This window comes from Caretta caretta, chromosome 17 (assembly GCF_965140235.1).
Source record: "Caretta caretta isolate rCarCar2 chromosome 17, rCarCar1.hap1, whole genome shotgun sequence".
In the NCBI taxonomy this organism is placed as follows: Eukaryota; Metazoa; Chordata; order Testudines; family Cheloniidae; genus Caretta; species Caretta caretta.
The window spans coordinates 69,286-297,191 of record NC_134222.1 but is presented as its reverse complement, the minus strand read 5'-3'; the positions used below and the strand labels follow the sequence as shown (position 1 = coordinate 297,191).

The 227,906-nt window shown below is 43.6% G+C and overlaps 2 protein-coding genes across 9 annotated transcripts; one reads left to right on the top strand and one right to left on the bottom strand.

The window, feature by feature from the left end:
* Positions 1–11,748: 11,748 nt before the first annotated feature.
* On the top strand, positions 11,749–145,041 carry MYO1C (myosin IC). 7 transcript variants are annotated; one of them, XM_048824260.2, is made up of 33 exons: positions 32,796–32,935; positions 65,557–66,210; positions 80,390–80,545; positions 81,238–81,353; positions 84,920–85,118; positions 85,935–86,015; positions 88,107–88,286; positions 89,196–89,294; positions 89,536–89,649; positions 90,782–90,853; positions 91,137–91,256; positions 91,537–91,619; positions 92,390–92,495; positions 94,138–94,218; positions 100,097–100,188; positions 105,202–105,296; positions 105,549–105,595; positions 105,913–105,993; positions 106,192–106,297; positions 118,139–118,256; positions 118,491–118,604; positions 118,779–118,855; positions 118,997–119,065; positions 119,300–119,384; positions 120,165–120,324; positions 121,479–121,562; positions 131,638–131,731; positions 131,853–131,908; positions 132,903–133,038; positions 134,583–134,653; positions 135,457–135,554; positions 141,904–142,003; positions 143,394–145,041. In XM_048824260.2, exons 2-33 carry the CDS (start codon positions 65,989–65,991, stop codon positions 143,418–143,420), a joined length of 3,339 nt encoding a protein of 1,112 aa, XP_048680217.1. In that variant the 5' UTR covers positions 32,796–32,935; positions 65,557–65,988; the 3' UTR covers positions 143,421–145,041. The 7 variants fall into 7 exon arrangements, with proteins under 7 accessions (XP_074976771.1, XP_048680217.1, XP_048680220.1 ...); XM_075120670.1 differs by lacking the exons at positions 32,796–32,935; positions 65,557–66,210 and adding an exon at positions 11,749–11,828; XM_048824263.2 differs by lacking the exon at positions 65,557–66,210.
* A 4,442-nt stretch (positions 145,042–149,483) lies between these two features.
* YWHAE (tyrosine 3-monooxygenase/tryptophan 5-monooxygenase activation protein epsilon) lies at positions 149,484–210,070 on the bottom strand. 2 transcript variants are annotated; one of them, XM_075120672.1, is made up of 7 exons: positions 209,883–210,070; positions 189,751–189,950; positions 169,342–169,448; positions 167,267–167,473; positions 163,805–163,941; positions 152,301–152,347; positions 149,484–150,406 (listed from the first exon to the last, which is right to left on the bottom strand). In XM_075120672.1, exons 1-6 carry the CDS (start codon positions 209,944–209,946, stop codon positions 152,340–152,342), a joined length of 723 nt encoding a protein of 240 aa, XP_074976773.1. In that variant the 5' UTR covers positions 209,947–210,070; the 3' UTR covers positions 149,484–150,406; positions 152,301–152,339. The 2 variants fall into 2 exon arrangements, with proteins under 2 accessions (XP_074976773.1, XP_048680225.1); XM_048824268.2 differs by lacking the exon at positions 152,301–152,347.
* Positions 210,071–227,906: the final 17,836 nt, after the last annotated feature.

Below are 227,906 nucleotides of genomic sequence, written 5' to 3'. Positions count from 1 at the left end.
AGGAAAAGAGAAGTCCTGGAGTAGAGAAGTAGATTTGTGTGTGGTAAGCATAGAATTGATAGCTGAATTTGTGTTTGTGGATGTGAAAACCCAGAGATAAAGGACAGAGCTCTGTGGAACCCCCATAGAAAGCTGGAGGGGCCAGTGAGGAGGATCTGCTGAAGTACATGCTGAAGAAGTGATTAGAAAGGTAGGAGAAGAATCAAAAGAGGACCCAGTAATGGAGACCAAGGGAGACAAGATTTCCAAAAGAGGAGCATGAGTGGCAGTGTGGAAGATGGCTGACAGGTTGTGGAGGAGGATGGCATACTATTTCTGAGTTTTGCTAGAAAGAGGTAATTAAAGACTTTGGCAAGAGTGGCTTCAGTGGAGTACAAAAGGAGGAAGCCTGAGGGTCTGGCATGTAATTGGAGGAGAGAAATGTTCTAGACAGTGATTGTCTAGACAGTGATTGCACCTTCAATGATCTTAGAAGTGAAAAGAGGAAGGTGGTTGGGAGAGGCAAGATGAGTCAAAGGTGTGGTTTTTTTGTTTTTATTAAGCTGGGAGAGACTTAGGCTATGTCTACACTGGCAATTGAATGACACAACTTTTGTCTTTCGGAGGTGTTAAAGCCCCCAACCCCGGAAAGACAAAAGTTTTGCCGCGACAAGTGCCAGTGTGAACAGTGCATTGTTGGCAGGAGCACACTCTTGCTGACAAAGCAAACTCCGCTCGTTGGGGGTGGAAGTATTTTGTTGGCAGGAGAGCCAACAAACAACAGCTACACTGCACAACCTCCAGCAGCTGTGGCGACAGTCATGTCGCTAAAAGGTATGTAGTGTAGACAAAGCCTAAAACAAGTTTGTATTGTAAAGGGAAAGAGCCAAAGGAGAGTGGGGAGGTTAAGAGCAGTTAGGGAGGAGATCAGAGTGGGCATGAGGGAGCTCAGGAGATGGTTTGGGAAGGAGTCAGCAAGAAGAGGAAAGCAGGCAAAAAACTTCTTCATCTGTGATGGGAGAAGGACAGAAAGGGAGGGGAGCTGAGAGGAGAGAGGTCAGTGCTGTGTATTGTCAATTTTCTCTTGGAAGAAATTGTCAAGATCCTATGTGGAGAGAGAAATGAAGGGAGGTGCGGGGGAGGTTGGAGGAGTGAGTCAAAAGTGGTGAAAAGGTGCTGGGATTCTGAGTGGAATTCAGTAAAGCTGCGGTGGAATTGTTCAGCTAGGAAGATGGCAGAATGTATTTGTAGTGCAGGAAGTCAATCTGATCATGGGATCTCTGCTAGAAAGGTTCTGCAATGTGAGAGCAGGAGTCAGGGAAGTGGATGTTGGGGTTGAGCTGGGTGTTGGCAGGGCAGAAATTGCAATGGGGGAAAGGAGGAAAAGAGTTAAGGATGAAGGAGAGTGAAGCATGACAGAATCAACAACCATATCAATGGAAGATCGGAGGAGAGGGCTGAGAGCAGATGAGACATCAACACTGATTGGGTGGAAGTCACAGAAAGGCAGAGTGTTTTTTGGGGGTGGAGTGGGGAGTTGATGGGTGATGTTGAAAGAGACCAGGTAATCCGAGAGGGGAAACAGATTAGAGACAGAGCAGTGCTTGGTGAAAAGCAAGTTTGAGTGAACTTTGTGAGTGGGAGAGTTGAACCAGGCTGAAGGTCAAATGAACAGGTTAGGGTGAGGAAATGTGCAGCTAAGGCATCCGATGGATCATCAACAGAGAAGCTGAAATCACCAAAGATGAGCATGGGAGATTGATGAGAGGAAGAGAGAGAGCCAGAAGTCAAAATCAAAGAGGAAGGCTGATGGAGGAGTTGGGTGGATGGTAGATGTCAATAATGTGGAGGGGTGAAGGAGAGAAGAGTCAGATGCAGTGCTGTTCAAAAGAGGAGAAAGAGTTCCCTCTCATTTGTTAAAAGAAAAGGAGTACTTGTGGCACCTTAGAGACTAACCAATTTATTTGAGCATAAGCTTTCGTGAGCTACAGCTCACTTCGAAGTGAGCTGTAGCTCACGAAAGCTTATGCTCAGATAAATTGGTTAGTCTCTAAGGTGCCACAAGTACTCCTTTTCTTTTTGCGAATACAGACTAACACGGCTGTTACTCTGAAACCTCTCATTTGTTAAATACTTGAGATTTTGACTCCAGCCATGTTTCTTGACATGTTCTTTGTAAACATGCTTAAGCCATTTAAGTTGTTGCATTAACTTTAGAATAAATTTATTCTAAAGTTAATTCAAAAGAACTGTTCTTATAACAATTTGGTTTAACTTTGTGATTTAAGACAGTGGTTCTCAACATGGGGTACATGTACCTCTGGGGTACTTAAACTCATCTAGATAGTTTAAACTCATCTAGATAGTTGCCTAGTTTTACAACAGGCTACATAGAAAGCATTAGCAAAGTCACTACAAACTAAAATTTAATATAGACAATGACTTGTTTATACTGCTCTGTATAATATACACTGAAATGTAAGTACAATAATTATATTCCAATTGATTTATAATATGGTAAAAATGAGAAAGTAAGCAATTTTTCAGTAATAGCGTGCTGTGACACTTCTGTATTTTTATGTCTGATTTTGTAAGCAGGTAGTTTTTATGTGAGGTGAAACTTGGGGGGTACACAAGACAAATCAGACTCCTGAAAGGGGTATAGTAGTCTGGAAAGGTTGAGAGCCACTAATTTAAGAGGTAAGAATATTTTTGTCTTCTCCCTGCAAAGAAGCTGTTGTATCTTGACATATATTTCAAAGTAAATTAATTTATTGCATGTTAAATGTAAATTGCCACTTACTACTTCTGTCCTTAAGGAGGGCAACTCTTCATGGCTCAGTGTTGTCAGTGTACTCTTTTTGTTTTCTATTAAAATAGGAAGGATGTTTACCAAGGAACTTTAGCAAGCTTATCCTTATTTAGCATCCACATAGGAAATTCTAATTCTCAGCTGACTTCAGGATAAACAATGTATCTCTGGACATAGATAGTACAGCTGTGTCTAAACAGGAAATATTTCTGAGATGTATTGTGTGTTTTCTATATCCTAAAAATACACTCTGATAAGGGCTATTGTCTGCACCACCACTATTTCCTTCTCTGCTCCTGCAGCAGTGACACTTGGATGAACCTGCCCTTAATTAATTTGCTGCAGTGGAAGGGCCAGCTCAAGAAAGCTTGAATTATTATGTTTTCCTTGAGGGAAAAATTACTCTGTGGTGGCTTTTTTTGAGGCAGAGAACTGTATGACTACCAGAAATATTTCAAATCATCCTCTTGTACCTTGATGACAGATTTTCTACCTTAATGTGAATGAAATGAGGCAATTGTTTTCAGAAAAACAGTATATGACGGTCACAGAAGAACTCATCACTGAGTGATTACATTGCTTTTAACACACTTGTAGCTCACTCTAAGCGTTAACATAGAGTACTACTTCATGTTCTTGTTTCTGATTCCTCAACTTCTCATGCTCTCCAGATATCTCTCTTGGAGAAGAATGATGTCCATTGTGTTCTGTGGAAGCTAGTTATTAAGATATAGTTCATTTTACCTCTCCCTCCACATTCTTGGACCTTGCCATTTCAGGGACTCTGTACTATCTTGGGTTCCTGGGTTAGTGGTTTTCCCCATGTTTATCGCCCCCCCCCCCGCGTTCCTCAAATGTTCTTGTCAACTGCTGGAAATGGCCCACCTTTGATTATCACTTCAAAAAGCTCCCCCCCTCTCCCGCTGGTAATAGCTCACCTTAAGTGATCACTCTCTTCTATACTCTTAGGACAGATTCTTCTGCTGGGCTATCTCGGGGCCTCTCCTTCCGCCTCTCCACCCCCACGAACATGATACAGTTCTGTGGTGACCTAGAATCCTATTTTCGACATCTCCGACTCAAAGAATCAGAGGAACAGCCGTGTTAGTCTGTATTCGCAAAAAGAAAAGGAGTACTTGTGGCACCTTAGAGACTAACCAATTTATTTGAGCATGAGCTTTCGTGAGCTACAGCTCACTTCATCAGATGTTTACCGTGGAAACTGCAGCAGACCTTATATACACACAGAGAATATGAAACAATACCTCCTCCCACCCCACTGTCCTGCTGGTAATAGCTTATCTAAAGTGATCAACAGGTGGGCCATTTCCAGCACAAATCCAGGTTTTCTCATCCTCCACCCCCCACACAAATTCACTCTCCTGCTGGTGCTAGCCCATCCAAAGTGACAACTCTTTACATAATCAAGTCGGGCTATTTCCTGCATAGATCAAGGTTTTCTCACATCCCCCCCACCCCCATACACACACAAACTCACTCTCCTGCTGGTAATAGCTCATCTAAACTGACCACTCTCCAAGTTTAAATCCAAGTTAAACCAGAACATCGGGGGGGGGGGGGTAGGAAAAAACAAGAAGAAGCAGGCTACCTTGCATAATGACTTAGCCACTCCCAGTCTCTATTTAAGCCTAAATTAATAGTATCCAATTTGCAAATGAATTCCAATTCAGCAGTTTCTCGCTGGAGTCTGGATTTGAAGTTTTTTTGTTTTAAGATAGCGACCTTCATGTCTGTGATTGCGTGACCAGAGAGATTGAAGTGTTCTCCGACTGGTTTATGAATGTTAGAATTCTTGACATCTGATTTGTGTCCATTTATTCTTTTACGTAGAGACTGTCCAGTTTGACCAATGTACATGGCAGAGGGGCATTGCTGGCACATGATGGCATATATCACATTGGTGGATGTGCAGGTGAACGAGCCTCTGATAGTGTGGCTGATGTTATTAGGCCCTGTGATGGTGTCCCCTGAATAGATATGTGGGCACAATTGGCAACGGGCTTTGTTGCAAGGATAAGTTCCTGGGTTAGTGGTTCTGTTGTGTGGTATGTGGTTGTTGGTGAGTATTTGCTTCAGGTTGCGGGGCTGTCTGTAGGCAAGGACTGGCCTGTCTCCCAAGACTTGTGAGAGTGTTGGGTCATCCTTTAGGATAGGTTGTAGATCCTTAATAATGCGTTGGAGGGGTTTTAGTTGGGGGCTGAAGGTGACGGCTAGTGGCGTTCTGTTATTTTCTTTGTTGGGCCTGTCCTGTAGTAGGTAACTTCTGGGAACTCTTCTGGCTCTATCAATCTGTTTCTTTACTTCTGCAGGTGGGTATTGTAGTTGTAAGAAAGCTTGACAGAGATCTTGTAGGTGTTTGTCTCTGTCTGAGGGGTTGGAGCAAATGTGGTTGTATCGCAGAGCTTGGCTGTAGACGATGGATCGTGTGGTGTGGTCAGGGTGAAAGCTGGAGGCATGCAGGTAGGAATAGCGGTCAGTAGGTTTCCGGTATAGGGTGGTGTTTATGTGGCCATTGTTTATTAGCACTGTAGTGTCCAGGAAGTGGATCTCTTGTGTGGACTGGACCAGGCTGAGGTTGGTGGTGGGATGGAAATTGTTGAAATCGTGGTGGAATTCCTCAAGGGCTTCTTTTCCATGGGTCCAGATGATGAAGATGTCATCAATATAGCGCAAGTAGAGTAGGGGCTTTAGGGGACGAGAGCTGAGGAAGCGTTGTTCTAAATCAGCCATAAAAATGTTGGCATACTGTGGGGCCATGCGGGTACCCATAGCAGTGCCGCTGATCTGAAGGTATACATTGTCCCCAAATGTGAAATAGTTATGGGTAAGGACAAAGTCACAAAGTTCAGCCACCAGGTTAGCCGTGACATTATCGGGGATAGTGTTCTTGACGGCTTGTAGTCCATCTTTGTGTGGAATGTTGGTGTAGAGGGCTTCTACATCCATAGTAGCCAGGATGGTGTTATCAGGAAGATCACCGATGGATTGAAGTTTCCTCAGGAAGTCAGTGGTGTCTCGAAGGTAGCTGGGAGTGCTGGTAGCGTAGGGCCTGAGGAGGGAGTCTACATAGCCAGACAATCCTGCTGTCAGGGTGCCAATGCCTGAGATGATGGGGTGCCCAGGATTTCCAGGTTTATGGATCTTGGGTAGTAGATAGAATATCCCAGGTCGGGGTTCCAGGGGTGTGTCTGTGCGGATTTGATCTTGTGCTTTTTCAGGAAGTTTCTTGAGCAAATGCTGTAGTTGCTGTTGGTAACTCTCAGTGGGATCATAGGGTAATGGCTTGTAGAAACTCGTGTTGGAGAGCTGCCGAGCAGCCTCTTGTTCATATTCCGACCTATTCATGATGACAACAGCACCTCCTTTGTCAGCCTTTTTGATTATGATGTCAGAGTTGTTTCTGAGGCTGTGGATGGCATTGCGTTCCGCATGGCTGAGGTTATGGGGCAAGTGATGCTGCTTTTCCACAATTTCAGCCCGTGCACGTCGGCGGAAGCACTCTATGTAGAAGTCCAGTCTGCTGTTTCGACCTTCAGGAGGAGTCCATCTAGAATCCCTCTTTCTGTAGTGTTGGCAGGGAGACCTCTGTGGATTAGTATGTTGTTCAGAGGTATTTTGGAAATATTCCTTGAGACGGAGACGTCGAAAATAGGATTCTAGGTCACCACAGAACTGTATCATGTTCGTGGGGGTGGAGGGGCAGAAGGAGAGGCCCCGAGATAAAACAGCTGCTTCTGCTGGGCTGAGAGTATAGTTGGATAGGTTAACAATATTGCTAGGTGGGGTGAGGGAACCATTGCTGTGGCCCCTTGTAGCATGTAGTAGTTTAGAAAGTTTAGTGTCTTTTTTCTTTTGTAGAGAAGCAAAGTGTGCGTTGTAAATGGCTTGTCTAGTTTTAGTAAAATCCAGCCACGAGGAAGTTTGTGTGGAAGGTTGGTTCTTTATGAGAGTATCCATTTTTGAGAGCTCATTCTTAATCTTTCCCTGTTTGCTGTAGAGGATCTTGATCAGGTGATTCCGCAGTTTCTTTGAGAGCGTGAGGCACAAGCTGTCAGCATAGTCTGTGTGGTATGTAGATTGTAATGGATTTTTGACCTTCAGTCCTTTTGGTACGATGTCCATCTGTTTGCATTTGGAAAGGAAGATGATGTCTGTCTGTATCTGTACAAGTTTCTTCATGCAGTTGATAGATTTCCACTCCATACGGCTAAATGCAGTGCCTTGCATAATGACAGGTTTCAGAGGAACAGCCGTGTTAGTCTGTATTCGCAAAAAGAAAAGGAGTACTTGTGGCACCTTAGAGACTAACCAATTTATTTGAGCATGAGCTTTCGTGAGCTACAGCTCATACACCTCTGAACAACATACTAACCCACAGAGACCTTCCTACCAACACTACAAAAAGGATTCTGGGTGGTCTCCCCCTGAAGGTCAAAACAACAGACTGGACTTCTACATAGAGTGCTTCCTCCAATGTGCACGGGCTGAAATTGTGGAAAAGCAGCATCACTTGCCCCTTAACCTCAGCCATGCAGAACACTGCCATCCACAGCCTCAAAACCAACTCTGACATCATAATAAAAAAGGCTGACAAAGGAGGTGCTGTCATCATCATGAATAGGTCGGAATATGAACAAGAGGCTGCTAGGCAGCTCTCCAACACCTCATTTTACAAGCCATTACCCTTTGATCCCACTGAGGGTTACCAAAAGAAACTATACCATTTGCGCAAGAAACTCCCTGAAAAAGCACAAGAACAAATTCGCACAGATACACCCCTAGAACCCTGACCAGGGGTATTATGTCTGCTACCCAAGATCCATAAACCTGGAAATCCTGGACGCCCCATCATCTCAGACATTGGCACCCTGACAGCAGGATTGTCTGGCTATGTAGACTCCCTCCTCAGGCCCTACGCTACCAGCACTCCTAGCTATCTTCAAGACACTACTGACTTCCTGAGGAAACTACAATCCATTGGTGATCTTCCTGAAAACACCATCCTAGCCACTATGGATGTAGAAGCCTTTTACACCAACAGTCCACACAAAGATGGACTACAAGCCATCAGGAACAGTATCCCTGATAATGTCATGAAAAACCTGGTGGCTGAAGTTTGTGACTTTGTCCTCACCCGTAACTATTTCACATTTGGGGACAATGTACACCTTCAAATCAGTGGCACTGCTATAGGTACCCACGTGGCCCCACGGTATGCCAACATTTTTATGGCGGACTTAGAATAACGCTTCCTCAGCTCTCGTCCCCTAATGCCCCTACTCTACTTGCACTACATTGATGACATCTTCATCATCTGGACCCATGGAAAAGAAGCCCTTGAGGAACTCCTCCATGATTTCAACAATTTCCATCCCACCATCAGCCTCAGCTTGGACCAGTCCACACAAGAGATCCACTTCCTGGACACTACAGTGCTAATAAGCAATGGTCACATAAACACCACCCTATACCGGAAACCTACTGACCGCTGTACTTACCTACATGCCTCCAGCTTTCATCCAGACCACACCACACGATCCATTGTCTACAGCCAAGCTCTACGATACAACTGCATTTGCTCCAACCCCTCAGACAGAGACAAACACCTACAAGATCTCTATCAAGCATTCTTACAACTACAATACCCACTTGCTGAAGTGAAGAAACAGATTGACAGAGCCAGAAGAGTACCCAGAAGTCACGTACTACAGGACAAGCCCAACAAAGAAAGTAACAGAACGCCACTAGCCGTCACCTTCAGCCCCCAACTAAAACTTCTCCAGCACATCATCAAGGATCTACAAGCTATCCTGAAGGACAACCCATCACTCTCACAGATCTTGGGAGATAGGCCAGTCCTTGCTTACAGGCAGCCCCCCAAACTGAAGCAAATACTCACCAACAACCACACAACAAAAACACTAACCCAGGAATCTATCCTTGCAACAAAGCCCATTGCCAACTGTGTCCACATCTATTCAGGGGACACCACCATAGGGCCTATCACATCATCCACACTATCAGAGGCTCGTTCACCTGCACATCTACCAATGTGATATATGCCATCATGTGCCAGCAATTCACCACTGCCATGTACATTGGCCAAACTGGACAGTCTCTACATTAAAGAATAAATGGACACAAATCAGACATCAAGAATTATAACATTCAAAAACCAGTTGGAGAACACTTCAATCTCTCTGGTCACTTGATTACAGACCTAAAAGTGGCAATTCTTCAACAAAAAAACTTCGAAAACAGACTCCAACAAGAGACTGCTGAATTGGAATTAATTTGCAAACTGGACACCATTACATTAGGCTCGAATAAAGACTGGGAGTGGATGGGTCATTACACAAAGTAAAACTATTTTCCCATGTTTATTTCCCCCCCACTGTTCCTCACACGTTCTTGTCAACTGCTGGAAATGGCCCACCTTGATTATCACTACAAAATGGTTTTTTTCTCTCCTGCTGGTAATAGCTCACCTTACCTGATCACACTCATTAGCGTGTATGGTAACGCTCATTGTTTCATGTCTCTGTGTATATAAAATCTCCCCACTGTATTTTCCACTGCGTGCATCCGATGAAGTGAACTGTAGCTCACGAAAGCTTATGTTCAAATAAATTTGTTAGTCTGTAAGGTGCCACAAGTACTCCTTTTCTTTTTGCGGATACAGACTAACACGGCTGCTACTCTGAAATCTGTAGGTTTTGTCTGTCCAGAAGCCTCAGTTTAAAAACAAAACAAAACAAAAAAAACCCGTTTACATTGATTGTAATGGAGTCCTGCCTTCTTTCTACCACAAGGGCTATTACAACTAAATGTCAAGACAACATATATAGTCAAACCAGAAAACAGAGGAAAAAGCAGGAAAACTGGTTTAGGGAAACTTGGCTCCTCTCTCTAGCTTGTATGCTACTTGAGGAAAACGTTGAAGTCATAGAGGAAATCTCAGACATGGAGATAAAAAGTGGGGATAGAAGCAAAGAGGGGAAGGAAACTGAGGGAGATGCCGGAAGGATAAAAATATGAAGTCACAAGGAAATTTCTCAAAGAAAGAGACCTAATCCACAAGAAAAAAAATTTAAGATAACTTTGTAAGCCATGGCTCTGACCTGAAATTGACTGCATCTGACTATTTGTGATAGAGAATGTAATCAATGTAAGCTCAACAGCTTGTCTCTCTCACCAACAGAAGTTGGTTCAATGAAAGATATTACCTCCTCCACCTTGACTCTTTAATATCCTGGGACTGACATGGCTACAACAGTGCATGCATCTGACTGTCAATCCCACACAAGTAGTGGTGAGGACTTCAGTGTGGCAAACAATTGCTTTGCTACAACCTTGGCTTCTCCTTTAAGATCTAATGCATGGCCTCCCCTTTCTCCTCTGTTTGACATTTTACCTTTTTTATGAGTCTCTCTTCTTGCCTATTTGTTCAGTCCTCTTCTACCTTTTTCACTTTCCTCTTCTGTTCTTCTGTTTACCCTTTCTTGTTTGCTACTGAGATCCAGAAGTTTTATGCATATAATTGAAATAATTCCTTTGAAGAAGATCTGAGAAATTATATTTCACTTGCAAAGATATGAATACTTAAGTACCTAGATAGGAAGGATAGATTAGATACTGCTTTATGGTTTTGGGAATAGGACAGTTCCCAGCTGGAGAAATGATGAAGCAATGATTTTTATCCTAGGAAATAGCTCTGGAAAAGGAACCAATAATTTCTATCCTTTGAAACAACCTCGAAGGTAGAATGAAAAATGCATGACCAGGGAAATGCCTCTTGGCCTAGAACAATCTTTCCTGTCCTTAGGTATTAAGTGACAGAATAATAATTCCAAGGGCAAGAAATACCAATGCAAGCAACAAACTATTTGTTCTCAGACCTGCAAAGGAATGATCATCTGTGCCATTCTTTTCTTGTTAATCCTTTCACTTGTGGGTGACATTTAAGGTGCTATATATTTATAAATGTTTTAGGATTCAAGTATTCTCATTAGCAAGCCTCCTCATCTGGAATTACCTTCCTCTGGAAACCAGTGTCTGAGCTTAAATATGGCTACTGAGGGAGTGGATACATCTACCACAGCAGGTTTTGAAATATCCAGCGTTTAGCCTATTGGTTGGTATTTTTTCTTTGGTCTGTTCAGGATATCTGTTTAGAGGCTTTAAGGGTGAGGGGTCATTTGCAGTGTTTCTAAACATTGTCCCCAAAATAGGGAGTAAAGTATAGCCAGGTGCAACACTGATAGATGTCTCAAAGGTATATATGGTGGTTCCAACAGTTTTACCTTGTACTTAGAGTAAGAAATGCTGTGGGGTAACTTTTTTCTCTCTCTTTAATGGTGACTGCTATGTTTGATTTTGTCAGAACTAGTTAACTATGAAGCGCTTAATTACAATTTAGTTCTATAGTAATTTGAAGGACTTGCTGGAGTTACAATGGGAATAGTTGGTATTTTCTGTTGCACCATCTCTTTAAATCCAACATCTCACAGTCCAACACAGAGAATCTTTCCTGCATAAAATCTCAGGGCAGTGCTTACAAAGTCTACTGCACAGTACTTTTGTGCCAATAACTGTCAAATTCCAGCCATAGCAACCTGCCTTTTCTATGTCCTCTGGGTCTGAAATGGAACATCTATAGTTAACAGCAACAAGCAAGGACATAAATTAACGATTCCTGGAACTGTCTTGACTCACTGTAACAATCCAGAATGTAGTGGAAACAAGTGCTTGAACTTAATTGTAGTTTGAGCTCACACCTACATTTAGTTTAAATACAAGGATTCAGCTCTTCCGCTCACAGTAGGACTTCTGGACCAAAGAATCTATTCAGTCTGTTGTTTCATAGAATACTGTTGCTGTTCCTTGATGTCGGCACCCTCCTCTAAAGGACAGAGAAATCTACTAACTTAGTTCTGGAAAGATGGAACTGCAAATTGAGTACATTCCCACAGGAGAAATCATCCGTGTGGTCAGTCAGAATGGAGAGTGCAAGACTGTAAGCCTGTGTTTCTTACTGTTCTCTTTTCACTTCTTGCTTTGGAGTTAGTTATTTTCAAAATGAGCAATCTAGTCTCCATTGTTCTGAGTTCAGAAGAAAAGTTAATGTGAGAAGGCTAATGAGGCTACTGCAAAGACTCCTAATTAGAATGATTGTGACCATCTTTCAAATAGAAATTTTCAAACTCAGCAGTGATATACTTCACCTCAGTGAAAAGAAGAGTCAGTGATTGAGAATTAAGGAAATGGCAGAAGTGTTCAAAACAGTGTTGTATGAGTACACCACACTTAGCATAATTTGTAATTGGTATGGCCCAGGAGCACTTAATTGGTGCATCAGAATTTGGGAAAGGATTTATAAAATAACTGAAGGGAAGAAAACCAGTTTAAAAAGAATACTGTCCAGCCTCTTAGATATTCATTGCCCATCTTGACACTGAGTTCATGTCAGAAATTTAATCCAAAGATTAGTAAATACTAAAGAGTGGAAAATAGGGATAGAACAATGTATCAAGAAAAATAAGATGAAAAATATCAGCATCTTGTAGAACTGGGTTTCCAATCTAGTTACTTCATGACCACTTTATTGAATTATGTTTTGAATCCTGTGTGTATGTGCATTGCTAATGGACAGTCAGAGCTGGGTGGGTTTTTACCTATAGCTCAACACACAAGTAGAGTTAAATGTTCCTGAGAGCATCACTGTGCATTGTTTTTAAAAAAGCTACAAAATATATTCTCTCTCTCTCTCTTACTCTTCAGGCTTCCACGTGAACAGAACATCGTGTTGTATTTAGACTGTATTCAAAGTATTCAGTTTTCTAATATCTGTGTAAATTTCACAGAAAGGACCTAAAATAAAATAGGCAGTTCAGAAAGGTTAAAGCCTACAGCATATTTTTGTCTGGATTTTTGAAGGTCAAGTAACAAATTGTTGTTTTTCCTTTTACTGTCAAGGTATGCCCTGAGTAGGAAATTGCAATTGTCAGTTCTGCTGGATTAAGAATACACTGCAACTAGTTATAAGGTGTTTTTCTTTCAAGTGAATAAATCTTGCTTCTAAAAGAAATTGACATTTCATTCCTTCACATTTCTGTATTATTTTTTGTTTGTACATGCTAGAGCTACTCAGGACACAATTGTGAAAGATTTGAATTATTTCTATAGTCATTTAAGCCATATCTAAGTCATACCTAAACGCAGCTATGTACATATGTCCCTGTCTGTCTATTTTAGGTGCTTCTATGGCTCCCATTACCATAGTATCTGAGTGCCTTATGAGGATAAATACATTAAAGATTTTAGCAACCCTGTAGGGAGGGAACTACCAAAGAGGATGGAGTTAGACTGTTCTCAATGGTGGCAGATGACAGAAGAAGCAGCAATGGTCTCAAGTTGTAGTGAGGGAGGTCTAGGTTGGATATATTAGGAAAAACTATTTCACTAGGAGGGTGGTGAAACACGGAATGGGTTACCTAGGGAGGTGGTGGAATCTCCATCATTAGAGGTTTTTAAGGCTCAGCTTGACAAAGCCCTGACTGGGATGATTTAGTTGGCGTTGGTCCTGCTTTGAGCAGGGGGTTGGACTAGATGACCTCCTGAGGTCTCTTCCAACCCTTATCTTCTATGATTCTATACTGTTATCCCCATTTTACAGAGATGAAATTGAGGCACAAAGAGGCTAAGTGACTTGTCCAAGGTAACACAGGAACCCTTTGGTGGAGCAGAGAACTGAACCTGTCTCTCATATCCCCAGGCTAATGCCCTGACCACTGGACCATCCTTTCTGTCTTAATACCTCTCTGTATGCAGTAATATGTAAAAATAACTTTCCATTTCCCTGCATGTAGTAATCAAACTTTATTTTACCCAGGCCTTGATTTTACTCTAAATTTATGTGATTGGTGTTGCATTTATTAAATATCTTTGCAATACTGATTGCACAAGTGCTTTGTGCTAAGCAATTGCATGCTGAAGCAAGCATAGTCTGTTACTCCAGTTTCCTTTCAATACCATTTTACTAAGCAATTTAAAACTTCCATATGAAAACTGGTGAGCATAACTGCCTTACAGATTGCACAAACATTCATTAAATAAAACTTACCTGACCCCCCCATAAGAAATCCTATACCTCTGGCTTGCCAAAAGGTCATGCTGCAGACACCATTAGTCTTTCCCATCCTCCTTTTAAATGGCCTGCAAGTTGCATTACCATCTGTGTGGCCGCAGAGGACATTGGCTGGATTGGATGGTCTCTCCCAAAGAGAACTGTTCACTCAGGCCTTAGCCTGAATGATAGGTACCTGGGAGAGGATACAAAAGAAAAGCTGTTAGTTCCGCTACTTAAAAAAAGTTTAAAATATTTATTAAAACTGCATAAAACAATAATGTGCTAACTGGAGAACAGCACCTGTTATGGAGAAACTTTTGTGCCAGGCACTACAGAGTAGGTGCCTCAGCAATCTTGTACAGCAGTGGTTGAAGGGGGTGCTGTGAGTGGACAAGTTGTTTTCTACAAAACCCAGACTTGTTAGTGTGGCTGTGCTGAACGGTTATGGAATAAAATGGTTCTCACAGTGTTTAGCTTCACTATTTCACCATGAAATGATGCAGGCTGCTAGTTGATAGGTTCATAGAGTTTCTTGTAGTGTCTTCATTGGCCTGCAGTCAGCTCTGCTTCCTTACCTTTCCCCTAGTACCTGTACATGGAGAAAGTGAAGCTGAGCTGGAGTTAACTTATTGCTTGCTAGTGACCAGGTAGAGCCTTTACACCCTGTCTCACAATCTGGCTGGTTGGTTGGTTGATGTGAAATTCGTTGGTTGATGTCATTCTTGCTGGCAGTTGCAGTAGAGAGGCCAAAGATTGTGTTATCATGGTGACTGAACTTGTTCTCAGTAAGAGAGTTGGAGGTCCTTCTGTAATAAGGATGAGGCCTATTGGCAGATAGTGTGGATCAACTTGGACCAGCGCTGTACTGGTTCTGTGATTATTCTCTATGGTTGTCTGTCTAATACTTTCACCATTACAAAATATACATAAGCATTTAAAAAGAATTACAAAAGAAAACACAAATATGGGGTGTGGTAGGTCCTACATATAAACAAATCTGATAATGTAAGTACTCAGTTTTGTTGTCTTGGTTTTCTTGTCTACATTATTTTGCTTCCCTTGAATTTTTAGATGGAGATGAAATAATCAATTTAGAAATATGTAGGAGACTCACTATCTGAAAGCTGAAGATATGATTTCTGTTTTTGTGGTATAAGTTTTTTGGAGAACATGCTCTTACAAGGGTATTCAGCATTTAAAAGCATTCTGGAAAATCTGTTCTTGGTTTTAAAGAACAGGGATTGAGAGAATCATGAAGACTTTGTGGTTGGGGTATCAGAATCTGCCTTCATTATGGATTGGGAATCTGTTCTCATTGTTTGGGAATACAGGTGTGGATGGTATGGGAAACATGCTCTCATTGTGAGGTAAGAGAAGAGGGATTTAGTGTGCTATGAAGAACCTGTCCTTAGTCTTAAGTAATAAAAAGATACATACTAATCCATTTATTTGTCATTGTTCTGTCTCTTCATCATACAAAACAAGATTTGTGACAACACATTTATAGCTCTATCTACAAAGAAACAAAAGCAAAATAGATTTCCACTCACATGAGCTGTGTTGTAAGGCTCTCTTTCTCTGCAGTCGTTCAAAAAAACCCCTGAAATCACAAGAATGAGATGCATGTGTAGACGATGCCTAGCAAAATAGGGTCCTGGACCACGACTAGGGCTCCTAGCGCTATGATAATACAAATATAAATAATATATTAGGGAATGGGGAGTAGGATGAATACAACAAACACAATTACTTGTATGTAGTTCCTTGTCTTACGTCCCTTCATTCCACATCCCTATAAAACAAGATTCCATATCGAAGGGAGAAATGGCAAGTAATGAAAAATTGAAGTGGCCTTTCCTTGAATGGCAGCCTGGAAATACGCAACTAAAATCAACCTTGGAGGAGAACTATAGGGCAAACCAGGAATGAATAAAAAAGGACAAGATGAGAACCAGGGAGCCACACACAGAAATTGTCATCACCTGACCCTAAAGGGTGGAAATTTCTGTGCGCCAACAATTGAGAAAGAGGCTCATTTTTTAGAACACATGGAATTGCAGTTTAAGACTTGCCTTTCAGGGTTGGAAGCAGATCTTCACTCTAGTCTCCATCATAAACAATTCCTATTCTTTTTAAGGAAGAAATACAGATCCTTTTGAACTAAAGTTATGTACTTAGCTAGAAGAGAAAAGGAAAGCCTTTAGACTAGAGATCCTAAATCTCCAAGACATTTAAATGGCAAAAGAAATAGTTCTGTAACAAAATAGATGAAAATTTACCTGCCAAGATCTGAACTAACTTTCAGCCCATGGTTTGTTTACAATTTTTAAAAGATAATGTCTATTTATCTTTTTAAAAGAAGGTCCAACTTGCCAACAAGGTGCCACTTCTGTTAGAGTGAAGGATTTAATCCTGCATGGTGTGCACAAGTAGTTGATGCTGCCTCCAGCATGTGGTATAGTGAGGTCAGGACATGGGGAGCATAATGCTATTTTTGACACAGGGTGGGATGCAGTGATGTCGCCTCTGACAAGTGACACAGCACAGTGCTGTCTGAATCTCACAAAACTCTGTGCTCTCTTCCAGGTTACTTATATGCATGGAACATTATTATTGCTAAACTGAGAACTGAATTTCAGCACTGTAGTGACTGATCTGGTAAGGTTATTCCAATTCATCATGTCAGTATCTTCTGTGGAGTTTTTTGCTATAGTGAGATCAGATACTTTTCATCATCTTTTCTGACATAAAACTAAGCATCTTGCCTTCCTTTTTAACTTTTGAAAGTAGCAGGGAAGAAAATGAAACGCTAACGCTCTTTATCTGTTGAATTTAGCCCTCTTTTTCACCACATCCTTGGTATAACCAGGACAATCATCAGCCTATGTCCTTTCCATGTTAGATTTTTAAGTTCATGGGCTTTTTAAAGAATAAGTTCCTTAGTATTATATTTTTAAAATATTATAATTATGGTGAGGAGATTTGGTGCAAGCAAGTGATGGGCTCTTTCAATGTCTAAGTTCTGATCTGGGTGCAGAAACAAAAGCGTTAGCAGCATGGTGCATAAAAATTCCACAGACCTTCCTTTTCCCAATCCCTCTGGGAGACCCACAATTCTCAGACTGTTTCTCCTTGATCGTCCCTCAAGATCATTAACCTTTTCCCCCCCCCCCCGGGTTGAATAGTCCTTTCCTGTTTATATTCATAGTATGCACTGTAAAGAGATTCTGTTCTCAGCTTCATCTAGTCTTGATGCCAAGCCTTGCAAATTAGCTTGATGTGTACTGGTAATACTTTTGATTTGTTATATCTTCAGTTATTTTTCTCAAGGTAATCTGTTCAGTTGAGATTTATTTTGGCCAGTCCATAATTTCATCTAGTCTAGTTTCATCTTGGCTGCAAGACAGCTGTCCAATAGCTTCTGCTTTTTAGGATTTTGTAGAAAGTCTGGAGATTGAGAAGCATCTATAATGGTATTAAACTAAAAGAAAATAGTTGTAGAATAATATCTGATGAAAATTAGATGGCTAAAAAGTGATTCAGCTGCTGATGGATTTTAGAAGGTTGGGAAGAGAACTGTAAACTATGCAGCCACCATCCCCCAAGTATCTCCCAGAAGTTCTTTTGGTAGATTGAAGGGGCATTGGCAGTGGTTGTTCATTAGATTGGATTTCAGTAAGAATAATATCCCCATGGTTATAGTTGACTGTTGGGTCCTGCATAATATATGTGAGCCAAAGGGGGAAAAGTTACTGCCATGATAGAGTGTAGAGGTGGAGTGGTTCTCTGAGTTTGACACAATGGCCACTAGAAGGGCTCAACATGGAGTCTTGTGGTTGACAGAGGCTTTGATAGAGCACTTTAGCCGTCAGCGATGGTACTGTTCTGTGCTGGACTGTTCTCTAGGCCTGGTGCTTTGGGTCCTGTTAGAAATAGTGTGGCATTTGTTGTACATTTACACATACTGTGTACTTTGAGTATGGCTATGCATTCTGCAATATGCATTGTGAACTAATAAAGGTAATTTTATTTTCCAAAAATAGGAATTTGAGTGCCAAAATTAGTGCATGTTTTTTTATATATTTTTTTTCTACAATGCAATACAAACTTTAAGCATAACTTAATGGAATAGGACTTTGAAATTGGAAAGGCAGAAAACACGTCTGTCCATTTCGGTGCATAAATATAGTCCTGTGTGCTTACACATACACTGACCTGTGAGAACCATGACTGGTGTATGTGAAGCTGTGGTTTTCCTTGCTGTCTCCCCGGTGTGGCCCATTATGTGGATGTGGGCCATTAAGTGGCCCATTATGCCATGTGGAATGTTGGGGAGGGGGTAGGGAGCTGCTAGCATGGAGTTCTCAAAGAACTGCAAAGGGTGGTGAATCTGGGAATTTTGCATCTGTAGGTCAACCAATGTCTGTAGCATTTGTGTTTGCAGCCTGAGAAGATCCATTATGTCCTGGTGCATCTCCCTTTCCATTTCCTTGGCCTTTCTCCTGTCTGCTGTCTCCTTCTTCATGCCATCTGCCATGTTGACCTTCCAGGCCCTTTGATCACAGTCTGATGCAGCACTGGCTTGCAGGATATCACTGAATGTGTCCTCCCTAGTGCTCTTTCTTCTCCTTCCCGTCGGATTCAGGCATTCTGCAGGTCTGGAGCAGGCACCTCTCAAGCCATTTCAGCAACAGCTGCCGATAAAAAGAGACAAATGTATCATTGGATTTATAGTCACAAAGAAAAGGGAAAGATAGTTTCACAACTCCCTTCCCTAATTCCCATAAAAACTTTTATTAAAACATGCTTATTGACATTTCAACTTTGGAGTGTCTCTGTACAGCACCACTCTTCAGCCCCAGCCATAGTGAGTATGGCCTGGGGGGGGGGAGAAAGGAATTTTGGTTGCATGAAAGAATAACATTTCAGTCCCTATTCCTTGTGTAGGAACATACTGCAATGGCACTGAGTATTGGCTCTATTTTGCACAGGCAGTGTTGGTTTTAGCTATTATCTCTCTTCTGGGGGGAACAAAGGCACAGAGCACAGCTGTTCCTGATGTCCCAAAGCTGCCTGGGCCCATATGCTACTAGTCTGTTTACTACAGTGGTGCCAGCTGAACTCATTAGAGTGGCATAGGGAGGTGATGTTATGCAAAAAGAATATGCAAGACTTAGGTCATGCCTACATGGGGACACTCTCGAAACTTATAGTGTGGAGTGAAGACTTCGCTGAAGTGAAGTTAAGTTACAGCAAACTAAGGCTACTTTACTCCTGAATGAGAGCAGCCACATGGGTTTATTGTAGTTTAACTTATACACATTGACTTTACGTCTTTAATTGATTTAACTTTCCTGAGTGTTCCCATATACCCATGCCTATGTGGACCAAAGACAGACACTGTGTCTGAACAGTGTCCAGTACAACAGTGTCCTCATATTGACTGGTGGCAATTAGAAGCCTCATAACATACATATAAAACTCCATACCAAAAATACATTTCAAGAAGAACATTGTTATGTATGCAAGCATGCAAAAGTTATTAAATGCCAAGTTTAAGTTTGTGGAACTTTTAATTCGGCCCCCTGACACATGTGCATGATGATATTATCTTTAATCACATTATCATATATAGAGGATGGAGCAAGGCTGTTTTCAGTGGTGACAGATGACAGAACAAGGAGCAATGGTCTCAAGTTGCAGTGGGGGAGGTGTAGGTTGGATATTAGGAAACACTATTTCACTAGGAGGGTGGTGAAGCACTGGAATGGGTTACCTAGGGAGGTGATGGAATCTCCTTCCTTAGAGGTTTTTAAGGCCTGGCTTGACAAAGCTCTGGCTGGGATAGTTTAGTTGGGGTTATAGTTTAGCAGCAGTTCTGCGGAAAAGGACCTAAGGGCGACAGTGGACGAGAAGCTGGATATGAGTCAGCAGTGTGCCCTTGTTGCCAAGAAGGCCAATGGCATTTTGGGATGTATAAGTAGGGGCATAGCGAGCAGATCGAGGGACGAGATTGTCCCCCTCTGTTCGACATTGGTGAGGCCTCATCTGGAGTACTGTGTCCAGTTTTGGGCCCCACACTACAAGAAGGATGTGGATAAATTGGAAAGAGTCCAGCGAAGGGCAACAAAAATGATTAGGGGTCTGGAACACATGACTTATGAGGAGAGGCTGAGGGAGGTGGTGGAATCTCCTTCCTTAGAAGTTTTTAAGGTCAGGCTTGACAAAGCCCTGGCTGGGATGATTTAATTGGGGATTGGTCCTGCTTTTGAACAGGGGGTTGGACTAGATGACCTCCTGAGGTCTCTTCCAACCCTGATATTCTATGATTCTATGGGGTTGGTCCTGCTTTGAGTAGGGGTGTGACCGGAGTCAGGGGAGCCAACTGAGGTCACTTAATTAGGGTGAACTGCAAAGAATGGGGCAGGCAATCCCCAAAGATGGTGGATATTCCAATACTTAAATTTACCAAGCCAGCACAAAACAGTTTCTATAATACCTCACTGGTTACCCAGAAGCCAACACAGTTCCCTTAATCAAACCAGCCTCAGGCCTCCACTTAAACACCCAAGTCAAATATGATGAGGATTACTGAAAATCTTATTCATCATATAAGAAAGTTCTAGCATCAGACACATTACCTCCCAGGTTAATGAATCTTCCAGATCTTACCCAAATACATGCTTACAGCCAATTCTTATTAACTAAACTAAAATTTATTAAACAAGAAAAGAGAGAGTATTTGTTAAAAGATCAGTATACATACAGACATGAGTACAATTCTTGAGATTCAGATTCATAGCAGAGATGGTGAGCTTTGTAGTTGCAAAGAGTTCTTTCAGAATTATTTCACAGGTTATAGTCCAAATGTTTATATTCAGGGTGGCCCAGTCAGGACTGGGACCTCTGCCTTGTGGCTTAAGCTTCCCGTACATGAAGCATCAAGCAGATCTAAGATAAAAAGGATGGCGACCCAAAGGTCTTTTATACAGTTTCAGGTGTTGTGACAGTTCCTTAGGTGAACAATAGGCACTCATGGGGACTTTGAAGTGGACCCATTTTCTAAGCATCCCTGGTAATTATCTACACAGATTAACATAAGGCACCTGCCCATTTTTCATGATTCTCAGGTGATTTGCTGTACATTTCAAAGAGAGATGAACACAATGATGTTACTATGTTTACAGTTCATCTAAATGTTAATATGTCCTTTTGATCTCTGAATCAATACCTACAGTGACAGAGAGGAACTGTCTGTTTACATGGCTAGCATTAAACAAGATATGAGTACACACATACAATTAGTATTACCTCTAGTTTCTAACAATATAGGTTTGCATTTCAAAGTTCTAGCCTATCTACCATGGAATGGCCTTAATTACCATTTACATACTGTTCTAACATCTTGAAGTCTTTAAACCATGATTTGAGGACTTCAGTAGCTCAGACATAGGTGAGAGGTTTATCGCGGGAGTGGGTGGGTGAGATTCTGTGGCCTGCATTGTGCAGGAGGTCAGACTAGATGATCATAATGATCCCTTCTGACCATAATATCTATGAATCTGTCTAATGGTTGACTCTGGGTCAATTTTCCTGCAAGATGCTTAACCCTTTCTGGCCATACATCACACTTTGTATAAGATTTGTTGCAATTCTATAACAGTGGCTTGCATGGTCATATTCTAATTAGATAACATCACAAAGGATTGGACTATATGATTTTCTGAGGTGTCTTCCAACCCTCATCTTCTGTGATTCTTCTGTGACTCTACGATCTTTTCCAGAGGACCACTGCCTCATTCAATGCAAAGAATGGGAAGTTCTCAGTGAGTGAGGCAGCTCTTCAATATTTGCTTTTACCCTTATTCAGTATGTGGTCCCATGTCATATTTACTGCACATCACCCAAACCCTGCACTGAATAAGATTTTTTTATATTTCTTCACCAGCTTTTCTATGCCACTCATCCTAGTATGTATGCCTCACAATCACTAATGAATTAATCTTCACAACACCACTATGAAGCACCTGAAACGGAAAAATTAAACGCAAATTTTCAAGTATATGCTAATGTGAGAGGGCTCCCAACTTGCAGACCCTGATTTTTTTTGGAGATGCTGAGCACCCAGGTCCCACTGACTGTGAGTGCTCAGTGCTCCTAAAAACCAGGCTGTAGGTATCTAGGGTTGGACACACAGAAAAATGTACGTAATTAGTGGCCACTTTTGAAAATTTGGGTTTAAGCAGCTTGCCTCATAAAGTCTGTGGTAGACATGGCAATAGAGCTAACTCTTCTGGGTCCCAGTCCAGAAATTTATGTGCAAGAGCATTTGTTTAAAATTGAAATTTCTTTTCTCTTTTCATCCCCTACCTAATTCACTACACATCCTTGAACAGGAATCGCACATCCGATACCCTCACCCAGTAAATCATCCTACATCACTTCCTGTCCATGTTGTGCACTAAATGAAGCAGGGCTCCTGTAGAAATAATACTATGAGTCTGTAATTAAAGATTGTATCATAATGTATACACACAAGGAGATAGAATTAAGGTTGCATTGGCAATCTTAATTCTGGCATTTTCTTGCATTTGAGTGTTTGACTTTGCAAGTTAATGTTGTTCAAATTCAGTGGGTTTGTGGGGTTTTTGGGAATTGTTGAGATGTAAAATAAAAGTAGCCAAAAAAAACCAACCAAACAAAAAACCCAACCACAATCCAAATTCCAGCATATACAACTGCAAACTTATCTTTTGCATAGGGCTGTAGCAGAGTTTGAACCTCTGGGCTCTTCAGATTCTCTGCATATACTGCTACCCCTTGTTCTAAGAGTAATCCTGTTAGCCAAGAACAGTAGCAGTCAGTTATTCTCTCTCTGCACCAGCTACTAGAAGGGGATACATTGCATCGTTTGCAAGTAAATTATGTAATTAATTGCTAGACAACTGTGGAATGTTGGGGATCAGTATTCCTGGCTTCTCTTTTTGACTTTGAGTGGGATGGGTTAAATTGCTACAACGGGGGGAGGAGGAGACTGGGAGCAGTGGTTCCTGGATGCTAATTTGTTTGTTCATCTCATGCTCCAGAAATTAAACTTTAAAAAGGGCCAGATTCATATGTACACTGTTTCCCACTTTCCAGTGACGGAAATCAGATATAAAACCAGTTTAACTGGCTTGTTAGGCCATACAGAATGTACCAGTGATTTGACCTTGAGCCTTTATCTGCTATGATTGTGAAGAAAACCTTCAACATGTGACCTGAGAGTAACTCACAGGTTTCCAAACTTTTTGCCAGCACAGCCCCATTTTAAAGAAGTATTTTCAGCTGGGACCTCAGACAGCATGGAAGATGCCATTTTGCTCTACAAAATGGCGTCATCCACACATCATGATTGTTACATAAAGCTTCTGCTCAAATGCAATTGTAAGATCTGTAACTTGTATCATTAAGTTCTGCAACCTTTTTGCAGAGTTTGTAACTTCAGTTATTGTTAGCATAGCCTTTTAAGTTTTATAACCTTTTCAGTTACACTTCTCTTCCCCCCCCCTTTTGTCTCCTCTCCCTCTTTGAATACCTGTGAAGTGGCTTTCCCCTTCCCCCTCCCCCTCCTCCTCCCTCCTGGAATGCTTGTGGGATGAATGGGCTGGTTGAACAGCTGGAAGATCAGAAGAGCTCCCAGGTAGACAAGATGTCTGGGACTCTAATTAGGCAGCAGTCACACACCCAGTGCATGGACACTGGCCGAGGTGGAGTGTGACCAACCAGATGCGGCCAAGTCATCTCTAGTTGCAGGCCATGAGGAGCAGGTCCTTAAAAGGGGAAGGGGCCATGTGCTCAGGAGTGCACTCGCAAGCTTGTACCTCCCGTGAAGGCCCTTCGACCGGACCGCCTGGCCAGGGGTTTGCTGAGTTGCATTCCATCATGTCTCGGGAAGACTTACCTTAATCACACCATCCATTGCTGCGCTGTGGGACACTTACCTTGAAGGATCCTGACATCACCAGTGCTGTGCCTGTCTTGGAAGCATGAGTATGTGAGTGTGACCCCCCTCCCCCCCAGTTCTCCCTCCAACAGTGGCATCATAATAAAACAATATAAGTGTAACCCTGGGTTGGTTTCTAGGGAAATTGAGGTAATCGTGATCTTGCATGCACCGTACGTACAATTCACTGCATTAATTATGCTATTTTTCTCAAAAAAATGATGTCCTCTGCACAGTGTGACCTTGTACGTATGGTGCATACAAGGTTGCGTTGTGCGAAGCTCACCATTTTGTAAACTAAAATGGCGTCGTCCATGCATCATGTCATCCCACACACTCTACATGCAAGGTCACGCTGTCCAGAACAAAATGGCATCCTCCACACACTAGGGATTGCTGAGACCCATTCTGCTGAAATGGGGTTATGACCTACGGTTTGGAAACTGCTGGTGTAACTGATGCAGTGATGTCTGCCTTAGACGGCAGAGATTCTGAAGCAAAAGCTCTGAAAGGGGTAAATTGCACAATTAATTTCAATTAGGTGTTAATTTAAATGCCCAATGGGTGTAATTTAAATGCCAGTACTAACTGTTTCACTGCTGATCAAATCATGGAGGAAAAGAGAGGAATAATATATAGTATGAAAATGTGCACAATCTACTATGACAGGTTTCAGAGGAACAGCCGTGTTAGTCTGTATTCGCAAAAAGAAAAGGAGTACTTGTGGCACCTTAGAGACTAACCAATTTATTTGAGCATGAGCTTTCGTGAGCCACAGCTCACTTCATCAGATGTGTACCGTGGAAACTGCAGCAGACTTTATATACACACAGAGAATATGAAACAATACCTCCTCCCACCCCACTGTCCTGCTGGTAATAGCTTATCTAAAGTGATCAACAGGTGGGTCATTTCCAGCACAAATCCAGGTTTTCTCACCCTCCACCCCCCCACACAAATTCACTCTCCTGCTGGTGCTAGCCCATCCAAAGTGACAACTCTTTACATAATCAAGTCGGGCTATTTCCTGCATAGATCCAGGTTTTCTCACTTCCCCCCCACCCCCATACACACACAAACTCACTCTCCTGCTGGTAATAGCTCATCTAAACTGACCACTCTCCAAGTTTAAATCCAAGTTAAACCAGAATATCTGGGGGGGGGGGGGGGGGGGTTAGGAAAAAACAAGAGGAAACAGGCTACCTTGCATAATGACTTAGCCACTCCCAGTCTCTATTTAAGCCTAAATTAATAGTATCCAATTTGCAAATGAATTCCAATTCAGCAGTTTCTCGCTGGAGTCTGGATTTGAAGTTTTTTTGTTTTAAGATAGCGACCTTCATGTCTGTGATTGTGTGACCAGAGAGATTGAAGTGTTCTCCGACTGGTTTATGAATGTTAGAATTCTTGACATCTGATTTGTGTCCATTTATTCTTTTACGTAGAGACTGTCCAGTTTGACCAATGTACATGGCAGAGGGGCATTTTCGACGTCTCCGTCTCAAGGAATATTTCCAAAATACCTCTGAACAACATACTAATCCACAGAGGTCTCCCTGCCAACACTACAGAAAGAGGGATTCTAGATGGACTCCTCCTGAAGGTCGAAACAGCAGACTGGACTTCTACATAGAGTGCTTCCGCCGACGTGCACGGGCTGAAATTGTGGAAAAGCAGCATCACTTGCCCCATAACCTCAGCCATGCGGAACGCAATGCCATCCACAGCCTCAGAAACAACTCTGACATCATAATCAAAAAGGCTGACAAAGGAGGTGCTGTTGTCATCATGAATAGGTCGGAATATGAACAAGAGGCTGCTCGGCAGCTCTCCAACACGAGTTTCTACAAGCCATTACCCTATGATCCCACTGAGAGTTACCAAAAGCAACTACAGCATTTGCTCAAGAAACTTCCTGAAAAAGCACAAGATCAAATCCGCACAGACACACCCCTGGAACCCCGACCTGGGATATTCTATCTACTACCCAAGATCCATAAACCTGGAAATCCTGGGCGCCCCATCATCTCAGGCATTGGCACCCTGACAGCAGGATTGTCTGGCTATGTAGACTCCCTCCTCAGGCCCTACGCTACCAGCACTCCCAGCTACCTTCGAGACACCACTGACTTCCTGAGGAAACTTCAATCCATCGGTGATCTTCCTGATAACACCATCCTGGCCACTATGGATGTAGAAGCCCTCTACACCAACATTCCACACAAAGATGGACTACAGGCCGTCAGGAACACTATCCCCGATAATGTCACGGCTAACCTGGTGGCTGAACTTTGTGACTTTGTCCTTACCCATAACTATTTCACATTTGGGGACAATGTATACCTTCAGATCAGCGGCACTGCTATGGGTACCCGCATGGCCCCACAGTATGCCAACATTTTTATGGCTGATTTAGAACAACGCTTCCTCAGCTCTCGTCCCCTAAAGCCCCTACTCTACTTGCGCTATATTGATGACATCTTCATCATCTGGACCCATGGAAAAGAAGCCCTTGAGGAATTCCACCATGATTTCAACAATTTCCATCCCACCACCAACCTCAGCCTGGTCCAGTCCACACAAGAGATCCACTTCCTGGACACTACAGTGCTAATAAACAATGGCCACATAAACACCACCCTATACCGGAAACCTACTGACCGCTATTCCTACCTGCATGCCTCCAGCTTTCACCCTGACCACACCACACGATCCATCGTCTACAGCCAAGCTCTGCGATACAACCGCATTTGCTCCAACCCCTCAGACAGAGACAAACACCTACAAGATCTCTGTCAAGCTTTCTTACAACTACAATACCCACCTGCAGAAGTAAAGAAACAGATTGATAGAGCCAGAAGAGTTCCCAGAAGTTACCTACTACAGGACAGGCCTAACAAAGAAAATAACAGAACGCCACTAGCGGTCACCTTCAGCCCCCAACTAAAACCCCTCCAACGCATTATTAAGGATCTACAACCTATCCTAAAGGATGACCCAACACTCTCACAAGTCTTGGGAGACAGGCCAGTCCTTGCCTACAGACAGCCCCGCAACCTGAAGCAAATACTCACCAACAACCACATACCACACAACAGAACCACTAACCCAGGAACTTATCCTTGCAACAAAGCCCGTTGCCAATTGTGCCCACATATCTATTCAGGGGACACCATCACAGGGCCTAATAACATCAGCCACACTATCAGAGGCTCGTTCACCTGCACATCCACCAATGTGATATATGCCATCATGTGCCAGCAATGCCCCTCTGCCATGTACATTGGTCAAACTGGACAGTCTCTACGTAAAAGAATAAATGGACACAAATCAGATGTCAAGAATTCTAACATTCATAAACCAGTCGGAGAACACTTCAATCTCTCTGGTCACGCAATCACAGACATGAAGGTCGCTATCTTAAAACAAAAAAACTTCAAATCCAGACTCCAGCGAGAAACTGCTGAATTGGAATTCATTTGCAAATTGGATACTATTAATTTAGGCTTAAATAGAGACTGGGAGTGGCTAAGTCATTATGCAAGGTAGCCTGTTTCCTCTTGTTTTTTCCTAAACCCCCCCCCCCCCCCCCAGATATTCTGGTTTAACTTGGATTTAAACTTGGAGAGTGGTCAGTTTAGATGAGCTATTACCAGCAGGAGAGTGAGTTTGTGTGTGTATGGGGGTGGGGGGGAAGTGAGAAAACCTGGATCTATGCAGGAAATAGCCCGACTTGATTATGTAAAGAGTTGTCACTTTGGATGGGCTAGCACCAGCAGGAGAGTGAATTTGTGTGGGGGGGTGGAGGGTGAGAAAACCTGGATTTGTGCTGGAAATGGCCCACCTGTTGATCACTTTAGATAAGCTATTACCAGCAGGACAGTGGGGTGGGAGGAGGTATTGTTTCATATTTTCTGTGTGTATATAAAGTCTGCTGCAGTTTCCACGGTACACATCTGATGAAGTGAGCTGTGGCTCACGAAAGCTCATGCTCAAATAAATTGGTTAGTCTCTAAGGTGCCACAAGTACTCCTTTTCTTTTTGTGAATCTACTATGAGTGACAGCTCACTTGAGCAAAATGAGTGTGTGGTGCTTTGCAGTGATGTGGTGTAGCCGTGTTGGTCTCAGGTGATTAGAGATACAAGGTTGGTGTGGTAATATCTTATTGGAACAATTTCTGTTGGTGAAAGAAACACTTTCAACCTTACACAGACCTCTTCAGGTCCTTGGAAGTTGCCACTGCTTATTTTTTCCCCTAATCAAGAAGGGCCCAAGCCCCAGTGCCTAAAAGGGCCCAGCAGGGCATCTAAGCTCCTTGGGGGGCATTGTGCCTGAAGGAACTCAGCAAAATGTACAATAGATTAGTGTTCAAAATACAGTTGTATGCAGCATCTCAAGTACATGGAGCTTGGTTTGTGGATAGAACTTGAAGATTTCATTGCCTTCCCCTCCCGTAAGATTTATGTGCACTTCACGTCTGAGTGTGTATGTAACATGCTGGGGAGGTGAGTGAAGATCCCTATTGCTCCAAACAACTGATGGCCACCTAAATGTAAGGGGACGATTCCTCCCATTAACTTCAGTGAAGTTACACTAAAGCTTGATTTGGCCCAGTAGCCTTACCATGAGTTTATCCTGCTGATGATTCATGCCCGGTAATGATTCACTGGGGAGAAGAAGTAAAACTATCTTTTCCCTCGCCTTAGAAATTTTGTCTGTACACTTAAGAATGAGAGTACTCCCCAACAGAGGCTTTTCTAATAAATAAGCTTGTGTTGTTTATATTATAGTAGCGCCATCAGTCCCAATTCAGAGTGGGTCCCCATTGTGCTAGATGCTCTGTGAATGCAAAATGGGAAACTGGCCCTGTCCCAAAGAGTTTACAGTCTAATATACAATACAAAGGGATGGAGGGAAAACCAGAGGTACAGAGAGGAGAAGTGACTCATCTGATATTATACTGTAGTTCAGTGTCAGATCTGGGAATAGAATCCAGGTCTGCTGACTCCCAGTCCTGTATGGTATCTGCTGAACCAGTGATGCTGCTTCACTGCTTGTCTTTTATGTATGCAGAATGAGTGAAGTACCCAAGACTGGTATGAAAAATAGGCTGAGGATGGCTATGGAGGCTAGATTACGGTAGGTACAGCAACACCATCTACAGGCAGCCAGTTTGTTTAGCTCTGTGCAGTTCTGTGAGAAGAAAATTTAAAAATGACCCTTCTGCTCATTTTAAACAAACCAAGCAAAAGAAGCACGATCAACACCTTCCCTTTTATCCAGGCTTCTGTTCTCAAGGTTCTCATACATAAACTCTGTACAGTATGATCTTCACTGCAAGACAGATAAGAAATTTACTGGAAACTAGGGCTGTCAAGCGATTAAAAAATGTAATTGCGATTAATCGCACAGTTAATAATATAATACCATTCACTTAAATATTTTCTACATTTTCAAATATATTTATTTCAATTACAACACAATACAAAGTGTACAGTGCTCACTTTATATTATTTTTTATTACAAATATTTGCACTGTAAAAAAGAAACAAAATAAATAGTATTTTTCAATTCACCAATACAAGTATTGTAGTGCAATCTTTTTATCATGAAAGTTGAACTTACAAATGTAGAATTATGTACAAAAAAATCTGCACTCAAAAATGAAACATTGTAAAACTTTAGAGCCTACAGATCCATTCAGTCCTCCTCCTTGTTCAGCCAATCGCTCAGACAAACAAGTTTGTTTACATTGGCAGGTAGAGGTGAAAGTAAGCCGGTCCGGTCTGGTAGGGCGTACCGGCAAGAGCTGGTATGCCATGCCGGGCCGGGCCGGACCGGCTTCCCCGGCGGTGATTTAAAGGCCCGGGGCTCCAGCTGCTGCGGGGAGCCCCTGGCCCTTTAAATCACCGTTGGAGCCAGGCTGCCAGAGTTCTGGCAGCCAGGCTCAGGCAGGGATTTAAAGGGTCCAGTGCACCTGCCACTGCAGGGAGCCCTGGGCCCTTTAAAGCACCACCACAGCCCTGCTGCCGGAGCCCCAGGGTAGCAGCGGCAGGGCTCCTGCTGTGATTTAAAGGGCCCTGAGCTTCCAGCCACCTCTGCAGCTGGAGGTCCAGGGTGATTTAAAGGTCTGGGGGCCTTTAAATCTTGATTTAAAGGCCCCACCTCTCCCGTTTGAGGCTATGCCCCCGCTCAGGACTCTGGTGTACTGGTAGGTCCTTTAAGTTACTTTCACTCCTGTTTGCAGGAGATAATGCTGCCCGCTTCTTGTTTATAATATCTCTTGAAAATGAGAACAGGTGTTCACATGGCACAGCTGTAGCTGGCATCACAAGATATTGATGTGCCAGATACACTAAAGATTCATATGTCCCTTCATGCTTCAACCACCATTCCAGAGCACATGCGTCCACGCTGATAACAGGTTCTGCTTGATAACAGTCCAAAGCAGTGCAGACCAAAGAACATTAATTTTCATCATCTGATTCAGATGCCACCAGCAGAAGATTGATCTTTTTTGGTGGTTCGGATTCTGTATTTCTGCATCGGAGTGTTGCTCTTTTAAGACTTCTGAAAGCATGCTCCACGCCTCGTAACTCTCCGATTATGGAAGGCACTTCAGATTCTTAAACCTTGGGTTGAGTGATGTATGATGTATCTTCATAAATGATCTGGAGGATGGTGTGGATTGCACCCTCAGCAAGTTTTTAGATGACACTAAACTGGGAGGAGAGGTAGATACGCTGGAGGGTAGGGATAGGATACAGAGGGACCTAGACAAATTAGAGGATTGGGCCAAAAGAAATCTGATGAGGTTCAACAAGGACAAGTGCAGAGTCCTGCACTTAGGACAGAAGAATCCCATGCACCGCTACAGACTAGGGACCGAAGGGCTAGGCAGCAGTTCTGCAGAAAAGGACCTATGGGTTACAGTGGACGAGAAGCTGGATATGAGTCAACAGTGTGCCCTTGTTGCCAAGAAGGCCAGTGGCATTTTGGGATGTATAAGTAGGGGCATTGCCAGCAGATCGAGGGACGTGATCGTTCCCCTCTATTCGACATTGTTGAGGCCTCATCTGGAGTACTGTGTCCAGTTTTGGGCCCCACACTACAAGAAGGATGTAGAAAAATTGGAAAGAGTCCAGTGGAGGGCAACAAAAATGATTAGGGGACTGGAACACATGACTTAGGAGGAGAGGCTGAGGGAATTGGGATTGTTTAGTCTGCGGAAGAGAAGAACGAGGGGGGATTTGATAGCTGCTTTCAACTACCTGAAAGGGGGTTCCGAAGAGGATGGCTCTAGACTGTTCTCAGTGGTAGCAGATGACAGAACGAGGAGAAATGGTCTCAAGTTGCAGTGGGGGAGGTTTAGGTTGGATATTAGGAAAAACTTTTTCACTAGGAGGGTGGTGAAACACTGGAATGCGTTACCTAGGGAGGTGGTGGAATCTCCTTCCTTAGAAGTTTTTAAGGTCAGGCCTGGCTGGGATGATTTAGTTGGGGATTGGTCCTGCTTTGAGCAGGGGGTTGGACTAGATGACCTCCTGAGGTCCCTTCCAACCCTTATATTCTATGATTCTATGTAGCTAATTTTAGAAATCTTACACTGGTACCTTCTTTGTGTTTTGTCAAATCTGCAGTTAAAGTGTCCTTAAAATGAACAATGTGCTGGGTCATCATCTGAGACTGCTATAACAAAAAAATATATGGCAGAATGCAGGTAAACACAGAGCAGGAAACATACAATTCTCCCCTAACGAGTTCAGTCACAAATTTAATTAATGCATTATTTTTTGAATGAACATCATCAGCACGGAAGCATGTCCTCTGGAATGGTGGTTGAAGCATGAAGGGGCATACAAATGTTTAGCATAACTGGCATGTAAGTACCTTGCAATACTGGCTACAAAAGTGCCATGCAAATGCTTCTCACTTTCAGGTGATGTACATAAGAAGCGGGCAGAATTATCTCCTGTAAATGTAAACAATCTTGTTTGTTCAGCGTTTGTCTGAACAAGAAGTAGGACTGAGTGGACTTGTAGGCTCTAAAGTTTTACATTGTTTTGTTTTTGAGTGCAGTTCTGTAAAGAATAAAGAGATTGCACTCTAGTCCTTGTATGAGGTGAACTGAAAAATACTATTTACCCTTTTTACTGTGTAAAATGTAGTCTAGTTTAGGATGAGGATGATTGGTTAGTGGAGATTATTTTGATTAATTGAACTTAACTTTTTAGAAGAGCCCCTGTTGTCCAGATTTGTATTTGGCATATCCAGTGTAACATAAGTTCTTTCTTTGCCGCTAAGGTGGCAAGAGCTAGAACTGGCAGGTTGGAGGGAAGGTAGGATATCTCAGTGGTTTGAGCATTGGCCTGCTAAATCCAGGATTGTGAGTTCAATCCTTGATCAGGCCATTTAATGGGGCAAAAATTGGGGATTGGTCCTGCTTTGAGCAGGGGCGTGGACTAGATGACCTCCTGAGGTCCCTTCCAAGCCTGATACCCTATGGTCTGGAAGGGGATCCATCTCTTGGCAGGCTCTAGTCCGAGAAGGAAGGTGTGTGAGGCGGGATGGGTGGGTCTCAGACAGGCATTAATGCTGTTTCCTTGCCACTCCTGACTTCTGCCATGCAACATTCCACAGCGTGTTAAAAACCAGCAGCGACTCGGCGTGCTTGAAGGCGAGAATCCGCCGGCCTGGGCTCGACTCGGCGGGAAAGCGAAGCAGCCCCCTGCTGCGCTAGCGGGGAGGTGGTTTGTGTCCACAGGGCCCCCCGCCGCCGTGAGTTGCTGCTGCCCACATTTCCGGGCTGGGAGCCGGGCAGCCCCTGAGGGCGGAGCGAGGGCAGCGGCTTCACCGCGCGCTCTCCGCATGCTCCGAGCTCGGGCCTGCTCCGGAGCGAGAAGGGCGCAGGCTCGGACCGGGGGCTGGCCGTGACACGCTCGCGGGGAGACCCTCCGGCCCTGGCGGTCCAGGAGCCTGCTTCCCGCGCGGGGCGGGCCTGATCCCCAGGTGAGACGGGGGGTGTTCTGCGCGCAGAGCCCCCGTCGCCCGGCCGGGAGGAGACAGCGGCGCCTCTTACAGGCCCCAGCGCTGGTGATCCTGGGAGGCTCCAAGGTCCTCGGAAAGGCTGAGTGGAAAGGAGGGACCCAGCGGCTAAGTTTCACTTTCTGCATTTTAAGGCGAGAGAATAAGCGGGGTTTACTGAGGAGTTAGCGGCGGCGTGTGTGTAACCCTTACCCCGAGCGAGTCCCTGTGTGTGCGTAACTTCACCCCCTGCCCCCCTGAAGAGGAGGGGAATATACTGTCTCCCTGCGTGTGAGAGCCTACAAGAGACTGGGGAGAGCCAGCCAGCGTGTCCCATTCCATAGTTATACCGATACTTACTCACAAAATAAGTGTGTGTGTGTGTGTGTGTGTGTTCACCTGATTCTTCCCAGGTATGTACAATGCGTATTTTGTGTCAAGATAATGTGTTCTTTTATTGAGTTTTGTGCTTTAGGAATAGGTGCTCCTGGGTAATAGACATGAAAGCTGAGAGTGAACTTCTGCAGATGAAAGATATTGTTCCTTTGACCGTTAAACGGTATGGAGCTAAATGCAAAGGGCAGAATTGCCAGTCTACCATTTCCTAAATTGAGAATGCTTTGGTTAATTTTTTAAAACTCCCCGTGTAGAATTTAAAAAATTAACCTCAGTAGAGATCATGGTATGTTCCTCAGATAATCAGCAAAAAATTTCACTCCAAAATGTTGCAAATTTTTTTTATTATTATTCCGTATATATTGTAACACCCTAAATTGTTTTAATTAAAACAAAGTGAAGACCCCAAGAAGACCTGTTCTTCAGGATGGTGGTGTGAGTCTTAGCAGGTTAATAAAATAATCTAGAGCAATGATTAAGAGAAGGGTGTGGCTGAGTCAGAAGAAAGAAGCTGATTATGCATTTGCTGTAACAAAGGTGGTAATGGCCTGTAATTTTAAGAGCTTTGGTTTATTCATTATCCTAAAGAGTGTGTCTGTCTGTCTGTCTATATCTATTTTAGGTACTTATATGGCTCCCATTGTGTGCCTTGGTGACAAAATGCTCTTTTCTGCAAGGCTCTTAAACTATGTTGCAATAATAATACTTTACTCTTATTTAGCACTTCGCATACACAGATCTCAAAGCACTGTACAAAAGAGGGTTGGTATCATTAGCCCTATTTTATAGATGGGGAAACCGAGGCACATCTTGTCCAAGATTTACACAACAGGTTAGTGTCAGAGCTGAGAATAGGATCCGGGGTCCTGGCTCCCAGTTCAGTGCCTTGCTGCTGCGCCATGCTGCCCACTTCACAGTCATAATTAGGACTCTACCAAATTCAGGTCCAGTTTGGTCAATTACATGGTCATAGGATTTTAAAAATCATAAATTTAATGATTTCAGCTATTTAAATCTGAAATTTCACTGTGTTGTAATTGTGGGGGCCCTGACCCATAAAAGTGTTGGTGGGGGTGGAGGGGGGGTTGCAGTACTGCTACCCATACTTCTGCAGAGCTGCCTTCAGAGCTGGGTAGCTGGAGAGCAGCTGCTGCTGTCTGGGAGCCCAGCTTGGAAGGCAAAGCCGCCACCAGCGGCAGCGCAGAAGGATGGCATGGTACGGTATTGCACCCTTACTTCTGTGCTGCTGCTGGCAGGGTGCTGCCTTCAGAACGGGGCGCCTGGCTAACAGCCACCACTCTCTGGCCGCTGAGCTCTGAAGGCAATGCAGAAGTAAGGGTGGCAATACTGCAACCCTCCTAAAATAACCCTGTGACCCCCTGCAACCCTCTTTTGGGTCAGGACCCCCAGTCTGAGAAACACTGATCTCCCCTGTGAAATCTGTGTCGTATAGGGCAGGGGTAGTCAATAGGCGGACCATGGGCTAAATCCAGACTACTTGATGCCTTTGAATGGACCCCAAAATCTTTTTATTTACTTATAATAATAATTATTTATTATAAGTTTCAGAGTAACAGCCGTGTTAGTCTGTATTCGCAAAAAGAAAAGGAGTACTTGTGGCACCTTAGAAACTAACCAATTTATTTGAGCATAAGCTTTCGTGAGCTACAGCTTACTCCAAGTTTATGCTCAAATAAATTGGTTAGTTTCTAAGGTGCCACAAGTACTCCTTTTCTATTATTTATTTTTATTATTTTTTCTGGAGTCTGGACCTTGAGTATACTTGACCAAGAAATTTGGACCTTTTCAAAAAATAATTGACTATCCCTGGTTGGCCATGGCCCAACTTGATTATCATACACATTGTAAGGAGAGTGATCACTTTAGATAAGCTATTACCAGCAGGAGAGTGGGGTGGGAGGAGGTATTTTTTCATGCTTTGTGTGTATATAAAAAGATCTTCTACACTTTCCACAGTATGCATCCGACGAAGTGAGCTGTAGCTCACGAAAACTTATGCTCAAATAAATTGGTTAGTCTCTAAGGTGCCACAAGTACTCCTTTTCTTTTTGTATTTTTATGAGTTTGCAAAAAGAAAATGAGTCTGGGAACTGGTATGGACAGCGTTGTGATATTGTAGTTAATAAGGCTTTGGTTGGGGGTGGGCAACTCCCTCCGTCGCTACAGATAGATGACAAATGCTTTTAGTTTTTAGTGTCTTTGGACTGACTCAGTAAAGTTCTCTGATTGCTGGGGCAATCAGTGTGTCTAGAGGTAAGCATAGCATCAGAGCAATCTGGAGACAGTGGATTGTTCTCACATCTAGTGCTTGGCTATTTTTTTCCCTCCCTCACTGTTAGATACTTGGGTACAGCCCTATGTTTTTGTGATAGCCTTACTCTGCACGGGCGATGTCTGCACTACCACTTATGTCTGCAAAACTTATGTCACTCAGTGGTGTGAATATTTCACCGCCCAAGTGACATGAATTACGCCAGCGTAAGCGCTAGTGGAGATGGGAAACGGAGGTGAAGGCTGCGTCACCCAGTAGGTCCATAACAGAGCCAGGGATAGAACCCAAGTCTTGAGTTCCAGTCCATTCATGGTTTCTCAACCTGGGAGTTGTGAACTGGTCCAGCTATATCCCTGCTCTTTTATGGCTAGACGGGAGGGTCTGAATTTTTTTTTTTTCCTGTTGTAATGGGTCACAGCATGGAAAATTTTGAAAATCTAGTGCACCTTGCCTCCCCATTTGGAAGAATGAGAAGATGATTGGCACTTTCCAAAACAGCCAGTGTCTCCTTTAGGTTAGGCTGATGTTTGGGATAGAAATTCCAGTATGTCACTGAAGAGAAAGAGGTAGAGGCATTTGCTTTAATCTCTCTCTCAGTAGGTGACAGCAAAACTTACTACCTTGAGGAAACTTTCCATACTGATGTGAGTGCTGAGATTGGCATTCTGAGATCCTGTCTTCATGTGGCAGACAATCACAGTTTAAAACCATATTTATATACAGCTGAAATGTAGTTGCAGTGAAACCAGTGTATAACATGGCTTCACTCACTCAAATCACCTAAAGAACAGCTCTCTGTAAACTTCTCGCTTACCAACAGAAGTTGGTATATATTAAAGATAGTACCTCACCCACCTTTGTGCCTTACTAAAATTATGTTAATCCCATGTTTGGAAACCTGTGTTTGAGATTACGCAGAATTACTATTTGTGTACAGTAATTTGGGACTGGACGTTCTTCACAATGTAATGTGTCTGCATTCTATAACAAACCAGGACATGTAGACTGAAGTCAAGCAAAGTGTCTTTCTCTAGGTTTCTTGCTTTGTCCCCTTGTCTTTTCTTTAAGCCCTGTCCACGCTATGGTTTTTAACTTTTTGTAACCGGTTAGTGACATGGTAGGCTCTAAACATGATTTGTGTGCAATCACAAACATAGTGATAGTAACCATGGCAGCTAACCTTGTCTCACCCTTTTCAGTGGTCTAGGTTCGTATGTAGTTGTCTTTGGGTAACAAAGCATAACACTCTTATGTTATGGAGTGTTGGGACCACCCTCATTGTGCCTCAGTAACGGGATTGATTGCTCCTCCTGGCTCTGTCTGCTGTAGGACGTTCCGGAATGCATTGGCTATGTCCTCTGGGCACTCTTTCCTTTGTTGAGGCAGTGTGGGATAGCTGCCCAGATTTTCCAGAATGTAGACACAGACATGCTGAGACAGCAAAGTTAGGTGTTAATATGAAAACACTGACAAAGTTTGTGTTATGAGAGAAGCTACTGGTGGACAGAACTCCAGCAGTCTTTGTTGTAATTGTGTCACGTATATCATGACCAGGTGGCAAAAAAAAGCCTCTCTATTCTTCCAAGGCTGCCGTCCATTGTTTCACGGGCATTAGTTACCTTGGTCACTCAGGTCAGTAACTCTTTCTCTATTGCAGTTTACACAGTCCAATAGTCTTCCCCATACCAAAATCATCTGCCAGAGAGTGCTGGTCTCTAGAGTGATAGGGAACACTTTCGCCAAGGAAGGCTGTCATAGGTAGGTTTCAGAGTAACAGCCATGTTAGTCTGTATTCGCAAAAAGAAAAGGAGTACTTGTGGCACCTTAGAGACTAACCAATGTATTTGAGCATAAGCTTTCGTGAGCTACAGCTCACTTCATCGGATGCATACTGTGGAAAGTTTAGAAGATCTTATTATATACACACAAAGCATGAAAAAAATACCTACTCCCACCCCACTCTCCTGCTGGTAATAGCTTATCTAAAGTGATCACTCTCCTTACAATGTGTATGATAATCAGGATGGACAAAGATGGACTACAAGCCATCAAGAACACTATCCCCGATAATGTCACGGCTAACCTGGTGGCTGAACTTTGTGACTTTGTCCTTACCCATAACTATTTTACATTTGGGGACAATGTATACCTTCAGATCAGCGGCACTGCTATGGGTACCCGCATGGCCCCACAGTATGCCAACATTTTTATGGCTGATTTAGAACAACGCTTCCTCAGCTCTCATCCCCTAACTCCCCTCCTCTACTTGCGCTATATTGATGACATCTTCATCATCTGGACCCATGGAAAAGAAGCCCTTGAGGAATTCCACCATGATTTCAACAATTTCCATCCCACCATCAACCTCAGCCTGGTCCAGTCCACACAAGAGATCCACTTCCTGGACACTACAGTGCTAATAAGCAATGGTCACATAAACACCACCCTATACCGGAAACCTACTGACTGCTATTCCTACCTGCATGCCTCCAGCTTTCACCCTGACCACACCACACGATCCATCGTCTACAGCCAAGCTCTGCGATACAACCGCATTTGCTCCAACCCCTCAGACCGAGACAGACACCTACAAGATCTCTATCAAGCATTCTTACAACTACAGTACCCACCTGCGGAAGTGAAGAAACAGATTGATAGAGCCAGAAGAGTACCCAGAAGTCACCTACTATAGGACAGGCCTAACAAAGAAAATAACAGAACGCCACTAGCCGTCACCTTCAGCCCCCAACTAAAACCCCCCCAACGCATTATTAAGGATCTACAACCTATCCTGAAGGATGACCCAACACTCTCACAAATCTTGGGAGAGAGGTCAGTCCTTGCCTACAGACAGCCCCCCAACCTGAAGCAAATACTCACTAGCAACCACATACCACACAACAGAACCACTAACCCAGGAACCTATCCTTGCAACAAAGCCCGTTGCCAACTGTGCCCACATATCTATTCAGGGGACACCATCACAGGGCCTAATAACATCAGCCACACTATCAGAGGCTCGTTCACCTGCACATCCACCAATGTGATATATGCCATCATGTGCCAGCAATGCCCCTCTGCCATGTACATTGGTCAAACTGGACAGTCTCTATGCAAAAGAATAAATGGACACAAATCAGATGTCAAGAATTATAACATTCATAAACCAGTCGGAGAACACTTCAATCTCTCTGGTCATGCGATTACAGACGTGAAAGTCGCTATTTTACAACAAAAAAACTTCAAATCCAGACTCCAGGGAGAAACTGCTGAATTGGAATTCATTTGCAAATTGGATACAATTAACTTAGGCTTGAATAGAGACTGGGAGTGGCTTCGTCATTATGCAAGGTAGCCTATTTCCCCTTGTTTTTTCCTACTCGCCCCCCCCCCCCAGATGTTCTTGTTTAAACCCTGGATTTGTGCTGGAAATGGCCCAACTTGATTATCATACACATTGTAAGGAGAGTGATCACTTTGGATAAGCTATTACCAGCAGGAGAGTGAGTTTGTGTGTGGGGGGTGTGTGTGTGTGTGAGAAAACCTGGATTTGTGTTGGAAATGGCCCAACTTGATTATCATACACATTGTAAGGAGAGTGATCACTTTAGATAAGCTATTACTGGGAGGAGGTATTTTTTTCATGCTTTGTGTGTATATAATAAGATCTTCTAAACTTTCCACAGTATGCATCCAATGAAGTGAGCTGTAGCTCACGAAAGCTTATGCTCAAATACATTGGTTAGTCTCTAAGGTGCCACGAGTACTCCTTTTCTTTTTGTCATAGGTAGCTTTTCTTCTGTGAGACAGTTGCTCATTTCACACACCCATTCATAAAGTGCACTTGGCTATTGACAAGTGTCCCAACTGGTCACTCTCAGTTTGGATTTCAGAACACTGGCGCATCAGCAGACAGAGCTCAGTCTGGCTCATTTTCTGCCCTCCCTGTAGTTCAATTCAGCAATGTATGAACACAAACTGTAGTACTTGCCTCTGCCTTCTTGTCAGGTGGCACCTTGGGATGCAGCTGGGGTGCTGCTTTCTGCCCTGCTTGGCTTCTAGGCACTAAAATCAAGGAAGTGGAAAAAGCAGCAGCTTGCGATAACTGGAAAACCTCCATGATACCAGATAGACACTGTGACTTCTGTGGCAAAGGATTAGGGGTTTTGCCTAAGAAATCCTCTAATCTTAGGCAGAAAGTGGAAGTTGTCTGGAAAAAAACCTGAATATTTTTTTGGCATAGGTGCTCGATCCCCCAATGCCCCTGTCCCTGCCCCGGCACTGCCCTCATCCCACCCCCATTCCACCCCTTCCCCAAGTCCCTGCCTCTGCCCTGCCTCTTCTCCACCTCCTCCCCTGAGCTCTTCCCCTCCCTCCTGGAAAGTCCTAAGTGCCGCCAAATGTGGAGGCGGGGGAGCTTGGCTGCTGGTGGGTGTGGAGCACCTGCTTATTTTTCCCTGTGGATGCTCCAGCCCCAGAGCACTCACAGAGTTGGCGCATGGGCAGCTGGTTTTTGGCATGGGCAGCTGGTGCGGAGGCACTGCAAAAGATTTTCCTAGGAAGACAGACAGAATGCTAGGAGTGAACACACAAACACAATTATGTTGGGTTTCAGAGTAGCAGCCGTGTTAGTCTGTATTCGCAAAAAGAAAAGGAGTACTTGTGGCAATTTATTTGGCAATTATGATGGCAGACAACCTGCTGTTTGGATGCATGCTAAATATTGTAAATTGTAGGTGTTTAAAGAGACCAGACCTCTCACTGGTTATAAAATGATTATTTCAGCCATAGTGTGGATGAAACCTTTCTGTCACCAGTTTAGCAAAGGTATTTGAGTGTCTTCATTTAGCAACAGTATTCTTGCATGTAGCCCAAGGTTTGACCCTCATTAAGGGCAACATTGGGTATAGATCTGTTGTTTTATGATAATGTGTGTTTGTAACAGCTGAACAGCCTTTGGAGAGATGTTTAGAGTTCAGGAAGGCCTTTTTTCCCCACAAATATTGAGTTGCTGTGACTTTTATGGAGCTATCACACTTTGCACCAGCTGAAGATCTGCCCCTAAGTGTATTTGGCCATTTAGGTAAAAAGAACGAAGTTATCTAAACAAACATAACAGAGTTTAAAATTCAATTGTATTCTTTATTTCCATTAACTGAGGGTATGTCTGTACTACCCGCTGGATCGGCGGGCAGCAATCAATGCGGCGGGGGTCGATTTATCGTGTCTAGTCTAGACCCGATAAATCGACCCCCGAGCGATCTGTGACTCCGGTACTCCACCAGGGCGAGAGGCGCAGGCGGAGTCGACAGGGGAGCGTCGGCAGTCGACTCACTGCAGTGAAGACACTGTAGTGAGTAGATTTAAGTATGTTGACTTTAACTACGTTATTCACATAGCTGAAGTTAAGTAACTTAGATCAATTCTCTCTTTCTCTCCCCCGCCCCCTGCGCCCCCCAAGTGTAGACCAGGCCTAAGAATTTAACAGTTGTCTTTGGAGTTTTCATGACCACTTTCTCTTTAACTTAAACGGGACGTTTCTGTCAAAGAAGGAAGTGTATGCACTGACACATTTCAACACCAGAGCGCCTGACAGGAGTAGAGGACAGAAAAGTATGAAAATTCAGATGTTTGACCTATACTAGTCATTGTCGTTCAAAGTTTAAAAATTCAGATAAATCAGTTTCCTGTAGCATATAATAGTGAGACCCTGGTCTGTTTAATCTCCTAAGAAGTTAAATTCCATTGAAACAGAATAGCTGCAAACCACAGAAATAGGGGAAAATTCTCTTCCATTTTGAAATATTTCTCTGTGTAGTGCAGTGAGTTGGTTTTTTTTTCAAACTTGCTAATAGTTACTAATAAATCTTATATTGTACGTTCTGCACTGAGTCAGTGTTTACTCAGGGAAATAACTTTCAACAGCCAGATGTATTTGTTAATTTTCATAACTAAAATGTGCAATTTCACAAATTACAGAGCACCATTCTTTAATCAACTTTCTGTTTAAAACAGTAACTGATATATATTTAAAACACTAAACAGTGGGACATTACAAGCTATGTTTCTGCAGCTGAAGTTTTCTAGTTGTAGCAATTGTTGCTGTGACCAACAATGCAGTTTTAAAAAATAAAAGATTATTGTACAGTCCGAGATATTAAAGGTTATTTGAGAATTTCCATAGAATCCTTTAAATTAGAGACAGAAAAACCTTGTTCTGTCTGCTATCTCCAGTCTTCAATAGCAGGTTGTCTTCTGTTCCAAGGACCTTGCAAACAGTTCAGAATTGCTGCTTCTGTGTACTGGGAGGGGAAGAAATGCCTACAGATCCGTCTGCCAGAAGTTATGTCTGTCTCTTAGAACTTGGATGGCAATGCAGACCACTCTTTTATTTTGTTCTCTACAAGGAGGGAAGGTTAACAGGGAGTGGTTTATTGTTTGTTTTTTCTGCTTAACTGTTTCTTTCTTTGTCATTCTGTGTTAGCAGAATATTTTCTCTTTAGAGACCACGTGTGGTTCACCCTTGCACCCACTGTGTTTATCAAGGTCAATAATAATAATCAGCATGTATACAACAGATACTTTTCAATGCACTATACAAATGTTGCCCAGTGAATTCAACCCCTGTGAGATAGAAGATTCAGAATAATAGGGCAACTGAAAACGTTTAGAAATCTGTAATGGAAGGTCACCTTTATAATCTGTCTCACCTTGAATTTAAACATTAAGTCATGCTCAAAGTGCGGATGACATTGATGAACCTGATATACCCGATGTGGAAGAAAATGTATGCTGGTAGAAAGCCAGCCTGTTAGCTACTTATATAGCATTGTGGCCCCAATTCATCAAAGCACTTAACACACGTTTAAATCTCATTGAAGCCAGTGGGACTAAAGCAGGTGCATAAGGTTAAGCAAGTGCTTTGCTGAATTAGGCGTGCTAAAAAACTGTAATGGTAATGGGAGAATGTAACAGGGTCTGTGGAACAGTGTAATTCCTCCAGTTTGTCCCAGGTCTTTCACATGTCACATTAAATTCAACAGCTACAAATTACTCCTCCTTTACTTTTTACTTTCTTCTTATGTATTATGTCCAATAATCTATTTCCTATCAAAACTTCCTTTAGACTGTGCTAAGTTGGGTGTTGCCATGTACTCATAATGCAAAGAAGAACTTACAGGTGCCTTATAATAAGACAAGTCAGGGTGAATGTAAATACCTAACTTCCAACATATCCCTTTTATTTATGTATGAATTATGACTCTACTTCTTTCTAGAACTGTTTGAGAGTTTTTTCCTGCTTTAAAAGAAAGTACAAATGGGTGAGCCTGACAATATAACCCAGTGGGAATGATGTTGAGGATTTTAATTCTAACCCTGCTGACTTCAGTTCAGGCTGGTAAACTCATGGGTAGGGCTGGAAACAGCACCACACAGAGCCCTTGACAACAGCAACAACATCTGCTTTTGATTAAACAGGTGTAATGGTATTTCAGATCACCCCTAATCTTAATTAAACCCAAATTCTATTCTGAAAATTGCCTGTGTAGGAAAAACTTGATCTTGCTCCAAAAAGAGATCTTGGCGGCATTGTGAATAGTTCTCTGAGAACATCTGCTCAATGTGCAGCACCTATCAAAAAAGCTTAGCAGACTGTTAAGCTCCATTAGGAAAGGGATAGATAATAAAACAGAAAATATTCCAGTGCTGCTCTATAAATCTATGGAACGCCCGCACCTTGAATGCTATGAACGGTTCTGGTCACGCCATCTTAAAAAAAAAAAAAATTAGAATTGGAAAAGGTGAAGAAAAGGGCAATGAAAATGGTAAAGGGGATGGAACAGTTTCCATACGAAGAGAAATTAAGGAGAGTGGGACTGTTCGGCTTAGAAAAGAGATGACTAAGGGGGGAGATGATGGAGGTCTCTAAAAACATTGTGTGGAGAAAGCGAATAGGGAAGTGTTATTTACCTCTCTACATGACACAAGAACTAGGGGTCACCTGATGAAATTAGCAGACAGCAGGTTTAAAACAAACAAAAGGAAGTATTTCTTCACACATTGCATAGTCAATCTCTTGAACTCATTGCTATGGGATGTTGTGAAGACCAAAAGTATAACTGGGTTAAAAAAAAGAGTTAGATAAGTTCCTGGAAGATAGGTTGGTCCATCAGTGGCTATTAGCCAAGATGGAGAGGGATGCAACCCCATGCTTCATGTGTCCCTAAACTTCTGACTGCCAGAAGCTGGGACTGGATGACAGGGGATGGATCATTCAAAATTGCCCTGTTGTTTTCATTTCCTCTGAAGTGTGTCACACTGGCCACTGTCTGAAACAGGATTCTGGGCTAGATAGGTCATTGGTCTGACCCAGGATGGCTATTCTTATGCTCAACTGATTTGCTCCTTGTATATGTTCAACTAGATTTGCTTGCTTTAGTAACAAAACAGGGCTTGTCACTTACTGTTTCTGTTAGCTGAGTTAGCTCTGCAGTGCTGTGGGAGTATGAACAGGATTCTTTTACAGCTTGCACGTAATGAGCAGAACTATTAATTCATTTATAATTTCAGGGCCAGATTCTGCCCTCATTTACACATGAAAGGATATGTCAGAATACGTGAATGTACCCGTAGGCCTCAGCTGTGTCGTGGTTTTGCCTTCTAGTTTCAGCTGTTTATATTTCTGGTTTTTAAAGTCAATTAAGGAAAATATTTCCTTAGGTTACTTGAAATCTTTGTCTGTATAGATGAGGACTGGTGCAGTCTGTGCCATTTAGGTGTCATCTGCCTTAATAATTTTCTGAAAGGTCACTGACAGGATGATGTATAAGCTTGCTGTTGTAGTAACCGTGGAGAGACTGCCACCTATGCCTCTTATGCAGGGAGTGGATAAAATCAGGAGCAAATAGGAATAATGGGTCCAGAATGGGAGAGGGCAGGTTTGGCACCTTTTTGAGGCTTTTCTCAGGTTCAAGTGAATCCTGGAGTCCCTAGAAAGTGTAAAATCATTGAGATGAAAGACGCAGGGACCATATCATTGCTGGCTGTGATGATATGAATGGCCAGCTGAGCAGTGCAAGTTAATGTGTAGATTGGTGATGTTTTCAAGCCAGCTGTTTAATTGGGAGGTATTTCTGTAGTCCCGTAGCACAGATGCTTCCATTGATGTAGGAAGAGGTTTTTACATCAAAGGAGTTAATCTACCTTTCTCAGAGGAAATGGCTGGATCACTGAAGGATTCTTCTGTTGACCTAGCTATGTCTGCCACCGGGGGTTAGATCAATTTACAAGTGATGCTCGGGGGCAAAAATTTTCACATCTGTGAGCAGCATAGCTAGGTTGATTTTTAAGTTTTGAGTGTGGATAAGGCCTGAGTTTGGGAGTAGTGTCCTGATATGAGAAGGGCAATGAAGGAAGCGAGAACAAATTGGAGAGAGCAATTGCAGTTACCAGAGTGTGTGTGCGCTGCAGAATGGAAGCATAGTGGCCTTCCCTGTTTTCTTCCCTACTTGGAAATTAACAGAGCGAAGATAAGAGGATAATGGATCTATCTCACTTAAATTAAACCAGACCACCTGCCAAGTGTCCAGTGTATGCTTATGGTATTCTATGTCCAACTGGATTATGTGAGAGGCTCCTTCCAAATCTCAGTTATTGACCATGTTTACCTGGCAGTTAGTGCTATTTAACCTTTTTCAGCTCAGAGTGAGCCGCACTGAGGATTTTTCTGGTTGGTACAATGTGGGACAAAGAATGTGCGGTATGTTCAAGCTAAAGCCATGAGAAGTCAGAAGATGCTTTTGTGTGCCTGCTTCCCCCCCCCCCCCCGAGGGTTCAGCAAAGTTGGCTTTTTGTCATCAGGTGAATTTTTGCGTGAAATACTAATTGTCTGCCATCTGAGATAAGCAGTGTCTCTAAAAATATCTCATTGGTGTAGATGAAGGAGGGGCACTGCTATTTAGGGCATATCAATGGAAAGGAATATTTATACAATCTGGACATTACTTTGAGCAGATCAGTTCTGCTTGTAGTAAATACCAGGAGGGCTGAGCTGGAGTGCAGATGAGAAGCATAGATACCTCTAGAACTAGCCAAGTGATAAGAATACGCCTAAATTCTTAAAGTACAGGCCTTTGCAGACAGGCCTGAATAACTATATCCCAACAGGCTCCCTCAAGGATTGAACTCACAACCCTGGGTTTAGCAGGCCTATGCTCAAATCACTGAGTTATCCATCCCTCCCCCCCCGGTCCCGGTTTTCCCAGGACTGTCCCTTTTTTGAGGTAGCTGTCCTGGGAAATCTGTAACTGTGTTCAGGGTACACTGCCAGCTGTCCAGTTTTATGGGCTCAGGATGCTCCCAGGTGACCTGGGTTTTTGTACCTTAGAGGTAGCAAGCCTAGAAGAAACCTTCCCATGAACTTCAATGGGCTTTGAATTAGATGCTGGGACTTTGGGAAATCCTGGCACTCAGAATATTCTACATTACTAGCCTGGGCAGGGAGAGACAGCGATAACTTGTTGTGACATCGTTTGTAATTAGCATAGTTGGACCACAGAGATTTTGTAGAGGCTGCCAAATTATGAAGGATCCTGGTGTCAGATTTTTGGTGTCAGTTTTACAGAAAAACATGTTAAGGCTCATTTTTTACAGTGGAAAGTGTAGAAGATCTTTTTATACACACAGCAGGAGAGTGGGGTGGGAGGAGGCATTTTTTCATGCTTTGTGTGTATAAAAAGATCTTCTACGCTTTCCACAGTATGCATCCGATGAAGTGAGTTTTAGCTCACGAAAGCTTATGCTCAAATAAATTGGTTAGTCTCTAAGGTGCCACAAGTACTCCTTTTCTTTTTGCGAATACAGACTAACACGGCTGTTACTCTGAAACCTGTCATAGATGGGAAAGTAACTCAAATATTTCCTGGATGGATTATATTTTCTAAGGGTTTGTCTACACTGGCAACGTTAAAGTGATGCCATGGCAGCACTTTAATGTGGCTTGTGTAGTCACAGCACAGCGCTGATCAGGAGGTGCAGGGAGGGAGGGGGAGGCACTGATCGGCGGGGCGTGCTGGGAGCAGGGCTGGGGGGGAGCTGATGGGGGGGCTTCTGACTTATTACTGTGGCTCTTTGGCAATGTACATTGGTAAATTCTGGCTCCTTCCTGAGGCTCAGGTTGGCCACCCCTGGATTAGACAGTTGGCAACCCTAGTAGTAGGGGTAAGACAACTAGAGAGCCTGGGGTCGCATAGGTGGACACAAATGATCACTGAGCTTGGCCATCTGTTTGGAAAGCAAGTGCTGATTAGCTGTTTTCTAGACTTTGACTGTATTGTTTAAGATTTGCAAGATTTAGGTTTTGTTTATTCCATCACATAAAATAAAGCCTCCAAGTGACTACTTCTACACAGAGCCCAAGCTAAATTTGCTGAAGTGTTTGACTCTGCAGCCCCCACACCTATGTAGAAGGCACTGAGTCTGGTTTTTTTATCTGCTTTCAAAGGTTACTGCCAATACAGTAGTCAATAGGTTTTCTGGTTTAAACTGTATAGAAGGGATTAAGTTTGTACGTGGCTGATCTTGTGAGCCATTTTCTATCCCAATAATTCCCCAGAATGAGGAATTTGTAAGACCATCAGACAACTGTGCTCTCCTTGAATTGCCTATTACATATAAAAGGAATCCTGGGAATGTGGAGGACTCCCCCGTCTGATTTTTCATCCATGTGTGCTCTTTCTTCCCTTCCCCCTCCAATATATATTGTTGGAGGGGAACCAGAGATGGCTGGGATAAAGTCAAACAGGAGGAATTTCTGAACACACAGAAAACGCCCATCAGCTTACTGTGCTTTGCCACTCCTCCCCCATTGTGGAAAGTATGATTAAAGTCAGCCCTCCACCCCTGAGTGCATGAACCATGCACACACACATGTGCTGATGCCAGATTCCCTTCATTCCATGCTGCTGACTTCAAGAAAGACTTGCTGTGACAAGCTGGAAATGGGGGCTGTTGGCTCCATCTGTAACCTAAAGGCTACATCTGTGCTAGACCTTTACCCTAAAATTTCCCACCCATGCTGTTCTACTGGTAGGAGTTCTAGTGCAGAGAAGGCGCCAGCAGCCACTGGTGTGTTAGCCACCATTTTGTGTAATCCTTTCAGAACTGTCTAGATAATAGGGTAGTATAAATGTCAGTAGCCACTGCCACCATATCTATATAAGTGCTTCTGCTACTCTTCCTGTCAGTCAGGCCCCAAGTTGGGGGGGAGGGTCACTTCTGAGTCTCTTGCCCCAGCATCCAGGTGGTGCCCAAATCTTGCTGCTGCTTCCTTCACAAAAAGCTTACAATTTGTGTTTCTTTTCTTTTTCTTTTCTTTCTTTTTTTGGGTCTAGGCCTCCTCATCTCCCCCCTTGATTAACTCCCTGACACCCACATTGTTTCTCTCCCATCCACATAAAGCGCAGCTGCTGAGATCCTCTTTCTTGCCTGTCACACGGGAACTCTGAACTCTTCCCTCGCCACCCACCCTTTGAATCCTTCCACTGTCCATTTCAAGACATCAAGTACAAGCTTCTTTTCCTTCCCTTCAAGGCCTTTCACATCTCTGCCCCTCCCTGCGTGTTCACTCTTGTCTCTTATCGCATCACCTCTCCTGTCTCCCCTGCTCTGCAAATGATACAAGCTTCATCATGTTAGCTTGTCATACAAATGTCTCTGCACCTTCTTTTAGGCAGCCCATTATGCACAGTACTCAGTCTTTTAGCTTCTCCTCCAGTCCCATTTCTGCTAATTAATGATGCTCTGAGGGGTAATGGCGAACAACTGGTATTTTGTTTATAGTTATTGGAAGAGGAATTGCACAATGTTGTTTATTTATCTAAAAACTGTGTATGTTTAATGGTAACTTTATTCTTCCCATCCCATCCTTCGCAGTAGCTTTTTTTTCCCCTTGGATTGTAAGCTATTTGAGGAAGGGAACATGTTTCCATAAGTGTCTGGATTGCACCCGGCACAGTGGGGTCCTGATCCTATTTGAGGCCTCTGACTCGTACTGTACTATTAATATTTGATATTAAATAGATGAGGTATATTTTCACGTGTGTAACACAGTTGTTGCATTTTAACACATTAGCCTGTTTGATGCCATCATAAATTTAATGAAAAACTATAAATCGTTCAGCCAGACATAAGAAACTGTAACAAGCAGAAACTGACTGAGTGTACCTGTGAACTTTCTCCCCCCGAAGCAGTATCTCTTGTGTTGAGCTTCCTCTCAACAATGCCTTGCCAGTACTATGTTAGGATGGCAGAGGATGTCTACATGAATACATTTACTCTTCTGTAGAACCATAGGAAAACCTACCAGTATCAAGTATATACAAAGTACTTTACAAATATGTAAGTCTCACAATAGCCCTGTAGTAGGTAAGCAATATTATCCCCATTTTAAGAGAGGGATAGATGCACAGAGGTTAAGTGATTTAACCCAAGATGTCACAGCAAGTCAGTAGCAGAGTAGGGAGTAGAACCCAGTAGTCCTAACTTAGTCCTCTGTTCTGACCACTAGACTGTGCTACCATAGAATCATAGAAGATTAGGGTTGGAAGAGATCTCAAGAGGTGGTCTAGTCCAATCCCGTGCTCAAAGCAGGACCAACTAAATCATCCCAGCCAGGACTTTGTCAAGCTGGGCCTTAAAAACCTCAAAGGATGGAGATTTCACCACCACCTCCCTAGGTAACCCATTCCAGTGCTTCACCACCCTCCTAGTGAAATAGTGTTTCCTAATAGCCGACCTAGACCTCCCCCACTGCAACTTGAGACTGTTGCTCCTTGTCCTGTCATCTGCCACCACTGAGAACAGCTGAGCTCCATCCTCTTTGGAACCCCCCTTCAGGTAGTTGAAGGCTGCTATCAAATCCCCCCGCATGCTCTTCTGCAGACTAAATAAGCCCAGTTCCCTCAGCCTTCCCTCATGACATTGTGTACAAGAAAAAATATACTTCCCTTTCCCCCTGCTAATATTTGGGGAAAAAGTGCAGTCTGGAAGCAGTGAAGTGAGAGTATATGCTGCCAGTGCTATAACTGAGAATTCTGAAGGGGAGACTGGCACTATGAAGAGCAGCTGTCGTGTTTCACCTGTGTGACTCATTTATCATGCAGCATGTGTAACTCCAAGTGGCACCCCCATAATTGAAGAAGCTTCTCTTTACCATTTGTTTTAATTACCAGTGGCATTCTCACAATTCACAGTGATGAACTTCAATGATCCAGGTAACATAAACCAGTAGAACTTTCTATTTTCTATTTTTTTAATTTAATTTAATCTATTCATTTTTGTTTTTACCTCTAGCCATACAGGAAATTTGATCCAGCTGAACCAAACCCTCAAACTTCTGATTCTTTCCTTTTCTCCCCGAGTAGGTCAAAGGGATGAGCTGAGTCCAATGCTAAATCTTGCCTAATTGAAGTCAATGGCAAAACTCCAATTAGGAACATGAGAACAGCCATATTGGGTCCATCTAGCCCAGTATTCTGTCTTCTAACAGTGGCCAGTGCCAGATGCTTCAGAGGGAATGAACAGAACATTGACTTCAGTGAGGCAGGATGAGGCTCAAAGTGTCTCACACTTTGGCTATCATCATCTTGCACTCTCAGTTGATTTATAGGGGAGCGGGTAGCACCCCTAGGTTGCGTAACACTTTCCCGTATAGAGGATTCTTGTGACATTTTCTTTGAGAATTTCTAGCGCCTCCATTCTACACAGCAGATCATTGATATTTGGCAGTGGGGATACTCTCAGGTTAGGGAAGTGGCTTTTCTTTGACCCAGGAAATTCCATTTAGCTTTTGCTGAGATATAAACTATTGAAAATAACAATTTTCCTCTCTCTCATTTTTAAGCCTTGGGGAAAATGTTTGCATCCTGACAAAGTAACTCCATCCATATACCTCCTAAGGCCAGGCTTGTGTCCCTGTAGCAGCAGTTGTGGACACTGTACTGGGAACACCTGGAGCTACTGGAGCAGAGCATTTGGGATAAGGGGAGTTTTCTCTCTCCCCTCGTGTGTATTCATTCGCATAGTCTTTGTGATCACATACTATTTTTTTCCCCTCAGGACCTGTCCCTTACTCAGTGCACATGATGGGGCAGAATTAAGTGTACAGGCAACTATTAATCTGGCATTTTTTAACTTTCAAGTGCTTTAATTTGCAATCTAAACATAGGTTTTGTATGTAATTATTATTTATATTACAGTAGAGTTCAGCAGTGCGCTCAGGATTGCGGCCCCATTGTGCTACTACAACAGGGGTGGGCAAACTTTTTGGCCTGAGGGCCACATCTGGGTATGGAAATTATATGGAGAGCCATGAATGCTCACAGAATAGGGGGTTGGAGTGCGGGCGGGTGTGAGGGCTCTGGGGTGGAGCCATAAACGAGGAGTTCAGGGTGCAGGAGGTGGCTCCGGGCTGGGGCAAGGGGTTAGGGTACAGGGGTGTGTGTGAGGGCTCTGGCTGGGGGTGCTGGCTCTGGGGTGGGGCTGGGGTTGGGGGTGCAGGAGGGTGCTCTGGGCTGGGACTGAGGGGGATCAGGGCTGGGGCAGGGGGTCAGTGTATGGGAGGGGGCAGGGGTGCAGTCTTTGGGCAGCGCTTACCTCAAGCAGCTTCCGGAAGCAATGGTATGTTCCCCACACTGGCTCCTACGCAGAGGCTCGGCCAGGTGGCTCTGCGCGCTGCTCCGTCCGCAGGCGCCGCCCCTGCAGCTCCAGTTGGCCACGGTTCCCAACCCGAGCAAGCCCCGGACCCCACTCCCTGGCTAGAGCTCAAGGGCCAGCTTAAAACATCTGAAGGGCCAGATGTGGCCCCTGGACCATAGTGTGTCCCCCCCCCACCCCACGGTACTACAAGCATATAGTAAAACTGTCTCTGTTCTGGAGTGCTTATTTATGGGTTTAATATGACATCTAGAAGAAGACATTTTCCTATGTAATGACTACATTGTAATTACTACATTGTCTTCGGAACTCCTGATCTCTCTGCACCGTGTCCTCTGTCCAGCATGAAGCAGAGTGTTTAGTATGATTTTTATATTTTCACCAGGTTTTTTTTTTTCCCCACAAGTGACTAAGTATCTGATACACTGCACTATTGTACTGGAAAGCTGGAGCTATATTATTCCAGAAACAACGGGGAGGGAGGGGGGGTTGTGAGAATTGCCTCTGCATGTTCCCACTTACAGCCAGAGCCCCATGTACTCGTGGCACAAGTGGAACAAATTCTACTGCAACAGCCCTGAATTCCATGGCAGCATTAATTTATCGTATTTGTCATGAAATACTCATGATTCCCACCTCCCATACTCCTACATAGAGACACACAGCTATGACTCATGATTGAAAATACTCATTGATGTAAAATGTTGTCTGATTATTTTCAACAGTAATTGTATTCAACGATGGTTATTTCCCCTGTTTAACGCACAACTGGATTAATTAAGCTGTCAGGGAGAAGCTGGAGGCTGAGCAGCTGGGTAGTGGCCAGTTATGTCTTTTGATACTTGGAAAGGTGAGGATGACAGTTTGATATTCTGGAATAAACCCAGCAGCTGGTTGTCTCACAGTGATCCACAACAAAATAGTTAATAGTGCTGACATTTTAAATACAGCTTTCTAGATTTCAGGCTTAACCCACTGAAATGAATGAGGCAGCTCACAACTCAGATCTAGTGTTTCAGACTGGCTGCAGACTTAGGCAGACAATGGTATATAAATTACTCTCAGTTCATGTTTTCTGCGGAATCAGAAGGGGATAGAAACATTTAAAAAAAAAAAAAAGCAGCAGCTGAGATTCTGCTGCACAACTTCACATGAAGGGACAGCGTCCACAGCAAATTGTGTGTCCAGGAAATTGCAGGATGCACAGGGCCTTGCCTCTGTGACATTTGGTTGGGGCAATTGAAGTTAATCTCTGCTTTCCCAGCTGCTGTTCTCATGTTGATGATCTCTCTTGATACAGGCAGAGCACAGATCTATCATTTCTCCAGGAATAGACTTTCTGGAACTGAACAAACAACTTATTAACTGTCTCTTGAGACTCAGTACCAAGCATCAGTAGGGAAGGCAACAATTTTAGGGATTAGGACTGGAGCTGGGGCTTTGTACCAGCCTGTCACTGGATACACAAGAAGCTGCTTATCTACACTCTCTGTTCATTGTCAATGTCCCAAGACTATTTTTTTCTGAAATAAATTAGTTTTCACGTGCTAATGACTACAAACAGTGCCAGCGTGGGTTGCTTTTCTGAACTGTTTCTTAATAATCATACAGTGGGCATTGCTCAGTCAGCATCTAGATTGGCTAGGGAAAATTAAGTACAGGGTATTATCCTCAGAAATTTGGTTGGAGTGAGTTTTGCTCAAGTTTCATAACTAAGTGTGTCATTCAGAACAAAGATATGAAACTCTTCCCACAAACAAACGTATAATAAGGAAAGCACTCAAGTGCAGTTTAGAACTCTTTAAGGACTAATAGAGTCCTCAATTATACACTGAATATGAAACATCAGGAAGGAAATGCTAGATGAGTGGAAAGGCATAAGAGACTTTTGAGAGCAGACCCTTTCCTAGATGTGTAGCATTGTGATGGGGCTAAGGTTTGAGCAGTAGGTGAAGATTCCAACAGTGGGCCAGGTTAAATGGAAACAAAAAACAATCCTTTCTGCGGCTTCTGACTTGATCAACCAAAGGACTATAGACCAGCAAAGCCTGGACACATTCTCTTCAGGCAGCTGAACAATCTGTAAACTACAAACATGACATAAAGCAGTGATTCTATCTGCAGAACTCTATTCTGGCTTCTGGTCAGCAAACCTATCTCTCTTATTAGAGTAGCCCATCCTCTTTAAAGGCTCTGAACCTAACTATGCTCAGGTGCAGCTGACTGCTTCAGCTCAGGGAAGTGTGCCTATCCTGTCTTGGTGTTTATATTTTGCTTATTATCATGGTATCTGAGGTACTACATCAGCTTGTGTTATTCCATCAGGCCTTGGCTACAATGGAAAGTCTGTGGCCTTATCCCAAGACAAGAGCAAGTATGGAATATAAAACCCATGGCCAGGAACTGTAGTGGAACATTCCTGTTTGATCATATCCTGCAGAGCAGTGCTCTGTGGCATTTATTGTAGAAACTCCCTTTAATTTGCATGAACCAAAGGACAGTATTTCTTTAGCTGGGCTTGTGGGATTTGCATCTCAGAAGGTCTGCGAGATGTATATTGCTTCAGCCACAATTACAGCCTCAGAGAACAACTTGGTTTTGACGTCTTTGTGACATCTACATACATCTTTGTATAGATGATGGCTGTGTAATTGCTGAACTGTTAAGCTGCTTAGCACGAGCCTACAAATCATTAAATTATGTGGAAGCGCTGAGTGAGGACAGTTCTCAGCTAGTCTAGTGCCAGCTCCTCCCATTGGGAGGTGCTACAGGACATTGGTACCTTTCAGAGCCAACAAGGACTCTCCTCGGAGTCTCAGAGAGAAAAATAATCATGGAGAGGTCCTACCTGTGTGCATAAAGCAAACATTACAGCACAATTCAAACACACAATGCAGTGTAAAACCATCATCTAAGGATTATTTCATGACTTTGAGATTCCATTTTGCATGTGTGCTCTTTTTCTTTCCTTATTATGTAGATGGGCAGGGAGGGATCACAACAGCTCTTGTCAGTTTATTCTAGTTTCCCTGTGCTGCTGTGTGTATATTTGGGCTCTGGGAGTAGTGCTTCTTGCTCTGGAGAGGAGTGCTGATTGAATTTGAGACGTCTAGAATAGCCACAAGTTGAGTATTGCTCCTATGCCACCCTCTCCTGGCTGTGTTGAGGGGAGTTGCCAGAATATCCTATATTACCCTTTTGGAGGATAGCGAAGTGTGAAGAACCCCATTCTGAGAATTGCTTCTCTCCTCACCTCTGTTTTGTTTGTTCTTTTCAGATTGCAAAGAGTGCTGATCTGGCCTTATATAGTCATTTCCTATTATTAGAAACATTTCCCTGGGATCTTGTTGGGGGAGTAGCAGAGGGAAATCCTGTTTCCTTCTACTGAAATGAGGGCTAGCAGCACTTTTCATACACTCCACGTCTAATGTCCATGGGATAGGGGGTTTCATTGTAATTCAGTTTCTGGCCCCAGTCCTTTTAAAACTATTACCATTTCTAGAAAGAGAGAGCTCCTATTCCTGCAGGTTTCTTCCACTGAGTCATATATGCTGCAAACTTAAACTTAAATTGTGTGTGCACCATGTAAAATGTGCCCAGTTTTTCTCAGCCAACTATTGTCTTTCTCTGGGTATCAGTCTTTTCCTAATGATTTGGAAAACTGACTCACCTCTTTGTTGCCACAGGTGACATGGCAAGATGGGCATGATCCACCCTTGCCTGTGTCGGAACGGAGCCTGTGGAGGAAGCGAGTGATGATTCTAACAGCATTTGGAGAAAGAGAGGAGCAGCTTCATAATGAGGAGGGAATAGATTCTGTTTTGTGTGTGCAGAAAGAATGTGTTTTTTGAGAAGCAGTTGGCTGCTGAAAGCACTGAAATATGCTCAGACCTTGGACACTTAACTTTTCCTGTGAAAACATTTTTTCCCCATAAAAGGAAGATTAGGTCCTGCCACTGGGAGGGACTGTTGAGAAAGTCACTTATGAGGAATGCACACCAGCTGAACTGCGTCAGACTGTTCGTATTAATGACTTTTTGAAATAATTATTCTAGTATTGCCTCAGATTAAGCAGGGGAGCCACCCAGCATTGCAATAAAATAGGGTAAAGAAAACAATGAATTATTTTTTAGGCTCTTTATTATTGAGACTCGTGCAGCAATTACTGCAGGGTTCAAAATGCGTGGTGCTACTGGGACATTTCTATGAAGTTATTTGACAGGCATCTAATTTGGCTGCAGTTTGGTAGCAACCCCCTGAACCACAAGTGTGGTGACATTTAAGTGAGAGTTGGTGGTACATGGGATAGAATAGCCACATGCTAGTGACTGATTGCACGTGAGATGTACTGTTTAGTCCTGAAATATTGTATGGAGACAGGTTTCAGAGGAACAGCCGTGTTAGTCTGTATTTGCAAAAAGAAAAGGAGTACTTGTGGCACCTTAGAGACTAACCAATTTATTTGAGCATGAGCTTTCATGAGCTACAGCTCACTTCATCAGATGTGTACCATGGAAACTGCAGCAGACTTTATATACACACAGAGAATATGAAACAATACCTCCTCCCACCCCACTGTCCTGCTGGTAATAGCTTATCTAAAGTGATCAACAGGTGGGCCAGTTCCCTCACCCCACCTAGCAATATTGTTAACCTATCCAACTATACTCTCAGCCCAGCAGAAGCAGCTGTTTTATCTCGGGGCCTCTCCTTCTGCCCCTCCACCCCCACGAACATGATACAGTTCTGTGGTGACCTAGAATCCTATTTTCGACGTCTCCGTCTCAAGGAATATTTCCAAAATACCTCTGAACAACATACTAATCCACAGAGGTCTCCCTGCCAACACTACAGAAAGAGGGATTCTAGATGGACTCCTCCTGAAGGTCGAAACAGCAGACTGGACTTCTACATAGAGTGCTTCCGCCGACGTGCACGGGCTGAAATTGTGGAAAAGCAGCATCACTTGCCCCATAACCTCAGCCATGCGGAACGCAATGCCATCCACAGCCTCAGAAACAACTCTGACATCATAATCAAAAAGGCTGACAAAGGAGGTGCTGTTGTCATCATGAATAGGTCGGAATATGAACAAGAGGCTGCTCGGCAGCTCTCCAACACGAGTTTCTACAAGCCATTACCCTATGATCCCACTGAGAGTTACCAACAGCAACTACAGCATTTGCTCAAGAAACTTCCTGAAAAAGCACAAGATCAAATCCGCACAGACACACCCCTGGAACCCCGACCTGGGATATTCTATCTACTACCCAAGATCCATAAACCTGGAAATCCTGGGCGCCCCATCATCTCAGGCATTGGCACCCTGACAGCAGGATTGTCTGGCTATGTAGACTCCCTCCTCAGGCCCTATGCTACCAGCACTCCCAGCTACCTTCGAGACACCACTGACTTCCTGAGGAAACTTCAATCCATCGGTGATCTTCCTGATAACACCATCCTGGCTACTATGGATGTAGAAGCCCCCTACACCAACATTCCACACAAAGATGGACTACAAGCCGTCAAGAACACTATACCCGATAATGTCACGGCTAACCTGGTGGCTGAACTTTGTGACTTTGTCCTTACCCATAACTATTTCACATTTGGGGACAATGTATACCTTCAGATCAGCGGCACTGCTATGGGTACCCGCATGGCCCCACAGTATGCCAACATTTTTATGGCTGATTTAGAACAACGCTTCCTCAGCTCTCGTCCCCTAAAGCCCCTACTCTACTTGCGCTATATTGATGACATCTTCATCATCTGGACCCATGGAAAAGAAGCCCTTGAGGAATTCCACCATGATTTCAACAATTTCCATCCCACCACCAACCTCAGCCTGGTCCAGTCCACACAAGAGATTCACTTCCTGGACACTACAGTGCTAATAAACAATGGCCACATAAACACCGCCCTATGCCGGAAACCTACTGACCGCTATTCCTACCTGCATGCCTCCAGCTTTCACCCTGACCACACCACACGATCCATCGTCTACAGCCAAGCTCTGCGATACAACCGCATTTGCTCCAACCCCTCAGACAGAGACAAACACCTACAAGATCTCTGTCAAGCTTTCTTACAACTACAATACCCACCTGCAGAAGTAAAGAAACAGATTGATAGAGCCAGAAGAGTTCCCAGAAGTTACCTACTACAGGACAGGCCTAACAAAGAAAATAACAGAACGCCACTAGCGGTCACCTTCAGCCCCCAACTAAAACCCCTCCAACGCATTATTAAGGATCTACAACCTATCCTAAAGGATGACCCAACACTCTCACAAGTCTTGGGAGACAGGCCAGTCCTTACCTACAGACAGCCCCGCAACCTGAAGCAAATACTCACCAACAACCACATACCACACAACAGAACCACTAACCCAGGAACTTATCCTAGCAACAAAGCCCGTTGCCAATTGTGCCCACATATCTATTCAGGGGACACCATCACAGGGCCTAATAACATCAGCCACACTATCAGAGGCTCGTTCACCTGCACATCCACCAATGTGATATATGCCGTCATGTGCCAGCAATGCCCCTCTGCCATGTACATTGGTCAAACTGGACAGTCTCTACGTAAAAGAATAAATGGACACAAATCAGATGTCAAGAATTATAACATTCATAAACCAGTTGGAGAACACTTCAATCTCTCTGGTCACGCAATCACAGACATGAAGGTCGCTATTTTAAAACAAAAAAACTTCAAATCCAGACTCCAGCGAGAAACTGCTGAATTGGAATTCATTTGCAAATTGGATACTATTAATTTAGGCTTAAATAGAGACTGGGAGTGGCTAAGTCATTATGCAAGGTAGCCTGTTTCCTCTTGTTTTTTCCTACCCCCCCCCCCCCCCCCAGATGTTCTGGTTTAACTTGGATTTAAACTTGGAGAGTGGTCAGTTTAGATGAGCTATTACCAGCAGGAGAGTGAGTTTGTGTGTGTATGGGGGTGGGGGGGATGTGAGAAAACCTGGATCTATGCAGGAAATAGCCCGACTTGATTATGTAAAGAGTTGTCACTTTGGATGGGCTAGCACCAGCAGGAGAGTGAATTTGTGTGGGGGGTGGAGGGTGAGAAAACCTGGATTTGTGCTGGAAATGGCCCACCTGTTGATCACTTTAGATAAGCTATTACCAGCAGGACAGTGGGGTGGGAGGAGGTATTGTTTCATATTCTCTGTGTGTATATAAGGTCTGCTGCAGTTTCCACGGTACACATCTGATGAAGTGAGCTGTAGCTCACGAAAGCTCATGCTCAAATAAATTGGTTAGTCTCTAAGGTGCCACAAGTACTCCTTTTCTTTTTGTATGGAGACAATTTGTAAGGAGTGAACTTTGTTTTGATAGACATGATTAGTGCCTGTCATGCATCTCCTGTTTTATTGATTCAGTAGGAAGCGAGGATGTACAGAGTTCGTCAGTTTATTAGGTCAGCCCAGCTTCTGTTTTCCAACCTAAGTGTCGTAGGGATACAATTGATCTGTATGTGCAGTATCCAGATTTAAATCTGTGTTACAATTGTCTTGTTTTATCTGTGCCTTTTTCTCAAAGGCGCCTAGTGTCTTGGTATCTGAGTACTGAACAGCATGTACGGAACATAAGAACAGCCATACTGGGTCAGACCAAAGGCTGCTCTAGCCCAGTATCCTGTCTTCCAACAGTGACCAATGCCAGGTGCCCCAGAGTGAATGAACAGAACAGGTAATAGTCAAGTGATCCATCCCTTGTTGCCCATTCCCAGCTTCTGGCAACAGAGGCTAGGGACACCATCTCTGCCCATCCTGGCTAATAGCCATTGATGGACCTATCCTGCATTAACTTATCTAGTTTTTTCTTTTTTTAACTCCTGTTATAGTCTTGGCCTTCACAACATCGTCTGGCAAAGAGTTCCACAGATTGACTATACATTATATGGGGGGAAAAAAACTTCCTTTTGCTTGTTTTAAACCTGCTGCTTATTAATTTCATTTGGTGACCCCTAGTTCTTGTGTTATGAGAAGGAGTAAATAACACTTATTTACTTTCTCCCCACCAGTCATGATTTAATAAACCTCTATCATATCCCCCCTTAGTTGTTTTTTTTCCAAGCTGAAAAGTCCCAGTCTTCTTAATCTCTCCTCATATGGCAGCCATTCCATACCCCTAATCATTTTCGTTGTCCTTTTCTGAACCTTTTCCAATTCCAATATATCTTTTTTTGAGATGGGGCAATCACGTTTGCACACAGTATTCAGGATGTGGGCATACCATGTATTTATATAGAGGCAATATGATATTTTCTGTCTTCTTATCTATCCCTTTCTTAATGATTCCCAACATTCTGTTTGCTTTTTTGATTGCCGCTGCACATTGAGTGAATGTTTTGAGAGAACTATCTACAGTAGCTCCAAGATCTCTTTCTTGAGTGGTAACAGCTAATTTAGACCCCCTTATTGTATATGTATAGTTGGGATTATGTTTTCCAATGTGCATTACTATGCATTTATCAGTATTGAATTTCATCTGCCATTTGGTTGCACAGTCACCCAGTTTTGTGAGATCCTTATGTAATTCTTTGCAGTCTGCTTGGGACTTAACAGTCTTGGGTAGTTTGGTATCATCTGAAAATTTTGCCACCTCACTGTTTACCCCTTTTTCCAGCTCATTTATGAATATGTTGAATAGGACTGGTCCCAGTACAGATCCCGTGGGGACACCACTATTTACCTCTCTCCAGTCTGAAAACTGACCATTTATTCCTACCCTTTGTTTCCTATCTTTTAACCAGTTACCAGTCCATCAGAGGACCTTCCCTCTTATTTCATCACACCTTACTTTGCTTAGGAGCCTTTGGTGAGGGACCTTGTCAAAGGCCTTCTGAAAATTTAAGTACACTATATCCACTGGATCCCCCCTTGTCCATATGCTCGTTGATCCCCTCAAAGGAAAAAGAGGAAAAGGTCTAAAGGTCTATGTCTCTGAGCCTAGGATTCTTGGAATATGCATATTTATTGTGGAGGGATGGGGTTCTCAGGGGTTGGTTGTGGAAGGCTTTATTAGAAACACACATCAACAATGCCAGCCACTGGTGTTCAGTTGCCTTCTGTGAAGGAGGCATTGGTGATTTCAGTTATCATGGAGGTCAGATGTTCTTGCTAATTTCAACCATACGTGAGGACAGGAGTTTTTTAAGTGGTGAGTTAGATGTCCTTCAAAACCTCAGGGCCGTATTTTGGGTTACTTTAGGAAGTCAAGGTGCTGTTACCAGTCTGGATCACCTAAAGTATGCAGCACAGGGCATCTTAAGAATGTTTTTGGTTGATGAAGAGACCTGTTGTTTTCTCCAGCTAAAGAATTCCTATGACATGCTGGAGGGAGCCTTCCTTTTGGAGCCCTCCTAGCCTGTGTGGGATGGGTTGGTTCCAATAGCATCTAGCCAAATACTTTCAGATTGTGGAATTTACATGTATTTGCATTTTTTTAAAGGCAGCAGAACTTGTAGAAAAAAACTTGAAAAAATTGTATTATGTGAGAAATGGTACATGAACCTATAACTGCACTCACACTTGGCATCTCCTGGCTTTTTTGAGTACTTAAACCATGAAACCCATCACTCTGCTAATGAAGTATTGTGTACAGAATATACTAAAGGCATTATCTTAGACTTCCAGATTCATATTGTATAGCAAAACCTGGAATCCTGAATTTAGGAGATGAATGCTTTCCCAAAGCCAGTTTAATGGGGCTGGGTTCAAATTCATTAATTTATTTAATTTAATAGAGCCAGCAGTTGCTGGAGCAGCTAGGCAGTTCATGTTCTGCTTTCAGTTCAGACAGGAAGAGTTTCCTGTCCCCTTGTTTTGAATGTGAATTAGTTTGCAGGGAATTCACTGCTTATCAGTAGTGGGCAGAGCAGTCCCAGTGCTCTCATCCAAGACTTCAGTGAGTCACTACTGAGTGAAGGGGCTTGGAAAAGTTGATTCACATCTCTGCCTTTAGTAGCAATGGAACCTCCATCTGTCCTTAGCACCCAGCACAGATTGTCATTGACTTCCGCCTAGCTGGCAAGGAAGAAACTGCTTGGATTGCCTTTGAGCCATATTGCTCAAGGATCAATATGTTTTAAACAGAAGGCATTTTACCTGTATGCTTTTTGACCCCCGTCCCATCTACACACAGTTGGTTCTCTCCTAATTCAGACTTCCCCAAAGATAGGATTATGTTCCCCTCCCGCAGGAGTTGATCATATCCTTTGCAGTTTTTTAGCTTCAAAAGCAGGAATATTGCCTGTTCTGTCCTGATCAGGGCTTTAGCAACTGTGGAGAGATGTTTTGAGAGCTTGCTTGTGTGAACTAGAGGCAGATGCAGGGCATTAGGAAGGGGAGGATGTTAGTCTGAAGAATTTTTCCACTGAATGCATTCGATGCAGTGAGCTGTAGCTCATGAAAGCTTATATCAAATTTGTTAGTCTCTAAGGTGCCACAAGTACTCCTTTTCTTTTTGCAAATACAGACTAACACAGCTGCTACTCTGAAACCAGTCTGAAGAATGTGGAACATGATTCAATGTGGCTTAACATCACAGCTCAGATCACTTTTATTGATTTATCTTCTACTTTCTCAAATCAACCTGTAGTCTATGGTCTGTACTGGACTCTTTTCCTTTCAGTAATATGCCTGCTAGCACCTTGTTTCTGTTCTTCCATCCAGTGTCAATGCTTTTAAAACCAGAAGATGTATTGCACTGAAGGTGCGGTGATGGTTGTTAATTATTTGAGTGCCATCAGTGTTCTGGGCACAGTCCAAACATAGAGAAAAATGCAGTGTTCTCTGCCCACAGAGTTTATAATCTGCATCTCACCCAGAAGCACAATACACTAGCTGATGAAAGGATGGTCTTGCGGTTAAGACACTACACTGGGATGTGAGGAAAACTGGGTTCAGTTAGTGTCTCTGCCACAGACTTCCATTTGTGGCCTTGAGAGGGTTAATCAATCTTTCTAACCCTCAAGTTGATGATCTGTAAAATGGTGATTAAAGTATGGTTCTCTCTCTTTCTGTCTTGTCTACTTAGACTGTAAACTCTTCTAATCACTGACAATTTTTAAATCGAGATTAAATGTTTTTCTAAGAGATATTCTCTAGAAATTATTTTTGGGAAGTTCTGTGGCCTGTGCTAACCAGGAAATCGGACTATATGACAACAGTGGTCCCTTCTGGCCTTGGAATCTCTGTATCAATAAGCAGGGATTGTGTAAAGAGTGATGATGGTCCAATCCTGAGGTGTGGCACAAGTGTATTGGTGAGATTGAGGCAGAATTTTGTTCATAAAGTGGGATTTTTCTGAAGAGAGAGGGAAGCTGTTACGTGTGAGGTGCCTGATGAAGTTTCACTCACCTAATAACCTTCTGTGGTGCAGATGTGTAATTCCCCACATGTATTGCATTGTCTCTTTCCTTCCATGGCTGGAATCCAGGCTAGGATTAGAGAGATTTTAGAAAAATGCTAATGGGAATTAACTCTCTTCAGAAAGGGCCAGAGTAAAGCTGAAAGGCTCAGGTTCCATCCACACCACTGCATTATAACAGTGGTGACCTGACAGGGTTAAAACATAGTTTATTCTTGGAATGTAAGTTGAACTAAACTGGGTTTTAACTGTGTTCCTGAGTTGAACTACAGCACCAAAAGTGCAAAGCTTCAGCAAGATTTTTGTGTATGGTTTGGTCTCTCCTATGCTGCAGAACCGATCAATGTTTTTACAGTTTTTTCAGGGGTCCATGCTATTGTAACCATGCCCCTTCCCACACACCCACCAGACACAAAATTTGGTATAGTGCAGATGTGATCTGAAGAAGCAGCCTTAATTAACTGGGCAGCTCTTTAAACAAATTCCTAATACACTAGCTCCTCTAGTTTTGAGCTTTATTTTAAAGGCCAATTCACTTTCCAGATTGAGGTGAGGTTAACTACAGTACTGCAGTTGTAAACATACCAGGCCCTTTCAAGCAGGGGGCTGCTTAGAGCCAGGGTGTGGGTTGTGTCAACATGTCAGTATAGCATAGTGTACTTCAGTGCTTTCTGAAGCCAGAGTACAATAAACATGAGACTTAGAATGGCATGTTTTAAATAGTGCCTCTCAGCCAGGATCACAAAGCTTTTCTGAGCTATAGGAATACTTTCACCCACTGCTGAAACACAGCTTGCTTTTTATTGGAATGCAGCAATTGTTTAACAGTTCACCATAACTCCATAGAAGTTGAGGACAAGAAGTGAAAAGAGAACTTGCAGCCAGTTAGAACTGTAGGGGGAAATAAGGGAGACAGTGTAATTGTTCAAACTAGAATCTGGCCAGGACACCAGGGCTGATGCCCCAACTCTTTTCAAAAGTGCCGTAGGATCCTTGCCACAAATGTTCAGGGCTTTAGTATTCTGTTTCCTCTAAAAGATGGCACCTGCACAGAACAACGTCTCCTAGCTGCACACTGGGGGATTGGGTCAGTATGATCAGAGTGCCACACCAAATAGCGAACACCTCTTTCTCAATTATCTGGGTTTTAAGAGATCCCTCATCCAAGTTTCAGAGTAGCAGCCATGTTAGTCTGTATTCGCAAAAAGAAAAGGAGTACTTGTGGCACTTTGGAGATGAACAAATTTATTTGAGCATAAGCTTTTGTGAGCTACAGTATTATCCGTATCCAGCCATATTTCATATAAGACAAGATGGGCTTATAATGGAAATCTAAGGGGTACGTATTGCTGGTAGGCAGTTTCACTGAAAAGATGGGGGTGGGGGGGAAGAAAACCTTCATGTGGGTTGACTTGAGGTGATGCTAGCAGCTATGAAGACTTGAAATGGGGAATTTCCTTTACCTTTGGAGCAGAAATTCTGGAAGTACATGGAAGTTTAAGGTGGAGTAACCCCTGGTTAAGAAATTTAAGTCTTTAGATTTTTTTTTTCCAGGTTCTGCTCCTCTCCATGAGGAGCCTGCTAGTGAGGGCAGCTGATCACCACCCATTGTCACAGTTTGCCAACAAACTATAAACCTTAATGGTCTCTCTGCAGCTCCTAGACACACATGCCAGTACTTCACAGATGAAAAATACAATCTCATAGATCATAGAATACCAGGGTTGGAAGGGACCTCAGGAGGTAATCTAGTCCAACCCCCTGCTCAAAGCAGGACCAATCCCCAATTTTTGCCCCAGATCCCTAAATGGCCCCCTCCAGGATTGAACTCACAACTTTGGGTTTAGCAGGCCAATGCTCAAACCACTGAGCTATATCCTCCAAACATTTTGTTTTCCATCAAACAAACTGTGGTTTGAACAGTAATGTTAGAATATGACCTAGGATCCTCAGATATATGAGAATCACCAGACTAATGGCTGAAGAATGAACAATCTTCATTTCTACTCTTAAGAGTATACTCAGGGAAGGGAACCAACTTATCTTTAGTACTGTATCCCCTCTATGCTGCACTGAGCTCTGCCTGACCACTCTCCTCCAAAGCTTTACAGTCACTGAATAGTGAGGGGCTTTGACTGGGTACCGCTGTTGACCTCCCCAAGTCCCTGGAAACTGGCCAGTACTGATTGTCTGAAATAGCTCCAGTCCTGGTGGCTAATCTCAGAAAAGTTTGAGTAGACAACACAAGGCACCAGGAATAGCCTCATTTTACCAGACCTGAAGATGCAAAGAAGGGTGTGGTTTCTGCAGAAAACCAGGGAATCTGAACTAGGTCTCGTTTGGGTCAGAGTAGAAGTCCCTCTGTATAGATGCATACAAGGCACTTGGAGCACAAATCTCTTTAATTGGGACTCTGAACAACGGCTCAGTCAGTGAAGGCTGTATTGTCAGTCTAGTAGCTTGACATGCTATAGATTTCAGGACAGGAACTTTGTCTTCCGCTGTGCGTGGACAGCACCCAGCACGTGCAGGTGCTCCTTCCGTTTTAATAATTTGCCCAGGTAGTGGCTAGCTGCAGCGCCCCATGTTGTGAGCTATTTGAAGAGAGGGATAGTCATGAAACAATATAAAAGGGAAATTCATGGCAGTATGGTCCGTGTAGATTGCAATTTTCTGGATTCTGAGACATACCACCCAGTACTCATCTTCTCTTGAGAAACTCCTTTGGCTGCTGGCATGTTGCTGTGAATCAAATTGTATGGCTGGAAAAATTTTATTGCCTTTAATACTTTTTGTTACAGAAGTCTAGATAGAAGGGAAATCAAATCTCCTGACTCAGTGTGGAGTTGATCCCCTTCAAGAGACTGCTTGGCCTCCAGCACTGCTGACGATAGCTCCAAGTCTGCCATAAATTACAGCAGCTTTGTATGACTACCTGGGGGCTGCTCTGCGCCTAGAATAGCTGGAGTGCAGTGTGTTTCATCCATTCCAGCACAGTGCAGACTGCTGCAATATCTGAGACAATTTCAAGCTCTGATCGTGCTGAATTGTTGCCATCCTGTGACTACTCCCCAGTGTGGCCAGGAAACGTAGAGGGTTGCAACTGCCCCAATGCAGGGGGACTCATAACTGCGTCCTATAATGAAGTGCCTCGTGCTGGGAAATAACCCAAAAGCCCCTACTGCCAGCAGCAATACTGGGCACTATGGGATAAGTGCTGCAGGTGTGCTAGCATGCACTGGTCCAACTCTGGTTGTAAGGAGCTTCGGGTGTGGATGCTTCACAACAATTCTGGAAAAGAATGTTGCTGGGTACATGTGCTAAACTGTTGCAAGGACAAACAAGAAAATCAACCATTTCCTACCATCAAAGTTCCTGCAGTGGTTCCTTTGGTTTGCTGGAGTCATGAGAGGAGCTACAGCTTCAGGCTCAGGAACTTTGCTGTGGACTTGCAGGTCAGTGTGTTTGAGTTTGATTCAGTGTAGCCCACTTGATGTTGTTCCTGTTTGTAGCTGCCTTTTTGTGCAAATTTTGCCACAGCAGAACATATGGCTGCTGCCTTTGCTTTTTTCCTGTGGTTTTGGGTTGTAGGCTCTGGACCAAGGTTTCCAGCCTCTTTTCTTTCAATTTTTCTCTGTCATTAGACGGCTTGTGCTCCACATACAGGCAGCAGGCTTCTTTTATCTTGAGCTTCAGCTTGTGATCTGTGTGTCTGTCTCTCTCTCTCTGTCTAGAAGGGGAGGAGAGGTTTTTTTGCTCACTCTCCTCCTTGTACAACGCCTTCTTTAGCAGGCTCCGGTAGGAGTTGCGTAGGCAGGAGTGGTTCTTGACAGTACCAAAAAATGTCATTAAAAGTAAAAAAGGCAAACTGATTGAAGAGAGTTGACCTCAGATTTCTTGCTTTGAGACAGCATAACTGACTCTCTGAAAGTGCCTTGTGAGCTGAAAAGGATCGGAAATGAAGTTCAGGGCTGCGGTAAGATTTGTTTAACTGCTGTTTTCTTCTGCAGTCTTTCTAATGTGTGTCCAGACTGAGAGGAATGGAGAGAATTCTTCAGGGTTTCAGCAGGAAGTCCCTGTGTTTCACACACAATTTCCAATGGAAAACTCCTGCTTGGAAAGTTAAGTGTGAGTGCTTGAGATGGGGAGAAGAAAAGTAAGGCAGGTTTGGGGCTTATATTTTAAAGAGGTGAGTGTATGTGGGGGTACAGAGGGTGGGAAAAGACTGAGGCAGGAATATGCTGGGGTTGTGAGGAGGGCATATGTATCATGTTCTGGGGTTCTTTTTGTGTGATATCACAGAGATGCCAACCTTTACTAACTTTCAGTAATTCTTCTGATTTTTTTTAAGGTGTAATTATGAAATTACTAATTTGGGCTTAAATCAAGTAATTTTACAAACACACATGTAATGTATATAAAGTGTGTGTGTGTGTCACTCACCACTCGGGTCTTACGATCACAGCAAACAGCATGGGGGGGTGCATTCTTCACAATCCCCATGGCACAAGTGTATACTGTGCAGTGAGGTTCTGATAGGAGTGGTTTTGAATGGGTTAGGGCAGTGCTGGATTCACCACCAAAGCCACAGGCTGTGTGTTGCACTTGGACTGCCCCTTGTGGACTCTGCAGTTAAAATGCTCCAGGTCAGTGGCTCTCAACCTTTCCAGACTACTGTACCCCTTTCAGGAGTCTGATTTGTCTTGCATACCCCCAAGTTTCACCTCAGTTAAAATCTACTTGCTTACAAAATCAGACATAAAAATACAAAAGTGTCACAAGACACTATTACTGAAAAATTGCTTACTTTCTCATTTTTACCACATAATTATAAAATAAATCAGTTGGAATATAAATATTGTATTTACATTTCAGTGTATGTATAGAGAGCAGTATAAACAACTCTTTGTATGAAATTTTAGTTTGTACTGACTTTGCTAATGCTTTTTATGTAGCCTATTGTACAACTAGGCAAGAATCTAGATCAGGGGTTCTCAAACGGGGGGTCGTGACCCCTCCGGGAGTCACAAGGTTATTACTTGGGGGGTCATGAGCTGTCAGCCTCCACTCCAAACCTCGTTTCACCTCCAGCATTTATAGTGTTAAATATAAAAAAATGTGTTTTTGATTATTATAGGGTGTTGCACTCATAGGCTTGTTGTTTGAAAGGGGTCACCAATACAAAAGTTTAAGAACCACTGATCTAGATTAGTTGATGTACCCCTGGTTGAGAACCGCTGCTCTAGGTACCTAGATGGGACAGTTCAAGCACAGTACACAGTCTGTTGCTTGGGCAATGAATACAATTCCCCACTGACAATCTCTGCAGCTTGCTTCCTGTCAGACTCTCCCTGTACAGTCTGTGGGGGAGGAGAAGCTGGAGGAGGCAGCAATGATGGAGGAGGAGAGAGGGAATGTGATGAAAATTAATAGGCATCCTTTTAAAAACAAACAAAGGGAAATACTTCTCCACACAATGCACAGTCAACCTGTGGAGCTCGTTGCCATGGGATGTTGTGAAGGCCAAAAATATAACTGAGTTCAAAAAAGAATTAGATATGTTAATGGAGGATAGGTTGGTCTATCAGTGTCTATTAGCCAAGATGGCGAGTTATGTGTCCCTTGCTGTGGATGCCACTAAACCTCCAGCGGCCAGAAGCTGGGACTGGATGACAAGGGACAGATCACTCAAAATTGCCCTGTTCTGTTCATTCCCTCTGAAGCATGTGGTACTAGCCATGGTCAGAAGCTAGGATATTGGGCAAGATAGATGGGCAATTGGGCTGCCCCAGTAGGGCTGTTCTTATGTTTAAAATTAGCATTTGTATTGGAGAAGCAGCAGCCAGCCAAACTCTGTCAATTCTCAGTAGTGCAGAATTAGAGGAGGTTCAGAGAAGGTTGGTGAAAATGATCAAGGTCCTGGAAAACACTCCTATGAAGAGAGATTGAAAAGAGTAGGATTGTTACCTTAGAAAGGAGACAAATAAGAGGAGGCATGACAAAAATATATACCATAATTAGTGGTCGTTGGGAACGTCTTTTCTCTCTGATCCATAACACAAGAAAAAGGCGACAGTCAATTAAATTAAAAGGTGGCAAATACAAAATTGATATAAGGAAATACTTTTTCGTGCAATGCATAATTAGATTGTGGAACTCATTGCCACAGGAAGTTGTTGAAGACAAGAACATAGCAAGACTGAAAAAGGGATTGGACGTTTACATGGATAAGAATATTCAAAGTTAATGCTAACAGATGTTGAAAGTGGTATTAAAAACTTCATGGTTCTGATTTTACACCAATCCCTAACTATTAGGGATTAGGAGGAGACCTAATGTGGGGGCAGATTATCCAACATCTGCATAATGTGAGGCATCTTGCATCTTCCCCTGAGGCATCTGTTACTGGCCACTGTCTGAGGCAGGATTCTGGACTGGATAGGATCCAGGTCTGATCCAGAAAGGCAATTCCTATCTTCCTATTTTTCTTTTAATTCTCTCATTACTGCTTTAGCCCCAGTGCAGGCCCTCTGTTGGGAGTAATAGCATAAATAGGCCCTTGGTATTCTAACCATCGTTCATCTAACATGGCTCAGAGCAGATTTTGAGATATGGTGGTAAAGCCACCTGAGTCTCATCTACACTAGAGCTTATTTTGTTACTATCATCAACACAGCTGCACTACTGGTGGCATTTATTGTAATTTGGATACTGATCTATCTTGTGTAGATAGGACCTCTGAGGCCAAAGTGGGCACTTAAGTGAAGGTGTCCTGAATCCTGGTAGTGCCTATGTTAACACACACACACCCCCATATGTGCATATGAGCTGGGCATCTGAAGACTGAGCTCTAGAGGTTTGGTTTTGAGATTCTTCTTGCAGAGGGGCAATTCGAGTAACAGCAGGCATGTCCCCACCAGTAGACACACAGGGCGGGATTCCCAGTTTTTTCAATCTTTCCTCATAGATCGTGTGTGTGTGTTTGTTTGTTTTTTTTTGCAACAGTTACACTGTTGACTCATTTAGCTTGTGATCCACAATAACCCCTAGATCTGTTTCCACGTACTTCTTCCTAGGCAGTCATTTCCTATATTGTACATGTGCAACTGATTGTTCCTTCCTAAGTGGAGTACTTTGCATTTGTCCTAATTGAATTTCATCCTATTTTCTTCAGACCATTTCTTCAGTTTATCTGGATCATTTTGAATTTTAATCCTATCCTCCAAAGCACTTGCAACTCCTCTCAGCTTGGTATTGTCCACACACTGTATAAGTGTACTCTCTGCCGTTATCTAAATCATTAAAAAAGATATTGAACAGAACCGGACCCAGGACAGATCCCACTTTTTATGCCCTTCTGGCTTGACTGTGAACCACTGATAACTGTTCTCTGGGAATGGTTTTCCAACCAGTTATGCCCCAACCTTACCGTAGAGCCATCTAGGTTTTAGTTCATTGATACTGGAATCATTGTGGATACTGGAACTAGCAGCATCTTTTTAACTGATTTACACAGCTGGTGCCACCTGGTAAAGAGCAAAAATGCCAGCTCCCTAAATATAGAAATCCACGGTGTTGACTCTGTAAGTTTCCCTGATCTCTTTCTGGTTTGCCCACTTCATTTTTCTCACAGATATTTTCTGTTTAGCTTGCTGACTGAAATCTGAGTATCCCCTCTATGCAATAAACAGCCTCATTCTCATCCTTCAAATTCTTTCTTAAAACTGCTTTACTTTCCATTGTTAATCTTTGCTCCAGGTTTATCTACACTTGCTCTCTGACATTTAAAAAAAGAAAATAAAGCAACACACAAGCTGGAACAAATTACATGATCTGCTTCCTTTGTAAAATCAGCTTTACCTTGCTTTTTTTGTTCTTTCTCATTTAGATTATGAACTACATGGGGCAGGAGTCTTGCTGTCAAACACAAGAAGTTTCAAATACATCTCTGGTACTATATGAGTAGTAATAAACAACGTTAAAACTCCAGCAGAATTATTCAATGACATACTTTTCTCTCCTCACTTCTGATTCTCCCTTCTCCAAGTCCCTGTGACAAACATGTAATATATATTTAAAATACACACAGCATGATTTAATTGTCAGCATTTCCTGTTCTACTTTGCATTTTAGGGGAATGAATGAATCTGAAGTTTAGATAGCTGGAGTAATAGGAGTTCCACATCTTCAGTTTTAAAAGCAAAAGCTGTCAGGAGAGATGTTACAACAAACTTTACTAGGACAAAAGTAAGGCTTTTTTCCCCTCTGCTGTGTCATTGGTATTTCTAAAATGTTCCAGCTTACGTCCTCTATTATTTAATAGTCAAAATATGAAGGGCCCTTGAAATTAAACTGTTTAAAGGCGTCTGTCAAAGGAGTACTTGTGGCATTCCTCTCCTTCCTCAAACATTTTTCAGAACAATAGCATAGTGTGGAAGTAAATTCTAAAGAAATGGTGAGTGAATCAGGAGGGCAACAGAAGGGAGAGAAGACCAGATTCTGAGCGTGAGCCACTGTTCCCCAAACTCCCAGCTATAACCTCTAGAACACCAGCTCCAGGAGTTACCTTTCCTGTAGTACTCTAAAGCAATCAAAAAGAGAAAATTATTTGATAAACAATCCTTGAGTGAGGCAGCCACTGACCTACTCACTTCTCTATGAGTTAAAAGTTACACAGTTGTACTGTGCTAGTGATGATTCTCTGCTGTTTTTGTTAAAATTCTGATTTTTCTCTTGTCCTTTGCTCAAAGTGGCTTACCCATGCTAGGGATAGCATTGTACTAAATGTCCCTTCCAGACCCTGATATTCAAATGTAGAATTGAATATTCATTTAGTTTTTTCTCTCTGCTTAAATTTCAAACAACACACACATAGAATGAGATTTATTATCATAAAAATAATTATTTGTGTACAGTTAACTTCAGGGCAGTTGAACTACTACTCACATGTTCAGTAGAGGGTATTGTTATGTAAGACATTAGCATGTTGTCTTGTCAGTGAGTCCTCTCTCCCATACCAGCCACTGACCATCTAATTAGTCACACACTGGCTTTTGCTTTTTGCAATGTTGCTGTAGCCAAGTTGGTCTCTTGGGTTCTGGAGTTTGGTACAAAGACACAACAAGCAGAATTAGGCCGCATTACCTACATTATAAATACAGTCATGTTGGGGTGCCCAATTACAATGCGGCTGTCACCCAAGTAGTGTAGTTTTTTCCAGCAGAATTTGTCATTTGAAAATTTGCAAAATCCTCTTCCTGATCTCTGCTTGCGGAATTTTGCAAGGATGCTGTTAGTGAGGCCAGTATGGATGGGAACCACGTGATGGACACTCAGCACCAAAGTTGTGATTACAATGGAAAGGCACTTGAACTACATGTCCATACACACTGTGTTTTCACCTGATGTTGACATGTGGCTTTAACATACCATTTCCAACAGTGTCCCAATTATTTTTTTTTTCTGGTATGTAGGAAGTTACAAGGGGTAAACAGTGAGTTCCAGAAGAAAGCAGGCAGCCAGAGAACAGGACTTGTATCAAAGGTAGCTTCAGATTTAGAATTAGTCTTTGATTTAAATTCCATTGTTTTGCTTTGTCAGTAGGTGAGATGATACCATAGAGGAAGGACATAGATGTTAAGGCCAGAAAGGACCATCTAGGTGACCTCCTGCATAACACAGGCCATAGGATTTCCCTGTATTAATTCCAGCCTCAAGTCCCACAGCTGAGATTGAGCTAGAGCCTGTTTTTCAGAAAAACATGCCATTTTGATTTTAAAATTTCCACTGATGGGGAGAATCTACCACAACCCTTGGTAAGATGGTCTGATGATTGATTACTCTCACAAGTAAAAATTTGCACCTTATTTCTAGTCTGAATTTATGGAGCTTCAGCTTCTAGCCATTGGCTGTAGTTGTACCTTTGTCTGCTAGAATAAGTTAACCAACCTTACAGGTGGGTTTTCTTTATTCAATACCTTATTGTCACACTTGTTATCACTCAGTGGGAAAATGTGCTCCCCTTTATGATCACTACTATTTCTGACCTTTCTCTTCTTTCCCCAGCCTCCTTTCTCTCTCTCTTTCCGACCATTCTTTCCTGTGCACTACCTTTTCTGTAGCAATGCACAATTTCACACCCAGCAAGTCTCTTTTTCCATCCCCTTCTGCATCCCATCTGCTGAAATTGGTCAGCAGCGAAATAGTTAATGCTGACCCTTTTAAAGCATAATTAGGCTTGAGAAGTAGCAAGTCAAAATTAATGGTAGGACAGAAGAGTTCACTCCGTTCAGAAAGTGTTTCAGGCTGTCTGTACACCCAGTTTACAGTAAATTTATATTTAGAATGTTATCTTTACAACCTGGAGGGCTCAAAACTTGAAGTTAAAACTCAGGTTCTGCAGAACCTGATTGTCCTGCAGGCCATGTAAATACATCTACAGTGCTAGACCAGACCTGTGGAGGATGGGTTTTGATACCCTTGCCTTAGAAATAAAGCAATCTAATAATTCCTGATTATTCTTAAAACTGTAAACTCAGTTTTTAAAAGTCTTTGAAAATCAAACATAACTGCTTTGTTTCTGCTGAGATAGAGCCTGGGAAGCTGAGTAAGAAATGTGTTGGGGGAAGCTGGAAGATACTGAGTCATAAATGTTAGTCTCAGTGGATAGGGCTGAAGAAAAATGTTCTGTTTCTTAGGGAGGACATACTGCTTCTTCCTTAATCACAGGATATGTTCAGTTTGAAATGGTATGACCTGGGCTGAGGGAGTGGCTGGTGAAAGAGCTAGTGACCATTTCTGAGAGCTGTAATTCAATGGAGCTGGTCCTGGTTTGTTTCCAACTACTTTTACAGGATGAGTTATAAAATTGCATGTGTTTCTTTCAGTAAATTTACCAAAACAAGCTATACAAGTTAAACACTTCTATACCACTATAACTTCATCCACACTAAGGAGTTGCACTTAGGGTGACCAGATAGCAAGGATGAAAAATCAGGACGGGGTGGGGGGTAATTGGCACCTGTATAAGAAAAAGTCCAAAATATCGGGACTATCCCTATAAAATTGGGACAGCTTGTCACCTTAGGTGCACTGATTTAAGTAGATCAGTTTTTCCTGCCAGTTTGGTTAAATCATTGCAAAAACTGTGTAAACAAGCACAGAGATGCAGGATCAGTGTGCAGGCTGTGTCAATGGACCTACGCATATGGAAATTTGCTCTGTTAGCTGAAGAATTTTGTATCTAGTTGATAAATGGTATAGTTCCAAAGTACCAAAGAAATGAAGGACCTTTGTATCTTATTATTATTTATAATCATGTTTATTATGGTAGTGTCTGAGGACCAACGAAGAACTGGCCCCATTGTGCTGGGCAGTGCACATACTAGACCACTCTCTGCTCCCCAAAGAGGTTACAGTTGAAATAGACCAGATAGACTCAGGGAGGGAAAAGGCAGTGGAATTTATGATGAGATTACTGGTTCTGTGGATTAAGGGAAAGCTGTGGATGTATTGTTTCTTGACTTTAGCAAAGCTTTTGACACGGTCTCCCACAGTATTCTTGTCAGCAAGTTAAGGAAGTATGGGCTGGATGAATGCACTATAAGGTGGGTAGAAAGCTGGCTAGATTGTCGGGCTCAACGGATAGTGATCAATGGCTCCATGTCTAGTTGGCAGCCGGTATCAAGTGGAGTGCCCCAAGGGTCGGTCCTGGGGCCGGTTTTGTTCAATATCTTCATAAATGATCTGGAGGATGGTGTGGATTGCACTCTCAGCAAATTTACGGATGATACTAAACTGGGAGGAGTGGTAGATACGCTGGAGGGGAGGGATAGGATACAGAAGGACCTAGACAAATTGGAGGATTGGGCCAAAAGAAATCTGATGAGGTTCAATAAGGATAAGTGCAGGGTCCTGCACTTAGGACGGAAGAACCCAATGCACAGCTACAGACTAGGGACCGAATGGCTAGGCAGCAGTTCTGCGGAAAAGGACCTAGGGGTGACAGTGGACGAGAAGCTGGATATGAGTCAACAGAGTGCCCTTGTTGCCAAGAAGGCCAATGGCATTTTGGGATGTATAAGTAGGGGCATAGCGAGCAGATCGAGGGACGTGATCGTTCCCCTCTATTCAACATTGGTGAGGCCTCATCTGGAGTACTGTGTCCAGTTTTGGGCCCCACACTTCAAGAAGGAAGTGGATAAATTGGAGAGAGTCCAGCGAAGGGCAACAAAAATGATTAGGGGTCTGGAACACATGAGTTATGAGGAGAGGCTGAGGGAGCTGGGATTGTTTAGCCTGCAGAAGAGAAGAATGAGGGGGGATTTGATAGCTGCTTTCAACTACCTGAAAGGGGGGTCCAAAGAGGATGGCTCTAGACTGTTCTCAATGGTAGCAGATGACAGAACGAGGAGTAATGGTCTCAAGTTGCAGTGGGGGAGGTTTAGATTGGATATTAGGAAAAACTTTTTCACTAAGAGGGTGATGAAACACTGGAATGCGTTACCTAGGGAGGTGGTAGAATCTCCTTCCTTAGAGGTTTTTAAGGTCAGGCTTGACAAAGCCCTGGCTGGGATGATTTAACTGGGAATTGGTCCTGCTTCGAGCAGGGGGTTGGACTAGATGACCTTCTGGGGTCCCTTCCAACCCTGATATTCTATGATTCTATGAACATACAAGCAGCATGTGATGGTAGCAAACTGTGTGTTAATTCCACAATTTTTTTTGGTGGGTTTAGTAAGGAGCGAATTAGGTAAATTGAAAGAAAAGTGAAGGAAGAGGGATCACTGACAGGGCACTGAGGGGTCAGGATACGGGAGAAGAGGGTAAGGGGGGCAGATCCTGTGAAGTTAAGTTGAGGTGTAAAGACTGTAGAGGAGCAGGAGGGTTGGCACAAACTGCTAATCAGCACAGCACAGGTCAGAGAAGGTCCAATCAAAAATACAGAAATTTCTCTGAACCTCCCTGCTTTGCGTGCTTCTGCAGCTGCCCTTACTGGCTGGATTCTCTGGCTGGCTCCACCCGACAATTCTTCCCCCCTTCCCCCCCCCCCAAGCCACGGGGAGGAAAGTAGGGGAGGCATACCTGGGTCCTAGTGCACCCAGAGTTGTGCTGGAGGGGTGTCTCTTGCATAGCTCTGAATGGGTGGGTGGAGGCGTAGCGGGGGGAAGAGGTGGCCTTGGCTGGACCCTAATTAACCCGTTTCCCCTCCCGCCCCAATGCAGCAGTCCCTGTTTTGACAGCTGCTCATAGGAGCTGGAGTCTGTGGCTGATTCCTTTGTCCTACCCCACCATCAGCTTGATGTATGGGGTGAAAGATGCTGCTTTGCTGGGGTGAGTGGAGGAATTGGTTTATGTGACTCGGGCATTTTGCAATAAAGTATTGGTCAGGAGGAATGAATTGCAAGGTTGTTCTCAGAATTGCCAACCCCCAGCTTTTCAAAACTCGTGAGTCAAGCTCCCAGAAATCATGAAATCAACTTAAAAATCACAAGAATTAAAAAAAAATTATGCGGTTCTTTAAATTTGCCCTCTGGCTTTTGAGTCTTTCAGACACACTCTGGTTTGAGCTTTTCTCCACAGCCATGAAGGATAGAAACCTCTATTTATTTTTTTAATGAAAGCGGAAAGTCTCTCAGAACATTGTGATTTTTCTAGTCTGACCTTCTGTATAACACTGACAACTCCCCCAAAATAATTTCTGTTGAACGACAGTATATCTTAAAAAAGAAAAAGAAATCCAGTCTTTATTTTAAAAATTGCCAGTGATGGAAAATCCACCCTTGATAAATTGTTCCATGGTTAATTAAATTTTAATAAATTAATGGGCATTGGAGATGGAAAAAAACAGTGGGGGGTACCATCTATTTGATTTTACCTGACATTTCTGTGCTGCCAAAAACCGCAGTGTGGATGCATCTGTCTACAAAGTTCCTCTGTTAGCACCGTGAATATCATTCAAGGAGATAACCTTACTATGTCAGCAGAAAAACTCCTGTTGGTATGTGCTGCATCTACACTAGGGGGCTCTGCAGATGTAGCTGTATGGGTATTTGTGGGCTGGACGAGATGACCTCTTGCAGACCCTTCCAGCTCTTTTTTTCTATATTATTTAATAACGATCAAGGAGTTGCACTCAGTACTTTTGGGGCAGATTCTTTGGTTTGTTCTGCTCTGTGCCAAGGAGCACATGATGCAGAGGAAGCAGAATCAACCTGTAAGTTGCCTGCTGGGGAATTGCCTAGGGTGGAGGAATTCCCAGCAGGCACAGTGTCAGCGTATTTGGCTCCTGTGCCTTCCTCCCCACTGCCCCAGGTGCAAGGAGGGATGTGGCTAGTGGACACTGTGCTTTGGCTGTGTCTAGCTCATGTACAGTCTCTTGAAGGCTGTAGCCAGCTGGCACAAGTTAGAGCAGATTCCAGGCTGTGTTGAGGCAGGGACTCCAGAAGTTGTAACTGATGGTTGGCTCTTGGCTTCTCTTCTTTTTCTGTCTATTCAGGGCTCCCCTGGGAGGGGTTGTGGGAGGCAGCCTTGGCTAGTTTCACACTACAGCTGTTGCTGGGGCTGCAAGTGAAGCAATGGGAGGTAGTTGTCACTATTTCCTCCCTGTAGTGACACTTCAGTTTAAAAATTGCAAGGTATTACTCTAGAGGAAGGGTAGGCCATTGGTTAGAGGACTTGCATAGGACTTGAGAGGTCTGGGTTCTGTTCCCTGCTCTGCCAAAGACTTCCTGTGTGACCTTGGGCAAGTTACTTAGCCTCTCTCTGCTTAAGTTCCCCTGCTCTCATGGTGGTTGTGAGGATAAATACATTAAAGATTGTAAGGTCCACAGATATTACAGTGATGGGGGCCACATATCTACCATAGATAGGGAAATGTTTTCAATTTATAATCCAATATAAGTTTCTTCTTAACACAGTTGCCCAGGAGAGTCACAGTTTTGAGATTTGAGGCCACCCCCCATTAAAAGTGGCCCCTTCCAATATGAAAGAGTTCCGTTGATTGTGCCTATGTAGTGCTCTATAGTGATGAGTTAGTGGGGCGAGGGATGTAGCGAACTTATCTCTGCACTGCTCCTTCTATTTATTTAGCCCTGGTTCCCTGATTTTCCTCACACAATGTGGCCACTGTTAGCATGAGAGTTTTCTTCTCTGTGTCCTGGCACTTGGAACACCCTCCCTGTATCTGTCTCGTGAGCCCTCCATCTCATTAAGCCTCAACAGAAAATCTGCCTTGCCTACCTGTATGTCTCTCATCGTGTATTTATATCGTAGAGCACTTCGTGGTACAATTTATGTGAAGGATGCTACCAAAATTAAACTGGTGTGTGTTGGCTTTCACAGTGTTTATTGCTAGTCCAAAACACAGCTTTACCCTCTACAGCTCTTACTGAAATGGCAGAAACCGGAAAGGGAGAGACTCTGAGCAAAAAGCAGGTTGAAAATCTGAGAACCATACATGCTTCTCCTTAATTTTTCCCTCTTTAGGGGAATCTGAAGGGGTGGTGTTATACCAATAAAATAAAAACCAGCAGGATCTTATTAAAGAGGAAAAGGCAAAATACCACATTTATTGTGAATACAGAAAGAATCATAGTAAGCAGTTAGTTATAGCTATAACGTTCCATTCAGTCTCATATTTATTCACACATTCATTCATACAAACACACACACACACACAGGTTCTGCAAGGTTGTTATCATAGTTACCAGCCTTAGAGTTGCTCATGCCAAGCCACTGGCCAGGAGGCCTGGACATGAGGAGGGAGCAGGGCCTTGTCAGATGCACATTTGATGCTCCTGGAAGTTGGTTTGCAGAATCAGACCCCAAAGTTCTCACTTTCTAGAGTCCATTTTTATAGGAATTTCTTCCTATGCTAGTCTATGGGAATTGCTTCATCATGCTGTTGCTGAATCAATCAGCAGATAGTACATTCCTGACGGCTCCGTGCTGCTAGATGTTATCTTGTTCTTTGGTTCTCCCATTCTTGAGGCTGTTGGGTGGATTCTAGTCTGCCCTCCAGGGGTCCTCTGGTTATTTCCACTTGATGCCTTCTTCAGCCGATGGACACTGGATTCTTAGGCTGGCACGTCCCTGATCATTCAGTTATTATCCACACCAAGCATCCATCCACATACATCCTCTATCTCTATTTTAATCACAATTGTTAACAAAGCAAGATGAATACAACAAAAGGGCAGGGAGTCTCTGGGTGCTGTTTCTGTTGTTACAGAGTATTGCTTTGAGTCTCTCTCTGTGTGAGTAGTTGTTGTTACAAAGAATTGCTTTAAGAACAGACTCTGTCTTGGAATGTACTAACGCAATTAGCAGCTTGCAAGTTTCACACACAGAGAGAGAAAAACAATACCAAAAACCAAGAGACCTCTTAATTAGTAAAAAGAAAAGGAGTACTTGTGGCACCTTAGAGACTAACCAATTTATTTGAGCATGAGCTTTCATGAGCTACAGCTCACTTCATATGCATCTGATGAAGTGAGCTGTAGCTCACGAAAGCTCATGCTCAAATAAATTGGTTAGTCTCTAAGGTGCCACAAGTACTCCTTTTCTTTTTGCGAATACAGACTAACACGGCTGTTACTCAGAAACCTCTTAATTAGTAATACCCTGGAATTTAAACTATGGGGAATCAAACTCATTTGTGATTTTAATACAGAACTTCTTTAATATGATCCAACAGTGGGATGCGACCTTATTGGTGAAGGGGGTGTTGGGTTTCTGCTGTATGTTGAGATGATGTTGTGCACATCAAACTGTAGTCAGGTTAGGGCACTGCACTGAGGGCTCTTCCATTCTGCATGATATAGATGTCCTGGTCATGTGGTTATTTGTACAGGAGAAAAGGGCTCTGATTCCTGATGGGTACTATCTATGCCAGCATGAAAAAGAAGAGGTGAGTGCAGTTGAGGAGAGAGAAGTAATATGTGAGGCAAAAGAAATCTCTTTTCTCATATTAATTATTCTTTATAGATCTTTGTTATAATTTCAGTTGTGCTGTTGACAGAAATCAGGAAAAGGTGCCTGGACTAGAGCTGTCAACTTGTTAGCACTTCGGGCATGCGCAGCTGGTAAATAACAATTTACTGCTGCTCTCTGAAAGGTTGTTTACCTCAAGGCAGGTCATTTACCACAGGGTATGTAAATAGGAACGCAGTTCAGACTCAGTCTTCCTGAAAGATCCTTGGGGAAATCTGGATTCTGTTTAATACTTTTTTTTTTTTTTTTTAAATCCAAAATTATTCTAGGAAGGTAAGTTATTCGTTATGACAAGAATACTTAATCTCAGCACTGTTTACTAGTTCCTGGAAGTGGGTATATCAACCCGTATAAATATTTTCAAGAGTGAACAAAGTATTAATAATTGTTCTTGTGATGTTGATTTGATCCTGCTTTATTACTGATTGGAATTTTAGCAATAACCCCCCCCCCCCCCCAACTGCCTTGTCTTCTGGCAAACTGGCCATTGCTAGTGTGAAGTGACTGGGGGGTTGCTTTATTAATGGGGTTTGCTTTATTTTCTCTTGTTTGTATGCTGGTCCTGTGTCTGTGCTTTGTGGGCAAAGTGCTCTGTGTGTCGTGAAAGTCTCAGCCTTTTGATTTCACTGCTTATGGTTGCAGGCGGCAGGGAGTGACGGTATCCGGTTGACAATGGAGAGTGCTCTAACAGCCCGTGACCGTGTGGGGGTTCAGGATTTCGTCCTGCTAGAGAACTTTACTAGCGAAGCAGCCTTTATTGAAAACCTACGTAAACGATTCAAGGAGAATCTGATCTATGTAAGTAGCAGAGAGCAGCCAGAGTGCTGATCTTTGACTAGAATTTGGATATTTGCTCTGAAAGCTGGACATAGTGATTTTGTTCTGCAGGTGTGGGATCTGGATGTGGTGGTGTCCACCAGCTCCCCTTTTATAGCCCATGATTCTGTTTCTCAGACCCGTTCTGTTTACTGACATGTTGGCATATATAGGGCCTGATTTTCGGGTTGCTGAGCATCTGCAGCTCCAGTTAACTTCCGCTGGAATTCTGAGTGCCCGGCACCACTGAAAATCCAGCACATACTGTATTCTTCCGACTTCATAAAGCTATTCTGTTGTGGTCTTAACAAACCCAAGCTTAGCTCTGATCCCAAATATTGGAATGAGTAGTCAAAAATAACCCAGTACTGAAGCTGCATTGCTGGGATGTCCAGAAGCACTGAAGCAGTCACTAAAGGATGTAAGTGCAGAAATTTTCGGAAAAAGGGACACATCCAATATAAGTTCTGTAGCCCCACATTTACTGGCTGCAAGATTGTTTGTTTCTTCAGACTCCCAAGTCACTCTCTCTTCAAAGCTGGTAGCAGCATTCCAAGTGCCCTTGTTTCAGGCTGGCCTTGTAAAAATATCTGGGATTCCAGAGTAATTCTGAAGGCTCTTGTAGAAACAGATGCTAGCCTTCATGTAATGCTTTTCCTTTCGGCTCTTTTCAGACTTACATTGGCTCAGTTCTGGTGTCAGTAAATCCATACAAGGATCTGGAAATCTACAGCAAACAACACATGGAGCGATACCGTGGCGTCAGTTTCTATGAAGTCTCTCCTCACCTGTGAGTGGCCTGTGGGTAAACAATACGGTTTGTGCTATTCCCATCTGGCTGGTTTAATACTGATCTACAGAAAGCAAACATACAAGACTTTTTTTTCCCTTCCATCTTCCCAAACAGAGTACTGGAGTGGGGGCAAAAGGGACCTTTAGAAAGGCTGGCTGTTTTATTCCTGCTTCTCTTTCCAAAGAGAGTGAAAAGAAAAGGAGTACTTGTGGCACCTTAGAGACTAACTAAGGTGCCACAAGTACTCCTTTTCTTTTTGCGAATACAGACTAACACGGCTGTTGCTCTGAAACCTGTCAAAGAGAGAGTGAGTTGCCTTTGAGAGTGTTGTTTGGAAAGGGAGTTAATTCCTTCCTGGCCAAGTGATTTGAGACTCAGAGGAATCTGAGCTGCTGATCCAGCCTAGGCAGGACCAGAGACCTCATTGTTCCAGGGTTATTCAGTGTGCAGATGATCTGGTTCTAAGTTTCCTTTGCTGCTAAGCAGCTTATTCAGTTTATGACTAAACTGAGGGAAAGGGGGTGTGTGTGTGTGATGTTTTTTTTTCCTACCTCCTCCGTCACTGCTTGACCAATATTAATCTGGTATTTCCCTTGTTGCTAAGATACCATGAGCCCATTGGAACAAAGAATGTATTTATTTACATGGCCTGGTGAACGTTCCCAATTTCCTATTTAAAATAAAAGATTTTTGAAGCTTGAGAGAGAGAGAGAGGACACAGCTGAGTGAGCCTAGCTGACCAAATTGCTCGCTGAGCCAGGGCCCAATCCTGAGATACCTCTTGAAGACTCTTTCTTCCAAAGACCTTTGAAGGGACAGGGAGAACTATTTGGGCTGTTTCCTGTTGTTGGCAGGTGACTCAACAGTGCAAGTGAGATGGGAATATGTTACAAACATGATGAGGTGATGCTAGAAACATGATTGCTTGGGAAAATCCAGAATCCTGTCTATACGTACTATAACAAAGTTCCTCCTCTACCTTGGTGGGTCCTGCGCTCATTGGTGGATTTGCTCGCCTCAGAGGTTCATGGCAGCCCTCAGTTTGTCCACTTTCGTGACTCAAATGTGCCGGTCACTCAGTTAGCCTCATCACTGGCCAGCATGGGGAAAAGGAAGAAGAACAATCCCCGCAGTCTCTGCTGATCCATCTAGTGGATCGGGAAACAGGCCAGAGACCTTTCCCTCTGGTGGAACCCACAGTGCAGGTCAGCTCCTCCAGTATTAAGTAGGGAGCTGGGGGGATGGAGGGATGGGGGGAACCCGGGCCTGCCCTCTACTCTGGGTTTCAGCCCAGGGCCCTGTGGATTGCAGCTGTCTACAGTGGCTCCTGTAACAACTGCGTGACAGCTACAACTCCCTGGGCTACTTCCCCATGGCCTCCTCCCAACACCTTCTTTATTCTGACCACAGGACCTTCCTCCTGATGTCTGATTATGCTTGTACTTCTCAGTCTTCTAGTAGTACACCTTTTCACTCTCAGCTTCTTGCTCCCAGCTCCTCGCATGCAAACCACAAACTGAAGTGAGCTCCTTTTTTTAAACCCAGGTGTTCTGATTAGCCTGCCTGTCTTAATTGATGCTGGCAGCTTCTTGATTGGCTGCAGGTGTTCTAATCAGCCTGTCTCCCTTAATTGTTTTCAGAAAGTTCCTGATTGTTCTGGAACCTTCCCTGTTACCTTACCCAGGGAAAAGGGACCTACTTAACCTGGGGCTAATATATCTGCCTTGTATCACTCTCCTGTAGCCATCTGGCCTGACGCGTCACAATACATTAATTAGAATGTAAAATTTTGGGGACAAGGGCTGTTTATCTGTTTGCAGTGTACAACACTGAGGATTCTATCAGCACTAAACAAATCCTTTTAAGTATTGGAGCATTACCCAGTTCTGCTTCTATTCAGTTATACATTGTACCAGGGAAGATGTGCCCTGCAAAGTATTCCTCTTTCAAACAGTCCAAGAAAAAAAAGTTCTCACCCTCATTGCAACCAGTCAATGAGAAATTGTAACTGTACAGCTCAGTAAATCCGAAGTGCAAGGACTGCCAATACTATCCTGATACAGGAGACGGTATTTCCAGACTAGCTCCTTTAGGGGTATTATTGCTGCACAGAAAATAATTTGAATATTTTTAAATGTTATGGGAAACAGACTCATTTTAAGCACTGGACTGTGTGCTGTTTCATCGATTACTGTTAGCAGCAATTCAGACCATTTTTCTGAGCCTTTTTTTTAAAAATGGGCTTTATAAAATGAAAACAATTCTACCTTGCTATCCAAATATCAAAATACCCTAAAGCTAGTGGGAACACTTGAGTCAGATTATCTGTGGAGTTTGTAGTACCTAGTCATTGAAAAGAAAAAAGGTTTATCTCAATGGACTTGAAATGCTGGCTTATGCTCAAATAAATTGGTTAGTCTCTAAGGTGCCACAAGTACTCCTTTTCTTTTTCCGAATACAGACTAACACGGCTGCTACTCTGAAACCTGGCATATGTCTGTGATAATCAGGGTCCAGGCACCCCAAAGAGAGAACAGGGGGTCTGAGCTCCCAAGAGGAAACAATTTAATCAGCTGGTTGTGTACAAAAATTTTGAGTAAGGTCTTCTTTGAAAGCTTGTAATGTTCTGAACTTAATAATCATTATGAGATAGGTATACAATCTGTGTTTATTAATTTATGTATTTATGTATATTGAGAACTGAGTTTGTAAAGCTTTACCTTTACCTCTACCTCACAGTAGGGCAGTGGTCAGCCAGGCAGGGACGGACTGCCACCCCAGCCAGACAAGACTAGTTTCAAGCACCTACCATTGTACTACCCAGGAAGAGACAAATTATGGGCCATTACAGTTAATGGGAAAACACTGAGACATCCTGGCTAGAATTTCCCCATCCAAAGTAAGGATGAGTCACCATGCAAGGGGAGGGGACTGTGATTAATAATGTGGACAGCAGTCATCCCTAAATAAATGGTATACATCACAAAATATAAGGTATGCAGTACGGTTGACCTTTCCTTTTCACTTAAGGGGGTTATAAAACCCCTACATAAGAATATGCAGTCCAGAGGCAAACTCTAAAACTAAAATACAGTTTACATTTATTCAACTGTTTTGATTTGGGAAATGCCCCAGAAGTGGAATTTGGATAGAGAGGGGAGAGGAATTTGTTAAACTATAATAAATTACATTTTACACAGCAAAATCTTAAGTAGCAAAAGAAGAAATTGTTGTTCGCTAATGCTCCTTTCTTTGCAAGGAATGTGTTTGAAATTCTAAGATCCAGCTTGATTTTTTAAACAAGACTTGGTGTATGAAATACTCCAGAAAACTGGTGTGAACAATAATTATAGAAGCTTTGGATCAGAATTTCTCAATATAAATACTATTCTTGAAGGGCCATCTTTTCTAGGATTTTGCACCGTTAGAATATTGGGGCTGGAGTTGGCATTTCTTCTGGTTGTGATTGTGACGGTGTGGAAACTCTAAAAGCCTAACTGAGGATTCTCTGCCTTTCATGTTTGTGAAAGCAGACTTAATTTCCAATTGTCATTGTTCCTTAGTTATGCTATTGCTGACAACTCATACCGTTCCCTGCGCATTGAGAGGAAGGATCAGTGTATCCTGATATCTGGGGAGAGTGGAGCTGGAAAAACTGAAGCCACCAAGAAAATCCTTCAGTACTATGCAGTGACATGTCCAGCCAGTGACCAAGTTGAAACAGTGAAAGATCGCCTCCTACAGTCCAATCCGGTCTTAGAGGTAATTTGAAGTCCAGGATATGAAACTTGGCATTGTGGCAACTCAGTCTTTGATTTACAACAGATATGTATTTGGTGCTGCATTTTTCTGGTGTTATAGTGACCTCTAGTGTCCAGTTCTGTACAATCCTTACAGTTCCCTTTACTGTTTCCACCACCCGTTCAAAACAATGTTGTGGGTGTGGGCCTGTGGGAGGGAGAAGTTTGGCCAGCTTGGGCAAGGCTGGGAGGTCTGTGACCATTGTGTGCAGGCTAATGAGTTCCTATTAAGTCATACTGGTGATGGGGGAAGATGCAAGACTTCTTCGGGTGACGCATTTTCCTAACAGGGAGTGGGATTAGGATAAATCTTTGCAAGGAGGAGAGGAGTGGTTTAACAGGCCCATGCAAGGTAATAACTTTATATTTGCAGTATGCGTACAGCTCAAACAATCAGAACTCAGGTAGCTGCTTACTTTCTTCTTAGGCTATATCTACTCTAGAGAGCTTACAGTGGTACAGCTACCCCATTGTAAGATCTCTCATGTAGCCGCTCTATGCCAATGGGAGAGAGCGCTCCTGTCAACATAATTAAACCACCCCCAAAGAGCGGCAGTAGCATGTTGGCAGGAAAAGCTGTCCCGCTGACATAGTGCTGTGCACACTACCACTTATGCTGGCAAAACATATGTCACTCAGGGGTAGACAAACCTGTGTCTGTAGGCCAGTACATAAGCCACTGGCAGGTTAGTGAAAAATATTTTAAAATGCCCTATTTTATGGTTTCCTTGTTTTTGAAGACTGTTTACTTTTTTTATCTGTTATCTTTTTAATTCAGGCATTTGGAAATGCAAAAACCCTTCGGAATGATAACTCCAGCCGATTTGGGAAATACATGGATGTGCAGTTTGATTACAAGGTGAAAATCTGTTTTATATACCTCATTGTAGTCTTGCTTGGATGCCCAAGCACATAGATATTGAGATCTGCATCAACAGTTCAGGTATAGTAAAAACCCTACCTGCCTCTTGTGAATGAAGTCTACTGTTTCAGAAAAGTTTGGGTACAAAGAGTTGTTCAGATTTATAATTGTGTGTGTGTGTATATATATATATAGATAGATAGATGGATAGATACACACACTTCATTGTGAAGCAGCTAGAATTGCTACAGGCACAGCATGCCTGACACAAACACGAAAGTTAAGAAAGTGAAAAGTCAAGCCAAAAGGTACAGAGACTCTGTTCTTCCGCCCACAAGCACTCACCTTACCATTACCACAAGTACTGTGCACCACAGATGATTCACGACGACCATAACACTGCGCCGTTTTCATCCTGGTTCACAAACACCTTTCCCAACCCTAGTGATTGTGGATGTGTAGTGCAGTAGTTGGTTGTGCTGAGGGGAGGGTAGTTTAATAAAGGGTTGTGTGCACAATGGTTATTAAAGGAGGTGATGAGAGGCTCGTATCCCTAAGGGGGGAAGAGTTAAGGTTGCAGTGTATGGTTGTAGTGGCAGTGGTAAGGTATTTACTGTTAGGTAGTTGAACTTCTCCTTCCCTTGCCTTTGTGGGTTTGTTTCAAGTATGTGGTGTGTGCAGCAACCCTCATTGCTTCTAGCGAATTTTTGTGTATGTATTAATGCCATGGAGTTTTTTAAAGTTTAATTGGGGGTGGGTATTATTGGCGGAGAGGAGAGAGAGGAAGATCTGTGGAGGTAGAAGTGTGTTTGCAGTGTTGTAGTTGTGGTGATCCCGGGATATTAGAGAGACAAGGTAGAAGTGTGGCAGGAGAATATTTTATCCGCCAGCAGCTGAGCGTGAACCGTTCTCTGTTGTAGGGTAAACTCTGAGAGAAAAGTGTAGCTCATTATGTGGAAGGTTTGGTGTGCTATCTATCGGTTTTGTGCGTGTCCAGCTCCCATCAACAACTAATCCTACTTGTAGGCACAGCTCACAAACTTTCAGTTATAATGCAAATAATAGCTAAAAATTACCCTAAACTAAACATTTTAGAAAACCTTCCCATTACACCCTTTCTCTTCAGGGCCACCTCTCTACCAAACTATGAATAGCTAGTCAGTGTTTTGTAGGAAATATGTCAATAGTGAAAAGTAGGACTGCCCAGGCAAGATTTCAGCCAGGGCCCAAATTCAAAGTTTTCCTACCACAATAAGAGAAACCAAATCAAAACTACACAAAGTTCAAATGGCATAAAAATTAATCCAGTGAAAAATCTGACATCAGTTGGGCACCTACTTTTAGAGAAAAATAAGAATCTCTGCTCCATTTTAGCCCATATTAGAACACAGCATTAACTAAATCACCTCCATTTATATATATATAGATATATATATAAAAATATGGAGGATAATGGGGCCTTGGGGAGGGGGGGAGAATGTGGGAAAAAGAAATTAAAGACTATGAATATGCACAAAGGGACAGAATTAAGATTGCAGAGGCAACCTTAGTTTTCTGTATAGAATTATTGTATATAGCTTTATCTTGTGTATTTTGTTTGTTTCCTTTCTAAAGTAAATACCACAATGCCATGAGAATTAACATAGTGTAAAAACCTAGATAGACAGAAATCATCCTAATCTTTTAAATATCTCTCGACCCTGGACTCCATCCTTGTTTCTAATATAGCAGAAATGAAAAAGGACAAGAGAAGAGCAACAAAATTATTAGAGGCATGGATGGAATCCATGTCAAGAGACATATATAAGATTTTTGTGATGGAGTGACCAGCAGTGAACACATTCAAGGTGAGCTGTAATATTGATCTGTGTAATGGTTTTATATTTTGAGTTTTATTCTCTAATACTTTGTGTTCGATCTACTCTGTGGAAGTCCAAGAGCTCAAACCCACACTGAGTATTTGTTAGTTTATGCTATTACATGACAAAGATTACTTCTACTTTTTGTGACCCATTATTCCAAACTCTTAGTCTTTGATATTCTGCCATCAAAGAAGCAGGATGTTTCAATTTATCTTCTTTGGTTTAGGGTGCACCTGTGGGGGGTCATATCCTGAACTACCTACTGGAGAAATCTCGGGTTGTCCATCAGAATCATGGAGAGAGGAACTTTCACATCTTCTACCAGCTGTTAGAGGGAGGGGAAGATGACCTACTGCGGCGTCTGGGCCTTGAGAAGAACCCCCAACAGTACCATTATCTAGTGAAGGTGTGACCAGGGTCCTGCAGTTTGCTAATTTCCTGGTTTGCATGTTCAGTAAAGGGAAAAACTATCCTTACGTGATAGACTTTGTTGGTGTTGAAGGAGAGATCAGAGTGTTGATCTGTAAGGAGAGAGTAACTTTCTGGGTGAAAGTTTAATAATGATGATCATTACCAACTATCCTGTATTATAGGATAGATGTGATTCTTAGTTTATTACTTCTCAGTATCTTTCCCTTACTTTCGACATTGGTGAGGCCTCATCTGGAGTACTGTGTCCAGGTTTGGGCCCCACACTACAAGAAGGATGTGGAAAAATTGGAGAGAGTCCAGCGAAGGGCAACAAAAATGATTAGGGGTCTGGAACACATGACTTATGAGGAGAGGCTGAGGGAACTGGAATTGTTTAGTCTACAGAAGAGAAGAATGAGGGGGGATTTGATAGCTGCTTTTAACTACCTGAAAGGTGGATCCAAAGAGGATGGATCTAGACTATTCTCAGTGATAGCAGATGACAGAACGAGGAGAAATGGTCTCAAGTTGCAGTGGGGGAGGTTTAGATTGGATATTAGGAAAAACTTTTTCACTAGGAGGGTGGTGAAACACTGGAATGCGTTGCCTAGGGAGGTGGTGGAATCTCCTTCCTTAGAAGTTTTTAAGGTCAGGCTTGACAAAGCCCTGGCTGGGATGATTTAGTTGGGGATGGGTCCTGCTCTGGGCAGGGGGTTGGACTAAATGACCTCCAGAGGTCCCTTCCAACTCTGATATTCTATGATTCTATGACTTCACAGAGTTATAAAGATATTGGTGAGATGGCCCCTTCTGTAACAATTAACACAAGATAGAACTATGTGGGCTGTATGTACAATGCGTCAGGCTGCAAGGATTACTAAATCTCAGAATCTGTGTTTTTTAGGGTCAGTGTGCCAGGGTCAGTTCCATCAGTGATAAAAATGACTGGAAGGTTGTGCGAAGGGCCCTGTCCGTCATTAACTTCAACGACAATGAGGTAGAGGTAGGAAATGGCTTGAAGTACATCTGAGTTTTCTCCCCTTAGAGGTCTGTCCTGCTTCAGTTAGTTCTTTCTGCCAGGAGGCAGCCTTTGAATGAGTGCCCTGCAGAAAGCTAAATGTAAAAATGTCTCCTACTGATGGACATATAAAGAAACTCCCCTTTCTCCCCCCCATCCCACCTAAGATTTGATCCATATTTATTCCCATCTTCTTGACCATTATTTCTTCTTTCTCTTGTACTAGGATTTACTGAGCATTGTCGCTAGTGTGTTGCACCTGGGGAATGTGCAGTTTGCTGCCGATGAACAGGGCAATGCTCAGGTGACCACAGAGAACCAGATTAAATATCTGGCTAGGGTGAGTATAAACCCTTGGAGACATTCCCATATACCAGTGTAATTGGTTCTGTTGCTTTTGTATTACTCCAGGGTAAGATTTAGTAGTTATTAGATCTTGACACTATTAAAGGGTCACTTTTCTGTATGAAATAATTAAGGTCAGAGGTTAACAGGTTTAAAATTTTACCCAATTCCTGCACTCCATGAGGGCAAGAGCATTCCTCCCAGAGTCCCGCTTCCAAGCCATGTCGGCGATAATATCCCATGTAAGGGATCATCCCTTACTACTGCCCATACCTGTCTACAGTTGTTAGGTCATATGGTGGCCTGCAGCTATGTGGTTCGATGTGCCCGGCTCCATCTCCGGCTGTTGCAGGCATGGTTGGCATCAGTGTACATCCCCAACAGACACGATCTAGACTTGGTAGTCAAAGTGCCAAACCACGTTTGGGCATCTCTGATGTCATGACTGGACCCTGTGTCGGTCTTGCAGGGAGTTCCCTTTGTGGGCTTGTCCCCGTCGCTGACTCTGATGACCAACACTTTGGACCTCGGATGGGGAGCCCACCTAGGGAATCTCAGTACTCAAGGCCGCTCGTTAGGGATTGACTGCTCCCTTCACATAAATGCCAAGGAGCTCAGGGCGGTTTGCCTGGCGTGCCAAGCTTTTCAGTCCCAATTGCAAGGCAAGGTGGTTCAAGGAACTGAGAGGGCATAGGGCCGACGGTGCCTTACATACTGATGCATGAACGTAGCACTTCAGAGGGCGTCACAGCTGACCCTGTGGATGCTGCTAAGGCAAAAGTTTCTGACGACTGTGCACATGAGTGCGCACGCACCTAGAATAGAATGGATAAGAGCAACACATATCAAAGAACAGTTATGAAACGTGGGTAACAGATTTTTTCTGTGCATTCTGCTGGAATGGTCCTGGTAAACCAGTAATGTCCAGTCACCTATCTTTCTGTTGAGTGCATGTGCCTACTAGAATGAGGAATGAATCACTGTGTATCTCAGCAGTGGACAGGATGTGTTAATCAGTGAAGAGCGGGACTGCATTAGCTGTGGGGCTAAAGTTTCTGATGTCTCTAAAACAGATGTGAAATTAATAATACTTTCTCTAATTGAGTTTTCCTTTTGGTGGTTTGCAGCTCCTGGGGGTTGAGGGCTCTGTGCTCCGGGAAGCATTGATCCACAAGACGATCATAGCAAAAGGGGAAGAGGTGAGAACATGAACTGGTAAATTGGGAGACATCCAGAACTGAAGCTAGTTAATATAGGCTGCTTTGTTATCAGGTTAAACAGTTCACCTTCCGGTTACAGATTTCTCTGAGAGGAAACTATCTCTGCGTTTCTTGGTCTCATGTAACCTACTTGTGACTAGTAACCAGTACTGCTGGGAGATTGTGATGTGTGCACAGCTAGTTATTAGTATTGTGTTACGAAGACTGCATTGCTCAGTGGGCTGACTGTTCGAATTTGTCTTGTCTCTTCTTCCACATGCAGTTGGTCAGTCCTCTGAATTTGGAGCAGGCAGCCTATGCACGAGATGCTCTAGCCAAGGCAGTATATGGGCGCACCTTCTCCTGGCTAGTGAATAAGATTAATAAGTCTCTTGCCTACAAGGTAAATTTCTCTCTCACTTGCACTCCCGTGATCATACTATAGACTGTGCTACTAAGTGGGTGGGAAGTGTGAGTTCAAATGGTTGAACTAGGAAGCAGGGAAGAGGTTCAGCTCAATACTGAACAATGATTTTCTGACTGCATTCCTCTCTCACTGAGAGGAGTGAGGACCAGACACTAGAATTATATGGGAAGATAGCAGTGGAGGTTGGCAACTGCTTTTGAGCCTAATGATTAAAGCTACACCAAATGTGACAGAGTATTTTGTGTCTTTGTTACAGGAGGCAGAGTGCCCAGGCTGGAGGAGCGCAACAGTTCTAGGGCTGCTTGACATTTATGGATTTGAGGTTTTCCAGCACAATAGGTTTGTTTCACCTCAACGTCTTTGAACTTTGAATAACCTTGTTTCCTGTGATTTAATCCTGTTGTTTCATTTCCTTCCCTCAACATTAAAACATTAAAAAAGCCTGGCACTTTTTTAATAGGAGAGGTTTATGTAACATGAGATTAGGTCTCAGCTTCAGGAAATCAACAAAATACCTGATAGCAGTAGGCAAACGCCTTCTGAGCGAGAGGCCTATTTTTAACATCTCTAGATAGGGACCGCTGTGCCTAGTTGGGACCCTGCTAGAACTCAGCATTCACTACTGTTTATCATCTTAATTTTTCAAGGATGTGAAACTGATTTTTGCCCATCTTGGAGCCTGTCTACATGACAGCTGTAATCACACCAGCATGTAGTTGTGTGGTATGGGTTTCCTCCTCCTAACACATTTTTGTTGTAGTGTGAATGAGAGAACACAATATAGAATTATTTTATGGAATTTTATTGGAGCCTGGAACCTAACTATGGCAGATATCCATTGTTGGATTTTTAGTGTAGATAGGCCTTTATTTATGTCTGCTGAACCCATGTTCCTCCTTGCTTACCTCTGATGGCTCTTTCTCTCTTCTGGGGCGAATCTGACTATTCATTGGTTCATCTCTTTAGAGCTCATATGAGTCTCTAGATCTCTTGCTTATCTCTCTCTTGATTTGTACCCAGATTATGCATGGTGCCTGACCAAAATGGTGCAGACTTTGTTTTATTGAAATACAGTGTGGGAGTGACTAATTCTTTCTGATTGTTTACAGCTTTGAGCAGTTTTGTATCAATTATTGTAATGAAAAACTGCAGCAGCTCTTCATAGAACTCACACTAAAATCAGAACAAGAGGAGTATGAGTCAGAAGGCATAGCGGTAAGAGCCAAGACCTCATTTTGTATTGTTTCCTCTGTAGCATGTCCTATTGGGAGAGGCCTGCTAATTAAAGGGAGCTGATAATAATTTACAGTATGTAAAGCAAGAATTTGGAAATAAATATTTATTTTCGCCTTATTTGTCTGTGTGTGATCCACAAGAACTGCTTCACACAAAAGGGGCTTCAAACTGGGCTCTGTTTTTGCACATGCAATCACCTGCTCACAGGTGATAGTATTTATTCAAGCAAAACCCATTCAGATTAGAACTAGACCTGTTCCAGCATTAGTGATTATCTTGTTCTGTAGTCCTTTGTCTATACAACGCATAAAAATCTTAATTCTGCTCTCAGCTAAGGAAAGTTATCTTGTAGCTTGCTGGGTTAGAAGCTGTGTGTTTGGCACTGAAAGTCCTGCAGTTTTGCTCACAGCTATTGCATTTGTAACTTGGAGGCGATCAAACATCAGAATTAATCCATGAATTCTTGTCCTGTCAAGAATGCCACATGACATTGTGGCCCTTTGACATTTTGCTGCCAGAAAATGTAGATCCTATCAATTTATTTATGGAAAATTGTTCTGTTTTCTTCTTGCTGAAGCCTTGCTTCAGCAAAACCCAAACTCCTGCCTTTCAGCCTTCCAAGCAAGGCTTGTAGGAAGGGCAGAATGGTGATTGAGTTGCGTTTGATCTTTTGTGAGCTACTGTTGGGATCCATGCAGTTATATAATTAAGAAATAGCAGAAGCGTCTGTGGTGGATTCTCTGCTTACTTACTGTCTGGAGATTGTGTGCAGGTACCTGGTACTGGCTACAAAGCACTCAGATGCTACACTGATGGGTTCTACAGAAGAACCCAGATAGATAGGAGAATAAGGATGCTGTAAGACAGCCCTTTAGAAATTTCTCTGCTCCTCCCTGACCTGTTTGTTACTATCACCAACTAAATATATTTTGTGAGTAGCCTGGTTCCCAGTTTCTGAAGAGGTTCTTTCTCTTGAATCCTGCGTTCAGAATTTGGAGACCTTTTTCAGAGCAGCAACCACAGAGATCGGCTGCTATTTGTTAGGGAGACTACCTCTCACAAATCTGAATGAAAGATGAGAAACTGTGACAACAGGACTCAGTGATGACCTGGAACAAAGATAAATATTTCATTTGAGGGGGTTTGGTTTCAGGAATAGTCAGTCTTTTTGTGTGGCATATGCATAGCAGGAACAAGAACCCCAGGTCTATATTAGTTGAGTTCCATAATATAAGGTTTTATATTTCTAGTTGCAACTGCCTAGTGTATTTGAGTCAGACTTATTCTAGAGAGGGAGGCTGTCCGCTACAGCCATATTTCAGAATAGAGAGCTTGGTTGCATAGGTTTCCCCTTTCCTTTTGACTGTGATGGGACAAAGATGTTCACCCTCTCTCTGGCAAAACAAACAAACAAACAAAAAAAACAGATCAGAAAAATAAATGTATATTTAAGAAAGAAATGTACCGGTATCTTTCATACTTGACATGTGGGCCTCAGGAAGACTGTTTTAAATATTTTCTATCCTCTGAAATACACTGATCACTGAGACTATTTCCTTCCAGTGCAGAATCAAGATCTTTAACCTGTCTTTAATTGTGTGTGTCTCTTTGTGAATGGCAGTGGGAACCTGTCCAGTATTTCAATAACAAAATCATTTGTGATCTGGTGGAAGAGAAATTCAAAGGCATAATTTCTATTTTGGTGAGTTGACAAACCTGTATTTATTTTTAATTGAAGATATTTAGGAGCATAATGGGAAGTGACTAGTCATAGGTGAAAAGGAAGTGGAGGCTGGTGTACAGGTTGTTTGTGGGAGTGTGAAGATTGCAGAGGGAGGTAGAGAAGTGAGTAGAGCCTAGTGTTGGGTATGAACCATGTGTGGTAGACCCAGAGGCTAACCGTCTTCCATGCATGTTTTTGCATTTGCTGGCATTTCTAACCACACAATACTGTTCATTAAGAGCTTTACACTGAATAAGATAGAAGCTTCTTTTTAAGCAAAACTGTTTTAACTTATATTTTTATTGGGGTATATCTATAATGCCATACAATGCATATGCACAAATAAATTTCCCATTAACCACATCTGAGAGTATAGAAGAAACAAGAACCTCCCAAGAAAAACAGAAAACAAATGCCTGAATACACCAAAGTTTCCCCCCTGGGCCCTTTAAACTGGCTGACTAAGAATGTCCTGTGTTGCGGGGAAGGGGGATTCTGAGCAGAGCGCCTATAGTCAAGAGAACTTTTTTTTGCAAAAGATTTTAATTAGGGCTATTGATTAATTGCAGCTACCTCATGTGATTAACTAAAAAAAAATTAATCATGATTAACAAAATTAATTGTAATTAATCACACTGTTAAATAATGGAATACCAATTGAAATTTATTAAATATTTTTGGATGTTTTTCTGCATTTTCAAATATATTGATTTCTAGTGCAACACAGAATAGAAAGTGTAAAATGCTCACTTTATATTATTATTTTTATTACAAATCTTTGCACTGTAAAAAGATAAAATAAATACTATTTTTCAATTCACCTCATACAAGTACTATAGTGCAACCTCTTTATCATGAATGTAACTTACAAATGTAGATTTTTTTTGTATAACTCCACTCAAAAACAAAACAATGTAAAACTTTAGAGTCTACAAGTCCACTCAGTTCTACTTCTTGTTCAGCCAATTGCTAAGACAAACAAGTTTGTTTACATTTACGGAAGATACTGCTGCCTGCTTCTTATTTACAATGTCACCTGAAAGTGAGAACAGGCATTTTGCATGGCACTTTTGTAGTGAGCGTTGCAAGTTATTTACGTGCCAGATATGCTAAACATTCATATGCCCCTTCATGCTTTGGCCACCATTCCAGAGGACATGCTGATGATGCTCGTTAAAAAAATTATGCATTAATTAAGTTTGTGACTGAACTCCTTGGGGGAGAATTGTAGTGATGTGAGATTTCTAAAAATAGCGACAGCACTTGACCCAAGGTGTAAGAATCTGAAGTGCGGTCCAAAATCTAAGAGGGACGTGGTGTGGAGCATGCTCTCAGAAGTCTTAAAAGAACAATATTCTGATGTAGAAACTACAGAATCCGAACCACCAAAAAAGAAAATCAACCTTCTGCTGGTGGCGTCTGACTCAGATGATGAAAATGAACATGCGTCGGTCCATACTGCTTTGGATTGTTATCGAGCAGAACCAGTCATTAGCATGGATGCATGTCCTCTGGAATGGTGGTTGAAGCATGAAGAGACATATGAAACTTTAGCGCATCTGGCACAGAAATATCTAGCGACCCCGGCTACAACAGTGCCAGGCGAATGCCTGTTCTCACTTTCAGTTGACATTGTAAACAGGAAGCAGGTAGCATTATCTCCTGCAAATGTAAATAAACTTGTTTGTCTGAGCAACTGGCTGAACAAGAAGTAGGACTGAGAGGACTTCAGGCTGTAAAATTTTACATTGTTTTGGTTTTGAGTACACTTTTTTTGTACAGAATTCTACATTTGTAAGTTCAACTTTAATGATAAAGAGATTGCACTACAGTACTTAGGTGAATTGAAAAATACTATTTCTTTGGTTTCTTTTTTACATTGCAAATATTTGTAATAAAAATAAATATAAAGTGAGCACCGTACACTTTGTATTCTGTGTTGTAATTGAAATCAATTTATTTGAAAATGTAGAGAACATCCAAAAATATTTAAATAAATGGTATTCTATTGTTGTTTAACAGCGTGATTAATCGCAATTTTTTTTTATCATGATTAATTTTTTTAATTGCTTGACAGCCCTATTTTTAATTTTGCTATTCCAACTCTCAGGTTGTAAAAATAATACAGCCATAGTGGTGTGTGAATGCTGTTCAGAAGAAGCAGAGTGAGTGACCACCAAAGTAGCCACCTGATCTTTGATCTCCTGCTCCCAGTAGCAGTGAGAGAGAGCAGCCACTGTGGCAGCTTAACTAAGTGGCAAAATGGATTTGCCTGGCTCCCCTCCCGAAACCTAGCTGCTGTTCCTTCTGTGAAGATGGGAGAGGAATTCTCCCACTGAAGTGACTGGGATGGGAGAGGGGAGCCAAGGAAACGCAGGCTACAACATTGCTCAGCTCCTGCTACAGGTTCGCGTGATTGTCCTCATGGGTTCCATTCTTGCTGCACGTGTGTCCCATGAATGCAAGATTGGATTCTTTTGGTCAGCAGTATCCACTTGGGCAGTACCTGCACTCTAGATGTCCTGGACTGTCCTCCCTCCCGGTCCAAAGGCATAAAGGGCAGAGCAGGCACAACTATTCCTCAGTTCCTTTTTACCGCTTGTGGCAATGAGACAGAATCTCTGCAGTGTCCACTTCCCTATTCACTGTGCTGGTATTAGTTAGCAACTTTAGTGGTTAGCTAGTTCATATAGTTATTGCCTGTTGGCTAATACTTTATATATAATTTTTCTTAGATAAGTTTCAGTGTAGGTAGACCTATACCACCCCTCTCCCCCTCCCCCCCACAAAGATGCTAGCAATATGGCAGAAGCTAAATCATCAGGGTTCAAAACCTGCCTCTCATTAAGTTTCAATGCTGCATAACAACTGGTATTCCCAGTTCCTGCTCAGCCTAGGAGAGGGACATACCCCCAAGCAATATTCCATATGTTGGTTTTTCTCTAAGCACAATCGGCATGCTAGAGAAGCCCACCAGAAGTAGTTCCTCCTCAAGAGTTCAAAACACGCTTTCTCAGACACTGAGACGTAGGTCAAAACCAGTCTATGGTCCTCTGATCAGTTCCTCTCCATTAGTGGCCTTGTGAGCTAAGATTCCACCCTGAGCTCTTGGGTCACATCTATTAAGAGACCCCAGTCATCCATCTCCATTCTGGCATCAGTCTTCTGACAGGAAGGAATGATGGGAGAAAGGATGCGCCAAGGTCCCCTTCTCAGATGCCTGGCAAGTCAAGATACAAGCATCATCAGACTTCTGACTCATCTCAGGCTCAACCTCCTAAGGGCCAAAAGTCTGAAAAGGTCCTGTGAAATGCCCCAGTACAGACTACTAAGAGAGCCCCAGTTGCACCCACCATATCTGCAGACTGTTTTTTCTCTCAATACCCAGAGCCTTGGGAACTGCTCACCTCAGAACCGTGTTCTTCAGTACCCAGCAATACTTGCTGTCTTGGTACCCAAAGCATACAGAGTACAGAGAGACTTTTGGGCCTGACACTACAGCTGCCTCTCCTAGAGAGGCTGAGGATGGTGATATCTAAGCCACCAACTACTGCACTGTTGGTACAGCAAGTCAGGGAGGTATCTCCAGTACCAACTTCTCCCTTTATATGCAGGACACTCTGGATAGAATGGTCACTCGCTTTCTCCTCATCCCCATCTAGACACATCTCCCACACACTCGCCTTCCCCCCTGGGGTACCATATTGGGAACCAGGAAGGCACGCGAGGGAGGATTCTACAAAGGAAAGTAGGAGAATACCTGGACTCATAAGAAACATTTATCTTGGTACCCTCCTGTGTGTCTCCCACCTCAGTACTTATATCCCTACCAACACTGTCTCTACTGGACACACTTGGGTGTACAGCCGTATTCGTGTAAGCCTGCATCATCTGCCCCTTCCAGGGTTAGACCTCCCCTCTTCAAAGACACAATATGGACCATCCTAGTCAGGCCAACTAGTGAAGCCCCAGGTCCTGGAAAGAAAGGAGGAGGAGGAAAATTATGAGGAACAACAACCCCACAAGGGGAAGAACAACTTGTTCCTGCTGTGATCTCATCCTCCCCCGATGAGGCAGTAAGCCTCTCTATGTCTTCCTTAGTGGATGATCTTAAATTATTCCAAGAGCTCATTAAACACATGGCAGAGATAGTGGATATACCACTAGAAGTAATGCAGCCAAATTCCCACGAGATCCTGGATATTTCGCACCCTTCCTTGCCAAACAGGCTCCCCATGCCAATTAATGAAAGACCACTGGAGCTGACATAGGACCTATGGCATACACCAGCCTTGACGCTAGTGACATCCAAGCGAGCAGAAGGAAGGTACCATGTTCCTTCCAAGGGATTTGAATACTTTTATTCCCTCCCAGTACTACATTTGCTTGTAGTGGCTGCTGTCAAGGAAAGGTCAAAAATAACAAATACCTCCTAGAGCCGGACCCAAAGAAACTAGACCTTATCTCGTGCAAGGTTTATTCATTAGTCAGCCACCAGATGTGTGTGTGGCTAATTATCAGGCTCTCCTCTCCATTGGAGCTGGGATAAGCTGTCTCCATTTCTGGACAAGCTACCACAGGACCATTGAGAGGAGCTGAGAGCCATTATGACTGAGGGGCATTGGATAGCCCACACTTCCCTATAGGCTGCACTGGATATGTCTGACACCACGTTGTGTACTGTGGCTATATTGGTGACAATGAGGTGGTCTCCCTGGCTCCAGTCCTAGGAAATCCCCAGGGAGGAACAAATAACAACCAAGGACCTTTACTTTGAAGGCAGTGAACTTCTTAATTCTAAAATTAAGACCCTCTTTTTTTTTTTTTTTAAAGAAGACCCCCAGGGACAATGTGTCTTCACTGGGTCTGCATTTTTCCATCCCCCAAAAAGGAAGGAAACAAAACAGCAAGCTTGCTTCAGGTAGCATCCTTGTACTGGTATTTTCAATTCTAGAGAACTTCTGAGTTGCCTTAGTGTCCTCTACTAGTTCAGTGGCATCATCCTGTACTGCAAACTTGTGAAGCAACTACCAGGGCTTTGCTGCAGATATATTCTCTAAACACTATAAATAATGTACTCATGCCAGTTAAGCAGGGCTCAGTAGGAGCATTTTGCAGGCTGTTGTTGGATGCTAAACCCCCTCCTGTATTGCTGTTCTGAATGCAAAGCAACCAGCCAACTAGTGATAGGTAGGTTAGGTGGCAGTTGAGGATAAGTAGATCTTGCTTTATCTATTTATAAAAAACAAAAACATGTAAATGTGTATAGAAACTGTATATATTTAACTGTTTTCCTCTTCTCCCTTTGGAGGTCACTTGTATTCTTAGGTTGTCAGCAATTGAAGCAGGAAATGTCTTTTTGTGTATTTTTACAAGCAAAATGGGGCACTTATTACAGTTACGGGCACTGCTGTAATACTAGCTCTAAATAATAATGTTATATATTCTTGCTTAACTGGCACAGAAAACTGAAGGGCAAACCTGATCAGTTTCTTTCTTTGAGACCTCCTAAACCAGTCTAAATTCCTTTCTTTTTTAGAATCAATTCTGTACATAGATTAGAGTTTCAGAGCTTGATCTGACTTCATTTTATGGTCAGATTTTAATTGTTCTGCTCTTGAAAACTCAACTGAACTGTGGGAGCAGGCAAGTTCTTCGTACATAGGGAGACCACCTCTCACCAAAAGTCAAACCGTACTTGTCTTCTTCTGCTGGCCGGAAAGAATCTAAAAGTCTAACTAGTCTCCAGGAAGAAAAAAATTCTCCTTTTCAACCCAGCAGTTGTTTATTATGTGAGTGAATTAGGCAGCCTCTCTAGTACAAGTATTGCTGTGTTTGCTGATTTCTCTCTCTATAGGATGAGGAGTGTCTGAGACCTGGGGATGCCACAGATATGACATTTTTGGAGAAGCTAGAGGAAACGGTGAAGAATCATCCTCATTTTCTCACGTGAGTGTTCAAGTAGCTGTTGCTAGTTTTGTCTTTGTGAGGAGGGACACAATACAGAATAAAGCTAATGGGTTTTAAATATACCCAGTCTCTGCTGTACCTGTTAGTGTATTTGTATTACAGTAGCATGCAGAGGTCCCAGTCATAGTGGGCCCCCATTGTGCTGGGAAGTGCAAAAAAGCAAAAGATACTTGCTGTCCCAAAGAGCTTAGATTCTAAGGCTAGGTCTACACTACAGCCAGTATCGAAGCTCTGAGATCAATCCACCGGTGATTGATTCAGTGGGTCTAGTGAAGACCCACCAAATCAACAGCAGATCACTCTCCAGTTGACCTCTGTACTCTACCCCCGACAAGAAGAGTAAGGTAAGTCGACGGGAGAGTTTCTGCTGTCAACCCCCTGCGGTGTAGACCCCATGGTAACTTGACATAAGATATGTTGACTCCAGCTACGTTATTCACATAGCTGGCGTTGCATAGCATAGGTCGACTTATCGCAGTAGTGTAGACATAGCCTCTGTTAACACAACAGAATAAGTGAGTATAACTAACAAAAATGAAGCTAAAAAGAGAAAAGAATAGTAGTGATGTTATTGTGGAAGTCTGTTATAGACCATCAAATGAAGAAGAGGAAGTGGATGAGACATTCTTCAAATAACAAGGAGTCCGGTGGCACCTTAAAGACTAACAGATTTATTTGGGCATAAGCTTTTGTGCATAAAAAGCCCACTTTTTCAGATGCATGGAGTGAAAATTACGGATGCAGGCATAAATATACTGGCACATGAAGAGAAGGGCTTTTTATGCACGAAAGCCCAAATAAATCTGTTAGTCTTTAAGGTGCCACCGGACTCCTCATTGTTTTTGTGGATATAGACTAACATGGCTACCCCTCTGATATTCTTCAAATAGGTAACAAGATTAGCTAACACACACGAGCTAGTATTAATGGGGAATTTTAACTTCCTTGATATCTGTTGGAAGACTAGTACGGTCAAATGTAAGAATAGAATCATAGAAATGTAGGACTGAAAGGCAACTCAGTAGGTCATCTAGTCCAGTCCCCTGCACTGAGGCAGGACTAAGTCTTATCTGGACTATTTCACAAAGCTGAAAACAATTATGGACCAAATCAACTAGGAGGAAGAATTTAATCAGGAAAATATGAATGATAATTGAGAATCATTTAAGAACACCTTACTAGATGCCCCAAAACCACAATCCCATGATCAAGGAAGAAGGCTATGCTGGTTAAAAATAGAACTTGGATTAGAGGGGAAGTGAAGGTAGCTGTAAATGCGCCCACACATGCACGTGTGCACACAGTTGATAGTAATGACTATAAATCAGAAATTAAGAATTGTAGACTATTGATAAGGGAAGCCAAGGGACACAAGGAGAACATATGCCAGCATAATCAAGGACAATAAAAAGGTGTTTTTAAATTCTGACAATGATATTGGTCCTTTACTAGATGGAAGTGGTAGAACTATCAATAATGCGGAAAAGGCAGAAATGTTCAATACATTTATTTTCTGTATTTGGGGGGAAAAAACATCTGATGCAATCTCGTCACACGGTGATGGTATGACTAGTATGACTGGAGGATGTTAAACATCTGATGCAATCTCGTCACATGCTGATGGTATGACTAGTATGACTGGAGGATGTTAAACAGAAGCTATTAAAGTCAGACATTTTAAAATCAGATGGTCCAGATAACTTGCATCAAGAGTTCTAAAAGAGGTAGCTGAGGAGCTAACTGGACCATTAATGTTGATTTTCAATATGTCTGGTTAAGTTCCAGAATACTGGAAGATAGCTAATGTTGTTCCAGTTTTTAAAAAGGATAAACTGGGTGACCCGGATAATTATAGTCCTCTTGGTCTGATATTGCTCCCAGGCAAGATAATGGAGTGATTGACACGGGACTTGATTAATAATGAACTAAAGAGGGGTAATGAATTAATGCAAATCAACATGGATTAATGGAAAATAGATCTTGTCAAACTAACTTGATATCTTTTCTTGATGAGATTACAAGTTTGGTTGATAAAAGTAATAGTGTTGATGTAATATACTTAGACTTCTGTAGAGTTTTTGAGTTGGTACTGTATGACATTTTGATGAAAAAATAGAATGATATTAAATTACCATGGCACACATTAAATAAATTAAAAACTGGCTAACTGATAAGTCTCAAAATGTAACTGTCAACAGGGAATTGTCATGAAGCATGTCTGTTTCCAGTGGTGTCCTCCAGGGATCAAATCTTGGCCCAATACTATTTAATATCTTTATCAATTATTTGGTAGAAAACATAAAATCATCACTGAGTTTGCAGATGACACCAGAACTGGGGGAGTGGTAAATAAAGAAGAGGGCAGGTCACTGATTCAGAATGATCTAGCTCACTTGGTAAACTGGGCGCAAGCAAACAGTGTGTGTTTTTTAATATGGGTAAATGTGTAAAACTGGGAAGAAAGAATGTAGGCCATACTTACAGGATATATCCTGTAAGTTCTTTGTATGTGTAGGGGATATCAGAAAGTTGAGGAAACATCTAGAAGGTCATCCATTTTGGATCTGGTTTTGACCAACAGGGATAAATTAGTTGCGAACACAAAGGTGGTTGGGAACTTGGGAGGAAGTGATCATAATCTGATAGGATTCAAGAGCCTAAGGAAAGGAGGACATTTGAACAACAGAACAAGGACACTGGACTTCAAAAAGGCAGACTTCAACCAACTCCGAGAAATAGTAGGCACGACTCCATAGAGAGACCAATTAGGAAGAAAAGGAATTGAAGGGGGTTGGCATTTCCTAAAAGATGTAATACTAGAAGCTCAACATCAAGTAATTCCTATTCAGAGAAGAGATAAGTGCCTTTAGATATCTAAAAACCCAAATGGATACATAGAGGAAATGGAAGGAGGGGAATGTCACTAAGGAAGTGGACATGAGAATAGCATGAGTGTGTTGGAACAAAATCAGGAAAACCAAGGCAAGGAATGAGTTGCAACTGGCAAGAAAAGTTAGAGACAACAAGAAGGGCTTCTACAAATATGTCATACAAAAAAGAAAGATCAGGGATGGCGTGGGTCTGCTGCTTAATGGAGAAGGTGAGCTGGTAACCACAGATGATAATAAGATGGAGCTGCTCAGTGCCTACTTTGCTTCAGTCTTCACACAAAAAAATAACATGACCGGAAGACTAACAAAGTTAGTAGAGACGATAAAAGGGAAGGGACGCAGCTCAGGATAAGTAAAAAACACATCAGAGATCTTCTGACTAAATTGAATTAATTCAAGTCAGCAGGGCCTGATCCTGTTCATCCCAGGGTGCTGAAGGAATTAGCTGAAGAAATCTCAAAGCCACTGGCAATAATATTTACAAACTCATGGATGACAGTAGAGGTCCTGGAGAGCTGGAGAAAGCTAATGTAGTACCCATCTTTAAAAAGGGGGGAAAGGAGGAGCTATAGAAATTGTAGACCAGTCAGCCTGACCTCAATACCTGGGAAGCTAACTAGAGCAATATACAAAATATACAATTTGCAAATATAGGGAGGATGAAGGGGTGATCACTAGCAGCCAACATAGATTTGCGAAGAACAAATCATGCCAAGCCAGATTGATTTCATTCTTTGACAAGGTAATTGGTTTGGTGGATAGGGGGAATGCGGTGGACATAGTACAAGCGGACTTCAGCAAGGCTTTTGACATAGTCCCACATGACATTCTCATAAGTAAACTGGAGAAATGCAGGTGGTTCTTCAAGTGTTTGTTCATGTCAGTTCCAATCAGGTGTGTGCGTGCTGCGTGCACGACAGCTGGAAGATTTTTCCCCTAGCAGTATCCATAGAGTTGGCCTGGGAGCCCTCTGGAGTCATGCCTTCATGGCGCCCAATATAGGGCCCTGCTGACCCAACCTCCACTCAGTTCCTTCTTACCACCTGTGATGGCTAGCTGGAACTCCCTACCGCTCTTGCCTCGACAAGTGCGTGCTTTGCAGTGTCTCTCTCCTCATGTACTTAGTTAGATTTAGCAGCACAGTAGTTTATAGTTAGTGTGGGTTTTCTTACAAGTTTCCTTTGGGGGGTCTTTCTCTCCGACATTTTTCCCTGGCACCATGGTATGCCTTGGTCTCCGGGCTTTAAACCATGATTGGACTGTGGTAGGTTTATGCCAAGAAGTGACCCGCACTTGTCATGCCTTAAGTGTCTGGACGAGGGGCATCTCAGAGACCACTGTAAAATCTGTAAGGGTTTTCACCCCAGGATCCTTATGGACAGAGAGCAGCACCTCCGAGTCCTACTTATGGAGGCAGGTCTTCGGCCTCCACACAAATTTTGTAGGTTTTCGGTCCCTAATTTTACCCTTCAGGTTGCTTTATCTCCATTTCATAGAATCATAGGTGTGGAAGGGACCTTGAGAGGTCATCTAGTCCAGTCCCCTGCATTCATAACAGAACTAAGTATTATCTAGACCATCCCTGACAAGTGTTTGTCTAACCTGTGCTTAAAATTTTTAGAATAGTAATTTTAAAAACTGCAACACCAATAAGCCAGGTTTTTTCAGTCATCCCTGAACCATTTCATATTCTCAATTCAAGGTCTGAATGGCATCATCCTTGTGACATTCTCCCAGAGTGGGTTCCCTGATAACTTAATCTCTGTTGCCAGAAACCTTAAGGTCTCTGGCCTGCTGTCTCCAGTGCAATTTCACATGCACACAGAGTTTGACCCCCTTTCCTCTAAAAAGTTAATCACTTTGGAACAAGTCCAAATATTTTTCTGGGACTAGAGTGATAGTTGCTGATCTGTGGCTCCCATTTACCTTAGTATTGCTGTTCCTAGAGAGAAACACAGTGTCAGCTTGCCTGTTTTCCTCTGGTCCCATCCCTCTGTCAAGAGCTGTGGTGGTTCTGTACTTAGCATCAGTAGTAATTGTAGATGAATCCTATTTGAGGCTAGTATCTTCTCCCCATTAAGCCTTTTTGCTTTCTCCCCAGACACAAGCTGGCTGACCAGAAGACTCGGAAGTCTTTAGGCCGAGAAGAGTTCCGTCTCTTGCACTATGCTGGAGAGGTCACCTACAGTGTCACAGGTAAATGTTACACAACAAGTACACCATTGCCTGACACCAGGGTCACTTACCGTCCCCATTTTCCCCCACTTCAGACAGTTACACTTCCTTTTTCTCCTCCTATCTCCTGCCATTCAGATTAATACATTCACATAATATCTAAATATGTAATTTGATTAATCAAATTACTTTTCCAGCTCAAGGTCCTGCCTTACTGGGGAGGATTTCCCATGAAACAGCCACAGCAGATTGAGTTGTTTTGTTTTTCTCTAGGTTTTCTGGATAAAAACAATGACCTTCTATTTCGGAACCTGAAGGAGGTGAGTGTCGATCGAGAACTGCCTGTTTTGTGGAGTATTGTAAAGGATCAAGTTGCGAATGGAGTGGGCTGTGAAGGTACCATCTCTGTCTTGGACCTTTCAATCTTCAGGATGCATTGTTCACATGGGTACACTATGTAAAAAGAGGCCCCAGAGTTTGTTTTATCATTGGTGTTTATCATAGAAATTAGAGACAGAAAAGACAAACTGGGTCTCATCTGTTCTCCTGCCAACTCCCAAAAATACACATTCTAGTACTTTGTCCAGTCCGCCTTTAAACAATTTTCATGCATTTGTCCTCTGCTGTTTCTTTCTAGACCATGTGCAACTCGGAGAATACTATCATAAATCATTGTTTTGAGAGGACTGAGTTGACAGATAAAAAGAGACCTGAAACGGTAAGAACACAATTGTTGGATTGAAGCATAGTCGTTTCCAATTACTGAAGATAATGTCTCCTTCTCTCTAACTTTGTGGTGTAAAAGGACTTCCATGATGTTTAAAGCTTTGATACTGAAAAATTTGTTCTTAGCCTTATGTGTGTGATGCAGTGTCACAAAAACTAGTCGTATCTGAGTCTTTCTTCTTTCTTCTAGGCGGCAACTCAGTTTAAGAACAGTCTGTCCAAACTAATGGAAATTCTGATGTCCAAGGAGCCATCATACATTCGCTGCATTAAACCTAATGATGCTAAACAAGCCGGTAAGGTTTTAGTGACTCTCTCTCTCTTGTCTGCTGCTTCAGGCAATTTCCAGTCTTTAGGAATGTGTAGGAAATTCACACCAAAAGTTATAACTTGAGAGCACAGATCAGGAAAAGATGCTGTCCAGATTCTGCTAAGATAAAATAATTGATTTGTAGAATGTCAAGATGGGTGAGGTAATATCTTTTACTGGACCAACTTTTGTTGGTGAAAGAGACAAGCTTGTGTCTATTCTGTATTCATGACGAATTCTTTTCTTGCCCTCATTGTAGCCATGACTCAGTCACTGGAGAAGTTCTGTCAGGGTGTAGAATGACCATCATCAACGTTCCGAGCCTCTCCATTCTGATTCTTTACCTAGTTTCTGTCTCATAAGAATCCAAAATAGTTATTAGGCTGCTTTATGGCCTGTGTTATACAGGAGGTCAGACAAGACGATCTAATGGTCCCCCTTCTGGCTTTAAAATCTATGAATCTGTTTTTTAAGCTTTGCTGTTTGTTGCTGACTGTTTATTGTCATCATATTAATAGTAATTTGAGTTTGGGTTTTATTGCCAGGGACTTTATTTTGCTTGGTGTTCTATCGCCAAACAAGAAATTCTCAATAAAATGTATTAAACATATATAAAAATAAAAGGGAAAACCATTAAAACTTGTCACTGTTAAAAAATTGAAGCATAATTCAATTCTTCATTTTAACAGGCTTTCTTATTCTTCTTCTTTCTCCTCTCCCATTGTCATAGCATCTTTTAAAGGGAAACTCTTGCTTAAAAGTCTCTTAAATGGCATCAAGTATCCTTGTTGAGGAAAGAATCCATTTCAGGTGGTATCTCTGATATTTTGTCATTGGTGCTGTTTCTTTTTAAGACAAAACATGTCAAACATACAAAGGGAAAGAGAGAAAAGAATAGCAACAGATAGAAAAATGCAACTTCTGTTCTTGGTGCTTGCAGTTCAGTTACGGGAAGATCATAGGCACAGCACATGGCCCAATTAGGCACTGCTGCTAGGTAAGAATTGCTGTTAGCTTAATGAACTGGTCACAGCAAAGTTCTGAGATGTGACTCTTCGCAACAGTTATTCAGGATATCGCTATAGAGATGTTGATGTTATCCAGTTTTCCCTTCTTGTGTGGTCTTGTCAGAATGTCTTCTAGGCTCAGGAAATAGAAGGCCCAGTGTTGTGATAATAAATCCCCAAACCTCCATGTGTGGTGGTGGTGATCCTGGTGGGAATGCCAGTGCTGGTGATAGAGTGGATAAAAATTGATTATTTTTTATTTAAATCAAATAAGGTTTATTTGTTAAAACTAAATCTATTTAAAATAAAATTTAAAACTGACCACCTATATCAAAGCATAATTTATGATAAATTAAAATAATTTAAATACAAAAATATTATTAAGCAATACATAATTGCTACCAAGTTTTAAAGAGGATTCAACCACTGAACTACAGGAAGTCACTGGCTAAGCTCCTGGAACCAAAGTTTCTTCTTCAAGAGATGTCCCTGTGGGTGCTCCACTTCATAGAATCATAGAATATAAGGGTTGGAAGGGACCCCAGAAGGTCATCTAGTCCAACCCCCTGCTCGAAGCAGGACCAATTCCCAGTTAAATCATCCCAGCCAGGGCTTTGTCAAGCCTGACCTTAAAAACCTCTAAGGAAGGAGATTCTACCACCTCCCTAGGTAACGCATTCCAGTGTCTCACCACCCTCTTAGTGAAAAAGTTTTTCCTAATATCCAATCTAAACCTCCCCCACTGCAGCTTGAGACCATTACTCCTCGTTCTGTCATCTGATACCATTGAGAACAGTCTAGAGCCATCCTCTTTGGACCCCCCTTTCAGGTAGTTGAAAGCAGCTATCAAATCCCCCCTCATTCTTCTCTTCTGCAGGCTAAACAATCCCAGCTCCCTCAGCCTCTCCTCATAAGTCATGTGTTCCAGACCCCTAATCATTTTTGTTGCCCTTCGCTGGACTCTCTCCAATTTATCCACATCCTTCTTGAAGTGTGGGGCCCAAAACTGGACCTTCAGGTCAAGGTGCGTCCCAGCGCCTTCAATTGGAAATTTCTCCAGCAGTACCCCTACGGGCTGTCAGTGTTTGAATAGCGCATGCATAACCTGGGCTCCTCAGTTCCTTCTCTACCATCCCGGGTTAGAGACGGAGTTCAGCAGTGCTCTTTGAGATTAGCTAGTTAGTTTGTTTCTCAGTTCAGTTAGTTAGTTTTTAGTCATTAGAATTACTATTTAGATAAGTTACATTAGCTGTTACAGGCACCGTCCTTTGATCTTAAAAAAACAAGCGGTTACAGACATGCCTGGCTCCCCAGGCTTCAAGAGATGTGCCTCCTGTAATGATGCCATCCCCATCTTGGATGGGCATTCACTGTGCGTACGCTGTTTGGGGGAGTCTCATGTACCCCAATAATGCATCCACTGTACCAAATTGAAAGCGCGGATCTGCAAGGACAGGGAGCTCAGGCTTAAAATGCTGCTCCTGGAAAACTCTCTCAATCCTGCTTCTGACACCTCTGTGACACCCTCCAGAGGCAAAGCAAAAGCAAAAAAAGGACCAGCTTCCTCCCCCCTCAGGAGCCGTTCCTCGGAGAAAAAGTTAAAAGGAGCTCTCCTGTCTCTGGTAACTCCTGCTCCGCGGCTCAGCACCTTTCACGCGGCAGGCACCTCAGGCACTGACCGTGAGTCGGCTGCCCCACTACATGGTGCTGAGGCTCAGGGCTTTCAGTTGCCCACCTCTTTCAGCTCTCCCTCGGCCACTTCTGCCAGTATGGTGCCTAGAGCTGCTATGGTGCCTAGAGCTGCTATGGTGCCGGCAATACAAGCGGTGGCTGCAGCACCATCCTTTGATCTTGTGGCTCCACTTTTACAGCCGCTGCTCTTGGCACCGAGCCTCCTGAGGTCTCCAGCCTCCATTGCAGTGCCTACCTCAGGGGCATCTACTCCGCGGAGCCAGCTTGCACCCCCGGGACACCCTTCGGTGCATCAGCAGATGCCCCAGCAGACTCTGCCTCCACTAGCTACACCGGCACCAACTCCTGGTCAGTCAGCTCCACCGCAGTTTTTACAGCCAGAGTAATTAAGGGTGTCCCATGCTCCTGAGTCTCCTCTTCTCAGCACCAGTCTATCACTGAGACCTTTAGCACCCTATCTTTAGCACCCTACCTTCAGTACTCCCCTACCACTTCAAGCTCCTCCAGTGAAGTGTGGGAGGAGGAAGAGGAATACAATGACCAGATGTTTTCCTCTCAATACTCTCCCCAGATTCAGTTACCTACAATTGGGAGACGTACTACCACATGATCTCCATATCCTCATGGCTATCCACACTGGTATGGCAATCCCTGGATGGGACCACCTATTCCGCCCCCCACCCCGGGGCAATGGCCATACTGTGGTCCATGGACCCACACCACACCACACTCAGGTGTTCCACGGGCTGCCCAGAGGAAAGCTGTCAGACCCTCCCCACTGCCGGCTCTCACTGAAACCCAGATAAGACCTGACATGGCCGCCACCCCTACAGAGGACACGGCCCCGCACACCTCCTCTACAGCGATAACACCATAAGACACGATGGTACTCCCGCCACTAATGAGCTCGCCCACTTTCAAGAGTTGTTTCAGAAGGTAGCAGAGGAACTCAAGATTACCCTGGAAGAGGTACCTGAAACACACCATGAGCTTACTGACATCCTGCAAGCTACGACCTCCTCCAAAATAGCCCTACCAATTAATGGTGCCATTATGGAACCTGCTAAAACTATTCGGCAGATCCCAGCCACAATAACAGCCACTAGCAAGAGACTGGACCACAAATATTTTGTCCCATCTAAGGGTTTTGAGTTTCTATTTATGCACTCCTCACCTAATTCCCTAGAGGTCGACATGGCCAATCAAAAAACAAATACCAACACTTCCGATCCACTCCATCAGACAAGATAACAAGAGACTGGACTCCTTAGGCTGCAAAGTGTATTCTTCTTCCACTTCGCAGTTTAGAGTAGCGAATTATGCAGTGTTCTTAGCAAAATATGACCACAAAAATTATGCTAAGGTAATGCAATTTATTGATGATGTGTCGGAGGATAAATGACAACAATTTAAAGCAGTGGTGTCCGAGGGCCAATTCATAGAATATCACGGTCGGAAGGGACCTCAGGAGGTCATCTAGTCCAACCCCCTGCTCAAAGCAGGACCAATCCCCAATTAAATCATCCCAGCCAGGGCTTTGTCAAGCATGACCTTAAAAAATTCTAAGGAAGGAGATTCTACCACCTCCCTAGGTAACGCATTCCAGTGTTTCACCACCCTCCTAGTGAAAAAGTTTTTCCTCATATCCAACCTAAACCTCCCCCACTGCAACTTGAGACCATTACTCCTTGTCCTGTCATCTTCTACCACTGAGAATAGTCTAGAACCATCCTCTTTGGAACCACCTCTCAGGTAGTTGAAAGCAGCTATCAAATCCCCCCTCATTCTTCTCTTCTGCAGACTAAACAATCCCAGTTCCCTCAGCCTTTCCTCATAAGTCATGTGTTCCAGACCCCTAATAATTTTTGTTGCCCTTCGCTGGACTCTCTCCAATTTATCCACATCCTTCTTGTAGTGTGGGGCCCAAAACTGGACACAGTACTCCAGATGAGGCCTCACCAATGTCGAATAGAGGGGAATGATCACGTCCCTCGATCTGCTTGCTATGCCCCTACTTATACATCTCAAAATGCCATTGGCCTTCTTGGCAACAAGGGCACTCTGTTGACTCATATCCAGCTTCTTGTCCACTGTCACCCCTAGGTCCTTTTCCGCAGAACTGCTGCCTAGCCATTCGGTCCCTAGTCTGTAGCGGTGCATGGGATTCTTCCGTCCTAAGTGCAGGACCCTGCACTTATCCTTGTTGAACCTCATCAGATTTCTTTTGGCCCAATCCTCCAATTTGTCTAGGTCCCTCTGTATCCTATCCCTACCTGCCACCGTATCTACCACTCCTCCCAGTTTAGTATCATCCGCAAATTTGCTGAGAGTACAATCCACACCATCCTCCAGATCATTTATGAAGATATTGAACAAAACCGGCCCCAGGACCGACCCTTGGGGCACTCCACTTGATACCAGCTGCCAACTAGACATGGAGCCATTGATCACTACCCGTTGAGCCCGACAATCTAGCCAACTTTCTACCCATCTTATAATGCATTCATCCAGCCCATACTTCTTTAACTTGCTGACTAGAATACTGTGGGAGACCGTGTCAAAAGCTTTGCTAAAGTCAAGAAACAATACATCCACTGCTTTCTCTTCATCCACAGAACCAGTAATCTCATCATAGAAGGTGATTAGATTAGTCAGGCATGACCTCCCACGCAGCTCTTCAAGCTGCCCTTGATGCTGCGGACACAGCCGCCAGATCCACAGCCACGGCCTTCATCATGCGATGGGCCTCGTGGTTTGCTTCTTCCTCCATTCCAAAGTAGATACAGAATACAGTCAAAGATCTCCCCTTCGATCAAGACAAGCTCTTCGCCTCTATGACTAATGAGGTCCTTCACTCTGTGAAGGACTCGCGTGCCACACTCCGATCCTTAGGTATCCAAACACCTGCCTCAAAGAAGAGACAATATAGATATCAGCCATAACAACGACCGCATTACCATATCTTTGCGCAACATCTACCTTTAAGACAATATGATACACAACAACAACGGCATAGGCCCAGGAACCAACAACGTCGCCCTCCGCAAACAATGGCAAACCACCCTCCTAAGCCAAATAAACAAATTTGAAGTCTTGGTCGAGGGTATAGAAAACCTCGCACCCTCTTCAGCGCCAACTCCAACCAACCATTTCTTTGGACGCCATTTGTGTCCATTCTTGGCCAACCGGAAAACCATCACTACGGACAGATGGGTCCTGGAAATTATCAGATTGGGTTATGCCATCCCCTTCCTCTCCTTACGTCCCACCCACCCTGTCCCTCTTCAGGGACCCCTCTTATGAATAATTGCTCTATCAGGAGGTACAACACCTCATACATCTTGGAGCAATAGAGAAGGTACCCCTGCAACACAGAGGGAAAGGCTTTTACTCCCACTACTTCTTGGAAAAGAAAAACGGCGGTTGGCGCCCTATCCTTGATCTTCGATGTTTGAACAACTTTGTCAAGAAACAGAAATTCCAGATGGTTACTTTCCCAATGATAATTCCGACGCTGGAGCAAGGAGATTGGTTTTCAACCCACGACCTCCAAGACGCATATTTCCATGTCTCTATCCACCCTTCCCATTAACGTTTCCTCAGGTTTGCTGTGGGAGCACAACACTAACAATACAGAGTCCTCCCATTTAGCCTCTCCACCTCACCACATGTCTTCTCCAAGGTGCTAGCAGTTGTAATAGCACATCTCAGGAAAAAAGGAATCATCATATTTCCTCACCTGAATGATTGTCTGCTCAAGTCTCCCGCTCAGTTAGAAGCGAACCATGCAACTCTTGCAACCCTTCACTGCTTCTGCACCTTGGGCCTGCAAATAACTGAAAACAAATCTACTTCATCGGTGCCCACCTTGATTCCACCACTGGTCTTGCATCTCTTCCCCAGGACAGATTCCACACAATGGGCAACCTTATTACCCAGATATGTGTCAGCCCACAGACTACAGTCCAAGACTCCCTACAGCTCTTAGGACATATGGCTGCTTCCACATTTGTGGTTGCAAATGCTCGCCTTTACATGCGATGCCTTCAGGGTTGGCTAGCCACGGTATACAAACCAAACAAGCACAGGCTAAACAAGTTACTAACAATGCCCCAGAAAGTCAAGGACTCCCTTCTGTGGTGGACCTCTCCCGTTAACCTCTGCACCAGGATTCCCTTCCGACTAGATCCCCCTTCCATTACCATCACCACAGATACATCCCTCACAGGATAGGGAGCACACATCGGCCACCTCACCACTCAGGGCCTCTGGGGTGCTTCGGAAACCAAGCTTCATATAAATTTGCTAGAGCTCTGGGCCGTACGCAATGCCTGCCTCCATTTCCTTCCCATCATCCAAAACCTTCAAATTTTGATCGACAACATCACATGTTTTATGTCAACAGACGGGGGAGCCCGATCACACTCCCTCTGCACAGAGGAAGTAAAACTTTGGAACTGGTGTCTTCAACACAAGATCCATATCTCCGCCTCATACCTGCCAGGTTCTCAGAATAACACCGCAGACTAGCTCAGCTGATCGTTCTCCATACAGCACAAGTGGAAACTCAACGACACCATTCTTTCCAACATTTTCCAGACCTGGGGTTATCCCCAGCTGGATCTATTTGCAACAGCAACAAACAAAAAATGCCCAATATTCTGCCCCAGAGCAGGCCGGGGGAAACACTCTCACTGGGAGATGCCTTTATGTTCCCATGGTCCGAAACTCTCATATATGTGTTCCCACCAATGCCTCTATTGCACAGAGCAATTCAGAAGATACGAACAGACAGAGCCAACATCATTCTCATAGCCCCAGCATGGCCCAGACAACCGTGGTACCCCTTTCTCGTGCGCATGTCGGTCAAGCTACCCATTCCCCTTCCCCCACTCGGCAACCTCCTATTTCACCCTGACGTACAATGTCTCCACCTGAGGGCATGGCTGATCAATGGTTCTCTAATGCAGAGTTAACATTTTCGGACCAAGTGTGCACTGTCTTGCTACACAGCAGAACACACAAAACGCGCACGACCTACCTGCATAGATGGAAACGGTTCACATCTTGGTGTGCTGACAAACAGACCTCTCCAGTTTCTGCTTTACTCCCACTGATACTGGATTTCCTGTTACACCTTAAAACACCTGTCCCCTCTACGAGCCCACTCAAGGTCCATCTTGCAGCAATCACTGCCTTCCATCATAAGATTAGCAACGTTATGGTCTTTGCCCATCCAATCACCAAAAGGTTCCTGAACGGTATCCAGACGTTATACCCAGATGTGAAACCGCCTGTTGTACCTTGGGATTTACACCTAGTCCTGAAAGCCCTGATGGATAAACCCTTTGAACCAATGGTTACCTCCTCCTTTCTCCACCTCTCCATGAAGACCACCTTCCTCATAGCAATCACGTCTGCCAGATGAGTAGGAGAAATGGGGGCACTTATGGCAGACCCTCCGTATATCACATTCTTTCGCGATAAGGTCACACTCCACACGAATCCAAAGTTATTACCTAAGTTACACTCTTCCTTTCACCTCAGTGAACCTATACACCTCCCAACATTTCCCCCAAACCTCACGCTAACGCCTTTGAAACAACAATGCACACTCTTCATGTTCGCAGAGCATTATCCTTTTGCCTGGATAGAACAAAACCGTTTAGAAAACCCCCCAGACTTTTTCTCTCTTCTACTCAGCGTTCACAGGGAAATGCTATCTCTACACAGAGACTTTCCAAAAGGATTGCTGACTACATACGCCCTTGTTACCAACTCAGGCAAATACAACCTCCTACATCAATTAGATCACTCTACCAGCGCTGTCTCCACCTCCACGGCCTTTCTCTGTAATGTCCCACTGTCTGACATATGCAAGTCAGCTACCTGGGCATCAAACCTTACCTTCGCTAATCGCTACGCTCTCATCCACACTGCAGCGTCCGACACCAGCTTGGGTAGAGCTGTCTTGTTGTCAGCCTTCTTGCCTCATCCGAAATTCCAGCCATCCTAAGGGATACTGCTTTTCAGCCACTTGAAGTGGAGCACCCACAGGGACATCTCTCTCTCGAAGAGGAGGTTACTTACCCTGAGCAGTAACTGACGTTCTTCGTGATGCATGTCCCTATGGGTGCTCCACTACCTGCCCTCCTCCCCTCTACTTCGGAATTCATAATGTACTCCGTTGTAGAGAAGGAACTGAGGAACGGACTAAGGTCAGGCTTGACAAAGCCCTGGCTGGGATGATTTAAATGGGGATGGGTCCTGCTTTTGAGCAGGGGGTTGGACTAGATGACCTCCTGAGGTCCCTTCCAACCCTGCTAGTCTATGATTCTATGGGGAGCCCAGGCTGTGCACATGCTATTCCAACGCTGACAGCTCGAGAGGCAGGCACAGCGCATGTGCAGCCCGTAGGGGTACTGCTGGAGAAGTCTCCGATCGAAGGCGCTGGGACGCACCTTGACCTGACGTGGAGCACCCACAGGGACACTCATCTCGAAGAACGTCAGTTACTGCGCAGGGTGAGTAACCTCCTCTTGTTGAAGTACTAAACCAACTTTGGACAGCAGTAGCCTCTTCTGAAGGTGAAGAGAAAACACTTTCTTCATTCAGTTTATTCAGCTAGTTCAGTTCAATGACTAGTTGATTAAAAATTAAGAAACCAATTCGGAGTTGAAAAAGCAGGAAAGCATGTTTTCCTCTTCCAATCTATGAATAAAACTAGGTGGAAGAGAATGAGATCATCTAGTTCTAACATCTTGAAGGACATGGTGACCAGAAACAATCAGTTCATACAAAGGTAATTTTATTTTGTTAAAAAAATTAAAATGATGTTTTTTGTGCATTTTTCCATTGAATTTGAATTGCATTCAAACTGAGCTTGACACAAATCACAGGTAAAAGGTTAATCATTTAATAAATAGAAAATGGTAAATGATGTATTTCCTAACATAATTAAAAAAATGTAGAGATTAAAAATGTAAATAAATGTAAGTTAAGCTTTGTAACTGTGTATAGATATATTGTATCCTCTTGGCTAGCAAAAAGAAGCACCAAAATTAATGTTAGTTGAAAATAACATTTTTTAATGGTTACCAACTAATGAGAATCACCCTTTCCTTAGGAAAATAGATAAAAAGTACAAATACAAAACATTATTAAAATCAAAGATTTAAATCATGGTTACCTGCTTACTGGTCCAAAGAAATCGAAGCCTTGTCCATCGTCACATTTTCACATGGTTCATATGTGGATATGTTTGTCCCCATAGAAAGGTTTGGGTGTGTTGCTGTAACAAATCTGTAATCTTACGAGAAACCTTGAAACCACCGATTTAGCAGCTCTTTTAGCTCCAGCAAATTCTGTTTATATTTCTTTGAATCTGTTTGTTTTGTGCTTTTTTTTTAACAATTTTACTGAACAACCCATAGTAAGACTCAACATAACCCATAGGGTTGCCAACTTTCTACTTGCACAAAACCGAACACCCTTGCCCCGCACCCTGCCAATCCCCTCCAATGAGGTCCCGCCCTCACTCACTCCATCCCCCCTCCCTCACTCGCTCATTTTCACTGGGCTGGCTCAGGGGGTTGGGGTGTGGGAGGGGCTCTGGGCTGAGGCAGGGAGTATGGGCTCTGGGGTGCAGGTTCCAGGGTGGGGCCAGAAACGAGAGGTTCAGGGTGCAGGAGGGGGCTGCGGGCTGAGACAGAACATTGTGGTGTGGGGGGATGAGGGCTCTGGTGTGGGGCTGGGGGTGACGGATTTGGGGTCTGGGAGGGGGCTCCAGGCTGAGTGGATCAGAGTGCAGGAGGGGGATCAGGGCACTGGGGCAAGGGGATGGGGTGTGGGCTCAGGGGTGGGGCTGGAGATGAGGGGTTTGGGGTGTAGGAGCGTGCTCCGGGCTGGGACCAAAGGGTTTGGAGGGCAGGAGGGGGATCATGGCTGGGGTAGGGGGTTGAGGCATGGCAGGGATTGCAGGCTATGTGAGGCACTTACCTCAGGCAGCTCCCGGAAGCATCATCATGTCTCCCCTCCGGCTATTACGTGGAGGTGCGGCCAGTTGGCTCTGCGTGCTGCCCCATCGGCAGACGCTGCTCCTGCAGCTCTCATTGGCCGCAGTTCCTGGCCAATGGGAACTGCGGAACCGGTGCTTGGGGCATGTGGAGCCCCCGTGCATGCCCCTACGCCTAGGGGCCGGAGGGGGGACATGCTGCTGCTTCTGGGAGCTGTTCAGAGCCGTGGCAGGCAGGGAGCCTGCCTTAACCCTGTTGCGCCACCGACCGGGCTTTTAAAGGCCCAGTCAGCGGTGCTGACCAGAGTCACCAGGGTCCCTTTTCAAAAACCAGAAACCTGGCAATCCTACATAACCAGCCTTCAAGACTCCTCCTGGTCCCTGGAGTTCTTAAGAACGACACTACGCAACTGGTATTGAGCTGGCCAGCCTTGGATTTGACTGTTATATATGAAGGAGAGCTTCTTAGTACTCTATGGGTGAAGAAGGCTGACTTTCATGTGGCAAATGGAATGTTCACTTAATTGACACGTTGGCTGAGTTCCTGATGGCAAAGTTTAGTTGTTATATAGTTCAGGGGTGGCCAACCTGTGGCTCCGGAGCTACATGCGGCTCTTCAGAAGTTAATATGCTGCTCCTTGTACAGGCACCGACTCCAGGGCTGGAGCTACCGGCGGTAACTTTCCAGTGTGCTGGGGGGTGCTCACTTCTCAATCCCTGGCTCTGTCACAGGTCCTGCCCCCACTCCACCCCTTCCCACTCCCTCCCCTGAGCCTGCCATGCCCTCACTCCTCCCCTCTCCGCCCCCCAGCCTCCTGCATGCCACGAAACAGCTGATCAGGAGGTGTGGGGAGGGAGGGGGAGGTGCTGATCGGTGCAGCTGCCGGTGAGGGGAGGTGTGGGTGGGGATAGGGGGGCTGCTGATGTATTACTATGGCTCTTTGGCAATGTACATTGGTAAATTCTGGCTCCTTCTCAGGCTCAGGTTGGCCACCCCTGATGTAGTTGGTTAATTGGCAGAGTTATTACAAAGAGCTGATACCAGAACAGTTCCTTTTCCAGATTGAAGGACAGCTGTAATATGATAATTTTCTACCATTTATGTGATTTCTAGGTCGGTTTGATGAAGTTCTAATCCGACATCAAGTGAAGTACTTAGGCCTGATGGAGAACCTGAGAGTGCGCAGAGCTGGTTTTGCTTATCGCCGGAAATATGAAATCTTCCTGCAGAGGTGGGATTTACAATAATTGTCTCAAATCTGTTCTCCCTCACCATCTCTGCACTAACGTGTTCAGAACAGGAAGTTTCTATACAGCAAACAACATGTAATCTGGTTAACTAAAAGGTCTTGGTTACCAGAATGGATCTCTGTTTGAGGGAGAGGCACTGTGGCTTCCCCTTTGTACCCTGCAGAAGTGCTCCATTTTACTTCTCATTCTGAAGTCTCTCACTTGTCTATTTCCAGATACAAATCACTGTGTTCAGAAACGTGGCCCACGTGGGAAGGGCGGCCCCATGATGGAGTGGCTGTGCTTGTGAAACATCTAGGCTACAAACAGGAAGAGTATAAGATGGGCCGGTCAGTTATTTCTTTCTTCCCTGATTTGGGGTTGTGAGTCATAGGGAGTCTGTGTTTAAATATGGCCCCTGTGTCTAGAGGGTGAGGGGGAGAGCAGAAGCCGCAAGGGGATGGTGAGGGCAGGAAGTAGGTCCCTCTGGCCTCTTATACATAATCATACATTTCCATTTCCAGAACAAAGATTTTTATTCGTTTTCCCAAGACTTTGTTTGCAACAGAAGATGCTTTGGAGATACGGAAGCAGAGTCTGGGTAAGTCAGACACATTTAACCAGCTGGTTTAGCAGACAACTATCAGCGTGCCTTATTTTTTGAATTGACCTATTCTCTATCAGAATCCCAACCTTGGCCACTATTTCTAATTGATAGCTCTTTTTTCTTTTCCAATTTCAGCCACAAAAATCCAGGCCACATGGAGAGGCTTCTATTGGCGACAGAAATTCCTGCACATGAAACATTCAGGTATGTGAGGGCATGCGAAGGTGAATAAGCTTATGGCTAATTACCTATATAGTTGGAAGCTCCTATTCTGTTCCTAGCAAGGGGGTGGATGGAAAGGGGAACAGAAGTTGATCTCAGTTTGAGATGCAAGAATAAAAAGCCAGAAAGCATAGAGTAGATGGGAATGTTTTGGATTATATGGAATTAAGGAGTTCTGTCCAATGTGCAATACCTTTTTGTTTTTATTGTCTTCAGCAATAACTATCCAGTCATGGTGGCGTGGAACCCAGGGGCGCCGAAAAGCCTCCAAGAAAAAGTGGGCAGTGGAGACAATTAGACGGTGTGTTTACAATCTGCAACAATTTTTTTTTTTTTAAATGTGTAGAGAGATTCTCAAAACCTAGTTTCTAACAATGAACAGATGGGGATAAACTGTCTTTTCAGTGTAGTTTCTGTGACTTTTTAAAAAAAAAAATACATCTGTTGAACAAAGCCCAAGAAATGTTGGAATTTTCCTGTTTTCAATAACACAAGGATTCTGGTTCATGAGTGGAATAGAGAAGTTGGTGAATCTGTAGTTATTTTCATACACTTGAGACTATGATGTGAAACGTGAGTCTGGTGGCTGAAAACAAGCAGTTTTTCCTATAGGATGGCACTGATTACAGATCTCGGATACAAACTTCTAAAACTGGGCTCCATTGCAACAGGGGGACTGAAACATTACCCCTGCACTTTTTATATATGTGTTGAATCCTCTATCCCTATGGACAGTTTCCCTGTACTATCCGCTCTTAACCATATCTGCCCCGGGAGTTGCTGATAAAGCACATGTTCTCAGTTCTTTGCAGATCCCTGCTCAGTTCCCCTTGCTTTGCAAAGTGTTCCTTCTGTTTGTGTGATAGTTTCCGATTAATTTGTTTTTCCCCCCACAGATGCTAAGTCTCTTGTTTATAGTCAGTTGCCTTCAGTAATGGGGGCATAGGAAGTCTTGGTGTTAAACAGGTTCATTGTAGAACCATAGATTATTAGAATGGAAGACACTTAGATTCTTTAGTCTAATCATCTGTATCAAACCCATCCATGATGGTTACTGATCTTCCTTCTTCTGCCCATTCAGGTTTATTAAAGGTTTTATTTACCGGAACTACCCTCGCTGCTCAGAGAATGAATACTTCCTAGATTACATTCGCTACTCCTTCTTGATGAACCTCAAACGCAATTTACCAAAGAATGTTTTGGACAAATCATGGCCAACTCCCCCTCCATCACTCTACGAGGTAGGCAGAAGAAAAAGAGAAGGAGTTGACTGCTCTGCGTAGACGGAGTCCTGCACTGTAGTTTCAGTTATTGAAGGCCCTAGGTCACACAGATGTCATTGAGAGAGCGGTGAGACCTGTAGAACCTTCATTAGTAGTGGTGATGTGTGAGAAAGAAAGAACTATGTTTGCCTCTCACTCTACACTGAATTAGTAGAACTGGCAGCAAAAATAACCAAAACATAAGTTAACATGTGTACTGAGCATCTTTGTGAAATTACAAAAATGACTGTTGATTATTTAATTTATTTTACATATAATTATTACTGAGATCAGTAAGCGACACTAAAAATGGAATCCAATTCTGACGTTGTTAAAAAGCAACTTTTCAAAGTAGAACTGCACTTTAGCACATTGGGTAAGATTTTCAGAAATGCCTAAGTGACTTAGTATTTTAAGTGTTGGAAAGATATCATTTAGCTCAGAATAAAATTTTCAAAAGCACCTCAGGGACTTCTGTGGGCACTTTTGAAAATTGAACCCATTTTGTTCTGAGTTAAATGGCTTCTGCCTGAATGGTTAAACTGGGGTGAAAAGCAATGGAATGGTATTTGATTACCCATAAAGAAAATAATTAAACTTTGTTTTCCTGTCCAGTACGTTATTTTATGCTTTGAAGAGTGGCCTCTAACCCAGAAAGGTGACAGTGCCCTGGATACATGCTTTCTCCACCTGAAAGATCACTGATCTGCAAAATAATCCCATAAAATATTATCTAAAGGCCCCATTTTTATGACATTTTCCAAAAAAATTGTTCCTGGGAGTGGATCTTCTTGGGTCCTTAAGATTCTTGTGTGTGCCTTGTTTGGCTCATAGGTACCTCCAAAATAGGCTGGAGGATGTGAAGAGGAAAATTCCCAACCCCGAGCCCAAACAGTCTGGTTGGAGAACAATGCAGGACAAACTGTCTCAGCACAGGACAATAGATTACTTGTTGCTATTTAATTTTAAAAATATTTCTGCAATAACATACAGTGTTGAAGATGAGTTGTTCAGCTTCAGGCTTGCATTTTCTGCATTCATATCTCTTCTCTGTTCTCTCCTTATATTCTGTTTGAATTGTTTTGCCTTTGTTCAACTTAAAGCCATCTTCACATACCATCTTGTTTCTTCAGGTATCTCAGCTCTTGAGACAGCTGTGTATGCAAAACATGGTGTGGAGCTACTGCAAGAGAATCAGCCCAGAGTGGAAACAGCAGGTGCAGGACATTTACGTTACTTACCAGATCTCTCAACTATTGCTAGGAACAAGAGGTGGGATCCACACAGGCACTTAGATGCCCAGAAAATCACAGGAACAGCATTGCGATCCACAAAGCCAAGTTAGAAACCTAGGCTCCCTATATAGTGAATAGGGAAAGATGGGTGCCTTAGAATGTGATCTACCACACTAAGTGGGGAGCCATGTAAACTAGCCAATGAGCAGTACAAACTGGGGGGGTGGCGAGGAGTCCTAAGCCCCACCCCACTCACAGAGTTAGATACCTATTTCTGCTTAGTGATCAGTGATCCATGAACTGCCTGGAGTCAGGTGGCCTAAAGTCTCTTGTGGGAATGAGTTAGGCATCTGCTTTGCTTCACACAAAAGGGGGAAGTGGGGAGGAGTGGTGGTACCGACTGTATAACTTTTAGCCCAGTGGCTAGCGGATTTGCTTGTGATATGGGAGACCCAGGCTCAAGTCCCTCCTTCCTGCCAGAGGGAAAGAAGGGATTTGAACAAGGGTCTCCAGGCTCTCAGGAGGGTGCTCTAACCACTGAACTATGGGATATTTTGAGGTGAAGCTTCTTCAACCTCTTCTCTTGAAGCTGTTTCACTGTTGTTAAGTGATGAACAAGTGATTGGAGCAGCAGAACTAGATCCTGGGTCGTTCCCCCCCCGCCTGTTGGTGCATGCCCTAGCCACTGGACTACAGTCACTGGGACAAAGAAAGAGAGAATAGCTCTATTTACTAACCACTGGGCTAGATGTTATAAGGTGGGTGCTGCTGCAGCCTCCTCTGCCACCACCTCCTTCCCTGGCAGCCGGATTTTTGAATGGGACCTGATCTGGTAAGCAGTCTGTGAGCACACCTACAAGATTGGGCCTCACAAGTGACTTAGGGAGCCAAACGCTTATCTTTCCCCAGTTTATGAATCACTCTGAGGCTTAGGTGTCTGGGTTCTTAGAGGGAGGCAGCAGTGAGCATCCCAGAGGCAGAAACATAGGTACCTAGGGAACATTTACTCTGAAAAATTAGGTGCTGAGTGAGTTTAGGCACCTACACGCTTTGGTGGTAGTTTTGTGGATTGCATTGGAGCTAAAACTGGGATATAGGTGCCTAAACCTTGTATTTTGGAGCCCAATCTGGGTTTTAGATGCCTAAACACATTTGCAGATCTGGGCCTAGGAGTTTTTCCTCAATTAACATTTTATTATAGGTGAAGCAGGGGGTTGGGGATTGATAGAGGGGAAAGGAGATGAAGCATTGGAGAGTGGTTGGATGGGGGAGGCAGATAAGACCAGATGGAGGATACTAAACTGGGAGGAGTGGTAGATACGCTGGAGGGGAGGGATAGGATACAGAAGGACCTAGACAAATTGGAGGATTGGGCCAAAAGAAATCTGATGAGGTTCAATAAGGATAAGTGCAGGGTCCTGCACTTAGGACGGAAGAACCCAATACACAGCTACAGACTAGGGACCGAATGGCTAGGCAGCAGTTCTGCGGAAAAGGACCTAGGGGTGACAGTGGACGAGAAGCTGGATATGAGTCAGCAGTGTGCCCTTGTTGCCAAGAAGGCCAATGGCATTTTGGGATGTATAAGTAGGGGCATAGCGAGCAGATCGAGGGACGTGATCGTTCCCCTCTATTCGACATTGGTGAGGCCTCATCTGGAGTACTGTGTCCAGTTTTGGGCCCCACACTTCAAGAAGGATGTGGATAAATTGGAGAGAGTCCAGCGAAGGGCAACAAAAATGATTAGGGGTCTGGAACACATGAGTTATGAGGAGAGGCTGAGGGAGCTGGGATTGTTTAGCCTGCAGAAGAGAAGAATGAGGGGGGATTTGATAGCTGCTTTCAACTACCTGAGAGGTGGTTCCAAAGAGGATGGATCTAGCCTGTTCTCAATGGTAGCAGATGGCAGAACGAGGAGTAATGGTCTCAAGTTGCAGTGGGGGAGGTTTAGATTGGATATTAGGAAAAACTTCTTCACTAAGAGGGTGGTGAAACACTGGAATGCGTTGCCTAGGGAGGTGGTGGAATCTCCTTCCTTAGAGGTTTTTAAGGTCAGGCTTGACAAAGCCCTGGCTGGGATGATTTAACTGGGAATTGGTCCTGCTTCGAGCAGGGGGTTGGACTAGATGACCTTCTGGGGTCCCTTCCAACCCTGATATTCTATGATTCTAAGGCAGGAGTCCCAAGCGGGTAGCTAGATGCAGCAGGGAAAGAGGGCATCTTGGGACGAAGAAGGGTCTACAACTACTGGAGAACACTCCCTTTCAGAACCTGCATTTGAGCCCAATAGTCTTGAGTCTCTCTACAATCCTCAGCTGTCATCAGATGCCCAGTTGACAGTCAGTTTCACAACTGTCTCATCATCTTTTAGTGGCTAGTCCACCTAGAGGATAACAGCCTACTACTGCTACTAGTTAGTCCATCAGCTCAAGTGGTAGAGTTTTGTGCTATGGATCTAAAGGTCCCAAACCCTGCTGCTGATCAAGCTGGAGGTTAATATGGTTCCATGTAATTTCTGGTGGGGTTTTCAGTTTGCTTTTAAAAACAATTGGGAAATCAATTCTCAAAAACTACATTAAAAGAACATTAAGGTTGCAAAGTGAAGCATGCAAAATTTAGGAAATGTCAGAATTAAGGTTGCCCTTGTGTATGTATATTTTGAGATAGTCTTTCGTGAGGAAGTATAGGCTTTCATGGAAGAAGTTTGTTTTGAGGAGCAGTTTGAGGTATGGTAAATCAGGTCAATTAGGAACAGCCATATATAAACCAAAGAAAGCATAGAAAATATTAAATATGTGCAATACAACTGAATTACCACTGCTGTTAGTACCTTACCATTTGCATTTCCTGACTTTGGACTTGTCTACATAAACATTTAGTTTCATTTCAAGTGCTGGTCCCTGTGTGTATTCCACTGTGGGATATGCATGTGCTAAACAAATCTGATAGGATTCTTGCCAGCAGTATCCATTGCTCCACACCTTCACCATTGCTTTCTTCATGCTCTGCGTCAAGGGAATAGGGGGTGATGCCACCCAGCTGCCTCTCCAGTTCCTTCTTACCACCACATGATTTGAGTAAGAACCCTTGTGTCCAGAGCTGATCCTTGGTTTTCAATCTGTAAATACAGTGTTAAAAATGTGTTTTAGTGTTAGTTTACTTAATGTACATAGTTAATACCTTCCCCACCCCAGGGAGCCTCCCCTGCCTCCTCAGTATGGGATTTGGATTATGCCCAGGTTACAAGGCTTTAAAATCTGTCTCTTCTGCCCTCACTCCTCTTCAGTCAATCATAGAATCATAGAATATCAGGGTTGGAAGGGACCTCAGGAAGTCATCAAGTCCAACCCCCTGCTCAAAGCAGGACCAATCCCCAACTAAATCATCCCAGCCAGGGCTTTGTCAAGCCTGGCCTTACAAACATCTGAGGAAGGAGATTCCATCACCTCCCTAGGTAACCCACTCCAGTGCTTCACCACCCTCCTAGTGAAAAAGTTTTACCTGATATCCAACCTAAACCTCCCCCACTGCAACTTGAGACCATTAATCATAGAATATCAGGGTTGGAAGGGACCTCAGGAGGTCATCTAGTCCAAACCCCTGCTCAAAGCAGGACCAATCCCCAATTTCTCGTTCTGTCATCTGCTACCACTGACAACAGTCTAGATCCATCCTCTTTGGAACCCCCTTTCAGGTAATTGAAAGCAGCTATCAAATCCCCCCTCATTCTTCTCTTCTGCAAATAAATAATCCCAGTTCCCTCAGCCTCTCCTCATAAGCCATGTGCTCCAGCCCCCTAATAATTTTTTGTTGCCCTTCGCTGGACCCTTCCCAGTTTTTCCACATCCTCCTTGTAATGTGGGGCCCAAAACTGGACACAGTACTCCAGATGAGGCCTCACCAATGCCGAATAGAGGGGAATGATCATGTCCCTCGATCTGCTGGCAGTGCTCCTACTTATACAGCCAAAAATGCCATTAGCCTTCTTGGCAACAAGCACGGTTTTGGAGCTGTGCTCCTGCTCCACTCCAGCTCCACTGGCCCAGAGCTGCTGCAGCTCCAGGCTCCGCTCCAAAGCCCTGGCAACAAGGGCACACTGTTGACTCATATCCAGCTTCTCGTCTATTGTAACCCCTAGGTCCTTTTCTGCAGAACTGCTACCTAGCCGCTTGGTCCCTAGTCTGTAGCAGTGCATGTGATTCTTCCATCCTAAGTGCACGACTCTGCACGTGTCCTTGTTGAACCTCCTCAGATTCCTTTTGGCCCAATTCTCTAATTTGTCTAGGTCCCTCTGTATCCTATCTCTACCCTCCAGCGTATCTACCACTCCTCCCAGTTTAGTGTCATCTGCAAACTTGCTGAGGGTGCAGTCCACGCCATACTCCATATAGTTAATGAAGATACTGAACAAAACCGGCCCCAGGACCAACCCTTGGGGCACTCCACTTGATACCGGCTGCCAACTAGACATGGAGCCATTGATCACTATCTGTTGAGTCCGATGATCTAGTCAACTTTCTATCCACATTACAGTCCATTCATCCAGTCTATACTTCTTTAACTTGCTGGCAAGAATACTGTGGGAGACCGTATCAAAAGCTTTGCTAAAGTCAAGGAGTAACATGTCCATGCTTTCCCCTCATCCACAGAGCCAGTTATCTCATCATATGACAAGTACCAACAGTGTCTTCACTGCCTAGGAGAATGCCACATCTCTACAAAGTGTAGTAGTTGCCGCTCCTTATCCAACCAAACTCAGCAAGTGTGGGAACTCTGGTTTAAGAAAGGTTTCAGAGTAGCAGCCGTGTTAGTCTGTATTCGCAAAAAGAAAAGGAGTACTTGTGGCACCTTAGAGAGTAACAAATTTATTCAAGCATAAGCTTTTGTGAGCTACAGCTCACTTCATTGGTTTAAGAAACATATTATGGAGTGTGCAATGAGACACCCTGCCAGACATCCAGGAGCACGCATCCTAGCACCATGTTGTCTGACCAGGTCTTAAAAGACTTAGTCCCTGAGCCTCATGGCCCTGGCCAGAAGGCTCATAAAACCAAGGTTGCCTAGATACCAGCCTTGGTATTAACAATGGCACCAGCTCTGGTACCAACCACAAGTAAACACGGGGACCCGAAGCACTGGAACTGTTCGTATTGGTTAACGACTATTTGGTGGAAGTCCAGTGCATCATCGGTACCATCTCAGTCCCACAATGAACCACTGATCACTAAAACCCTTCCCACACCAGTTCCAGAAATATGGAGAGACAAGACTCCATGTCCTTCAAGAAGGGTAGAGACATGTATCTCACCAGAGGATATTTTGGTCCTCCCAGACCTGCAGTTTCCCTTACTGATGGAACCAACCCTTACCAGGAAGATTCTGACTTAACAGACAAAGCAGACTGTGGAAAGAGAAGTTCATCCCCTATCCCATCTGCCAGCCGTGGCATCCTGGTTCCGTCTGCACTGAGGGCACTGTCAGTAAAAATTGACTCAATTTTTTCCTCATTCAGGGAACCATATGGGCCTTCAAGAGTAGATCTCAAAAACTGAAAAAAGAAAATTGGGGTAAAGGATGATAAAAGCTGGCATCACCAGCAGACGAGAGGTGGGAGTCAATGGCTCAGTAATGCATAAGGATTGATAACTGAGGTGAGCTAGGCTGTCGAGGACCTTAAAGCTAAAGACCAGTAATAAACCAACTGTGACCTGGGGTGCCAGGGGAGGTTGCAAAACAGAGAGCAGATACTCCCAAGACTGGTGGGTAACACTGAAGTTAAACTCCCCAACCAGTCAAAAACTGTGCTTCTGATCCCCAACACTGGTTATCAAGAAGCCAAAAAAAAAAAAATCAAACAGCTCCATTGGTTGCGTTCCAGTTCTCTGGCTCCCAATCAGCACCTAGGTCCAGTACAGTGAGAAGTTATTTTAAACTCTGCTCACATATACAAAAATGTTCTTCTGACCCCAAAGGGTCAGCTACATTACCAGGTCAGTATAGGTTTGGATCTTACCCAAAACACCACACTTCCAGCCAATCCTTCAGTGTCCAAAACTAAAGGTTTATTATAAAGAAAAAGGAAAGAACAAGAAAGATGTTAAATGGTAAAGCAGTTACATACATACAAAGACTTTAAAGTCCATGTATCAAGTTCCTAGCAGTATTGGTGAGTTTGCCAGCTTGAAAGTCCCCCTGGATCACATCGACAGCTTAGATGGGTCATTCAGTCCTTTGTTCAGAGCTTCAGTTTGTAGCAAAGTTCCTCCAGATGTAAGAAGCAGGATTGAAGACAAAATGGAGAAGATTCAGCTACCTTTTACAGTCTTTTGCCATGTGGTCTGTGCTTCCTTTGTTTCAAACACAAGCTGCCCAGCACATGGCTTCAAAGCCTTAGAGTTCTGTCCATCGGCATGCCCCTGCATGCCTTGCTGAGTTATAACATGTAACTGCCTTCTCTCAATAGGTCAGTTGTATAGCTAATGGTCCTTAATGGGCCATCAAGCAGGCTAGGCAGTGCTGATGCTAAACTTTCTGGGGGGTGTCACCCAGAAGCATAGCACAAGTTTGGAATACAGACATATATACATATCTGCAAAAAGAAAAGGGAGGACTTGTGGCACCTTAGAGACTAACAAATTTATTTGAGCATAAGCTTTCATGAGCTACAGCTCACTTCATCGGCTGTTGCATCAAATTTATTTGAGCATAAGCTTTCGTGAGCTACAGCTCACTTCATCGGCTGTTGCATCCGATGAAGTGAGCTGAAGCTCACGAAAGCTTATGCTCAAATAAATTTGTTAGTCTCTAAGGTGCCACAAGTCCTCTCTTTTCTTTTTGCGGATACAGACTAACACGGCTGCTACTCTGAAACCTGACATACATATCTATAACTCATAATACAAAGGTGATATAAACATACAAATGATTATCATATCTGGCAAATTATAATATTTTTGCAGATATCTTACATGGCATATCTGGAACAACTCATTGCAATTTTACAATATTAATATTCATAATATCCTCAAGTGTCCCCCAGCATCACGGGGAGGGAAACACAAGGGACCAGAGGATGAGGTGGGTGTAATATAGTCAAAACAATTAGCTAGGAAGATGATAGAAGCATTTTGAATGGATTTGAGAAAATGGATGAAGCTGTAGGGTTAGAATAAGAGGAATGGCTCTTCTAAGTGTTTGTGTGTAATATAGGTAGCATTGTATCTTCTCTCACTCACACACACTCACACTCTCTCTCACACACAGAGTCAGGAGTGATAATCCTACAAGAGACACAGAATAGCAAGGCTAGTCATTTTCCCTTTCCACAATACTCCTAAAGCTACGCAGATGAGCTGTGTGAGTAAGTAATATTCCAGTCCAGCAGCACTTCAGATTATGTGAAAAGATCTATGTAAATTCATATTGATATATTTGAGTCATTGAGAAGAATAAAACACCAATGAGATTCCGTTTGCTACATGCAATAGCGCTGCGAAAGCAGACAATGAGAAATATATTAAACATGCAAGACATTGCTAGAATATCTCCTAAATATTTGTTCTATTTTAATTTAAATACAGTTGTTTTATATTTACATAACTATAGTTACGTACCTTACAAAGACCCTTAAAACACTAAGCACACATAGTAAAACGCTACAGGTAGGCAAATGACTTTCCTAGAGGAGGAGACTGGGACTAAAATTGCCTGCTACAAATCTCTGAAAACGTCTGAATAATGAATTGTGCAGGGAATGACTGGTTATTGTAGATGGGCTGTGCCAGTTTGCACAGGCAGTTATCCAGATCTTCAAAATACTGTTCTCAGTAGCTTGCTTAAAAAAATAAAAAAGAAGGCACCTTTGTCTTGGAGACTTATAGATAGGGCCCGGCCAAATTCATGGCCATGAAAAACGCGTCATAGACGATGAAATCTGGTCTTTTGTGGGCCTTTACCCTATACTATACAGATTTCACAGGGGAAACCAGTGTTTCTCAAACTGGGGTCCTGACCCAAAAGGTAGTTGCGGGGCAGGGAAGGTGTCACAAGGTTATTTTTTGGGGGTGGGGTGGGGGGGGTTGCGGTATTGCCACCCTTACTTTTGCATTGCCTTCAGAGCTGGGCGGCTGGAGAGCGGCGTCTGCTGGCCTGGAGCCCAGCTCTAAAAGCAGTGCCTCTGCCAGCAGCAGTGCAGAAGTAAGGGTGGCAAAACCATCCCACACCAGGCCACTCTTCCTTCTGTGCTGCTGCTGGTGGGGGCGCTGCCTTCAGACCTGGGCTCCCGGCCAGCAGCCGCCGCTCTCCAGCCGCCCAGCTCTGAAGGCAGCGCCCCTGCCAGCAGCAGCGCAGAAGTAAGGGTAGTAGTACCACAACATCCGCCCGCCCCGCCAATAACCTTGTGACCCCTCTCAGTTACTTTTTGGGTCAGGACCCCTACAATTACAATACTGTGAAATTTCATATTTAAATAGCTGAAATCATTAAATTTATGACCGCGAAATTGACTAAAATGGACGGTGAATGTGGTAGGGCTCTACTATAGATGTGCTTTTGAACTATGAGAGTTGGGCAACATGGTTTATCTACAATGTTTTTTATAGTTAGTCCTTTAAATAATTTGCATCAAAAATGCTGCATCAGGAAAATTTAGGTTATTGACAATGCTGTTGCCTGCATTAAATTATTGCCACATCATTTAAAAGTCTCTGCATGGCTGTTTGGTTCCTTGTTCTATGCTAGACCTCCCACTTGGGCCTTGGCAAGCTGAACTGAATGCTGTTTTTTTGCCAACTAGTTAGCAATGGCTATCCCTCAGGACTGACACTTTCATCTTTTTCATCTATAAAGTATTTAGCATACTTTAGGTATACACACACTGCAATAAAAAACATGTACTGCTGAGTCTCAGAGCCTGGGCCAGTTGATTTGGGCTTGCAAGGTTTGGGCTGCAAGGCTAAAAATTGCAGTGTCGACATTCAGGCTTGGGCCTGAGCTCAGAGACCCTTCCCCCTCACAGGGTTTCCGAGCCCAGGCTCCAACCCCAGCCCGAATGGCTATGGTGCAACTTTTAGCTCTGCAGTCTGAGCCCCACTTGCCCGAGTCAGCTAACCTGGGCCAGCCATGGCCACGCTGCAAATTTTTATTGCAGAGTACACATACCTGTTGGGTGCTATACAAATAATACAGTTTATAATGTTCTATTTGTCCTTACATGGCAAAAGCTGTTCATTTGCAAGGTCATACATCTAAGAACTAAAAACGTGGGTCATGTTTATATGACTGGGGACTGTGCCTCTGAAAGAGACTCGGGTGTCATGGTGCATAACCGCCTGAACATAAGCTTACATGTGGTGTGGTGGGTAAGAGAAGAAATGCTATCCTTAGAGGTATAAGCAGGGGAATATTGAGCAGAAGTAGGGTGTTACAGTTATCACTGTATACAGCATTAACGAGATCATTACTGGAATACTCTGCTCAGTTCTGGTGTCCATGCTTCAAAAAGGATGAGAACAAAGGGTTTCATAAAAAGAGCACAAATTACTCAAACTGTTTAACTTAACAAAGAGCAGGTTAAGAAGTGGCTTGATCAGCATCTATAAGTACTGTACCTGCATGGGGAAAAATTGCCAATACCAGAGGATTTTTTAATCTAACAGACAAAGGCATAAAATGGCTATAAACTGAAGCCAAACAATTTCTGACTAGGTATAAGGCACGTATTTTTAACATTGAGATTAATTAACGGTTGGAACAATTTACTTAGGGATATGGTATTCTACTTCACTTGAAGGCTTTTTATCAAGAGTGGATGTCTTTCTAAAAGATATGTTGCATCATCACCAGAAGTTATGGGCTTACTACAAGCAGTACTTATTGCAATTGTATGGCCTGTGTTATGCAGGAGGTCAGACTACATGATCATAAGAGCCCCTTTTGGCATTAAAATCTAAGACTCTCTCGTTTACGGTGCTTCTGGAGATAGCTATATTTAAAGATAATTTTACTCTGTTATACAGATCCAGAAAACTTCTGGGTTTTGTTTTTTTTCTCGTTGCAGTTAGATCAGAAAGTGGTTGCAAGTGAGATGTTTAAGGGTAAAAAAGACAATTATCCTCAGAGTGTTCCCAGACTCTTCATCAACACTCGACTTGGTGAGTAGCACTCAGAAACCTGAACAGGGAATACTTGTACTTTTTTTCTCACTCTCTTTTCTCGTCATTTCTCTTCCTGCCATAGTGTTACTCCTGACCTTCTCTTTGGTTTCTCTTCTAGGCACCGAAGAGATAAATCCTAAAGTCCTTCAGGTTTTAGGAAATGAAACGATCAAGGTGAGACTGTGTGTCCTGTGGTTACTGTGAAGCTTCTGCAATGATTCAGTAGAAGTGAACTCTTTACCAAGTGTCTGGCTTTCCTGACATGATGTATGAAGAATTCTACATTAGATTAGGTGGTATCTGTGATGATAACTCTGCGCTGAGGTGTTAATGTTCCAGTTGCAAAAATTGTAGTTTTGAGGTGTGTGTAAATTTGGATTATGGTGTAGAATTTGGAATTGAAAAGGGTGTTTTCCTGCTGGTGGGGATGATACACAGAGATCTTTAGGTGAAAGGAGCTAGAATAGGCCAAAATGCATTATAGACATGAGTTAAATTTGGCCTTTCAACACCACTGTGAACGGGCTGGTATTATCTTCTAGTTGGTGGAGAAATTTAGGTATGGTTTAGGACCATCTTAAATCACATAGGCAGCCCTGAAAATATAAGGCAGAATGCTTGTCTGCCACCCCTATAAACTGTATGCAGTGTTGTTATAGCTGTGATGGTCCCATGATATTAGAGAGGCAAGGTGGGTGAGGTAATATCTTTTATTGGACCAACTTCTGTTAGTGAGAGACAGAAATGCTTTTGAGCTCATACAGAGGTCGTCATCTTCCGGTCTCGGATCTGATATCTTCCATTGTTCTATATAATCCCAAGCCTGAAGAAGAGCTCTAAGCTCAAAAACTTGACTCTCACCAACAGAAGTTGGTCCAATAAGAGTCAAGTTTTTGAGCTTAGAGCTCTTCTTCAGGCTTGGGATTATATATAACAATGGAAGATATCAGATCCGAGACCGGAAGACGACCACCTCTGTATGAGCTCAAAAGCATTTCTGTCTCTCACTAACAGAAGTTGGTCCAATAAAAGATATTACCACACCCCCCACACCCTTTGTCTCTCTGACTCCCATAAACTGACCACTAGTCAGTGCTTTCTACATTTGATGACAAGAAGTTGCCAATTAAACAGGTTTTGCTTTTGGAAATCATAACACTTGTTTCAGTACGCAGTTCCCGTGGTCAAGTATGACCGGAAAGGATACAAGGCAAGAGTGCGGCAGCTACTTCTCACCCAGAATGCCATCTTCATAGTTGAAGAAGCCAAAATCAAACAACGAATTGACTATGCCAATCTGACAGGTAAGGCAACTGCAGGACACGTGATTTTTGCTCACTTAATGATTAAAGGTGGGCGTGAAGACTCCAGATGTTTGAGTGATCTGTACATAAGAAGGCAGAGTGTTAGATATAGAATAGTCTTTTCACTTTGATATCCTGAAATTGGGATTTCCCAGAATTAAGCTCCTACTAGTGCGCATTGTAAATATTCTTTGTACAAGTGCGATTTTTGGGATGATTCCACAGTTCATCAACTACATACACTTGCTACAAGGGAGTTTCACAGTCTCCAAACACCAGCCAGAACAGTGTTAGTCCATCAGCTTTTTGGGACATTGTTTAGTTTTTCAGGCCTCAGGCGTTTAAAGATTATTGTTGGCATTTGTGTAAAAGTTTATTGGTTTGGATATGCTAGAAAAATGCTAACAAAGTCAAATGCTATTCAGAAATAATTGTACCCAGTTCAGCTCTTGGCTAATGTACTGTGATCACTACTTGGCTTTACCTTGCCTGTGAAATCTCTTCAGACCTACTTACTCCCACCCCCACCCCCTCTTAGTTCCAAAACTTCCTACAGTCCCAGACACTGCAGTCTGCAGCATTATTGCAAGTCCCCTTTCCTTCTTTCTCACCTAGTTGAGTAATTCACTACTGCATTGCTCCAGTCCTGACCTAACAGTCTTGTATTGCAGACATAGTTGCCAACATTTTAAAAAAGTTTTCAAGGGCAACACTAATTCAGGGGTTTGGGTCCCACAAGCCCCTATCATTGCAGGGCTGACCATGTGTTTATTTCAGTGAAAATTAGGTTATTTTAATTTGAATGTCCTAATCTCGGGCTGCAAAATGTTTGCATTTTAGATTTTAATCTGAAACACTTCTAACCCCCAGTATATATTAAAAACCAAAAACATCCAAACCCTTTCAAAACAAAATGATATACCGCACACAGTTCTGGACATGGAAGAGAATGAACCATACATGACAGACGTTAATGCACAACTGGAAGGTGCTCAGATACTATGGTGATAAAAACAGTATAAAAACCTACGTACAATAGAATTTCTGCATACTTCAAATTACCTGGGTGGGCCCATTAGGGTGTGTTTGGGGGAAGACTGTAGGTTCAGTCTCCCCTTCATCTCCATTTACATTTTAAGGAGAAGATGGCAGGTCTGCTCTCTTGTAACATACTCAGGGGCATTTGTCCTCATATGGTCCTCAGTGAAGTCCTCATTCTCAGGGATAACTTAGGCATTTCCTGACTGTTGTTTTATATTCTCAAACATAGCAATGCCATTAATATATGTTTATATTTAATATAAATTTACATTTTGGTTTCTGAGCGATTTATTGGGAGATAGGGACAGAACAATAAGGGGCTGTTCCATTATCTTCCAATTGGAGCACCATACAACTTATTTGTCACACTCATGGAAAATTTCTAAAATGCTTGGAAAATTGATGGAGTTCTTTGTACTCAGTTCAGGCTTCACAAGGATCTAGTATGCAGACTGTCTAGGCGTCACAATATATTGGAGTCAAATGGCGTTTCTGTTTTGCAGGAATCTCAGTCAGCAGCTTGAGTGACAGTTTGTTTGTGCTCCATGTGCGCTGTGAGGATAACAAACAGAAGGTAGGGGAACCTCATCTGTGTCATTTACTGTCTCACTATCCGTAAGTGTTGAACGTCCCAACCTGTATGAAACAGCTGCAGGTCCTGAGTTTTGGGAAGAAGGAGAGAGGGAGTATTCAGAAGAGCTAGAGAGAAGATATAAATAGATGGAATGCAGGATGGAACCTAAATCTAACTTACTCTTGATTTGTCACCTCTTTCTAATTGGGTTGGGGTTTTTTTTCTTGTTTTTTGTCATTGTCCTGTACTACAGAGATGGGTTCCCGCATAGGCGCCGACTTCCCCTCTGCCCCGTGGGTGCCCCACCCCTGCATCACCCTCGCCCTACCCGAATTCCACCCCCTTCCCCGAAGTCCCGTCCCCGCCCCACCCTGCCTCCTCCCCCTCTCTTCTGGAAAGTCCTAAGCACTGCCAAACAGCTGTTAGGCGGGGGGGTGGTACTGGAATGGGACACAGGACACTTGGGGTGGGAGGGGGGAACTTGGCTGTCAGTGGGTGCAGAGCACCCACTAATGCAGCACCCACAGAGTCAGCGCCTATGGGTTCTTGATGGATGTTCCAGCAGTTTGGATTGATTCTGTATCTTGGCTTATTACTGACAGCCTCAGAAGTGTTTGAGTCCATAGTGTGTATCGGGAGATTTACATTATGATATATATATGTCGTGGACTTCTCCAGCAAGTCAAGCTCATACAAATACAGACTATCCTGCAGGTCCATGGGGGTAATTCTAGGTTCTTATACACTGAAATAAAATCTGTTATGAATTAGTGATTACAAAGATCTTTTATGGCTTTTTTCAGGGAGATGTTGTACTACAAAGTGATCATGTCATTGAGACACTAACCAAAACTGCCATGAGTGCTGACAAAATCAATAATGTCAATATCAGTCAAGGCAGGTGAGTTAAGAAAGAAGTTCCTTTTTTGTTCTAAATAGGGTACTCTGTTCAAGCCTTGTTGGAAAGTGAAAAGAGTGTTACAGTTAATCTAAACAAATGATTGACTTCAAAACCTACTTAACTGTATGTTACTAATTACGTTCTCACAGAAGTAGCAGATCACTTGTCACTGCTGCATGATGAGACTGTAGCTGTACTGACTACCATGCTAGCCATGACATCATTACTTTTCTGTCACTGACAGAGTGATGCGTCGCTGTGGCAACACGGAGCCTGTAACAATAAGGAGTACAGTAGTTCTTCGCGTACTTACTCAGGTTCATTCCATGTCAGGTGTGTGTGCTCACCACATGCACTGGTGCTGGAAATTTTCCCCCAGTGGAATCCACAGGACCAGCTCCAGTGCCCTCTGGAGTTTTGCGTGTATCACCAGTACAAGGAACACTGCCAGTTTCCCTTGTCCCCCTCCCCACCCTTTCAATTCCTTCTTACTGCCAGTGACAGTGCTGGAACATCCTCCTGCTTTGGCAAGGAACTTAGCTTAGGGACAGGGCTTGCCCCATGTCCCCGGACTTCAAACCGCTTGAGCGGTGCAAGAAGCCCATGCCAATCAACGATCCCCACCAGAGCTGCTTGAAGTGCCTGGGGGAGACCAATGTGCATGACAAGTATAGAATCTGAAAAGGATTCAAGCCACGCACTAAGAAGGAGCGAGACATAAGGCTGAGAGTGCTGGTGCCCATAGTCGCGGCATTGCTCCCCTGCACCGCAACGCTCAGCATCACGCCAGCGGTCTCTGGAGCTGTGCTGCCAGTCTTCAGAGACCACCCAAGTCCTCAGCACCGATCTCTGGAGTTTTGGCACTGGTCCCCAGACTCGTGGCAACGATCACCAGACACTCAGTGTCAGCCTCCTGAGGCACACTATCAGTCCCCAGAAACCCGGCACCAGTCCCTGAAGCCACAGTGCCGGTTCCCGCGGTCCCACTCTGTCACCGGAGCCCCGGCACCGATCCCCAAGCTTGAGGCGTCCATCGCCAGAATACCATTGCCAATTTCCCCCGAGCACCATCGCCAGACACGTGGCACCCTGATATGGAGCTGCGATACCACTCCCCAGTTGCAAAGCACTGGATCATCTGGTATGTTGGGGAAACAGAAGCGGTGGCACTGACCTGATCACCAAGGGAAGACCTTCCTCCTCAGGCTCTGAGCATGAGGAAGTCACAGGGGCCAGGCGCACTCTGCAATGCCAATGGGTTTTCCCCCAGGACTGCCAACAAGCACATGGCCCCAGAGCCAGTGGCCTGCACCCTGGCAGTTTTGAAACCCATGGGGCAGTCTCCCACCATTGCAGAGTCCCAGGTACAGCGCTCGGTGTCTGTGGCATCGGAAAGATGGTTGGCAACGGTCTCCTGACTGCCTCAGACAAGGGGTCACTTCAGGGTACTCAGGAGCCTCCACCAGCTTTGGATGAGGCTGCCCCAGCCGGGGAAGTGGAGTCGGTCCCTTCCCTGCTTCTAGCCTCATCTTCCTCACCCGATGAGGCAGGGATGGGACCATCACACGCGGTGCCAAGAACTACTTAAGCATGTGGCCACTACACTTGGACTGGAAGCAGAGGAGTGTTGGAACCAGCTGACACCATATTTGACATCTTGGCTGTAGTGGCCCTATTGAGGGACAGACACCCTGCCTGTCTATGAGGGTGTCATAAAACTGGTCAAGGTCTTATGGCAGACCCTAGCCTCTCTGTCCCCTCTTGCAAAGCATGCAGAGAGAAAATACTATGTCCCTGCTAAGGGCTTTGAGTATCTTTATTTCCACCCCTCCCCGAGTTCTTTGGTTGTATCTGCTGCCAATGAGCAAGATAGGAAGGGTCAAACCAGTTCAACCCCCAAAAATAAAGACACAAAGAAGCTCAATCTTTTCCGCAGAGAAGTTTATTCAACTGCCAGCCTCCACTTGCGTGTCGCAAACCACCAAGCCCGGCACAGGAGGTATGATTTCAATGTGTGGCAATCCATGGCGAAGTTTGCAGACTCACTGCCACAGGAATCCAGGCAGGAGTTTCTGGCCATACATAAAGAGGGTAAGACTGAGGTGAGGGCTTCCCTCCAGGAGGCCTCTGACGCAGCCAACTCCGCAGCCAGAACGATGGTGTTGGCCATTTCAACAAGATGGGTATCATGGCTGCAGTCCTCAGGCCTTTCCACGGAGGTCCAGCAGTCCATTCAGGATCTCCCTTTTTTATGGATTGAATGTGTTTCCTAAACAGATGGTTGCATGGTCTGAAAGACCTTAGGGTTACATTACACTCCCTGGGCCTTTATACTCCTGTGCCTGCAAGGAAGCGATTTAAACCCCAGCAGCCTCAGAGATTTGTAGGCCAGACCAGATCAGAGCCCTACTGAAAGAAGCACTGGCCACATTCACCCAGTCGGGCTCTACCCAGTACACACCTGGAAATAAGCAGACACTTTGAGGTCGCCCCCAAGGGCGACCTCCCAGTCTACAACCAGGATCCAAGCACCCTTTTATTTTCAAATGGTCTCTTTCCCTACCTCCCTGCTTGGGCCACTATAACATTGGATCAGTGAGTGAGTGCTCAGCACCATAACAGTGAGATACACCAATTTTTTTCCATCCCTTCTTCTCCCCACCCTTCCCTGTCCCTCTTCAGGGACCCTTCTCACGAGTTACTGCTCGCCCAGGAGGTGCATGCCCTGTTGTGGGTGGGGGGCCATATAGGAAGTTTTCAAAAGAACTGAGAAGGAAAGGGTTTTACTCCTGCTGCTTTCTGATACTGAAGGCCAAAGGGGGTCTACAACCAATCTTGGCCCTGCAAGGCCTCAACAAATATCTCAAAAGTTGAAGTTCCACATGGTCTCTTTGGCCTCCATCATCCTCTCCCTGGATCCTGGAGACGTGTACGTCTCAACTTAAAGAATGTGAACTTCCATATTTCTATTTTCCATGGGAACAGAAGGCTCCTATGATTCGTCGTCGGGCAGACTCACTGCCAATTTACAGTGCTCCCATTCGGCCTAGCAACAGCCCCAAGAGTGTTTACAAAATGTATGGCAATGGTCACAGCCTACCTCAGACATCAGGGTGTTCAAATTTACCCATACCTTGACAATTGGCTCATCAAGGGTCACTTGAGAGTACAGGTCTGTAGTCCAAGCCACGTGCCAAGTGCTGGGCCTGTTGATAAATGAACAAAAATCAACACTGGTGCCAGTGCAAAGGATAAGAGTTTATAGAAGTCCTCGACTCTACTCGCACCAGAGCCTTCTTACTGGAAGCCAGATTCTTGTGCAGTGTTGGATCTGATTGTCTAAGTCACAACCCATCCGCTCAGCAAGCCCAGGTATGCCTCGGACTGCTAGGGCACATGGCAGTATGCACCTATGTGGTTCAGCACGCAAGACTGCAATCTCAGACCACTGCAGATGCGGCTGACGTCCATCTACTCCCCAGTCAGGCATCACTTGGACAAGTTCCTCACAATTCCACTACAAATACTTACCTCCTTTGCATGGTGGTTGAACCCACACAATGTAACCAGAGGAGTTCCGTTTGCAACCCCATGGTCCCTGGTGTCAGATGCCTTGGGGTTGGGAGCCCATCTTGGTCCCTCAGGACTCGAGGCTTATGGTGCCAACAGGAGCTGTTGTTAAATATAAAGGTCAGAGAGCTCAGGGCCATCCATCTGGCTTGTGAAATATTCCTTCCCCAGCTCTCAGGCAAGGTAGTGCAAGCGTTGTCAGCAAACATGGGGGAGCGTGGTCATTGGCCCTCTGCCCAGAAGCCCTTAGCCTGTGAGACTTCTGTATCCAACACACTATCTATCTGGAAGCCTTGCTTCCCCGGGGTCCGGAACACCCTGGCAGATCGCCTTAGCAAGTCCTTCTTCTCTCACCGTAAGTGGTCCCTCCACCTAGAGGTCATCAGGACCATCTTCCAGAGGTGGGGAACTCCTCAAATGGACCCATTGACTACCAGGCAAAACAGAAAATGCTACCAGTTAAGTTCCCTGCCAGGTCTCGACAGCGGTTCACTATCCAATGCCTTTCTTCTATCATGGGCAGGCAACCTGATGTATACCTTCCCACCAATCCCACTCATCAACAAGGTCCTCCTGAAGATAAAGACAGACTAACCGTGAGTCATTATGATAGCCCCAGCATGGTTTTGCCAGCATTGGTTTGGCATGCTCATGGATTTAGCGGCGGCAGCCCTTTGGACATTTGCCAACCACCCAGATCTGCTCTCGTGGGACCCGAACCTTGCCTCCCTACTAAACCTGACAGCATGGATGCTGTATGGCTAAGCCTCGAGGAACAAAACAGAAAACCCTCCACCAGAGCAACTTGGCTAAGTAGAAACAATTCACCTGCTGGGCATCTGAATGGAACTTTTCTTCAGCTCAAGTCTTTTTTTACAATCCATTCTGGAATACCTGCTCCATTTAACGCACCAAGGTCTGACACTCATCAGTCAAGGTGCACCTGGCAGGCATATCGGCTTTCCACTCTCACATCCAAGGTAGATCAGTCTTCTTACAAGCAATGATGATGGACCTGCAGAAAGAGTCTTTCAAGGCGTTTAAAGAATCTCTTAAATGCCGCAGGTCCATGATCCGGTTCCCTAACGGGATCTCAACCTGGTCCTTGCCAAGCTCACTGGTCCTCCCTTAGAGGCCCTTGCCTCCTGCTCTCTTACATCTTTTGTGGAAGGTCACCCTCCTTGTAGCCATCACTTTGGTGAGACGAATCTCCAAGATTAAGGCCCTGACCTCAGAATCCCTCTGTTACGGTGTTGTACAAGGACAAAGTCCAACTGTGCCCCAACCCAGCCTTCATGCCAAAGGTGGTATCGCAGTTCCATGTCAGTCAGGGTATCTTCCTGCCAGTGTTCTTCCCAAAACCATAAAATTCCAACAAGGAGATGCGTTTGCATATTCTGAACATCAGATATGCCCTGGCCAACTTTGAGCCAACCAAGCCCTTCTGCAGGTCTACTCAACTTTTCATTGTGGTGGCTGACAGGATGAAGGGTCTCCCAGTGTCATCTCAGAGAATTTTCTCCTAGATCACCACCTGCTTGTGGATTGAGCTACCACTGGAGGGACTCAAGAACCTGAGGAGAGACCACGACCAGTCTGTCTATATGGTCCCGGTTCGGTCTGCACACAGGGAGGGTGGGTGGGACAGAAGGAGGGAACAGAATTGGAGAGAATATCCCAATTCTACAATGCTCAGGACCCAGTGGTCTGAAGTTACTTGAGCCCAGGCATGGTAGAAATGGTATAGATGGTTCACAAAGGGAGGAGCAGGATCCGGGCATTGAACTGGTGCTCCATCCTCGGGTGCACCTTCAAAAGTTTGGCTTTGAGCTCGAAGGCTGCTTAGCTGAGCCCTAGCCCTGGCCGAAGGAGGACTGAGATTGGTGCCTCCTGTTACTCCTGCCGTGCTTCCTAGCAGAGGTCCCCAGTCAGGACATCTTTTTGTCACACTATGCCATCACCCAGCAGGCTAGAGATGATGTTGTGTTTGGTAGAGCAGTGCTTCAGTCTACAACTCTGTGAACTCTGGCCCCTCCTCCTGGGGACTGCTTGGAATCACCTACTTGGAATTGACATGAGCAATCACGCAAAGAAGAAAAAACTGTTATCTACCTTTTGTAACTCTTGTTCTTCGAGATGTGTTGCTCATGTCCATTCCAAGACCCATCCTCTTCCCCTCTGTCGGCGTAATCCGGCAAGAAGGAAATGAAGAGGCGGCGGGTCAGCAGGGCCAGAGCTCCACAGCCGACCCGATGAGTATTGCTAGGGAAAAACTTTCTGACGATTGTGCATGCGGCATGCACGCACCTACTTGGAATGGATATAAGCAACACATCTTGAAGAACAACACTTAAAGAAAAACCTGTTTTTTCTTTGAGATGTGTTGGGTCATGGAATGGACATGAGCATTCTCCTTCCCCTGAGTCGGAGTTCTGGCAAGGAAATGAGGGGAGGGGCACAGCGGTCTCCCTTATACCAGCGCATACATGGGCGATTCTGGATACCACTGGGGGAAAAGCTTTAGGCACCAGTGCATGTGGGGCGCATATACACCTGACATGGAATGGACACAAGGAACACATCAACAGTTGAGAGAGGCACGTAACCATTTTTGGAAGTATTTGCATTGTACTGTAGCATTAAGCAAGTGTTGCTGTGCTCAGAGACAGACAAACATTTCCTGTAAAATAGCCACAATTATACTGATCATGAACAAGTTGGGAGTTAGCTAAGATACCACTTACAAACCATGTGAGGACTCTTCCTTTGTTTCTTTCAGCATAAAATTTACAATTGGGCAAGGCAAAGAAGGAATAATTGACTTTACTTCAGGATCTGAACTGCTCATAGCCAAAGCCAAAAATGGCCACCTTGCTGTGGTAAGTGTCTTCTGTTGTAAGAGTTTGCACAGCTTGAGAAGGAAAGTAATTAATCTAAATGTGTTTAGAAAAGTGGGTTTTAAATTATGGTAGTCTGTGTTTTATACAGCATCCCTGACACACGTCAAGTCCCCTACACAACACAGGAAGCATTTGCATCCCAACCTCTCTCCCATTCTGAGACATTTGAGGGCAGCACACTTCTTTTCCTGCAATTACCAGAAATTGTTCAGACCTGGCCATGCTGCTTCTCTACCTGTAGTGATGCAGCTCAGTGTTCCAAACCCACATTATAAAGTGTTGTTTTTAGAGCAGCAATAAGAAAAAATCCTTTACCCCAATCTCAGCTCCCCTCTGGGACTGAAATAGCCATATTGCGGCTTGAACAGGACTACTTGTCATACTCCTCCAGATTTGTTCCCCTCTGCTATCATGTCACAGCAGGCCAAATGGAGCAGTGTGAAGGCTCCATCTGTGAGACCCCCTTTCAGGAGCCACAGAAAGGGGAGCTCTCCCATATTCACAGCACAGAGGTCCTCGCTGTGCCAGCTGAATAGAGCTGTCTGTTCTGCTGGTTGGGGTCCCCAATGTGCAAACATGCTAAGATTCCTCAGGGGAGGAACCCAGCAAATTGAACAATCCTTTCACGTCAAAGACTCTCCAGAGGTAAGTCCAAACCCATTGAATCTAAAGTCTCCATCCCAGTTTCAGACTGGTCAAGAAGTCAGTCCCAGAAGGGAAATAACTTTCCACCCCTCTCCCCCCTAAGGTGGAACCATCTAAGATAGCAGCCCTACAGATTGGGGTTTTGAGGAGGGCAAGTGAGAGGAGAGTTACTTATTCACATAAAACAGAAGACTTTACATAACAGAATTGTTGGAATTTGGCCAGGACACTGAAACCAGCATCCCTTTTCTGGGCTATGGACACCTTCCATAGCCCCAAGTGGTCAAGGCCCCTGTTTGCTCTTATGCCTATATGATAATGTATCCCAAAATATTTTATGATTTTCAATCCTTTGGGACTGTCCATAGTGTTTGCCAATTAAAAAAGTTTATGTGGACTCAGTTTCTACCACATGGAACAAGCAAAGCAGATCTTCCTCCACTGATAACCCTGGTAGAAGTTCCAGGCTAAACAGTTGGGAGTCTGCATGAGATTTAAGAAATACTGTCTCCCTGACTTCCTGCACTGGCAAATCGGTGCGTTTGCTTCCTGATTTACAGAATCTGGCTGAACTTGTTAGATAGGACAAGTTCTTATTTATTCTGCATATCATACGGGGTAACTCTGCTCCAGTCCAGACTTCAGTATCTTCATGGGGTAATTGTTAAAAACGTTTGCAGTATCTTTGTTTCCATTCTAGATTCTTTGCCTTTCTCCTCTTCAGGTTGCTCCTCGTTTGAATTCTCGATGATAACATTTGTCAGCAGGAAGGGATCTGGATTGCCTTTTATACAAGTGGCTGGACATAGTGGCCTGCAGTTTTTTTTTGTTTTGTTTTTGTTTTTGCTGCTTTGCTCATTTTCTTAATAGTTACCAAAGAACTACACTTCCATAAAACAAAGTGAAAACAAGAGAATGTAATCTGAAACTACCCCAAAAAAAGCACCCTTCTCTTTCCCCCTCCAACTACTTGGGTCTGAGTTTGTTTCCACAGCTGGGGCTTGTGAAACTCATGTACTCGGCTGGCCTCGGGGGGAGTTAAGGTTGTCAGAGACCAAGCCCTGAAGTGAAATTACCAGCTTTTTCTCATCTGTCCTGATACATACATACGAAAGCATGATCATAAGAAATATGAAGTGGCAGATCTGTATTGGCCAACTCAATAAAGTGCCAGACTTTATCATCTGAGAACATTTTATGAAGAATTTTGCTTTGTCACTTTCTGATGCTTTGTATAAAAATAGTAAAAAGCCATATTATATAAATGAGTAAAACCCTGTAAATATTTTTTAGCTCAGTGGGTGAGTTGCACTATAAAAAGCAGAGAGTCTATGGGAACTTTTGAGCTTTTTAAAAACAATTATGGAGGTAATGTAGCAACTGTACTCTTTTAAAGCACCCTTCATGTGGAACCTGCCTTCCAAAGGTGTCCCCTTTACCCTTTTCTTCTTGTACTGTAATGCCTGTTTCTTATGCCTAAACATGTGCATAAAAGACTGCCTCCTTTTTGCAGATACACACAACTCTTCCTCCCTCCCCTCCACCTGAAAGAGCATGTGTGTTTATTGGTCCTGGCCACATGGCTGGTATTGGTGAAAGATTCACAAGTGACCTGTTCTGTTAAAGCCCTTGGTCTCTCTGCCCAAGCTGCTATTTGCTGCAGTTACTCAGCAGCACTGTAGGAAAATCGCTGCATATTGGCAGGAGTACCCAGGCATTTGCAGTCTCAAACACACCCAGGGCTTAGACATAGCCTTCCACAAACAAACACTGTTTTAAATGGAAACAGGTGGTTTATTCATCCCCACCTGGATTACTGCTTGGCCACATGGTGCCTGCACTTTGTGGAATCTTGCCATTAAATTCCATGCTATATCATTTTACTCTGAACTGTGTCTGTTAAAATATTCACCAAAACTGCACTAGAGGAAGAGCACTACTGAGAAAAAAAGCACTAAATATGAAGGGTTTGGGTTTGTTTGTTTTTTGTTATACATAAATTTAGGAGGAAAAAGCTTGGTGGTGAATGCTTTCTAGTAAACAGCTGAATCACAGTGAGATGCAACTGCCACAGTCAACATTCTCCTGGTAAAGATAGGCTGCAAGGCACCATGTACTTGCCTTCTTTGGGGCAGAGCATGCCTTCACAATTCCATCTGTAATCATGGGACAGTGCACACCAGTGGCAGCACGTTTGGCCTGCCAATGAGCTCACTCTAATACTTTTTTTCTACTTCATGTGCTATCAGATAAACACTGCCTCAAGCATGGAATGCTGTACACCCTCTAGTGTATATACTGTATTAATGCTGTATACACTCAATGATGTAATCCTAAAAGTCTGCTCAATAAACTTTTTTTTTTTTTTTTTTTTTTACAAAAAAGCTGAAGCTTTATTTGAGTCATTTTTGTTTATTGTTAAGCATTTCTACTAAAGGCTATGTAACAGGTGAACTAAAGTGAGTTTGTTAGCAACTACCCTAAAAACAGTAACATTCTTACTTTTATGTGACTGAGTGTAGTAAGTAAGGCAACACCCATGAGCAGTAGTTTATTATCTAACCCCCTCAGCTGTAACTAGGGGTGTTAACAGGAAGGATCTCCTATCATGTAGCTACAGCCTTTTGGGGAGGTGGTGGACCTATGCCAATAGGAGAAGCTCTCCAACCACTGTAAGTAGCATCTTCCTTAAATGCTGCAGTGTAGACAAACTCTAAACCTGTGCCTTAGAGAAACATAAAACCTGTAACTAAAGAGAGGTGGGATGAGGAGAGAAAAAGCAGAATTTATTACAATAGGCATGTTTCTCATAGTGTTCTGCAATGAACTAGTCTTAGCCCAATATTAGGCACTAGCTTTAATTACTGAGCTGGAAAGAGACCTAAAATCCCTTAGTAAAATGTGCATGTAACAAAAGTTGAGGCCACAGTAAATAATGATGGTGGCCAGGTATTTATGACCTGACCCATTCAATAAAGTGGGCTCACCTGACTCACATACACATTTTAGTATAGCCAATAGCAATATTACACATCCAGGCATAAAGACTATCCCAGTTTACATGATGAAGCACTACAGGCTACCAAACAGTAAATTAGGCCTGGTCTACAATTCAGTTTTGTTGACAGAGCAGTGAAAACACTGATATTCTGCTACTAATTTAACTCCACTCATACACTAACATAATAAAAAACCCTCAGTGAGTGGTGTAGGTCTTTTTGCAACTATGACCATGTCTACACTAAAGTTGAGCTACTCTGTGGAAAATTAAAGGTAACAAGATGGAATCTGGAGTCAAATGGGCAAATCACATGTCAATGGCTGCTTCACTTAGTCATAGCAGAGGCCATTACCCATACTCTAGTTAGACCATCCTCAGGAAGTCCATTAGATGCAGATAAGCTTCTTCCAGGTCCACTGTGTTAATTGATGAGCTATCACTTGACTACTTCATTCACAATGTAAGTATTACCAAAGGAGCAAACATTTGCAACACAGGTAGTTAATATTCATAACTTCAGATACAAAATGGTGAATACATGCAAGTAGCATAATCATTCAACAAGTCAGCTTTTCCATAGACAACTTACATCCCCTAATTGCAACAAATCTTGAACAAAATATGTAACAGAGGTAGAAACAGTGATCTCCATGGTCATATTTTGATCATAACACATCATTGTCAGTCCACGCTGCTTTGGATAGTTATCAGGCAGAACCAGTCATCAGCATTGGATGCATGCTGTCTGGAAGGGTAGTTGAAGCATGAAGGAACATATGAATCTTTAGTGCAGCTGGCACGTAAATATGTTGTGATGCCAACTACAACACTGCCATGTGAATGTGTGTTCTGCTTTTCAGGTGACATTTTAAACAAGATGCAGGCAATATTTCCCACAACTATAAACAAACTTGTTTGAGCAACTGCTTGAACAAGAAACAGGGCTCAGGGGACTTGTAGGCTCTAAAGTTTTACATGGAGTGGGCTCCCTGCTTTAAAAAAAACAAAACAATTCTACAATTGTAAGTTCAACTTTCATGATACAGAGACTGTACTACAGTACTTTTATTAGGTGAATTGGAAAATACTATTTTTTGCCTTTTACAGTGCAAATTCATCAAAAATATAAAGTGAGAACTGTACACTTTGTATTGTTATAATTGAAATAAATATATTTGAAAATGAGACAAACAATACCACCAAATATTGGTTGAACACTGTGCTTAATTGCCTGATTGAGATTAATTTTTAGTCATTTGATAGCCTTAGTGTATCGTAATGTTCTAATTCTGGAAAGGGCTGGTGGGAGATAGCTCTGAGGCAACAGAGAGCAGCTAGCTACTAACCCTGCATTTGTTCTAGGTAACACTTACAGGAGGTATTTTCTCCCACTGTACTTCATGGCCAGCTTCAATTTGCCATTTGACCTGTATTTCTTTCTATAGCATCTGGCAGGATCCAGGTTTCTTAGTTTATTTTTCTGACAACCCAGAATAACTTCAGCTTCTTTTCATATAAGTCCCATCATATCAGTAAGATGGCCAAGAACTTGCATCATCTGATCCAAAAGCTTCATACAACAGCCCTGTACGCCCCTCCCCCCTGCTGCCTCCAGAAAATGGTTGAGGGACCATACTTGCAATTCCGTCTACTCATGTAAGGCATTGCTTTTGAAAGCATGCAGGGGGACCTAGGATGTCAGATGACAGTTCATGTTTGTTTTTATGAAGGAGGGGGCTGACAATATCTGGCTGGACTTGGCTGCCTGTGAAGGGCCTGTATAGTGAGATGACCACTCCTTCAGGTAAAAATCTCTCCCCCTTAGAAACACCGAGTCCCTAACCACCAGGGATATTTTCACTACTGAAGATAAATGTGGCTATCGGGTTAAATTCTGACTGTTGCCCACTAAGGAACTGTCTGGCCTCCTAATATGGAGGCCAGGGAGATCAAGAGAAGTAAATAAGGGATGGGCTGAGGCCCCTTAGTACTTGCCAGTTCTTCTACAGCTGGACCTGCTGTCCCTCTCATCACTCCATAGTCACCTGCTGGGCAGAGAAGGTGGTGAAGACAAGCACCCTGTAACAGAATCTGGGAACAATGGCATTAGGACATGGCAATCAGCAGCAGCCGCTGATCACAACCACCTGTTATTTTCCCAGTCCTTTAAAGGTGGCATAAAATCCCTATCCCATTATTCAGTCTTTCCAGCATGCACAATATACAGCTATACCTTTATCTGGGGCAGCTGCAGACCTCCCAGGCATTATTTCACAATATGCAGTTCATTCTTCTGAGTCTAGCTCACCTTTAAAAAAAATATATGTATTTTACTATTTGATTCTCTGTGTAGGTGTGCAAGGTAAATATACTAATTTTATTAGTTTATTTCCCCTTTGGCAGTTTGCCTTATCATCCTGCTTCAGCAGCAGGAGCAAAAATGGACTCCCAATACTCTGAAAATGTTTCAAGTGGCTAATGCTCTCCTGTTCTCAAAGAAACTGGGTTTATTTGTCTCCCTATGTCACTGTCTCTCAATGTAGGCACTTGCCTGGAGCTAACCCTAGAACCTCTCTAGGCAGGATCCACATCAGACAGATGTGTCTTTCTCCTGGAAATCTCACCTTGGAATAACAGTATGGGGGCACCTGGTATAGAAGAGGCAGCAGGGAGAGAGGACTGGGCTCAAATGCCCCTTACCACATTCTTTGGTGGTTGTATCGTCCATACTCTGTCTGGTCCCCTCCATCCACAACCTGAAGGCTGAGAGGCAGCTGAGCTCCATAGTCAAGGGGTGTGTGGCTGCTGGTGTGGGTTGTAAGGACTCAGGAGTGACCTCCCATCTGGTATGCTGCCCTTCAACTTCATTCCTCTCATGGAGATAGAAGTGGGGCTGCTTTCCCTGGAGCATGTTCTTTTCCAATCTGCTGCCTCTTTTTTCCTGCCTGAAGGGGAACCCTATCCAATCTGGGCTGCTTCTTACCCAGTGGACCTACCTTCTCCCAACTTGCTTGGCATGGGGGAGAAAGGGCATGCAGAGGCAACTCCACTTAGGATGTAATTTTTCCTCAGCCCAGCCCAACTGCAGAATCAGCTGAGCTCCCAACAAATGGAGCTGAGGGGACAATTTCCCCCAGCAAAAGCAAACAGCCATGGGACACAGCTGGTTAACATTGCTGAACCACGTTTTAGTTTAAAAATCTGAAATACAGTTTGGAATTTTTCTCAGAACACTGTGGCAGCAAAGAGGGTATGGTTGAGCCTGCCTGCTGCTGTGACAGCAGGAAAAAAAAAATGAGGGAAATTCCAGAGGCAGGGCAGTACCCCACAGCCAGTGACTGACAGATCTGGTTCTGGCTCCAAGCTGCATGCAGCTGAAGAACCCCATTGTAACAGATCTGGCACAAACAATGAGCTAACATACAGCCTGTGTTACATACACTAATGGCTCCAGTTCTTTAGAAATGGGGACTAAGTTTCAAAAGTGATCAGCAATTTTGGGTATTCAACCACAGACACCTTAAAGGGGCCTGATTTCAAAAGGGTCTCAAGTTGGGCACCCAAAATCTAGTAACCTGTGAAAATCCATCATACTATAGAAACAAGCCCTTCAAAAGCTCAGTGAGTCCATCTGAATTTCCTTTACCAAATACTTGTTACTAGTGTTTAAATGTAAGCCATCCTGCATGTATTTTTTTCATTCCCACTATTGCCCTCCCCCCTCCTTTGAAGTGTTCAAATTTTCCTGCTACTTGTAATGTAGGAAAGTCTACTCTAGCTAATCCAAGTATAAAAGAGGAACTCACAGTAATATTTGGCATTTTTTAATTTAGGTTTGTTTTATTTAAGTTTAATGTTAATTCCATGCTGTGTTTCAGTAAGAACAATACAGATTCTGTATCTGTGGCTCCAGTCAGATATCCAGTAGTACAAATTAGCTTCAAGTTACACATACTGAACAAAAGAGGTTGAGCGAGCGAAGGGGAATAGGGATGGGGAAGGGAAAAAAAATATTGAACACGCATGCAGGCTTTTCAATGCCACCTTCAATGCTAACCTGCTTTGAGGAAAAGTAAAAAGTAGGCAAGAATGAGCAGCCACGGATTGTTGAACTGTTACCAGCACCATATTTTTCAGCAACATTTCAGCAGTTTGGAAACTTCTTTTAAACAGTAAAATCACTACAATAAACGTTCCAATGCAACCTGAAACTTCAAGCTAAACACCCAATTAAGTTTAAACACTGGTATAAAATTCAGTTTAAACAATTATAAAAAAGGAAAAATGCCACCACATGCGCCCTACAGTGCGATAACAAATCTCTCCCCTAAAAGTCTAATGGCTTTCAGATGTAATATTCACTTCTAATAATAATCATCACATCTGGCAGAAGACAATACAGTAATGCTGAAAAAACCTTTATGCAGTCCTGTTAGTGTCTTAAAGAACCTAAAAGCTGGCACCAGTAAAATCCACAGAAATTCACTCTTGCCTTTAAGAACTTTTAAACTGTGTAAAAAAAAGAAAAAAAAAAAAGAAAAAAAAGAAACCCAATAGGGCAGGAACCTAAATTCTGAGTCCCAATGTAAAAGTCAGATTTGGTGGTTCTCAGAGTGACACTGAGGGATTTGTTGGGGAGGGTGGGTGTGGTCAGAGATGGGTTCTCTTGTTGGCCTTGGTGTCTCACTGGTTTTCATCTTCCACATCCTGCAGCGCTTCTTTATTCTGTTCTTCACCTACAAAAATGTGTAAAAAAAAAGTAGTCAGCTGCTTCATCATTTCCATATAGGAGCCCTACAAAGTTGCCAACATCTTGACATTGATTGTTTTCATGCAGTTTAATCATATATAGAACATACTTATAAAACCAGTTTTAATGTAAAGTCCTTCCAAGGAAAAAGTTCTGCACTCCAAACCTGCCACATTTTACAAAACACTGAATTATGCCACAGGCTATTAGTACATGTTCCCAGCTAAAAGGACAGAGTCACCCAAGAACCAATAAAGTGACAATGAAAAGATGCACGTATGAAACTAGATGCTCTCTAAAAAGGGACAACTAAGACAAAATTATGGCGTAACTATCACACAATCCTAGTGACAACTACAACCAAACAGATCAAACTGTACTTCCCTAATAACCTCACTTTTACTATTAAAATGAAGAACGCTGACTTAAATAAAGAAATGGTGTTTAACACACTGGTATTTAGAAAATGAAACACCTACCACTCATTTTGCTTAGGCCTGATCTGCATTTGGAAATTTAGTTGGCATAGCTCTTGCTTAGGTGTGTGGAAAAAAATCCCCCATCCCCAATCAACATAGCTACATTGGCAAAAGCCCAAGTGTAGATGCAGTTCTACTGGCAAAAAAAAGTCCTTTTGCTGGTATAGTTTATTTTGTTCAGGGAACTAGTAAAAGCTATTCTGCCAAAAGAACTTGTCTGTAATGGCTGCATCTCCACTGGGAGAGTTTATGAGGACAGCTACTTCAGGCAAGCCCCTTCTAGTGTAGAGAAGGCCACCTCAGTCTCAGTGCTACAGTCAATTTTGCAAAAGAACTCCACTGAAGTTGCACAGTATATTAGTTTCACCAAACAAAATTGGTATGAATATATTTTCCAACTTTGCAACTCCAACGCAGGAAAACAAGCCCAAAATCCTGGACTTGAGGTTAAAGATCACATTTTAGGCATTTTCCCTCTCTTGCTTCTTTTTTATGTCAATTAGTTTGGAGCTATACACCTGGTCCGTAACATGCAGTGAAAAACCAGCTTTTTCATTTGAACTGTTGCCTATGAATGAGGTCTAAACTAGTTGTCCCCTCCCACTCCCCCAACTAGAAGCATGCATGCCATCTGTCTATGCCTTTTCCTGAAATCCAATGGAACTACATAAAGTGAACAATTCTAAACATATGTAAGCAAATGCTGCAACATGTGAAAGGGTCAAATCAATTGATGAAGTAATTAAGGTAGATCTTTTTCTACACAACTACTCTTAACCACAATGAAACAGTTCTGCCTCCAGGGACAACATATAAACAGGATTATCCATTCACAGTTTGCTGTAAAATCCAATCAAAGCACTCAAATGACATTTGGCTTCCAATCAAAATGCCCGTGACGGGCATCTCCAGATACAGGATTAGCACTAGGTATGGGATTAGCACAATGTAAGGGAGGTTTTGGAAGATGTAGCTTAAAAGACCTACGTGTACAAGAAAACACCACACAAAATTATATGACAGATCCACTCAATTTAAAGAGAAAAACAGTAGAAGACCTAACCCAGGAAGATGGTTAATATGTACAGAAGATCTGAACATGCTCTAACAGGCATACTTAAGCAAATACTATAAAACAGACCAAAGTGAAGTACTTTTCATGCCCAAGTATTCTTAATATCTATCCAGTCCAGTTACAAAATGCCCAAGTCAGTTTGGGTCAGTTACAATTGATGCAGGGTAGGGGAGACAGGTCATGAATGGGTAGAAGAGTGCTTAGCATTGGAATGGAGTCAGATACAAGCAATTTATCAGCTGCAGGATAGTGGTATGCAAAGCATCATTAGTGACAAGAGGAAAACTGAAGTTGAAGAACTTCACTGAGCCATGATGAGGACTTACAAAGTAGAGTTTTTGGGAAATGAACAGTTGGACTTTCCTTTAGGAATCTACATAGCAGGAAAGAAGGGGAAAACAGAAATCATATGAAAGACAACATTACAAGCATGAAAATAAATTAACAGCTTGGATATGACACATGGTTAAAAGATAGGAGATGGACAGCTGTAGAAGCCCAGTGACATCAAATGTTAAGGAACAGTGATAGAGAACCTACAGAATTCAATCAAAAGTGAACAGAAGTAGTTAAAGCCAAACTATAACTACTGTTTTATTGGGTCTTTGATTTATCAAATAAATTAGTAGTTATATAGTAAAATAAAGGCCCACCTTTTCAATTTTTTTAAGACATTTCTCAAATGTACACATAAACAGGTGTATATACATTATGCTTTTCATATACATCAGTGCCCATATTAAATGGGTTCACAATGAATAGGACCCTACCACATTCATGGCCATGAAAAACACATCATGGACCATGAAATCTGGTCTTTTTGTGCTTTTACCCTGTACTATACAGATTTTACAGTGGAGACCAGCATTTCTCAAACTGGGAGTCCTGAACCAAAAGAGAGTTAGTTGCAAGGTGATTTTTAGGGAGTCACTGTATTGCCACCCTTACTTCTGCACTGCCTTCAGAGCTGGGTGGCCAGAGAGCAGCGGCTGTTGGCTGGGTGCCCAGCTCTGAAGGCAACATCCCACCAGCAGCAGTGCAGAAGTAAGGGTGACAATACCATACCATACCATCCTGACTTCTGTGCTGCTGCTGGCAGCGACTGCCTACAGAGCTGGGCTCGCAGTCAGCAGCTGCTGCTCTCCAGCGGCAGCACAGAAGTAAGGGTAACAGTACTGCAACACCCCACCCCTGCCTATAACCTTGCGAGACCTCCACCCCTCACTCCTTTTTGGGTCAAGACCCCTACAATTACAACACTTTGAAATTTCAGATTTAAATAGCTGAAATAATGAAATGTACTATTTTTAAATTCCTATGACTGTGAAATTAATCAAAGTGAACCATGAACTTAGTAGGGACCTAATGATCAAATACTATCAGTCCAAAAAAACCCTGATTTTACAGAAGTTCTAAATTTAGCATAGTTACTAAAAATTGTATTAATTTTAGAAAAATCAAAGTCAAAGTAAGAGACCTTTATCAGCAACAATTATTCACATTAGACTGGGCTCTAGGGGGAGGAGGAAGGCCGCACAGCTGGGCTCTGAGGGGAGTGCAGGTGTCTGGGGGCACCAGACAGCCCCCTTCAGAACCCCCTCAAGTGGAACTGGGTTGTCATAGGGATTTCTTTAAGTCTACACTCCTGGGGGAATCTTTTTTATGCTCTGTGTGTTGACATTCTTGTTAACATATTTTGAAATAAATTACCAAAATAATTGAAACTGGAGTGATTATACTGTGTTATTTTGACAAACATATGCAGAATTTTAAAATGTATGCAGAATTTTTAATTTTTTGGCAAAGAATTCCCCCAGGAGTATCCTGTTTGAGAGCATCATTTACGCATCCCAGGATCATATTAGCTCTTTTGGTCACAGTGTCACATTTAGTGGATTATCCACCACAATCCTCGTCTTTTTCAGAGTCACCGCTTCCCAGGATAGAGTCCCACATCCTGCAAGTATGTTCTACATTCTTTGTTCTAGAACACACATTTAGCTATGTTAAAACACATCGTTTGCTTGTGCCCAGCTTACCAAGCAATCCACTGAATCAGTGACCTGTCCTGTTCATTATTTACCACTCCCCCAAATTTTTGGATCTGCAAACTCTCACTGATGATTTGATGTTTGCATGTAGGTTATCGATAAAAGTGTTTAATAGTGTAGGGCCAAGAACCAATATCCACTGGACCTCACTAGAAACATCCCTTTGATGATTCCTCGTTTATAATTATATTTTGAGACCAATCAGCCAGTTTTTAAATCCATTTACTGTATCCAAAATTAATCTGACATTCTAGTTTTTAATCAAAATGTTGTGCAGTACCAAGTCAAACATCTTACACAAACCTAAGTTTATTACATCCATAGCAAGCCTAATCTTCAGGAGGTGATTAACGTAACTAATATTGGTCTCCCATGCGGTTCTGAGTAGCAACCTCACATCCCAATGATATCTGTTGCTCTGCTCATCAAGAATCAAAAAAGTGAAGGTGTATTGACAGATAAGTAAGGCATGTCTCAAGCAGCATCCAGTGTGGTTACTTGCCGGGGGGGGGGGGGGGGGGGGGGGGGGGGAAGAAGAGAAGAGGCAACATACTAGTAACTGTATTGTTAACATATTCTAGCATACTAGCTATCACTACAGTGTTTCTTTTTGAAAAGATCAACAGTCCACTAGTCAAATTCCAATTTTGTAAATATAGTTTGCTGACCTGAAATTTCCCATTTCAGTTAGAATTGTGAATATAATAATTTTTAAATAGCTTATGCACAGACAACTGGCTTTTAGCTATCCTGTTTAATAATAATCTCATTGCTTTCCTGGTGTTTCAGTTGAAAAAGAAAAAAAAAAAGTCAGTTGGAACATCAGGAAAAGCAAGCTTGACTATGGCATGGAGCCAAGGAAGCAGAAGCCAAATACTTGATTAGGACAAAAAACTGAAGATACTATTATGAATAATTTGCATTGGCAGGGAGAGGAACAAAGTGACCTACTGTAAATAGTCTTTCCTATCTAATTTCTATGTATTCTACTGAACACATTTTAATGAACTTGCATTCAACTAAGCACAGCTTCTTAGAATGAGACACAATGCACTGGTACCGCACGGTACCGAGGCAAACTTCAGTGCATCACTGACACTAAGCCCAGTTAGTTTCATCAAAGGGCAACCACCATACTAAAGGAACAATGATTTTGAGCACCTAATCATCGGGAAGACTGTATTTACCACTAAGTGTAGTATACTATCTGTACAGATCCATAGCTTGAACATGCATGAACTTTCTGCACCAGTTGAAATGCTCTAGAACAATGCTACTCAAAGTGGAGGTCAGTGGACCAGCAACAGTCCGCGAGCCATCGGCTGCCGGTCTGCTTGCACACTGGGGAAAAGAACTGCGGGTCCCCCACCTCAGATACCTTGAGAAGCACTGCTCTAGAACAGTGGTTTTCAACCTTTTCTCATTTGCTGACTCCTAAAAAATTTCAAATGGAGTTGCAGACCCCTTTGGAAATGTTACGGTTCAAAACCACTGCTCTAGAAACATGTAGGAGCAGCATGTGTGCTCCCTTGTGAAACCTGAAGTTTGCACCTAGGGTTATGGGGGAAGCAGGAATAGAAGGTGGGTAGCCTGGATCTATATTAACAATCTAGCCCAACAAATGAAGGTTACTTAACTGTAACTGGACGTTCTTTGAGATGTGGGCTCCCTATTTGTATTCCACATGCAGGTATGCATGAACACCACGCACTTGAGACTGGTAAAGCATTCCAAGTAGCATGCCTTGGTCCACCCCTGTGCCTTGGTTCTCCTTGTGCTCTACATTGAGGGCATAAGGGGAGGCATAAACCAGTCACCTCTGAAGTTCCTTCTCTACCCCACAAATCCAGGTATGATTCAAAGCAGAGGGAAAGGAGAGCGGGTAGTGGAACACAGATAGGGACCACACATCTCAGAGGACCTCTAGTTACAGGTAAGCAACGTTTATTTCCTCATGTCCTGGTTCCTATGTGTATTCCACACATCGGTGACTGGCAAGCAGTACTCAAACAGAAAGGGGTGCAAGGATGCAGGCAGTATAGATGCCTGAAACAATGGAAACCCTAAGGTTGCATCAGCAGAAGAGGCTTGGACCAAAGCATAATGTCTTGTGAAAGAACAGCGTTCACTCCTGGTTGCCCCCTTAAAAATGTCCAGCATAGGAACATCTCAAAGAGATGGTGCTGATCCTGCCTGTGCTCTAGTGAAATGCTCCCAAGTAGGGAGATGCATCAACTGATAGCAAAGGAGAATATAGCCAGATATCCATGTAAGAGTTTGAGCAGTAAGAGTGTTGAGTAGTCAGTGCTTGGTCTGCTACAGCAACAAATAGTCTAGGTGATTTCTTAACAGGTTTTGTTCTTTGCAGGTTGAACACTAGTGCTTGCTCTGACATTGAAAGAATGAAGTCTCCTCTCCAAAAGAATGAGGCTTCAGTAAGAATATTGGTAAGTGAACTGGTTTATGTGTAACTCAGAAATTACCTTCAGAATGAACTTTGGGTGGAGGCCAAGGGGTAAATTCTCTTTATGAAATGTAGTCACTGGGGCAGGTTGACCCCAAGTGACCCCAAGCTCACCTCTCCCTATTTGGCTGACATAATGGCAATCTGGAAGGCAACTTTCATAGACAGATGGAACATCAAGCACAGGGCCAACAGTTAGAAAGATGGCCCAGTAAGCGATGAAAGTAGGAGACTGAAGTAGTAAGTTCCCAGTCACACCCTTTAGAAAGCTGGCTGTTACCATGAGTAAAAAATAGAATAGCCATTACCAGAGGATGAAATGGACTAGTTTGGCTAGGTTGATATCCAATGAGCTAACAGAGAAACCATACGTCTTCAGAGTGAGGAGGTAGTCTAAAATTGCAGAAATACCTGCTGACCCTGATCACTGATTCTGTTGCACCCACATAGAGAAGGGTGATCTTAAGGTGTTGCTGCTTGGATCTTTCCATGGCTGCTTGTTCTACTAGGAATTGGGGGCACGGTGCAAGAACAAGAATATTGCCCCTTTTATAGACACAAAATAATGTTTTTCAACCCTTTTAGGGGTAGGTGTACATATTGCCAGTGTATGTCTAGCTGGTTCCATAACAGCTTCATTCACCAAGAGCTACCCTATTGGGTTCTGCGGACTGCAGGATATCCAAGAGCTTCTGCTGCGTATCTTGGACTTCTAATAGAACCTGAAGTTCTACCGCCACCCTCTGCAAGAGTTCTCAATATTGCCTATAGTAATCTGGTACCAGCTCATCATCTTCCTCCTCCATGTACTCTTATGGAGTTGAGTGCCATTGTCTAGGAGGAGAGGGATTATGTGACTATCTAGTACAGCACATGTATCTAAGGAGTGTGCATAAGGATCCTCTGGACACCAACAGGGCCAGTAAAAAGGATCAAAGCTAGTTCAGGGTGCCCCCCAAGGCACTGGGTTCCAGCAATCTCCTGGAGGGTAACCCTGCTTGGGCAGAGGACAGGTCCAAGAAATACCTGTGGGGGGGGAGGGAGGGGAAAGGAGGATGGTTTATCTTGGACATCCATTTCAGCCAATGGGAAGGCTGGATCCTGCTTTAATCAGTGGTACCGTCAAAGCTGGTGAGAGGAAGCCCCAGCTCACAGATGGATTAGGAAAGTAATTCCTTCTCCTTGAGGTTGTATCCTCTTCTGGGGTTTCCCTGAGAAGGACTGGGCACAAAAGCAGAAGAGATTGTGGGTCCAGGAGTGCAAAGATACCCTCTGGGATAGTATATGCCTCAGCCAGTCCAGGTGTACAAGGATCCCAGTTGTTGGATCTGTTGGATCCCATGCCATGTCAGACTTACTGGTCGGTGGTCTTTACAGGTTCAGTCCAGTACCAAGGTGAAAGAGAGAGAGTACCTCATTTGGAGCTCTTGGTTGTTACAGTTGTCAGTTCTTCAGCTTGTCAGAGGTCATGGCCAGCACTGGTGTTTGTTACCAAGGTTAGTATCATTGGCGCTTTACTCCTGCACATTTTCCCTTCGTGGTCGGGAGGCTTAAAAAGACTTAAGTCCTTAGGACCTGTGTGCAAAGGCTCATCCAACTTGGAAGAAGTTAGAGAGGAATCCTTCTCCTTCAAGCAGGCTTAAAGGAGGAATCTGATTTTATGCCTGTAAAAGCACTCCCTAGTTTCATGAGACGCCCGAGAGAGTCTGTAAATCGATCTGATCCAGTCTCTGCTCCAGAGCTCATGCTTGGAGGGTGTGCTGCTTGAGGACAGCAGCTGAGGTAAAGGGGGAATCTTCACAGATTGGATCTGACTGACTGTCTCATGGCTTTCTCCCTGAGGAACTTCTTCACTCGGAGCTCTCGTCCCTCTCTGCTCTGGGATGGGAAGGAGTGACAGATACTGCGCTTGACTGAGATATGAGCAAGCTGAAGGCACCAAAGGTAGTAGTCAGTCACTTAAAAAGAGCAAGGGCAGGGGCCAGTTTCTGAATCTCAGAATTTTGTGCACAGTGCTACTCCCAAAAATGGGCACAGAGGTTCCTCAGGTTGGGGACAAATTCTGCTACAATAAGTATATAAAATATTATAAAAAAAACACTAAAACTATATACAAGTATATTTACAGGAATGAAGACAATGAGAGGATAGTTCCAGACACAGAATTCCAACTCAGTTCCTCCTTGCCACCGCATGCCCTGAAGAGGGAGCCAGTCCACACCTCCTCTTATATCCTCTGTGCAGAGCATGAGAAAAACCAGAGCACAGGGATGGATCAACAGATGCTACTTGCAAGATTTTCCAGTCTCATGCACATGTAGGCAAGTAACCCTTTTTCCTCAGAGTACTATCAATAGAACAACCTCACAAAGTTCAATATCAGAAGCAAGTTCCCCACATACCAGGAGACAATTCAAAGTGGCATCGAACCCTGCTAGAACAGATGCAAAACCTGCAGACATATCTCTACTGTTACAATGATCAATACTGCCCCACAAGACACCTTTCAAGATTACATGCTTATCACAACTTATGGTATACCTCATCCAGTGCACCAAATGCCCCAACAACTATGTGGGTGAAACCAGACAATCACTATGCTCTTCAATGAACTCTCACAGAAAAATGATAAAAGGCAAAAACCACTATCACTGGTGGGTGGACACTTTTCAAAGCAATTACTCCATACCTAATCTTTCAATACTTCTCCTCAGGGGAAACCTGCAGAACACTTTCAAAACACAAGCCTGGGAACATGAATTCATAGCTCTGCTAGACACAAGAAAACATGGATTTAACAAGGACACTGGTCTTATGGCTCATTACAATAATTTAACAGACCACACCATCTGCTATCCCTTAATTATCCACTTCAAACCCTTTATGGGTAACAATCTAACCCCCGATTACCCACTTCATTTCAAGTGACCAACTCCAAAACCTTGCACCTTCTGTTTATCAATCTGTCCCAACCTGTATTTATTAGCTCAGGCATACTGCTTCCTTCCCTTGTCCTGAAAAAGAGCTCTGTGGCTCGAAAGCTTGTACCTTCCAACAAGCACTACAAACAGTTAAAAATAAGAATCTGGCTAGGATACCAAGATAAACCTCTTTAATCCTTGTAAAAAGAAAAACTGGTTATTTAATGACCTCCAATTGATCAATGCTTTATGCCCAAACAATGCTGGTGGGGCACTCAAAAAAAAAAAAAATTAAGGGAATACCACCATCAGATGAATCACTACCACCACTGCTAAGGCTGTTGATTAATCGCAATTTCACGATTAACTCAAAAAAGAATTAATCGTGATTAACTGCAGGTTTTAATCGCACGGTTAAGTAATAGATTACCAACTGAAATGTAATACATATTTTTGCATGTTTCCTACATTTTCAAATATATTGATTTCCATTACAGCACAGAATAAAAAAGGTACAGTGCTCACTTTATTTTTATCACAAATATTTGCACTGTACAGATAACAGGAACAGTATTTTTCAATTCACTTCATACCAATCTCTATCATGAAAGTGCAACTTACTAATAGCTTTGTTTAAAAAAACACTCAAAACCAAAACAATGTAAAACTTTAGAGAGCCGACAAGTGCACTCAGTCCTACTTCTTGTTCAGCTAAATCAATAAGAAAAATAACTTTGCATTTACGGGAGATATGCTGTCCTCTTCTTATTTACAATGTCACCTGAAAAGTGAGAACAGGTGCATGGTACTTTTGTAGCCAGCACTGCAAGGAATTTACATGCCAGATACACCCCATCATGCTTCGGCCGGGCTGGGGCTGCACTGGCCAGGCAGCACTGCTCTGGCTGGGCGGTGCGGCTGGGGCCCCTCTGGCTGGTGCAAGGCTGCTGGGACCGGCCAGCCCGGAAGTTAATGGTTAAGGCAGGTTAACCAGTAGACTAATGCTTACTGGTTAACATTTTACATCCCTAATTGCAAGGTATTTACATGCCAGCTATGCTAAACATTCATGCTTCGGCCACCATTCCAGAGGACATGCTTCCATGGTGACGACGCTCATTAAAAAATGCGTTAATTAAATTTCTGACTGAACTCCTTGGGGGAGAACTGTATGTCTCCTCTGTTTTACCCGCATTCTGCCATATATTTCATGTTATAGCAGTCTCTGATGATGACCCAGCACGTTGTTCATTTCAAGAACACTTTCACGGCAGATTTGACAAATCGCAAAGATTTGTCAAATGTGAGATTTCTAAAAAGACAGCTACAGTACTTGATGCAAGGTTTAAGAATCTAAAGTGCCTTCCAAAATCCGAGAGGGACGAGGTGTAGAACATGCTTTCAGAAGTCTTAAAAAAGCAACACTCCAATGCAGAAACTACAGAACCCAAACCACCAAAAAAGAAAATCAAACTTCTGCTGGTCGTATCTGACTCAGATAATGAAAATGAACAATCAGACTGCACTGCTTTGGACTGTTATCAAGCAGAATTAGTCGACAGCATGGATGCACATCCTCTGGAATGATGGTTGAAGCATGAAGGGACATGAATCTTTAGCACTGCAATGCTCAACCTGGGAGTTGGGACCCCCTCAGGAGTTCATGATGTTGTTACGGGGGGCAGGGGGGGTTTGTGGTCGCAAGCTGTCAGCCTCCACCCCAAACCCCGCTTTGCCTCCAGCACTTATAATGGTGTTAAATATATTTTTAAAAGTGTTTTTAATTAGGGTTCTCAAGCGATTAAAAATTAATTGGGATTAATCGCACGGTTAAACAATAATAGAATACCATTTTATTTCATAGCATCATAGAAGATTAGGGTTGGAAGAGACTTCAGGAAGTCATCCAGTCCAACCCCCCTGCTCAAAGCAGGGCCAACCCCAACTAAATCATCCCAGCCAGGGCTTTGTCAAGCCAGACCTTAAAAACCTCTAAGGATGAAGATTCCACCACCTCTCTAGGTGACCCATTCCAGTGCTTCACCACCCTCCTAGTGAAATAGTGTTTCTTAATATCCAACCTAGACCTCCCCCACTGCAACTTGAGACAATTGCTCCTTGTTCTGTCATCTGCCACCACTGAGGACAGCCTAGCTCCATCCTCTTTGGAACCCCCACCCCGTTCAGGTAGTTGAAAAGGCTATCAAATTCCCCCACCCTATCACTACTCTCCAGCTTACCTACCTCTCCCCACAGCTTAGTGTCCACCGCAAACTTGCTGGGGGGTGCAATCCATTCCACCATCCAGATCATTAATGAAGATGCTCAACAAAACCAGTCCCAGGACCGACCCCTAGGGCACGCCACTTGATACCAGCTGCCAACTAGACATCAAGCCATTGATCACTACTCATTGAGCCCACAGATCTGCCTGTTTAAATGTTTTTGGATGCTTTCTACATTTTCAAACAAACACAATACAAAGTGTACAATGCTCACTTAATATTTATTTTTGATTACAAATATTTGCACTGTAAAACAAATAGTATTTTTCAATTCTCCTAATACAAGCACTGTAATCTCTATCATGAAAGTTGAACTTACAACTGTAGAATTATGTACCCAAAAAAACTGCATTCAAAAATAAAACAAACGTAAAACTTTACAGCCTACAAGTCCAATCAGTTATACTTCTTGTTCAGCCAATCGCTCAGACAAACGAGTTTGTTTACATTTGCAGAAGATAATGCTGCCGCCTTCTTGTTTACAATGTCACCTGAAAGTGAGAACAGGTGGTGTTCACATGGCACTGTTGTAGCCAGCATCGCAAGATATTTACACACCAGATGCACTAAAGATTCATATGTCCCTTCATGCTTCAACCACCATTCCAGAGGACATGCGTCCATGTTGATGACAGGTTTTGCTCAAGAACAATCCAAAGCAGTGCGGATCGACGCATGTTCATTTTCATCATCATGAGTCAGATACCACCAGCAGAAGTTTGATTTTCTTTTTTGGTAGTTTGGGTTCTGTAGTTTCCACATCTTAAGACTTCTGAAAGCATGCTCCACACGTCATCCGTCTCAGATTTTGGAAGGCACTTCAGATTCTTAAATCTCAGGTCGAGTGTTGTACCTATCTTTAGAAATCTCACATTGGTACCTTCTTTGCATTTTGTCAAATCTGCAGTGAACGTGTTCTTAAAACTAACGTGCTGGGTCATCATCCGAGACTACTATAAATATGAAATCTATGGCAGAATGTGGGTAAAACAGAGCAGGAGACATACAATTCTCCCTCAAGGAGTTCAGTTGCAAATTTAAACATTTTTTTAAACGAGCCTCATCAGCATGGAAGCATGTCCTCTGGAACGATGGCTGAAGAATGAAGAGGCATATGAATCTTTAGCGCATCTGGCATGTAAATATCTTGCGATGCCAGCTACAACAGTTCTACATTGTTTTGTTTTTGAGTGCTGTTATGTAACAAAACTACATTTGTAAGTTGCACTTTCATCACAAAGATTGCACTACAGTACTGGTATGAGGTGAACTGAAAAATACTATTTCTTTTGTTTATCATTTTATGTTGCAAATATTTGTAATAAAAATATAAAGTGAGCACTGTACACTTCGTATTGTGTTGTAATTGAAATCAATATTTGAAAATACAGAAAACATCTGAAAATATTTAAATAAATGGTATTCCATTAACAGCGCAATTAATTGCAATTTTTTTTAATTGCTTGACAGCCCTACTACTAACATTTACTCATTCCTCCATAGAAAAAAGTCATTCACTATGAATCAAAAAGGACTATGGAGATACTAACGCTGATCTACAGAGGGAAAATAGGAGGCTTGTGTTTTGGGGTTTTGTTTGTTTGGTTTTTTAACACTAGTGTAGAGAAACCCTGAATAATGGTGATAGTAGGGAACCTAAGGGGGAAAGGAAAGAAGATTGGTCTTCCTGCTAGTTTTACTTATTAGAAATTCAGGCCTATAGACTATGGACAACTTGAAAGATGACAAGCACCAAGTAAATTAAACCCGATTAAATGAAAAATAATTTCCGTCTGCAAAAGCATTATTGCTGAGACAAAATATTTTAATTTAATAGAGAGAAAACCTCTCTTAAGGATTCAACATATCCCTTCAATTAAGGGCTAAGAAAAACTCCCAATGTACACTCGTTTCATCTCCATGAAGTCATCCAACATAAGAAGGGAAGATAGAAATTCACTATGGTCAGTTGTAAGAAAAACAGTCAAAAAAGTGCAGAAGTTCAAATCCACCCCACACCTACATGCTTGCAGGTCCCCTTTAGCTTAACTTTGAATTTTTTTGGGAGATAAAGGGTGGAGCAGCATTTTAGAGCAGAAGTCTACTTACCATCACCCTGCATATCTGAAGTCCATAGTGTCAGGTTATCACGTAACAACTGCATGATAAGTGTAGAGTCTTTATAACTTTCTTCACTCAGTGTATCCAGTTCTGCAATAGCATCATCAAAAGCTGCTTTTGCCAACCTACAAATATTAATCAGATTAATATATAAGATGTCATAAAACAAACACCTATAAAGGTATCCAGCTTAACTCGTTTATTGAACAAGATTTTTTAGTTCAGTTAACAAGACCGCCCCTACAGCTTTTGGGTAAAATTTTCAAAAAAGCACCTAAATACTTAAGAACTTGTGTCCCATTGACTTTCAAAGTCACTTGGATGCTATGTCACAGGATGACACTGGGCCTTTAATAAGGCAAGAGCCAATGCTCCTGTGCCTCATCAGCTAACTCCAATTGAGCTCAAAAGAGGGTATCTGGGACCTAGGGAGTAGAGACCTAGTCAGTGAGGGCTCACTTAAGAGCACCCACTGAGTCAGCTGGGAAAGGGACAGGTGAGCTGCCAGAGCCAGAAGACTGTGGTTCCTGGGAGAAGACTCAAGGCAGGCCAGCAGCAAGAGAGGTTTGTTGGTTAGCATCCCTGATCCAGGGCGGGATGCCAGACAGCAGCAGAGGGAGGTGCTTACTGGCTCTAAGTCAGAGAGCCAAAGGCAAGGGCTGAAGACAGGGGAGCAGCAGAGAAGCTTACCAGCTGACATTTCCAGACCAGAAAGCTGGATCCAGGGGAACAATGAGAGGGCCAGGGGAGTGAAGGATGCTCCCAAGGTAAAGATGAGCTTTCAGCAAAGAGGTTGTGGGCATTCCCACTGATAAGAGTGGGGTTGCACTCTAGCTAGAAGGGCTGAGGTGGCTGTCCTGGCAGAGGAGAACTGACGAAAAGTCCAGGTGTGGCTGAAGACACTGGTGTATGATATAAGTCACACTGAGTGACAAGGCGTCTTGGGATTTTAGTGACTACTTGCACCGTGGTGACAAACTGACTATGGGTTGGGATGTTCTGGACCATTTGTACAATGTTTTTATCATATACTGGTTCCAAGGAGGGCTGTTTAAGCAGGACAGCATGAAAAGAGTTACTAGAGATTCTGAAAGGGGAATGGAGGCAGGCACACAGGTTGTGCCATGGCCTGGCGCAGGAGGGTGCTCCAGCTGGGGCTACCCTCTTATACACTAGATCCTGCAGTATACTGAAAATAAAAATCCACTGCTTTATTAGTGAACTTGAAAATAGATTTAATGGCCTTTAATTAAAAACTAATTGCCTTAAGCTAGGGCTGTCGATTAATCGCAGTTAACTCATTCAATTAACAAAAAAATTAATCCGCTATTATTTTTTTTAAATTGGGAATTAATTGTTTTAATGGCACTGTTAAATAGAACACCAATTGAAATTTATTAAATATTTTTGGATGTTTTTCTATATATTTTCAAATATACTGATTTCAATTACAACACAAAATATGAAGTGTACACTGCTCACTTTACATTATTTATTGCAAATATTTACACTGTAAAAATAAAACAGCATTTTTCAGTTCACCTCATACAAGTACTGTAGTGCCATCTCTATCATGAAAGTGCAATTTACAAATGTAGATTGCACTCAAAAACAATCTAAAACTTGTTTACATTGATGGGAGACAATGCTGCCCACTTCTTATTTGCATTGTCATCAGAAAGTGAGAAAAGGCGTTTGCATGGGACTTTAGTAGCCCACCATTGCAAGTAGGGATGTAAATACCGTTTAAAAAGCTAACCATTGAAATGATTTAAAAATTTCCTTTAAACCGTTAACCAATTAAAGGACCGGCCAGACTGAGGCTGCACTGGCCAGGCAGCACTCCTCTGGCCGGGCGATGCAGCTGGAGCTCCTCTGGCTGGCGCAGGGATGCTAGGACCAGCAGGCCCGGAGGTTAATGGTTCAGGCAGGTTAACCAGTAGACTAATGCTTACTGGTTAACATTTTACATCCCTAATTACAAGGTATTTAAATGCCAGCTATGCTAAACATTTGTATGCCCCTTCATGCTTCAGCCACCATTCTAGAGGACATGCTTCCATGCTGATGAGGCTCATTAAAAAAATGTGTTAATTAAATTTGTGACTGAACTCCTTGGGGGGGGGGGGGCAATTGTACTTCTCTGGCTCTATTTTACCTGCATTCTGCCATATATTTCATGTTACTGTAGTCTCAGATGACGACTCAGCACACGTTTATTTTAAGACTACTTTTGCTGCAGATTTGACAAAACAAAAAGAAGGTACCAATGTGAGATTTCTAAAGAAAGCTACAGCACTCAACCCAAGATTTAAAGACTCTGAAGTGCCTTCCAAAATCAGAGAGATGAGGTGTGGAGAGCAACACTCTGATGAGAAAATTACAGAACCAGAACCACACAAAAAGACTCAACCTTCTGCTGGTGGCATCTGACTCAGATAATGAAAATGAACATGTGTCAGTCTGCACCGCTTTGGATTGTTAGTGACCAAAACCCGTCATCAGCATGGACAGATGTCCTCTGGAATGGTGGTTAAAGCATCAAGGGACACATGAATCATTAGTGCATCTGGCATGTAAATATCTTCCGACGCCGACTACAACAGTGGCATGCGAACACTTGTACTCACTTTCAGGTGACATTGTGAACAAGAAGCAGGCAGCATTATCTCCTGCAAATGTAAACAAACTTGTTTGTCTGAGTGATTGCCTGAACAAAAAATAGGATTGACTGGACTTGTAGGCTCTAAAGTTTTATACTGTTTTATTTTTGAATGCAGTTTTTTGTACATAATTCTACATTTGTAAGTTCAACTTTCACAATAAAGAGATTGCACTACAGTACTTATTAGGTGAACTGAAAAATACTATTTCTTTTGTTTTTTTACAGTGCAAATATTTGTAATAAAAATATAAATTGAGCACTGTACACTTTGTATTGTGTTATAATTTAAATCAATATATTTGAAAATGTTGAAAACATCCAAAAATATTTAAATAGAATACCGTTTATTTAACAGCGTGATTAATCGCGATTAATTTTTTTAATCACTTGACAGCCCTACTTGAAGTATTCATCCCTGAAAAGTTAAGTTCATATTTTTACAAATTAGTTAACCACTCTCTGCTTTGTCACTTTTGTTTCTCCCAAATAATCTACTCTCAAATAAATGAATTAATCTGGACTCCTTGAATGCTCGCCAACTCTTGAATGAATTAAAAGATGCACACGATAGAGCCCTAACACTGGGTGAAGTTTCAGGGCTTCTCTTCTGTGCCTATGTGGTTAATTTATTACAAAGTTTTTCAACTTATATACAGCAGAAAACAAGGAAACCCACCATATTGCTCCAAAGGTGCAGATATTCAAATTTGCAAGCTATATGTGCTGCCACTGTAGCTGGTTTTATATTTTTAAGAAACCTTCCAGTCTCCTCAGACATTACTTACCTGCAGGCACGGTCAGGGGAATTAAGAATTTCATAGTAGAATACAGAGAAGTTGAGAGCAAGACCTAAGCGGATGGGATGTGTTGGCGGAAGTTCTGTCATTGCAATATCACTAGCTGCTTTATAAGCCACCAGGCTATTCTCTGCAGCCTCCTTCCTGTCATTTCCTGTGGCAAACTCAGCCAGGTACCTGTGGTAGTCCCCTTTCCTGAAAGTGTAAAGAGCAGAGATTCAGGATTCCTTGATTTCACATTAGCTGTTGAAAAAAAACAGTTAATGTTGATAATTGTACATCAATAAATTGGTACAGCATAGGCATTTACTATAGATATATGTCTAGAAAACACAGGGTATGTGATTTTTAAGAACATAAGACAATCAGCCATGGAAGACAGTGTGAATAAGGAAGACCTGTGTCTTTCTGAAGTAACTAAAACCATAGTACTCCTATAAAAAATTGCTACCCAGTTACTTGCAGAGTATCTATGACTGAATGTGTTTCATTGAAGTTCCCAAGTTACTGAGACAATTTTCCAGCCCAGAAAGAAGAATTCCACATTAGAGAAGCCATCCTGGACCTTTTTACAAGAACCAGGAAATGCCTGAGAACATGAAATGGAGACTCACCCACTGGTTAGCATCACTCACAGAGGCCTGAGCTACACCATGTGATGTAGTTAGGTCTACCTAACCCCCACTGTAGATGCAACTAGATCAATGAAAAATTCTTTTGTTGCTCTAGCTACCACCTCTCCAGTGAATGGATTTACTACAGCAATGGGAAAACCCTCCCATCACTTTAGCAGAAGTCTACACTACAGTGTTCAATTCCTTCTTGGTGCTGGATAAAGATCCAGGTGTCCATGCTGACATTAGCTACCTCTGATGTCATGAATGTTCTGGTCTACCTACATATTCTATTAGGAGCGGATGGCTCTGCCCTTAGGTGGTTTCATTCCTCAAGCTCAGAGGGGAGTAGAAGGCATTTGCTCTTCTGTCCCTACGGCTTTTACTTTGTCATACTTACTAGTCAACATAAAGTAGGCCATTAGGAGGGTAAGTAAAGAGATCAGGCTTAAAGTTCCTTCACAATATGCTGAAGACACTCTTATCTAGGTCCATCTCATTCAGTTCAGATTACCTCAGATATATATGTAACATCATATACTACTGAGTATTCCAGACAGTCCATGAAGAAGATATATGAAAACTAGAAGTATAAACACAAATAAATGCAGTAATGAACTTTGCTAATTTTTGCAATCCACCTAAGCTTGCAGCAAGCTGCCTCCACCCCAGAAAGGCTATGTGGATGGGTAAAAAGAAAATATATAGTGAATGAACACTGGAGAAGTTATTAAAATTCATATAAAAACTAAGTGAAAGTTTACAACAATTAAATTACTTATAACTATAATAAAAGAAATACCACACAATTCAACATATCTATATTTAAAGGTAACAAAGAATTGCATGGTATTATATAGTATTTAAGAAAAAAAGCGTATCCTAATTAGCAACTATCATGATGGGTATGGACAAGGGGCTGAACTTAAGTTAGACATGCAATTTTAATGTTTGCATTCCTTGATATAAATATTTAGGTATGTTCAATTAACCTAGTTTTTATGTATTATACACAGTTTACACAGAAAGCACTGAATGGTTCAGTGCGTTGCTAATGGGGGTAAATATAGCCTTTCATTATATATCACTTATTCAAGACCAATTACAAGTGTATAGTAATTAAAATTTGTTTCCACTTGAGTGGTCTTAATATAGTTTATCTAGTTGGCAGGCATCCATGAGAAAATGTACCATCACAATCAGTCACTGAACCTCTTGTTGGTGTTCAACACAAGGACTGACTGGACACAATGACCAAACCATCATCTTATTTCTTGAAGTAAGCAAAGTGGTAGGACAGTTTGGAGAGGACTACATTTGCAGTACCTATTCCATGGCTGTAAAATTTTAATCTCCATGGCTGTTAATCTGGCACCAGTACTGAATTCACTTCAATATTTTATGCAAACTATAAGGATGGCACTTGCCCAAAGCCCACAAGTCACCTACATTTTATAATAGAAAACCTTGGACTCGCCCGTGTTAGCTGCTGGAATGAGGTGTTTGTCCAGTACATCCAGAATGTCGCAACAGATTAACTTCAGCTCGGTCTCAACCTGGGGGGGGTGGGGGAGAGAGAAGGAGAAGGGGGGGGGGAAAAGCAAAGATTAGCAAAGAAGATTTAATAGTATAAAGGGAAACAAGAAATATTCAATCCCAAATGCTGAAAACAGGAAGAATAATCCAGTTTAGATAGGAACTAGCGTTTGTGTACAAGAGTCCAACTTCTTTTGGACAGTATTAAAAGACCATAGCTTCACCAAACAGTCAAAATCAAAAGAGGGGAAAGAAGATGCAGAAGTTCCTAACTACAGCAAAGCAGCAGCCATGTTAGTCTGTATTCGCAAAAAGAAAAGGAGTATTAGTGGCACCTTAGAAACCAACCAACTGGTTAGTCTCTAAGGTGCCACTAGTACTCCTTTTCTTTTTGCGAACTACAGCAAAGACATTTTCCCAATATACTGTATCTTATTTTTCAGTTTTTAAAACTACCTCAGGGCTGGTCTTCTCTGGGCACAGGTACATATTTTAAAAATTATAAATATTAACTAGATTCAGGGAGACTCATCTCACAATGCAGTAGTTCTCAACCAGGAGTCCAGGGCGCCCTGGGGGGGGGGCACAAGCAGGTTTCAGAGGGTCCACAAAGCAGGATTGGCATTAGACTTGCTGGGGCCCATGGCAGAAAGCTGAAGCCCCACCACTTGGGGTTGAAGCTCAGAGGCCCAAGCCCCTCCACTCGGGGCTGAAGCCTAAGCAATTTAGCTTCATGGGGACCCCTGTGGCATGGGGTTCTGGGCAGTTGTCCTGCTTGCTGCCCCCTAAAGCTGGTCTTTGCTTTTATATGCAGAAAAGTAGTAGCTGTGGCACAAGGGGGACGTGGAGTTTTTAACAGGACGTTGCGGGCCCTCAGAAAGAAAAGGGTTGAGAATCCCTGACATAACGAACAGTAAATAGGCAGTTAGAAGGCTGAACTTTAACAATACTGGACCAAGGCAGAAAGTAAATTCTAGAGTCAAGATGCCTGCCAGCAACACTAAGATGTTCAAATCTACAGAGTACTCTGAGAGAATCAGCAGAATTCAACTTTTCACAGTGTGACAAAGTTCCTCCTCTGCCTTGGTGGGTCCTGCGCTCACTGGCAGATTTGCTTGCCTCAGAGATTCACAGCAGCCCTCAATTTGGCCACTTTTGCTAGTGGCTCAAACCTGCCATTCGCTCAACTAACCTCATCACTGGCCAGCCTGGGGAAAAGGAAGGAGAACAATCCCCACAGTCTCTGCTGATCAACCTAGTGGGTCAGGGGACAGGCCAGGGACCTTCCCCTCTGGTTAGGCACACAGTCCAGGTCAACTCCTCCTGTATCCAATAGGGAGTTGGGAGGAACCCAGGCCTGCCCTCTACTCTGGGTTCCAGCCCATGGCCCTGTGGATCATAGCTGTCTACAGGGTTTCGTGTAACACCTGTGTGACAGCTACAACTCCCTGAGCTACTTCCCCATGGCCTCCTCCCAACACCTTCTGTGTCCTCACTACAGGACCTTCCTCCTGATGCCAGACAGCGTTTGTACTCCTCAGTCCTCCAGCAGCACACCCTCTCACTCTCAGCTCCTTGCATACCCCTCACTGACTGAAGTGAGGTCCTTTTTAAACCAGGTGCCCCAATTAGCCTGTCTTAATTGATTCTAGCAGCTTCTTAATTGGCTCCAGGTGTCCTAATTAGCCTGTCTGCCTTAATTAGTTCCAGCAAGTTCCTGATTGTTCTGGAACTGCCCATTACCTTACCCAGGGAAAAGGGACCTGTTTAACCTGAAGCTAATATATCTGCCTTCTATCATTCTCCTGTAGCCATCTGGCCCGACCCTGTCACAACAGGTACATAAGGGAAGAGATGGTAGCAGGTAGTTGTACCCACATCATATACACAAAAGTCATTATAATGTGATTACATAAAAGGCTGCAAAAAGGATGCGTTACCTGTAATTCTGTCTTTCTGGAAATATTTGGCAAGATCTAGACTGGTCTTAGCTTGCTTTTGCAAGACTGGCACAACTCCCCTAGCTCTTCACTTTTTTTTTTTAAACCACACACACTGGCAGATAACTAATGAGGGATAGCACAAGCCAGCTATCCTACTGGTCATCTCATGGCACCCTTTCAGGTTATAAACACCTCCATCAAAGCATTCCATAAATTTCTACTGATTCTTGGAGCTTTGCCTTATAAAGAAAAGCCAACTGAAGATGAACAAGATAAAAAAATATGCCAAAAGGGCAGAATCAGATGCTAGAGGAAAAACAAAGCCAAAAAAGGTAACCTGTGAGGCATGTGAATCTTAAGAGACATCCCAAAAGAAAACAAGAGTAAAGAACAGACAGCACTAACAAAGCGAAGACCAGCAGTGAGAGCACAAGCTGCCAAAAGTTATCATATTTAAACTAATTATTCAAATGCAATAGTTACAAGACAGTCTGTTATGACCACACCATCTACAATTCTCCTGAATTAGAACACATCTGTAAGGTATTTCCTTTGTGATTCTATACAAATCAAAATACAAACATCACAAAGCAAAGACTATTCTCTTTATTTTGTGATGTATTTATTGGGCCTATCGCAGGGCTGGGTGGCCTTGCAATATGATTTCGCTCCTGGGGGAATTCTGCGCCACTGCACAATTTTGCAGAAATTAACATTATGTGCGCAGAATTTCCTTCCCCCACACAGAAATGGGCTGGAGTGCTGCTAGCCACCACTAGGGTCCACTGGACCTGGCAGAGTCCAGCTTGCATATAGAAAAGACTGCCTGGGGGAAGGGGAGGGAGCTGGAGAGTTCCTGGCAGTTGCAGTTCCCAGCATGCCCTGAGGGAAGGAGAGGGCAACTTACAGGGAACTCCGTACAAGCCTGGGACCGAACGACAGGCTGTTTCTCCCTCTTGATACCTAGGGGAAGAGAAACAGGAACTGGGTTGGTTGTCATAAGGATCTCTCACTCTCTACCCCTGGGGGAATGTGTGTGTGTGTCTCTGTATTGTTACAGACATAATTGCTGACCGGTATTTTGAAATAAATTACCAGAATAATTGAAACTGGCGTAATTATGCAGTGTTATTTTGACAAATAAAATTTGCAGCATTTTAAAATATTGTGCGCAGAATTTAATTTTTTGGTGCAGAATGTCCCCAGGAGTAATGATTTGAAGATTATACAGCCTAGCTTTGTCAAAGTCCAAGAAGGAAAGTAAAATTCTAAAAGCTAGAGAATCCTTCCAGACTCCAGCCTGCTTTGAGCCCTGTGCTGCTTATACCACAAGAGCCTTTTTTTTTTGCTGAAGCAGCTCAAATGAGCAAAATAAGGGAAGTACTGGTTGCAAATCTGACGGTAGAACACAATTTAGGTGAAAGTGATCATGGAATGATAGTTTCATAATTCTAAGGAAAGGATGGAGGTAAGAGCAGCAGAACAGGGACAATGGATTTAAAGAACGGTTACGGTTACCTACCTTTCGTAACTGTTATTCTTTGAGATGTGTTGCTCATGTCTATTCCATTCTAGGTGTGCACGCCCACGTACACAGTTGGAGACTTACTTTAGCAATATCCGTAGGGCTGGCTGTGGCACCCTCTAGAGTGCCGTGCTCATGCAGCAATATATCAGGTACCACTGGTCCGATGCCTTCTCAATTCCTTCTTGCCAGCAACTCCGACAGAGGGATAGGAAATAGAATGGACATGACCAACACATCTCAAAGAAAACAGTTACCTTCCTTTCATAAAAAGAAAAGGAGTACTTGTGGCACCTTAGAGACTAACCAATTTATTTCTTCAGGTATGTTGGCAACAAGAAGAAAGCCAAGGAATGTGTGGGCCCCTTACTGAATGAGGGAGGCAAACTAGTGACAGAGGATGTGGAAAAAGCTAATGTACTCAATGCTTTTTTTGCCTCTGTTTTCACTAACAAGGTCAGCTCCCAGACTGCTACGCTGGGCATCACAAAATGGGGAAGAGATGGCCAGCCCTCTGTGGAGATAGAGGTGGTTAGGGACTATTTAGAAAAGCTGGACGTGCACAAGTCCATGGGGCCGGACGAGTTGCATCCGAGAGTGCTGAAGGAATTGGCGGCTGTGATTGCAGAGCCATTGGCCATTATCTTTGAAAACTCGTGGCGAACCGGGGAAGTCCCGGATGACTGGAAAAAGGCTAATGTAGTGCCAATCTTTAAAAAAGGGAAGAAGGAGGATCCTGGGAACTATAGGCCAGTCAGCCTCACTTCAGTCCCTGGAAAAATCATGGAGCAGGTCCTCAAAGAATCAATCCTGAAGCACTTGCATGAGAGGAAAGTGATCAGGAACAGCCAGCATGGATTCACCAAGGGAAGGTCATGCCTGACTAATCTAATCGCCTTTTATGATAAGATTACTGGTTCTGTGGATGAAGGGAAAGCAGTGGATGTATTGTTTCTTGACTTTAGCAAAGCTTTTGACATGGTCTCCCACAATATTCTTGTCAGCAAGTTAAGGAAGTATGGGCTGGATGAATGCACTATAAGGTGGGTAGAAAGCTGGCTAGATTGTCGGGCTCAACGGGTAGTGATCAATGGCTCCATATCTAGTTGGCAGCCGGTATCAAGTGGAGTACCCCAAGGGTCGGTCCTGGGGCCGGTTTTGTTCAATATCTTCATAAATGATCTGGAGGATGGTGTGGATTGCACTCTCAGCAAATTTGCGGATGATACTAAACTGGGAGGAGTGGTAGATACGCTGGAGGGGAGGGATAGGATACAGAAAGACCTAGACAAATTGGAGGATTGGGCCAAAAGAAATCTGATGAGGTTCAATAAGGATAAGTGCAGGGTCCTGCACTTAGGACGGAAGAACCCAATGCACAGCTACAGACTAGGGACCGAATGGCTAGGCAGCAGTTCTGCGGAAAAGGACCTAGGGGTGACAGTGGACGAGAAGCTGGATATGAGTCAGCAGTGTGCCCTTGTTGCCAAGAAGGCCAATGGCATTTTGAGATGTAAAAGTAGGGGCATAGCGAGCAGATCGAGGGACGTGATCGTTCCCCTCTATTCGATATTGGTGAGGCCTCATCTGGAGTACTGTGTCCAGTTTTGGGCCCCACACTTCAAGAAGGAGGTGGATAAATTGGAGAGAGTCCAGCGAAGGGCAACAAAAATGATTAGGGGACTGGAACACATGAGTTATGAGGAGAGGCTGAGAGAGCTGGGATTGTTTAGCCTGCAGAAGAGAAGAATGAGGGGGGATTTGATAGCTGCTTTCAACTACCTGAAAGGGGGTTCCAAAGAGGATGGCTCTAGACTGTTCTCAATGGTAGCAGATGACAGAACGAGGAGTAATGGTCTCAAGTTGCAGTGGGGGAGGTTTAGATTGGATATTAGGAAAAACTTTTTCACTAAGAGGGTGGTGAAACACTGGAATGCGTTACCTAGGGAGGTGGTAGAATCTCCTTCCTTAGAGGTTTTTAAGGTCAGGCTTGACAAAGCCCTGGCTGGGATGATTTAACTGGGAATTGGTCCTGCTTTGAGCAGGGGGTTGGACTAGATGACCTTCTGGGGTCCCTTCCAACCCTGATATTCTATGATTCTATGATTTGAGCATGAGCTTTCGTGAGCTACAGCTCACTTCATCAGATGCATACCGTGGAAACTGCAGCAGACTTTATATATACACAGAGAATATTCTCTGTGTATATATAAAGTCTGCTGCAGTTTCCACGGTATGCATCTGATGAAGTGATATTCTCTGTGTATATATAAAGTCTGCTGCAGTTTCCACGGTATGCATCTGATGAAGTGAGCTGTAGCTCACGAAAGCTCATGCTCAAATAAACTGGTTAGTCTCTAAGGTGCCACAAGTACTCCTTTTCTTTTTGCGAATACAGACTAACACGGCTGTTCCTCTGAAACCTTCCTTTCATAAGTTTTCTTCGAGTGCTTGCTCATGTCGATTCCATTCTAGGTGACTCATAAGCAGTATCTATGGAGGTGGGCTCAGAGTTCACCATTTGGTGGTTTGCAGTACTGCTCTACCAAAGCCAGCATTGTCCTGGGCCTGCTGGGTAAGCACATAGTGGGCCGTGAAGGTATGGACCGACTATCGGGTGGCCACCATACAGATGTCCAGAATAGGCAGTTGGGCCAAAAAGGCTGCCAAAGAAGCCTGTGCCCTGGTAGAGTGGACGGTGACTATCGCCAGGGATGGCACCTTTGCTAGATCATAGCAAAAAGGGAATGTCAACAGTGATCCAGGAGGAAATTCTCTGAGTGGAAACAGGTTGACCTTTCATCCTGTCAGCCACAGTGACGAATAATTCAGTCAACCTATGGAATGGCTTGGTCCTTTCCATGTAGACGGCCAGAGCTATCCTGACATCCAAGGCATGTAGCCTGTGCTGCTCCTCCGACTTAGCGGCTTCAGAAAGATGACCAGTAAGTAAATGTCTTGGCTCAAATAAAACTGAGAGACTACCTTAGGAAGGAAAACCGGTCTTAGCTGTACCGTGTCCTTGTAGGAGACTGCGTAAGTGGTTCTGAAGTGAGTGCCCAAATCTCAGATACCCGGCAGGCCGATACCACTACAACCAGGAATGCGACTTTCCAGAAGAGAAGGTGAGAGCAGGAGGCGAGGAGAAAGATGGACAGACGAGCCAGGAGAGCACCAGATTTGAGTCCCATAGAGGGACAGGATCCTTGACGTGCGGGTAGAAACCCCCCAGGCCCTTAAGGAATCTGGCTGTGATATCCTGAGAGAAAACCAACCTGCCTTTGAGCACTGGGTGGAAGCCCGAGATGGCCGCTAGATGGACCTTGGTGGAGGAGAGTGACAAGCCCTGAAGTTTGAGGTGCAGGAGGTAGTCTAGAATGAGCAGCAATGGGGCTCTCTCGCGACAGACCCCCTTATTCGCCATCCAGCAAATGAAATCACTTCCATTTGGCCAGGAAGGCGGCTCTGGTGGAGGCCAGAAATCCCAGAGCACTTCTTGACAGAAGGCGGATGACCTGGCTCCCCTGCCATCTGTCGATATAGAAGACCGTGGCTGTGTTGTCTGTTAGGAACTGAACTGCCGTGCCTTGTATGCACGTCTGAAAAGCTTGGCAGGCTACGTAAACTGCCCCGAGTTCCCTGATGTTATTGGTGCAGCGACCGATCGTGACTGGACCAACAGCCTTGAGTACTGAGATCGCCCAGGTGGGCTCCCCAACCCAGGTCTGAAGTGTTGGTGATGAGTCACTGATGAGACTGAGGTCATGAAGGGGACTCCCTCCAGCACCAACACCGGGTCTTCCCATCAGGTAAGGGACAACAGTACACTGTCCAGAATCCTGATCACCCTCTCCATACTGTATCGGCTGGGGACATAGACCAACGCCAGCCAGACCATGTAAGTGCATGCTATCATGTGGCCCAACAGTCTCAGGCATGTGTGGGCGGTGGTGAGCAGGCGGGCATGCAGAGACAAGATGAGATCCACTACTCCTCAGAACAGAGTCTTGGGTAGGAAGGCTCTGGCTCGAGTGGAGTCGAGTACCACTCTAATGAATTCCATACATTGCACTGGGGTAAGGGTTGACTTATTGTTGTTTATTAGGCCCAGGTCACGGCAGGTGAAACAGACCAGATTGAGATGCCTTTGCACCTGATAGGAGGAGGACTGGCCCCTTAACCACCAGTTGTTGAGGTACAGGTAGATTTGGACCCCCTGACATCGCAGGTAAGTGGCCACTGACACTATACACTTGGTGAACACTCTCAGGGCCGAAAAGAGACCAAAGGGCATTGCCGTAAACTGGAAATAGCGCCGGCCCAACGTGAAATAGAGGAAAAGCCAGTGCCCCAGGAATATGGAAGTATGCATCCTTTAAAATCGAGGGCGATGTACCAGTCTCCCGGATCCAAAGAGACCATACAAAAACTTCAACTTTGAGAGACTTGTTGAGAGGATACAGATCTAGGATAGGTCTGAGGTCCCCTTTTGCCTTTAAAATCCTCTTCCTTCCAGGTCTTGCAGAACCTCTTCCACTACCCCTAGGTTCAGGAGCTTTTTGACCTCCTGAACGAGGAGTTGCTCGTGAGAAGGGTCCCTGAAGAGGGACAGGGACGGGGAAGGGAAGGGTTGGTCGGCTACAAAATGCAGAGTATAGCCCAACGAGACTGTGTTAAGCACCCAGCGGTCCGAGGTGATATGGGACCAGGCCGACTGGAGAGGGTGAAGGCGGTTGAGGATGACAGGGAACTGCTCAGGAGAGTAATAGGGTGTCGTCCTTGGGTGCACCCTCAAAATGACTGCTTTTGTCTGCCTTTGTCACTGGAAGGACCCAGCTGGGCAGGTGGAGGAGATGACTGGTGACATCACTTAAAACTGGTGTTGCAGTACTGGGGTCCTTGGCTGTGGTGAAGGGGAATGACACCTGCAGTCCGGGGATGTTCCACTGTCTTTAGGGGTAGTCCCATCACCAGCTTGGTCGTCTGAGCTGGTATCTTGCCAGGATCCACCATGTGGCCAGGGGTCTGCAGTGCCAGTGAGCCTAATTGTTCTTTGGCTGCCAGCCCCCACCTCAGGTACAGACAGCCCTGCAATGGGCTGGAATTTCCTATCGCTCCCGGGAGTTGGGTCCCTGGCTGGGCTAGGGGGTTTGACCACAGTGGTACCCCCGAGAGCCTTCATTGCAGGTACAAGGCCGAAGTTTCCTTGCATGGTGCCTGCAGACCAGACTTCGGTACTGACGAGGGAGAATCGTGCTGGGTGGATCCTGGTGCCGGCGATGCACTGCATGCCGACGCCAAAGTACTGTGTATGGAGTCTGAGCATGAGGGCTCCAATGCAGGGCACAGAGCAGCCTCCATAAGGAGGGCCCTTAGCCAAATGTCCTGCTCTTTCTGAGTCAGTGGACAAGTTTTTGCAGATCTGGCACTTGTCTTTTCGATGGGACTCCCCAGGACCTTCAGCCAACTCTCGTGATGGTCACTGATAGGCATCGACCGGCCGCACTAAGAACATGGAGCGGGGCATATCCCACTCCAGGAATAACTACTACTAAAACACTTAACAGCTAACTAATCACTGACTAAATAACAAGTAGAACAAATCAGAACAGTGAAGAACCACTAATGCTCTGGCTAAGCAAGACCAGGCACTCCAACCATCACAGGCGGTAAGAAGGAACTGAGAGGGCGTAGGGCCATGGGTGCCTGATATACTGCCACATGAGCGCAGCATTCCAGAGGGTGCAACAGCGGGCCCTACAGATACCGCTAAGGCAAATGTCTCCAACAACTGTACACGTGGGTACGCACACCTAGAATGGAATCGACATGAGCAAGCACTCGAAGAGATGTTAACTCAGAACTTGTACGCAAGGTCCTATGGGAAGAAAAAACTAAGGAAAAATAAGAGTTCAGGAGAGCTGGCAGTTTCTCAAAGACAGTAAAAAGATACAATAGCAAAGACAGGAAGAACTGTAATAAGGACCCAATATGGCTCCATCGAGAGCTCTGTAGTACCCTGAAACTCAAAGGAATCTTACAAAAAGTGGAAACATGGACAAATTGCTAAAGATGAATACTATAGAGTAGTGGCAAGCATGAAGGGACAAAATCAGAAAGGTTAAGGCACAAGAGGAGTCACACCTACCAAAAATAAAGGGAAGTGCAGGCTTCTGTGAGCAGTAAATACAACATCTGAAGAGGCTTTTAGAAGGAAGACAATATGGATAGTGAGCGATCAGCTGTAGTGACCTGCACAGGATGTGCCATATTTGTCTCTCTCCCAGAGGATAGAAGCAACTTCTTCTGTATGAAGTGCAAGCTGGCCTCCACACTGGAAGATAAGGTTAAAGGACTAGATAGACTTAAGTACCAACCCTGCATTGAATCATAGCATATCAGGGTTGGAAGGGACCTCAGGAGGTCTTCTGGTCCAACCCACTGCTCAAAGTAGGGCCAACACCAACTAAATCCCAGCCAGGCCTTTGTCAAGCCTGACCTTAAAAACCTTTAAGGAAGTAGATTCCACCACCTCCCTAGGTAATCCGTTCCAGTGCTTCACCACACTCCTTGAGACCATTACTCCTTGTTCTGTAATCTGGACCACTGAGAACAGTCTAGATCAGTGCTACTCAAAGTGGTGGTCCGCGGACTGGTGCCAGTCCATGAGCCATCGGCTGCCTGTCTGCGTGCACATTGGGGAAAAAAACTGTCGGTCCCCCACATCAGATTGCTTGAGAAGCACTGGTCTAGATACATCCTCTTTGGAACCCCCTTTCAGGTAGTTGAAAGCAGCTACCAAATCCCCGCTCATTCTTCTCTTCTGCAGACTAAATAATCCCAGTTCCCTCAGCCTCCCCTCATAAGTCATGTGCTTCAGCCCCCTAATCATTTTTGTTGCCCTCCACTGGACTCTCTCCAATTTTTCCCATATCCTTCTTGTATGGTGTGGGGCCCAAAACTGGACACAGTATTCCAGATGAGGCCTCACCAATGCTGAATAGAGGGGAATGATCACGTCCCTCGATCTGCTGGCAATGCTCCTACTTGTACAGCCCAAAATGCCGTTAGCCTTCTTGGCAACAAGGGCACACTGTCAACTCATATCCAGCCTCTCATCCACTGTAACCCCTAGGTCCTTGCATCAGAGAAAATTAAGACTTTCTGGATAGAAGTCAGCATTTGGTACTGCAGGCACAGCATGCTGAAGAATCAGAGAGGGCAGTGCAGAACAGAAGAAATTAGGCAGCATGTGACCTTCAGAAGAAGAAAGAGGAGAATTCATGCCCCAGTGCAGACAGAGGTAATAAAGGTTTCAGAGTAACAGCCGTGTTAGTCTGTATTCGCAAAAAGAAAAGGAGTACTTGTGGCACCTTAGAGACTAACCAATTTATTTGAGCATGAGCTTTCGTGAGATACAGCTCACTTTAAGGCTCTCTGCACAGGTACTATGGTGGAGAATGATTTGGAAGAGTCATCTGAGGGAAGGGATCAGAAGGAGACCCCATCGACTGAAAGGCATGGAAAGCATTGTCCTAGGGATGGGGGTTCCATGACCACCCCTCCCAAGAAGAGGGGATGGGTGGTGGTGGTCGGGGACTCCCACCTAAGGGGGGGGGAAAAACAGTCATCAATCTGCCATCTAGACCAGGAAACTCAGCTGTTCGCCTATAGCTAGAATTGAGGATGTGACTGAGTGTCTGCCAAGACCGATCAAGCCCTTTGACCTCTACCCCTTCCTACTTCTCCACGTGGGCACCAATGATACTGCCAAGAATGACCTTAAGCGGGTCACTGCAGACTACTGACTCTGGGAAGAAGGATAAAGGAGTTTGAGGTGCAAGTCGTGTTCTTGTCCATCCTCCCTATTGAAGGAAAAGGCCCAGGTAGGGACCATCTAATTGTGGAGGTTGTGGTTGCACAGGTAGAAAGGGCTTTGGATTCTTTGACCATGGGATGTTGTTCCAGGAAGGATTGCTAGGAAGAGATGGGATTTTCCCAATAAAGAAAGGGAAAAGCATCTCCACAAGCAGGCTTGCTAACCTAGTGAGGAGAGCTTTAAACTAGGTTCACCAGGGGATGGAGCCCTGGGGTAAGTGGGATACTGGGAGGAAACACAAGGAGGAGAGTACAACAGGGGAGGCCTCCAGATTCATACTGAGAAAGCAGGGCAATTGGCTAGCTATCTTAGGTGCCTGTACATGAATGTAAGAAGCCTGGGAAACAAGCAGAAAGAACTGGAAGTCCTGGCACAGTCAAGGAACTATGATGTGATTGGAACAACAGACTTGGCGGGGCAACTCACATGACTGGAGCAACGGTGTGGATGGGTATAAACTGTTCAGGAAAGACAGGCAGGGGAGAAAAGGTGGAGGAGTTGCACTGTATGTAAGAGAGCAGTACGATTGCTCAGAGCTCCAGTATGAAACTGGAGAAAAGCCTGTTGAGAGTCTTTGAGTTAAGTTTAGATGCGAGAGCAATAAGGGTGATGTTGTGGTGGGCGTCTGCTATAGACCACCAGACCAGGAGGATAAGGCTTTCTTTGGACAACTAACAGAAGTTTCCAGATCACGGGCCCTAGATCTCAGAGGGGACTTCAATCACCCTGACACCTGCTGGGAGAGGAACAACAGTGCAGAGACAATCCAGGAAGTTTCTGAAGTGTGTTGGGGAGAACTTCCTGGTGCAAATGCTGGAGGAACCAACTAGGGGCCATGATCCTCTTGACCTGCTGCTCACAAACAGGGAAGAATTGGTAAGGAAAGTAGAAGTGGGTGGCAACCTGGAGAGCAGTGACCATGAGATGGTCGAGTTCAGGATCCTGACAAAAGGAAGAAAGTAGAGCAGCAGAATGCAGACCCTGGACTTCAGAAAAGCAGACTGACTCTCTCAGGGAATTGTTGGGCAGGATCCCCTGGGAGGCTAATGGGGGGGGGGGGGGGGAAGAGGAGAGAAGGAGGAGTCCAGGAGAGCTGAATGTACTTTAAAAAAGCCTTATTGAGGGTGCAGGAACAAACCATCCCTATTTGCTATTCTTTCTGCACATATGGCAGACAACCAGTTTGGCTTAACAGAGAAATCTTCAGAGAGCTTAAACACAAAAAGGAAGCTTACAAGAAGTAGAAACCTGGACATATAACTGAGGAGGAGTATAAAAATACTGCTCAAGCATGCAGGAGTATAATCAGGAAGGCCAAAGCACAACTGGAGTTGCAGCTAGCAAGGGACGTGAAGGGTTTCTACAGGTATGTTTGCAACAAGGTGGTAGCCAGGGAAAGTGTGGGACCCTTACTGAATGGGGGAGGCAACCTAGTGACAGATGATGTGGAAAAAGCTGAAGTACTCAATGCTTTTTTCTGCCTCAGTCTTTACAGACAAGGTCAGCTCCCAGACTGCTGCACTGGGCAGTACAGTATAGGAAGGAGGTGAGTAGTCCTCAGTGGTGAAAGAACAGCTTAAGGACTATTTAGAAAAGCTAGACATGCACAAGTCCATGGGGCCAGATGCAATGCATCTGAGGGCGCTGAGGTAGTTGATGTGATTGCAGAGCCATTATCTTTGAAAACTTCAGGCAATCAGGGGAGATGCTGGACGATTGGAAAAAGGCAAATATAGTGCCCATCTTTAAAGGGAAGGAAGAGAATACAGGGAACTACAGACCGGTCAGCCTCACCTCGGTCCCTGGAAAAATCATGCAGCAGGTTCTAAAGGAATCCATTTTGAAACACTTGGAGGAGAGGAAGATGATCAGGAACAGTCAATATGGATTCACCAAGGGAAAGTCATGCCTGACCAACCAGATTGTCTTCTATGAGATAACTGGCTCTGTGGATATGGGGAAGCGGTGGACATGATATACCTTGACTTTAGCAAAGCTTTTGATATGGTCTCCCACAGTATGCATGTCAGCAAGTTAAAGTAGTATGGATTGGATAATGGACTATAAACATGGATAGAAAGCTGGCTAGATCGTCACACTCAATGGGTAGTGATCAACGGCTCAATGTCTAGTTGGCAGCTGGTATCAAGCAGAGTGGGAACTGGGCCTATTTTGTCTGCAGAAGAGAAGAGTGAGGGAGGATTTCATAGCAGCCTTCAATTACCTGAAGCGGGGTTCCAAAGAGGATGGAGCTAGACTGTTCTCAGTGGTGGCAGATGACAGAACAAGGAGCAATTGTCTCAAGTTGCAGTGGGGGAGGTCTAGGTTGGATATTAGGAAACAATATTTCACTAGGAGGGTGGTGAAGCACTGGAATGGGTTACCTAGGGAGGTGGTGGAATCTCCATCCTCAAAAAGTTTCTTTTTAAGGCCCAGCTTGACAAAGCCCTGGCTGGGATAATTTAGCTGGGGGTGGTCCTGCTTTGAGCAGGGGGTTGAACTAGATGACCTCTGAAGGTCTCTTCCAACCTTAATCTATGATTCTATGAAGGTCCACTACTTAGTGGGGAAGAATAGCTAAATACAGAAGACAATTTCCCCTTGTTTCCCCCTCCCACTCACTCCTCAGATGTTCTTTTTAAACCCTGGATTTGTGCTGGAAATGGCCCACCTTGATTATCATACACACTGTAAGGAGAGTGATCACTTTAGATAAGCTATTACCAGCAGGAGAGTGGGGTGGGGGGAGAGAAAACCTTTTGTAGTGGTAAACACCCATTTTTTCATGCTTTGTGTGTATAAAAAGATTTTCTATACTTTCCACAGTATGCATCCGATGAAGTGAACTGTAGCTCACAAAAGCTTATGCTCAAATAAATTGGTTAGTCTCTAAGGTGCCACAAGTACTCCTTTTCTCTATTATGCATTCCCCCATTCCTGCACCACTGAGCCTTTCCCCCACACCTATACCCAACCCCAGCCCTGATCCACCTTGTGCTCTCCAAACCCCTTGATCCCAGCATGGAGCACCCTCCTGCACCCCAAACCTCTCATCCTCATCCCCCACAGTCTGTGAGATGGAGGGACTTGAAGTTCGGATAAAGTAGGAGACAGCGATCCTGGGAGAGGAGATCCAGAAACAGAGGTAGAGCAATTGGTGTTTTCACCGAGAGATCCAGAAAGGTGGTGAACCAGTGTTGGTAAGGCCAGTCTGGGGTTATCAAGATCAGGTTCATTCCTTCCTCTCTGACCTTCAGAAGGACCTTGTGTATGAGAGGAATGGGGGAATGCATAGTAGAGATAGCTTCTCCAAGGGAGGGGAAGTGTGTCCCTGAGCTAGACTGATTGCAAAAGGAACAGAACTGCAGACAGTTTCTGTTGTGCCTGGTCATGAACACGTCTATCCTGAGTCCCCCACCTCTGGAAAATGACCTTCACGACATCACAGTAGATGGACCATTTGTGACTGGAGAAAGATCTGCTGAGGCAATCCACTACTTTGTTCTGTGCCCATGGGAGGTAGAAGACTTCGAGGTGGATTGAGTAGGATATGCACAATTCCCACAGGCAGAGAGCTTCTTGGCATAGGTGAGAGGCGTGTGCTCCACCCTGTCTGTTTATATAGAACATCACTGTCATATTGTAAGCACTGATGCACATTTGCCTTGCAGGTGGGATTGGAACATTTGGCAGGCAAGGTGCACTGCCCAAGTTCCCTCACACTGATATGTAGTGAGCGCCACCTGGGACCAGAGGCCCTGGATTCTGAGGACCCCCCCAAATGAGCATGGAAGCATCACAGACTAGAGATATTGACAGCTGCAGTTTCAAGAATGGGACACCCAAACATACTGTCTCCGGCTCCAGCCAGCATCGGAGGGTGGTGATGGGGGGGGGGGGGGGGGCGCGCGGCGGTGCGCGCGTGACTGCCATGTCCAAGCGATCCCGGCAGGGTCAGTACACTAATGCTAGCCAGATCTGAAGAGGTCTGAGTCACAACCTCACTTGTTTCACTATGTAAGTGCATGATGCCATATGCCCCAGGAGTTTCAGGCAGTTTCTTGCTGTGTTGATGGGTTGGTTTCTGAGGCTCTCTACAATGGAACCCAGGGCCTGGGACCAGGCTTCTGGAAGAAAGGCTCTGGCCTGGATCAAGTCAAGGACTTGGATACTATCATTTGGATGGGGACAGTGCTGATTTCTGCATGTTTATCAACAGGCCTAACCTCTGGAAGGTTGACAGTACTAGCCATATGTATGCCTCCACCTGGGCCCTAGTCTGACTTCCGATCAGCCAGTTAACGAGGTAAGGACATATCTAAACCCTTTGTTTCCTTAGGAAAGCTGCAACAACTGCAATGCACTTTGTGAATACCCATGGGGCTGCTGGCAGGTCAAATGTGAGCATTGGTACCTGATTCACAATGAATTGGAGGAATCTCCTGTGACCTTGGAAGATTGAGATATGAAAATAAAGTGTTCCAGTAGAGGGTGGCATACCAGTCCCCTGAATCCAGCAAAGGGATAATGGAGGCCAAGAAAATCATACGGAACTTCTGCTTCTGCATGAATCTGTTGAAGTTTCGCAAGTCCAGGTTTGAGACTCCTTTTGGCATTCAAGATTAGGAAACAGGAGTAAAACCCCTTGCCCCTTAGCTCCAGAGAAACCACCTCTACTACTCCCACTTGCAGATGCATTCGCACTTCCTGGATTAGAAGTTGCTCATGAGAAGGGTCCCTGAAGAGGGACAGGGAGGAAGGGAGAACTGAACTGCAGGGGATATCCTATGTGCATAGCACCTAGCAGTCTGAGGTGATACGGGCCCACACCCAATAAAAGTGGGATAACAGGTCCACAAAAACTGGGGAAGGTGGATCCAGACATTGTCCTGGTACAACGTCCTTGGATGTACCCTTAAAAGGCATGCTCAGACCCAGCCAAATGTGTGGTGGGGCCAGCCCTGAGGGTAGACAAGGACTGGGGAGGCAGCGTCCTCTTATAGCTCATACTCCGCCTCGTACTGTAATCCTGCCTTGACTGAGGCTAGTAGAAACAGGGCAATGGCTGGGGTTTAAAAGTGCTTCCTTGATGGGGCTAGAGTGTATAGTCCTAGCGACTTTAGGGTGGATCCTTTAAGCTGCGGAGCTCAAGTCTGTCTTCTCTGAAAAGAGAGACACACGCTCTCGAAAGGGAGGCCCTCGATAGTCTGCTGCACTTCATATGGGAGGCCCGAGGCCTGTAGCCATGAGCTTCTCCATATGAGAAGCCATGAGCTCCTCCTTCCAAAGCCATGGTTTGTGCAGCAGAGTCCATCACAACCAATGCTGCTTGCAAGTACACTTTTGCCACTGCTCTGGCCTACTCAACTAGAGCCAAGAACTCGGCACTAGATTCCTGTAGCAGGAACTCCTTGAACTTAGTCATTGTGCCCCAGGACTTAAAGTCATAGTGGCTCAGGAGCATCTGTTGGTTGGTGATTTGAAGTTGGAGCCCCCCCCAGTGGAGTAGATCTTTCTGCCAAAAAGGATACAGCTTCTTGGCATCCTTGGCCCTGGGGTTAGATCCTTGCTGTCTCTGCTTCTTGTCTGTTTACCACTGACAGCACTAGCAACCCTGGAGACGGATGGGTGTATAAGTACTCAAACCCCTTTGGGGGAACAAAATCTCTTTTCTCCACCCCTCTTTGCAGTAGGTTGCAAGGATGCTGGAGTCTGCCACAGTGCCTTAACGAGTTCTAGAATGGCACCATTCAGAGGCAAAGCCACTCGCGATGGTCCCAAAGGGGCCAAGATGTAAACCAGGGCATGGGAGGCTTCCAAGATTTCCTCCACCTGGATCCCCAGGTTTTGGGCTACTTTCCTGAGGAGTTCCTGGGGTGCCCTTTAATCATCCTGAGCAGGCACAAATGAAGTCCCCACTATCACCCCATAAGGAGGATGTTAGGACAGGTACAGGGCCCTGTTCCTGTCCTTCAGCAGCTGAAGGATCCCACAGTGCCGGGTCCTGAAGTTCAGTGCCAGGCTTGGTACCAGGTCCTGACTCCCATACCAAAGGAAGTGCTGGGGGAGCTGTATGCTCCAACACAATGGAGTAAAATCTCATTGACTGAGACCCTTGGACCAGAAGGAAGGCCCAGGGATTCCAGAAAGGCCATTGCACCAGTTTTTGCCACTGTGCTGGTCAGGCCATTGGTCAGAACTCTTGGCCCATATCAGCTGTCAGGTATCAGTGGTCAGAGTAGTCTGAGCTCCTGTGGGAGGTGTAAGATTCCGCATCAGAGTCCGACTGCGAAGAGTCGCCCAAGAGCAGTGCCAAGAGGTAGGCAACAGGTGCATTGTCATCATTGCTGGTTTTCCCTGCCTTGTGAGGCCTCGGTGCCATAGTCATTCATCTCTGGTGCCTGTTCATGCCTGGTGCGGGATGACAGCACAGGAGGCATAGTAGCTCCCTTGCTGCCTCAAACACCTCTGGTGTGGATGGAAGCACCAGGGCTGCAGTCCGATGGCTCTCCCTCGGAGGAGAGTCCAACAGTACTGACTCAACAGGACCCTTTCCTGGGCCGGAATCAATGGTACTAGGCTGACAGCTGTTGAGTCCAAGTGGCCTGACACAGGCCTCATTCTGCCAGCTTCCTGTCACGAGCGGGTCTCGGAGTTAGGGAGCACTCCATCTGTTTTTCTTTGCTTCTTCCTCCACATCGGAAACTGAGATCTGTGCAGCATGTCCTGGTGCGGGGTAGACCGCCTCTGTATTGGAAAGGTCTGTTGGTGCAGTGTCCTGGGACGTGGAATCCTTCCTCAGTGTTGAAGAAGCTGAGCTATACTGCCTGTCTCTCAGAAGCCAGTGCACTTCTCACCAGGTTAGAGATACACAGTGTCAAGTCAGCATGACTTGGCTCCAAGGCCAGATGGAGAGCCACCTCCATAAAAAGGAATTTGGATCTCTAGTCCCTGTCCTTTTTGGTATGGGGTTTGAACCCCTTACAAATCCTGCAGTGCTCCAAGAGGTGGGACTCCCCCAAGCACTTAAAGCAAGCAGAGCGAGAGTCACTATATGGGCACGACTCCAGGGGGCACCAGAGCCGACGCAACAGATTCCATAGAGGGAAAAACTTTCTGATGGCAGTACACGGAGCACATGCACACACCACCACACTGGAATGGACATGAGCAAGGATGCAAAGAAAGTTATGATCATGTCTCTCTCCTCTCATCTCCACATAACCAGATTTTGAGTTCTGGTGGGCACGCGGAACATGCAAGTGCATGTAGAAGTGCTCTAGTCCCATCTGTTTTAGACATCCCTAATGGGATGCCTTGGGAGGTGACAGCAAGACCCATGCTAAGTACTTCTCAGAACAATACTCCTTGATGTAGCATACATCATTGTTTGTAACCCAGAATTTGCCAAGTAACTTAACTATTGCCAGTGTTCCCCTGTATGTTTCCTGACCATCCAGTTACTGAATCAGGCCAAAACATGCATACACTGAACACTTTACAATAATCAAGCATAGAAAGGATATTGGATTACTACAGGCACTTCCAAATCAAAGATTTTATCATGAGGTAAGTAGGCAAGATCAGCACTATAACCCTGACCTAGTTTACCTCACAGTAAAATAAGTGTCTTGTCTCCTCTATGCTTTTACTGCAGAAAAACTAACATGTTTTAGTTATCTTGTGGTGAAAACACACCCTTTGCAGGGGAGGGTGTGTGTGTTAGTGATGACATAGTATTTGGTTAATATGTTCAACTGTCTACCAAAAGTTTATGACATGCCAAAAAATAAAGTATGCAGCATAAAATAGAATGTAATACCAAAAACCATAAAGAACATTGTATCAATTTTCATGCTTCCTTGAAAAAAAAAAAGGGGCTTTTTTTTTTTAAATTTACCTGAACCTGCTACAGAATTTCACTGTGTCACACCAACATGTCACAAAATTTAGAAGGCACTTCCATATAATTTGGGTTCCGTTATTACCAATTACATGATGCTATGCCATCAACAGCTCCAAATATATGCTGGACAAAATGGCATGCTGTGGAACCTCACATGCAAGTGTCCTCAAAGTAGATGAGCCTGGTACTATTGTCTAGGACCTTTCAGAAATAAGAGTCACCCAAGAGTGGCCCTGTCAATTCATAAAATTGCATAGCAGAGAACTACAGTATCAAAGACAAGAGAGACTAGGAGAACCGGAATGTCTCATTAATCCCAGCAGATCAAATACCACAACTGACAACTTCTGCTGTACAAGGACTAAAACCAAAATGACTGGAAACAGAGACCTGATCAAACTAGCACCTTGCCTTCCCTTGTGTTGCTATGCCAAATATTAAAATGGCCTCAATATTTCCCAGCTGGTAGTCAATAAGTTACCCCACCAAGTCTAAAGCTCCTCTAAGAGTCACAGACTGAAATTCATGCAGAAACATTTTCTCCCAGAGAGGAAAATTCAATTTCAGAGACAAGAGCGTCCTTAAAGCAACTGTATCTATGAAATAACTGGAAAATTCACAGAGAAAAAAAACAAAAAACCCCACTTCACTGTCACCTGGTGCAAATCAACTGGATTAGCAAGTCATCACAGTTCTGCTTTGTTTCCAGCACACCAACAGCAGAAGACCTCAAGAACGCGAATTGAAACAGATCCACAATTTGGAACAACTTCTGACAAGAGCATTCTAAACAGTCTTCTCTTCTGCTTCTGTCATGTCACCTGTATATCAGCAATTTGGAGGAGGAAGAGGGTGTTTAGGCATCACAATATTGATGGAGGAAGACAACCTGCATTTGATTAAACCATCAGTAAAATGTTTTTTTTAGCCAAGTATTCTCCCTGAGAACCCACTGGAACTCAACAAGGTTTCATTAGCCCCCAGGGCCAGACAGTCACAAATGGTATATTTTGCCTTAGAAGAAAATTTTAAAATGAAATATATAATTATCTCGCTAACTAGATCTTACCATTTGCCGATATTCCCGAATCATTTTTAGTTTATCTTCTCCACCTTTGTTTTCTTCTTTCTGTTCAATGCTGCTGATTATTCTCCATGAAGCTCTTCTAGCTCCAATCACGTTTTTATATGCCACAGATAGAAGGTTTCTTTCTTCCACTGTCAACTCCACATCCATTCCAGCCACTTTTTTCATTGATTCAACCATTTCTAGGAGGCAAAGGTTACTGATTAGGCATATTAAACAGAGTTTCCCCACAGACTTCTGAATTGCTTATTTACTTTATTTCTTCTCAAAACAGACTTGTAAGCCATTCAGTAAAAGATTAAATTTTCAGTTTATGCACTGATCTTCATTTTCAACAAACTGGGCTCAGTCCTACCCTTCATCGCCTGTGACTCCTCACCTTTTAGAGGACAGGTGACAACTTAGACAAGCAACTCAAAAAATATTAGACAATTCCCACATCAACATTAAACCACTAAAATCTTCTGGGTAGGGATCAGGTCCACCTCTTTGTACAGTGCCATGATCCTCATTGGTGCCTGAGCACTTGTACAATATAAGTATTAAAATGAATTAAAACATTCTCTTATAATGTTAAAGCTTCAAAATCAAACCCTCAAAAGTTAGGACATGCCAAAACTAAGTTTGTCTGTGCAACCATATTCCCCCTCCTTGTATGTATTAGGATACATGTTTTATTACAGGATCACATACTATTTTTTCCACAGAATGCCTACCTCATTCAGTGCATGGGATGGACAGTGTCCACTGAAGAGCTAGCTATTCAATATTTCTTTGTAGCCTTGTCATTCATTGTATGGTTCCATGCTTTACTTACTGAACATCATTTAAACTCTACACAGAATACAATACAGAAATATGGATTTTCCTATGATGCTCATTTTGGAGTGTGAATGATTTAAAAATGTGAATTTATCTTTACAACACCCCTTAGACAAGAGGGCATTATCCCAATTTTACAGATGAGTATCCAAGAGAAGGCTGAAGTGGTCAAGCATCCACTAATTTTGGTTGCCCAACTTGAAACATCTAGTGCCTAGTTATTTTTGAACAACTTCCAATTTCTGCAATGAGGTAGGGTCAATAGTGGTTCTCAAACTTATTTGATTGGGACTGTAGTAGTTTACACCACCAACTGCCAGTACATATACCAGCATCCAGCTCTGAAGGAGCGCTGAGCCAGCAGCGGCACAGAAGGGTGGCAATGTTAAAAGTGATATTGATCAATATCACTTTTTGCAGCAGATTTAGCGCCCTATTGCCACTCTTATTTCTGCCACCTTCTGTTGCCACCTTGGGGCTGACACCTGGAGCCCTGCTGCCTTCCAGTGAGGGAGAGAACCCAAGCCCAGGTGGCAGTGCTCCAGCTGTCCCCTTTATCCAAGTATGCACGTCCCTTCCGCATGAGCCCCAGAGACCCAGGGCGGAACCCAGAGCTCTTTAAAAAAAGGTACACAGTTCATGCTTCCCTTCGGAGGCCCGCCCCATAGTTTGAGAACAGCTGATATACAGAGACCTCAGCCTGCTTAATACCATAGTAAACATACCATTAAAATCCTTTAAACCATTTAAAAAAATAGTTAAAGCATTTAAAACATAGCATTAAATAAGGCTCTCATTTTAACAATATCCCTTGTTCCCTATCCTTTTAGCTGGAGAGTGTTTTTAGAAGGAAAACCCCGTTTTACAGTCTTAGGCTATTTCTACACAACACACCTTAAACAGTGCGACTGTGCCACTGCAGCCACACCATTGTAAGGTGCGTTGTATGGCTGCTCTTTATCACCGACAAAATAAAAACAGCCCAACGAGGGGCGGTAGCTTTGTTGATGGGAGCATGACTCCAGACAATGAAGCACTGTCCACATCAATGCTTTTCATCGCTAAAGCTTGTGTCATTCAGGTGGGTGTTTTTTCACACCTGTGAGCAACAAAAGTGCCAGTGTACACATAGCCTTAGATAGTAACAAAGATGGTAATAACGGTCCTTTTGTGGAACAGAGAAGTTAGCAGAGATGAGCTGGAGTTGCTGCTATTTTTAAAGTCCAATCCCATTTCATCTCAGGTGGTGTTGCAGCTTCAGCTGGTAGTGGTTAACAAAGTCATCTGGATCCCTCTCTCTGGTCCATCCTGGTCAGAACATCACTTAGGATTAGGACAAAAAAAGTTCAGGGTCCTAGGAGACGGTGGAGGGGGCAGCCATGATGAAGCTCACTTCAGTAGTCTTCATCTGTTCCTCTCCATTCTGCTTTCCCCAAAAAAGGTCTCTCTTTAAGAACCCAACAAGGAAGTGATGGATAGAATAGCCCATCCCCTCATTATTTTGTCCACCCATTAGGTCTAATATCTGACACCAATTTTGGTCAATTAATTTTTGGTTCCACATATTTGGTTTTTACCAAATATGATTTCAACATAATCCTTGAATTTTAACATGGCCTTTTTCTCTGAACTAATTTAGTCTGTCTGGTTTTCTTGCACCTGTTTACAACATGCATTGCTGAAAGCAACAAAACATTTTCCATCAATATTTATTATTACAGATTATTGTAACAACTTAAGAACTTGCACATACTTTTTACAATTGAGCTTACAATTAGGGTACATTTGTAGGCTCAAATATCACAACAGATTCCACAAACAGCCTCATTCACTACATAACCCTGATTTGTTCCCTGAGCACCATCCATCCTGTGCACTTAATGAGAAAGGATTCTGTGGAAAAACAGAACGTAATCATAAATTAACTACTGCACCACAACACTTATGCACAAGAGGGCCAAATTAAGGTTGCACAGAAAATTCTTATGTTTTCTAGCTTTTGCAATTAAAGATCTTTTAATTCAGGGCGGTTTTTTAAAAGTAATTTCTTGCTTTAAAAAAAAAAAACACAAATTCCATCACGTGGAACCATACTCCTTCCCATGCAGGTCTATATCAAGGTTGGTACCCTTACAGCCACAGCCCAGACAGTTAACAGGGTAACTGGTAACAGGAATAGACTTATCTTGCATATGGACTTCAGTCACGATGGTTATGTCTACACTGCAATTAGACACCTGCCACTGGCCTGTACAGACTCAGGACTGCGGGGCTTGGGCTAAGGGGCTGTTTAATTGCAGTTTAGACCTCCAGGTTCAGGCTGAGACACCTTACAGGGTCCTAAAGCCCAGGCTCTAGCCCAAACCTGAACATCTACACCACAATTAAAGCATCGCCTTAGCCAGGTGCCACAGGCCAGCCATGGGTGTCTATCTGCAGCATAAATATAACCTAATAGGAGGATAAGACACTTAGCGGTGAAACCCAGTGGCAATCTGCCAACAGCAGAGGACTGTTGGGACTCAAGAGTCCCGGGTTCTAAATCTAGGTTCTGCAGAGAAGCATGTTCTAGTGGCTAGACTTCTGCTGTCTCCTGCAGATGCCCCTCCCCCCATCTGCCTGATCTCCAGCCTGTTCCATCCTGTCTCTATACCCCTGCTCCCATTGCCGCTGCTGCCACCACCACCAGCAGCCTGCCCCAGAGCTAACCTCCCCACCTCACCTCTCTACAGTCAAGCAAGTCAGACTACCTACTCATTCTCCATGCCAACTGGTCACCAGCTAGGGGAGCACAAACCATAGCAGCGTATCTCCTTACGGTCAGTTACCAGAGTGGCTCTCTGCTGCCAGGAGGAGCAATTTTAGGAACCAGGCCTTTGCAGCCTGTGACGAAGTGGGACTGTTCTTAATGTTTCCTCTGAATAGTGTGGGGGTGCCTCAGTTTCCCCTAGGCAGTTCTTAAGTATCTAGGGGGTGGAGTAAGGGTGTATGATCATTGCAGAGCCCTAGAGGGCAGGTGTGTGCAGGAGTCTGGACACAGAGAATGGCCGACACCCTGTTTCCTGGCAACTGATGGCCTGGACCCTTCCCCCCCTGCAAGGTGAGAGCTAAAGGGTTGGAGAACAAAGGAATCAGGTGACCACCTGGCCCGGGAAAGGAACAAAGCCCAGAGGAGGAGGGGCTGGAGGGGGTTTTCAGTTTGGGGCTGGCTGGGACATGGAGTGAAGTGCAGACGTGGTTGTCTGGCTCACTACCCCCCAAAATGGACCCAGCTGAGGGGTCCCGTTCTCTGCACCTGCAAGCTCTGGTTTAGACCATGTTCCTGTCGTCTAATAAACCTTCTGTTTTACTGGCTGGCTGAGAGTCACATCTGACTGCGAACTTGGGGTGCAGGACCCTCTGGCTTCCCCAGGAGCCCCGCCTGAGCGGACTCGCTGTGGGAAGCGCACGGAGGGGCAGAGGATGCTGAATGCTCCGAGGTCAGACCCAGGAAGGTGGAAGCTGAGTGAGCTGCGTGTCCTGAAGACAGGCTGCTCACAGAAAGGCGACTACCCCAGAGTCCTGACTGGCTTCATGGGGAGCAGTTCCAGAGCATCGCCCAGGGACTCCGTGACAACTGGTGGCAGCGGTGGGATGTACTACACCCCGTGGATGGTGCTTCCTGCAGTAAGTGACTGGGGAGCAGTAACACGAAGGGGGATTGCCGAGGACCAGGCCTGCTGATGGCTCAGAGAGGAGCGGTTTCGGGGGGCGGTTAACCCCTGGGAGTGTGTGACCAGCGAGAAGGACTGTGCAGTAACAGGGTTCCCCTGGGGATTGCAGCGAGCAGTCCAAGGGGCGGAGGAGTCTGCAGCTCGACCCTGGCAAAGAGGTGGTGACCTCGAGAAGGGCTGGCACACTAGGGGTTCTCCCTGGAAACCGTGGGGAGCTGAGAACACACGGGCCTGTGAGTCCACAACAACTTGGGAGGAGCGGAGTGATGGCCTGTCACCGTCTCCTTAAGAAGGACATTGTAACCCTGTGCAAAAAGAGAGGGTTGAGCGTTGGAAAGTTCACCAAAGCAGAGTTAATCGTGCAGCTGGAGGAGGATGACCGCTCTAAGGAACAGATTCCTGACCCCAAATGGGGCTATAGCAGGATCTGGGAGCAGCTGGAGTGGGAGCCAGGCATCGCCAAGACTCCTGTCCCCGACCAGACGGGGGTCTTCACGATCGGGTTCCGCATCGGGGGATCGAGACGGACGGGATTGGAGCTGAGTCTGAGAGAGCAAGAGGACCGTGGGAGACAGCGAGAGCCCGAGAAAGAGCTGCAGAAGCAGCAGCAGGATGAACTGGCGGTGGTGGGGTGGAGAGGCCATGGGGACCTCCCCGGGGGGAGTGGGGATAGATCCCGGGGGGCCAGTTCCGCAGGGAACCTCGAGACTAAATTGCTGCCCCTGGTTAAGGAGGGTGGGGGTGTGGATGCCCACCTCACTGCCTTTGAGCAGGCTGGCGATTTGAACCAAGGGGACCCTGCGGAAAAGCCCCGGTGTCTAGCTCCCTTGCTGGGTCCCAAGGCCATAGACTCTGTCAGCCAGATGGTTGGGGATGTGGACAGGCTCCCACTCCTGACCCCAACCTATATGTCTGTGTGGAGTTTCCTGGGGCCAGGCCCCCCGGACCTCCAGTGGGAGCAGAAGGTGATGGTCAATGGGGAGACATTCTTGGGGTGGCCAAAGGGCATGGGCTGCATAAACCTTCCCACATGCGGCCTTCGAGTGCTATCGACCACCCCTGACCTAAGGGAGGGCGTGAAACTGGAAGGGCCTGGTGCAACTCCTACCAAGGAATGGGAGAGATGCTGGGGCATCCATGGGAACGTTGGTGGCTTCGAACTTCCCCAGGTCACCGGCTAAAGTGACCCCGCTCAGTTCGATCTCGAAGGGGGGAGAGATGTGACGAAGTGGGACTGTTCTTAATGTTTCCTCTGAATAGTGTGGGGGTGCCTCAGTTTCCCCTAGGCAGTTCTTAAGTATCTAGGGGGTGGAGTAAGGGTGTATGATCATTGCAGAGCCCTAGAGGGCAGGTGTGTGAAGGGGTCTGGACACAGAGAATGGCCGACACCCTGTTTCCTGGCAACTGATGGCCTGGACCCTTCCCCCCCTGCAAGGTGAGATCTAAGGGTTGGAGAACAAAGGAATCAGGTGACCACCTGGCCCGGGAAAGGAACAAAGCCCAGAGGAGGAGGGGCTGGAGGGGGTTTTCAGTTTGGGGCTGGCTGGGACATGGAGTGAAGTGCAGACGTGGTTGTCTGGCTCACTACCCCCCAAAATGGACCCAGCTGAGGGGTCCCGTTCTCTGCACCTGCAAGCTCTGGTTTAGACCATGTTCCTGTCGTCTAATAAACCTTCTGTTTTACTGGCTGGCTGAGAGTCACATCTGACTGCGAACTTGGGGTGCAGGACCCTCTGGCTTCCCCAGGAGCCCCGCCTGAGCGGACTCGCTGTGGGAAGCGCACGGAGGGGCAGAGGATGCTGAATGCTCCGAGGTCAGACCCAGGAAGGTGGAAGCTGAGTGAGCTGCGTGTCCTGAAGACAGGCTGCTCACAGAAAGGCGACTACCCCAGAGTCCTGACTGGCTTCATGGGGAGCAGTTCCAGAGCATCGCCCAGGGACTCCGTGACACAGCCCCAAGCTGGAACATGCTCAGTTGCTCTGTAAGGATGATCCAGTCTGCATGCAGAAATTATGTTGGTACGGCACATGCTCAGTGGAGACAGAATCCTTGGGAGACTAATGCTGCCAGTCCCTAAAAAACCCTCTACTAAGAACATATGCACTGAGATTTTCAGAGGCTTACAATTTAACCAAATTGGGGCAGATTTTCACCTGGATAGCAAAGACATGTTCCTAGTAGTAAGGTGACCCCCCCCCCCCAGTCAAACTTCAAATCCCCACTTGAAAGCATGGAGGGAGTAGTGTTTTTTAATTAAACCATTTTAAGAATTTAACATAGGGGTCACAGAAAAATATACTGTTTTTCCTTTCTCAGAAATAGCTTAACCATTTTGTTGAAACTTCATCTAGTATGGAACATTTTGGTCCAAACAGCTGAAGTTGAGCAAATCATAAGCAACTAAAAACAGGGTCTTTCAAACAAACATTTTACAACCTTAACTGGTGGCAGTACTACCAAACTATAATTAGAATATGTATTTTTTGTAGCTTGTGTGATAGGTTCTATAAATTATCTTGCTTTTGATTAAAGAATGGCTTTAACTCTGACCAAACAACTGATTTCTAAGCTTGTAAAAAAAGACACCTTAAAATATTTCTATGTTCACTTTTAGGTAGAATAATCTAATATGCCCTAGTATTTCTGACCAGTATAGGTACATATCGACTAAGCAAGGCATTCTGCCTTCCAGAACACTGGGTCTTGTGGTCAGAGAACATGACTGGGGTTCTGCCCTGCATTCTAATCCCAGCTCTGCCATAAACTTGCTGTGTGATCTTGGGCAAAGTTAGCTAACATTGTTGCGTCTCAGTTTCCTTATCTGTAAAATGGAAATGCTACTTTACACCTCATAAGTGTGATGAAACTTTATTTTTAAAATATGGCTTTTAAGATCCTCAGATGGGAGGAACTAGAGAAATGTAAAGTATACATAAGTGAAATTGTTTTGCAACCTTAGCTAGTGCACATACCTGTGACAGCTGTGGGGCTCCCTTGCTTTACGACCAGCCAATTTAGCAATAAGATTTGTCAGCTGTTCACTGATATGGTATTGTCACCCATTTTCTGCACTTCATCTATTATTACGTATCGATACTGACAATCAAGCTGCTATCCCCAGGCTAGATCAGCATCAACTCAGTTCTGTCCTAGTAAGTTTTCTTCAGAGTCTTGGGGGGCCAAAAGAAACTGACAAAGACATATAGGAGAGCTCCTTCCTCCAATTCAAAAGAATGGCATTCAATACACAATTCAGGTCTGTCTGTTCTTGAGCATGACCCCACATTTGCCAGTTGTGAGAAATAAGATTATGGCCAGAGTTGATCCCACATGACGAATAACTGATGTGCCACTAAAGGTTTTATTAGCTACTAACCCTAACCCCATACTTTTCCAATGGGATCAACTATAGTGCTTTTTAGCACAGTTAGGTGAAAAGTGAACAGGGTCTTAACATTGAACCTGTCCCACAAACTGTCTCCCGACAGAGATTAATAACCCTCTCCCTATCTGTCCAGTTGTTAAGAATCTGCACAGAAAGCCAAGAGGTGTTAAAGCACGTGCCATTATAGGCATATCCCCATTTCATGATTTCCAGGACCCATCCATATGAAGAAATGACATGTCATACTAAAATAAAAGTTGGGACAAATTAAACAGAAAGAACTGGTTTTATCAGTCCTGCTGCAGGTTCTCTTACCTTCAAATCTGTTGCCTGGATGCAGCTCTGCCTGACACAGACTGCTAAAGGGAATTATGACATTTTGTTCTCTGATAGAGGAGAGACTGATTTTCAGAGTGTGCTTCTGTGAATAACTGCTATAAAAAAAACTTCTTTACTCTGTTTTCAGTTTCCTCAGGAACTCATCCATCTTTGGATTGAAGAGGCTTGAAAACCCTTGAAAGGGAGATCAGAAACCTTTGCAAGGGCCATGAAGGACAAATTCCAATTCTTAAGCCAAATGGGTCTTCATAAAAGCCATGGCCAAAGCATAAGAAGCTTGGTACAGTTTGGTCCTTCATAAGATGCCCCCAGCATATGCCTTGACACCACCTCCTGACCTACTCCAAGAGGGGTTCACTAACTTTCTTCCCCCAGAAGGAGTATAGCCCAGGAAGCATCCTTTTTCCACAAAGTTAAAAGGGTCATGACCACTCAGTAACTGGTCACATTCAGAGTCTGGTATGCAGAGGAATAGCCTTGTGCCCCATTATATCCAACTGTTTTGATTCAGTTGAGGATAAATCAAATCTGGATTACCTGATGGTAGTGGAAGCTACCAAGAACAAAATTCTGGTAAGAGATCAAACCCTTCCTTGGAAACTTGTACAAAGGGTATAAACGTCACCAGCCCCCAAATTTCCTTCAGTTCCTAACTCCAAGCACATCCTTTGACTCTCAAATGCAGAGGTGGAGGGGAGAGGGATGAGAAAGACAATTCCTTTAGGCTCTCCAAAACTTTAAACTATTAATACGGCTTAGACAAGTTTCTGTGATTTTACAAATATAGATGCGTCTTACCAAGAGAAATAAAGATTTAACAACCCAGCAACCAGATTAAGCAGTTTCTGGTCTGGGTGAAAAACCTGATCTTTATAGCTGATACAAATGGTCTGGGCTTGGGGGGATTTTTTTCCCTTCAATGTGACTAAAAACAGAGAAATGTACATGGGTGAACCCAAGTTGGCATAACCAGAATTCCTCGCCCCTCCCACCTCCTGGGGTTCTAATCCTGCCAGATTTTTGTAAAATGACTATGTCCTGTTGAAGTTATTCCACTTGAGTTGAATATCTGAAGAGTCACTGGTCCAGAGAGAGAATTATTCTCCTGCCTGGGGGTTAGTAAACCCACTTCAGAGGGTCAGAGACCCAGGATCTAGTCCACCCCACTCCAAGGACTCTATACAAAGTGGAACAGCTTCAAAAGGAGAGAATGGGAGAGAATCCCACACCATAATATCCCATAGCTCAGTGGCTGGGGGAAATTACTTAGTCTCTAACAGGTTACATCAGATAAAACCTAGACCGCTCCCCAAACTAAAGAAAAAAGTCCTTTAGACAGCCAATGAATTCTGCAAATTCAAAAGGTCCAAATCTATTACATTAGCAGCAAATGTGAACGGTTCAGCTGCAGCCTTACTAGAAGTGTTAAGGTTCAGAAAAAAACAAACTTTCAGAAAAAAATTACCCACCCCCTACAAGACCCACTATGGAAAAGTTGGGAATTTTGGAAAAGATTGCAAAGCAATTTATGAAATATTCTCTCAGAATTAACAGTGAAACAATTTAGGGTAATGTTTAAAATAATGTTATTGCTGTCCTTCAAAATGCCTTCTATTAACAACTGATTTAAAATTAATAAAATGTTTCTCTAGACATGAGTTTCTTCTGGGTCCCAAGGCCCCATTGTTGTGTCATGTCAAGTCTATTAATATACTATTTCTGAACCCAAAAGATTAACTTTCATTTTAGTTTACAATATTGATGATTTCTATTGTCAATATTTTGTATTTCACACACACACACCCCATTGTCAACAGCAAAAAAATACACTTAAGTGCCTTAGTGTGCAGCTGCAGCTCTATCCCTAACACTAGGTATATCTGTCATTATGAAATAAGTATAAATTTAGTTTTGATTCAAACAAACACAAATCAGTACTTATGTGCTAAGTAAATTATACATAATTCATTTTTAACTCTTAAAGAAGAAAAAAGTTAGTTGTGATAAGCAAGTAAGTACTACAGATATTTCTATTTTAAACAAAATTCCCATTTTTTCCCCTGGAAAAAAAAAGGAAAAATGTTTTTTCCATGCCTTCAAAACTTCCAGAAATTGTGCACCCTAAGCCCTACAATCAATTATGTTTGTCATGACTGAAACGTTTAACAGGTATGCATATCATAAGAGCACATGCCACAATCTTCCACAACACAACCTTTTGCAAGCACAGAGGCATTAGTTCCTGTGCTCTGCCTACCTTAAATTCCCTCTCTGAAGTTTGCCAGCCTCCTCTTCCCGAAGAAACACCAAGGTTGGTTCAACATGGCAGCGTGGGTGCTACTTTAGAAGTTGCTCTATTCCAATGGTACGTGAGAGCTGCATATGTAGTTTGCAACACACTTTGGGAATTTGAATGATGAATGGCATATTAATGTAAAATTATTTAATGAGACTAATATATCTGCAGACCAGCAAAAAGGTTTTTAATATAGGACATTTTTTAATTCCTTACCTTTTTTTGTTATACATAAAGAGGCCTGAAAGGTTTACTTCAGCTTGTATTTCGTTTTAGAAATTGCCAGGCCTGATCTACTCTTGTTTTGCAGGAGAACCTACTAGATGTCTTGTATCATTAGATCTCACACTTTAAATGGAGTACAGGGATATGAGGGAGGAGGAGATGGTCCTTTAACAAAGCATCTGTTCTCCAAAATGAGTCACTTAAAGTGAAAAAGGTATTAGAAGAGCATACAAATAGTAACTACAAGTTCTGTCTCTTAACTGATCAATTTTCACTATCTGCGCTCTGATGATATAATTTCACTAGTTCTCCACTCACCATATAATCTACAAAGTTTCACAGGAACTAAATGTCAAATGTAAAGAACAAGCAGAAGTTAAAAACACCAAAAAAAAGAAAAAAGAAAATGTTTAAGTTGAAGTGACAGTATTCCCTATATTTAGATTGACCATCACTATCAGTTATAAAAAAAATTCTTGCATCTTTAAAAAAAAAGAAGAAAAAAAACAACAACAACCCTCCACGGTTTGTAGCAGCATTTTGAAATCTGGCAGGGTACTCCTGGGGTGAAGTGGTTCCTTTTTCTAATCTTATGAAAATCTGTTCAAATTTAGGAGAGTTATAGTGTTTAAAATTGTCAATGCCCATCTCTATTTCAAACAGCACAGCTTTCTTATGGATTCCTGACAAAAGCCTATTCACTATTCCATTACTATTATGCATGCATTATCCCAAGTTCTAACTTAAGCAGTCCACACACAGGAGAATCTCTGGGTGGGACAGACACCTCCTAACCTTTTGACCTCTGGAAAGAGACACTAAAGGGAACCAGGATACCATGATTTCCAAATGGAGGGGGGAGTGTCAAACATACAGACCATAAACCAGATCAGGTACACAGGACATACCCAGTCTGCGCATAATCTCAGTTTTCGTATTAAAAAACTCTTTCGAGTCCTTATGGCTAGAGATATTACCTTCCAAATATGAACCAAGCATAAACAATGAAGTGATGTCTGCCTGAGTCTGCAGACCACTTGAAACAATGAGGGGGCAACCTAACCCCTCCCCTACTAATCTTATTGGAATGTCAACTCTAGAACTCAATGATGAAAATACAGTGTCAAGATTAAGTATTGACTCGCTGATCATTTTAGCAGATGGAAGTTGGAGGTGGGAGGGAAGCCCATTGGGTTGGAATTGGAAGTTGCTGCAGAGAGAACAGGAGACGCAAAGATAAGGAAGGGTGAGCAAAACAGATAAAGGAGGGTGGGTAAGGAAGAGAAACAAAGGCCCAAAATAGTGATGGCCAAAAGGGGAGCAGAATTTTCCTCACTGAACGAAAGACATGAGAGCTGGAAATAATATTTAGTTTTTCACAAACATCTCTGTGCAAATCTCTAACGGGCATCCCTTGTGCAATGTGAGTAGACAATCCTGAATTTAAACTGTAGCCTATGGATAAACAAACATTTAGCCCTCTCCTCTGCATGAATTTAACACCCCTGAACTAGGCTCACTACTGGTGTTAATTCTGTGTCCTTAATCTTTAAGCTAGAGCAAAGCCTTAACAGGCTCCACAGATGGGAATAGAACCGATATCCAAATCTCAGTCACATAACCATACTGCCCCCACAAAGTTTATTATCTATTTGTTTGTGGCTATACTGTCTGTAAAATGGAGCTATAATTCTGCATATGTAACCACTCTTTCAATGCGCTGTATCCTTTTCCAATGGTTGGGCCACATATCTTCTCTGATAGCTAACTTATTTAGCCCTTTGGCTGTGGTATAGGTCTGTGCTGTAGTGTTGAGTGTTTAAGGCTCAACAAATCCTGCTGCTGGTGCATGATGGCAGTTGGGACTGTTAAAATTACAAAAGCAAGTTCTGTTATGTGCCATTTTTCTTTCAAGTATAGGAAGTTGAATACAAAATTACATTAAGCACTCAAGTCCCAGTCTGTTAAATGGGAATAAATACTCTGATATCTTGCAAGGGAATGGAGAAGAAATATTCACTAATGTATGAGAGGCTCAGATTGGTGAGGACCACAGAAGAGCCATGAATAAATTAATTGTATTGTCACTGTAGCATTTGGATACTGTACAGTGAAAAACGTATGGGGCTAACCACTGAACAAGGATTCAAGGAAATACTGAAGAGCTGCCTCATTCCCTGAGCACCATCCATCTTGTACAGAGACTGAGGCAACGATCCTGTGAAAAAAACAGTATGTGATCATGTAATTAAACAATTTTATCATAATGCGTATGCAGAAGGGGGCAGATTTAAGCTTGCATAGGCAACTGTAAATCTGGCATTTCCTAAGATTAGAGTACTTGACTGTGCAAACTAAACATGCTTCCATGTGTATATAAAGTCTGCTGCAGTTTCCACGGTAAACATCTGATGAAGTGAGCTGTAGCTCACGAAAGCTCATGCTCAAATAAATTGGTTAGTCTCTAAGGTGCCACAAGTACTCCTTTTCTTTTTGCGAATACAGACTAACACGGCTGTTCCTCTGAAACCTGTCAATGCTTCCATAGTAGACTAACTTCACATGTAAACAGATTTTAAGGCCAGACTGGACCACTATTTTAGTCTAGTCAGAGTTCCTACATAGCAAAGGCCACAGAATCTCACTAGTGAGTCCTGCATCACAACCATAACTTCTGGGTAAGCTAGACCATATTTTTTAGAAAGACATTTTGATTTAAAGACTTCAGATGATGGCAAATTCACCCCCCACACATTGATCCTTTGGTTAATTCCCTTCACTGTTACAAGATTTGCACCTAATTTCTAGTCTGAATTAGTCTAGTTTCAAGCTCCTGGATGTTGTTATTATGCCTTTGTTTGCTAAATTAAAGTGCACGCTATCAAAAAATCTTTTCCACATATAGGTACTTACAGACCAAAATCAAGTTACCTCTTAACCAGAAAAGAGCATTAGCCCATTTTACACAGAAAACACCAAAACTGCCAGACCAGAAGTTCATCTAGGCCAGTGGCTCTCAACCAAGAGTCCGGGGCCCCCTGGGGGACTGCAAATAGATTTCAAGTGGTCTGCCAAGCAGATTCACTGCAGCCCAGGGCAGAAAGCCAAAGGCACACCAAGCGGGGCTGAAGCCCAGGGCCCCGAACCCTGCCACCTGGGGCTGAAATCAAAGCCTGAGCAACTTAGCTTTGCAGAGCCCGAGCCCTGCTTGCTACCCACTAATGCCGGCTCTGGCACAAAAAAGTTGTTGTGATACAGGTGAGCTGTGGAGTTTTTATAACATATTGCAGGTGGGGGGGGGGGGGGGGAGGGGCTCAGAAAGAAAAAAAGTTGAGAACCCCTGATCTAGCCATCTTGGAAAGTTCCCTAATTAAGGAAGAAAGTTTTTTCTGACCCCCCCCTTAATTAGGGATTAAGAACACATGACATAAGAACAGCCACACTGGGTCAGAGCAAAGATCCATCTAGCCCAGTATCATGTCTTCCGACAGTGGCCAATGCCAGGTGCCCCACAGAGAATGAACAGAACAGGTAATCTGCAGCACTGATCCACGCCCCCCCCCCCCCATTCTCAGGTTCTGGCAAACAGAAGCTAGGGACACCATCCCTGCCCGTCCTGGCTAATAACCACTGATGGACCAATACTCCGCAAACTTTAGTTCTTTTTTGAACTCTGTTATAGTCTTGGCCTTCACAACATCCTCTGGCAAAGAGTTCCACAGCTTGACTGTGCATTGTGTGAAGAACTTCCTTTTGGTTGTTTTAAACCTGCTGCCTATTAATTTCATTGGGTGACCCCCTAGTTCGTGTGTTATGAGTAAAAATTAACACTTCCTTATTGACTCCCTCCACACCCATCATGATTTAATAAACCTCTATCATATCTCCCCCAGTCTCTTTTCCAAGCTGAAAAGTCAGTCTTATTGATCTGTCCTCATATGGCAGCCGTTCCATACCTCTAATCATTTTTGTTGCTCTTTTCTGAACCTTTTCCAATTCCAATACATCTTCTTTGAGATGGGACAGCCACATCTGCACTTAGTATTCAAGATGTGGGCTTACCATGGATTTACAGAGACACAATATGGCATTTTCTGTCTTATTATCTATCCCTTTCTTAATGGTTTCCAACATTGTTCGCTTTTTTGACTGCCGCTGCACAATGAGCGGATGTTTTGAGAGAACTATCCACAATAACGCAAAGATCTCTTTCTTGAGTGGAAACAGCTAATTTAGACCCCATCATTTGATACCTGTAGTTGGGATGTTTTCCAATATGCATTACTTTGCATTTATCAACACTGATTTTCCATCTACCATTTTGTTACCTAGTCACCCAGTTTTGTGAGATCCCTATGTAACTCTTTGCAGTTTGCTTGGGACTTAACTATCTTGAGTAGTTTTGTATCATCTGCCAATTTTGCCATCTCACTGTTTACCCCTTTTTCCAGATCATTTATGAATATGTTGAATAAGACTGGTCCCAGTACAGACTCCTGGGGGATACCACTATTTACTTCTCTCCATTCTGAAAACTGACCATTTATTCCAACCCTGTGTGTCCTATCTTTTAACCAGTTACCGATCTGCAAGAGGACTTTCCCTCTTATCCCATGACAGCTTACTTTGCTTAAGACCCTTTAGCAAGGGACCTTCTCAAAGGCTTTCTGAAAATCTAAGTACACTATATCCACTGGATCCCCCTTGTCCACATGCTTGTTGACTCCCTCAAAGAATTCTAGTAGACTGGTGAGGCATGATTTCCCTTTACAAAAAAAGAAAAAAAATGCTGACTTGTCCCCAAGAAATTATGTTCATCTGTGTGTCTGACAATTCTGTTCTGATTGTATTTTTAAATGGACAACCTACCCTAAATTCTCAATTACTGAGGGACAATCTTCACTCATTGATATATTTTGCTTTCCACAACCAACTCTCTGTATAAACTTTTCATGAGTGATATACCCAAATAGTTGGATGCTAATATCTAAACTGTATTGTTAATTTTATTCACCTAAATTTGGGTTATTGCTGATTATGCACTACATGTATCTTATGACTTTTAAAACAAAACTTTGTATTTGTGGATAATCGAAGCACTATACCCAGATGTACGCTCTTTTCTTACCCTGTGTACTAAAATTTTTTTTAGCATTAGTATTGGGCAAACTAGTTAAAACTAAAGTCAGGCTTACTGGCCTATAATTGCCAGGATCACCTCTGGAGCCCTTTTTTAAAATTTGGCATCACGTTAGCTATCCTCTAGTCATTTGGTACAGAAGCTGATTTAAATGATGGTTACAAACCTCAGTTAGTAGTTCTGCAATTTCACATTTGAGTGCCTTCAGAACTCTTGGTGAATACCATCTGGCCCCGGTGACTTATTACGGTTTAATTTATCAGTCTGTTTCAAAACCTCCTCTAATGACATGTAAATCTGGGACAGTTCTTCAGATCTGTCACCTAAAGGGATGGCTCAGGTTTGGGAATCTCCCTCACATCCTCAGCCGTAAAGACTGATGCAAAGAATTCATTTAGTTTCTCCGCAATGGCCTTATTATCCTTCAGTGCTCCTTTATCATCTCCATTGTCTAGTGTCCCCACTGGTTGTTTAGCAGGCTTCCTGCTTTTAATGTACTTAAAACAAAAAAACTGCTATTACTTTGAGTCTTTGGCTAACTGGTTTATACAGTAATGCATGAGAGTTTACATTACTTTTTTTTTTTAAATCTTGCTATTATATTTCTGTATAATGTTCTTACCCATATCCTAAGGTCTTTGCTTCAGTGATATTCTGTAATATTTATTACCTTCACAAGACATTTATGTTCAACCAATATGAACATTTAAGAATGGTCTTATTTAGTGTAACACAATAAAGCTTCAGTTTGATACACAAAACACAGTTAGTATGTAAAATGAAGAAACAGCATTAACAGACAAAGCAATCTCATCGCCTGAACAAGATACGTTTCTAGTGCAATGACAATTAAAATTTAACAAAAACTACAACCTATGATTTTAATCAATTCACCTTGATTTTGGCTAAGTCAGTCAGTTGGTCAGATCTCATTTACCAGTTGTTTCCCAAACAATGTTTTGTATCAACGATGTCATTTCAAGTAGGTTATTCTTTACTTTGAGGTAACAGCTTTAAACCAGTGAGATCTTCCAAGAATTGGCACGCTTTGTGTTTTATTAGTTACATTACAAGATGCATTATTTGGTAAGCAGTTTATAAAAACACTAGGAGAGAGCATGGCTTAATAGACAGGGCACAAGATTTGGGAGTCAGGAAACCTGGGGTCTCTTTCCAACTTTGACATCAACCTACTGTGTGATCTTGTACAAACCTTATGCCTCGGTTTCCCCATCTGTAAAACTGAAATGATACATTTCAAGATCTATAGATAAAAAGTGTTATATAGATATCTAAATAGTTTAAAAGTCATTGCATTTGTCTTCACATCCTCATGACAAATCAAGATTATCTACTTATTTCATCATCTTCTTGCATTGTTGATACCATCACAATACTGGATATTGGAATGTAGGTGCATGTATTCCCCACATATGCAATGAATATGGCAAGGTAAGCACAGATAAAAAACGCATTTCTAACAATAATTTTAACCTGACATTGTCCCTTTGTTTTACAAAGCCATTCCAACAAATTGCTTTGGACTCTACAGAAAAATGTTGCATTCTAGCAAAGCCTGATTAACTGAAAATCTCATTACCAGCCATACCACTGTGTAATAATACATAACCTTTCACCTCTTGAACTATCCAGTTTCTGCTTCCTTTTTCCTGAACAGGCATTCATAGAGGCACAAAAAGGAGATGGGGAATCTTCTCAGTAAAAATTAAAATATTAATTTGTAGGATTTGCCTATCAGGAGGGCTGGTTACTTTGCACTGCAGATGCCTATAGCAGAATTTGAAAAATTACCAGACACTAAGGGAAATGCCATGCAGATGCATACCTCTTCCTCAAAAAGCTATGGAGAAGGACGGAGAAATACCTACAAGTGCTTTTCACAGTCCCTGCTCGGGGCTTCAAATTGGGCCTGATCTACATGTAAGTTTTCCCAGCATAGCTAGGTTGGTTAGGACCACGAAGGAGAAAAATTTAAAAAAGATCACACCCCTAACCAACATATCTATGCCAGCAAAAACCCTAGTGTTGATGTAGTTATACCACCAAAATGTGATTTTGCCAATATATGCTGCATCTACACTATGATTTGCCAATATACCATGTAACCGAGTATTGTCAACAAGGCCTTATGTATCAGTTACTGTCTACAAGATAGCCAATGTTTTAAATCCCTCTACAGCTACTGGAAAGAAGAAATATTTTAATTCTGAATTACTCTAGTACAGTGGCTCTCAACCTTCCCAGATTACTGTACCCCTTTCAAGATTCTGATTTGTCTTGCGTACCGCCAAGTTCCACCTCACTTAAAAATGACTTGCTTACAAATTGAGACATCAAAGCTCATCTTAAGTGATCACTCTCCTTACAGTGTGCATGATAAACACCCATTTTTTCACGTTGTGTGTATATAAATCTCCTCACTGTATTTTCCACTGAATGCATCCGATGAAGTGAGCTGTAGCTCACGAAAGCTTATGCTCAAATAAATTGGTTAGCCTCTAAGGTGCCACAAGTACTCCTTTTCTTTTTGCGAATACAGACTAACATGGCTGCTACTCTGAAACCTAACAAAATACAAGTGTCACAGCACACTATTACTAAAAAAATTGCTTACATTCTCATTTTTACACAATTATAAATCAACTGGAATATAAATATTGTACTTACATTTCAGTGTATAGCATATAGAGCAGTATAAACAAGTCATTGTATGAAATATTAGTTTGTACTGACTTTGCAAGTGCTTTTTATGTGGTCTGTTGTAAAACTAGGCAAATATCTACGTTGACGTAGACCCTGGAAAACCTCTGTGTACCCCCAAGGGTACACAGACCCCCCACTTGAGAACCACTGTTCTAGCATGCCCCCAGCCTCATGGCTATTCCAAAGGAAAGCATTTCCTTGACTTATCACTTCTTATGGCTCCATTTTATGTCCTCCCCCCGCCCCCGCAATATATTCCTCCAGTACTTGCATATATTGCTAATGGTAGTAGCTCCAGAGAGAACCTGACCTAGTTCCCTCCCCTTCTGAACAGCAGTAATGGTAGGAAAGATCCTGATCAATTTTTGTCTTGTCACTTGGGAAAGCTATGAGCAGCAACTAAGGCACCAGAATGGACTGCCTACCGATCAGAAAGCCTGTATTCTATAGGTTTGCACTACTTTCACGTTCAGTTTGTTTTCACTCACAAGTGACAAATCTAATTTAGTTTTAAATGAGAGGTAAGGGTTTAAAGTAAGCATGACGAACAGATTTTTCAAATCCCACCAATAGCATATATTACCTAAGTGTAGGTTCAGGAAGAACACCTTCAGTGCTCAGAAATATTTAACACCTTACAAATATTTAATCAGCATAGCCCATGAACTTTAAAGAAAAAAATACAAGGCCTAGGAAAAACAGCATTCTAACTTACAATAATTTTAAGCGTAAAATGAAAGACTAATAAGATTTACATTTACTTCAAGCAGGGAGAAGTACATTGTATTTAATAAACTCCATAGCCTATGCCAGGGGAGTACAGAGGGTAAAAAAAAAAATCGATAACCTAAAAAGACACATCACTATACTATGATGGGCAAAAAAGGGAGAGGCACCTTCGAGGGCCAGGTCTGGGAAGGAGGTGGAGAAGGTAAAGAAGGGCCCACTAAGGGCCAGGCACCCCGATCACAGATGGGGGGAGGGGGGAGGACGGGGACTGGACGTTGACTGCGACGAAGTGACCTGGCCCCCACTACACGGGGCTCAGCCACTCTGAACCAGCCGTCTTCGGCCAGGTGCCGGGCAGGGCTCGAGTAAGAGGAACCACCTCTGTTCGCACTAGTGACGGCACAAGAAAGGACGCAGGATCCCTTTGTCGGGCTTCATCGAGCCGGGGGGTGGGTCCCCTCCCCCTACTCGCCCTTCCCAGCCACCATTTTATTCCCAGCTTTTGCCGCCGCCGACCCCCGCCACAGCCGACCCGAGATACCAACCCCCAGGGCTAGGCCGCCCGTTCACCCTAGTCCCCTACTCCTGGCTCCCTCAACCCGCGGGACAATCCCTGTCGCCATTTTGTTCATGCCCCCCCCTTCGCCGCCTCTGCCCCCCTGCCCAGCCGCCGCCATTTTGTGGCCGCTCCCTCCCTTTTCCCCCGGCACTACCCGGCCCGCCCGTCCTCCCGGCTCTCACCATCATAGCGCTCAGCCTGCTCAGCTAGCTTAGCCTGGTACACAAGGTCCTCCCGATCGTCCATGTCCAAGAGACGGGGCGGCGACGGGGACTACACGGGGTGGATGAAGGCTGATGAGTCCGGGATGCTCAGCCGCTACCAGCTCACTGTTCTCCTGGCAAAGATGGCGGCGATAGCGCCTCCTCCTGCTATATCCGGGTACTTCCGCCAGCGGACGCATGCGCATCCCGCGCACCACCATGGCAACAGTGGCTCCCTGGCAACCGGCGGGAGGAGAGAGACTCAGGGGTGGGGTCCGATGGGACGTCAAGTCTCCTGCGGCTGCCAGGCCCCGGAAGCGTGCGGGAAGGGAACTGTGGCTGGGCTACGAGGGGACGGGTCCTTGGCACTGTGATGGCGGTGTGAGCGTGAGGGGCTGCTGACACTCTTGGGATATAACGGTTGAGGGTCCCCTGGAACTGATATATGGGGGAGGGGGTCATGAGGGGCCTCTGGCGCTCCTGGGAAATGAGGGAGAGAGGGGGCCTGAGGGGTTAAATGGGAGTTTAGGGGCCCCTGCACCACGATATAGGGGGTAAAGGGCCCTTGGCATGGGTAATGGGGAGTGAGGGGCCTCTGGCGCTACTGGGAAATGGGAGGGACAAGGGCCTGGGCATCCAGATGTGCCAGGGGGGCTGAAAGGCCCCTCGCACTGAAATATTGGGATGGGTAAGGGTTCCTTGGCAGTGAGTTGTGGGTTTGCTTGATACATACCTGTAACTACAGTGACCACTGAGCCTACTGATTTATGCCAACACACTCATTTTTACTAATCCCTTGTCCCCTCACACCCATTGTGTGTTCATTCACCTGTTGCATTTTGTCATAGCCCTTGAGCTCTAAGGGGCGGCAGGGAACATCTGTCCGTGTTACTCATTTACAATAAGAAAAGGAGTACTTGTGGCACCTTAGAGACTAACCAATTTATTTGAGCATAAGCTTTCGTGAGCTACATCGATGCATCCGATGAAGTGAGCTGTAGCTCACAAAAGCTTATGCTCAAATAAATTGGTTAGTCTCTAAGGTGCCGCAAGTACTCCTTTTCTTTTTGCGAATACAGACTAACACGGCTGTTACTCTGAAACCTGTCATTTACAATAGAGAGGCAAGGTGGGTGAAGTAATATCTTTTAGTGGACCAATTTCTGTTGGTGGCTATGTCTATACTAGCACTTTTGTCAGTATATGTCGCTCAGGGGTGTGAAAAAAACACCCCTTGGAGTGACACATGATAAGTTACACTGACTGAAACGCCTGTGTGGACAAAGCTATGTCATCGGGAGGTGCTCTCCTGCCGAAATAGCTATTGGTGCTTATTGGTGCTTATTGGTTTAATTATGTTGGCGGGAGAGCTCTCTGCATCGGTACAGTTGTGTAGCTGTAAGCTCACTAATGTAGACATGGCCAGTGAGTGAGACAAGTTTTCAAGCTTACCAGAGGCATAACTAGGCATTTTAATGCCTCGGGTGAGCAAGCATATTTGTGCTCCGTTCCAGGTTTTTTTCATAATTTTTCCACCCCCCGTAGCTTTGTGCCCTGGGCGGCTGCCCAGCTTGCCCCACCCTGGTTATGGCCCTGCAGCTTACACAGAGCTCTTCTTCAGGTCTGAGGAAAAAAACTCCCAGCATCACTTCACATCTAAATGCAAGGTGGAATAGATTGTTTTGTATAAGTAGTTAGCACATATTGTAAGGGACTGTTCAAAGGAAGGCAGAGTGGTCTGTTAAAACCTTTGAAGTCAGAGGATAAAAATGGGGGGGTTAGTGGGTTACCGATTGTTGTAATAATCCAGAGTCTCTGTTCAGTCCATGATTTTCAGTATCTAGCAAAGTAATTAATTTAAGATTCCAAGCTCATCTTTTGAAAGTGTTTGGGTTTCTTTGAGGATGAGGACTGATAGGACTGCCCTCATAGTTGTGAAGAAAACCTTGAAAATGTGACCCAGGGGTCCCATAAGGTTTCAGCCCTAGAATGCAAATAAAAAACTCCAAAATTATTATTATTTTTTAATAATTCTAATGATTTTGGAGGGCCTGACTCATGATTTTTCAATGCTTGGGGTTGGCAATGCTAAGGTTTTGAGAAGGAAACTTATAGCACTGAGCAATTTCAAGCAAACACTCAGGTATGTTTTACGTTTTCATAGCCATATCTTAAAAAACTGTCTCATAGACATCTCCCCTCTAATTTCTAATTAATATCCCTGTGGCAACTACAGCACTTGTTTCCATGAAGAAATAATATTAGAAAAGTATTTACAGTTTTGTTTTTATTAATAGATTATAAAGGCAAAAAGAAACCACTGTGATCTAGTCTGACTTCCCACACAACACAGGCAATAGGACTTCCCAAATTAATTTCTGTTTGAATCACAGCATATCTTTTAGAATAACTTCCAGTTGTGATTTAAAAATTTCCAGTGATGGAGATCCACCAGAAATCTTGCTAAATTGTTCTTAATTAATTAAGAATAATTAATTACTCTCACTGTTACAAATTTGTGCCTAATTTCTAGACCAAATATATCTAACTTCAACTTTCAGCAACTGGTTTTTGTTATGGCTTTGTCTGCTAGATTGAAGAGCTCTCTATTATAAATTTTCTGTTCACTATATGGGTATTTATACATTGTATCACATCACACCTTCACCTTCTCTTTTATAAGATAAATGGGTTGATCTCTTTTAGTTTTTCACTGTGAAGTATGTTTTCCAGTGCTTTAATCATTCTCGTGGTTCTTCTCTGAATCCTTTCCAATTTGTCAGCATCCTTCTTGAATTGTGGGCATGAGAATTAGACCTGGTATTCAAGGCAACTATCTTACAGAAGTCTAAGTATATTACAGCAACATTATTACCTATATCAACCAAACTTGTAATCTTGTCAAAAAATGTATATTAAATTAGTCTGACAAGATCTATTTCCCATAATCCATTGTTGATTTGATCTAAATTATATTACTTTCCTTTAAATTTTTATTAACCAAATTCCATATCTGCTGCATCATTATTTCACCTGGAAGCAATGTCAGGCTGACAGGCTTATAATTCCCCAAGCACCCTTTTTAAATATTGGCACAACATGAGCTTTCTTTCCGTCTTCTGGAACTTCCCCAGCACTCCTAGTCTTACTGAAAATCAACATTAATGGTACAGCAAACTCATTAGTCAGATCTTTTAAAACTGTTGGATACAAATTAGAACTGATGATTTTAAAATGTCTAGATTTACTAGCTGGTGTTTAACATCCTCCTGAGTTATTGTTGGAATGGAAAGTGTTTCATTCTCATCATATGATATAGCATTTTTTTCCAACACGTATAAAACAAATATTTATTGAACACTTCTGCCTTTTGTGCATTATTGACAAATTCTACCATTTTTCATCTAGTAATGGACTGATACTATTGTTAGGGGTCTTTCTGTTCTTAATATACTATAAAATACTTCTTACTGTCTGTAACTCTGCTGGCTATTGCTTCCCTTATCAATTTTCTACAATTCCTAGCTTATAATTTATATTAATTACTATCAGCTTTACAGGTTTCAGAGTAACAGCCGTGTTAGTCTGTATTCGCAAAAAGAAAAGGAGTACTTGTGGCACCTTAGCGACTAACCAATTTATTTGAGCATGAGCTTTCGTGAGCTACAGCTCACTTCATCGGATGCATACTGTGGAAACTGCAGCAGACTTTATATACACACAGAGAATATGAAACAATACCTCCTCCACCCCACTGTCCTGCTGGTAATAGCTTATCTAAAGTGATCATCAAGTTGGGCCATTTCCAGCACAAATCCAGGTTTTCTCACCCTCCACCCCCCCACACACAAATTCACTCTCCTGCTGGTAATAGCCCATCCAAAGTAACAACTCTCTACACAATGTGCATGATAATCAAGTTGGGCCATTTCCTGCACAAATCCAGGTTCTCTCACCCCCTCACCCCCCTCCAAAAAACACACACACAAACTCACTATCCTGCTGGTAATAGCTCATCCAAAGTGACCACTCTCCCTACAATGTGCATGGTAATCAAGGTGGGCCATGTCCAGCACAAATCCAGGCTTTCTCACCCCCTCCCCCTTTTTTTCCCAGGGACACACACACACACAAACTCACTCTCCTGCTGGCAATAGCTCATCCAAACTGACCACTCTCCAAGTTTAAATCCAAGTTAAACCAGAACGTCGGGGGGGGGGGTTAGGAAAAAACAAGTGGAAATAGGCTACCTTGCATAATGACTTAGCCACTCCCAGTCTCTATTTAAGCCTAAATTAATAGTATCCAATTTGCAAATGAATTCCAATACAGCAGTTTCTTGCTGGAGTCTGGATTTGAAGTTTTGAAGTTTTTTTGTTTTAAGATAGCGACCTTCATGTCTGTGATTGCGTGACCAGAGTGATTGAAGTGTTCTCCAACTGGTTTATGAATGTTATAATTCTTGACATCTGATTTGTGTCCATTTATTCTTTTACGTAGAGACTGTCCAGTTTGACCAATGTACATGGCAGAGGGGCATTGCTGGCACATGATGGCATATATCACATTGGTGGATGTGCAGGTGAACGAGCCTCTGATAGTGTGGCTGATGTTATTAGGCCCTGTGATGGTGTCCCCTGAATAGATATGTGGGCACAGTTGGCAACGGGCTTTGTTGCAAGGATAAGTTCCTGGGTTAGTGGTTCTGTTGTGTGGTATGTGGTTGTTGGTGAGTATTTGCTTCAGGTTGCGGGGCTGTCTGTAGGCAAGGACTGGCCTGTCTCCCAAGATTTGTGAGAGTGTTGGGTCATCCTTTAGGATAGGTTGTAGATCCTTAATAATGCATTGGAGGGGTTTTAGTTGGGGGCTGAAGGTGACGGCTAGTGGCGTTCTGTTATTTTCTTTGTTAGGCCTGTCCTGTAGTAGGTAACTTCTGGGAACTCTTCTGGCTCTATCAATCTGTTTCTTTACTTCCGCAGGTGGGTATTGTAGTTGTAAGAAAGCTTGACAGAGATCTTGTAGGTGTTTGTCTCTGTCTGAGGGGTTGGAGCAAATGCGGTTGTATCGCAGAGCTTGGCTGTAGACGATGGATCGTGTGGTGTGGTCAGGGTGAAAGCTGGAGGCATGTAGGTAGGAATAGCGGTCAGTAGGTTTCCGGTATAGGGTGGTGTTTATGTGACCATTGTTTATTAGCACTGTAGTGTCCAGGAATCATAGAATCATAGAATATCAGGGTTGGAAGGGACCCCAGAAGGTCATCTAGTCCAACCCCCTGCTCAAAGCAGGACCAATTCCCAGTTAAATCATCCCAGCCAGGGCTTTGTCAAGCCTGACCTTAAAAACCTCTAAGGAAGGAGATTCTACCACCTCCCTAGGTAACGCATTCCAGTGTTTCACCACCCTCTTAGTGAAAAAGTTTTTCCTAATATCCAATCTAAACCTCCCCCACTGCAACTTGAGACCATTACTCCTCGTTCTGTCATCTGCTACCATTGAGAACAGTCTAGAGCCATCCTCTTTGGAACCCCCTTTCAGGTAGTTGAAAGCAGCTATCAAATCCCCCCTCATTCTTCTCTTCTGCAGGCTAAACAATCCCAGCTCCCTCAGCCTCTCCTCATAAGTCATGTGTTCCAGACCCCTAATCATTTTTGTTGCCCTTCGCTGGACTCTCTCCAATTTATCCACCTCCTTCTTGAAGTGTGGGGCCCAAAACTGGACACAGTACTCCAGATGAGGCCTCACCAATGTCGAATAGAGGGGAACGATCACGTCCCTCGATCTGCTCGCTATGCCCCTACTTATACATCCCAAAATGCCATTGGCCTTCTTGGCAACAAGGGCACACTGCTGACTCATATCCAGCTTCTCGTCCACTGTCACCCCTAGGTCCTTTTCCACAGAACTGCTGCCTAGCCATTCGGTCCCTAGTCTGTAGCTGTGCATTGGGTTCTTCCGTCCTAAGTGCAGGACCCTGCACTTATCCTTATTGAACCTCATCAGATTTCTTTTGGCCCAATCCTCCAATTTGTCTAGGTCCTTCTGTATCCTATCCCTTCCCTCCAGCGTATCTACCACTCCTCCCAGTTTAGTATCATCCGCAAATTTGCTGAGAGTGCAATCCACACCATCCTCCAGATCATTTATGAAGATATTGAACAAAACCGGCCCCAGGACCGAACCTTGGGGCACTCCACTTGATACCGGCTGCCAACTAGACATGGAGCCATTGATCACTACTCGTTGAGCCCGACAATCTAGCCAGCTTTCTACCCACCTTATAGTGCATTCATCCAGCCCATACTTCCTTAACTTGCTGACAAGAATACTGTGGGAGACCGTGTCAAAAGCTTTGCTAAAGTCAAGAAACAATACATCCACTGCTTTCCCTTCATCCACAGAACCAGTAATCTCATCATAAAAGGCGATTAGATTAGTCAGGCATGACCTTCCCTTGGTGAATCCATGCTGGCTGTTCCTGATCACTTTCCTCTCATGCAAGTGCTTCAGGATTGATTCTTTGAGGACCTGCTCCATGATTTTTCCAGGGACTGAGGTGAGGCTGACTGGCCTGTAGTTCCCAGGATCCTCCTTCTTCCCTTTTTTAAAGATTGGCACTACATTAGCCTTTTTCCAGTCATCCGGGACTTCCCCGGTTCGCCACGAGTTTTCAAAGATAATGGCCAATGGCTCTGCAATCACAGCCGCCAATTCCTTCAGCACTCTCAGATGCAACTCGTCCGGCCCCATGGACTTGTGCACGTCCAGCTTTTCTAAATAGTCCCTAACCACCTCTATCTCCACAGAGGGCTGGCCATCTCTTCCCCATTTTGTGATGCCCAGCGCAGCAGTCTGGGAGCTGACCTTGTTAGTGAAAACAGAGGCAAAAAAAGCATTGAGTACATTAGCTTTTTCCACATCCTCTGTCACTAGGTTGCCTCCCTCATTCAGTAAGGGACCCACACTTTCCTTGGCTTTCTTCTTGTTGCCAACATACCTGAAGAAACCCTTCTTGTTACTCTTAACATCTCTGGCTAGCTGCAGCTCCCGGTGCGATTTGGCCCTCCTGATATCATTCCTATCAGGAAGTGGATCTCTTGTGTAGAAACTTCCTGAAAAAGCACAAGATCAAATCCGCACAGACACACCCCTGGAACCCTGACCTGGGATATTCTATCTACTACCCAAAATCCATAAACCTGGAAATCCTGGGCACCCCATCATCTCAGGCATTGGCACCCTGACAGCAGGATTGTCTGGCTATGTAGACTCCCTCCTCAGGCCTTACGCTACCAGCACTCCCAGCTACCTTCGAGACACCACTGACTTCCTGAGGAAACTTCAATCCATCGGTGATCTTCCTGATGACACCATCCTGGCCACTATGGATGCAGAAGCCCTCTACACCAACATTCCACACAAAGATGGACTACAAGCCGTCAAGAACACTATCCCCGATAATGTCACGGCTAACCTGGTGGCTGAACTTTGTGACTTTGTCCTTACCCATAACTATTTTACATTTGGGGACAATGTATACCTTCAGATCAGCGGCACTGCTATGGGTACCCGCATGGCCCCACAGTATGCCAACATTTTTATGGCTGACTTAGAACAACACTTCCTCAGCTCTCGTCCCCTAAAGCCCCTACTCTACTTGCGCTATATTGATGACATCTTCATCATCTGGACCCATGGAAAAGAAGCCCTTGAGGAATTCCACCATGATTTCAACAATTTCCATCCCACCATCAACCTCAGCCTGGTCCAGTCCACACAAGAGATCCACTTCCTGGACACTACAGTGCTAATAAACAATGGTCACATAAACACCACCCTATACCGGAAACCTACTGACCGCTATTCCTACCTGCATGCCTCCAGCTTTCACCCTGACCACACCACATGATCCATCGTCTACGGCCAAGCTCTGTGATACAACCGCATTTGCTCCAACCCCTCAGACAGAGACAAACACCTACAAGATCTCTGTCAAGCTTTCTTACAACTACAATACCCACCTGCGGAAGTAAAGAAACAGATTGATAGAGCCAGAAGAGTTCCCAGAAGTTACCTGCTACAGGACAGGCCTAACAAAGAAAATAACAGAACGCCACTAGCCGTCACCTTCAGCCCCCAACTAAAACCCCTCCAATGCATTATTAAGGATCTACAACCTATCCTAAAGGATGACCCAACACTCTCACAAATCTTGGGAGACAGGCCAGTCCTTGCCTACGGACAGCCCCGCAACCTGAAGCAAATACTCACCAACAACCACATACCACACAACAGAACCACTAACCCAGGAACTTATCCTTGCAACAAAGCCCGTTGCCAACTGTGCCCACTTATCTATTCAGGGGACACCATCACAGGGCCTAATAACATCAGCCACACTATCAGAGGCTCGTTCACCTGCACATCCACCAATGTGATATATGCCATCATGTGCCAGCAATGCCCCTCTGCCATGTACATTGGTCAAACTGGACAGTCTCTACGTAAAAGAATAAATGGACACAAATCAGATGTCAAGAATTATAACATTCATAAACCAGTTGGAGAACACTTCAATCTCTCTGGTCACGCAATCACAGACATGAAGGTCGCTATCTTAAAACAAAAAAACTTCAAATCCAGACTCCAGCGAGAAACTGCTGAATTGGAATTCATTTGCAAATTGGATACTATTAATTTAGGCTTAAATAGAGACTGGGAGTGGCTAAATCATTATGCAAGGTAGCCTATTTCCCCTTGTTTTTTCCTACCCGCCCCCCCCCCGGGATGTTCTGGTTTAACTTGGATTCAAACTTTGAGAGTGGTCAGTTTGGATGAGCTATTGCCAGCAGGAAAGTGAGTTTGTGTGTGTATGGAGGTGGGGGGGGGGTGAGAAGGCCTGGATTTGTGCTGGGGGTGGCCCACCTTGATTATCATGCGCATTGTGGGGAGAGTGGTCACTTTGGATGAGCTATTGCCAGCGGGATAGTGAGTTTGTGTGTGTGGTTTTTGGGAGGGGGATGGGGGGGGGTGAGAGAACCTGGATTTGTGCAGGAAATGGCCCAACTTGATTGTCATGCACATTGTGTGGTGAGTTGTCACTTTGGATGGGCTATCACCAGCAGGAGAGTGAATTTGTGTGGGGGGATGGAGGGCGAGAAAACCTGGATTTGTGCTGGAAATGGCCCAACTTGATGATCACTTTAGATAAGCTATTACCAGCAGGACAGTGGGGTGGGAGGAGGTATTGTTTCATATTCTCTGTGTGTATATAAAGTCTGCTGCAGTTTCCACGGTATGCATCCGATGAAGTGAGCTGTAGCTCACGAAAGCTCATGCTCAAATAAATTGGTTAGTCTCTAAGGTGCCACAAGTACTCCTTTTCTTTTTGCGAATACAGGCTAACACGGCTGTTACTCTGAAATCCACCTTTTCATGTTCTCTGTATGTATATATATATAATCTTCTTACTAAATGTTCCATTCTATGCATCCGATGAAGTGGGCTGTAGCCCACGAAAGCTTATGCTCAGATAAATTTGTTACTCTCTAAGGTGCACAAGTACTCCTTTTAACTAACTTTTAGAAATTCTTAGGCTGTTTTAGTACTGGCTGCATGAGACCCCGTGGAATTCCCTGTGGTCACTGAGCGTTTTTTGTAGTACTTGTTAGTGGTTATAGATAGGTGATTAAGCAGCTGGTCATCCTGTTTCCACATGTGATTTGGTGGTCTGTAACAGACACCAAGTAGTACCACATCTTGTGCTTTAATCTCTTAGGACACTGATCCATTAGTATTCAAGATTATTTTCTTCTGAGCACTTAGTGATGCAGAAACAGGTAATATTTTTAATATATATGCTTATTGCATCATTCTTAAATATGTTATAACCATTGATTTTTAACATTGCATTCATACGAATCATCCCACCATGCTGATATATAGGCAGAGAATGCTGGGAGCAGAGAAATGTAGCCTGAACTTTTTGCTGGGGCTTCCACATATTTGGATATTTGCTGGCTCAGATGAGCTTGTGGTATGGACTAGCCTGGTTTTCTCCACTGCTAATGGAAAACAGTGGTAGGTGTGAGTAAGTAGCAGACGGCACTGACATTCCTGGTGAAGGAGCTGGAAGGGAGGCAGACTTTGCACACAGAATCCTTAGTCTGTCCTAATAGGAAAAATCACCAGTTTTCAGTTACTGACCATCCAGTTAATCTGGAGACCCCAGCCATTTATGAAATACATTATCATACTCACAAGCTATCTATTATGGAGAGCAGTGAGCCTCCGTCATTATTATTATTAGATGGAGGTAGAGAATCAGGAATGCAGTGCTGCTGCAGTCCAGCAGATGGAGGCAAAACTCAAGAGGAAGGGTTAAAAAACTTAAACTCCCACTCTGTCTCTTTCAGGTTTCAGAGTAGCAGCCGTGTTAGTCTGTATCCGCAAAAAGAAAAGGAGTACTTGTGGCACCTTAGAGACTAACACATTTATTTGAGCATAAACTTTCGTGTAGCGAAAGCTTATGCTCAAATAAATGTTAGTCTCTAAGGTGCCACAAGTACTCCTTTTCTTCTTTCAGGAGTCTAATTTGTCTTGTGTACTCCCAAGTTTCACTTGGCTGAAAAATTACTTACTTACAAAATCAGACATAAAAATACAAAAGTGTCACAATACACTGTTAACTGAAAAATTGCTTATTTTGTCATTTTTGCCATATAATTATAAAATAAATCAATTGGAATATAAATATTGTATTTACGTTTCAGAGTATACTGTATATAAAGCAGTATAAACAAGTCATTGTGTTAAATTTTAGTTTGTACTGACTTTGCTAGTGCTTTTTATGTAGCCTGTTGTAAAACTAGGGAAATATATAGATGAGTTGAGTACCCCCGGAAGACCTCTGCATACTCCCAAGGGTACCCCTGGTTGAGAATCACTGCCGTAGGATATGCTTGCAACATTTTTAAACAAGGGGCTCTCTTAAAATGTTCTACTGCAGTTGTTGATACACAAAACACTCCCTGGGTAAGATACTCTCCCTCTCCCATAAACAAACAAACCCTAGTTCCACTCTTCTCCTTCCCATATTGATCAACCTTTTCACCACTCTCCTCTCCAGTTCAGCCTGCTTGGTAGCTGCTTCTCACAGGCAGCAGTTAGTAAATGCTCCTGCAGTTTGTAGTTATAGGGTTGGCATCAGATCCCTTAGGTGGTGGGCTGAGAGGGCCCTCTCAGCAATTTAAAGACCAGAAAAGACCATTACAATCATCTCCCTATCATCATGCTATAGAATTTCAACCAATAAATCCTGCATCAAGCCCACAGCTTCTGGTTGAACCAACAGTATGTTTTAGAAAGACATCAAATTCTGGCTTAAGGATTTCAAGTGATATATGTTATTACAGTCCTCATTAATTACTCTTGACAAATTCAGAATGGAAATAAAACACAATTTTTAAATCTTCACCTTCAAGCCACTGGATCTTGTTATGCGTTTGTTTGCTGGATTAAAGAGCCCTGCCCTCTGCTATCAGAAATCTGCTCCCAATGTAAGTATTTTATAGTCTGTAATCAAGTTACCTCTTAATCTTTTTTGTATGTTTAAATATATGGATCATAAGTTTGTCTCTCACTTGGTTTTGTGGTTAAGATACTAGACTGGTATTTGAGATCTGGACTGTGTTTCTCGTTCTGTCTTAGCCTTCCTAAGTTAGTTTCTGTGCCTCAGTTAGTTTCTGTGCCTCAGTTTCCCAATTTGAAAAAAGGGCTAATATTTCCCTAAATTCAAGAGCATTGTGAGAAGAGCCATTCATGCACACACACATTTCTCAGTGAAGCTTGCATGCAAAACCTGTAATTACAATAGTGGGGTGGACTCCCTTCAACAATATGCATTTTACTTTAGCTAGATGCTAGAGCATCTAGGAACCAAGAGCGTAGGTCACACTTATAGGATAAAGGACCGTATGTTGGAACCTATTGATTCAGAAAAGGACTTATAAACCAGCTGAACATAAGCTCTCAGTGTGACGTGGAGGCTGAAAGAACAAATACTGTCCTTAGATGTATAAGCAAGGGAATAACAAGAAGAATGAGGAATGGCTTATTACTACTGTATACAACGAGGCCATTCTTTGTGCACATCTGGAAGCACCTGGTGGTGGGGAGTGTGTATTTGTGGGGAGTATTTGGTATGTCCTCCATATACACTCCAGAGCAGTGGTGGGCAATCTGCAGCCTGCCAGGACAATCTGCTGGCTGGCCGCGAGGCAGTTTGTTTACATTGACCATCCGCAGGCATGGCCGCCTGCAGCTCTCAGTGGCCACGGTTCACCGTTCCTGGCCAATGGGAACTGCAGAAAGCAGCAGCCAGCATGGCCCGCGCTGCTTCCCACAGCTCCCATTGGCCAGAAACGGCGAGTCGCAGCCACTGGGAGCTGCGGGCAGCCGAGCCTGCAGACGGTCAATGTAAACAAACTGTCTCGTGGCCCGCCAGCAGATTACCCTGAGGGATTGCAGGTTGCCCACCACTGCTCCAGAGGCACTGGTTGGAAAGCTCTGCATGCAGCAGTGGTGGTGGTAATAAATGAGTATACTCAGAGGATTGAAAATATCAAGCAACACTAGCCATAGGAATACACTGGAAAAAAAAAAGTTTTCTGCTACCGCCCCTCAACTATAGCCAGTTTGTGCCCATGCCTTTTCACACCGCTATATACAGGGCTAGACTAAGGTTTCAAGGGGTGGGAGGATTAGTAAAATGATTCTTTGGTATACCCCCACAAACTAAACTAACTGTTTTACATAAAGTGTGTAATGGTGGTGGCAATGGGGAGTATCTGGTTTCTGTCTTCCCACTCTCGTACTGCAGGAGTAGGCCATAGCGGTGCTTTTAATTGTTTCATTCTTTTTGCATCAGTTTATACTTTTAAGGCTACCTTTGCTAAACACACACCTTTTAAAAAATAAAATGAACACTAAGACTTTCTTTATGGGACCCAAAGCCTAGATCTATTAACCAGATGGCCCCGCAGCTCATTAGTAATTATGATGGAATGGCCACATCTAACCCATAAGTACTCTCCACAACAGTCGATGCCCACTATGAACTCTATGGCCATAGAATTTTCCACAGACTTAACTTGTACACTTTAAAATTTAATTAAGAAAAATTTCTCTCACTAATCACCATGGTTGTGAAAATAATCTTGAAACTGTGCAGACTCATCATATCATAGAATATCAGGGTTGGAAGGGACCTCAGGAGGTCATCTAGTCCAACCCCCTGCTCAAAGCAGGACCAATCCCCAATTAAATCATCCCAGCCAGGGCTTTGTCAAGCCTGACCTTAAAAACTTCTAAGGAAGGAGATTCTACCACCTCCCTAGGTAATGCATTCCAGTGTTTCACCACCCTCCTAGTGAAGAAGTTTTTCCTAATATCCAACCTAAACCTCCCCCACTGCAACTTGAGACCATTCTGATGAGGTTCAATAAGGATAAGTGCAGGGTCCTGCACTTAGGATGGAAGAATCCAATGCACCGCTACAGACTAGGGACCGAATGGCTAGGCAGCAGTTCTGCGGAAAAGGACCTAGGGGTGACAGTGGACGAGAAGCTGGATATGAGTCAGCAGTGTGCCCTTGTTGCCAAGAAGGCCAATGGCATTTTGGGATGTATAAGTAGAGGCATAGCGAGCAGATCGAGGGACGTGATCGTTCCCCTCTATTCGATATTGGTGAGGCCTCATCTGGAGTACTGTGTCCAGTTTTGGGCCCCACACTACAAGAAGGATGTGGATAAATTGGAGAGAGTCCAGCGAAGGGCAACAAAAATGATTAGGGGTCTAGAACACATGAGTTATGAGGAGAGGCTGAGGGAGCTGGGATTGTTTAGCCTGCAGAAGAGAAGAATGAGGGGGGATTTGATAGCTGCTTTCAACTACCTGAAAGGGGGTTCCAAAGAGGATGGCTCTAGACTGTTCTCAATGGTAGCAGATGACAGAATGAGGAGTAATGGTCTCAAGTTGCAGTGGGGGAGGTTTAGATTGGATATTAGGAAAAACTTTTTCTCTAAGAGGGTGGTGAAACACTGGAATGCGTTACCTAGGGAGGTGGTAGAATCTCCTTCCTTAGAGGTTTTTAAGGTCAGGCTTGACAAAGCCCTGGCTGGGATGATTTAACTGGGAATTGGTCCTGCTTCGAGCAGGGGGTTGGACTAGATGACCTTCGGGGTCCCTTCCAACCCTGATATTCTATGATTCTATGATTCATTACTCCTTGTCCTGTCCTCTTCTACCACTGAGAATAGTCTAGAACCATCCTCTCTGGAACCACCTCTCAGGTAGTTGAAAGCAGCTATCAAACCCCTCTCATTCTTCTCTTCTGCAGACTAAACAATCCCAGTTCCCTCAGCCTCTCCTCATAAGTCATGTGTTCCAGACCCCTAATCATTTTTGTTGCCCTTCGCTGGACTCTCTCCAATTTATCCACATCCTTCTTGTAGTGTGGGGCCCAAAACTGGACACAGTACTCCAGATGAGGCCTCACCAATGTCGAATAGAGGGGAACAATCACGTCCCTCGATCTGCTCACTATGCCCCTACTTATACATCCCAAAATGCCATTGGCTTTCTTGGCAACAAGGGCACACTGCTGACTCATATCCAGCTTCTCGTCCACTGTCACCCCTAGGTCCTTTTCCACAGAACTGCTGCCTAGCCATTCGGTCCCTAGTCTGTAGCTGTGCATTGGGTTCTTCCATCCTAAGTGCAGGACCCTGCACTTATCCTTATTGAACCTCATCAGATTTCTTTTGGCCCAATCCTCCAATTTGTCTAGGTCCCTCTGTATCCTATCCCTCCCCTCCAGCGTATCAACCACTCCTCCCAGTTTAGTATCATCCGCAAATTTGCTGAGAGTGCAATCCACACCATCCTCCAGATCATTTATGAAGATATTGAACAAAACCAGCCCCAGGACCGACCCCTGGGGCACTCCACTTGACACCGGCTGCCAACTAGACATGGAGCCATTGATCACTACCCGTTGAGCCCGACAATCTAGCCAACTTTCTACCCACCTTATAGTGCAGTCATCCAGCCCATACTTCTTTAACTTGCTGACAAGAATACTGTGGGAGACCGTGTCAAAAGCTTTGCTAAAGTCAAGAAACAATACATCCACTGCTTTCCCTTCATCCACAGAACCAGTAATCTCATCATAGAAGGCGATTAGATTAGTCAGGCATGACCTTCCCTTGGTGAATCCATGCTGACTGTTCCTGATCACTTTCCTCTCATGCAAGTGCTTCAGGATTGATTCCTTGAGGACCTGCTCCATGATTTTTCCGGGGACTGAGGTGAGGCTGACTGGCCTGTAGTTCCCAGGATCCTCCTTCTTCCCTTTTTTAAAGATTGGCACTACATTAGCCTTTTTCCAGTCATCTGGGACTTCCCCCGTTCACCACGAGTTTTCAAAGATAATGGCCAATGGCTCTGCAATCACAGCCGCCAATTCCTTTAGCACTCTCGGATGCAACTCATCCGGCCCCATGGATTTGTGCACGTCCAGCTTTTCTAAATAGTCCCTAACCACCTCTTTCTCCACAGAGAGCTGGCCATCTACTCCCCATGCATCAGGATGATGCATTATGTTCAGGAGCTCAGAGGTACAAGACTGCCCATTAATCTCCGAGGTTTTAACTGTGACACGTAAAAATAATTTAAATGTGAATATTGTTAAATTTGTTTAATTGATGATCATTCTAGTAGAAACATTCAACTAAAATTTATCCCATAATCTGCCACTGTCCTTTACCCAGATTCCCCATACAACTTTATGATAGTTTTAAAGGTCTGAAGATGAAAGCGTGAGACCAAGATAGAATTAAATTTAATATGCAAAAACAACAAGGACTATTTGTTCATAATTTCTAAAAGTAAATTAAAGGGGCTGAATTTTCCTAGTGAGCCTATTCAGATTGCCAAAATATTATTTATTTGCAAGACTGAGAATTATTGCTAGAATATTATATCTAAGAATTGTAAAAGTTTTTTATTATGGGGGAAATTTGGCATGTGATTTTAATTTCTGCATAGAAAATAAGCATTCATATTTTTTGGTAAGAGTTAAGACTACATTCAGGGTTTTTTAAATGAATAAATCACCTTTTTTTCAAGAGGCCTGAGTATTATTTTTTTTGTCAGTTAAGTTTACTCAAAGCTGACGTTTATGAACTTCTCCCAAATGTCATGTTTAATAGCCTCTTTTGGGTGAGGACATAAGTGAGTAAACCATTACTGTAGACACAATCATATTGTCCCTTTATAAATTTATATTTACACCATTAGAAAATAAATGAATAACTTCCAAAGACAGCTGCTCCAAAATTATACCGACCCAATATTTTGGCTATATTTTTTATTTACTTCACATACTATGAACATATACATTACATGCTACAAAAAATAAAAAAGTAGATTTTAACTGTCAAGAAAGTGAATAGTGTTATAATACAGTGGCACATGTTCATATTTTTTACTTCAAATTGGATTGCTTAGCATCTTTCCCCCAAAACCATTAAGAACATGAAGTGTTTTTACTCAAATGATTAGAAATATTTGCATTAACAAACACAATTGAAACAGATTAATCAGGTCATATATTAGTATTAAAGTCTGGGTTTTACAGAAATGAAATATATATTAAAAAAAACATAGCAGCCAAGTTGTACTTCGTTTAGTGTGATATAATGTGTAAATGCACTAGGAGAACACAGTGTAGTTGAGCGTTCTGCTTTTCATGGTGTATTTCTAGAAAACATTAGTATTCTAGTTCTAGAACCTGCCTGTGCAGAATAAACCCAAACACTGACAGAGACAACTAAAACTTGTATGACTTCTAACATTCTTACTAATGAGTTTGGTTTTTTGGAGGGTAGGGGGGTGTGCAAAAGAGGGAACAAAGGCCACAAGACGATTCCATCTACATACTTATGAATTATTCAGTTTTATCTATCCTGCTTTAAGACATTGGTGAGATAGGTTGAATCAGTATCTTGTACAAATGCAGTCTTATCCTGTAGGCCTGTTATCTGATGAACAAACTTATATGTCATCTGAAAACTCAGCAATTAGTATACTGGGGGCTAAGAAAATCTTATTTCACAAGAACTTATTCTTCTAAAATAACAGCAGATATTAAGACTTTGTAGGGATGATTGTTCTTCTGCTCTGTCAAAGTCTATAATAAAAGTAAAGTATTTGCAATCATATGGTCTTCAGAAAAACATAGGTACATAGTAATACATTTGTATTTTTAGTTTAAATGAGTGTATAGGGCATTTATTTAGCAATGAAAATTTCTTTATATCCCATTCATGTTAAAAAATAACCTGCATACCAAACACCATATTTTCTTAAAGGAACTTTATCTACAAAAGTTGGGGAATGGAATCTTGTAGACATGACTACGGATATGCAGGATGATTTAATTATGACAGGAAGAATCAGTTGAAGTGGACTAAATTGTGTTGCCTTACTGAGAATATTGAACACGTCTCTCCTTTATTTATGCTTCTTTTGTGATATGTGGAGAAAAATATATGCATCTATCAGCAATTAATTTGTATGTATAGATACCATATTTAGAGACTGCCTGTATCAAGTATTCAATTCCTGTAGGTAGCAAGGTCAGGGGAAAAAAGTATGAATTATATGTAAAGAAACTAACATTTTACCAGCCCATGATTAGTTTATCTTTAAGCATTTTTAAGCACATTGAGCACTAACTTAGAAGCACAATATCAATTCAAATTAGATTAGAAATGCAGTCACTTAATTACTTCTGTCCGTCAAGTAATTATCACAAAAATAGATGAGTTGTAAGTTTTCTACAGAGGGTTTAGTAGTACTTTTAAAAAAATCATTGTTTGTTAGGATTTCTCTACAGTAATCTGTCCCCACTACCTGAAAATTGGACAGACATACTGATCACTT

Coding starts and splice junctions, on each gene's coding strand:
- MYO1C (XM_048824260.2), top strand. CDS start 65,989: ATGCACTGGTCCAACTCTGGTTGTAAGGAGCTTCGGGTGTGGATGCTT. Junction 81,354..84,919: donor TATGAAGTCTCTCCTCACCT/GTGAGTGGCCTG, acceptor ATTGTTCCTTAG/TTATGCTATTGCTGACAACT. Junction 91,257..91,536: donor ATAAGTCTCTTGCCTACAAG/GTAAATTTCTCT, acceptor TCTTTGTTACAG/GAGGCAGAGTGCCCAGGCTG.
- YWHAE (XM_048824268.2), bottom strand. CDS start 209,946: ATGGACGATCGGGAGGACCTTGTGTACCAGGCTAAGCTAGCTGAGCAG. Junction 169,449..189,750: donor TTCGGGAATATCGGCAAATG/GTAAGATCTAGT, acceptor CACCCCCCCCAG/GTTGAGACCGAGCTGAAGTT. Junction 167,474..169,341: donor AAGGTTTTCTATTATAAAAT/GTAGGTGACTTG, acceptor TTACACTTTCAG/GAAAGGGGACTACCACAGGT.